This window comes from Psittacula echo (genome assembly GCF_963264785.1).
Source record: "Psittacula echo genome assembly, chromosome: 21".
In the NCBI taxonomy this organism is placed as follows: Eukaryota; Metazoa; Chordata; class Aves; order Psittaciformes; family Psittacidae; genus Psittacula; species Psittacula echo.
In genome coordinates, this window is record NC_137757.1 from 500782 (window position 1) to 747400 (window position 246619).

At 52.1% G+C, this 246619-nt stretch overlaps 15 protein-coding genes across 32 annotated transcripts; 5 read left to right on the forward strand and 10 right to left on the reverse strand.

Annotated features, from left to right (window-relative positions):
• Window positions 1-410: 410 nt before the first annotated feature.
• On the reverse strand, window positions 411-31673 carry RLF (RLF zinc finger). Of its 8 annotated transcripts, XM_080632296.1 has the most exons (9): window positions 31378-31673; window positions 26172-26326; window positions 21506-21587; window positions 15372-15504; window positions 12336-12556; window positions 10290-10426; window positions 8647-8788; window positions 1975-5946; window positions 411-618 (listed from the first exon to the last, which is right to left on the reverse strand). In XM_080632296.1, exons 1-9 carry the CDS (start codon window positions 31588-31590, stop codon window positions 613-615), a joined length of 5061 nt encoding a protein of 1686 aa, XP_080488422.1. In that variant the 5' UTR covers window positions 31591-31673; the 3' UTR covers window positions 411-612. The 8 variants fall into 8 exon arrangements, with proteins under 8 accessions (XP_080488422.1, XP_080488417.1, XP_080488418.1 ...); XM_080632291.1 differs by lacking the exon at window positions 411-618 and having other exon boundaries at window positions 627-5946; window positions 31378-31672; XM_080632292.1 differs by lacking the exon at window positions 411-618 and having other exon boundaries at window positions 627-5946; window positions 12336-12538; window positions 31378-31671.
• Window positions 31674-34174: 2501 nt separating this feature from the next.
• On the reverse strand, window positions 34175-40201 carry CNKSR1 (connector enhancer of kinase suppressor of Ras 1; the record flags this gene model as incomplete). The annotated part of the gene is made up of 21 exons (XM_080632334.1): window positions 34175-34375; window positions 34457-34638; window positions 34821-34911; window positions 34981-35045; window positions 35267-35340; window positions 35430-35501; window positions 35907-35980; window positions 36060-36232; window positions 36343-36373; window positions 36615-36739; window positions 36824-36960; window positions 37434-37519; window positions 37688-37807; window positions 38150-38218; window positions 38507-38566; window positions 38640-38870; window positions 38956-38997; window positions 39225-39309; window positions 39394-39584; window positions 39751-39908; window positions 40150-40201. 21 exons carry the CDS (start codon window positions 40199-40201, stop codon window positions 34175-34177), a joined length of 2319 nt encoding a protein of 772 aa, XP_080488460.1.
• Window positions 40202-42627: 2426 nt separating this feature from the next.
• Window positions 42628-43612, reverse strand: ZNF593 (zinc finger protein 593; the record flags this gene model as incomplete). Its single annotated transcript, XM_080632534.1, has 3 exons — window positions 42628-43050; window positions 43195-43257; window positions 43416-43612. The coding sequence occupies 3 exons, from the start codon at window positions 43610-43612 to the stop codon at window positions 42849-42851; spliced, it is 462 nt and encodes a 153-aa protein (XP_080488660.1). The 3' UTR covers window positions 42628-42848.
• A 408-nt stretch (window positions 43613-44020) lies between these two features.
• Window positions 44021-45268, forward strand: LOC308228963 (uncharacterized protein C1orf232). Its single transcript, XM_080632629.1, has 4 exons — window positions 44021-44278; window positions 44388-44474; window positions 44558-44655; window positions 44880-45268. Exons 1-4 carry the CDS (start codon window positions 44105-44107, stop codon window positions 45136-45138), a joined length of 618 nt encoding a protein of 205 aa, XP_080488755.1. The 5' UTR covers window positions 44021-44104; the 3' UTR covers window positions 45139-45268.
• Window positions 45269-45412: 144 nt separating this feature from the next.
• Window positions 45413-48976, reverse strand: FAM110D (family with sequence similarity 110 member D). Its single transcript, XM_080632491.1, has 2 exons — window positions 47806-48976; window positions 45413-46833 (listed from the first exon to the last, which is right to left on the reverse strand). Exon 2 carries the CDS (start codon window positions 46713-46715, stop codon window positions 45738-45740), a length of 978 nt encoding a protein of 325 aa, XP_080488617.1. The 5' UTR covers window positions 46716-46833; window positions 47806-48976; the 3' UTR covers window positions 45413-45737.
• A 4348-nt stretch (window positions 48977-53324) lies between these two features.
• On the reverse strand, window positions 53325-61913 carry PDIK1L (PDLIM1 interacting kinase 1 like). 6 transcript variants are annotated; one of them, XM_080632487.1, is made up of 3 exons: window positions 61849-61913; window positions 59473-59774; window positions 53325-56821 (listed from the first exon to the last, which is right to left on the reverse strand). In XM_080632487.1, exons 2-3 carry the CDS (start codon window positions 59755-59757, stop codon window positions 56081-56083), a joined length of 1026 nt encoding a protein of 341 aa, XP_080488613.1. In that variant the 5' UTR covers window positions 59758-59774; window positions 61849-61913; the 3' UTR covers window positions 53325-56080. The 6 variants fall into 6 exon arrangements, with proteins under 6 accessions (XP_080488613.1, XP_080488609.1, XP_080488614.1 ...); XM_080632483.1 differs by having other exon boundaries at window positions 59473-60861; window positions 61849-61900; XM_080632488.1 differs by lacking the exon at window positions 61849-61913 and adding an exon at window positions 61550-61822.
• A 2159-nt stretch (window positions 61914-64072) lies between these two features.
• TRIM63 (tripartite motif containing 63) lies at window positions 64073-67157 on the forward strand (the record flags this gene model as incomplete). The annotated part of the gene is made up of 7 exons (XM_080632361.1): window positions 64073-64231; window positions 64366-64532; window positions 65608-65776; window positions 66032-66127; window positions 66289-66522; window positions 66632-66654; window positions 66833-67157. The coding sequence occupies 7 exons, from the start codon at window positions 64073-64075 to the stop codon at window positions 67155-67157; spliced, it is 1173 nt and encodes a 390-aa protein (XP_080488487.1).
• Window positions 67158-67959: 802 nt separating this feature from the next.
• SLC30A2 (solute carrier family 30 member 2) lies at window positions 67960-70756 on the forward strand (the record flags this gene model as incomplete). The annotated part of the gene is made up of 8 exons (XM_080632336.1): window positions 67960-68294; window positions 68411-68610; window positions 68854-69000; window positions 69263-69416; window positions 69914-70070; window positions 70207-70312; window positions 70404-70538; window positions 70611-70756. The coding sequence occupies 8 exons, from the start codon at window positions 67960-67962 to the stop codon at window positions 70754-70756; spliced, it is 1380 nt and encodes a 459-aa protein (XP_080488462.1).
• A 660-nt stretch (window positions 70757-71416) lies between these two features.
• Window positions 71417-78388, reverse strand: EXTL1 (exostosin like glycosyltransferase 1; the record flags this gene model as incomplete). Its single annotated transcript, XM_080632405.1, has 11 exons — window positions 78287-78388; window positions 76867-78116; window positions 73890-73983; window positions 73709-73816; window positions 73210-73329; window positions 72991-73123; window positions 72793-72911; window positions 72416-72511; window positions 72233-72319; window positions 71919-72079; window positions 71417-71846 (listed from the first exon to the last, which is right to left on the reverse strand). Exons 2-11 carry the CDS (start codon window positions 77799-77801, stop codon window positions 71417-71419), a joined length of 2283 nt encoding a protein of 760 aa, XP_080488531.1. The 5' UTR covers window positions 77802-78116; window positions 78287-78388.
• Window positions 78389-91358: 12970 nt separating this feature from the next.
• Window positions 91359-93676, forward strand: STMN1 (stathmin 1; the record flags this gene model as incomplete). The annotated part of the gene is made up of 4 exons (XM_080632337.1): window positions 91359-91371; window positions 92087-92259; window positions 93001-93192; window positions 93527-93676. 4 exons carry the CDS (start codon window positions 91359-91361, stop codon window positions 93593-93595), a joined length of 447 nt encoding a protein of 148 aa, XP_080488463.1. The 3' UTR covers window positions 93596-93676.
• Window positions 93677-96097: 2421 nt separating this feature from the next.
• On the forward strand, window positions 96098-99150 carry PAQR7 (progestin and adipoQ receptor family member 7; the record flags this gene model as incomplete). Its single annotated transcript, XM_080632496.1, has 3 exons — window positions 96098-96140; window positions 96429-96585; window positions 98070-99150. Exon 3 carries the CDS (start codon window positions 98110-98112, stop codon window positions 99148-99150), a length of 1041 nt encoding a protein of 346 aa, XP_080488622.1. The 5' UTR covers window positions 96098-96140; window positions 96429-96585; window positions 98070-98109.
• Window positions 99151-104708: 5558 nt separating this feature from the next.
• On the reverse strand, window positions 104709-114805 carry MTFR1L (mitochondrial fission regulator 1 like). Of its 3 annotated transcripts, none has more exons than XM_080632427.1 (7): window positions 114745-114805; window positions 114545-114645; window positions 113739-113843; window positions 112996-113105; window positions 111970-112181; window positions 108725-109037; window positions 104709-105738 (listed from the first exon to the last, which is right to left on the reverse strand). In XM_080632427.1, the coding sequence occupies exons 2-7, from the start codon at window positions 114557-114559 to the stop codon at window positions 105633-105635; spliced, it is 861 nt and encodes a 286-aa protein (XP_080488553.1). In that variant the 5' UTR covers window positions 114560-114645; window positions 114745-114805; the 3' UTR covers window positions 104709-105632. The 3 variants fall into 3 exon arrangements, with proteins under 3 accessions (XP_080488553.1, XP_080488551.1, XP_080488552.1); XM_080632425.1 differs by having other exon boundaries at window positions 104709-105741; XM_080632426.1 differs by having other exon boundaries at window positions 104709-105741; window positions 114545-114666; window positions 114745-114786.
• Window positions 114806-114911: 106 nt separating this feature from the next.
• SELENON (selenoprotein N) lies at window positions 114912-132007 on the reverse strand. The gene is made up of 12 exons (XM_080632424.1): window positions 131876-132007; window positions 127295-127412; window positions 126400-126530; window positions 125705-125917; window positions 125086-125210; window positions 124198-124335; window positions 122763-122844; window positions 121584-121772; window positions 120427-120532; window positions 119455-119567; window positions 118677-118778; window positions 114912-117532 (listed from the first exon to the last, which is right to left on the reverse strand). Exons 1-12 carry the CDS (start codon window positions 131981-131983, stop codon window positions 117362-117364), a joined length of 1596 nt encoding a protein of 531 aa, XP_080488550.1. The 5' UTR covers window positions 131984-132007; the 3' UTR covers window positions 114912-117361.
• Window positions 132008-137365: 5358 nt separating this feature from the next.
• Window positions 137366-197680, reverse strand: MAN1C1 (mannosidase alpha class 1C member 1). 3 transcript variants are annotated; one of them, XR_013958265.1, is made up of 13 exons: window positions 197016-197680; window positions 178595-178691; window positions 157154-157269; window positions 154953-155033; window positions 152776-152870; window positions 149836-149959; window positions 147359-147452; window positions 144083-144198; window positions 143665-143884; window positions 141426-141598; window positions 140504-140619; window positions 139619-139884; window positions 137366-139164 (listed from the first exon to the last, which is right to left on the reverse strand). XR_013958265.1 is itself a non-coding variant. In XM_080632314.1 (12 exons), exons 1-12 carry the CDS (start codon window positions 197568-197570, stop codon window positions 139764-139766), a joined length of 1905 nt encoding a protein of 634 aa, XP_080488440.1. In that variant the 5' UTR covers window positions 197571-197680; the 3' UTR covers window positions 137366-139763. The 3 variants fall into 3 exon arrangements, 2 of the variants coding, with proteins under 2 accessions (XP_080488440.1, XP_080488439.1); XM_080632314.1 differs by having other exon boundaries at window positions 137366-139884; window positions 157157-157269; XM_080632313.1 differs by having other exon boundaries at window positions 137366-139884.
• An 18920-nt stretch (window positions 197681-216600) lies between these two features.
• On the reverse strand, window positions 216601-233046 carry LDLRAP1 (low density lipoprotein receptor adaptor protein 1). 2 transcript variants are annotated; one of them, XM_080632362.1, is made up of 9 exons: window positions 232914-233046; window positions 229952-230094; window positions 228898-229010; window positions 226217-226331; window positions 223953-224025; window positions 223456-223533; window positions 222014-222144; window positions 220448-220482; window positions 216601-218579 (listed from the first exon to the last, which is right to left on the reverse strand). In XM_080632362.1, the coding sequence occupies exons 1-9, from the start codon at window positions 232996-232998 to the stop codon at window positions 218435-218437; spliced, it is 918 nt and encodes a 305-aa protein (XP_080488488.1). In that variant the 5' UTR covers window positions 232999-233046; the 3' UTR covers window positions 216601-218434. The 2 variants fall into 2 exon arrangements, with proteins under 2 accessions (XP_080488488.1, XP_080488489.1); XM_080632363.1 differs by lacking the exon at window positions 220448-220482 and having other exon boundaries at window positions 218417-218579.
• Between the last annotated feature and the right edge of the window lie 13573 nt (window positions 233047-246619).

Sequence of the window (246619 nt, forward strand, 5' to 3'; positions counted from 1 at the left end):
GACTGGAGCTTGGCAGAAGGAAGGAGGAAGCTATCCTCCAAAGGGAGCAGCAAGCCTGCACCACTGTGTATTTTGTTTTGTTACTCACTCTACAAGGACACGTGGTACCTCTAAAACTGCATTTTGAATTATGGCTTTTGACAATCAATTGTAAGTGAGCCCACGCCTCTGTTCGTGTCAGAACAGGCAGAGAGATGCACTGTCAGTTACACAGGAGAAGATGAACATTTGCAAGGCTTGCTGTGATTGCTGTTTGGTCATTAGCATCCTCGCTAATGAGAGATTAGAAAAATACCAATAGGGGAAACAGACCCTTGGCCTCATGGTGCATCCAGAAGTACGACAAGAAATGACACACAGAAAAACAAGAAACAGATGATAAAATATCAGATTACTCCTCTGGTGAATCTTCCAGCTGGTTTATTCATTATCAAAAGAGCTAACCAGGGAACCCGAAATGTGCACTGATACTTTCATGTGACACAACTCTCCGGCAATGCTCTTCAAACCCTTTTGTGCCACACAGTCTCAGAAGCATCTTCTCCCTTCAAAGGTAACTAGGACTTTCCCATCTGCAAGTGACAAGTGCTTCCTACCTGTACTCATTATAATTCAAGTCTGAAAAAAGCACAGAGAATGTGATAAAATAATACTTTACTTTTCTTTATCTATACTGTTTCAGTCTGATAAATTATCTACAAATGCATAAAACTTAAGCAACATTGTCCAATGCACTCAGAATGGTCCCAAATTCAATTACAAGTAAACGACATTAAAGATTTACTGTACAGTAAACAAATGGGTGAAAAACTGTAATTTATTGAAACTCATAACTCAAAAAATATAAGATGCTGTAGTGTACAATATGTTACACAAAGCACCCTAGGGTGCACATTCAAGTCAAGTAATAACTCCATCGCCCCCCAAACCCTGGTACCCTAGTACTTGTTCCATATACAATCATGCACATTTACTCTTCAAGAGGAAGCCCCCAGTATTCTGATGTGTTAAATAGCACCAAAATCAGCATAGTTCATTGAAAAAAATGGGGAGCTAAATTAACTTGGCCAATACTTTTGACAGATATTATACATTCATGGAATTAAACAGTCTAAACTAACCTAAACAGTGTGTACTGTAACAATTACTGTTCTAATTTGAAGTTCTCCCCGTATAGCAGTAGTGGAGGCAATCTGCTCTAAGCAAAACTATTTATGTACTTCCTACACAAAGCTCATCTGCCTTTTTTGTTGGAAATAAGTCTATGAGGGGTGTGGAAAACTTGGATCTTTCAAGAACAACTACTGGTCTCAAGTAATGCAGCTGTTTTAAGGCAAGGTCTCCACAGTCCGTTAGTGCCTTGTCCAAGATAGCCCTCAAATTTTCTAAAGAAGGGGCAGATGATGACTCTGACAAGAGGGGCTGGATTTCTGATAGCTGCTCATGGCTATTTGGGGCTATGATTACATTTTTGTCATCTACAAAGTTGTTTACTGGTGTCTCCCCTTGATTGTCTCCCTCTTTTTTCAAGGTCTTATCTACTGGCAACTGCTCGGTCGAGTCCCATTCTACCTCCTCCACCAAATCGTCATCATCATCATCATCTTTTCCCTCACTTTCCTGAATGAATTTCAAAAATGAAGACTCAAATCCCATTGGTTTAAATGTCTTTAAGTCAAATGGTTTGGACACTGGAGGCTTATGAAATTTGTCCTTTGTAGCACAAAGTACATTTCTTTTTGTAGTTTGACTAACTGCACTATGTTGACTTCCTTCTGGGTCTTTCTTTCTTGGCAACTCTAATTGTAAACCAGGCAAGTAAGAGCTAGTCTCTTCTTCACTCTTTTCAGAAAGCTCTTCAGTTTTACATGTAACTGTCTCCCTGATGTTTTGCTCTTCAAAAGGGGTGTTCTCTGAACTGTGGTTACATTTTAAAGTGCCCGAATACGTAAAGGCACTGGCATCAAAACTCACATTACTCGATGGAAGTCTTTTTTGGTCTTCATTGCTTACATCTTGAGGTTCACAGTCAGTATTTGGAACAAGAGGTTTGTCGCTTTCCTGCACAGGCTCAGGATTAGCTGATTTATCCTCTGGAGGAACATCGACACCTTTTTTATCCGAGCTTGAAGCCGTGTCGGAGCAGGGCTGCTTCTCAGTCATGATGCCACACTTAACACAGACAACAAGCTTCTGAAGCCGTTGCTCTATATACATATTGGTCATCTGATGCGTGCGCTTATAGTGCCTCACTATGCTGCTTTCCAATTTGACAACAGACAAACATCCCTGAACCATGCAAGGGTACTGGGTCTGGTTAGACTTCTCTTTGCACATCTGTAGGGCTTCCTCCTTCGTTTTGAAGTTCATCAAATGCTTTTCTCTACTTTTGCTAGTTCTTTTAGCTTTTAACGGCTTCCCGTTTTGCTTGCTTACGTCAAAGCCGTCTTTCAAATAACTTTGCTCATTTTTAGCTTTATCTTGTTCTTCTTCCTCCTCTTTCTGATTTCTAAAGAGGCTGTCGTAGTATTCACTGTGTCGGAAATACACGTGCTGAGAGTAGTGGCTGTAATTGGTGAAAATCCGATCGCAGCCATTAAGGTCACAATGGATTTCAAAATCCTTGTTTAATTTTTCCTCACTGGCATGTTCATCTATTAGGTGCCGTTTGAGCTTATTAAAGGTACAAAATGCAGCAGGGCAGTGGGGTTGGTTACAAGCAAACCTTGCAGATTCAGCTTCAGAAAGCAGTTTCTGATCCTCGAAATGTTCATTGTGGAAATCACTACAATGCTTAGCGAGAGCTTTAGAACACAGAAAACGCTTACCACAGTCTTTGTGTTTGCATGCAAATATTTTTTTACATTTGACAAGTTCCCTTTTTTTTCTTGCTTTGTCTCTTTCTAAGCAGAGCTGCTCCTTATTATACTGGTGAACAGTTCTATAATGGCGAATCAAACCTTTCTGGTTAGTAAAGGCCGAGTTGCAACTTTTATGTATACAATGAAATGGTTTGTGGTATTTATGCAATATATAACATAAGTTTCCTTTAGCAACTGTTCTTTTGCTTCCTCTTCCCTGTCTTGCTTCCAGTTCTTCCCTGTGACTGTCCAGAGAAGCTATGTTAGAGGTTTTTCTTGTTACATTACTGTCTGTCTCTTCGTTGGACTCCAAATCTGTCTCGGAGCTACAGTCTTCCTTTTTTGCGCGACACGGCTGCTCAGAGGGGTTTGAACGTTCATTGAATTCCACGCTGGGTGCACGGACAGGGGCTGCGACAGTGCTGGCTTTACGGATGCCATCTGTACATAAACCTACATGATCAAACTTCTCATTGGAACATACCTTGTGAGCCGCCCTCTCGGAGCCAATTTGATGCTTGTTTTTATAGTGAATTCTAAGGTGGGTTTTTCTCGTAAATGATCTTTGGCAAATATGACACTTGAATGGCGAGTACCGATGCTGGAACATATTTAACTGAAGAACCATTTCCTTTGAATAGTTATGCTTTCTAACATAATGCATTAAGAGAGCTTCTCTGGTCACAAACTCGCACGTACATCCTTGACATTCACAGAAAAATGGTTTAGCTGCCAGCTGAGTAAGGTACTGGCTGGGTAAATTATCTTGTTGCTCCTGAAGCTGAAATTTTGAGGTAGTTTCATCTACTGACTCAGGGCACTTGCCATCCCTAGACGAATAGGACTGTAAAGAACCCAAAAAAGGTTTGTGTCTTGAAGAATTCTGAATATTAGAATTTTTTAAGCTTAGATGCTTCAAGCCTAACATTAATTCCAACATGTTATCTTCAATATTGGAGTCTTTAGAACTGTCATAAAAAGATGTTTCTGGGGAAGAAGGACAAGTTTCTTCCTTCAGGCCATTGCTTCCTTTAGCATCTACACTACAATACACACTTTCTGGAGAGTCAGCATTTGTATCTGAACTATGACCTAACTGTGTGTTAATGTCTGTAGGGGATTTACCGTCCTGAGCCTCACTCAACAGGTTGAGAAAGTCTTTAGTTTTCATCTCCATATTTCTTTTCCCTTTTAAGTTATATGGATGGACCCTGCGAAGGTGTTTTTGCATACTTCTGGTATTTTTGTGCGTGGAACAGCAGCCTTCAAAACCACAGGAAATTCGTTTTCCATCAAAGCAAACTGCCACATTGGAACACTGTTGTTTCACATCTGCTGGATGGAAGACTCCTTCCTGGGACATGAGAAAACCTGGAACTGACTGATGGTGAGCTGTTGTTTCGATCAGTAGAGGAGACACCTGGCCTTGGTTTACTGCAGCATCTGACCTGTGCTCGCCACTATGAAGACTGCAGTTACTTTCACTGTCTAGATCTTCACTGTCAGAGAGCGCTTCTTCCTTAATCTGTGGGATTTCTTGGGAGCCTGAAGGATCCAAGTTATCATTCAGACTGGAACTTTCAGACTGCTCAAGCAGCTGCGACTCTGGCAGGTAACTGCATTTGTCTTTTGAAACTGACTCTTCAAGCTTTACTTGCTTCACTTCCCCATTTGACACTTCAATATTATGCACGGCGAGGTGATTCTGAAATTCAGATTTGGAATAATAAAACTTTTTGCAACCAAAGAAGTTGCAGGTGTACGATGCGTCTCTGAAGTGCTGTGCCTCGTGATGGTAAAGTTGCCCTAAGTCACTGAAAACAATATTACAGCCATTTAGCTCACATTTATAACGAAGGTCATCGTGTGTTTGTTTGTGATTGAGAAGCTCATTAACTGACCCAAATCTCGCATAACAATCCATCGACACACACATGTAGGGTTGAGGTCCACAGTGCACCCGTTCATGCTCCCGCAAATGAAAGGATGTCATGAAGTGACGGCGACAGTAAGCACACTTTTCTCTCCTGTTTTTCATATCCAAGTAGTGCTTTGCATTCTCATCATTGTTTTGATGTTCAGCTTTCAGATGTACACTTAGGTATTTGAACTGTTTAAATACTCTGGAACAATCCGTTCCGGGACAGGGGTAGATGTCTCTGTCTTGTAGCTGGCAATTCTCCAGTTGGCTGAACGTGACGTACTCGTGTGTGGTGTTGTCAAAGCTCTCGGGCAGCTGATGCGACTTCTCCTGACAGGCTGGGGGCGGGCTGCTGGAAGCTGTTATCTTTTGTGGGGATCTCTCTTTCTTCAGGATTATTTTCTTTTTAGGTCTGTGTGTTCTGCTGGGTGGCATTTTAACGTGTTCCATTACATGTGGGACAAAAAGCTCCTTCCTCTTGAACTTTTTTGTGCACACCGGACACGTATAAACACCATCTTCCATATGCATCTTTGAATGATGCAGGATTCTGGCCTCTATACACTCCCTTTTGCAAAGCACGCAAAAAAATTTGTATTGAAGCCATCTCTGGTATCTTTCTGAAGAACCAATTGGCTTTTTTACTCTTACTTTTTCTTTAGGGTGGTTCATTGTGTCTTTTCCATCATAGTATTTATGTTCCTTTGACTCTTCATAGTCACTAAAGAAAGTTTCTAACATATCGGTTTCATTGACTGACATATTACAACTTGCATCGTCCTCGGAATCAGAAGCTGCTTTCCCTAACAGTTTAAGGCAATGTCGCTTTAAAGTCTTCCAGTCCCAAAATTCAGGATCAAATGGCCAATATGCTTTTAAAGCTAACAGCAGCTCACAACGGAGGGAGTTTGGAACCAGTGCATTTTCTTCATCAAATTTTTGATCTGGTTGCATATAGAGCTCTTCCAACACATTAAATCCACTCAAAGTTGGCTCAAGTAGAAATTCTGTGAGCTGACAAGCTCTTCTGACTTCAAGGTCTTCTGGTAAAAGGCATGCAATTGTTTTACAGACTGATGTCTTCATCTCATCGCTTCCATTTGAGCGGATCTGCAGGGCTCTCACACATAACAGAACAGACACTGCGAGTCCTGCTTCTTCTGCCTGTTAAAAACACACATAAACAGCCACAAAACAAATGTTACTTTTCTTGGATAAGCACATTCCCTCTAGAACTGGTCTACAAAAAAAAACAGGCAACAAGAACACCCAGGAGCCTACAGCCCTGCCAGAATCTGTTCAGGCTCTTGAGTGGTAAGTGCCTGAGTCACTGTGGAGCAGCCATACAAACTAGTTTAGGCATTAGGTGTTGCAAAACATCTTTCTAACTCCTCTCTCCTCGACTGACTCTGACCCATAACTCAGCTGTCCAAAAGAGAATGGAGTACATCCTCCATACGCATTGCTCCCACAGCATCCACACAGGTTATTAATTCAGAATATGTGATACTGTGTAATAAGGGAATTAATGTAAATTCCCACCCTGCAACAAAATAACCTTCAACAGCATAAGCAGCACAGTAGCAGAAATGATTCCTGATGAAGACAATTGGCATTTCACTTCCAAACATTTTCTGAGGAATCTCTACAACACTGAGGTGCTGCTCAACAGTATCAGGAAGATACCAACAAATATTACTCACGTGCTGGTTTTAAAAACAGTGTATGCCAAATTCTACATGGACAAAACTGGAAGTTACCTTGTTCCAAAAACATACTTTTCAGCATAAAGAACCTGAATGCATGAACCATTGAGTCATTGTCAGTAAAGTAACAGTTATTTGTGAATAATGTAGAGAGATGACAAGTGGCTGACACAACCACATCCACTGTAGCTCAGATGGTAGAGATCCAAAGGAGCTAAGAAGTTAAAACAATTAGCAAGCTTCTATACTGTCTGTGCCCTGCACTGGAACTCAAGCAATACTTCTTTAATTCAGTACAGTGTTTATTTGCTAGACAGCAATACAAAAAAGCCATTCCTCCAGGAGAAGGAACTGGTATATAGTTAATGATGCATTGTGTTTTATACATAAAAGTGCACATTCATGCATATTTTAAACAGAAATGTGACAACTTTAGATAAACTAGTTTCAAATATTTCTCTCTGCAATCACTACTGGAATTCATCTTTGCCAAATTAGAGTTCTGGACTCTATGATCCATAAAAAGGACAATCATGTCACCCTCCTGAGCTCTACTCTGACTCTAAACCAGGACTCTGATACAAGCTCTTATCAAATCCCACTTGGTAACTCCTTTGCTTCACAGAATTAACTCTACTCGGTGAAAGAGACTCCCAGACGAACAAACCTAAAGCAAGAGAGAAATTTAACTGAAAAAAGAAACCTTGTCTGTTGTGTCCATAATCCAGTCGATGCCTTAATTCTGAATTAACTCAGGTCCATGCAAGAATGAAAAAAGATTAGCAGATTTGGGAGTGTAACACTAATTGAAACATCCATAAAACTGGAGGTCATGTGGCTTAATTCTACTCTGTATGTACAAAACCATGCTGCTTTCAGGAAGAAGTATCTGAAATCTTTTGGAAATGGTGACATTCCTAAGGGAAATTCCTGTATCTAATTTAAGTTTCATGATCTGTGTAATACTGTTACTAAACAGTTAAAATCCTGCCATCAGCAAGCTTACTTTTCCTCCATTAAAGTGTGCCTGATTCATTTTCATGTGCCCTTGTCGTGGTTTAAGCCCAGCCGGTAACTCAGAACCACGCAGCCACTCGCTCACTCTCCCCTTCTTCCTCCCCCAGCTCCCAGAGGTGTGGGGAGGAGAATGGAAAGCACGTAACTCCCACGGGTTGAGACAAGAGCAGTCCAGTAACTAAGGTATAACACAAATCACTGCTGCTACCACCAATAATAATAATGACAAGGGAAATAACAAGGGAAGAGAATACAACCGCTCACCACCCGCCAACCGATACCCTGCCTGACCGAGCAGTGATCTCACCCTTCCGGATAACTGCCCCCAGTTTATATACTGGGCATGATGTGCTGTGGTATGGAATACCTCTTTGGTTAGTCTGGGTCAGGTGTCCTGTCTCTGCTTCCTCCCAGTTTCCCCTCCTCCCTGGCAGAGCATGAGACTCAAAGTCCTTTGTCAGAGTAAACATTACTGAGCAACAACTAAGAACATCGGTGTTATCAGCACTGTTCCCAGCTGAAAGTCAAAAACACAGCAGTGCACCAGCTACTAAGGAGGAGAAAAATGACTGCTACTGCTGAACCCAGGACAGCCCTTCACAAATCTATGCTCTCACAGTGACCAGACACAGAAAGCTTTAGTCTAGCCAATTCCAAGACTCAGAGCAGCAATCAAGGGAAGACAGAAACCTCCTATGGAGCAAATACCTAGATTAACCATAGCCATCCCTTCTGCTTTACTATGAAGAGCACGCTGCACCCTCCTCCTGTGTAGATGCGATTAAAGTCTTTCCATTACTCCTCAAATAGCGATTATAAGTTTATAAAAACTGCTGTCAAGCATCTCTTGAACCGTTCTGTAGCTTCCTGAAGATGGACATCAGAACAGGAGGTAGAAGTCCAGATGTGTCAGGCTGACCCAAACCTACAAGGGCAGGCATTTTTCAGAGGTTTTTGTTAGTAACTTATGAAGCACTTTATCAGAAAGTGTGAATAATGAAATAAGCTGTATTTCAGATCAGTTCAAAGTATGACTAGTGAAATAAGCTGTATTTCGGATCAGTTCAGAAGAATTATCAAAACAGTAAATTAATGTAAACAGTTCTGGACATGTCCAAAGACTGGACTGCAGCTTGCTTACTTCAGATTGGATGACTCTTATCAAGAAGAATAAATGCTGTAGAGTCTTGGCAATGATGCCAAACTGACGACATCTTTCCAAAAAGGAATCTAAAGAAGGATCTATTCTTCTCTGCAGTTTGCTCCAGAAAAGCGTCAGTTCCCTGCAAAGAGTTGAAAGCAGAACATAAAAACACTGTGGATATACACAGTTTGGCCAGTCTGCACTCTTCAGTGCAGAGCTGACCACAACAATGTGTTAGTAAAAGACAGCACACACTTCAATCAGGTCCCAGTCTGAGAGATGCTGCACAGAACTGTTACTATACCTTACTCCTAAACAAGCATCAGATCAAAACTCCACATATATCCTGTTATTTAATCAGAGAATGATAGACTGGTTTGGGTTGAAAGGACTTTAAAGCTCTTCCAGTTCCAACCCTGTGCCACAGGCAGGGACACCTTCCACTAGAGCAGCTTGCTCCAAGCCCTGTTCAACCTGGCCTTGAACACTGCCAAGGATGGGGCAGTCACAGCTTCTCTGGGCACCCTGTGCCAGCGCCTCAGCACCCTTACAGAGATATCTACTTAGACTTGAAAGTAAAATCAAACCTACCCCAGCAGATCAGTCTGGAGAGAAGTTTTTTGAAGTTGTGCTTGGTTACAGTTCATACTTAATTCCACTTATGTTAATGCCAAGGATCACATTCTTTTATGGACTGAATTGCCTGATTCCCTAAGGCCACCCACTAGCTCAGACCACTAACAACAGTGTAGACATAACGACATGACTTCAGCGCAAGTGACAAAAACCTGCTAACATCTTCTATAAGTAGGAACATACTTGTATCCCTAGACTCTGCCAACATTTACATCTTTAAGCCTTCACTGCTTGTCACTTAGGCTAGCCAAGTTTAAAGCTCTGGAAATACCTACTCATGTTACAGCTGCACCATGGTTTGCATAGAGTCAACCTCAGGCAGGCCCCATCACAGTTCAGACTGGGATGCCTCATGTAGGCAGATCTACAGCTCTAATTGATGGTTCCCAACTCATTAGTCAGAAGAAACTGTAGGTTATAGTTACAGGACCTAAAAGTTTCGTTCAAATTCTATCTAGTTTTAGTTCAGATTTCATCCTGCAAGCAAAATCCAACCACAGTTGTCACAACAAAGGGATCTTAACAATAAATGGTGGGGGAGTGCTGCTTCTGCTACTTCCTACTACTACATTCCTACTACTTCCTACTAGTACATTCCTGCTACTTCTATCGCTGCTGAAGACGTGGAAAAAAGGCATCAAACTCTCATGGGTCTAAATATTTAAGACGGAAGAACTGAATAACAAGATACTTTGTGGAACCACAAAGCTTAGGGGTTTAATATCAACCCAGACAGCACTACTTACAGAGCTACTACACTGTTGAAGCATTACTGTCAATGCCAACAGTTTCCTTTTTATTTTTGTCTAACTGCTATTACTGTAGCAAGATGAGTCCCTATTTATTTTGTCACAAGTTACCTAGAAAGTACTTCAGTCTGATGTACTTACACAGTTAAAGATAGATCCACTTTCCTTCCATAGCTTTCTAATGTATTAGCTCAATTCTCTTGCATTGAGGCCAGAGAAGAACAGTTAGGAGTAGCAGTAGTAATTTGTACTTACCAAGAGCAATACACGTTTGCTGTTTGAAGCTGATGAGTAAGGTATGTTGTACACAGAACAAAAGCAGTGTTTTCTTGTCCTTCAGATTCCAGATTGCAGATGATGTCCAGGACTTCTTTGCAATCCACTTTTGCAATCTTCAAGAAAACAAAAGAAAAGGTACTTTATTCTCAGCATGTTTCCAACACAAATGCGTGGTTACAATGTCCAAGGAAATGGTCTCACAAATGTGTAAACAAACACCGTATCTCCTTTAATACCCAGAGTTCTCACCACACCTTTCAGCTACAGCATGGCATGGGCTCATCTATGCTAGTTCTGATCCCTTCTCCGTTTTCTTTGGGACCATCTTCCATTTTGGATAGCTTAGCAAAATACTTCCATGCAGACAACAATCTAAAACATCCTATTCCTTCTCCAGACGTGCAGACATGCCTGCTTTCCTTTGAAAATCAAACCCCAGGTCCAAAAAGGTCAAGAGATGTGAAGAAAAAGAACAACCCCAGGCTCTTGTCCACTTTGTCCTTAAGTGCTGCCTCTGAACAATCACACTTCAAAGCATGACGTTAAAAACAGAAGTGTTTAGAGGAGACACAAATCCCGTGGAAGTTCTGGAAGGCCTACTTAAAGGTAGGTGCTTATGAAGTGCTTTTACTGTTAAGACAACACTATTTTTAATGCATGTTTTCCACTGGATCTATTCCACTTCACAGAACAGCAGGTACTCAAGCGACATCTACTTTAATCAGTTGTTGCTACTATAAGCAATTCAAGAGAGAAACCTCAAGAACTGATCTAAGTGACAATGCTTTGCTACCCAAGGGCACAGACATCACTGCTCCTTGCATGTCAGAGATAATAAGCACTTGCAATATCTGCAAATCATGTGCCACCTCCAACAGGTTGGGGAAGATGGAAAACCAAGCCCATACCACTGGCCACATGAACGAATGTCGAAGGAGTTCACCACTGCACAGGAGGGAACAGGCTGCTGGAGCTTACAGGAGGGGCTTGGTGCTTGTTTGCATTGGGTTTTCTTTCTTTTCACCATTAAAAAAAACCCACTCCACCAAAGCCTTTTCTTTCCTAGGTCAGAATGACAGGAAGAGAAGTAACTGATGCAGTACTAGGATTTGCATCAGAGAAGTCAGCTTCCCAATTAGATTTTGCTTACAAAGGGAACTGAAGCTTTAAGTCTTGAAACACATCTAACATGAACCGGCTTCTGTGCGTGCTCGCAGCCCAGAAAGCAACCGCATCCTGGGCTGCATCAAGAGGAGCGTGACCAGCAGGTCGAAGGAGGTGATCCTGCCCCTCTACTCTGCTCTTGTGAGACCTCACTTGGAGCATTGTGTGCAGTTCTGGTGTCCTCAACATAAAAAGGACATGGAACTGTTGGAACAAGTCCAGAGGAGGCCACGAGGATGATCAGGGGCTGGAGCAGCTCCTGTATGGAGACAGGCTGAGAAAGTTGGGGCTGTTCAGCCTGGAGAAGAGAAGCTGCTTGGAGACCTCAGAGCAGCTTCCAGTGTCTGAAGGGGGCAACAAGGATGCTGGAGAGGGACTCTTCATCAGGGACTGTAGTGACAGGACAAGGGGTGATGGGTTCAAACTGGAACAGGGGAAGGTCAGGCTGGGGATAAGAAAGTTCTTTACTGTGAGGGTGGTGAGGCACTGGAATGGGTTGCCCAAGGAAGTTGTGAATGCTCCATCCCTGGCAGTGTTCAAGGCCAGGCTGGACAGAGTCCTGCGTGACATGGTATAGTTGAAGGTGTCCCTGCCCATGGCAGTGGGGCTGGAACTGGATGATCTTAAGGTCCTTTCCAACCCAAACCATTCCATGATTCTACGATTCTATGAATGCAAGCATGAAAGACACCAGCAGTTAATACAAATGTTCTTCCCTACTGCAGCCTGCAAGAGATCATTTCTTTTTTGGAACGCTGCAGCAGCAGTTTCACTTTTCAGCTTCAGTTTTTAGTATTACAGAAAGAAATGATAAAAAGCTGATAAATACACATGAGAAAGGTACTCTGGATTACTAACCTCCTTAATGGAGTCTTCATTAGGCAGCATAGAACACACACATGTGATGTAGGCTTGGCGAAAAGATGAGACATTTGCAATTTCTGAGGACTCTGCACACAGTTTTGACAAGTATCTAGCTTGTGGGATGCAGTTTGACTTCATCAGATGTTTTATTCGCATCTGCAGAAAGGAAGGCCCTTCTTGTGTAATCAATTTATTGGCTAGGAAAAGAAAAAAGCCTTTGAGAATACACCAATGTACAGCTCACATTTCACTGAAATCACATTTTATCTTATTACAAACTTGTCTCAGTGTGGTCCGTTTGCTTAGGATATTTGAGGTGTGATCAAAAGTGACAGCAATCAATGGAATATTTTCTCCTGAACAAATTCACACCAACTGTGTAGGGGGAGAACACTGGGCTACAGAAAACAGACACCTCTCCAAAGGACAGCATCCATTAGCACAGTAAGCAGTATGCCAAGGCAGTGGCTAAAGGACACTCATCAGACCACACAGGATCTGGAACGAGATACCAACAGTTTAGCTGAGATTCAAAATCTTCATATTCCAAAGCACCAAACCGGTTTCAGACACAGTATTCCGTACTTTTCAACTGGGGATTTTCCCACCCGAATTATTAAAACCCACATAATGCCCAAATACACAAAATGAAGCTGAGGGGGACACTGTTATCGTTGTGGTACTTTGGAAGAATGGTTTTAAGACCTGCTTATGCTCTAGATCAACCAAATACTCCCAAGTCATTATGAGACTCGAACTAATTAAACAGGAACAATGCAACTTGCTGTTATTTTTGTGACTAGTTAGCAAAATGTATTTAATCTGATTGAAACCTCATGGATTTAGTTTGATCTTCCCAGGTACCTGTAGAACCACACAGTATCTCAAGCTGGAAGGGACCCATAAGGATCACTGAATCCAACTCCCTGCTCCTCAGAGGACTGTGAAACTAAACCATATATTGACAGCATTGTCCAGATACTCCTTGACCTCTGACAGGCTTATTGCCATGACCACGTCCATGGGGAGCCTGTTGCAAGGACTGACCACCCCCTCAGCGAAGAACCTTTTCCTAATGTCCTGACACAGCTTCATTTCATTTCCTCACGTCCTACCAGAGAGAGGAGATCAGCACCTCCCTATCCATTATTTACTGTAACTCTTTGAGCCCAATTCATCAGCCAATTGCTCACCCAAAGCATAATGGACTTGTCTGGCCATATGCTGGACATTTTATCCACAGGGATACTGTGAGAGACAACATCAAAAGCTTTGCTACAGAACATGTACTTTACGTTAGCTGCCAAAATAGTATGCCTCAAGAGAGCTATGATGCCATTTCAAGCTTAACATAAACCTCTACAGAAAGGCTTGATACTCCTCTCCAAAGTTGTACATACTTCAAAAGCACCTGGAGAATTAAAGAGTCAATACATTCTTACACTGCATGCAACAAAACATATCGACAAGAAACAAATTGTCTGATGACCTGTAGAAAGAAGGATGGAAATGTCTGAGATGTTCTGACAAAACCCATTAGAACGGGTGTCCTGCAGCAGCTGTAGTCAACCAGCTGCCTGTGAAGCCTGTCATTTACTCTGGGTTAGTCAAAAAGGAAAGTTTGCTTTAGGATAACATCTTAGTGGAAGAACCATTGCATAAAGACATTTCCACTATGTGAGTATCTTACTGGGCGAGATGGGGAGCTAAGAAATCAGTAGTATAGAATTTCTGAGAGACGACTGTACTCAATGCAAGGCAAGAACAATCTCGTGCTTTCTGCACTTAAATTCTTGTCCAAATAAAAGAACATCATCTTCTGACAGACACTACACCGGTTAGGAGAAGGTTTTCAAAGTGCACCTAAACAGAAAACCCATTTCGGGGGCCAACTACGTACTACATGGTCGTAGTGAGACTCACTGGTATTCTGCAGAAGTTTGCTTAATGGGCCATTAGATTTTATTTCCTATATAGGTTTTATTTTCTAAATATAGATTTAAGATTCAAGTCTATGGTGCTAGATTCCATTTTTGAGAGGAAAACCTCTGAGCAGTAAACTCTTGACACAGCCGACACTTCACATTAAAGTAACCTCAACAGAGAAGGTAGAAAAAGCTGGGAATAAGCTCTCCAGTTGCTAGGAAACAAGCCTCCTCTGTTAAAATTTACATCTGTACATGCCACTGTGCTTCAAATTTATCAAGGAAAGCAGCGCTTCCATCTCCATCCTGTTTGATGCAAGAGAATGCTATCCCAACAAGTGGCCGGCCCAAAGATCCCCATTAAGGAAGAACTCAGAAGGCTTGCTTACTCAACACATCTATCCAGGTGAAGCATTACTCATCGTCATGTCTGTACATGTGGTTTATGTACTGTTAACGGAGGGACTGAAATACCTGCAAGTACTTAATGGTACCACTAACAGATATGAAAACAATTCCGTGAGTAAAGGAAGAGTTTAAGAGAACACATTCCAAAACTCCATGAAGCGATGCTAAAAGCTCCTTTCCCTCCCCACCTCTCAACATTTTCTGACTCAAGATCTTATTTCCACAGTCTAAACACACTGAGCTTCCAAGCCCAGAGCTCAATAAAACCTCCACACTCAGGCTGCCCGTCCACATTCGTTTGTCATACCTCTGAAGGCTGTGGGGAGGCACGGTTCCTCCCTGTGAAGCATTCAGGAGCACATTCAAAAGCAAAGTTCTGAAGAACAAACCACCTCAGGGAGCAAAATTTCCCTTTTTTTGTGATGGAAAGAAAGATTATTTTTTTTTAAATGGAGCTTCAAAATACCCCAATTGCTGCCTAGTAGAGCCCAAGCTAAGGTGATTTAGCAAGGCCACATTATTCAGGGTGACAGGAGACAGTTTCATCAGAACTACCTTTTAGAGCGACACATGAATACTACTGCACAATGCAATTTACAATACAGCCCTCTTCTGACTTCAAATCACTGGCTCCCACCAAAACTGCACCAAGTAATTCCTTAATACCCATGCATCATCTCTGGAATGACCTTCTTACCTTCCTCAGCTTCTACTGGTTGCTGGGATAGAACTTTGAGAAGAACTGGATGTTTCCATATTCCTTCCCTTGTGATATCCACCAGTATTTGGAGGTTGTTATTCCCAAATTCCAGCAAAGCGTCATGGGAATCCTACAAAATGTGACAACAAAAAAGTCATTAAAAGTCTCTGCTAAAAATTAAACCAATGTAATTGTACATTATCTGTCCAAAACTTCCCAACCTCAAAGTACTGACAGTACTGGAATGGCTTAAGTCAAAAAGCCTGTTCTGCAGTTGTAATTCTGCAATGCACAACACTCCCAACCCAGACCAAACTCGATCATGAATAATTTCCTTTATTAACATGAAAACCCCCTTCTACTGAACACAATTTCCTCCCAAAATAAACCATGCCCAGTGCGTTCACTCCAAGATCCAGACATTTCCAGTCCTGCAAGTTCTGGTGCTGTGAAGGCTGACGCAGAGACCCTCCACCCTCAACAGGCCTCCAGCTGAAGTTCATCCACCAACCCTGCACCCACAGCACAACACCCACGAGAGATTAGGGCCCTAACACTTTCAGTTCTGGAAATCTGAGGAGTGAAGGATGAGACATTGCACAGGGAGAGAAGTTTAGGGTCTAATGCAGAAAAAAAGGCAATGCAAAGAGATTCCAGCAACTGAAGCTCATGAAGGCAGTTTACCTACAGTCAGTAAAACTGTTTCCCACAGCAGCTACAACACATCTTACATTTAAGAACTGATCTGATACGTGACATGTCCCCTGGTTCTACTGAGCTGTGGGTTTAGGGGGCAGTACTTCTAACACTGTCATTAACCTCAGGCTGGCTTTCAACAGCCTCTGTTGTATCCTCTCTATACGCCAGATGCAATTCCATGTTCTAAATGATCAGAATTGCATGGGGCTAATGCTACAACCACTGGGAATAGCAGAGTAACCAGTTACCAGTAGCATGGGCTGTCAAAAGACAGCAATAAGCTGCATTCCCCATTGCAACACAAAATCAAGTTCCTGAGTTACCTTCAGGAACCAAGTGACTCTGCTATGAAAATACCCAAGGCTTTCCCATTAAGCAGTCACACTAAAAGGCATCTTTTTATTTAACAATTAGATGTCCTTTAATAAATTTGATATTCACGTTCAATATCAAATGCTAATTTCAGACTAACTTCAATGGTTTGATATACCTATTTCCTTTCTAATACTGCAGCAAACTGCACTGCATAAACCTCTGGAGAAGACAGCTTGGATTTAACTCTTGGGCAAAGCATCTACCCACTAAGCAGTGAAGCTTTATTCCCAGCAAGAGATTCACCAAGGGCAAATCACATTCCTTCAGTGACCGTTTCATTTACTTCATCCATAGCTCTCATAAGTCAGAGTCTCACAAGTTTCTTATGGGACTCCTCTCCAATGACTCAGCAACCATACTATCAGATGTGCTACTTGGTAAATCCCAAATTAAAGTGTCCAACAGCAAGTTTACACAGATCCATTCATCCCTTGGATAGCCCACCCATCTCTACAACACGAAACTAAGTGTATGGAGCTCTTCAGGGAGTCTGTGCATCCGGATGACTCTGGGTCAATTCCTGCGCTAAACCAAGAGCACAGGTGTGTTTAGAAGAGAATCATTCCCAGTAGATACTAAGAGAAGATTCCAACAATCAAAAGGGAACCAGAGGGGGATGCACATACCCCCACAAAGCTCACTACAGCAACCACCTTCCTGATTGCTCATCTAGCACACGGTGAATTGTGACATTTTCGAGGATAAGCAACAACACTGGGTGGTGTTCTGCTACACGGGATACGTATCCATGTCCTGCATATCTGTAGGATATCTTGTCACAGGCAGCACAGGGCAGTCAAGGAAAAGTAATGCACATTTTGTATGTTCCTGTGTAGCTGATAAGATAGCACAAAATGTATTCTTGATTCCAGAAGCTGGTATTACTGTGCTCCATCGCTGGGCTAATCTTCCTATGCTAGTCATAACATTAAAGCAACAATGTCCTGACTGACCTTTGAATAGACTTGATTTCAGCTATAACCAGTCTTCAATGTAATAGGCAAGATGGGAAAGGAGGAAGGAAGGAAAACAAGTTATCAGTTGTCATTCCTAAAATCCTATCTGACCGTCTGCCACCTTCAGGCGCTCATCAGACTTCATGTCTCCCAGGGCCTGGTGCTTGGGGACCAAACTGAAGGACAGGAGCATCTGTTCGGTCTTCTTCACTTTGCTGAGGAAAACATGACTGAAAGCAAAAGAAAGCTCAAGAGAAACCTGAGAACAGCTCCGTAACACAGGGCATCAAATAACAGAGGCCACGGTACTTAGGAACTTTGCCTCAAGTTTTACTGTTAAGGTCTGCACTTTGACCTTCCTGAACCCTATGACTAGTGTCAGAGTTGGATGCTGGGGAGGGACTCTTCATCAGGGACTGCAGTGACAGGACAAGGGGTAACGGGTTCAAACTGAAACAGGGGAAGTTCAGATTGGATCTAAGGAAGAAATTCTTTACTGAGAGGGTGCTGAGGCACTGGAATGGGTTGCCCAGGGAGGTTGTGAATGCTCCATCCCTGGCAGTGCTCAAGGCCAGGTTGGATGAGGCCTTGGGTGCCATGGTTTAGTGTGAGGTGTCCGTGCCCATGGCAGGGGGGTTGGAACTGGATGATCTTAAGGTCCTTTCCAACCCTGACTATTCTATGATTCTAAGGGGCACAAACCACCACAACAGATGAGATGCTGGGACATGTTACCAGACAGAAGCCAAGGGTGTCGATGGAGATCAGGGATGTCACCCCAAGACCCATAACAGCTCTGAAAGGTCACGGCCACTGGGAGAAGGTTCCAAGCGACTGGAAGAAACCACCAGTCCGTTTTCAAGACCAAGGGGAGGAGACCCTGAGGAACTATAAGCCCAGTCAGCACAACCTGTGCTCAGACCGACCATGGGGCAACTTCTCCTGGAAAGCACATCCAGGCACCTGAAGAACAGAAACGTGACTTGGGGCCAGCCAGGGTTTGCCAAGTGCCAGTTACGTTTTAGCAACCTGACTACTTTCTGTGATAGCAGGCTACAGAGGACATTAGAGTCATCAGGCTTAGCAAGGCTTCCAGCAGGCTCCCATAGTAGCTTTAAACCCAAACTGTTAAAATATGGAACAGTGCACAATAATGCAGATGGGAAAACCAGCTCAAGCGCCAGGCTCAGGCTTGTGACCAATTGTACCGAGACCAACTGGCAGCTGCCTCCAGTGGCCAACACTGAGCTGCAACTTCTAACACCTTAATGAATAGTCTGAATAAAGGGACAAAGCACGTTCTCTGCCAGCTCCCAGCTTGCACAGAACTTGGAGAGCACCTGACTCTGACCAGGCTGCAGAACATCACTGACAGGCCCGTACTGAAGTTCAATGTAGACAAACACCAAATGCTGCATCTGGCACAACCCCAGGGGTCAGTACAGGCTGGTGACAAGCTAGCTGCAGGTTCCAGCGTGGCACAAGCAGCCTCTTGCGTCTGTAATTAAAGCGGAGGTCAGCAGTGAGCCCTTATGCAAACAGGCAAACTGTGCTGAACACTTTCAAGCACAGCATCACCAGGAGGTTGGCAAAGGGTTTATTCCCCTCCAGGATTCCTGAGACTCTACTGGAGTAAAACACTAAACTTGTGCCTGTCCTCTGCTACTCAGAGCAAGTCCAGCCAAGGCCACAGAGGGCCTATAAATTATAGAGCTGCCTTATCTTTACTATACTCCCAGTAGATAGTTGGAGCTGGACTCTTTCTGTCCAGAGCCAACAAGTCACACAAAAGGAAAGTCTGGGAAGTGTGTGTGGGAAGCGTATCACTGTGCAAATACCTCGCTTTGAAAGGAGTATGTGAACTTTGTGCTATCGCCATTCTTACAGACACTTCAAACTTGGTGGGGAAGGGCCCTAAGCAGCCTGATTCAGCATAGCCCTTCCTCTGAATGAAGAGGTGGATGAGGTAACTGGAGCTCCCTTCCAACTCCAACTCCCTTGTGACTCTTCCACAACAGACACCTTCAGAGCACTGCATATTCAATGCGTTTACTGGACATACTGAAAGCACACTCAGTGGGAGCTGGTGCTTCTGTCCTACACTAGTTCTTCTCTGGCTACAAGACCAAAACCAAACCAACATCAGAAGGGAGTGAAAAAGCACACATCAGGAGCTCTTTCCAAACAGCCAGACTGCAGGATTCCACCTGCTAAGGAGCACTGAAGTTAAAAGCCTCACAACTGAATGCAACAATCCAGCAGTTTTGATACCTTCATTTCAATTTCCTTCACAGTAACCACGACTGTAACTGTAAATACGGCCCCAATGTTGATTTTATTTGTAGCTAACTGCTGTAACTGTGGCCCAACTCAGCTCCTGGCAGACTTGCTGACTGAAAATCAATAATTAAAGACTAAGCTACTTCTAAAACTGATTATAAAAGCTAACAAGTAAGCTACCGGTGAGACCACATCAAGATCAGTTGTTGATATCAGTAGAAGAGTTGGTGCTAATTGCAGATGCAAAGATAGCCAGGTATGATGCTTAAAATCATACCCTTGATTTCTGGCTTGGAGACTGAAGCATCGCTCACATAGGGTTGTTACAGCTGCACCCTAAAGATGTGAGTGACTTTGTATGTTCGTAACCAGAGCTCAAACTGCTCCTAACTAACAGCACTGAGACCAATACATGAGCTACAACATACAAAGTTTTCAGTCTGTACTTAAGCAGTTGAAAACATCACTTAAGCAACCCTTACACTCACACAGCTGCTCCTCCTCTCAAGTATTTCCTTCCTGTGCAAGCTGGATCAGGAAACCACATTTAGCAGAAAGAGCTTCAGGGGAGGAGTGGGGTTGTTTCTTCTTGTTTTTAACGTTTAAAGCACAATCAGTCCCCACTTCACATGCAGCTAAATGCCAGTAGGATCAGGCAGGTGAACTGCAGACCTAACTCAAGTCTGCTGCTGCCAAAAGATGCTCAAGTTGTAGCCTCGGGACAACTTTAAAAATGCCAGTGAAAACCAACAAACTGATCTAAATTTGTATCTATGAAGTATGCAACCACAGGGCAGAGTTTTGTAAGTGGCATTTAGGATCATATAGGAAGTCTGTGCATATCATTTTATGCTCAGACTTGCGTGCTATCAGCACCTACTACAGGGTCACAGAAGTTTTCATTTCATACTCACCCTCAATACACAAAACTTGTCTAAAGGAAGCATTCACACTCTGTTAGGTTTAAAAGGAACCCTGTGCCATAACCCATATTCAATGCCCATGACAATACATCTCTGCTCCCACTAAAGCCATTTCTGAATGCACTGTTTTATCTTCCTCGACTGGCCAGATTACATCCATCCCCATAGTACCTCTCCAGAGTTCCAACCCCAGATTGACTTTACATGTATCAAGAGCCCTGTTGTTGTTTGATTGCTGTTGTTGGGGACTGTTGCCCCAATCCTTTCACTTGTATTTTACAGCACCTGCTCACCTGTATTCACATCCTTTTGCTGCCGCCATTGGATAAAGTCTGTGTTTGTATTCCAGCCACACGACCTCACATGTTGTTTTCATTTCACACAGGCTACCCCGGTCTTGCTTAGAGACAACAAAACTGGACTCATAAAATCACAGAATCATTTAGATTGGAAAAGATCTTTAAGACCATCAAGTCCAACTGTTAACGCAGCTGGGGTTAACACCTAGCACTGCCTAGTCCACCACTAAACCATGACCCTAAGCACCACATCCACACATCACAGTCACAGTTAAAATCAGAACAGCAACTGATCTGGCCCTCATCCTGGAAGAGTCTATTAGTACAACCACAGCAAGACTCATCTAACTCAGTCTTTTTCTCACACAAACCACTAGAAAGACCAAGATTTGCTACAACTGCCATTGACTATGTAGTTACAAACTACAGCCTATGGCTGCCAATACTGTTGTTGCAGTTAGTTTTTTGCTGCTCAGAAGTTCTTGCTGCCTGGAAAACAGCAATCCAGGACAGGTGGAACTCAGTGGAAGGAGAGGAGAGGAGGAACACACCAGCACCTTTATTTATTAGGTTGTAAAAAGGAAATTCAGAACGCTTACCTGTATGGACTGATGGAATCCCAACCACACCTCATGCGGCAATTCACTTTCAGGAACTGAAAGCAGGAGCTCAAAACAACTCCTGGAAAAGTAAAAGGCAAGTAAGCAAGCTGTTCTTGAGCACGTTCTGAACATTTGTGGCACATATTACTTAGCATTCAGGTAAGAAATGACGCTAACATTGAAACATGTTTGACTGCACAAATCAAAGGCAAGACATAGCCCCAGAATCAGGCAGGAGTCATATGGAAAGAGTGCTGCCTTTTACTGTGTGAATCTCGCTAGGATGAGATTACAGCTACTTTTACAATCCAAGGTATTTTGGTCAATGTTGCTCAGAACACTGCAGTACAGAATTTCTGCTCCTTCGTCTCACAAAAGAATCCTAACATTCATCTTGAATAAAACTCATTTGAGCCCTCATGGTCTCTTTGCCTGGAGTGAGAATGAAAGTCAGCTTTACCTAGCAGTGTCAGTGCTGAAAACAGGTAAGGCAATAAAGCTAAAGAACAGCTTGACAGAAGACACACAGATTAGAAGAGAAAGGGACCTAGAGAACATTTTCCTAACAGTAACCTAGAAGCAGCGGCTGTACCAAGAGGTGCATCAGCACAGAAAGCGACCGGCAGAATAGATTCCTAGAAGCACCTTATAAATCTTTCATAAAGGGGTGGGAGCATTCAAGTATCTATGGTGCGAAGAGCAAAGCTTACCAGGCACAAATACACCCCATCCACACTGAGAACACACATCAAAGGTGTTCAAATTTAAATCAGCGTTAGATCAGATTATAAAATTCCAAGTTCATTAATTCAGGGAGCTGCTGTATTTGAGGAGCTCAGTTATCTACACAACACAGCGGAGACATCATTCCCATCATCAGGCACTGGGATCTCAATCACTACTGGGCCCACGAACAAGTGGGCAACAGGACCGTCAGATATTCCAGCTGTCATAGGCCTCAGTACCATACAATAACCAGGACTTACCTGGTACCCAAGCTTGGCAATGCAACTCATTCACAGCCCAGATGTCCAGACCCAGGTGGTCGCTATCAGATATCAAAAACCTTCAGCATTTCTCACAGTAACAGAACTCTATTTTAACACAACAGAGGGCTGGGAACGTGCCCTCCTCTGACACGTGTGTGTGCACACACTTCAGCAAGTAGAAACTTGTAACTGATCACGTTGTTGTTCCAATTCTTAGTTATTGGAAAGCCTTTACTTAATGGGAAAGCAAAAGGGGTGAGCTATGGTCTCTGTAGCCACAATGCACGCAGATGAGCTACTGGAAAAGGGAATTTGGCAGAATGAGAAACAAGGAATGAAAGGACCTTGATTTATAGTTTCTGCCCTGCTAGCTAAGGATGGCTGCATGGGAGGGTGCTAGGCAGGGTGGCAAAGCTATACAGCTGCTTGCTCTGATTTGACAGTTTCTCTCTTTGAGTCAAGAGGTTTCTTTCTGTATTTGGACAGACCACAGGTAGGATACAGATCTTTTTTCACCCTTTCCCTTCGAAGGGAATTAAATTTGGATTAGGGTAAGGAGGGGGTACAGACAACACCTTGCTTTGGTTTAATGCAGGGAAGAAGTATTGGATCTTTCGAGTCTGTCTAGAACAAAAGCTCTTTCACATTTGCTGGAGGTTCTTAATGGTGATCTCTTCATTCCGTCTGGGTAGGTTTGGCACTCGCTCGTAGGCTGGTGGGCATCCTGCCCTGCTCCTGGGGTGTTCTGTGTCTGCAGGAAGGGGAGGACCACAGCAAACCCCCTTCAAACAAACCCAAAGAGGGACCTGCTGCGTGTCCAGTTTTCATGGACATCATACAGAGACTATCGGCAACAAATAAAACGTTTGCAAACTTCATGGTCAATGTGCTTGTGGAGAGCCTTTGATGCACAGCTCATCTTCAGACTACAAGTCAACCAATCCTATCTACTTCCAAGCTTAATTCCTGGAAATACTTCTTCTAGAATATTACTTTTTCATGGCTATATTGGTTAAGTAAAAGGTCAGGTTTCAACAAAATGGCAAAGCAAGGTTTTAGACATCATTTCTCTATACTTAACCCTTAAGGTGCTACCTGGACAGTGGAAAAAAATTAGCTGAAATGAGATTTTTAAAGCATTTTGGTCCTACTGCTGGTAACATGAACGCACCATCCCCCTCACACAGCACGCTCAGAAAGAAGAGCACTTGCAGAAGCCTGAGAGAAAGATCAGCTTCCTGAGATGCCTGGGGACAGCCAGCTCACCGCATCTCAGGGACAGACACATTTCAGAGGGTTAAATCGTTATTAGTTTTTCTAGAGAGGCAATACCTTTGGTATGGTACTACTGGGGGGAGCAGGGGTGTGGTGTGAGAGGAACGTGTTGTTCTTTGGGCTGTGGAAACAAGACGTCCAAGTTCTACTTGACCAAGGCAGGTCTGTCCCTGTATGTCCATGGCCAAGAACATTCCTGTTCCACCACAATCATCTGCCAAATCTGCAAACTACAGGAGGCAGCATTCCCAGCTTTCCTTTTATTTCCTAACATTAGCGAGAGAGTGGTCCAACAAGGTCTCACGCTGCACCTGCATCATGTTTCTTATGGGTGGCACAGTCTCTACGTCAGGTCACATTTACTGTGAGCACACAACTGGTCAGGTGGCAAAGAAAACCACAGCAACGCTGAGTTTTGCTATTAGTGGCTCACCCTGCTGAGTTCTTCCCCCCTTCTCTGGGAGGGATGTTGGAAGGGAAGTAGCAAGTAGAGCACTTTTGCTTTACAACAGGAAGCTCGCTTGTTTCATTTGTCATTGGGCTTCAGGTCTGAAAATATACAGTATGCAAGGCAAAACCCAACCCAACAATTGCAGTTACAAGGCAACAGGACACTTCCACGTCCCTAACCAAACAACAGCTTCCTCCGTCACGGAACTTAACTTTCACCTTTAAATCCCTCCTCTAACTCCTCTCCCCCTTCCTTGGAAACTCTTATGTAAAATAAAACCATGGGAGAGCTGACTTCAGTTATGCTGTTTACCTCACCCTATCTGCAACCTCGCATTGTCTTTATCATTCTTTAGATTCCTCTCAAATGTAATCATAACAAGAACAGGGGAGATTCCAGCAAGTCAGCCTTGCTCTGTCCTCCAGCACAAAGTTATCTGAATATAAAAGGAACAGCAAACAAACTCCTCTCACTGAAAGGCAGAAGAAGCCAGATTAGCAGACGATCCAGATTTTTCTCAACAAGAGAAAAGCGATTTTGACAAAGAATTGGGATTCCTGCCTCAAGTTATCTAACAGTGGCAAAACGCATAGAAAGTGCACCAGGGATGGATGACCTGCATACAAAGAGTGAAAGACAAGGTTTTACGGGACATGAGCGGGAAACAGGCAGAATACACAAGCTAATAAGTGAAGATGAGAATACTTTATCCATAAAGGGACAGTCTGCAAAAGCAATTCAGATATTTTGTATTATGTACCAGGTAAAGGATTTAGCAGCTGAAGTCTTCAGTTTCGCTATTGAGAAGACAAGACAGACCTTCCCTGATTTCAGTGGGTTTCCTTCTTTATAAAGGATTAAATAGAAAAATAAAAATCACTCCTAGTTCACATATTTCTCCTAACTCAAAAAAACCCGTGTAAAGAATTGAAGGCGTCAAACAGAGATAGCTGGTTCTGAGCTTTGATTGAAAGTTAGAACACCACAAAAAAACCCACATCTGACCAAGGAGCTCATTGTAAAATCCTTCTCGAAAAGAACATCTGATTTCAGACCACAAAGTGAGTAAGCTCCTGACAACAAAGAGAAAACAGCCCCCTGAAAAACTGTCCTAGAATTACTTTTACTTCATGGTGACCTTTATACTCACAGTTTCAGATCTTCACCCTCCCTCTTCGAATAAAACCTTACCAGCAAGGAATGACCGGCACATCAAGTTACCTTTGCAGGTCAAGGGTAGCAACTTATTCTCCTCCAATGTGTGTGAAAGGCCCCAGGCTACTCTTTTCAATCACAAATAGCTGCTTCCCACTTCCAACAGCCTTCGAGGCACTACAACTTACTGCAACTTAGCTGATGGCCTGTAAAACAGTTGTCTCTTTTGTTCCAGGAATTGCTGTGCTTTAAGTCATGCCTACTGGCACATGTCAAAAAGCTCAGGCTGAACTACTGTGTTCCATTTTGCTATCCTGCAGCAACAGCCCACATGCACAACTTGCTTGCCATAAATACAAACCAGCTCATCCTTTTCAGAAAGGAACATGTTGAGAGGACACTGACAGCAGCAACCACACAGCAAGTGATATAGGTTTATTAATCCTTGCATGGAGGTCTAATATTAAAGCTTCTGTTCCATGAGGACCGCACTAAGCTTTTTCTACAGAAAATTATTCTTATTTTCAGGATTTCAGTACCTGCCTGATTATCCTGACAGAGCAGAACAAAGCCTTACCACTTGGTCACATCCATTAACAATATTCAAGTACATCTTTGTGGTATGGTAAAAAAACCCCAGTTCTTAAGACATTCAATCATAATCAACGATAATAAATCATAAACACAGTTGTCAAATGAAGCCTCACATTATTTCAACAACTTGTTCTTTCATTTATAAAGTACATATTCGCATTTATTTATTAATAAGATAATGTACCAACTTAAAACTTACAGCACCAGCCTGCCAAGTACCAGAAGAACATCTTCACATTCGGTAGTCAAGTAAGGTCGTGCATTAGCAAAGCTTTGGATGGAGATTCGATATACTTCCAGAAAAGGTAAAACGTGTTCGGATGCACCCCGACTGCCAGCATACTGCAGCAGTGTCTGAAAGAAAAGGAGTTAGCATTAGAGGTTCTCATCACCCACTTTCTGCTACAAACCAAATATCAGTATGCAATATCAAACACACGCAGTGGAAGAATTCCTGCAAATGAGCAACTTTCACTCTGAAGGAGAAATCAAATCGTAGCTTTTCCCCTGCAAAGTTCTCCCTTTCATTAAAAAATAAAAATGATTGCATGTATTTTGTTATTTTTGATCAAGTTATCGGAATTCCTATTGAGGAGCAAGCTGGATGCAGTTGGCACAACGTGAACTGTTTAGTTCAAAAACCAGGGAGGAGTTCTGCACCCCGCTTCGACTGCTATGGAGACAGAAGCACACATGTCACACTGCAATCTTTATTTATAGTGAGAATGCAGACAAACATGCGAGAGGTTCAAGAGGAAGAACAAACCCTCCAGTTGTGGCATTTTAAAGATGCAGCCGTTACAAGGGGATACAGAACCCACATCAGACCTTTTTATGTAGTCAGTTTTCACATGCGGAATTATCCTACATTTTACTACTTGCCCACAGCAATCCTACATTACCCAGAGGCAGCAATGAAGAAGCAATGGAAAATGTAGACAGTTTAAAGAGAAATAACAGTCATTTCAAAGATCAGCACAGGGATGGCAGTAGTTATCTTCCAACCTTTATAAAACTTCGCTATGCCACCATGGTGTTTTCCTACAGTTGTAAAGGAATATTGGGAGCAAGCAGGGCACTGAGCTAAGGACACCTCAGCTCCACTGCCAGCTTGTTCATAAGGAACGCATCTTTATGCATGTCCTCCTGCAACTCCACAGCATTATCCCTGTGTTCTTACCAGTTACAATCCCTCTCTCATGCTGCACCCTCCCTAAGCCAGACAAGGTACCAGCTGCAAAGAAAACACAAACCAGTGAAGATGATGACTGTGCTTTGTGCAACTCCTAGGGCCAAGACCGTATGGAAAAGAAGTTCAGAGTGCTCCATCCTATCATTCAATACAAGCCAAAATGTCCCAGGAGGATGACCAGGTCATATCAGGCTTCAAATTACTTCAAGTTGGGACTCTGTCAAAGAATTTATTTTAACACCTATAAACACACACATAGGATCATACCAGATTGTGACTGGAAGGAAGACACTACTGATGACCCTACAATGAGCTTACTAAAACCAAGTGTGGTCATAACAGTCAGAAGCCTCTAAGGTGAAGCCTAACTTTGAACACAGCAAGAAATAAGTGGCCAACCTCACACTATTTTGTGGGCTATTTGGAATCATGTCAGTGATCTAATTGTACAACAACTAGCCTTAGGGTAGAAATCAAATGCAGATATCCATCAGACTGCCACAACCATGTGTGATGTTTAAGAGAAAAAACACACTCTATAAAAATTACCATTGAAGCATCAGTAAAAAATCAAGCCCAATTCATAGGTTATGCTCCTAGAACTCACTAACACAACTCTCAGGCGAATAAAAGGTACAAACTCTCCAAAAGACCACACAACGTTAATAGTTACAGACATAAGGAAAGGGAAGATTGAAAGCGTACAAGGATCCTCCTTAAACAAAGCACAAAGATCATTAGCAGAAGCAATGACTAGTTAACTAACCCAGCCTAAGTGCTTCTCTAACAGCTTAATGAAGGATTTGCCCATATAACTCAAATTACATACGGCATGAGAAGCATTAAATTACATTCGAAGGCTGTCAAGCTGTAGTCCCTAGAGAGACCCAATTGATGACTATCATGTTTAGTATACCCAGCAGTAAGGCTCTTGTAGCAACTACAGAAACAAATCAAACCTTCAAAACTCTGCACTTCTCTAAAAATACACCCATTAAAACCAATCTATTTAAAAAGCCAAATTTAGTACTGAATTATTTTGATAGACCCTGAGATCATCAACTATCTGCTCTGCATAAACCCGTAAAACATGGCAGAATGTTCCCTAAGATTAAACAAACTTACTAGGAAATGCTGCACCATTGCTTGAGTGCAATCCCAGCAGAGACCAAGAGTCCTGCAGCTAATATTAGCAATGCATTGAGTAGCCATTTATCAGAACCTTCCCCCAGAGACGAGCACTGCTGGTTTCAGTGTGTGAGACAGGTTCAAGACAAGAGGCTTATTAACAGCTTGAACTTCAAAGATACATGGGTTTGAACATTCTTGTGCTATTAGTATTAGTGTACTAATAAATAAGCAAAACGCAGTAACTCTATTACAGAGGCTCTCAAAAGCCCGTTTTGCTATTTCACAAGCAATACAAGTTCAGCAGTCCACTACAGACTTTTCCTGGCAGTCTATAAAGCTAAAATCGGATCATTTTGAACTTGTCAGGAATACATAACCCACGCGCTGAAAGCACAGTCAGGTGACAGTTTCATAACCAATTACTGCCTTACAGTCTAATTACCTGAAGAGAGTATTCCAGCATTTTAAGTCTGGTTAACACACAACCACTTAAGCTTTATCCTAGCCTCTTTCCTTTGACTACAATCACACATCTAAACCGTGAGTGGGGTGCAAAGCTCTGAGGTCACACGCATCCACCTACCATGTCATCTACAGAGGAGCCCAGGTCCTCATGTCCTGCAATGCTGGGATACCTGCTTAGCTGCATTACTTCTGAAGCATCAATTTCTTGCTGAGAACCTATTTAAACACGGCCAAGTTGCCTGACCTGTTATTACAGCTTTTAAGGGAAAAAACCCAAAAACACAGACAAGAAACCAACCAAACAACAACTTCCACTTCTTAAAAACACCAGATTGCAACTGACAGTCCTCAACTGCGTCACCTTTAATCACTGCAGAAAGCCAGCACATGTTGGGTATTGGCAGATGGGATGCTTTGATGTCCTGCATCATCTGCTTCACTGGTAACTTTCTCCATAGCACAAGCTCACGCACACAGTGTTCACATGGAGCTCCCCAACAAGCAGGTTTTTCCTAAGGTGGATATGCAAAGCATTCATGCTTGGACAGTATAAAACTGCAGAGCCAAGCCACTATTTAGGATTCATGAGTTTCGTTGATGTATTACCCTGGACACCAGTGTTACTCCCCTGCTCAAAAAAGAGGGATCTTCAAGGCAATCATGCCATCCAGCATCACTGGAAGAGCTACTGGAAAGCTGCACATGGCAGCACGGGTTTATATGTAATAAAACAGAGCATCCGGACAGCTCAAAGCATAGGAGAGCTACTGATTCAGCTGTGTCCTGGCAACTTTAGGAACTTCCATGGCAAACAAAATACCTCTTAGGACCTTACCACAGACGTACACACAGGATGATGGCACATCCATGGCGATGACCCTCATCACAGCTACTTCCCCAGATTGTATTTAAGGCCAGTTAAGTTCAGCTTCTCTCTAGGCATGTTCTGCTGTAGCTTAACAAGGTTGTGACAAGACACCAGTGGTACCCTCCAAGTCATTAATACAGAATTAAGTTGAGCTCCTTCAATTTCATAGGGGCAGACCTGAAGTTATTTTTACGTTCTCTCTCTCAAACTCAGTGCAACAGCCACAAACATCCCCAGTCAGAAGGAGAAACCAAGATGTCCAAGTACCTCCTAAACACAGTGGTTGCACAATAACACCACAAATTCAAGCTCAAAGTTTCTGCACCACAGAGTAACCATTTCACCTTTCTCACTGTATCTCTTGGTGTCAAGACAACCAGAAATGTCCCAAACTGATGGCAACCTGGGATAGATGGCTTTCATTTTTATCTGGATTATCACAGAGCTCTAAAACAAGACCACCATTAACGTCAGCACAAAGGCCTGAAGAGGTGCACATTTTCTGAGCAACAGCCTTTGGTGGGGTTTTTTGCTTGGTTTTTTAGGTAAGAGAACAGTCTTCCATCAAATACCTCTAAAGCTTCCTCTGTATCAAACTAACGCAGTGACTGGATGCCTGCAGATGCTGACCATCCTGAGAACCTCTACTAAGTGTTAGCTGAATATCCCCTCTGATACAATGAATGCCACTGGAAACAGTTTCAGCAAGAGAGGAAGCCACCCAGGTTATCCTGGGCTCTGTGTCAATGCAGGATCACAGATGGTAACAGCTGGCTTCACTTGGGCCATACCCAGCAGTAGGCAACAGCAACATCCTGCAGTTCGAGAAACAAGAGTTCTGAAACCTAACAGACTCCTTCTGTTGTTGTGGTAAGGGATGAGCTACGCATCCTCCCAGCATGGGATGGCAAAGCACACAAGCTGTGGATGTAAAACCCAGGACTGTGAAGGGGAACGTCACTTATCTATAAAGCACCAGGAGGATTCTTTTGGTCTCATCTGGTACCCAGTTTTGCCAATCTCCATTCAAACACAACGGCTGCATGAGATGAAGCTGGTTAAACTAGCTTATAAACCAGATTTTATGCTGCATTTTAGAAAGCACAATCTCTTCTGCTTCAAGAAGGACAGCTCTCCAACCCAGCAACAATTATACAGCCTTAGAGCTCCATGGTAAGTGATGGTGTGGTGGAAGCAAAAACTAATGAACCACTGTAAGAGTTTATTTAAGAATAAGTTCTGACTATCACCGCGATTTTAATCCAATTCAGCTCTTCTTCTGGCTCAATTCAGACATTGCTGATCCTCAGCCTGAGCTGCATTAAGCAAGTATTCGGACAAGATCACCAGCCCACAGCAGCTCATTCAGTGCCCTCACACCACGGCAGGCCCCCGCCGACCAGCACGGATCGCTCATTCCACGGCAGATCCCGATCAAGACCAAACACACGGTTCCGATCCCCAGGCACGAAAGAAAACAAGAAGCAACGCGAAGGTCCAGGAGCGGAGCCAAGACCGCACCGAGAGCGCGGTGTGGCCGCCACCAGCTGCCCCGGCCCGAGGCCCTGCCGGAGGCCAGAGCCTTTCCCGGTGCAAGGGCCCCAGCACCGGAGCGCCCGCGGACGCAGCGAGCGGCGCCCCCAGACCGGGATTCCCCTTCCGCCGTGCGAGGGGAAGGCCCGCCCCGGCCCCGACCCCCGCCGCCCGGCCCCCGGCCCGCAGCGCGGCCCAGCCCTGCGCGGCGCGTACCTGGCAGAAGCCGCGGCAGTAGTTGCGGGACGAGGGCTCCGACACCTCCTGCTCTCGGAGCTCGGCCTGCAGCTGCCAGAGGCGGGCCCGCAGCGCCGCCACCACCCGCGGCATCTCAGGCCGCGGAGCCGCCTCGGCCTCGGCGTCCGCCATCTGCACCCGGCCCCACTGCGCGTAGGCAGCGATCACGTGACTCGCAGCCGCTGACCTCATCGTCCCGGGACGGCGTCACGTGACGCGGGGGCACGTGACGCTGCCTGGCGCGCGCGTCGTGCGTCCGCACTGACCCGCCGCTGCCAGCTCCGCTACCACGGGCAGCGCGAGGGGCAGGGCCAGCGGCGTCACGTGACGCAGCGGGCAGCACACCTCCCCCCCATACACCCGGTGAGGGGGGCGCGGGTCCGGTACCGGCAGCGCCCGGAGCCCCGGCGGGACCCGGATCCGGCACTAGCCGCGGTTCGGCCTCGTCACCGGGGGGAACCCTTGAATCCGTGCCTGGGGCTCCCCTCAACCGCGGATTCGGTGACAGGAACGGGGCGAGCGGGACAAATCCTTGTGGAAGGGCCTTTGCCCGTCCCTCCGCTCGCTCCCGCGGTATCGGTCCTGCTCCCCTGCTGAAGTGCGGCAGGGGCAGGGCGCTGCAAGCAGGCCGGAGCTGAGGAACAACTCCTTCCGCAGAGGGTGCTCAGGCATTGGCACAGGCTGCCCAGGGCACGGCTGCGGTCACCGGCCCTGCAAGTGTGCACAGCCCGTGGAGACGAGGCCTCAGTGCCATGGGTTAGGGGTGGCCTTGGCAGCGCTGGGGTAGGGTTGGACTTTGTAACCTTAAAGGTCTTTTCCAACGTAACTCTATGGTTCTGTGATTTATCCTCCAGCAACAGGACGGACTGGACAGGCAGAGGGGAAACGTGGAGACTTGAGTACACCTGAAGGCAAATAGCGGACATTGCACGGAGGGCGGTGGAGGATTTGAGGGTATATCCCTGTGTTTGACAGAGATGATGCATTTTATGTGGGTTTGTATGCCTTCACACTTATATGTGTTTAAATGCATACATAGAATCATAAAATAGACAGGGTTGGAAAGGACTTTAAGATGATGCAGTTCCAACCCTCCTGCCATGGGCAGGGACACCACACACTAAACCAGGTCACCCGTATATATGGATAGATAAAATACATGTTTATACTGACATATGTGTATGGGAACCACTGAAGTAGTTGGAAGAGAAACCTTTACCTTGGGGAAACACTAAAGGCCCTTAGGGCCAGGGCATTGTCCTTAGCCCATGCTCTGTCCCATGGGGGGTACTTGGGATTTAACAACCCCTTGCCACTGGCTGTTTACAAGCCCTTTTCATAGTACAGCCACATATATGTATATATATTACATATATATATGCAAACATATATATGTATATGTATAGATAGAAATGGGTGTGAGGTTTCCCCTTTGTCTGCCACAGCTTTTCAAACATGATGGAGAGTGACCTGGCAAGGACATGAGCCAATGCAGCTTTGTGTCCTGCACCTCCGCTGTGGGAGCAGGGCCTGGGTGTCTGCACTCTGAGCCGTGCTCCAGGGCTCCTGAGGGTGTTTGGAGGTTTAGGTTGTTTTAAGCAGTATATCTTTTCCTATGAAGACCCCAGAATGTGAGGTGTAACGACACAGCTCGACCCCTCACCAGGGTACCAGTTATGGCTATAGGGAAAAGGGAATGTTGCTCCTTTGAAGACAAGTTGCTTTCTTGGTTGTTCCCTTCAGCAGCCATAAACATCCTGCACATGTGTGAATGTGCACTGCGTGCTCTGGCTGCTTTTATCCCAGGTGGTGGTGTTCCCCTTGCCCCATGCAATGTGGGAGGGTGGTGGGGCCTAGCGTACCTGAGGCCCAGGCGCTCGCTAGGGAGCTCATTCAGCTCTTGGCCTCTGCTGTTCCTTCAGTCTTGTGATGGCTTTGAGCCCTGTGAGCTTTTTGGGTTTGGTTTTTCCATTTAGAGCAGCTCAGGGTTTTTCTTCTCCAGCGAGAGCTTCGGGATGGGTTGGGGTTCAGCAGCGCGTCCATCAGCACATATCCTTACATGAAACCATTTTATTTCAGGTTAGCAGGTCTGCATTGGGTGTTTAGGGAGGGCACAGGGGCTGATGCAGGCACTTTAGGAGCTGGGCTCTAGGGCACTTGAGGAGGCAGTACCCAGGTGGAGTTTTAGGTGGCAAAGCAAGGGTGGATTGCCATGGTGGTGGCACTGTTCCGGAGCTCACCATCTGCAGGTGATGCCCAGCACCAGCTTCCTGTCCTGGCCCCTAAGGCTTAGGAGCAGAGGATGGACATTTGCACTTTGGCAGCTAGTTTCTGAGGCATCCAAGGTGGCGTAGAGAGAGAAGCGTGGCACAAAGAGCTAGAAAAGGGGATATTGGGAATGAGAGGGATGGGAAGCAGGACAGAAGTGTAATGAGAGAGGAAAATGGAGAGATTGAGGGGAAAAATGTGGAGCGATGGAGGGTTAGCATAAGGGATAGGCCAAAGCCCAGTGGGGATCTGCAGCCTTGGTCTATCCGATGTCCTCAGCAGCCCCTTTTCCAACACGCAGGCAAGGCAAAACACCTTGAGAAGAGTCACTCCTGTCAGTGCAGGTCCCAGCCAAGGGAGGCGGATGGAGCAGGAGCCTCTTGTCCTGCAGCAGGTCCATGCTGGGGGCTGAGCCTTCAGAAACGTCACCCATGTTCCGCACACCCCCCTGCATGGGCAGAGCACCCGCTCTGCTCCCACAGCACTGCCAGACAAACCGGGGGGGGGTTCAGGGTTCAGCCCCTTCCTGGAGGAGGCCACGCTCGGCCCCAAGCCCCCTGTCATGGTCCTGGCCCTGCCGCCCTGCCCAGCACTCCCGCAGCTCCTGGTACAGCTCCTGGTGCTCCTCCTTCCAGCGGGAGAACCTCTCTGAGGTGAGCGCAGCATCGCTGAGCAGCTGCTCCAGGGCCTGCAGCTCCGCCAGCTTCGCCTGCTGAGAAAGAGGGGTTGTTCTGGGGCGGCCACCCATGGGCAGGGTGCTCTGCGGGGTGAGGGGGCCGAAGGCTCCCACCTTGAGCGTGCTTTGCAGGGCCCGCACCGTGTGCACCTTGGCGTTGATGAGGGGGTTCTTGCTGCGGCGGATGAAGGACGTGCGGTACTGCTCCCGCGTCAGGACCTGCTGCCGCCCCATCAGGGACACCCCCCCCTGCTTCAGGCACCGCATCAGGCACTCGAGGTCCTCCCCACTGGGTTCTGGGTGAGGAAAGGGGCAGTGTTTCAGCCCCCAATCCCAAGGCACTACATGGTTCACACCCAGGCACATCCCAACTCAAGTGACACACGCTCGCCCCAGCACACACACACACCAGAAGGGAGGTCCTAACTTGGATCAAAGGGTGCACACAAGGTGTCAGATGTCACCCCCCAGCACTCACCCGTGGATGCGCAGGGCTGGGGGCTGCCGGGCTCACTGCAAGCTGGGAGGAGCTGGGCTTTCTCTGGGGCATTTTGCAACCTTTTCCTTGGCTGAGGGAGAGATGGGGTGAGACAAGGATCCTCCATCCCCTCCCTAGGGTGTCCCCAAGGGCGACTCACCAGGTCCCAGCCAGGCCTGGGGGACTCATCATCAGGGTCCTCGGCTTCTGTCTCACTGTAGCAGTCTGGAGGTGAAAGGGGAGGACAGTGACAGCAGAGGGAGTGGGAAGCCCCTGCTGCCCCCCCCCCAGCCCTCCCCAGGGCTCAGCATCACCCCAGGCCTTCCCTCAGGGAGCATTCCCCACATCTCCCCCAGATGATGGGAATGATGGACCGGGCATGGCTGTCCCACCAGAACGTCTCTGCAGGGTTCCCATCTCCCCCAGGGAAGAGAAGGGCTGGTTACCTTCCTCCCTGTCTGGGACCAACTGGTGGGCCAGCGTGTACTTTGTTTTGGCTGTTATTAAGTGACTGACCCACCTGGGGAAAGAAAGGACACACAGACAGGTCATGGCCAGCCCCGTGCCGTGGGACCAGCACTGGTGGGCACTGGCTGGTGCATTACTCACATGCTCAAATCAGCCAGTGTTTCTGCAGCGAAGATGAAGGGCTTGTACCTCTGATGGCAGAGCTGGAACACGCTGGAGCAAGGCAAACAGGCAGCGGCTTTTGCTGCTGTGGTGACCCAGCACCAGAGCCAGTCCTGAGCCCACATCCAGCCTTTCCTGTCACAGCCCCACCATCCCAACCCAGCCCCAGAGTTCGGGCTTTTCCTTGCCATTGAAGCTGCTCTGGTGCTCATTCTTGTCCCAGGTAACACCAGTAGCACAACGCACATATTGCTCAGAGCAGGGGCTCCCATGCTGCGGGATGGCCAGTCCTGCAGCCCTGTGGGGACACCACCAGACCCACGGGGACCCTATCAGGCCCACGGGGACATGCAGGTGGTACCCAGGAGGCCTCTTCAGCACGTGCCCCTGGGACATCATCACCCACCCCCTTCCACCACCAGCCAGGAGGTCCATGGCGAGACAGACCCCACTCACTATTTCTTCTTCTGCTCCCTTGTGCTCTCCAGGTCATAGGTGGCCACGTTGACGAGTCCTGCAGCCTTCTCATCCTGCACGGGAGGCAGCTGTGTCCAGCACCCGTGCGAGTGCTGGGGACAGGAACCCCAAGGACCCGGGGGTGCCACTCACGTTGGGGTGATGGTACCAGTAAAGTGTGTGGCCCTTCAGCACAAACCAGCACCGCTTCCACTTCTGGGCCATGAAGCCCCCGTGATCCTTCTTCTTGAGGAGCCAGCCATCGCAGTCCACCCGGCCCAGGTCCCGGCACGAGACCCGCCGGCGGCTCAGCCTGGTCGCCACTCCTGCCAGCCAAGGCATTGGGGGGGTCAAGAGCAGGGGGGGGCAGCAGGAGGCAGAGGCTAGGGGAGCCTCCAGCCCCTGTGCACACCAGCCCCAACAGGGTCCCGCTCACCTTTTGGTCTGCGTCCTCTTTGGGGGCTGCCCTGGATGGGGAAACAGAGACAAGTGCTTAGGGACAACGCAGAGGGGTAAGGGCAGAGCAGCATTAGATAACCCCAACTCCCCCCCAGCAGTACCCACAGCCCCTTAGGCACCCCCAGCTTGCACTCCCCTCAGCAGAGAGCTCACCCCAGCACGGGCATTCTGCCGCCCAGCTCTAACAATGTCCTCCTAGTGTCTGTCCCCCCCCGCCAGGCTCAGCGCTCCTCTCCCACCAGTTCTCACCTCCCGAGGGTGCTGGCTGAGGTCTGCACCCCCAGCCACCTCCACAGGGGCTGCCATGGGGCTGAGCTCTGCAGCAAGGGTGCCTGGTGGGGAGCCACTCTCCTGCGCCACCTCCTCTGCAGCACCTGCACACAGCAATCAGGGCTGCAGCTTCCTGTGCCAGGGGAGAAACCGCTGCACCCCAGGTACCTCCTGTGCTCCCCTCCTACCATAGCAGGGCAGTGCTGGCAGCTCTCCCCCAGCCACTCTGGGCAGCCTTGAGCTCTGCTTGTCCTCTCCTGCCTCTTCGTCCGTGACAGGGTCCAGTGCAGAGTCTGGCCCGGAGTCAAAGTCAGCAGCAGCAGCACTGGAGGAAAAAGGGATCCTTAAGCTTCAAATCCCCCTGAGCACTGTGGGGGTCCCACTACTGGGCTCCAGCCAGCCCCACGCTTGCTCGGGCACCCACAATTCTCCCTGCCCAAGGAGGAGGGGGGCTGGAGGCAACGGCAGCAGAGGCTCAGCACCAGCTCCACCAGCAGGGTCAGGGCCCAGCCTGGCGGCTCCTGCTACCGGCTCCATGCACGCCTTTCCATTCTGGGAGAGGAGAAAAGTCACGTCTAAATATAGTCCCAACCCCATTAAAACGTTACCAAGGGAAGGAGTTACAAACACAACCGCTTTTTTTTCCATTCCTTAAGACCACTGGCAGCTTCCCAGCACACTTGCAGCAGCGACTGCACTGCCGGCACCTCTCCTGCCAGGAAGAGCTGGGAAGAGGCTTTGGAGCAGCTCCATGGTGGCTGGGCTGGAGGAGTCGGGATGCCAGGGCACTGGGCTCACCTAGAAGTCAGGGACACGGGGCTGCCTGGGCACTCACTGCTTCTGGTGCTGGTGGAATCTGCAGCATCCAGAAATGCTTCCAGGAGCTGCGGATGGATGGAGTGTCAGGCCCAGGTGACATCCCGCCACGGACCCCCAGAGCTTGAGGGACCACCAATGTGATGGGAGATGCTCCAGCTCCAAGGATCCCTGCGGTGTTCCCAGCATAGCCCAGTGTGGCACTGGGCTGTACTGGGAGTGCTGGGATCACTCACCTGCTGCCTGGGAGAGGACGGGGAGTCGGGCAGGTCGAGGGGGATCTTCTTCAGCACCAGCGTCACCTTGCTCACGTTCTCCAGCAGCTTCTTTGCCAGGCTGACGCGCGTCCAACCCACCTGCACGCACTGCCTGGTGAACCACAGGGGACACACACAGCCCCACACTGCCCCATGGCCTCCCAGCCCTATGCACTCCCATGGCTCCCGCATCCCCCAAACCTTCCCAGGCAGTGGCTTCTGTGACCCCCAGAGCTTTCCCAGCCATGGCTCCTGCACTGTGCAGGACACAGCTCCTGTGTCACCCCCCTCCAAACCCTCCCAGCTGCATATCTCATGTCCCCCCAAAAACCTTCTGCCCACAGGCCCTGTGTTCCCCAAATCCTTCCAGCCCTGCAGCTCCCCATCCATGACTTCATCCATGACTGCTGAAACCAGCACCACCCTTGTTCTCCAGCTCACCACAATCTGCTCATTGACCTGCACGATCTCATCTCCGGGCAGGATGAGGCCCCTGTGGGCAGCCAGGGCCTAGGGCAGAGGCAGGGTGGGATTGGGGTAACCGGCAGGCAGGGGTTAACCATTAACCAGCACCTGAACTGGCACAGCACCAGCTGGTAGGGCTGGGGTGCAGGGGGGCTCCCACCACGGGCCAGGCTGTGCTCTCCTGGCTGCGCTCTCCTGGCTGCATGGTCTTAGCTGCAGGCAGCCTGCCCCAGCTCGGGACTGGGAGGGGTGGAACCCCCACAGCAGGAGCTAGAAGTGGGTGACTGAGGGACACGGTGGGGAGAGAGGCGGGGAAGGGAGCCCCTCACTCACCTCCGAGGTAGCTGCAGACACAAAGTGCAGGCGGGAGGTGGTGGAGGTGATCTTGAGGCCCTGGGAGGGGACAGGAGGGAGGTGTGAGAGGGATGCCAGGCACTTGGGGGGCACCAGGGCGGTGGGGACTCACCAGTGGAGCAGTGAGGAGTTGGGGGGTGCTCCCCAGGGGCTCAGAGGGTGGCGTTAGGGTGTCAGGGGACGTCGGGGGGCTCCCCCACGGGCTGGAGGGCAGCGTCAGGGTGTCAGGGGACATGGGGGGACTGCCTTGCAGCACCACACGCTGCAGCACAGCCCTGCGGTCCAGCAGTGCCGGGGGGCTGCAGCCCACGATGCTCTCACAGATGCCCACGATGTGCTGGCACTGCGGGTGACAGCGGGGGCTGAGGAGGGGCTGTGGCAGCATTAGGACCCCCGTGCCTGCCAATCCCTCCTCACCCAGCACTTACAATCTGCAGGATCCGGCTGTCCCTCTTGGCCGCAGGACAGTCCTGGGGAGGCAAGACATGGGGCTGAGCAGGACGCGATGGCTTAGCCCCCTTCCATCCCAGCTGGGGAGGCCCCACAGGGAACCCCGTCGTGCACCACATCCCTCCTTGCCCCCACTCCAGCAGGCAGAGCTTTGGGGGGACAGGAGAGCAGGGGCTGGCTCTACCCCACCCCAGCATCACGCCCATCACCATGGCCTTGGGGCAGCACAACCACCCTGGGCACCCACCGCCTGCAGCGTCTCTGCCAGCTGGGCGCAGAGCAGGACGATGTCCTGGCTGGCTGAAAAGTCGTTGAGGGTGGAGAAGAGGTACCTGGGTAGGGAAGGGGGGGCAGAGAGCTCAGCCCCAGGCGTGGGGGGCACCCAGCACCCATGGCTGCCCTTACCCACCCCAGACCTGTTGAGCCAGGAGAAGAGCCCCTTGGCAGCCCTGACCAGGTCGACGACACGAGCCAGGAGGGCGAGGGAGGGCGGCCGGGGGGCAGCCCCCGCCGGCAGCCCCCCCAGCACCAAGCTCTGGGTGCCCTGCGCCAGCTCCTGCAGCCTCTCCGTCAGTGTCCGCAAGCTGGTGCTCGCCAGCCCCGCTTCCTGCGGGGACACGGATGAGGGCACTGGGGGTCTCCAGGGAGCTTCCACATCCCCACCTGCACCAACGGGGGGTGCCCCAAACCCCCTCTCCACCCACCCCGGGGTGCACCCATATCCCTCCTCCCACCGCGGGAGCCCCGCAGCACCCATGGGTGCCAGCACTCACCAGGGCACGGAGCTGCTCCACGGCCTCCAGCAGCAGCTCCTGGTGCCCCAGGCGCCGCACTCCCAGCGCCTCCAGCGACGCAGCAGACAGCCCCAGCAGGTCGGGCCCCGCCAGCCCCCACGTCTCAAAGGGGTACCCTTGCACGGCGCCGTCCAGCCCTGCCCAAGGCCGTACTGAGTCGGGGCACCCCAGCACAGTGTCCCTGTGAGCCCCTGCGCGGGTGATGCCCGGCTGCTGGCAGGGCCCTCTCCATGCAGGGCGCGGAGCTGGCCTCAGCCCAGACGGCAGACATGGCCAGACCCCCCCAAACCCGGCTGGATCCAGGGGCCAGGGACGAGGGCTGTGGGACGGGAAGGAGCTCATGGGTAACCCCCCCCCGGGCTCAGCCGCGGCGCTCACCTCGGAGCCAGGCCGCTGCCTGCTCCGGGCCCCAGGTGCCCACGGGCTCCATGGCGGCCAGGCCGGAACGGGCGGCGGGAGCGGCCGCTCACCTGCGCCAGCGCCGGGCGGCCCCATTGGCGCACACGCGCGCCGCTCACCGCGGCGGCCCGGGACGGCCCAAGCGCGGGCCTGCGGGGCGAGGCCCGGGCGCGCCTCCGTGAGTCACGGCCCAAACCCACGGGGACAAACGGGAGCCGGGCCCTGCTCAGGGCAGCGCCACCGCCCCGGGGTGCGCCCCCAGCCCCAGCTCCCCCTCCCCAGGCAGGGCATGCGGTGAGGACCGAGGCCCAGCACAACCGGAGCCAGCGGCCCTGTGGGTGCGAGGCTTGGCTTCACAGAGCCCTCGGGGGCACAGTTCGCACCACTGCCTTTGCAGGTGAGGCAGGGGCAGCCCCACAGCCCAGCCCTCCCGTCCGTGAGCCCCCTCGAGCTGCTCTGGGCCGGCTCGGCCTCCCCCGGCACCTCGGTGCCCGCCGGCCCCCGCCCCAGCGTGTGCGCTTGGGGGAGCAGCAGGCGCTGATCGCAGCTGACAGCGCTCGGCGCTCGCTGGGTGCGCGCTGCACGGCCCGGGGGGGGCCGTGGGGCAGGCGGGGACGGACGCAGACCCCTCACAGCGGGCAGGGTGAGGGGACCGAGGCTGGGCGGGGGGGAAGCGGCTCCGCTGCTGCCCCACGGGGCCTGATCCCGCTGCTCCCCGCTGCGCCATGATCATCCGCCCCAGACGCTTAACCCCGGGGTACTTCCGGCTGCTCCAGGTAAGGGGGGATCCCGGGGGGGGTGAGGATGGGACCCACAGGGACCCCTGTGCTGCCATGCGCGGCCGTATCCTGCTTCCAAGTTAGCAGTGAGGGTGCCGCTGGCGGAGCCCTGCAAGCGCTGCACAGGGCACTGGAACGGCACCGCTGGACCCCCCCGGGGGGACCACAAAGCTGTCCCCATCGTCCCGCATCCCAGCTGGGTGTGATGGGGATGCTCAGGGCACGGCCTCAGGCGCTCTGCCCCCGGGGGTTGTGCCTCACGTCTGCTCCCCTCTGCTCTCCTGTCTCCCCTGCAGATGCAGCTGGCAGCAGGGCGCGGGGCTGAGCCGGGGGGGCGGCTGCTGACCCCCCTGGCTCTGCTGCTGGCGGCTGCCGGGCTCTGCCTCTCCTTCTACAGCGCCCGCAGGATGGCCGACCCCAGCAAGGCCCCCCCGGAGCTGTGAGGAGGGGTCCGGCAGCGCTGCAAGGGGTTGCCAGGGGCATGCTCTGCCCACCGGCCCCCACCTCAGCACTGCTGCCAGCTGCGGCATCTTCCCAGCTCATCAGCGCCATGTCCAGCCCTTCCTCCCTGCCCGGGCAGCGCAGGGCCCTGGGGCCAAGGGACACGCACCTCTGTGCCCTCTTTTGGGAGCCAGTTCATCGGCTGGGATGGAGAGCAGAGAAGCCACTGCCTGGCTCCAGAGCAGGCAGCTGAGCCCCGGGCCGAGGCACTGCAGGACACCAGGATCTAGCCACAGGAGCAGAGACCCAACAAACAGACAAGACGGTGCGGCTGGGGGCTGCGTCCATTTTCCTTTCCCCCGCCAATAAGAGGTGCCCAGGGGGCCACCCCGCTGGTGGCCGCATGCAGCCCCCCACCATCCCCATGCAGCCACAGCCAGTGGAACCCCGCAGGAACTGGAGCCAGCACTGAGCACCATTAGTGATACAAAAGGAGGGCTGGGACCTGCAGCAAGGGGGAGCGCGGCTGATGGGGCCATGGGGTCAGTGACTGCCTCCTTGCAGGTGCTTCCCGCTGGGGTGGCATCTGAAACCTTCCAGCCCCCCCCTGCACCCAGCAAACCCTCCCAGAGCTGCAGCACTGCATCTCCCCGGAGCTGGGGGAACAAATCCAGGCGGGCTGCATGGAAATAAACCCTTTCCTGCTGAGCACAGCTGTGGTGTTGCTCTGCTTTTCTGCTGCTCCAGCCCAGCACCACAGCTCGGCAGGAGACACAAACCTCTGGCACGAGGGGTTTGCTGCCAGGGCTGCATCAGCGATACCCACACTGCAGTGGGTGGTGACATTGTCACCAAGTCCCATGAAAGCCAGGCAGCATCACCAGCAGGATCACAGCACCAGGCTGGTGCACGCAAGGCAGGGAGCCTGATCACAGCACACATGCAGCCCTGGCCCTCCAGGAAGATGAAATCACTTGTAGGCATTGGGTTTTAAGAGACAGGAGCCTGGACGTGTCCCTGCCAGGGGACACCAGCACTCTTCTCTAGGAGCCCAGCACCACAAGCTGCTCTGCCAGCCGAGGCAGCACTGGGACAAGGCTGTTCCTTGGGGCTGGTGCTGTTTCCCTTTGGATGATCAGGAAGCCCAATCAACAAGAGGCTGTGCCCCAAGCAGGGCAGGCACATTCACAGAGAGCTCTCAACACTGCCGGGCTGCTCACTGATGTGTTTTAATGGAGGAGTCTCTGGGGTAACCACTGACCCATGGAGAGGGGCCTTAAAACCACTCCACAAGCAAAGAGAGGAGTGCATGGTCCTGCCAGCACTGAGGGAACAAGCAGCCTGCCCCTGCCCTGAGAAGATGGGGGCACCTGGGGTCTCGCTGGCTCCTTCTCCTCATTAGAGCCGTGGGCAGCAGCGCTGCCAGGAGCAGTGTTTGCCTGCTGGGACATGTTCTTCTCACAAAGCTGAAGACAAAGGCGCCCTCACAGAGCCACTTGGCCCCTCAGTCCGCAGTGCTGAGCTGGACACCTCCATCTCAGTGACTTCCTCCAGCGGCTGGGTCTGCACCTCCACCTTCTTCGGGGGGATGTAGGACCCCATCCCAGCGGCACGCTCGGCCTCCTCCTGCGTGTACGGAGCCTCCCGCAGCTGCTTCAGCCTGCGGGGAGGGCGGAGGGGAGGGGTGAGGCTTCCAACCCCAGCTCCTCAAGCCCAGGACCGGCGCTGCCTCACCCCGATGAAGCAGACGCAAGTCACAGGACCACGGGGCGGCTCCGGGCCCCCCGCTCAGGCACCCCGTTACCTCTTCTTGTGCACCTTGGACCGGAAGTGCTCCTTCATGCTGGTCAGGTCCACGAAGTAGCGCCTGGAGGGGTACAAAACAGGGGGGTCAGGCTGGGGAGTGCCAGACCCATCGCTCTCGTGTGCTCCCCTATGGCAGGGTCCCATGGGGCAGGACCCCCAAGGGTCCCCACAGGGGTTAGAGCCCCCCCCCGGCCCCGGCCCGCGGCGAGGCGCACGCACGCGCAGTGCAGGCAGTAGAACTGCGCGCATCCCGGCAGGTCGGGGTCTGGCTCCTGCCGCAGCAGCCGCGCCGCGTTCTCGGGCCGCAGGTCCCGGTGGATCTCGTCCAGGTCCCGCCGGCGCCGCTTCGTCTTCAGCTGCCGCGCCAGCGAGTGCGCGCGGTGCGCGCCGGTGCGGCGGCCATTGCGCGGCGACATGGCGGGAACCCGCGCGGCGCCACGCCCCGCCCACCCAGCGGACGTGCGTCTGCAGGCCCCGCCCACCGACAGCAGGCCACGCCCCCAGGCCCTCCCCATGGCGCTGCCCGTCCCGCTCCTCCCGTGGCCCCCCAGGCCCTCCGCGGGCTGCGCTCACAGCAGAGCCCCGCGCTGCCGCGGTCACTGCTGTGATGAGCTGGGCAGGGCTCAGCGCCGCGCATCCCAGCCCTAATCGTGTTTCCTCCGCTCCGGGTGATCAATTATAGATGGGAACCCATGGCCGCATGAGTGCGAGGCTCCAGCGCCCGCTCTGCTCTGCGGGCTTGGGGCAGCCCCAGCCCTGAGGGTCCGCTGTGGGCACGGGGCACTGGGGGACCAGGGCGGGGGGCACGGGGGGGGTGCGGAGCTGATGAGAGCGGCTGCTCCCGCGCTGCCCCAGCTGCGGCCGGGCTCAGGTTCCCCTTTGTGCTTGGAAGGAGCCCTGAAACTTTAATGAAGCCACCGGATCGCCGGGGCGGCGCGGGGGTGCCCTGCTCCCCACAGCACCCGCCGGCTCCCAGCCCCGCAGAGCCCCTCACCATGGCCCAGGGCTTCTGGCAGCTCTACAAGGCCAAAGTGCTGCAGACCCTGGGGGAGGCTCGGGCAGACGGGGCGCGGCAGGAGGAGGTATGGAGGGGGGGTCACCACCAAGCCTGGGTCCTCCCAAAGCGGGGTGACCGAGCTCCCTGCCCTCCCCTTGCCTGCACTCCTGCCCTCACTTTGGGGTTCGTTGCAGGGGGACCAGCCTGAGCTGATGGAGACGGCTGAGCCGTCCGTGCTGATGGAGGAGGGCCCCAGCCCCGTGTCCCAGCTAGCGAGGAAGGTGAGGAGGGGGCTGGGGGAAGCCGCGGGGGCCCTGCCGAGACCCAGGGGTCCCCAGTAAGCCCAGTGCTGCCTCCCCTGCAGGTGCAGGGGGTGGGTGCCCGGGGCTGGCGGACGCTTTCCTCCCTCTTCACCCGCGAGGACGAGCACCAACTGCTCAGCCCCGAGCTCTGCGCAGACCAGTAAGTGACACATCAGTGGGGGGGACCCCGGAGGCTGGATCCAGCCCCTGGGAGCTCACGAGCCCACACATTCCCCCATCCCATCACCTGCATCCCCCTCTCCTGCCAGTTCTCATGAGGCTGGGCTGGGGGGGCAGCATAGAGGGGGACCTTGGGGGTGCCAGTCCTGGGATGCAGTGAGAAGGGTCCCTACACCGACATCCCCGTACCTGCTCTCTCCCCAGCCCGCTGGCCGCCTCACCCCCGGAGCCGCCCCCCTCTGAGAAGGCTTCCAGCTTTTGGGATCTCCTTGCTACCAAGTGGCAGCAGGCACCGGGGCTGGACAAGGAGGTGTCCCCCCCGGAGCTGGGCGAGAGCCCCGCGGAGCCATCAGGTGACGATGGCAGCGACCTGCGGGAGCCGGAGGAAGGAGCCTTCCGCTGGGGCTTCCTGGCGGGCAAACTGGCGGAGATCCGGAATAAAACCGCTCCCAAGGGCAAGTAGAGGAGGATGGGGCAGCGGGACCCTGCAGCAGCACCAGCGGCTCCGGAGGGCAGCCCCTGCCCACAGCCGAGGGAGGCTCCGCGGTGTTTCGCAACGTGTCCGCACTAAAGACCCCGAGGTCCCCCCTTCTCCCCGAGCCCTGCCTGATGCTTGCTTCGCCCTTGTCCCCCCCAGGAGCCCTATTGCCCCTGGAGCACCGCGGGATGGGGAGCTGCGTCTCCCCCCGCCAGCCCCACACGAACCACACGCGACGCCCTATAAAAACAGAGCCAGGTTTATTGAGCGCTGCTCCGGCCTCAGCAGCCCGTTTGCTGCGGGGTTGGCACTGCCTGCAATGGGGGGCTTGGGCTCTGCCCACCCCCTGGCTTCCAGCTGGTGCAGGGCATGAGCAGAGACGGGCAGGATGGAGGTGGGTCAGGCACGGGGGCAGCAGCCTGCCAGCCCTGCAGACAAGGACAGACTCCCCCAGGGGAGCCCCTTTCCCACCTGCCCTCCAGGTACCCCTCTGCACGCATCCCTGGTCCTGGGTAGACCTGGCGGCCCTCTCAGCCAGCGGCTCCACAGCACCAGAAGGGGGACGCTGCCAGGGCTGCCTCCACTTAGACGGTGGGCTCCTGGGCCGCCACCCCGGCTCGCTGGCAGTCATAGAGCCACTTGATGATGCGGGCGTTGCGCTCCACCACCGAGACGGCAGAGCCCAGCCGAGCATCCGGCTCCTCCTCACCCGGTCCCACCTCCACATCGCTGCCCCCCGAGGCCTGCCCGGGCTCCGACTCGCAGGAGCCGTGGAGCGGAGCCCAGGCGTTGTCCCAGCCCGCGGGCACGAACCTCTCCCGCCCCAGCAGCTCCACCAGCGCCCGGTCCAGCCCGCAGCAGTTGAAGAACCGCTCCTGCTCCGAGAGCGGCAGCGACACGCTCAGCGCCAGCGCCGGCTTCCCGGGGGGCTGCGCCACGGAGCCGCCGGGCACAGAGACGATGCCACCGCCGCTGCTGGCACCCGGCGTCCTCGCCTCCTCCTCCTCCTCCTCTGTGGGCACCCACGGCACGGGGGTCTCGGGGCTCTGGGGCGCCGGCGGCCCCTCACCCAGCTCCCTTGCCGGGGACGAGCCGGGGCACTTGTCCCTGCGGGGGCCCTGGCAGAGCGGCCGCGGCAGCGCGGAGCCCTCGGCGTTCTCCTTGTCCCCGTCCGGGCAGTCCCGTCTCTGCCGGTGGATGAGGAAGGACTCGGGTCTCAGCACGTGGCCCCCGCCGGCGCGGCGCAGCCCCGGGCTCTGACACAACTCGTGCCGCTGCTGGCGGGCGAGGGCGCGCTGGGCTCCGGGGGAGAGCCAGGGCGAGCGGCTCCGCAGCGCCGGCTCCTGCCGCCGGTTGATGACCTGCAGGGACTTCACGTACTTGGCCTTGTCGGCCTCCAGCCGCTCCACGGCGCTGCACGTCCGGCCCCCGCCGCCGCCCCGCTCCTGCGGGCACCCGGGGCCTCGGTTCAGCCGGGCCAGGGGGGAGCAGCGGCCGGGGACCACGAGGTGCAGGTTGCTGGAGGCGCAGGCGGCAAGAGGGGGGCTGCCCGGGGGCACCATCGCCCCAGCCCTTAAATGTGAACCCCGGTTGCTCTGTTCCCCCTCGAGTGGCAGAGGAGGGGTCTGGTGGTGCGGATGGGGAGGCTCCCAAGGCTTCGCTTGGCTCCTGGGTTAGGCCCTGGGAAGGAGAGAGGAGATCCGGGTTCAGCACCAAGGATGCAGCAGTGGCAGGAAGTGGATGGGGGGGATAAAGCAGAACTGGGGGGTTCCCTTGATCCCATGCTTCGGCCAAGCAACGAGCTCTGCCAGCCGTGCACAAACAATCCACGGGCAGGAAGAGAGAAGTGCTGAGCATCTGCCGGCTTCACCCGCACCGCAGGAGCAGCTTCCAAAAGGAAGGAATACCAGAGCCGCTGCCTTATCTTGGAGCGCAGGGACAGGAGAACAAAGCCCGAGCACAGGAGAGCTGCTGAGCTGCCCCCCCGGGCCCCAGGGCAGGGCTGCAGGATGCTCTGGGGTCTCTGGGCTGTGCTCCCTGCAGCCAGGCTGAGGCATCTCCTGCTCAGTGAGGGGGGCATGGAGCAAAGGGGCTTTATCAGCCCTGGGGCGTGATGGCTCTTGCTCAGCTGTGCCCAAGCATCTGTGCAGGTCTGGGCTGTGGATCCAGTGGTGGGTGCCAGAGGAAGGGGGTCTGGAGCCTGGGCCAGGGTTTGTAAATGCCCAAAGCAGGTGATTTCACTGAGCAGAGGAGACCTAAATGGCCATGGAGAGCCAGTCCACTGCCAGCAGTGACCCAGCCCTGCAGCCTTTCCAGGTGACACAGGGACATGGGGCCGGGCAAAGCAGGATCACTGGAGAGCAACAGCCCAGGAGCCCTCTGCCTGCTCAGCTCCACACAACCCCACCACCACATCCAGCCCTGTACAGGAGAGGGAAACTGAGGCACGTGGTGTGTCCAGTCCTGTGCTCCCGAGGGCTGAGCTCCCCACTGCTGGGCAGAGATCCCCAGCAGCTCAAGGGAAGGTGCCCCCAGCACAGCCCCATCCCCTTCCAGCTTTGCCTTGGCAGAGCCAGCGAGCCCAGTGCCCCGCACCGCATCAGGATCATGCCCAGCACCTGGGCTCGGCAGGTGGAGGATGCTCTTGCTCACCTGAGCCCACACAGGGGTGCAGGGATGGGATGCAGGATGCTCTGTTCTTGCTCAGTTCCTGAGCAAACACAAGGATGCAAGGGACGGGGTGCGGGATGCTCTGTTCTTGCTTGGCTCCTGAGCCCACACAAGGATGCAGGGATGGGATGTGTGGATGCTCTCTTCTCGTTGGGCTCCTGCCTCTCTGCCGGCCACGGCAAACTGAGCCCAGAGCAGGCAGGAGCCTCATATAGAGGTTGAGGAGGAGCCACCCCATTAACCCCTGCCAGCCCAGCCCCACCAGCAGGAGCCCACCTTGCCAGCCCTGTGCCCCAACCCCAGCCTTCACATCCTGGAGCCCAGCCTGCCCAGCCAGCATCACAGCTCCTTCTCCTGCAGCCCCAGCTCACCTCTGCAGCTCTCCTCCTCCTTCTGCCACCTCCTCATAGGAGCCTGGCCAGGATTCTGGGATCCACAGCAGAGACTCTGCCTCCTCCCAGGCAGGACTGAGTCTCTGTCCCTCCCCAGCACACAGCGCGTCAAGAACGGGACAGAGAAACCACGTCCACTCCAGCAGTTCCCCCTCTTCCATCCACCTGGGTGCGGATCCAGGCCCCTTCCCCAGGATCCTGCCCCATCCAGGGAGGGAGGAGGAGGAAGGCAAGGTCCTTCTGGCACTTTCTCTGCTGGTGGCGAAAGGGTCAAAGCGAACCAGGCAAGTTCCTGCCTCCTCTTCCCCCCTCCCCGGGAAGGGCTGTAAATCGCAGGAAGCCACAATGGGCTGGAGCCGGCCCAGGGCCTATTTTTACCTCTGCCCAGGGCTGGGTGCTCCCAGGGGCACCCCCCTGTTCCCTGCTCCTGCCTGGGGGGCTGTGAATGTGGTGCTGCGGTGGCCGGGGGGGACACACACCGGCTCCTGCAGCTGGTGTGGATGGAGAGCACTGCCCGGCCCAGGCTCCAGCAGGGACAAAGCCCAGGCATTTGGCTCGGGACCAACTGGGACCATCCCAGTTCCTTCATGTGGTGCTGCTGCTCAGGAACTGGGATGTGAGCAGTGCCAGGAACTGGGTCTGCATCCAGCACTTACTTCCCTGTGCGACAGCACCAGTGCCAGGACTCCTGGGCTGATGAAAACAGAGGCTAAACCAGAGGCTGAGCAGGATGAGAGCAGCCAGGGCTTGTCCAGGCTCTGCAGGCACTGGGAAGAACCCCAGGAAAAGCAAGGAAGGGACAGGACCTGTCCTATTGCAATAAACCTGGAGAGGAGCAATGCAGGGAGCTGCCTCTTCCAGCAGTACTGGGGCTCTGTGTGCACGATACGGCCATGCCAGAGCAAATCCAGCCGCCTCCAGAGGAAGATGGAAAAGGGATGAGGGCAAGTGATGGAGAAACCTGGAGCAGCCCCAGGATCTGCCGCAGGAAGAGGGGCATCCACGTTCCCACAGGGGAGAGGACCTGTTCTGAACTCCAGACAACGTGAATCACTGTTTATCAGAACAGGTTTCATTTCCTGAGCAGGAATAACGGGAAAGCCACAAGTGAGTAAGAGCAGCCTCATATTCCCCTTTCTCTGGCGGATGCGGGGTGTTCCCATGGGATGCTCCTACCAAACGCCTGCCCCTGTCGCAGAGCAACTGCTCTCCTCTCCAGCTCCTCCTCAGAGCACAGCTGAACAGGCAAAGCACATTCCCTTTGGGATACAACAAGGGATGATTTGAGGGGCCCTTCCTGGCAGCAGCATCCCAGGCAGCTCCTGCTTCCCCTGGGGAGGCAAATGGAGGTTTTGGCACTTTGGCTTCTAGGAAGGGATTTACCCAATTTACCAGCCTCTTGGTGGCTTTTCTGGGTCCCGTGGATGCTCAAAGTCCCTTGGTCTCATTCCAGATCACTCGGAGCTCTCACAAGGCGCTCTCTGCCCTGCAGTGGGGCTCTGCTTCCCTCCCAGCTCCCTGGGAAGCAAGCAAGGTGCCAGGCAAGCAAAGCAACCCTCGGCACAATGCAGGCACGGCTGGTATGAGCCCTCCAGCCTTGCAGTGGGTGAGAGGAGGCTGAGGAGCCCTCAAAGAGATTCCTTCTTCTTCCAGCACCATTTTTCAGCTCCCGATGACACAGCCCTGCTCCTGCAGGCGCCCTCATGGCAGGGACAAACCTGCCCCCATTCAACCCCTTCCAGATGCATTTCTCCTTTACAAAGAGAACCGTAAAACCCCACTTTAACTGCCCCACGACCACGCGCAGGCAGGAGCGCAGCACCCGATAGCTTTCACATCCCACAGAAAGCCCTTGGTGGTCCCAGCTCCCTGCAGATGCCTGGAGAGCAGCCCCTGGGAGCTGGGTGGCTGCAAGCCAGCGGGAGCCTGGGGTGCAGGCGCTTTCCCTAAGGGGCAGGCAGGAGCAGAAGCCTTGCTGTACAAGTGTCAAAGTACCACTGGCTCCAATGGGCTTGAATAACCCTGAAACCATCACTAAGGCATCACTAACCACAAGCAGGAATGAGACAGCAGCGGCGCTCCTTGTTCAAACCCTGCCGTGGGGGCTTCAGGCGATGGCTGCAGAGCAAACCAGGTCAGAACCATGACCCCAAGGGCAGACAGAGATGGAGGAAGGTGCCAGGACTGAGGGCAGCATCCCCAGCGTCAGAGGTGAGCGCCTGGGCTGACCCCACCGCCTGCTGCAAGGGACCCGCAAAGGTTTTTAGGTTGCATCTCTTCTATTTGAAAGCCCAGAGATTAAAGAGGCCTCTGCGCAACTGCAGCTTCGGCAGCAGCTCTGCCCCCTCAGGAGAAAGCAAATGTGGGGCAGCCCCAAAGAGAACAGCTCCAACCAGCCCCGGGCAGCTCAGCTCAGCCCCGCGGCTTAGCCCAGGCCCCTCCTCACAAACTGCAGCCCTGATGCAATCACTTTGCACTTCAGGCAGCCAAAGACTCTGCACGTTCACGTGGGAACAAAGGGATTGCACAAGCGCATGGGCTGGGCTGCAGCTCCCCTCGCAGCGCTGGTGCTGGCTCATCCTCCAGGTCACTTCCCCGTGTTTCATGGTGCTTTGCTCCCAAGAGCACCCAGACTCCCCCAATAAGCTCACGGAGGCAGAGGGGAGACCTGCGGCAGCTCAAGTCTTGTCCTTCCACCTCCTACAGTGCAGGCACTGCACAGCTCGTGGCACTGCGGGCGCATCCCTCCTCCCTCATCGCACTTAAGGATAGAAACGGCACTTTGCATACACAGCTCCCTCCAACCAAAGGGGAAACTAAACCCGCAGTGCCCATCAAACAGCCGGTGTTTACCCACTCCACTTCTCTGCTCACCGCACAAGCCCCCAGTAAAGATAAGCAATGCTTAACAACCGACACGCCATGGATTTGCAGAGCATTCGCGGAGCAAAGGGAAAAGCCACACAAAGTCCCCCATTTGTGCTGCCCGCAGTCCAAAGGCCACCTGAGCGCATCTGACTGGTAGCTATGGCATGGGGGGGAAAAGCTGCTTCTCCAAAGCCAGGGCAGCTTTCCAAGGGGTGGACGAGCGGGACAGCAGCCTTATCTCTGCCACAGAGCAACATCTGCCATTACGCTGCAGTTTGCACTGCCTTTAAACCAAACACAAAGCAAAACCAGAGCCAAGGCGAGTGCCCAAGCCCTGGATCGCCCAGCCAGGACCTGCCCAAGGGAATGGAACAGGCGAGATGGAGCCTCAGCTTCTGCACAGTGAGGAAAACAAAGCAGAATTGGGGTTATTTGAGCCTTGGTTACGTCCCGTTTCTGCATCGAGGCAGTGCCTTGCAGATTTCTGCCCTCCCTCCCAGCCATGGATCAGATACAGTTCAAGGCTCAGGCTTCTTCACTGTGCGGGGGAGGAATTTAGCTTGTGTCTGTACTGAAAATCCCCACTCTTCCAACTAACCCAAGGTGTGACCTTCTCCTTTAATTAAGGTGCTTATCCTCCAATACAGATCTTGCCAAGGGGGGAATCTGCCTATTTCTGGCACCAGCATACACAGGAATCTGCAGGTGACGATGCAAGAGCACGGCCCATGGGGCTGGGCTTGGGTTTGTTGCAGGGATAAGAAACGGCAAGACTAACCGGTTTGCAGCATTGCCTGGTTGCTCTATTCCCAGTCCCTTTGTTCCAATGGTAACTAAAACACTGTCCTGATTGCAGCTGTAACCAAGTTAATTTTCTTCCTAGCAGCTGGTGCAGGGCTGTGGTTTCAGCTTTAGTCTGAGAACAACACTGATAACACACCAATGGTTTGGTTGTATTTACCCTGATCAAGGACTTTCCAGGCTCATGCTCTGCCGGTGAGGGGGAGCACAAGAAGCCAGGAGGGAGCAAAGACAGGACACCTGAACTAGCCAAAGGGATATTCCATCCCACAACACATCATGCTCAATAGAGAAACTGAGGGGAGCTGGATCGCTGCTCAGATCAGGCTGGGTATGGGTCAATGGGGGCTGAGCAAATGGATTGTGCATCACTGCTGTTAGTTGGGGTTGTTTTGTTTGTTTGGTCTTTCTCTCTTATTTCCCTTTTCCTTATTACTGCTATGCCTGAATTATTGCACTGTTCTTATCTCGACTCACAGGTTTTACCTTCCTTCTGATCTTTAGCTGCCAGATGGAGCTAAAACCACAACAAACATGCAAACCACTACTACATTTTTGTACTATGCCCAAGTAACAGCAGTTCCTGAGCTGTGTTCCTAAGGTTCCTCAGGGCACACAAGACCAGCAGGCCACTGTCCCTCACAAACCTCCAACTACTTACACCTGGTTGAGGTCCCAGGAGCCAGCACATGCCTGCTCCCTCCACCAGCTCCAGTCAAAGCCAGCAGAACTCGGTCCAGGAGCACCAGAGGGAAGCAGGGCAAAGCATACATTTACCATCAGTCCTCTGCACAGGGCCTGGGCTGCAACAGCTTTCACCCACAGAACAAAGGATGGGGGCTTTCTGGGTGAAATCCTGCTCCAGCACCCACAGGAGCTAGAGGGGAAAGACTCACTCCAGCACCCAGGACAGTGGCAGCATCTATTTGCATCCTCAGTAGTACTTGCAGTAGATTTCCTTACAGCCCATGGTGGTACTCAGTGTGTTTCTAATAACTTCAGGTACGTACTGGATGCAAGAATCGTGCTTTTCATCTTTAATCTCCTCTTTGGAAATGAGGTACAGCCTCAAGAACAGCATTCGGACTCTTAAAATGGCTCAGCCGAAAGCACGGAGTCCCCATGGACATGGCTCACCTCAAGTGGTCTGGGAGCCAGCTTCGTTTTCACACACATTCAGCCTCACGGTCACTCCTCCACCTGCACATCACACATCAGCTGAAGGCTGGCACTGCTACTGCCCAGAGAAGATGAGTGGCACTGCTATTAACCATCCTAGCATCTTCTATAAGCTGAGGATAACCTACAGGATGTCTACGAAGTGCTACAGCTTACTTCTGCCCTAAGCACAGCAAACAAACTCCTGTGTAGCTCTGTGGACAGCCAGAGGACATTGCACTGACTAAGAAGAAAGCATTTCTCTGGATAAAGTTCAACAACTTCATTGAAAATCAGTTTTATTTCCAAAAGCAGTCATGAACTGAAATTGCACAACTTTCCTCATTATAAATTCTTTGTAAAATATATTTTACAGTTTTTAAAGAAAGATTTGAAAAAGAAATCTTTTCTAAGTGCTGAAGAAGTCTCTTGACTTTGTGTCACGCTGGTGAGGAACTCCAGAGCTGCTACAACAATGGGATGTATCAAAGGTTTTAAAACAAAGACCTCAGACAACAGAAACCAAATAGAACACAGACTCAAGGACTACCATTCAGTGTTAACCAAGGAAACACTCCACAGCAAGGCGAAGCACCATGAGGGGGATTTCGGGTACCCCCACTTAAAGTGGCCATCAGTGCAAAGAAACATTTAGGAAGTCAAAACATCCATTTCCTGTGCCATTCACTCCTTGCTGCACTGCAGGCAGGCAGCATATTCAGTGTTCAACCTTTGAAATCCTTCAGAGAATCAGATGACCTGCAAAGCACCTCAAGGAGAAAGGTAAGTGTTATTGTGCAGTAAATGCATACTTCAAGCTAACAGCTGATTCTGACTTCTGGGGGGTAAGAGAGGAGGAAGTTGGCAATGGGTTTTTAAAAAGCTCTCAAGTTCAACATGGAAAAGTTCTATGCCCTCTACAAACTCTCCTCATTGAACGCCCATGCTGAGATAAATGTAAGTACTGTGGAACAGCGTTGGCACAGACAGCGAGCGGTTTGTTTTCCTTTCCGTAACAAGCCAAGGCTTCATTTGTACTGAACTCGGCTAAAATGAGAACACACACATCTCTGTTTGCAGAGCATAAGAAAAAACAGATCTCTCCTGATGGTTACTCACAGATAGGCTCTAAGTCTTCTACAGACTAAGCTCTCTGCAGGGAAGGAACAACACTGGGACATCTATAGAGGCAACAGGCTGTGTCCTCAGTAAGATGCAGTCACCTCTCCATCGCTGCCCGTTTACACTGGAACTCTACTGCTCTGCTGTAGTCTTCTGAAAGTTACTTCTATAGCCTCTTCTAAACAACAAACATTGCTTTAAGACAGCAAAGTATCATCTGAGAATCACTGTTCATGACAACTTCAGGTTGGGAAGTGAAGCTAAGGTGTAGTGAACCAAAATAACAGGAATTAAGGCCTAAGGCTCCCTAGGTAACTGCCATCAGCTCTATACACCATCAGGTAAGAGCCATCTGTACTCTGTAAAGCCTCAGAAGTTTGGCAGAATCAGAATCCTTTGCTTTTGGAAGAACAAAAAGCTATGTTTTAAGCAGAACAAACAATGACTGATCAGAACTGCTCTCACAGCACTGAGGGAACATATCTGAGAAGTAAATTACACAGGGAAATACAAGAATTTTCAGGTAAATTTTGGGGAAAAAGAAAACCGAAACACACTAGGTTGATTTTGTGAAGAAAACTGGCCTTTGTTGGTGCTTTAAAGGCAATTCTCTAAGACTCTACTTTTTTCCAAAAAGTCAGATTGATGAGAGACATCCTAGTCCGCTCTTGGCATATCAGTCTGCTTCTGTGGAGTAAGAGCTGAGGATAAGCAGCCTTTAACTACTTCAAAGCTACCTCTCCCCACCTGTGTTTTTAAGTAAATATTACTTCTTTCAAAGAAAGCTAACTGAACAAAAAGAGCCAAGGTTGCCACATAAATGGGAGATACCTCTCACATACTGGTTACTGAAGGGGTGTGTGCCACAAGACAAATAGTCACGCCTTTATCTCCTCCTCACTACCAAGTTAGAGGTAGTGCCAGAAAGGAAGAGGCCATGACCATTATCACTGGTCAGATCCAGTTAATGGGAAAACCACCCCCATATTTTAAAGAATCTTAAAAAGAACACTCTATGCTGCTGGATTCCCTCATCCATTTTCCATAAGCTAAGCCCAAAGTACTCTTATTATAAATCCTCAAAGTGCTATTGAATTATAGATACGGGAGTAGAGAGCATGTGTGAAAGTGTAGATTAGCTGATTAATCAAGTGTTTGATCACTAGGAGAAAGCAAAATTGAATGATTAATAAGCAAGGCAACGTGCTGGCACCCAACTGCATATGGTTCTGACTCCCACAATGACAAGCTCACGAAGCTGTAAGCGCTCAGCGTGGCCACATCAGCACTTTGAGAACTGCTGAGCCCCTTGCATTGCAATTTCTCTTTGTCAAGTCTCAGACCCTCTCTTTGACATTAGATAACAAAAATAAATAATCAAGTTATTCAGGCCTGAAGGAGGAGGAATGCTTCTCATCTATCTTCATCTTGTTTTCTAGCAGACCCCAATCATGCAGACCCACACCAAATAATTTAAGTGGCATACACTCCCAGTCACTCATATACATAAATATATACACAGAATTACTTTACAAAGCTTGAAGATTTGCACTACCAGCATGCAAATCTTTTTTCCATTAGAGTTCCTAATACTCACATAGGAAACAGGAATGTACGAAATACTCCATGACATAGTGCTAGAAGTAAAGTCTCAGCTCTTAAGACATCCCACTGCCAGCATACACCGACAAACACTGTCACATCTTACACTGGCATGTAACATGCTGGTATTATACATATCAACGCACAACAGCCACCTCAACACTCATATCATGAGACTCAAAAGAGATTCATTTGGTAGAAACTACACCCTGCAGGTTGGAGTTCAGGCTCATTTCCTTTACTGCTGTTAAGTCGCGCTATCAGTTCAGTGAGAAGCAGCTCTATCAGGACACACACACACAAGCGGGCCCCCGTCACGTGTCCCAGCTGCTGTCCTTAAAGGCGATGTTGACTAATCGAAGCTCCAGCTCAAAGGCGTCGGGGCGGTCCTGGGGATTGGCAGCCAGCATCTCCTTCAGCAGCCGTTTCATTTGAGCACTCATGGACTTTTTCTTCACAGGGATGAGCAGCTCCATTTTTGGGTTCTCCAGGAGGGCCTCTCCGACGGGCACGATCGCTGTCCCCTGCTTGACGTAACTCCCCAGAAGTTCTTTCTTTGTTTCTGTATCTATAAATGTGATTCTTTCCAGCATTGCCCAGATTATAATCCCCAATGCAAAGATGTCTGCTTTAGCAGTGTAGTGTCCTTCCCAGACCTCAGGGGCCATATAGAAGTCAGTCCCACATGCAGTTGATAGAAAACACTTATTTACGTTGACTGGCTCCTCAGCATTCTGTCCTGAGGCCGAGCATACTTTACTCAGCCCAAAATCAGCCACTTTCAGGGTAGGCTCCAAGTCACTTGCATCCATCCTGCTCTGAGAGATCAGAATATTGTCAGGTTTGAGATCACGATGAATAATCTGATTTTTGTGCAGGAATGCCAGGGCGCTGCTGAGCTGAAGCATGAAGCTAGTGTTGGTCTTGCGGTTTGGCTTTCTGGACAACAGATACTCATTCATGTCTCCTCCATCACAAAAATCCATTACAAACCAGAGGTAATAAACACTCCTGGGGTCAAAGACTATTTCTCCTTTTAATGAGGTCTCTACAAGCTGCAACAAGGAAAAGAAACATCATAACTACCTGATGATCACAAGAATGTAAAGATATGATGGAAAAACGCGTGAAGTTTGGACCCTCCTCTCAATAGTCCAGAGAGGAAAATACTTGGACTGGTGAAAAGAAAAATTCATGCCAAATTTCTGATTTCAAAAACTAGAAGTCACAGTGTTTGTTTGACAGCCTCCTCATTTTCATGCAGACGAAACATATCAAGCTCCTGCCCAGAAGCTGAAGCTAGACCCAGATAACTATTCTGAAAGACACTCAGTGGCCATTGCACTCCCATCTGCTCCAGCTGGACAGTGTCTCTGCCCAACAAAGCCTGTCCCCCTCATTTGGTCAACAACTTTAATGTATAAACAAAGTCTAACAAGCAACTGAACAGTGTCAAAGGCTTGTCCACTCCACAACAGGTTTTTAAAGACTGTTCTCCATTCCTTCCACAGGAATGTATCCTAGCAAGCATTAACACAGGATCCCTTCTCTCAGGAGAATGCTAATCTACAGGCACAGCTGCTGCAGTAACAGCTCTTCCACCATCATAATCCATTAGCTGTTTTCTAGAACACAAGTAGTGAGTGGCTCAAGCAGCCAGTTCTAACAGCTGCTTCAAACAAAAAGCAAAGTAAAACCAGCAATCAGTTTTACTAATCCCATTTACACAAGTTCACATTTGCCTCTTTGGCTCCTCTGAGGTGGCTCTAAGCAGCAGGTAAATCCTGATGGAAGTCTTGCAATTATTTGTTAGTAGCAACCAACATATACGAAACCAAACACAGCTCCTACAGGCTTGCAAAAATTGAGGTAGCTATTAATGTTTAGAGCAACAGTTTAAAGTGCTTTGAAGAAGTGACCTTTCCCATCCAAGAGCAAAATTCCTAGCAATTTATAGCTATCTAATTGCTAGCACAACTAGTACCCAAACCGGACCAACTTAAAACAGTAAATCCAGGTTAGAACTAGAAAGCAACCTATTTAAGGTCTACAGTCAGTAACTGAGATGAAGGTATCACAGGGCAGCAGGGTGCCCCCTCTGCCAAGTGAGCACCAAGCCACAGCGCTTCCCCCCACAACTTTACAGAAGCTGTAACTGCATCTTAGCTCAGCATTAAGACTCCACTACCATATCTGTGCCAGCTGCAAAGCACCACAAGATCAGGCTGGTTTAGGACTCTCACTTCACTGACTTAGTTCAGCTGACACCAACTAAGCACCTGCCCCACAGCCCTTCAGGAGACACCAATATCCCTTTCCCCAGGCAGCCTCCTCACGCACTACATCTGTGCAGCTCTGTAATGCACTACTTCCCCCACCTGGGGTGGGGAGAGCAGAGGGCAGCCAAGCGAGATCTGATTTTCTCTATTTCAGCACATGCTATTATAAAGTGATCCCAGTCTCCTCAGAGTCAGCTCTGCCTTCCACTCCTCTCTGCTCTGTACAGCTTGCACGGGACATGGGTGACATTTACATGCTGCATTGTTAACAGGCACTACCATCAAAAGCCAATGCTGCAGGTGACCTGGAAGCTCTTCTCCACCTTCCACCCTGGGGGGTTTTAAAGTTTCTCTCTGTACAAGTGTCCACATCTCTCACAGATCCACTAAGGACTAGCAAGGTAAGGCACTTACATCTCCCACATGAGCTGGCCAGTATTATTTTACCCTAATCCCTTCATGAAAGCAGGTCAGTAACAACCACCAAGCTACAGCAAGTTTACAAAGGCAAGAATCCTCTTTCTCAGGCTCGTAGAGCACCCGGCACAACAGGATCTGGACAGCCGCGAAGGGCTGTCAGATGAATGCTCACCAACAAAAGGCCCTACATTAGACATGCAAGAATGACGACAGAAACTGAAATGATAAAAGCTGACTGGGGATGACACAATAAATATCGAGCAGGCTCATGACTTTTTAAATCAGAGACATAAACTCCTGCCAGGGGATTACTTACAGTTGGGGCAGCTCCTTAACAAGGGAATGAATCTGATTTATCTCTCAAAGTCTTTCCAGAACTGCTTATTCTTCAACAATTCGCATCTTCAAACTTAAGGAACACTTTCAGTAGCCAAATAAGGGGAGTAAAATTTATTCCCTTACTTATCACACCTTTACCTCCCCTTGAAGATATTAATAGTTATTCAAAGCCAGAAAATGGCTCACCATATGCTGCCAACGGCTGATCATTTCCGAAAGAATTTTAAGTGTTTGCTTCCTAAATCAAGACTGTTACTTCCTCTTCCAAGGACATTCAAGGTTCAGAAATGCTTCAGAGCAGTCTCCCAAGACATATCCGCTCATTAACCCTGCAGCAGGCCTTCTACTGAGGAATACAACAGCCTGCACCTCCCTTGTGCTTTACCTGTGGTGCTTTCTCAAATTATCAAAGCAGATTTGCATTTACCTCCCCCTGGAGTCTTTTGGAGTGGCATTGGCTTCACATTACAACGTATAGGCAACTGTTCAATAGGCAGGCTCTTTTAAAAAGATGTAATTATTTTGGGGTGTCCACAATGCAGACAATACCCTCTCCTAACTATGGATACCTCAAAAAAAAACCCAGAGATCTTAGCTACCCACCTCCTTCCCTCCCAGCTACACGTTCAGAATCATTACTTTCACCCCATTACCTCAGCTTCATGTACCTGTAAATAAAGGGAGGAACTGGAGCCATGGGACATCTTCTGCACCATACCATCTTTCTGCAAGATGCACTCCTCCAGGTGAATGACGTTGGGATGCTGGCTCTTGATACTGCTAAGTGCCCAGAACTCACGCAGAGCTAGTTCCACGTTCTCTGGAGCATGGCACCGAATCTTTTTCACCGCGACCCGTGCAGAGGTCTTCCTGACGACTGCTTCGTACACCACACCATAACTGCCACGACCAACCTCCCGTATTAGATCGTACTTAGGCTGGCTACTCACCATCTTCAAGACCAAGGGTTCTGGGGAAGGGGGGAAAAACCCACAGAACTAAAACTTATGAACAAGAACTGGGCTGTATTTTCCCCCATGCGGTCTGGTGCAGCAATATGAGGCCTACCAAAACCCTGCCACTAACAGGAGAGTGCCTCCAAGCATTACACTGATGCTGCATCCAAGCGCTGAAACATTTCAGAAGCTACTCTGTAAACCTGTACCTGTTGCCACGGACCAGTGAAAAGTGAAATTACATCATTTTGGTGGGACTATTAACATTTCAAATACAGCCCAGTTTTCAAGGTGGCAACAATTCAAACCTAGACTTGCATTGCACTGAGACAGGACTATCCCATATGCTCCTGCTCCTTTCTCTCAGTGTCTTCTGTGAGCATCTGCAGGAATAATAGTATGGAACCATGCTCTCCATCGATGCCTGGAAGAGCAAGGAGAAGTTCTAGTTGAAGCCTGCACGCAAGCAGTAACAGATCTCATTAACACTGCCTGTTATGGAGATGACTGTGGAAATAAATGTTTCGGGTATAACTTAATCATGAATTTCTTTCACTGATACCAAGACAAGCGGATGCTTTGTGCTGCTTCTGGTTTTTAATATTACTGTGATTTTTCATCAAGTCTCCTCTGGTTAAGCAGTCTACAGCTGCAGAAGGTTTAAAGGGTAACTGATGGCAGAAGCTTGTGCCCTGCATCTGACTTTCACTTCTGCTCAACAGGGCAAGGACAAAAGTTAAGATATTGCTCTGTAAGTAAAATGAGACACACACCAAAACAAGAGCCACCAAACACTGCTGTAGGTTCATGACCCTCTCTACACACCTCCCTGCAAGATCACAAACCAAAACCACCCCACCACCACCTTCACACAACCAAACCAAAAAGGGACACTGACTATAGACAGGGGGAAAAAAGCTTGGCCAGCCAGTTATTACTGGGCAAACAGAGCGAAACACAACATAAATAAAGCACAACTGAAAGGGTTTATGACACTGCCAGGGATAAATGGAATTCTCTTTATGTCAATAAAGCAGGCAATAGGAAACAACATCAAAGGAGCCTGTTCAAGTATCTCCACTGGTTTAGGAACTTATTTTTCTTTAAAAAAAAAGAAAAAATAAAAAAGGAAAAAGAGAGAGAAAAAAAAGGTATCGTCAGCCTCAGGGTAACACCACACACACATTGTAACCTTCCACAAAACTCTGCAGTACACATGTATGAGAACATCACCATCAGATTCTGCTCACCAGATGCACCGAGCCTGCACCTGCGAGGCACAGATTAAGATTACAGCCTCAACATTAAGCTGTGGTGGGCCAAAGGCCCTCGCATGCAGGGGAGAAGAGCAGAATCTGTAATCTCACCAGCAGCCAAGTAACTCCTGAGGAAAAGACTGCTTTATGCTCTCACGTCAAGCTCAAAATGAGCAGAAAACGGCCCCCCGTCTTAAGAGTCGGTTGCTGTGTGTTGTTACCAGCGAGAATGTGTCATTGTGCCAAGCGTCGGGGTTGCTACCTGCCTCCTTCACCCCCACAGCGGGCCCGGCTGCTCTGGAAGCACCACCGCGGTTCTTGCCTAAATCCATGGTAAATGACGCCTGCTCCCCAGGTCAGCGACCTGAGCAGCAGGGACGGGCCCAGGCCAGGCAAAGCAAACAGGCCGGGCCTGCTGCAGCCGGTAACGCTTTCCCTGCCGCGTTAGCAACACCAACAATGAAACAAACCACACACCCCCCGCCCCGCGCCTGCACGGAGGCCCTGGAGCTGCCGTCACACCGGGAGCCCACCTGCACTAAGGGGACCTGGCTCCAGCGAGCAATCACCGAGGCACCGCTCGCTGCAGGCGGAGGCCGGCAGCGGGGCCTACACCCTGCCAGGCGCGGCCTGAGGGGCAGCTGAGCCGCTGCACCCCGCCCGCCTCGGCGGTTACCGGGGCTCCCACAGAGCCTCGCGCACCCCTGCAGCGGAGGCACCGCCCGTACGGACCCGGCGCGGCCCCAACTGTGACACGCGGCGGCAACCGCTCGGCCTCGGCGTCAGCGTCAGCCCCATCCCCCGCCCCAGGCCGGGCCAAGCTCCACGTTACCTCCGCGCCGCTACCGCGCTGCAGCCGCCCGGCCGCCATTATAGGGCTCCCCTCCCATGCGCCGCCGCGGCCACGCCCCCCCTCAGGCCACGCCCCCTCACGGCCGCTGCGCCCTCTGATTGGTCTGTGCAGTCCCACGCGGTTCGGTCGCACCCGGCCTCGAGTTGCCCGGCGCGGGGTGCCGCTGGGTCCCGCTTTATCCCGGTTTATGCCGGTTTATCCACCTCTGTCCCGCTCTGTCCCCGCTCTCCGCCGCGGTCCCTTCCTCCGCAGGCTGTGAGTGCGCCCCATGAACAGGAATTGGGGGCGCAGCGCTGCTGCCATGGCCCCACTGTCTCCTCCACCCCTTCATTGCGCAGCCATCACCGGGGGAGAAGCCAGGGCCATCCGCTGCTGCGAGCCCTGTGGGAGAGGTGGAATCCGTTCAGATACGCTCCCATCCTGCTCCTGGGTCCATTGGGAACAAGCCTGGTGCTGATGAGTTTTCAGGCCCCAAGGCGATTAGGGGCCAACAAGCCCCTTGTGGGTTCCAAAAGCTGGTTAGGACATCACAACCCCTCCATTACCGTGAATGCCCTTAACTGAGTCCAGAAGCAGTTAGTTAATCAATGCCACCCCCTGCCAGGGCCAGCTCGTGCATGTGGGGATGGGTGCACATATGGGTGCCCCACTCCCAGCTGTAGTCAGCAGCCAGCTCCCACACTGCCGTGCCAAGTGTCTGCCAGCCCTGCTTGTGTGCCAGCTTCTCCCTGGAAGAGCTCCAAGTGCTGAAACAGGGACAGTTTTGCAAGATGTGCTTGGCTGGTCCTAGCACGGTCACTTGATGACACGTGAGCCTGCCCGGAAGGAGCACCCAAAACAACTGCAGGGCTGCCCTGCCCTGGGAGGGGGCTGGCTGCAGCCAAAACAGGCTCTGTGCACCCATACACTTGTGTACCTTGCACCCATGAAGCCCTGCACCCATGCATCACTGCACACCTACACCTATGTACTTATGGACCCTGCACCCGTGCACTCCTGTACCTGTGCATCCATGTACCCATGCATCCTGCACCCATGAACCCCTACACCCATGATCCCTGTGTACTCATGCAACTGTGCACTATCTACCCTTGCATCCTTGTACCCTGCACATCTGGACCCATGTACCCATGCACCCATGCACCCATGCACCCATGTACCCACGCACTCATGCACCCCAGCACCCGTTCCCTCTACTGTAGGTGCAGCAGCAGCCACCACCCCGCATCAGCCTGTCCCCCACCAGCATGACCCAGAGGCAACAGCGCAACACCCCTGTCTCCTCATGCAGTGTATTTACAGGTCTCCTGTGGGCCGGCGCTGGCATTTGGCACAATCCCTTGTTTATCACTGTGCTGGTGCTTGTCCTGAGGGGACAAGCATCCCTTGTTTATCACATGTGCTGGTGCTGGTCCTGAGGGGACAAGCATCCCTTGTTTATCACATGTGCTGGTGCTGGTCCTGAGGGGCTGTTTCTGGGTCAGGCTTTGCAACCAGGCAGAGGGGCCGGCTGTGTTAGGGCAGCGCATGGCAGCACAGGGAGCATCCTGTAGCTCCCTCTGCATAATACAGAAGAATATAGGAGAATACAGGGAATACAGAAGAGCCCTGAATCCCTGCCTGGGATAGGAAGGGGGGAACCTGGTGCATGTGCCAGCCATGGGGTCTGCACCTCCCTGGTGCTGCCTTTCTCCTCCAAGCACAGCCTCAGCACCGTGATGATGCTGCTTTTGCACCCAAGGAGTTGTTGCATTTTGGGGTGCAAAGGGAGATGCTCTGTACAAGCCACCCCTTGCTGCTGCTGGCCCAGCTCTGTCCCACTCCTGGCACCATCACAACATCTTAATGACCATAGGGCTGTTGTTCACCCCTTCTTGCCTCCACCCCAATGCTGTTGTGGGACCCACTCCCAGGATCCAGCCCTGCTGCCCCTGGGGGTGTGCAGCCAAGCCTGGCCCCATTTACCCCCCGCTCTGGGGCAGGTTTGCCAGCAGCCGCAGGCAGGCAGGGCCTCCCGTACAGCCTGTCCCTTGCTTGTTTACCGCCCGCTGGCATCCCGATGGCTCAGTCCCATGTGACAGGTGCTGATGCTTCCCTGGACACCCGAGCCGGCGCTGGCGTGACCGGGAAGTCACTTATAAATAGCAGGACGAGGGGTGCTACCGACAGCCGAGCGCGGGCGAGAGCAGCCACCACTGTGCCGATGGATTTCCAAGCCGGCATCCTGCGGGATGGCAACCCCATGGAGAGCCTGGAGAAGCAGCTCATCTGCCCCATCTGCCTGGAGATGTTCAGCAAACCCGTGGTGATCCTGCCCTGCCAGCACAACCTCTGCCGCAAGTGTGCCAATGACGTCTTCCAGGTGAGAAAGGGGTGCCTGTGCCCTTTCCCCCCCCCAGCCCGGGTGCTGTGGTGCTGTGGGGATGCTCATGGCGCTTTGGAGATGCTCGCGGTGCTGTGGGGATGCTCATGGACACCTCAATGTGCGTCTCGCAGGCTGCCAACCCGTACTGGCAGAGCCGGGGCAGTGTGATTTCAGGGGGCCGGTTCCGGTGCCCGTCGTGCCGCCATGAGGTGCTGCTGGACCGTCACGGTGTCTATGGGCTGCAGAGGAACCTGCTGGTGGAGAACATCATCGACATCTACAAGCAGGAGTGCTCCAGGTAGGCGTGGGGTGGCTGTGGCTGTTTGCTTGTGCCTTGCGCCAGTGGGAACACAGGGAGAAGGGGACTCAGGGACGTGGGGATGCTCAGTTCCCGAGCCCCAGCACCATCGTTGGGACTACAGGAGACTGCATCTCGGGGAGAAACTGGGGAGGGAGAAACCCTGACCCAAACCTTCCTCCTCTTGACCCAAATCCTCCTCCCCCTGTCCCGTGGGGTTTGGGTCTCTGGGCAGCTCAAGGGAGCAGTGGGTCCCTGGCAGGCTCTGCCCCTGCTGTGCTCTGTGGCTGAGGTGTTTGGTGGGAGGTAGGAGGTGCAGGGGACAAATCCAAGCTCTGTGCATGACAGCGGGTGCTGCGGGCTGATAAGGGGCAGGGGGACAGTCTGGGGGGGCCCGATCAGTAAAAAGGCTGAGGGGGAAGGGGGGTCACAGGATCCCGAGGTGGAGCTCCCTGAACCACTGTAAATATTGCTTGAGAGCCATGGGGACGATGGCACAGGGCAGGTGTCTGTGCCTGCTGGGGGGGCTCGCTGGGCTGGCCTCTGGTTTCCTCTGTGGCTTAGCTTGTCCCCATGTCCCCCTTGCTGCAGAGGGGACACTTTAGCTGCAGGCATTGCCTGCTCCCCCCCCCCCCGGGGGTTTGTTGGTGCCCCCACCCCAGTCACATGTTGAGTGACAACAATCAATCCCTGCAGCCCAAAGCTAAAATTAGACACTTGTGCAGCACGCCTGGAGCGGGGCCCCAGGACCCCTCTGCTCGCCACTGCTGGCGGCTGCTATGCCCAGTGTCACACTGGTTTAAACTGGGACTCACTGGGCACGGGGCTTCCGGAAACACAGAGGTCGGTGGTTCCTGAAGGAGCAAGCGTGGGGTTATGCCAGGATCTGTCCTCTTTCCTGGGGACCTGACTTCGGGGTGGCTGTGCAGCATCGGTGGGGATGTCACCACGGTGGGGATGGTGGAGAGATGGGGCAGGACATCATCGCGCAGGGATGTGACTACAATGGGGATGTCACCCCAGTGGAGATGTCACCATGGCGGGGATGTCACCATGGCTGTGCTGCTCTCTCCAGCAGGCCACTGAAGAAGGGGGAGCACCCCATGTGCAAGGAGCACGAGGACGAGCGGATAAACATCTATTGCATCACCTGTGAGGTCCCCACGTGCTCCATGTGCAAAGTCTTCGGTGCCCATAAAGACTGTGAAGTTGCTCCCCTGCAAATGGTCTTCCAGGGCCAGAAGGTGCCGTGGGGGGGTCGAGGGGGGATGCAAGGAACACAGCTTGTCCCATGGCAATGTTCTGAGCTGGGGCAGCCACAAATAGCACTGGGACCTGCTCGCTGGGTATTAATAGCCCCCGTGTGACTTTGCCCAGGAGACAGCCTATATTTAGAGTGGTCGTGGCTTGTGGGAGATGTGGGGGAGCAGAGGTGGGGCTGGGCATGTCCCCATCCCCACTGGGGTTCAAGCTGTTTCTGTCCATCCATCCCTGCCCAGACCGAGCTGAACAACTGCATCTCCATGCTGGTGGCAGGGAATGACCGGATCCAGACAATCATCTCCCAGCTGGAGGACTTGTGCCAGAGCACCGAGGTGAGGAAAGGGAGAAAAGGAGCCCTCCGAAACCTGGGGGTGAAACCTCAACCCATTTGGGTTGGCTGGGAGGGAACTAGAGCCCACGGACTAGGCAAGCCTGTGGGATGCTGCTGGTGCTGAGGGACACACGTGGCATCCCTCACCCCTTGTCCCCGCAGGAGAACAGCGAGGCGGCCCAGCGGGAGCTGTGCACGCGCTTCGACACCTTGGCAGCGCTGCTGGAGGAGAAGAAGTCGGAGCTGCTGCAGCGCATCACCCGTGAGCAGTGCCACAAGACGGGCTTCATCCAGGGCCTCATCCGCCAGTACAAGGAGCAGCTGGAGAAGTCAAGTCGGCTGGTGGAGACGGCTGTGCAGGCCATGGAGGAGACTGGGGGAGCTGCGTTCCTCATGGTGAGACCCCCAAACCTCCCTGCTGGTGCCCCCATGGAGACCCAATGGCTTGAGGGCATCCTGGTGACTGCCACGTGGCTTCACTCTGCTCTCCTCTTGCTCTCCACAGAATGCCAAGCAGCTCATTAAAACGTAAGTGCCCAAACTGGGGGCAGTTTGGTGATGCTCAGTCCTGCAGCTGGGCAGGGTTTGGCTGCGGGGGGGCTTTGCCAGTGGTACCCGGGTGGCAAGTGTGAGGATGCTCCAGCCCCCGTGATCTCCCAGCTTGGCAAGGGGCAGGGTGGGCCATGGCCATATTCTCCATGCCCAGGATCGTGGAGGCCTCCAAGGGTGACAGGCTGGAGAAGATTGAACAGGGCTATGAGAGCATGGATGCCTTCTCAGTGAGCCTGGAGCACCTCGCCGAGGCAGTCCGCACCCTGGACTTCGACTCCGGTAGATCAGTCTGCAATCCCCAGTGCCCCTTTACCAGCACTCTGATGGCACCCGCTGCCGTTCCCAGTGGCTCTATGGTGACATTTGTCCACTTGTTTGCAGCTGAGGAAGATGAGGAGTACTTTGATGGGGAGGAAGAAGAGGTGGGGGAGGATGCGGCACCCGAAAGAACAGTGATGGGTAAGTGGTGGCACGGCTGACCCCACCTTCCCAGGACCCTCAAGAACCTATGGGGGAGCTTGGGGTGGATGGGACCCCCTTTGATCCCTCCATTCCCTCCCCTTGTAGCTCCCCAGTAGCCGCAGTGGCGTTGGCAGCATGGGAGGAACGTCACGGGTGCAGGATGTCCGTCGACGGGACTCGGGACAGGGGGGAAGCACCATGGAGTCTGGTGGCCTCACAAGCCAGCGCCTGCTTCAGCACAGGACACTTTTGTATACGGGTGCAAACAGTACAATTCCGCACGTTTTGTATCTTCCTTGTTTTGTATATAATTGTCATAGATTTAAATTTTGTGTACTTTGTAAAGAAAACTGGTGTTTTGGGTGCGTTTGTTTGCTTCAGCTCTTGTTCTTGGCTTGATGGGCACTGGGGATGCAGGTGGGTTTGCCAAGCCCGTGCCATTGCTGGTGTCCCTGCCAGCACCCGGCACAGCAGAGGGATGCTTCCTGGTCCAGCACTTCATTATCATGCTCATTAGCACCTCTGGCAGTGCTGGCTGCCTGCCCAGGAGTGTCACAGGCCAGCGCCTGGCAGGATTTATCTCCTGCTGATGGGATACCCGGGACCAGTGCTTGCCCAGGCTTGGGGATGTGGCAGAGGACTGAGGATGCTCCAGGCTGTGCCAGTCCCCCCCAACATGGGGACGGCCTTGGCATTGAGCTGCCAGTTCCCCTCTCGGCACCCGGCCAAGGGGAAACTGAGGCAGCACCCAAAGCGGTGCAATCAGCCCCAGGGGAAATGGTGCTCCTCACCCGGGCAGGGTCACTGCTGGGGGGTGACATGGCTGGATATGAGCTGGCGGAGCAGGGAGAGGGTCACCGGGTGCCTTTGGAGTGGGGCACAGGGGAACGCTCCACCCTCCCCTTGCTTCGGGAGCTGCGTCCATGCCCCGGTGCACGGCTCCTGAGGGGTGCCCACAGCGGGTCCAGCGCCCCGGGTGCGGGGCGAGCGCTGCAGCCGCCTTGCGGCCGGCCCGGCCGTGCCCTCCCTGCTCCGGCCTCCTCTGCACACGGGACCCCGCCGCTCCACACGGGCCACACGCGCGGTCACCCGCACCGCAGGACCATGGCAGCGCCCGAGGAGGAGCGGCACCTGCTGAGCCCGGGCGCAGGCGGGTACGGGCGGCCGGGACCCGGTGCGGGGCTGCAGGCGGGGTCCCTGCAGGCTCCGGCGGGGAGCGGGGCCGAGGTCCCCCGCATCGCCCGCGCCATGAGCACCCCTCCCGCAGCAGGTCCTACCCGGGGGCCGCGCACAAGGACGGGCACGGCTCGGTGCAGGGCCAGGGCCCCGCGCTGGCGCTGGGACCGCGGCACAGCCGGCACTGCCACACGCGGGGGGCCGCCGGTGCCCCCGGCCAGCAGCAGCAGGCGCGCAGGAGGCTCTACCTGGCCGCTGGCATCTGCCTCCTCTTCATGGCTGGGGAGGCTGTGGGTGAGTGGCAGCAGCAGGGTCTGCTCGAGGGGGGTCACCGTGGGGACACCCCAAGTGCCTGCCTGCAGCACCTCTTGCTCCGGTTCCCCGCAGGCAGGGCCCCCCATTGCTTTTCAGTGGGTGAAGCATCCCAGTGGCCCCCCCCCCACTGCAGCATGCGGTGACCTGATCTGTGCCCAACTCAGGGTGGGGTGGGATCCCCCCCACTGCCACCCCAGGGTCCCCACGGCTCCTTCTCCACAGGCGGGTATCTGGCGCACAGCCTGGCCATCCTGACGGACGCAGCGCACCTCCTGACGGACTTTGCCAGCATCATGATCAGCCTCTTCGCGCTCTGGGTGTCCTCACGCCCCCCCACCAAAACCATGAACTTTGGCTGGCACCGGGCAGGTAACGGGGGCAGCAGCACCCCTGGGCTGCGTCCAGCTCCCACAGACCCCAGGGAGCACTTGGAGCATCCCAGGGTGCCCTCCCTAAGGGGAGCCCTGGAGGCATAGGAAGCCCTGGCAAAGCCCCTGCACCATGTATATGGGCAGGGAGCAACCCCAGGGATGGGTGCTGGGTGCTCACCCCAAGCCCTGGTACTGCCTGGGCCAGGAACGCGCTCAGGCTTGGGTGGCAGAGAAGCAGCAATGAGGGGGCCTCTCTGCAGAGATCCTGGGGGCCCTTCTCTCCGTGCTCTCCATCTGGGTGGTGACGGGCGTCCTGGTCTACCTGGCGGCCCAGCGCCTGCTCTCGGATGACTACGACATCGAGGGTGGTGTGATGCTCATCACCTCCGCCTGTGCGGTGGCCGTCAATATCGTGTATGTATGGCTGTCAATATCATGTATGTGTGGCTGTCAATACCGTGTATGTATGGCTGTCAATATCGTGTATGTATGGCCGTCAATATCCTGTATGTATGGCTGTCAATATCGTGTATGTATGGCTGTCAATATCATGTATGTGTGGCTGTCAATACCGTGTATGTATGGCCGTCAATATCGTGTATGTATGGCCGTCAATATCCTGTATGTATGGCTGTCAATATCGTGTATGTATGGCTGTCAATATCATGTATGTGTGGCTGTCAATACCGTGTATGTATGGCCGTCAATATCCTGTATGTATGGCCGTCAATATCGTGTATGTATGGCCGTCAATATCGTGTATGTATGGCTGTCAATATCATGTATGTATGGCTGTCAATATCGTGTATGTATGGCTGTCAATATCATGTATGTATGGCCAGCTCTCGCCCTCCCGGTCCCCTACCCCATGCTCAGTGCCCTTAGGGATGTCACTGCTGCCCTGCCCGCAGGATGGGGGTGGCTCTGCACCAGACCGGGCACCAGCACAGCCATGGGGCAACCAGTGAGCAGCTCAACACCAGCGTCCGTGCTGCCTTTGTCCACGTCTTGGGGGACCTGCTGCAGAGCGTTGGCGTCCTCATTGCATCCTACATCATCTTTTTTAAGGTCTGGGTGGCTACTGGGGGCAAAGGGGGTGCTGGGGACACAGGGAGAGCATCCTCAGCCAGCTTTGAGGTGCTGATGGGGATGTGGGATGGGGTGATGGTGCCAGAGGGGCCTCACCCTCTCCCACCCCTTCCAGCCCGAGTACAAGTATGTGGATCCTGCCTGCACCTTCCTCTTCTCTGCACTGGTGCTGGGGACAACGCTGTCCATCCTCCGTGATGTCCTCCTTGTCCTCATGGAGGGTAGGGATGAAGCATGAGGGTCTGGGCTGCAGGGCCACCCCTGGGTGCCACGGCTCCTCTCCCTCCAGCACTCAGGGCTCTCCCTCCCCAGGCACCCCCAAAGGGATTGACTTCAACGCCGTGCGGGAGGCTCTGCTGGCGGTGCAGGGGGTGGAGGCCGTGCACAGCCTCCACATCTGGGCGCTGACAGCAGCACAGCCGCTGCTCTCGGTGCACGTCGCCATCAGTGAGTATCGCGGCCTGGGGATGGAGTCGGGGCTCACCTGCACCCCAACATCCCCTCCCCTGCTCCTCACAGACGCCGGTGCCAGCGCGCAGGAAGTGCTGGAGGAGGCCAGTTCCCGGCTGCAGGGCACCTTCCACTTCCACACCACCACCATCCAGGTGGAGAACTACTCCGAGGAGATGCAGGACTGCCGGGAGTGCCAGCCGCCCCGCGACTGAGCCCCCCACAGCCCCCTTGTGTCCTGGGGGGGCTTCTGATGGTGGCAAATAAACTGGAGCACAGGGCTGGGTGTGCAGGTGGGGATGCTGGGTCTGGCAGCATCAGGGCATTATCTTGGGTGTCTGCTAGGAGCAAAGGCAAGAGGGACAGCCCCACCGCCACAGAGAGGCCAGCTGGCTTCATTTTCACTGCTCCTATTCAGCGGGGGAAGGCAGCTCAAACAACCCTTCGCCCTTCTTTGGGCAGCGCTGCAAGGCAACGGGGTGCCTGGAGCTGTTGCGGGGAACCATCCCAGCCTGGGGGAGAGAGAACGCACATGCTCTGCTCTCACCTCTTATCGCTCTGTTTGCCCTCAGGAATCCAAAGGACTTGCCCTTCCCAGGAGCTGAGGGCTGGGAGGCCTCAGGATATTCCCAAGGTGCCCGGATGGGTGCCAACAGTAGAAGCACTGGTGCATCGACACACCAGTGCTCCCAGTGGGTACAGCCCACCCCCCAAATCCCACAGCCACCGGCAAGCCTCCGCCTCTCCACCCACCTTTATTGCATTGGTAAAACCCAGTAACGGGTAAAACCCCGTCAGCAGTAACCAACTGCTCCGGGAGGGCTCCATGTGCCAGGAATGGGCCACTCGGAGCCAACCCAAATCCCCAGCAGCCCTCAGGGTTTATCCAAGTGTGGGTATCTCTTGCGCAGGATGGAGACCTGGTCCTTGAAGAGGACGGGGTCGAGGCGCAGCTGGGAGGACACGAGGGGCATGTAGCCAAACCAGTCCACCAACTGGTTCAGGCAGTCCTGCTGCTGGGAGAGATGCCGACCACCGGCTGTGCCCTTCCCCTTGGCAGGAGGAGACCATGCGGGTGAAGGGCTCTGCTCCCCGGCCAGGGGCATCCCTGCATCCCCATCCTCTCGCCCTACCTGCTGGGGCACTGCCTCCTTGTGCTGCTTCCTCTGGGCCACCTTAATGGGCGGCAGCTTGGTGACAGCGGCCACGAGGATGTTCATCAGGATGTCCTCGCAGGCGGCCAGGCCGTCCACCAGCTCCCGCAGCCCCGCCGGCAGGTACTCAGTGAAGAGGCTGTGATAATACCTGGGAAGGGAGAGGGAGGGGGCAGGATGCAGCCAAGCCCACCAGCACCAGCATCCCTCCACGGCTGTGTACCTGTGATAGAAGGCAGCGGTGGTGAGGACGATGGAGAGCTCGTTGGTCCACTTGGAGGTGTAGCCCCAGCGCCTTTGCTCCGTGTCCCAGAAGTGGCTCTGTGCAGGGAAGCCCACGATGCGCTCAGGGAAGCTGCGCCACACCACGAAGGCAAAGTCTACCTGGCACGGGACAGGGGAGGCTGTCACTTGCCTGCAGGGACCTGTGGGGAGGGGGCTCACCCCTAGAGGGGTGCCCTGGGCACAGGGACATGGGCACAGCAGACACAGCCTCCCACCAGCCCTGTGGTGACTGCTGAGCATCCGCAGCCTCACCTCACTGGTTGAGAGGCTGGTGTGCTCGTCCAGGCTCAGCACAGCGTCCGTCTGGATGGCTGCGTAGGGGAAGAAGTGGTCACTGACCTAGGGAGAGGAGACAGGTTGGGATGTGCCATGGGGTGGCTGCTCCAGCTCCTCGACCATGCCCCAGCTCCCTGCCATCATCCCAGCTCTTCTCACCTTGCTCCTGCCCTGGATCACAGTCAGAGGCACAGTGGTCTGGGGCCATTTCCCACTCGGCGGTGATGGCTTTTCACTGCTCCACAGCACCAGGATCTGCAGGGGGAAGACCGGCGTGCCCAGGGGTGTCTGGCTGGGCTGACCCATCACGGTGCATTGGTGGCCACGGTTGAGCCCTCCCCAGCCCTGCAGCAGGACCTGCTCCAGACCCCCGCACCCCAAAGCCATCTCATGGCAGCTTGGACCAGAATAAACCCCGGCTGGTCCCACATTCACCCCAGACACCCCCTCACACCCGCACACTCCCCAGCGCACAGGACCCTGCCCCATCCCTCCCGCTGCATCCTCAGGAGCGGTGCGGGGCTCAGCTCCCCTACCTGGGCGCAGTACTGGGATCCGGACACGGCTTGGATGAGCCTGAAGATGGGCTGGGAGGGGGATCCCGCCATCGAGGTGGCCCGGATGAAAGCTGTGAACTTCTTGGAGGGGCTGGACCCTGTAAAAGGCAGGGAGCGGGTAAGCGCTGCCCCAGGCACTGGGTCTGCCGCGCTCAGCTGGGGCAGGCAGGCTCCTACCGCGCTGCAGGTGGTAGAAGGGAAAGTCCCCGAGGTGTGTGGAGAAGTCGGGCAGGGCCAGGAGCCCCCCGGGCAGCGTGTTCCAGAGGAAGCGGGAACGGGAGCGGTGCTGGAGCAGCCGGTCCTTGATGATCTGCCAGAGGCCGGAGAGATGCTCCCAGCATCCCGGCTGTGACCCCGGGGGCTGTGGAGGGGGGAAGGTCGAAGGCGGGGGCTCACCTCCAGTGTGGTGTGCACAATCTTGTCCACGGAGGAGAAGTACGCATCCCACAGGAACTGGGTCTGCTGCTGGAAAGCCAGCACACGCTCCGGATGGATGCAGCGCACGGCGGAGGGGATCTGTGCCACCGGGGAAGGGGGGAGCTTGTTTCTCACCTCAGTGTCCCCCAGCCCCCTGGCAGGGCTGCCTTGCCTCTGCCACCTCCGTGCCATCCCAAGGGACCCCTCTCAGCCACTGCCCTGCTGCAGCTCTGCCCCCTCCTCTCCCTGGAACAGGATCTGGCCCAGGACCCCCGAGGGCTTTGGGTCTGAGATGTTGAACACTCCCCTCCCTGAGCTGAGCGATGCTCCAGGGCTGTGAGGGGTGAGACCCCCTCTCCTCTTGCCCACAGGAGGGCTGTGGAGGTTTCACCCCCAAGATTGGCTGGGGGCTCCACCATTGGCATCAACACCGGGGGACCCTTTGTGGCCAGTGTGGAGCAGGATCTGACCGCAGTACCTGCAGGAGCAGTCTCTCATTGCCCACGACAGCAGCTTTGCCCCAGTCGATGGCCTCGGCGAAGGGCAGCTCCCAGCCATCACTCAACAGCACGGGGATGCAGGCAGCCTGCGGCAGAACCCACACAGGCTGGGACAGAGCCCCCGGACCCAGGGAGGGGCGTCCCCGGTCCCCGTGGTACCTGCAGTGCCTCCAAGAAGCGGAATGAGCCCAGGCGCCTGCCCCGGGGCACAATGCAGAAGGTGGAGTTGTGCAGCAGCTCCTGGTAGTCAAACCTGGGATGGGAGACGGGGTGAGAGTCAGGCTCAGCCTCATCTGTGAGCATCTGGGGTCTCGCTGGCACCCAGCAAGGGTGAGCATCCCTGCCGGGGAGGAAGGAGCCGGCCCAGGGCAGTGCTAGGATCAATCTGGTCTGATTTGGCTCCGAACAACCTCAGTTCCACCAGGCCAGTGAAGCAGAGGCACCTTGGGTGACAGAGGGATGTGCCTGTGCACTGCTGAGAAAGGAGGGGTCAGGGTAGGACCCTGGTGTCCTTTGAGGGCTCCCTCCACCCACCCGCAACGAAACCACCCGCAAAGCCGGCGCCTGAACCCCCAAGCCCGAAACTGCGGCCGCTCCTCCGCCGTGCCCGGACTTGTCGGGCAGGACCAGCCCTGCCTCCCGCGGCGCTGCGGCGGGGCGCAGGCAGCGCGGCCCCCCCGGCCCCGGCCGCGCTCGCACCGTGGGGCTATGAAAGCCCCTTCTGTGCGGGCGGTGGGGAGCGGCGCGGCTGCGGCCGGCCGGAAAATCCAATGTTAGGCTGGGACAGACCCCATCTGTTCCGCCCAAGGGGAGGGAGGGAGGGAGGGATGGGGCAGCTGGGTGCTGGGGTGCGCACGGTCCGGCCAGCGGTGAGCATGAGACCAAAGCGCTGCTTGAAATGTGCTGGTCCCCAGGGGCAAGGGTGCCCCCGTGGTGCGGATGTGAGGCTGGGTCTAGCCTGGGGGTTGAGGATGTGTCCCCTCCGTGGGTGCTGGAGCACCCTGCAGCATCCTGGCACCCTGGGAGGTGAGAAATTGTCCCCAGTGCCAAGGCACAAAGGTTTACAACCAAGACCTGGCACCAGATGAACAACCCCCATGTCTCCAATGGATGCTGAAAACCCCATTAGCGCACCCTGCCTCCGTAACACCTCAGCTCCTGCCTGAGTGACCTGCCAGGAGGGTGAGGGCAGCTCAAACCGGACCCAGACATCTCCCCTCTGGCCATGAAACCACAGCACCGACCTCTCTCCCCTGCCGGTGCTCACCCTTGGGCAGCTCTGCTGCCACCTGCTCATGGGGACCCCAACCCCTGTGGTGACCCCCAGCACCTCCATGGGGCTGCTCCCAGGTCCGGGGCTGGGTGGGCAGCAGGAGGAGCCCTGGGGTGGTGGTGGGGGGGCAGCCCGGCCGCGGTCACCCTCCCCTTGCAGGCAGCCACCGTGGGGAGGCTGGCGCCGGCCGGGCTGCGGGGCCAGAACCTCCCGATGGAAACACTTCGCTCCTGACGCGCTGCGGTTTCCGGGTAATCCGCAGTCAGGGCTTCCTTGTTTTGTTAGGAGCTGGGACAGGCGCCCGCTGCGCTCCCTCCCCATGGCCCCTGCGTGGCTCTGGCCGGGCACGGTGCCACCGAGGACCCATCAGCTCCGGAGAGCTTTTCCCAACCTGCTCTGATGGCTTTCAAGCTGGGGCAGCCCGCAGCAGGGCCGGGCTGCAGCGCTGCTACAAGCATCCCTTTATCCAGGCACAGAACCGGTTTGTTTTAGTCGGCCCCCCCAGGCACAAGGAGGGTGATGACTCCCAGCAAGACCTTCCTCCACTCCCCACACTGCCCTCCACTGCATCGGCTCCCGCTGCCGCAGGCAAACAAGGTCATCCCCATGGAGTAGCTGGAGTCTCACTTTGCCTGTCCCCATCACCACTCTGCCTGGCTTTGGGGACATCTTGTCCCAGTTCAGGAGGGCATAAATCCCTGTGTGAGGTCGGGCAGAGCAGACCTTGCACAATGGAGATGCTGACGGCTTTTTGCCCGGGTGTCCCATGGACACGAGCAGGATGGTGGAGACTCGGAGTCAGGAACAAGCACAGTGCCACGTGTTCCCCATCTATCTGCTGCCTAAAGCCGTCCTGGGGGAGGTGTAAATCCCCCCGCACTTCAAACAGCGTTAGTGGATTACTTGGGCTGAGCAGAAGGGCATTTCCCAGCCCACTGCCCCGGGCACACTGCGGGGCTGGCCTTGGGCTCTGCGTCCTGCCAGCCCACGGCATCTCCCACCGTCCTGTGATGCCCGAGCTGCCCCAAAGCCCCTGCTAATCCCAGCGCCGGGAGCACCCCGGCTCCACTTTTACCTCCTGGCACCTCCTAAGACGCTTTGAGGATGATGCCCAACGCGGCTTCTCCCCATCTGCTCCCTGGCTGGGTGGCTGCAGGATGAACCCAGGCAGCAGGACAGGGACCTGCCTGTCACCGTTGGGATGGGATCTGTGTTTACCAGCCCTGAACCGGGCAGCTGGTGGTCTGTCCCAGGCAGCAGGGCAGGGAGGCAAGGAGCCAATGTAAGTCCCTGCAGCATGGAGCTCCCCAAACTCACAAAGCTTTGTCCTCCCCCGTTCTCCTGCCAAGGTCCAGCACACACCACCCCACCTGTGAGGAGGGACACAGGGGTCCCCCCAGCCCTCCATATCTGGGTGAGCTCAGGGCTGTTCACACTGGGATGCCCAAGGACCCACCAGTTTTGCAGGAGCTTTAGTGGAACCAGTTGGGGGGATGTTTCAGGCTCATCTCCAAGAGAAATGTTTATGTTAGGGGAGGGTGGAAGGGGGGAGAAGAAAAGCATCATTCATCAGTGTTAGGAAAAGGGAAATCATATTAGAGGTGGCTGCAGTGACTGCAGATAAGAGCCGCTCTCTCCAGATTAATCAAACTTTAATACAGAACAGGAAAGCCCTGAACAATCAGCACCTCCCTCCCCACTATGAAACCCTCTTGTATCGGGAGACCCCAAAACTTTCCTCTCTCCCCACATCTGGAAACCCAGCCACCACGGATGGGCACAGCTGCACCCAGCAGAGAGGCAGGGGCATCTGTGGGGTGTCCTCCTCACCAGGTCCCCTTTCCCACCCCACCCCTGACTCACTTTTCATAGTTGACGTTATCCTTGTCGCAGCGCGTGTCCTTGTGCCTCTCCCAGTCCTTGCCGTGCTTGCAGGTGGTGAGCGAGATGATGTCCTTCCCGTTGTGGATGTGGTGCAGCGCGTTTCTGGTGCCGGAGCCGATGCCGGTCAGGTACCGCTTCCCTTTGAACACCAGCAGGTATTTCTTCTTTGGGGGGACCGAGTCCTGATACAACCACCCCCTCTCACCACCACGCTGCGGGTGGTCCTTGGGGAAGAGAGGGATGGAGATGTCGAAGCCAGGCCTGAAGCTCTCTGTGTAGAAGCTGGCTTTGGCCAGAATGGCCTGACCGATGTCAAAGCCCAGGTCCTCGGTGTAATTGGGCCAGGTGCCCGAGTAGAGGTTGAAGATGAGGTGGTTGCGGCCACTGTTCCACAGCGGGAAGCCACGGATTTTCTCATCAACATCATGGATGTATTGACCCGAGAGATGGTCGCGGTCCAGCGTGTCGATGCTGAGGACGAAGAGGCAAGCTTCCTCGGGGTTCGGGGTGTAGTAGCGAGAGCGCTCAATGGAGGTGAGGATCTTGCTGTAACTCTCTGAGATGGGCTGGTCTCTGTCCCGGGGGTAGGTGAACACTCTGAAGCCGTGCTTCTCACATCTGGAGAAGTCAAAGCAGGTTTCCATCCGGCATCTGCTGTTCTTGTAGATGCTCAGCTGTGCCGCCCGCCGCTCCCGGGGTGAGGGCACGGAGGGATCCCCATTGCTCTGGAGCTCCTCGGGGTCTGCAAAGCTTTTGAGGAGGGACTGATCTGTCCAGTGGGGCCAATCCCTCTGGGCTTCAGCTTTCCTCTCGGAAAAGAAAGCGAAACGGCGCAGTTGGCCTCCTCCAAAGAAGAAAAGCAGGAGCCAAGAGGCAAGCAAAGTTAGGAAAATGTATTTCTTCCTGGTCTGCATAGGTTCACACGTGGCTCCAGCTCCTCATTGGGCCCGAGTCTGGTCAAGAGGCCAATGTCCCAAACCCCACTCGGGTCGTGGGGTGGCTCCTGGCCCGCAGGTATTGTCCTGTGGCCTCTGCAGCCCGTGGGAGCGCGGATGAACCCCACAGTCCTCTTGCTGCCCCTTCCAACCAGGGCTGCGCCGTCCCTCTTGGGCTGCAGCGCTCGGTGCCGCCGTGTCCCGCTCCCTTCCCCGCAGCGCAGCGGTTACTGAGCTGGGCCCCCGTGCTGTGACAATGACATTTCCATCACCGCTTGGCCCAGTTTCAAATCCCTGGGGAAGGGGAGAGGTCGCGCCGTCACCGTCCGGCCACCACCGGCCCCGGCACCACACGCGTCCCCCCAGGGCGGGACCCGCCTTCCAGACCCCTCCTGGGAATAAAGCTCCCACTCCCTGCGGATCCCCCATTCCCGTCCAACCCGCTTGTTCCCCGCTCCCGTTACCTCTGCGGACACTCAGCCCCCGGTGGGTTCCGGGCCGCCGTACCCCGACGTTTCGACGCGCGGCTCCCCGCGGCTCCGGGCTGCATCCCCGGCTGGGGCAGGCGGCGCAGCAGCCGCCGTGCCGGGCTCCCGGTGCGCGGCCGCACGGAGGAGCCGCTGCCGCTGCGGGAGGCTCAGCGCAGCCCTGGCCGAGGGGGGGGGTGGATCTGGGGGTCCGCGTCCCTCCCTTGTCCGCCTGTCTCTGCCTTGGACTCGGTCCCCGTGAACCTGCGGCTGCCTCTGCAAAACCTCAGCTGCCTGCACCGCTCGTGGCTGCCTGCGAGCCCCCTCGCCGAGCTGACCGTGCCCCGTCCTGCTGCCTGTCCCGTACCCCCGCGCTGCCTGTCCCGTACCCCGGGGCTCGCTGTCCCCCCCCGCCCGCATCGGTTTCACCGCGTCCCGCTCCTCCCGTAACCACAACATTCACCCTTTAGCCCCGCCCATCCGCTTCCCATTGGCTGTCAGCGCCCCCGTGGGCGTGTCCCGCGGAGCATCCCCCTGCGGCGGCTTCCCATTGGCAGCGCCCCTCCGCCGGCAAAGCGCCCACGTGGGACGGGGGGGGGGTATCCCCACGCGGCGGGCGCTGGGGTACCCCGAGGGCGGGGAGCTCCTCAGGGTCCTTGCGCCGCCCGCCCGCGGTGCCGGTGACCGGGGGGAAGCGCCCGTCCCGCCGGTCTCAGCCCTCGGGTGCGGGATCCTTCAGCTCCTCCGCGCCTCTCCCGCATCAAGCGGCCGCACCCGGCTGCCGGAGCTCTTGGCTGGGGCAGGAGCTGAGCGGGAGCGTGGCCGGAGTTAATCCCCCTGAAGAACACCCCAGCAGGCAGCGTGCGGGTCCAGCGCGGGGGCAACGCCGTCAGCAGCAGAGCGGGCCGCAGCTCTGCCCCAGGGGCACCCATGGAACCGGGACCCCACACCCGTGTCCTGCAGGGCTCCATCAGGGGCGGGAGCGGGATGGCCCCGAGCAGCCCCTGGGAGCGGCTTGGCTGGGGCGATGCGGGGTGCTGGGGGCTGAGCCCCGCTGCGGGAGCTGGCGCGGGCAGCAGGGGCAGGCCGGGGCTCGCCGCGCCGCTCCCGCCCTCCCCTGGCATCCCCGGCCGCGCCAGCCGCCCTCCGCCCTGCCCCGCCGGCCGGGCGAGACAGGACGGGCCCATGGATGTAACGACGTGGCTGGGCTCAGCCTGCGGGGGGACCGGGCTCTGGGCTCGACACAGGGCAGGGCCCCTCCGAGGGCGGCTGTACTGGTGGGTATGGCCGGGGTCCCCTCTCCCCGCCCCAGCAGCCAGATAGGACCCGCTGTCACACGCAGTGACAGCCCCAGGGCCCCATTCGGTGCCCATCTCGTGCCTCAGTTTCCCTGTGCACCCAGGGGAGCGCAGTGGGAGCCGCAGTGGGGCTGCTTGGTACGGATGTGTTTTTACCGAATCTGTGGATATTTGTCTGCCGGGCCTGGCCCTGCAGGGAATTAATCCTGGGCACTGAGGGGATTACGGGGCCGAGGGCTGCTTTAGCTGCAGAAAGCGGATTAACTGAGGACAGGGAAGTTGGGGACGGGCAGCGGGAATCCCGGGGGCACGTCTGGGATCTGAGGGGCACATGGGGACAGGAACCCTGCCGGGTGCACACAGAGGCACGGTCCCGGCCGTGGAGGGGCCATCGAGGCGATGGAGGGACTGGGGTCGCGCCCCGCACTGGCGGCACTGGGAGCTGCAGCGCGCATCCACGGGTGGCACCGGGAGCTGCAGTGCAGGGCGCGCTGCTGCGTGCTGGGAGCTGTGACCCGGTTCATGGGTGAGTACGGAGGGAAGGGGCTGGGGACGGGGGAATGGGGGACACGGGGAAACCGAGAGCTGGGGGAGCGCTGGGACCTTGGGACGGGTGCTGGGAGCCGCGGGGGGGGAGGCACTGGGAGCTGGGGGAGCACTGGAGGCTGCGATGGTGTCTGGCGGCGCTGGGGGGAGCACTGAGAGCTGTAGTTTAGCTGGGCATACTGGGAGGTGTAGTCCGAGGGCCTGGTGCATACTGGGAGGTGTAGTTCTGCATTAGGGGGGTGCGGGCCCCATCTCCCCATGTCCTTCCGTGGATGCTCGGCGCTGGCAGAGGGCCCCACGCTGACCCCTTGCTCACACATCCCCAGCTCTGCAGTGTTCTCCCCGTCCTCAGCATTGCTGAGTGCAGGGGGGGACAGGGATGGGGACAGCTGTCCCCGGTCATGGTTTTGCAGCGTGAAGAACAGAGCTGCAAGCAGGCACATGGTGGTGGTGGGAATAAGGCACTGTGGAAATGCCTACAGCACATTCCTGGGTAACTCCGGAGGTGTTGGAGCAAGGGGCACTTTGTAAGGGGGGGTCCAATCCTCAGCCATCCCGACAAAAGGCTGAAGCTGGTGGCGCTGCGTGGATTGACCCTACCAGAGATGCTGTGCCGGGTCCTTGCTGGCACTGTGATGGGAGATGCCACCCCTGGGAACACCCAGGCTCCTGGCACATCATCTGCTTTGTCATTGTCCCCACCGCTGCCGGCATGGCATTCCTGCTGGGGAGCACAGGGCAGTGACAGGGGTCCCAGCAAAGCCTTTCCCCAGGGGAAGGAAGGGGAATGGAAAAGCAGCACCTCACTGGTGCTGAGCTGTTTGTGTCCCTGTTTGATGCTCCAGGATGGCCTCAGGGGCAGGACACAGCTCGGTGCAGCAGCAGAGGGATCATCCATTAATGTCTCCTCTGCTCTGAGGGACACAAAGGACTGCTGTGAACAGGACCAGGAAGAAAACAGCGCTTTTGAGGCTTCCAGATTGATTGATTTGAGTTGTTTTACACCTAGAACAGCTCATTTGTAGCCCTGGGAGCAGGCTGCGCCGTGCAGCCCGGGAGCCTTAGGACTGCTCTGCTGAGATGCTGAGGGTGGGCTGGGGACATGCAGGGCTGATGCATGTGATGAGTCATGTGGGCAGCCTTGGGGGATGGACAGAGCCCATCAGGTCCCATTTTAACACTGAGAGACAGCGACTGGTGCAGAAATCGAATCCCATTTTCCTCCCTGAACGAGTATGGCCGGGATCTGTGCTGGCAGCTACAGGGGAGCAGCCCCGTCATGGCACAGCTGAGACAGGCTATGAATTCTACAGACTCTTATGCAGAGGCTTTTGGGGCTGTGCTCGGAGGGTGCCTCTGACATTCGTTATCCCTCAGGCTCACAGCCACTTATTCCCATCCCAGTGCTGGGCAGGTTCCTTCTGCCTGCCCCTATTGCTCCCTGCACCAGAGCTGGCTTCTGCGCCCAGGACCTGTCCCTAACTGTGCTCTGCAGCAAAACCTTGCCAGAAGAGGGTCCAAAAGAGTCCCGGGGTCCCCTGGGCAGGGCAGACACCATCGGCCCTGCTCTGCTCTCTTGGGATGTGGTGGTGCAGGAGCCCTCTCTGAGCGTTTCCCAACTTCACTGACTGCATCTGCACTAAAATCCAGCCCGAAGCCACCTCTTCAGTCAGGCTCTCCTTGCCACATCCCCATTACACGCTCCAGCCCAAGCGTGCCTGAAGGATGCAGCACGAGTCCGTGGTGTAGCACACAAGGAAGGAGTTCCCCACATCCCAGCTTGCTTGGATTGCTTTGATGGGAGGTTGGAAAGAAAGGGGCTGGGGCAGTGATTCCCAGGCCAGCCATGGGCAGGGGCAGAGCATCATTCCCTGCTACCAGTGACCGGAGGGGGGACCCCCTGGTTTTTGGGGTGGCTTGGGCTGCTCTGGACTTGCCTGTGCTCAGCTGGAGTTAAGGGTTAGCCTGGTGTGGGCTCTGCCACCAGGACCAGCTCTTGGTTGCTGTGACCTCACAATGATCAGTTTTGAACGTGAACCAGCGAGGGTTTAATCCATCAGTGCCGTGTGGTTTATCCACAAAGGGGGGTTTGCTTCCCAGGGAAGTGGGAAGGAAACACCAACCCCGTTATGGCAGGGGGGCACCCAACCACAGGTCCCCTGTTTGAGGGCTGTGCATTGGAATGGGTTTACTTCCAGCCGAGCATCTCCATGTCCAAGCCGCTTTAATATTGAACCCGGTGGCTTTAAAAGTGATAACGAACAAGAACCTGCTGCCCATTTGTATTCCCCTCACAGCCATGCCTGCTCCATGGCTGTGCTCTGAATGGGCGCATTCCTCTTCCCCACAGCTTATCTCTGCAGAGCAACCTCTGCGCTCCGACCGGCTTCGGCTCCGAAGCTTTCCATGCTGCCGGCTCAGGGCTGAACTCCCAGATGTTGGCACGGACCCGCTCTTGGTTTCTCAGAGCTGAGTCTTCTTCCCACCCTCCCCATCCGTGCTCATCCTCCCAGCGGCTCCCTCCCTCCAGCAGATCCAGATTCCCGCAGATCCCTCCCCATCCCACTGCTCACACAGGCAGCAAACTGGAGTTACCAGCTCCAGCCCGCCACAGCGTCTGCTGCTGCTTAAAAACCCCCTCATTTACTCAACCAACTTCCCCGTTGATTTAATTAATGCAAATTGAGATGTGCTAAATCCTCCTTGTAATGGCTGGGACACTGTCGGGGTGGGGTGTGTGTGTGTGTGTGTGTGTGTGTGTGTGTGGAGGTTTCCTTGTATTTGCCAGGAAAGAACCAAGGCCTGGATTCACAGTGGCTGAGGAATGCCCAAGCTGAGCCCGGGCTGGCAGTGAGAACTGCACAAGCTCTGGTGTCCAGCCATGAGAGCAGCCCTCAGGACCAGTGTGGATGCGGGAGCATCCTGACCCCACTCCTACCAGCCTAGGCAGCACCCTCTGGAGCAGGGTTCCTTGGATTCCTTTGATGGGTGAATATATGCTTGATTTATGTGTTGGGTTTTCCATTGGCAAATTGAAACTTTGCTGTGGGTGAGGTTCCAAAGGAAAAAGACCAAGTTTCTCCATCCCCAAAGCGAATCGTTACCATCTGCATCATCTGTTATCACCAACTTCCAGGCTGCGTTGAGCTGGAAACCCCCCTGCTTGGAGTCACAAGGAATTCATCTCAATGTTGTCACCTCCTCAAGCACCAGCTCCTCCTGGCTGGGTTACTGGGCAGACCCTCGAGCTCCGGCCGGGTTGCAGGCACGATGCTTGCTGGGTCCCCTGGCCTTGCGAGTGCAATGCTGCAGGCCAGGAGGGCTCCTGTGCTCTCGGCCAGCAGCAGCAAGGGTATTTTTGAGGGCACAGCCGGGGTTTTGACAGCAGAAGCCCCGTTTCAGGCTGGAGCCGTCTGTTACTGACCATAGAGATGATTCCTGGATAAAGAGAGGAAAAAAGGAGTGAGAAGGGGAACTGAGGAGAGAAGGGGCTGTGTGAGGTCTCTCTAGTTCCAGACTACTCCAAAACCAACCCTGAAACAGATGGGAGGGATGGGGCTTGGTCGATTTCCAGATTTCCCCCATTTTAGGAAGCTAAGCTCAGCTCCTGCTCTTCACCCCAGTGCGAGGAGAAGGGAGAGCAGGGACCCCGCATGTCCCATCCTCCTTTTAAACCCTGTTTCTCCCGCCTTCACCCTGGACCAGGGTGTGGGGAGGTGTTGGGACTGTCAGCACCCATCCCATGGGACGCAGCGGCACCGGACCCCCCAGCCCGCCCGCTTCAGGATGCCTTCATCTCCTCACCCTGAGAGCAGCTTTAACAGCATCCATCACAAAAGGCCTGGGGGGGGATGGAACTGGGGGGTTTGGGTTTGGTTCTAATGAAAATGAATCACACCAGGAGTCTCTCCGGGTATGGATTTCAGTGCCTGGCAGCAGTGTGCTGGTTTATTGCATAGGAGACAGGGATGTGTTTTTCCTCCAGAAAGGCTGGCTTTGTTTGCCTGTGCTCACCGCTGCACTGGATGTGTCTGCTCTTTCTTCTTTTAATATATATACTGATCTATTATGAACTCCAATTAGGAGGGGAAAGAGGGATCAAACGCTGAGCAAATGTGAAGTGCAAGTGCTGTTTTCATGCCGGTGCTGCTGATTACAGGCAGTGGGTGAAGAGCCGGTGGGATGGAGTGGGAATTAACCCATTTTTATACAGAATGCTTGGTGGAGCTGGGAGGGGAGCTGCTTATTGAACTGGGAATATCGGAGGTGTGGAAGCGTAGGTCTGGGATGAAGTTAAAAGGTGCCATAATAAAACAGGGACTTGTTTCCTTGGCTCACAAATGCTGTGGGAAAGGCATGTTTTATTCTGGTGTCGTTATGGTTGGGGACAGGTCTCACCCATAAACAGCACCTAAAACATGAGCTGTGGGGTGGCACTGGGCAGGTCAGGATCTCCTGAGTTACCTGGGGCTGGATGCAAGGAGGGGGGAATGCCTCCAATCCCTGCCTTTGATTGGAATCAGACTGAAAGAAGCCAGGCTCTTGAGAGCCGCAACCCCCCCTGCTCCCAGGAGCTCCCTGCAGGATAACTGAAACCTGCTCCCTGACATTGATTTTGTCAGTGAAACAGCTTTGAGAGCAAAGAGCCCAGAGCTCCGCACCGAGCATTATCCTCCCATTCGCTCTTAGTGGGAACAGGGGCTGGTACAAGCTCATCCATATTGTGTATTTGACATCGAGGAGGTCGTATTCCTTTAAGAGGATTTCCATCCCTGAACTCCTCCCATTGTGACACTTCCAAGCTACATTTTGTCTTGACAGGGTGTATTTTTAACTATATCATGCCAGGTTAGTATTCTAGCACAATAGGCTTGCTGAGCTGCTGGTAGAGCCCAATCCATATCTTCAGTTCAAGGGGCTGGGGAGTAATTAGAGCTTTACCCATCTTTTCTTCCCCCCCCCCTTCATTTCCAAAGAGCCAAAGCCAATGTCTTTACTGGAATCTTCTACGGCTGCTCAATATTTGATGGCTTCCCGAGGCATCGCTATTCCATGTGCCTGTCAAAATCACAGTCTCTGCTCTATCCCAGCTGGAGGGGCTGACTCTGACACTTTGAGATCTAATTAGCGCATCGCCTCTCAGCTCCCACGCAAGAAACCAACACCAACCCGTAACCCCTTTCCTCGTGCTTTCTCCCAGCCGCTTGCTATCGCTGGGAGGTGCCGCTCCGTGCATCGGAGCTATTTTTGAACCCTCAGCAGAGTTGTTTATGGGCTTCCTTGAATAGCAGAGCTCCTGGTGCTCCATATGGGAAATGCAAATCTGTGAGCTCCTGTTGGGAGCAGAAAGGGAAAAGCAGCGAGGACGCAGAGAAATGGGGCGAGGCTCCCCGCTCACTTGGGAGCAGGGAAAAGGGGGAGCAATGGGAGGAGATCTCAGGGTCTTTCACTGGGTGCTTCTGGACATAGCGGAGGTGGGAGCCAGCATCCACATGGATCTGGGACAGGAGTGCCGGGAGAGCACAACTGCACATGGGTGTCCTGGAGGAGCTGCTGGTGCCGTGGAGGAAACAACCAGCTCTGAAACTGTACCCGCTCTTGGGAGCGGCTGTGACAGCTCCCGCTGGTGTGAAGTCTTTGGGCTCTAATAATAGTTGGGCTTGTGCTGAAGCCTTCTCCTCACTCTTGCCTCTCCCCAGCCATCTGTTCTCAAGAAATCTGTGGAATTCATGTCACTGAGCTCTTATCCGTGTTTATCGGAGGGACAGAGACTGGCTCCCAAACCTAAAAGCTGGGGGAGAAAGCTACTTGGAGCTACACAACTTGTTCCATCACTTTCCTAGGAAACAAAGAATGAAAAACAACAGCAGGCTGGGAAGGGAATTGTGCTGTTCCTTTGCCAGGCTGGGTACAACCCAGGTCTTGTTCAGCATCCTGGTGTGGCCAGGAGGAAGGTGCTCGTGCGTGTGACGTTTCAGGGCTACGTTGCCCCAATATCGAAGCAGTTAATTTATGTTTTCGTAGCTCTCGCTGCCTGATTGAAAACAATTAAATCTTTTCCAACAGCTCATTGGCACCTGCAAATTTGTTCCAAAGGGAACATTTCCCTAATGGTGTTTTTCAGCATAAACACAACATCCGCTAAATACCTGCAGTAAACAGCAATTTCCTTAGATATTTCTTACCTTTGGGAGACCTCCCATTGTGAGGGGGAAACTCCCCAAAGTCTTGTTTTACTCTTCAATTCTATGGGCTCCTCGCCTGCATTTGGATTAAACCAGGAGATCAGTGAGACCTCCGGAGCACTGATTCCTTGTGAGGCCTCTCGGGCAGCAGCACATGGGAACAGCCGGCGTGGAGAGGGGGAGACTGCGGTGTGGGAAAGACTTGTCTGAATGTTAATACAAAGACTGGGAAGCATGGATAAAAGGAAACATGGATAAAAGGAAACATGGATAAAAAGAAACATGGATAAAAAGAAACGTCCCCTCTGCTGCCGAGAACAGGTTTCTTGTGAATTACTGTCTCCACTAACAGGTTATTTAGTAAATCACTGCAACTGATTGACTGGGGTCAAACACTGTATTGGGTTGCTGGTTTTAGGATGAACTTTGCTAATGCAGTGCCTGTTGCCAATCTTAGCAAATATTTGCTAATATTACTTACCAAAGTGCTTTAAAATACTCTCTGATGAGCAAACAGCTGTCAGTCCGTCCACCACGAGTGCTTGAGGGTGGCAATGTAATGCTCAGAAAGCACATGTTCTCATTGGAGATGGAATATTTTTGCAAGTTAACAAAGCTGCTGTGGGCTGAGTTGTCTCCTGGTTATGTCAGACTCTTTGTGGGATGTTTGGAGAAGCACAGAGAGGAAACGCTTTAATCTTGATGCTAAATCTGAGCATGTCACGTCCTAAATTCACACGTACAGGGAGTGTTCCTGATGGGGCTGTGATGGACCTGTTCCACCGAGAGCACAGCGTGTGGGACCAAGGGGCCCTGAGCACCCTTTGAGCTGTGGCATGACTTGGGTTGCCCAAGGGCAATGATTTAAGTGGGTGCTGTTGTCACTGGCTCGGATCCATCCTGAGGGTAGGACACATTCCTGATTTATGGAGCCTTTGGCTCTTTCTACTCTGGGAATATCTTTTGCAGGTTCTGCTGTGGTCCTTTGTTATCCTCAAGATGCAGAAATTCATCTGGCTGATGTGGTTGGAGTTGGGTTTGAAATGGTATCTTCCATCTCAAACCCTGTTTTGGGGCTAAATAGTGACAGGATGGAGGAAACTTCTCCTGCTGCTGCTTGCTCTTTTCCTTTGGAAAACCTGGAATTACAGCGAAAAGCTTTTGTTGGTGATAAGGAATTCAGTAGGTAAAAAACCTGCCACAGGCACACGCTGCTGGGAAGAAGAGTCTGTGTAGAGCTGCGGTAAATGTGTCGATGAACACAAATCAAATGCAGATGAAATAAAAGCTTTTCATATTCTCCATTCTGCTCGAGATCAGGCAAAAATAAATTCCACAGAGATAAATGGGTTTGATGAAACGGTCCAAAAATAAAACTGCTCTTGCAACGAAGCCAAACCCGAGATTGTCTCCGTGCCTCCCCGGCTGCCAAGAGCTGTTGCTTCTCTTTGTACCCCAATAATGCTCAGTGGCTTGGGTTGAAGTTGGGAACAGCCGTGGCAGGTGTTGTAAAGGGGTTGCTGAAGAGGCTCAGCACGGAAAATGCCAGAGCTGAGAGCAGACCCAAGCTCAGTGCCTCTCATCAATAAACCAGCTTGCCTTTTACATCGGGGAGTTCTTATCTGAAAGGAATGGGTTTGGCTTTAAAGCCAGTCTGCAAAGGAACGTAAGTTACATTCAGGTCCTTTTTTCCTTTCTTTCTTTTTTTTTCCCTGTGGGAAGCCCAGGAAATAAGATGGAAATCACTGAGAACAGCCCCTGCGTGATTCCTGGTTTTATCTCAGCCTGCATCCCTTCCTCAGTGGTGGCAAATGATGCTTCATCCTCATCTCTCAGGGGGTGAGGGCTGACTAGAGGCAGTCACACAGGTACCAAACTGAAAGCCCTGAGCCCAGGAAGCCTTGTTTCCTCTGGGAAATGCTGAGATCACCCTAGGATAAGCACACTGATTTGACTAAAAAGTATTAATATTAAAGCATCCAACACACTGTTGATCTACGCAGACGAAAATTAATCAACAATGAAGTAAAACAGAGGCTGATGGCATGCTCTCTTGGCTGCTTTGTCTTCCAGCAGCTTTTCATGCAATGTAATCCAAGCATTCAAGATGTTTCACTTAAAACCCCGTGTTGTATGTGCTATCTGTGCATCCATCACTGCTCTTGAGCCAGGAGCCCTGTGACTGTACCAGACATGACCTGAAGGGCCAAGCAGCCACAGCATTTGGACTCTGAAACCCCTTCAAGCACGCAGAAAGGTTCTAACACGCTGCTGGAAAATGGCTGTTCCCATGCCCAGCAAGGCGCTCCAGCAGAAAACTCTCCCAGTTCTAGCAGCTCGGCGGCTGGATGTGGTTTCCATGGAAATAGACATCAGATCAGCGAAAAACAGGGCAAGTGTTTAAAATAATCTCTGTTTTGAAAGCTCTGGGTGGTTCTGTCACAATATTAACCGCGTGCAAGGTGGGAGTTTTGCATTTTATCTTTTTTGGGGCAAAATCCTTGTTTTTAAGAGCGCGCACAAGGGTGGGTCCTTTGGAAAAGTCCTTTCTTCAGCACTGAGGGTACAGGGGCCGTTGTTTCGGGCTCGCGTTGCAGCAGAACGTGCGTGCTGTCCTCCGGCCATCGGCCTTTGTGCACGTTGACTCTGGGTGTCACTCAAGTGGCTGGAGCACGAGGCTACCGTGGGGATTGTGCCTGAGTCATCTGTATGGAGCATGCACAAGTGCAGCCGGTTCATTAAAAGCACATTTGCATGCGAGCCACTTCACTTGGCAATAGCGTTATCGTGGAAAGGGTAATGCTCGCAGTGCAGCCCATGGGACAAGGATGGATCATCTTTACAGGGCCATTATGTGCATGCCATGGAACCCACCCGGACACGGGTGTTGTGGATGTGTTTGACTCCCTGCTGTCACCCCAAAGGCGCTGGCCACGTCCCCAGAACGCACTGCAGGGGCTATGGGGCGGGCGCACTGCCAGCGCCACGGACCCGCTTTAGGGCTGGTCCGCAGCGCCTCTGACCCGGAGCGGACCAGAGGCACGTGGTGGTCGCGCTGCGCCCGTGCCCTCGCACACGGCCATGGCCCGCAGGTGCCCTCGCAGCGATGCCGCTGACGGGACCGAGGGCTCTGAGCTCAGGGCTCAACCCGGCGGCGACCGCCCCGCTCCTGACAGTGCCCCCGACGGGACGGGCGGCCCCGAGGGACCGCGGCCGGGCCGGGGCCGCTCCTGGCTCCGCGGCGGAGCAGACAAAGGGAGTCCCCGGAGCCGCCGAGCACGGGAGGGGCGCGGGGAGCGGGGGCGCCGCTGAGAGACCCCGCACCCCGTGCGCGGGCCCCGCAGGTCCCGGGGGTCGCTGCCCCCACACCCCCCCCACCCCGGGCTGCCCACCCGCCACCCGCGCGCGGGCGGGACTACACTTCCCGGCATGCACCGGGCGGAGGGGAGTGGGCGCGCGCCCCCCGCCTCGCCCCTCACCGCCGTCCCGCCCCCCCCTTCCCTCCCCCTCCTGTCCCCCGCCGGGCGGCACGTGCCGCCGCGCTCGGCCAATGGCAGCGGGGCGGGGCGGGTCACGTGCCATTGTTTGGCGCTTTTGTGCGCGGCGCGGCGGGCGGGAGCGGAGTGCGGCCGGAGCGGCGGCGCGGGCAGGTGGGTGCGCGGCGTCAGCAGCAGCGCGGCACCGCGAGCGGAGCGGGCGTCCGCGGCCCCTCGGTGCCGACAGAGCGGCGGCGATGGCACACGGAGCCCTGGGCGCTCCTGAGGGAACGGGTGGCGGTGCCGCAGCGGAGGGGGTCTGAGGATGGGGGTCAGGGGGAGGGAGACCGCAGTCGTTTGAGGGCGCTTGGGGAAGGGGCGCCGCGTCCGCCGCTTTTGTCGGTTGCGATGGCGGGGGTCGCGTCCCCGCCCGCCGCCCGCTCCTCGGGCGTCGCGGTGACAAAGGGAAGGGAGACAATGGGCGGGGGGCTCCCCTCGCCGGCCCCGCTCCCGGCGCGGAGCGCGGGGTCTTTTGTCCCGGGAGCGGGCGACGCCCTGCTCGCGGCAGCGGCGCCCCCTCCCCTCCCTGACAGGACCCCGCCATTGTTAGTGGGGAAGGGGCGGTGCCCGGGCGGGGCGCCCCGACGCCACCGCGTTCGGGTTCCCGCTGCTGAGCCCCGCTTGCGAGGGGTGGTGCGGGGGGGCCCGGCCCGCGGCCCCCATAACCGCGGCTGTCCCCGTTCCCCTCGCCCCGGGGTGGGGCGTGGGGTCCGCACCTGCGGCGGGGGGCGGCAGGTGCCCGGATGTTGCCGTTGGCCCCGCCCTCCCTCGAGCCCCCCGCGCCCGCGGGATCGCGCGCGCGCGCGCTCTCTGCCTCCCCGGCGGTTTGAATTCGGTGCGGTTGGGGAGGCGCGGGCGGGGCCTCGAGCTCGGCTCCCATTGGCTGCGCGCGGAGCGGGGGGCGTCGCCGTTGGGAGGCCGGGCGGCGCCGGGAGCGCGCACCCGCGCGGGGCCGCGCCTCGGCGGCGGCTGGGACCGGAGCAGCCCCGCGGGGTTGACGCGCGCTGTGGCTCTGTTCTCGCGTCCCCTTTGAACGCGGCGCGGGGCCGTGTGCGCGCTCCCGACCCGCTCCAGCGGCTCGGACAAACGCGCGTGTAAAGGAGCTCGGCGCGGCTGTGCCGCCCTGCCGGGCACCCGCCCTGCGCAGCACCGTGGCGCGGCTGTTGCTGAATGAGCGGTCCGATGGGAGCCTTTGTTTGCGATTCTTAATCACGGTTGAGCAAACGGGGTCTGAAAACGCCCGACTGCAGCCGCACACATAGGTCCTGCAACACCCATAATGGGGAACATCTCTGCTGTTCATGTACATGAGCCTCCCAGACTGGAATTACTGACTGCATTAACTGTCTTTTGTTCAGCAGGTCTGATTGTGCTGAACCGTTTTTATTGGGAGGTAGATGAAATTCATGTACTCACTGTTCAAAAGCATCTTTCTTTGTTATCTAGGACTCCAACTGATTGGTGTTCTTGCGGAGTTGGTTTCTGGAGTCATATTTTCTTGGTCATGGCTACTTCTGGTATGTGATATTATGCACTAAATGCTCTGATGTTGTTTTTTCCTCTCCATTTCCTCAGAAACGACTTAAAAAATCCAATATAGTAAAATCAAGCGTTGTCACTGGGGTTTTCACCCATCTCGAGGCTGCTTTGGAGAAGCTGTTGGAACCGGGTGCTGGTGACAACATAACGAAAGCCCTCTCGGAGGAGGCTGTTAGCAGATGGGCTTCAGCTCAGCTGCATCCCATCTGCTCTGTGAACAGAGCTGACGATCATCTTGGTGATGAAAGCTGGTGTGCTGGTACAGCTGACACCATGCCAGGGGCTGATGTGCCTCCTCATAGGTGTTTGAAGGCTGGCTTGCGTGTGTCTTTGAAACCTGGTGTCAGGTCTTTAGGCAAACGCCTTGAAACCTCCTTAAATTTGCCATTGGAGAATGGGTGAATTTTCATTGGCAATGGGGATAATCTTGTTTTCATGGCCCTGGATATTAAAGGCTAAAATCAAATGTCTGGTGCTTGGGTAGCACAGTATCGATGCAAAGCTGCAAACAAAATTGTCTGCCATGGTTTTGGATGGTGATGCTGCTGCTCAAAACAAGAGTATTTGCTCCCATGCTAACTGCTTCCTTGGTGGGCTTTGTGGTGCTCTGTGTTTGGAAGCTGTTGTTCAAGTTACTTCAGTTCCTGGCTTAAAATATTGCTCTGTTTCTTTGTCCCCCCCTCATGTTCCTAGATATTCAAGTGAAGGAACTGGAAAAGCGTGCCTCTGGGCAGGCGTTTGAGCTGATACTCAGTCCCCGCTCAAAAGAAGCCGTTCCAGAATTCCCTCTTTCTCCCCCAAAGAAGAAGGATGTGTCATTGGAGGAGATCCAGAAGAAATTGGAAGCAGCAGAAGAGAGGCGTAAGGTAAACTTGAATCAGCTTAAGTGAGCTCTGCTCAAGCAGTCTGGGCAAGTAGTTTTGCTTTTGGTTAGCTTTTTAAATTACTATTAATTGGGTGCTTGGGACAGGTGATTCTCAATTTGTATTATGGTAAGTGGGGTATTCATTGAACTACTTTGGAGTCTCTGAGGCTTTTGGGAACCTTTGTTATGGTCTGCAAAGCTCCAGCTTTGTTCCCTAAGTGATCTTGAATGGTCACTTGAAAAACTGGGAGAGAAAATGTGTAGTTGAGAGGGGATGTGCTTCCAGGATGAAGTGTGTTTTCTGGCCTTTAACATAGTGAGATCCATTTCCTCCTAGAAAACACAGTGGTGAATGAGCAGTGAGAAAGTGTGTGAATGCAGTGTCAAACTTGGTGCAGGATCCTGCTGTTGAGATGTAGCTTGGAGCGATGGAATATGCAGAGGCTTACGAATGGAAGTGCAGCCTCTGTATGACCTGAATCACAAAGATTTTTATCCCCCCAAAAGCCCCATTTAACAAAACCTGTGTGTAACAACAGAAACGGAAGTCTCGTGGGAGGTTGTGATGGTGAAATATGGGTTCTGTGGGTAGGGGAGCGCCAGGGAGCTTGGTCCTGTATCAGAGTTATGCTGTTGTAAACCAGCAGCAAATGTTTCCTCCTGGGAGCTGTGAGCAGCTCAGCTGTAGCTGTCTGTGTGCCTCCTCTCTCATGGTCAAAGCACCCATCCTATGTTTTATTAGTCTCATGAAGCAGAAGTCCTGAAGCAGCTGGCTGAGAAGCGGGAGCACGAGAAGGAGGTGCTGCAGAAAGCCATTGAGGAAAACAACAACTTCAGCAAAATGGCAGAGGAGAAGCTGACCCACAAAATGGAAGCTAACAAAGAAAACCGTGAGGCACAAATGGCTGCTAAACTGGAGCGCTTGAGGGAGAAGGTGGGTGTGGGGTCCCAATTCCCCTTTGGGAGCGAGTTTATCCATGCTCCTTACTTCAAATGCTGCTTAAATAAAGCCGAGTACATGGCCAAGTGAGGGGGGTACTATGAATCTATAGACACAGAATGTTCTGTGCTGGTGTCATCTTGAAAGGTTAAATCTACAGAAATCCTCTTGGGGGAGAGGGAATGGATGGGGTTGGAGCAGCATCTCCCTGCTTTCTTACAAAGCTTCATCCTGGAGCTGGTGGCAGTAACCTGTGCTCACAGGTTGCTGTGGGAAGCAAGCTGGAGCCTGCCTGTCAGCTAACTGCTTCCTTGCTGTTGTCTTGCAGGACAAGCATATTGAAGAGGTTAGAAAGAACAAAGAAGGCAAAGACCCTGGTGAGGCTGAAACCGACTGACTTCATTCTGGAAACTGACTCTCTCCCCCTCCTCTAAATATCCAAAGACTGTACTGGCCAGTGGTTTTCTCTTTGGTTTTGTTTCGGTTCTGTTTTTTTTCTTTGTTTAAGTTTCTAGAAACTGATGTAGAGCTGTAAAATTAGATCCAAACTCTGTACACTTTGCTTGGGGGCTAGAGGAGAGACCTTCCATGTTTCACTTTTTCTAAAGTGTTGTCTTTCCAGTGTAGCTATCTTCTTGTTGCATCCTTTTCTACTCCAGCGCGCTTGCTGCTGGGTTGATGGCTAGTACTGTATCAGCTCTGTAAGATGTTTGTGAAAGGAATAAGTAAAATATACTGTTCCGTGCTAAATATGTTACACTTCAAAAATCTGACTCTGTCCCAGTCTGCTACAATACTGCTGTAACTGAGTGACTAAATAAAGCTGCACAGTGCTGTTATGGGAATGACTTCGGAAAATGACATGAGAAACCAAATGGGTTGGCTGAGGTCGGCCGCAGGCTCCCAGTGCTGGCTGGAAGGGTCCTCGCATCCATGGCCATGCTGCTGCCTTTCCTAGAGCACTCCCATTGTCTTCTTTCTACAATCAGAGCTTTGTTTGGACACCTCAGCAGGCGTCAGCTGTTGTGTGTTTTTGTCCAAAGGAGTTCAGAGCCACCTCCCTTTGGGTGCTGATGCTTCAACAAATGAGTCCTTGTTACCACATGACTGATCCGAGCCTGCTTTTGATGAGGGTTGCTAGAAGATGACTTGTTCTATTCAATGGTGACTTGTGTCCCGCATCCTGCGGTGTCAGAGCATGGAAGGCAGAAACCTGTTCTGTGCCGGGATCCTCCGTCTGCCCCAGTGACAATGGTGGTGTGGCCAAGAGGTGTTTTGGTGTGTGCCAGATCCCTTGGGCCAGAGCATTGTGCCCCAGGCTGGAGATTAACTCCTGCGTGCAAGGACATGTGTGTGTTCTGGTGTGTGAGGAATGGGGATGACTGCATTTGTGCTCTGAGGAAAGATGCTTTTCGGATGGGTTGGGTACAAGGTTGCTGTAGTGTACAGCTGCCTTGAAAACACCCCAAACCCTTCCCCTAAGCACACCTGTAGGGGCTCATGCTCCTCTGTGGGGAAGGCAAGGTTGCAGCTGGGGTATGAACAGCCACTGAACTTCAGTGTAAAGCTCGTGCTCTCAAGTGCTCTGCTGCAGTAAGCGTGTTCCCTCAGAGCAGGGAAGCTTTGGGTGTCAAACACTGGTGGCACTGCTCTTGGTGAGGTCCTATCTTCTGTTTGTGCTCCTGATTGCAAGGCTCAGCTGCAGGATTGGTTGCAGGTTGACTCCACATGTGGAACATCTGGCACTTCCCAAGGGATGTTCTTGTTTTCTTTAAGGGGCTAATGCATCCTGGACCACTTGACCTGTCTTCTGGGGCTTGCTAAAGAAAAACTTCAGATTAGAAAGCTTTTATGTATCACACTTGCTACCCTCGATTGCCTCAGAGTTGTACTTAACCAAAAGCTGATATTGCTCTGTTTGAACGAAAGAGTTGAGATAAGCCAGGCAGGGGCAGCTGTGATTGGATCCTTTCCCTGAAGGAGTTTCAGAGTGGTTTGATCCTGTACTTTCACCCCCTGGGAGCAGCCACCCCGCTGCAGCAGAGGCATAGGGCAGGTTTAGGGCTTTTAATGGTACATGTCAACCTTGGGTAAGCTGAGAGCGTGGGGCTGTGGACCAGGCTCCATGTGAGGAGGTGAGGACCAGGGAATACAGAGCTGACCTTTGAGGCAGAAGTTTGAACCTGCTCCATGGTGTGCTTGCCAAAGAGGCTGAATATCTAGTGCTGCGTAATGGAGCTGTGAGTGCTGGGTCAGATGCCATGTACAAGATCAGGCATAATTAACAATGACAAAACCCTCAGGTCTTCATTATTAATAGATTCCTTCCCTTGTTGAGAAAAGAACGAGAGTCCCAAATACTCTGTGTGTGTGGGGAGATTCCTCCTGTCTGTACAAGGGCTGCAGGAGGAGAGTGATGGCACTGTCAAACCCCAAATGGCTGTTAAAGCACAAAGAGACATTGAGAGTGAGTTTCTGACTTGCCAAAGCTGTCACAGCTCAGCTCAGGGCCTTCTGTTCCCCTGGCTTAGTCCTGCTTTACATGGCTGCCTGTGTTAAGCTTAACTGGAGCTTTATGGCCAGGGTCTGAGCTTGGTTTTATAGTTCCTCGGAGCTGCTGTGGGGCAATGGAAGTTTTGGGGGGTGGGAATGAGATTTGGGGGAGCAAACAGTGAAAGGATGCAGTGATCTGAGAAGGGAAAAGGGGAGGAGGAGCCAGCTCGCGGGCGCTGCTGCTCGGGCAGAGCAGGACCGGTGTCTCCGGCAGGAAAAGCCGCGCTGGAGGGAAGCAGAGGGGATGAGGGATCCCGAATGGCTGCGGTAAGGGATGGGGGGAGCGCGCAGCCGGGGCAGGAGCGGCCGCGGGGCGGGGCGGGCGCAGGGGGTGGAGGCGCTGCGGGTCGCGGTGCGCAGCGGCGGGAGCGGAGCGGAGCACGCAGCAGGTTGGGGGTTCCCGCGGCTTGGCGGGGGGGGTGGGCACGGGGAGGGGAGGGCCCCGAGCGCGGGGCCGATCCCTGCCCGCCCCGGGCACGGCCGCTGCGGTGAAGGAACGATCGTAGCTGAGAAACGGCTGGGTACGGATGTGCGCACAGCGGGGAGCGGCTGCGAACGCCCGCGGCTGAGGCTGTACCCGTAAGGGGGGATCCAGGGGGATGGGTGGATGCTGCTTGAGACAGGAAATGCTCTAGGAAATAACAGGCGTTTGAGGCAACGTTATTGACATCTCGTAGGTATGAGGAGGTCGTTATTCAGCGTACAAGGCAGATTAATGATTTCCAGCCCCGCAGAGGATGTGCCCTGTTTGTAACTGAGCATTGCCCAAGGCTTCATAGCTTGGAAGAGCTTTGCAAATCGACTCCTGCTCCAACACGTTTTGGAGGACCTGAGGTAAATATCGCTCCTTTTCCTGCCTTGTGCTCAGCTGCCTGGAATGCAGCTCCCCCCCTGCTGCAGCATCTCCCCGAGCAGAGCCAGGCATTTGTATTCCGGTGGCTGTGCCGTGGTCTGGAGCTGAGCCCTGTACCCGGATGTCCTGGGCAGAGGCAGCCCTGGCACGGAGCAGCTCTCAGTTCAAACCGCCCCTTGAATCGTGCGCAGAGCAGCTCAACCCGGGGAGTTCTGCTTTGTCCCGCGTCTCCCCGGCAGGACTTGAGGCTGCGTCAGGTCAGGAGCTGTGAGTTCAGAAGACATTGGTGAAGTCAGGTTTTCACTGCAGCCTCTTCAAGCCGTGGTGGTACAAGAGGGTTTAGGAGGTCAAGCAAGTGTCGGGATTGCCCTCTGTGAGGTGCTGCCCCAGGCCAGGCTGGGGGCCTCTTTAACCCGGGTAAAGAGTAGAGAGGAGGGAAGCCACGCAGCAGCCTCAGGCAGGCGCGAGTTACCCATGGATCCACTCTGGTTTGGTGAGGAAACTGCAGAGATTTTAACAATAAACAGTCCCATCCCCACCTCCTCCTGTTCCCGAGCCTCAGAGAGCTTTTCCTGTCTGAGCTGTCCCCGGAATGACTGCACTTGCCAGGAGATGAAGTGTAAACCAGCACCAGAGCTGGATGAGAGTTGGGCTTCAGAACCTGCCTGAGCAAGAGCAGGTAGAGAGGAGGGGGGCTGGAATCTCATTTCAAGCACGTTCTGTTCAGTGTGTTTTGAAGGTTGCCATGCGGGGCTGCCCTTGTCTTGATAAGGGCAGCAGCTTCCAGACGGTAGATATGGAAGCGCTGGCTCGCAGAGATGACACTGCTGGATCTTGGTGATGCAACCGGATGAGTTCACTCAAACTGTGTTGGTTTTGTGCAAAGCTGCCTGGAAAAGCAGGAGCTGGAAAAAGGTGGCCAGAACTCGAACCACAGAAGTTAGATCTGTCACTGCCATTGGGTATTTATGTTCTCAAATGCACCCCTCGTGAAGCGGAGCAGGATATCCCAATGCTGTGTGAGAACACAGCTCGTTCTTTGTAAAGGCAGATGCTTTAAACCGAGGGGGAAACGCAGGAGCAGGAGGGCTGTTTAGGATGTTTGGGTTGTTCGGCAAGCTGCTGGGGAGGGGTGAGCTAAGAACCGGTGCATCCTGGTGTGTTAAACACTGTCAGTTAACCCCATACTCGTGTCCTCTACCTTCGTCCTCCTCCAGACCATCTCTCTGTGCAGCATGGGGCACTCCAGGGGCTCCTAAATCTCCCTTTAGCCTCCTTCCTATCACTATTTTGGGTAATGCTTCTATTTCAGCTCTGACGAGGCTGTTCTCCAGTCACTCAGGAGTTTGTTATCTCTGGGGGAAAACCCCCAAAGTGCCCCAACAGCCCCTGCTTGTTTTGCTTTTATTTGCTGTAAAGTCACTCTTAAACCCCAAAGCAAAGCTCTTTTTTCCCCATCCCAAAGGTCGCTTTGCGTGGCTGGAACCCCCCTGTTCAGCTGCATCATGGCAACGGTCGTCACCGAAAGGCTGAGCCGGCTCTTCATTAACGTGCGGCAGATCCCTCAGCTGCTGGCCCCCCTCTCTCCCTCCACCGTCAGCAGTTCCGAGGTGCCAAAGGTCTTCTGGAAGCCCTACATCCACACCGGCTACCGGCCCGTGCAGCAGACCTGGCGCTATTACTTCTCGACGCTCTTCCAGCAGCACAATGAGGCCATCAATGTCTGGACCCATCTGATGGCAGCGCTGATCCTGCTGCTGCGGTTCCAGCAGCTCTCTCAGCGAGTGGATTTTGGGCAGGACCTGCACGCCCAGCCCCTCTTCATCATCATCGTGGCATCCATCACCTACCTGATGTTCAGCAGCCTCGCTCACCTTCTGCAGGCCAAATCTGAGTTCTGGCACTACAGCTTCTTCTTCATGGACTATGTGGGGGTTGCCATCTACCAGTACGGCAGTGGTCTGGTGCACTACTACTATGCCATCGAGCCCAGCTGGCATGAGAAGGTCAAGGGGTTCTACATGCCAGCAGCAGCCCTGTTAGCGTGGCTGTCCTGCGCCGGCTCCTGCTACGCTAAGTACCGGTACCACCAGTCCGCCCGCCTCCTGAGCCGGCTCTGCCAGGAGCTGCCCTCCGGCCTGGCCTACATGCTGGACATCAGCCCCGTGGCTCACCGCATCTGCACCGCGCCGCGCTCCGAGCGGGATGACCCGGCCCTGCTCTACCACAAGTGCCAAGTGCTCTTCTTCCTGATCGGAGCCTTCTTCTTCTCACACCCTTACCCTGAGAAGTGGCTCCCCGGGAAATGCCACTTCTTTGGGCAGAGCCATCAGATCTTCCACGTGTTCCTGGTGCTCTGCACGCTGGCACAGATCGAGGCGGTGGTGCTGGACTATGAGTCCAGGCGCCAGATCTATTCCACTCTTCAGGGCGATTTGGCACATAATTTCTCTGCCCTGTGCCTCTTCACCGTGACCTGCTCTGTCCTCATGGCTGCTTACATGGCCCGGAAGGTGAAGAACAAGCTGAGCTTCAAAGAAGAGTAAGAGCTCTGAAGGAGAAGCGGGTGAGCTCACCTGACCGGTTGCTCTGGAGCCAGCTGCAGTGATGCTGGCACGAATCCGGGCGCAGACTTAGAGAAATGAAGCGCTTTGTGAGCTGTTACTCAGCAGTGCTCTCTGTAGGGAGGGAAAGAGCAAAGTAGGAGCTGCTTTTTATGTTGTAATTCAGAATTAACTCCAGCTTGCACTTATAATGGTCCCTGCTTTAATTCACATCCAAATAAACAGTTGGAATTATAGAATCATGGAATGGTTTGGGTTGGAAAGGACCTGAAGATCATCCAGTTCCAACCCCCTGCCATGGGCAGGGACACCTCACGTTAAACCATGGCACCCAAGGCGTCATCCAACCTGGCCTTGAACACCGCCAGGGATGGAGCATTCACAACCTCCCTGGGCAACCCATTCCAGTGCCTCACCACCCTCACAGTAAAGAATTTCTTCCTTAGATCCAATCTAAACTTCCTCTGTTTCAGTTTGAACCCGTTACCCCTTGTCCTGTCACTACAGTCCCTGATGAAGAGTCCATCCCCAGCATCCCTATAGCCCCCCCTTCGATACTGGAAGCTGCTCTGAGGTCTCCACGCAGCTTCTCTTCTCCAGGCTGAACAGCCCCAACTTTCTCAGCCTGGCTCTATACGGGAGGTGCTCCAGTCCCTGATCATCCTCGTGGCCTCCTCTGGACTTGTTCCAACAGTTCCATGTCCTTTTTATACATGAAATAATCTTATGCTATATATAGAATATTTATATATATATAATCTTATGAATGAAATAATCCTAGCGCTGCAGCCCTGTCACAGCCGTGGGCTGGTGCCAAAGCAAAAGGCAAGGAGATCCCTCCAGTGCTCGCTGTTGGCAGCGGTGGGATCCTGCCCATGGGAGCAGACCACAGAGCAGGGAGCGAGTTTATTTGTGATCGTTTCAGGCCCCTTTCTATGGCTCTGGGCGTTGTGCGGAGCTGCCCGTGCCCCGCGGGGCCCTGTCCCTGGGCTGGGCCCTGTCCAACAGGTACGGGCCGGGCTGAGCCCCGGCGCCTCAGCAAGGCCTGGGCAGGGAGGCGGGAGAGTCCCCCCCTCGCCCCCGCCTTTTATAGGGCACGGCCCGGAGTGGGCGGGGCTCTTCCTGTCGCTCATCCCGCCCCGCGGCTCTGATTGGTCAGTGCCCACCACGAGCGCGCGCGGCGGCGGGAGCAGGGGGCGGTCCCGCGCAGGGGCGCTGCGGGCCCGGGCATGAAGCGCGGGCGCGGTGCGGCGGCACCGGCCGGGGTGTGCGATGTGTGGCTGGACACGGCCGAGCTGAAGCGCAGCGCGGAGCAGGTGGGGCCCGGCCCGGGGCGGGGAAACACCGGGTCCTGCGGGGCAGGAGCGGCAGAGGGGGGTGCGGAGCCGTGGGGAGGGCGCGGTGGGGGCAGCAGAGCGCGGCGGGAACGGGCTGCGGCCGTGGTGCTGAGCATCCTGCTTTGAACGGGCTGCGGCCGTGGTGCCGAGCATCCTGCTTTGAACGGGCTGTGGCCGTGGTGCCGAGCATCCTGCCTTGAACGGGCTGCGGCCGTGGTGCTGAGCATCCTGCCTTGAACGGGCTGCGGCCGTGGTGCCGAGCATCCTGCCTTGAACGGGCTGCGGCCGTGGTGCCGAGCATCCTGCTTTGAACGGGCTGTGGCCGTGGTGCCGAGCATCCTGCCTTGAACGGGCTGCGGCCGTGGTGCCGAGCATCCTGCCTTGAACGGGCTGCGGCCGTGGTGCTGAGCATCCTGCCTTGAACGGGCTGCGGCCGTGGTGCTGAGCATCCTGCCTTGAACGGGCTGCGGCCGTGGTGCCGAGCATCCTGCCTTGAACGGGCTGCGGCCGTGGTGCCGAGCATCCTGCCTTGAACGGGCTGCGGCCGTGGTGCTGAGCATCCTGCCGGGAGCGGGCTGCGGCCGTGGTGCTGAGCATCCTGCCTTGAACGGGCTGCGGCCGTGGTGCTGAGCATCCTGCGCTGTGACCCTGCTGGGGCTTGTTCGGGGTGACCCCATGGGCCCCTTCCCGCAGGAAGCGCTGCAGCGTTTAACAAAGGCGGGAATTGCGCCGCAGCGCTGGAGGAGAGGAGGCGCTGGTTTCAACAGCACGCGTTCACCTGGTCCTTTCCACACCCAGCCCCTCAGAGCCAACCCCAAAGCACCTCTGCGGGTCCTGGGAAGGAGATGCTGCTCCGCTGCTTCCACACAGAGCAGAGGCTCTCGGCCGCGCACGAAGCAAACCACGATCTCCTCCTTCTTCAGCAGAACAGGTACCTGCGTGTGCCCCTGCGGACGGCAGCCTCGGGCTGTAGCAGAAACCCCTCCTCGCTGTGCCCCTGGCAGCTTTCCTGGGCAGCAAAGTGCATTTACTGACAAGGACAGCAAAGGTTAAAGGGTTGAATTCCTAAAGAGGGTTTTATTGCGATGATTGAGCTGAATGCAGGCACCTTTTTGAGTATTAGGTTAAAGCATGAGAGTGATCACAGCCAGGCTTCACTGAGGAGCAGCCTGAGCGCTAAACACAGCCCCAGGCTTGGCTCCCAACGCTGGAGTTCTCACTGGGGTGTTGGAAAGGTTGATTCAGGCCCAGCACTGACACATGTCCAGGTGAAAACGTTCCCTTCTGGGTTCCTGATGGCGTCATGTGAAGGATGCTCCAGCTGGGAACGCTGCTTCGGCTGCGGTGGGGGGTTCATGCCAGGTTTGTTCCAAACAGCAGCAGCCCTAAGCTGCTGGTTAAGTGCCCTTGGAAGAACGTTACAGCTGGAGGTGAGTGAGGAAGGGGTTTATGAAGGGTTGGACAAAGCCTCTTCTAAAGAACAGTGTTTAATCCTGGCTGAACCAGTGAAGGAATCGCAGGGGAACGGGGATATTCCTGCTCCTTTTGAATGTGTTGTGTGCTTTCCTCTCTCTTGTTGGATTCCCTCAGTCCAATGCACTTACTTATTCACTGTGTGCCTTTGGCTTCATCACACGCTCCCCCCTGGTCTGTAGGTTCTTGTTGTGGGGGTTTTTTGCTCATTGTTCTTTTAGCTTGTGCTGAAGTGGGAATGACCTCACTTAGACTGAGCTGTGTTAGATTTCGTATGGAAGGGTTTCGGAAGGAAACATGGGACTCGGTACCTTCATGAGGCAACAAAAGCTCAGAGTTTCACTGTGGAGTTCTGTGGTTTGGGGCTGTTTTGGTAACTCCTGAGCTGCTGCTTCTGAAGGGGATGTTGGGAGGGAGCTGCTTGCATGCAGAGGGGAAGGACTGGAGCATCCCAGCGCGGGGAAGGTGACCGACTCCACCTCCCCTGCTGTTTGAGGCTGCCGTTCACCTGCAGCAGCCCACAGGGAGGTGGTGGCAGCACCAGCCTGGCCTAGAGAACACGAGTGGCAGCTCTGAGCCGAGCATCAAGGAATGGCAGTGACTGGCCCTGAGCAATGGGTGTCCCAGCTCGGGATTTACCTGATTCCTTCTTGTTTTCAGATGAAACAGACAAAGAAAACTCCAGGCCGCCTCCTTCCATTCCACAGAAGGACTGGAAAGGAAAAGGTATTTCTGTGGCTGCCTCCTCTGTGAAGATCTTGGCTTTGCCGCGGATGGAGGGAGCCCAGCACCATCCCCCCTTGGGAGGCAAGGAGGGGACAGCACCGGTTACAGCCCAGTGTTGGGAAGATCCTTTCACAGACCCACGGGTGGAGACCTCCATTGGGGCAGGAGAGGGTCGCTGCTGCTCCAGCCTCGCCTGCGGTTCGGAGGGCACCCAGCTCATCCCTCACACACACAAGGCCCAGTTGTTGGCTGGAGAAGCAGCTTCATCCAGCAGCAGCAGGGGACACAAACCAGAGGGCTGGGAACCCCCTGAGGGGGCAAAGGCCGGACTTGACTTCCACTGGAGACTTGGTGCAGAGCAGAATAAGAAACCACAGCAAGGGAGCAGTGTTAATGCTGAGAACAGAAACCCCGCTGCCATGAGCGGCAGGACCGAGGCTCCCGGCTTTCATCCATCTCCACAGGGACCAGGTAGAGCGTGGCCCCTGCGAGAGCGCAGCCAGAACATGGGTGCTGCTTCAGCCGAGGCGGGATGGGACAGCCCCTGCAGGGAGCTCTTCACGCAGGACTCGGAGGGGAACAGGGTGATCGCTCACGGGGAGGTCCCATCTCCATGCAGGCAGCCGCCCCGCTCTCCCTCCAAGGGCTGTTCCAGCAGTGCTGCAGGATGGAGCTGGAGCGAGCAGGGGGAGCAGGAGCTGTGCTATGAGCTGCTGTTCACGCAGGATTCGGAGGGGGGCAGAGTGATCAAGCACTGACACGAGCCCTCGAATGGGTTGTGAAGCGTCTGGAAAGCGTTTTGTCAGCACCGGGGAGGTGTCCCCACTGCTTCTGTATGTGTGGCTTAGGCACCACCTGCAGCAGCGCCATGCAGCAGGCAGGACCCCTCTGTGCACTGGGATTATGCTTTAATAAAGGTAGAGCTTTGAAGCACTCTGTGTGTGCTGTGGTTTGAGTGTTTGACTCCTGGTTACAGCCTGGGTGCCTGAGGGTTGTTTCAAAGTGAAGCTGTGGCAAAGAGGAGGAGTTGTCACGGTGCATCTGAGTGTGAACAGTCCCAGCGCAGGGCTGGGAGCTCCTGTGCAGGTGGGATGCACAGTGGGATGCAGTGAGTGCTCGGGCAATACAATGGGTTTGTGCTGATGTAACTGCTTGTGGCAGTTGCCAGTCTCAGTAACAGCAGTGCAATGTCCTGTATGCACATCCTGTGGGCTGCATGTTCAACATAATGCCCTGCTTCTGGATGGGCTACTTTAGATGTTATCTGTTTTAAAGTACCAGCTGCTCCAAAACCCTGGGGTCATGAGCAGCAGAGTCCATCTGTGAGCACCATCAGGCTGCAGAACAGCCTGTCCTGGCAGCAGCAACCACCTTTTGATCTTTCTTTTAAAATGCCAGGTATGTCCTTCTTTACCACTGCAAAAGGCACCTTTTAAGACAGCTTCACTATCTCCTTGGGCCCGAATTAATGTACAATAGTTACAATGCACAATAGAGCAAACTGGAGTTATGCCATAGCTCAGAAGTGAATTGATACACTTGTGTATCCAGTCTGCACATAGAGCATGTGCCTAGGAACCAGAACTCTTGGTTACAGCTCCATCTGATTCACAGGCAAGTGTATTCCCATCAAATCCTTATATTAGGACAGGGAGAAGGGTCACATCATCCACTGGCTCTTGGCCTGCATCTGAGAGGGGAGGAGCTGTATCACCTCCCTAAGAAACTGATGAAGTCTTCTGCTACTCCTGCTCCCGCTGGCCAGGGGCAGGTACAAGCCTCTTCTTTTGCTTTTTAGGTGGGGATGAGGAGTTAATTTTTCCAGGGCTGAGGGCTGGTGCATTAACAAAGGCTTTGGCATCTGAGTGCGCTCATCTCCAGCACCCCAGCCAAGGCCTGGGCAGCAGCAGCTGAACTGTCACTCCCCAGCCTGCCCAAGATACAAACGCCACCGCTGACATGTTTGGACACGTGCATGAATGATATCAAGGACAGCCATTGTCTTATTAAGGCTCCATTTTATATAAAGGAAAAAAACCAACATCCTTTAAATACAGCCATGAGAACACTGCAGAGGAGGTGCAGCTGAAGGAAAGCTCTTCAGTCAGTGAGAAGTATAGCCACAGGCGATGCCAAGCTCCTTCGTCCCCTTCCTCAGTGATGGCTCTTGTGGCGGGTGCTTGGTTCTTAGCAATAAATAGACCTTCTGAGTGCTAAATAAAATACATTATCTGAATACAAGGACTAGTAATGAAACATTAAATTACTGGCAAGAAATGAAGGCCATTCTGTCATGCAGTTGTGGGGTAACTTACTTGGAAATACCCAGGGCAGCCTAAAACCACCCCGCGGCCCTTCGGTGGGACCGGGTGATTTGATCACTGCCCATGGGTTCATCCTGCCATGGGGCAGACACAGGTACCCGGAGGACAACTTCTGCTGCTGTCATTTAACCACCTCCTAAACACTGAAGCCCTGGAAGCGCTGGGTAGCTTATTCTCAGTAGCTCTGTACCATGCTCAGAACAAGCGACAGAACGGGCTCTTTGCCATTCCTTTATACTGGAAATGGTAACTGGTCACACTGGAACGAGGCCAGTACAAGCTAATGCTTAATGTGAACCTAAGGAAAACTGTAGGTGGGAAGAACATCATCCAGCAGCACGTGCTTCACTCTAGAAGATCCTCAGCAATAATCAACATCAAAATACAGGTGGAAAATAATTTCCATCTTCTTAAAAAGTTTTGTCTTAAATGTAACAATACATGGAAACCACACCAAATCCAAAGGGTCTTTCCTAAGTCAGTGTCCAGAGCAGAAACCATTTCTCATTGACAAAAGAGGCAAAAGGCTCCATCCTTAGGAAGGCAGCTACTGTGGAAAACATTGTGGGAGCAGTAACGCTTGCAGAGTTTAATGCCAGGAGCATCACTTCTCCTTCAGGGCCAGATCTTCATCCTTGAGGGCAAATTTTCTTCTCAGAACTTCTGCGATGAGAACCGCTGGGTCCTCCTCCTTCAGTGACGTTCGGTTTCTGCTTGGAAGACAAAAGCACAACGTGTCAGCAAAGAGAAGTGCCAGCCCGATGCTTTACAGCTCTGGCTTGAGAGTCTGAAGTATCTTTCTGCAGCCTTTGTCATGGGTTCAAACTGAAACTGGGGAAGTTCAGGTTAGATACAAGGAAGAAGCTCTTCCCTGTGAGGGTGCTGAGGCCCTGGCACAGGGTGCCCAGAGAAGCTGTGGCTGCCCCATCCCTGGCAGTGTTCAAGGCCAGGCTGCACAGAGCCCTGGGAGACATGGTCTAGTGTGAGGCATCCCTGCCAGTGGCAGGGGGTTGGAACTGAATGATCTGAAGGTCCTTTCCAACCCAAACCATTCTATATTAGCTTTTGCCCAAGCGAGGAGATGCAAAAAGCATTTAAAACTTAAAAGCAGTTACCTTTCCTGCTGGCTTAGAAAACCTGCAGCTCATTCTGTGGATCAAAAGGTCAGCATTGAAGCTCTTTATGATTTTTATTCAACCGTGTTAATAACAAGTGAAATAAAACTTCATGAATTATTTAGAGCAACATATCCTCAACAGGAATCTGCAAGTGGTGTTGGAGGTGAAGCCCTGGAAGGATTTTTTCTTTTTCATATACAATGAATAGCTATACAATGGATAGGTGCTCTCCTAATTAAAGGTGGGTATTTACATGTATTTTAAAGGAGGACTGGTACACATTTCCCTTCACTGAGCTACTGCATGTGTTTTCCTGTAGTGCTCTGTTACCAAAGCATCTTGCCTCTTTCGACAAGCTGCTGCAAGATGTACAACATGCACAGTTCTGCAAATGCTGCTCACTCATTCCTGAAGCTTCCAGGGTTGTGTTTAAGTACCAGGTCCTAAATAGGAGCATCAGAGAAGCCTCTGTGTACTTATCTCATTAAGCATCATTTGGTACCTTCATCTACTTAAAAGCATCACACTCTTTAAGTGCCACAAGTGCTACATACTCACATGAGCAGAACTGCACGTCACAGCGTGAGCACAGGGCTGCTCACACCTCAGCATCAGCTCCAGGGAATGGGGTCTAGGAATTAATGCTCATCAACTGATGAACATCAGGGATTTAGGATTTGTTTAAGGTAATTTTTCAGCTACCTGTGATTTGTCAAACAGCTTTCCTTAAGCTGCAATAACCATATCCTAAAATGTCACTGCTGAATGTAGGAAGCAAGTTAGAGGCTGAGGTGGAGAAGCAGCCGAGGGGACAACAGTTCTGCTCCAGCAGGAACAGACTCAGACTCTTAGGCTGAGGTGTTCCTAGGGCAGCTGCAGCAGCGTGACCCAGCTCAGGCTCACTGGCCTGTCACAAGAGGAGAAGGGCCCTTTTGTCCCCTCTGTGCCCAACAAGGAGGGATCTGGCTGCTTCCCCCTCTCCCAGCTATCCCCCAGACCCAACTCTGCTCTCCCCCATCTCCTGTGATGCTAAAAAGCATCAACGCTGCTGGTAAAGCCTTTCTTCAAGCACAAGCCTCCCACTCATTCACACAGCTTCTCCCAATGGGTAACAGCAAAGGCAGACACCTCCATCCATTATTAGTTCTCATGCACTCTGTTGAGGAAATGAAAGTAAAACTGTGACCCATTATACCACAATGTTCCCTGTCACCCACGGGCTGCTTTTATCAGCCTCCCCCTGTCACCTCCCTGCCCACAGGTAAGAAATGTCTTGTCTTTCCCCACCATGATCTGGATCTGTACAAGGGGATTTTTGCCCCTGAATAATGCACACTTCCCTGTTCACCTGGCACAGACGGCAGCAGTTTTCTCACCCCGCAAAGTCTGCTTCCAGAGCAGGCTGCCAGACAGGCTGCACTAACTGCAGCACTGAGAATCACGTTGTTCCCTGAGCATCTCAGCCCTAGAGGTACACACCTTTAAACAGAAACCATTCCATGGCACAGCAGGAAGCATCTGCAAGCTCCTCGAGTTCCCAGAGCCTGGGGATGCCCATTAGAATGGTGGTTACAGGCTTCCAGGGAAGGTGAAACCTCACCCCAGCCCCTGACCCACCACACACCAGGATTTTGCTTGAGATTCTCTCTCTTTGCCTAATAATTCAAAGTCATTTTGGGATGACCAAAGCACTGCTTTGCAACAGACAGGGAGAAGGAAAAGGAGCAACACATCTGTGGTCCATGAGTCCTACTCACCCCCAGGAGAGACTACAGGCATTTATATAAAGTGAGTGAGTGTCAAGCTTTGAGTAATCTTTAACACCTAGGAAAGCTGAACACATTTCGCTCCTTTGACTACATCGTTTTATTTCAGTGCTGAGAATTTACTTTCTTTTGAACTGAATTAAGCAAAGAAATCCTGGCATCACACAATGCAGGAACATGACACGACCTAATGGCTGCATTCAGGCTGGAAAATGGGGGAACTGAACTTCCTCACTGTGATCTCACCCTAAAGCAAAAGCAGCAGAGCTGATGCTAAAGCTGTTCTATCAGCTAGGCAGAACCTTGCCTCAGCCATGGCACGAGGCATTCTCAGTGTGTAAACTTATCATGAGACAAGCAAAACTCTGCTCAAAGCTCAAAGCTGGCCCAGATGTAAAAGCTGAGAAGCTCCATGTGTTAACTCCTGTATGTGATACAAAGCTGCTGAGCTTCCAGGGATGCTAACCAGGCCTCCAGGATGCTGGAAGCACCAGCAGCACTGCAAGCAAAGCAGGCTGCTGATCCACATGGGCCTCCTTTAGTGTAGGTAAACAAGCTGGAACAGGCAAACATTGTGCTTATTGGTGCAGCCTTCCCTCCACTGCTTTCTATGGGGCAGGTAAAGCCACCATTAAAAAACCCCAAACCCGGACACACGCTACCACGTTCTGCTATAAAGAGGAATTTCCCCACTGTGACTCACAGAGCAGCACCAAGGAGCAGGGAATGCAGCATCCAGCCTCTGAAGTGATCGGACAGGCAGGAAAAAAAAGAAAAGAAGATAAAATCATGCGTGTTCAGGAAGCACTTACAAGTCTTTGCTTTGTTTCATCCTATGAATGTCTTTGAGGATGCCCATCATGTCTGCAAAACTGCTGGCCTTGGACAGAGACACAGAATCCTCCTCATCGGGATCCTTTGACTCTGCTTTGCAGCACTCGGAGGCTGTGGAGCAGAGCAGGGACACGGACGGGAGCTCGGGGCTCTCCAGCTCTGCCTCCTCCTCCGTGATGTCACTAATGACAAAGGAGGTTGTAGACTGGAAAGAGGGTCCGAAACAAGGTAAAGGAGAAGATGCATTGGAACTTCCTGGAGACAGTAAATCTGGTGTGAATGAAGCAGAAGCTGAAAAAGAAAACAGTACAGGTGGATAGATCAACTCATGGCAAACAGCAGAATATAAACCAAGAGGCATCATCAGCCATGATATGAGAGAACAAAGTCATCAGATTCTCTGATCCCCTCCATGTCGACTCTGCTTCCTACACCACTACAGTCCAACACAGAACCTCCAATACCTTTCATCTCACCACCCCGCTCATGTATCTCTATTCCTATCAGGCTCACCAGCAGATCACTCCTCCAGTTCCCCCACTGCACCCCATCCCTGCTGCCAGGCCATGTAATTCTTCATGGTTTTACAGGTAAGGAACAGAGCTGGAGCTGCTGCTCCTGGTCACAGCGGGAGCCTGCAGCAGAACGCAGGTCTCAGGTGTTTTAACTTTTCTCCTGTTTTTCTTCAGCACCATGAGAACTTCTTGCCTTGCTGTTCCTTTCACACTCCTTGCCCCCATAACCATGAGAATGCAGAGCTGGTTCAGGACCTCCAGCATTTTACACTAGACAGTCACAGTGATTCACTTTGTCACTGCAGGCATTTTGACCTGTTTTGCTTTCCATCACCATCTGTACAATGAGAATAGCATCCCTGTATTTTTGCAGGGAAGATGGGATTGATTTGCTCACACTTTAAAACACAGTGAGGGGATCAACAGCTGTGTAAATTCCAAGTGCTAAGTGAAAATGAGTTCAGTATTTCCAGTGTAAAACATTAACCAAACCCCCAGAAACACATTTACTGTACATCTCTGTGAAAGACCCTTCCTGTACTGAAAACAAACTGCACCTTAAAGCACTAATGCCCTTGGCCTCAGAGCAAACCTGTAGAGAGTTATCAATTTCCAATGCAGGGGTTTCTCTAACAGTATATAACAAAGCAGATTGCACAGTATTTCGTTGTTCACATCAATCTTTCCAAAGTAAGTCTGCTAAACAGTTATCTCCTTCATCAGATTACAAGTCACAGCAGGGCACTACATCACAGCTCCCTGTTATTGACTTAAAGGACACAAGTCAATAGGAACTGTTCTCAAATGCCAGCTGGTAACAGCCAGGCCCACTGCTGAGTGGAGAGGGAGAGAGAAAGGTATTAAATGATGAAATAATTTTTCTCCCATCTGGATCTCAAATTTCCCTCATTATTACTCTCCTTGAATTAAAACAGACTTTTCTAGCACACAGCAAATGTAGAGCTGAGACAACACTTTGAAGGAAAACACAGAATTTCCCCTGTTCTTTATTCCAATTCAGCTGCTCCTCTGATCTTGCATAAAGAAAGAGGACACATGCAGCCTGTCTGCAGGGGACATCTGTGATGCCTTGTTTTATGCTTGCTCCCTGCAGAGCTGAGGGTAATGTGTCCCACTCATGCCCAGCGTGGCTTCAACCTCATGTGCCACTGTACCAGTGGGGGCAAGCGGTGTGTCAGGATCCAGTGTCCTGTGAGAGGAGCAAAGATGACAAGAAACACCAGCACAAGGAGATGGTGCTCTCCCTGTGTGCACACAACAACTACAGAAGTGCGATGAAGATCATCAGAAGCACCTCATCTCATCTAAATACAATGCTAAATGCATCCCATGTGTTCTCGTGTGGAGGCCTAAGCATTTACATTCCTGATGTCAGGTAGATTCTTGGAGTCCATTGACTGAAGTGAACAAAACCCCAATCCAAATCTGCCATGTAGAAACCAGCATTTTAACTAAATCAAACACCACAACCCTATTTCCTGTTCAAATGCACTGATGGGTCGTGGATAGCTGGGTTAAATATAAGCTGTCATTAAAGCTGCAAGCTGTAGCTTGGGGCTCCAATCATCATGCAATCACCAGAGGTTTGGTCTCTGCACACCGTACAGCGCAAAGCAGCCATGTGGGAATTAAAACCATCACTTGCTTTCAGATGGATGATAAGAAAGGTTTCATCAGCCACTACTACCCACCATAAACAGGAATTAACCTGCCTGGTATTATTTCAAGTGTGGCACAATCCCCTTTTGTTGTTGTTGTTGTTGGGTTGTTTTTTTGTTTGTTTGGGTTGTTTTTTAAGCAATGGGAAGAATTAGAGGAGCTCCTTCTCCTCTGGGAAACAGCAACAACCCAGCTGCTGCCTTGGTTATTGGCAAGAGTGCTCTGCAGGGAAGAAATGCAGCCCTTCAGAACTGTTCTCAAGAAGGACTAAATTCCTTTAGTTTGCAAAACTGTTCAGTAGTTTTTGAGTGGGGAGAGCAACATCTCTGCCTCTGAATACTTCATAAACGGATACCAAGATATTTCTCTCATACTAGTTTCCATACTCTGGACCAGCCACTGTAAAAGCAAAGACCTGCAAACCCACTTGGATCTGGATCTTACCAAATGTCATTGTATTTTCAGAGCTGAGTATACAGGAAAAACCATGAAAGGAAAAGAAGTAAAAAGCCTTTCTTCACAGTCAGCTTTATGGCTAAAACATGGCTTTTAACTGCACACAATTTTACTGAAAGAATCAGCCAGCTCAGCTCTAAATAAATCAGCTTTTCCCCAAACACTTCTCTGCCACAGAAATGGCACTGCCACTTTCACACCAGAAACAAACACTGACATTTCCCTCCTACCCAAATCAAGACATATCCCTCCTGCTCCTGGCCAACTTGGAGCAGGAATGGCAAATGTTTTCATGAACTGAGGTACTTGAGATGCTTCAGCCTCCACAGCAAATGCAGTCACAAAGCAGCAATTGTTATAGCTTACAAACGAGCTGGAATCCTCCAATGAAACAGATGCAAACATCTGAACACAGAACCAGCGCAGAGCTGACACCTAAGGTGGCATCCCACCACCAGCAGCCACAGCTCTGCTGGAAAAACAACTTGCAAGTCTGGTCAGCGTGGGGAAATAACATGGTTCACTAAGTCAGCCCTTCTCATTCAACAAACCAAAGTGCATGATGTTCCTACCTGATTCTGCAGCGACTATTTTAGCTATCTGACTCCGAAGGTGACTCAGCTCATCCTGGAGCTCTGTTGTTCGGCTCAGTGCTGGTAAACCAGGTTTCTTCAAGGCGAGCAGCTTCTCCTCCTGCTTCCTCAGGTTGGGGACTGAAGCATTTCGCTGTATAACAGTGAAGGGACTCGGCTTCCATTTGTGCTTCAGCGGGCGAGTGTCGCTTCTACAGGACAAGACCCCATTGGTCATTTACAAGGTCCAGACCCCTCCATGACAACAACATGGCAAAGCTCTGCCTCCACCTCAGGACAGCAGAAGACTTCAACACAATGAATTACTGCCACTGTGCTGTATGTGCTACTGTGCATGCTCTCTGCATTACAAGCAATGTTGAATAGATATTACAAGAATAGAAAATTACAAGGAATACAGAAATCATGACACAAGATCTGCTGAGAGGACACAGGGACAAAAGTTGGGGCATGCTCACACAGTTTCAAGTCAGTTCTCTCCTGGTAGCTGTTTCCATGCCTGGCAGCGTGCCGGCTGCATGACGGAACATCACTTACTGATTAACTTTACCTCTGACTTCAAAGTCCGTTTGTCTCTCACAAGATACCTGTTACTGTCGCCCTGCTTTAAGTACAAAAGTTCAGCTGACCAGAACCAAACTCCTGGGGCTGGAACATTTCAATCCCAGGAGAACTCAACTCTTCAATTTTCTAACCAGAAAGTTACCAACTTTCTAATCAGAATCTAACACGGATTAAGGGGGCTGCTCTATGCAGCTCTATCAGTAGGTAAAACATGGCACGACACAGGCTCTTAGCACTGCCTACAGGAATTCCTCCCAGCATCCTTTGCCCGATTTGGTTTTTCTCCATCTCCATCATTGGGAAAAATGTCTGTCAAAAGGCACCACATCAGGCCTTGAGAGGGCTGGAAGCTGCAGTTATTTAATCAATGTTAGATCTACGCTGTGAGAAATAAACCAGCACATAGAAGTAAGAACCAGCAGACACAAAGAGGAACCCAACCTCACTCTGGCGTATGTTTCCTCATCATCTGCCGCTATCCACACGATGTCTGCCAAGGTGGGGACTGGAGGGACGTCATTTAAATAGAGCTCCGAGACATTAGGCAGAACCTAAAAAGAAGGAAGTTACATAAAGAAGATGGTGACCCTGTCTCCTAAAGCCACTCCAGATGTGCTGCACCGGTTGTCAGAGCCTCTCCTCTGTCCAGGCTGGCAGCTGCATGTGTTAATGTGTGACAGCAACACCATTTGGCTGAGGAAGACATCATCTGTTGGCTCCTGCAGGCTCCTGGCTGTGTGGTATGTTACTGTGCTCTCCATGCCTGAGCTGCAAGGCAGCGAAGGGACACCTGATACAGCTGAGCACGCTGCCAAGGCCCATGTGCAACATGGTGCCTCTACAAGTCCCAGCACTGCCCTTGAGCTCAAACAGTGACGTGCTTCCAGAAACCCTTTCTGTTTTGAAGTACAGGCCCAGAGGGCACGTGGCTGCTGGAGGTCACACAACAAAGCTCTGGTTCAGCAGCTCAATACTTCTGTCGCCTCCAGCTTGCTAACCCAGTCCAGAGACAGCACTTGAGCAGGCACCTTCTTCAAGTGCCAACAATCACTTTACAAGAAGAGAATTAAAAAGAAATTAAGGAATCTGAGCATTCATTATCCTGCAGCTCTACAGCCACGAGCAGCACCACATGACAGTGCCATGTCCTGCTCCAGACCACCACATCCCTGATGACTTCTTACCTCAAAGGTTGCTCTGGGACAGGGCTTTAAAGGGAGGTTTGACCCGATTCTCCTGACAACGCTGCGTGCTGAGCCATGGGGTTTGTTCTGCCAGATGGGGATCGTCTACAAGAACCCGTGTGATAGAATTAATATTTGAAGTCAGTTCCCTGTCTTAAAATCTTGTTAAATTGGAAACTGTCCTGTAAAACCAGCTCAGGGCTCTGCTCTCTTGACTTTTTATTTGTTCAGTGACGATGTGAATTGGGAACTTGCTAATAACCACGATCTTTATTCCACAAAACTGTTGCGGCTGAACCCGAGTGAGAGCCAGCCAGTTCCTAAGGGGCAAGTTAAACACGGGTGGAGTATTTCCAGGACTGACAACTAAAAGCAGTTACAGACACCGAACAGCAAATGGAAAAGGGATCAGAAGAGAAACCCAGCGTCACAGGAGGGTCCCAGGGGCCAAACGAACTCAGGAGAAAGGCTTATTTAAAGGGACACTCTCACTTCCACATGCTCTTTAATACCAGCAGCACTGCTGGGTGGCTGTTGACAGCGAAGTGATGAGTCTGTTCAATGCCTCTCCCAACCGGGGCCGATGGAACAGCCTTGGGGGATGTTTTCAGACAGAGCGATCTGCGGGTACTTCTGCACCGGATTCGGGCGGCGAAGTGCCCCGGGCCAGTGTGACGGTGCTCACAGGCAGCAGCACAGGGCTCCGCACAGTGACAAACCGGGCTCCAACCCGGCTCTAGCGCTCAGTCCACCACCGAGGCCCCTCATTGCTGGAGCTGCGCAAACCGCGCCCGCCCTTCACTTACGGAGTCCGCTGCCATCTCCGGCGCTGGCGGCGGCCGCGGGGCGGGCTCAGCGCTGGGTGCTGCGGGCCGGGCTCATCTTACCCCGCTCCCGCCGCGTCTCACTGCAACACACAAGTGACTCGCTGCGGGCCGTGCCCGCTCCGCGGCCCCCCCTCGCCCCTGGGCCGGAGCCTGCCCCGCTCCCTCCCTCCCGCCGGTACCTGCGCTCCCGGCCCCTCCGCCGCCATCACCCGGAAGCAGAACCCGCCCCTCGCACTTCCGCCACCACCCGCGCATGCACCGGGCCCCGGGGCGGGACAGCCCCGCCGTGAGGGGCGGGACCGGCGCCCCCGCCGCACGCCCCCCGCCCGGCGGAGCAAGGACTGGACTGCGGGAGGCCGAGGTCGTGGGACGGGTTTAACGTGTAACAGCAGCTACAGCCGCGCCCGCCGCCCGACCGGCACCGAACCGCGCCGCTCCCGCCGCCCCTCGCCGGCAAACATCGGCCCTGGCCCGCCGCGGGTTTCAGGCCAGAGCGTCACCCAGCACAGCAGGGGCGGAGGCAGCGGCTCCTCGGCCGGTACCACTCAGTCGAGTTACACAGAGACGGGAAGCTCGGAGCGGGTCAGCGGCTCCTGCCCGGGGCCCGCCCGCAGCTCCCGGGCTCCACTCGCCCTTCGGAGCCACCATAACCCCCGGTTTGCCAGGCCCCGACAGACAGGAGCCATCCCGGGCTATGAAGCCGCTGCTCCCTCCGGCTCCTCCTGCACACAAACGGAACGGACCCTCCCTTCCCCGACAAGAAGCGCCAGCCGAGGCTTCGAGGGGCTCGGGAAACGGGCAACAAGACCTCAGAAGCAGCTCTGTAGCAGCCAGGAGGGCACATGGACGCGGGGCCGGGGGGCACAGGCACTCGCTCCTTTGGGCCAGAGTTCTCTCAGGGGACAAGGCCACCAGTCAACAGGAGCTCGGTCTCAAATGCTGCCCGGGGGCTGTGGCACTGTCTGCAGCCAACAATGCTGCCCGATTCCAGGCTGTCGGTACTGCAGCCCCTGGAGCGGGTAAAAGTGCAGAGCTAATGCATAGTTATAATGCCGATACTGAGAAACAGCCCAGGGGGAATTCATCTCCCTGGAGCAATTAGGGAAGCTACAGTGGCTCAGCCGGGAAGTTGACCTAAGCCCAGCCTACCGCCAGGAGGGCTGGGGCACGGTGGGTGATCCTCACCCCTGGGCTCCTCCAAAAACAAAAAAGCAACCGAAAAAAGAGCCATCCAAAGGTTTCCCTCCCCCTCCCCCCCGTGTGATTCGGTCCAACAAAACTGTGCTTCAAGAGAGCAGAAAAAGCATCCCCAGCCATGGCTGGTTGCAGCTATCTACCGAAGATGCTTTTGTCTCCTCACCTCTATAGTAACAGGCTTTGAAACCTGTTTCATTTAACCTCTCCTTGTCCAAGTTATGCTCACTCTGTAGAAGGCATTGGTACGGAGTAGGAGCAACTGCTCAGGGTGGTTACAGGTAAGTGAAAATGGCATTCTGTCCAAGGCATTTCTCTGGAAAACTCCTGGAATTTCCATGAGTGCTGCTGGCTTTTAGAACTGCTCAGTTCTTAGCCAGTTAACGCTCTTGGGGCAGTTCCTGAAGGGAATGTCATGGTTCCTCATTCAGTGGGACTTGGAAGCTCAAATCAAACATGGATAGAACATGAAACCAATGCCCTCCAAGCAAAGCTGGGGGCTGGGCACTGCTCACTGCTGTGTTCCACAGCCTGGAATGCACATCCTGCAGGACTCTGACCCCTAATCGCCCTGTTAATCACAGAACCACAGAATGGTTTGGGTTGGAAAGGACCTTAAGATCATCCAGTTCCAACCCCCTGCCATGGGCAGGGACACCTCATACCAGACCATATTGCCCAAGGCTCTGTCCAACCTGGCCTTGAACACTGCCAGGGATGGAGCATTTACCACTTCTTTGGGCAGCCTGTGCCAGTGCCTCACCACCCTCACAATAAAGAACTTCCTTATATCTAACCTGAACTTTCCCTGTTTTAGTTCAAACAAATCACCTCTTATCCTATTGCTCCGGTGCCTGATGAATCCATGCCTCTGAGCTGCACTGTACCTCTAAGGCCATGGTCTCCATTCCACTGTGCCAACCTCAGCACCTCCCTTGGATGCAGAGAACCTGAATAAACAAGACCACTCTCCCACCACAGCACAAAGTGCTGGGAGGAGACCAGAGCCCCTGGCTCCACCCTGCTCCAGCTCCACCTGCCCTTACATCTACCCATGATCAGCACAGTCCCATCACGCACTGGTGGCCACTGCTGTCCATAAATGCTGCCATGAAGAGCTGGTACGTGACAGGAGGTGTGTGTGGAGGGCACTGGCTACCAGGAGGGAGCTTCCCACCTGCGCTGGGTTCTGCACCATCACACTGGGTCTAACAGCAATGCTGCTCTCTGGAATCCAACACAGTCCAGTCGTGAGTCAGGGCTTTCTGGGTGACGCATGTAGAGCTGGTACATGACTTTCACCTCAGAGTCTGAACAGGAGCTGGAAAAACATGAGGGTGGCAAACCAAGGAGTATGCACCGAGAATGGTTACAGATTCAAGTGTTCTCACTCCTGTCACAGTTTGCCTGACCTCAGAAGGGTGGGTTATGTGAACGGTATTGCTTGAAACTGCCTCAAACTAACATCCAGAGCAAGGCCCCAGCCCTGGGTCTGCCTCTTAGCATCAATGTCTGGCATAAAGACAAGGAAGAATTTCTGTAATCAAAGTAGATCTGTGAAGTCTTTGTCCATCTCTGTGGGGCATTCCGGTGCCTTTGGTTTTAGGTCTGCAAGTATGGCTTTGCTCTTCGCAGTCCTTCCTTCAGGAACTGGAGGTAAGTTGCAGTTGAAGGGTCTTCAAAATTGGTTGAGAAACTAAAGATGCTACTTTCAACATCTTCAGGCTTCATAGAAGTAATGTCCAGGAAGTAGTTTGCATTAATATGGTGAATCTGGGAAAAAAAACAGATGAGAATTTAAAGGCCAGAACAATTCCCCATCCACTGTCTTGGCCTCTAGCCAGGATGTAAGTGACAAGACTGGAACAACTCTTGAAGAATCTCTAATACTTTGCAAATACTTATTCAGCATTCAGGATTCAGGGTTTGCATTTTACAGTCAGAGAACAACGTGGGAAAGACAATGGTCTGTTTCTCTCCCCAACCAAGAGTGCTGACCCCTCACTTAGGTTAAGAAGATGAAGGTGATTTGGGACAAATCATGTAGGAGTAAAACCTAGCTCTAAGTAAGGACTGGAGATGCCAGCCCAGCCAAGCCACTGCTGAGTGCAGCATAGTTGCAAAACCAGCCCTAGAGCTTCGAGTGCCTTTTTGCTCCCTTTCCAAGGTGGGAAATGGGGACATGCGGCCACTGACCACAGCACCCTCGACTGAGCTGAGGCCACTCGGCAGCCAACACTGGAGGGGAGCCACTAAAGAGACAGCAGGAGGTCACTGCCTGTGTCACAAGCTAATATCTGGCAAATGTGGGCATGATCAGATTAGCCCTGGCAGGATCCTCCACTGCAGACAGCCCAGCTGCTGACACACACAGCACTGCACTGTCAAGTGCCAGGAACTGCTGTTGTTCTTCTAACTCAAGGTGGAGGGGCTGCTGGGGAGCACAGCAGAACTGAAGCGTATGGACTTGCTAATGGCTGTGACAAACTGGGGAATGAAGAGAAAGAGAAATGTGCTAGAAGGTGCTGATGAGGAGAGGTTTTCTGCAGAGCATCAGCAGAAGGGACAGGGGGTGCAGGAAAAAGCTACAGTGGCTTCCCAAACGTCACTGACTTCAACCAGAGACAGTGAGGAAGCACAGGCAGACATTTGTTTGAAGTCTGATTGTTCCCCCACCCTAAGCTGCTACTGTTCTGTCTCTGTATAAAGAGACACTTCCAGGTTTTTTCATAGAGTTGCTTGCTGTCTGCCACAGCATCCCTGAGAGCACAGCACTGGGAGGGACTATGGCCCCAGCAAGGCGCAAGGAGCCAGGGAATGGCTGCAGGAGTGGACGCTCCAGGGTCTGCAGACAACCCTGAAGAGAATGTGCTCTAATGGGAAGAGCCAAGCTCAGCTCCAGGAGTAACCAACATACCACCGTGCCATTAGGGAGGCAGATGATCATCTCCACGGGGAAGTTGTATTTCTCCAGGTGCAGGTCAGCCAGCTTGCTGTAGAACTCATTTTCTCTGTTGCTCTGTAAGGAGAGAGCCCAAAGACACATGTTTGCATACACCAAAACTAGCAGAACAGTGTAGGAGGAGTACACCGGACACAGGAATAAGCGAAGGACCAAAGAGCTGCTTTGTAGGACAGTGGTAACTGGTTCTTTTTGCACCATCTGCTTTATGATACTCTTTCAGTCAGTCTCCTTCTCACACATTTCAGCTGCAGATTCTCTCCAAACAACAAAATCACCCATCACTGGCAGTTCCCAGGCACACCAACAGTCTGATCCAAGCATTTCCCAGGGTCTCCAGCTCTATGACTGATCCCAGCTGACAGCACAGGCCCAGAGACAGAGTCACAAGTGGGGAAAGGTGCAATCAGAAGACTCCGGGTTCAGACAGTATTTGGTTGCTCCCTGGGTTATAGAGAAGTCAGTCTGTTGATGGCACAAATAGCTTTGGGCAGAACTATCTCACAGTGAAGCATTTGGTTTAGCTTTTAAAACTGGCACCATGACAGTGAAGTCCTTATGCCATTTGCTTAACCTGCCTCCATCTGGTGCTTGCTTGCCCCCTGCGATCACTAGGACAGGGAGGGCTTGGAAATGAAATCCCCCCCTGGCACACGCATGAGCTCCCCCCTTGTGCCAGGCACCATCTGCATTCACCAGCACCAGCTGCAGAGAAGGTGGATGTGACACTGACCTGCAGCTCTTCCAGCTCCTTCACCAGTGACCAGCTGCTGATGAAGCTCTCGTTCAACAGGGTGAGGATGGGCGAACTTTCCAGGACGGTCTCCCGGAGAGTTCGCCCTGAACCTGGCCCAGGAGAAGCAGACAATGGTTTGCTGTGTTTCCTCAGCTGGCTGGTGCCATGTTTAATGCCACCATGACGCCACCGCTCTGGCTGCTGTGGCAGCTGGCTCAGGCTCCCCCCAGCCCAGCACATTGGCTTTTCTCTCCTTGAGTGACAGACTCCAAAGCCGATTGTTTCCCACATGTGCTGCTGGCAGAGAGGCCTCACTCCAGCCACTTGCAAGGCAACAAGGACCAGGACAAGCTTGCCATAGAGGTGATTGGTGTGGTGCATTTAGGAAATGCATTAGGCCCTGTGGATCCACCCCAAGTGCCTTGTGCTGTTCATGCCGAGCAGAGCCCATACATGCTGGAGAGGTTTTAAGGCAGATAGGACTAAAGACACCCAGCCCTGTCCCACCCATTACTCTGCCCAGTGTGGCATGTTCTCAGGTGCAGGGGGTGAACAGTGATGCATCAGGACAACTGCAAGCCCGCATCTGGTTCTGGCATCTCCTGTGCAGGTGCCAGGGACACAGCAGAGAGCAGAGTCCCTTTCACCCTGCAGATGCTGCCTCTAACCAAGCAGACTGAGAGGGAAAGAGAAAGGAGAAAGACCAGATCCACGCATTCACCTTGACAAAGGCACCTGAATTGGTGAGTTCATCTAGGGCTTGTCATAAACAGATCTTATCCTGCCACTGGGGACTTAATATCTGATCAATAATTCCCCACTTCCAGCCTTTTCTATTCAGCATCTTCAGAGCCAAAAGGCGTAACACAATGTTTACTGCTGGCTCGTGACCAGCTCTCTGACCCCGAGCTCTCCTCAGAGCCTGAACGAGGCACATCATTCCTCCAGCCACACTGGGAATGTCCTCACCTCAGCACGACTGGTCGTCCAGGGCACCCCACAGCAGGATCGAGTGCACCAGCTTCTTTTCTGCTTTTGCTCTCTCAAAAGCTTGTGTGAAGGGAAGATAGGAGACCTGGAGGCAAAGAGACAGCGCTTAAGAAACAAGACACAGAACAGCCCATCTCAGATACAAGCAGGATCTGAAGGAACCAGACCTGTCACATCCCACAGGTGAAGTACACAGTTTAACCTGCAGTAGATTCTGCAGATTAAAGCAAATGACAACTGTGGTGGTGTCCCCCAGGACAACTTCATTCTCTGGTGAGATTACAGCAAGGCCTTCAGAGCATGTGGGCTGTTACCAGGACATGCAGAGAGCCCCATCCTCACACACTGCAGAGAGCATCTGCACAACTGCAAGCTGGCTGGCTGCAAACTCCCCTCAGCAGCCTGGGAAATGTGGCCGTGAGATATTCATTACAAAACCTTACTGAAAAGGCCTAAAATCTGGCTGTGAGGGAGCCTGCACAGAGATTATTCCAATCACTCAAATGAAGGGAACTTTAACATCTTGGCAGCTCAAAGGGACATTTGTAAGCTCAGGCACAAGGCGGCAGCCACTGAAACGTGTCCCTTCAGCCAAGGAAGCAGTGACAGGCGGTAGCCATCTGCTCCACAGGCTACTGGCATGTTAAATAGTTTGGGTCACCCAATGCTATCAATTTGTGTCTCACTGCAGGATGCAGAGGCACAGGCAGATTGTGTGTTTTCTGCTGATAAGGAAAGCTTGGTCCAAAGGTAGCTCAACGTGGCAGAAGTAATGCCAGAGGAAAAGCATTTGTAAGCTGCCTCTCTCAGAAATCACATTGGCAGCTAGTGATAACAGGAAGGCAGGATGAGCCCACATTTACAAGCCTGAGACACATGACATCAGGCTTTGCTCCTGCTTGTGCTGCTGTGCAACCAAAAATAGCCTTTTAGAGATGCTGTACTCCCTCATCTGGAAACTGGAAGTCCATCCAGTCACACACACAGTGGCTGGGAGGAGACCTTCACACCATGCTGAATGCTGATCAGGCTGTGGCCTCTGGTTTCTGCTGGTCCTCGAGGTGACTGGACATCGCAGTGAAGACAACCTGTCCCAAATAAACATGCCAAGGAAGAGCCTGGTCCCTCTTCCTCACCTTCTTAAATGGATACATGGCCACTTCCAGTTTCTGAGCTGCCTCTTCCCAGGGTATTTCCTGCTGCCAGGTTATCTCTTCAAACACAAACTGGATGGGCTCCCCTGAGGGATCCCTGCTGTCAATCACATTTCCATTCTCATCATGGATCACAGAGGGGACGGAAGGTCCAGCTGATTCAAGCTCCATCTGCAGGAGAACAAACAGGCAAAGCTGGACACTGCAGACATCCCATTCCTGGTTTATCTGTATTCCAGGACAGGATGAATAGGCAAAATAAGACTGTGCAGTTTCCAATGAAGATACAGCTCCATCTGTTGTCTCCTGGAGCTGCACTTCATCAGTTGCAGATGTGTTTTAGTGGAGAATAGCAGGAAAGCAACTTAATTTCCTTCAGTTACTGTCTGACCGTGCTCTCTAGATGACAACTGCACGAGACGTGTTCACTCCATGTTTCCACCTCTCCAGTGGAGATTTCTGACGGTGGGACACCAGATCCTTCAAATCACAGCTCCACAGGGCTAGTTTGAAGTTCTTGCTCATATCCCCAGCACAGCCCTTACCCAGCCCGTGGCTAACCACGAGAGGGGGCAATACAAAAGCTGTTCAGGAGCTTCCCCCAGTTCCCTGTTCTGGGACAACTCAAATGATTTTGTAAGTCTGTTTTCTCAGCTCTTGGCAATTAAAAAGAGAGCATCGATCTAGTTTAAGACCAAATGGGACTGTTAAATTCAGGCATTTAAAATCCTGACTCATGTTTCCTGCCCCAAGAGCTGGGATTACCACAAAACAGAGGAATAACCTCATGCAGTTTCTAAATTCAGACACACTGTTGTTTGTACACCCCTCTGGGCTCAGGGCCTGGGTTCAGATCCTCATCTGTAAATCCAGATTATCTGGGATACAGATCCTCACTCTGTAAAGCTGGAAAGAGGCACATGTCTCCAGGAGTGTAGGATTCAACCCACACAAAGGGAAAACTACAGTATCACAACAACTGGTAACAGAGAGCTGCAGAGGACACACACAGATCAACAGAGATTATACTATTAGATTGAAATGTGCACAAGAAAGCTCTGAAGAACAGCGACAGCTGAGGTCATACAGCTCATGGCCATGGCAGCATAAATCTCTGGTGAGCTGCTGCATGCATATGGAGGACTGAGAGTGTCTACAGACCTGAGGCAGGTATCCAATATCCACCTCCATGTTGCTGCTTTCACTTGCTCCATACAGCCACTCCATATCAACATTCAGAGACCTGCAAAGTGAACCAGGGATGTTCAGAGTCACCCAAGGATAAGGCTGTGTATGGCAAACCCCAAACAGATAACAGCATCCAATGCTCCTCCTGCAGGGTCAGCATTAAAGCCCAGAGGCCCTGGCTCCTTGGAGATCACTGTTCCCTGCACAGGACCAGCAACACTGGAGCCCAGGATCAGGGTCCAGGCATCCACTCAATGCTCTGGGCAAACACTCACACCTTTTAAGTACTGCCAAAGTACAGGAAAGAGGCGACTTTGTTGCCTCTTCCTTCCCAGCACTCAACTTGCACATTCTGAGCCTGCTGAACTTTTAAAAGTGGTGGGTTTTTTCGGAAGCAAAAGGCTTTTGTAAGAAGTTGCTGGCAGAGATGCAAGTGTCTGCTTGCTGTAAGAAATGTGCTGACAGAGCCACAGGGGTTGAGTCGCCAGGGTAATGTTATAATAGAATTTTCACTCCAGCTGTCATGGGTAAAGAGATTTGAAGCTTCTTTCCCCTGAAACACTTCCAGCTACTTGCCAGAGAGCAGGAATTAGCTAGTGCAAAGCTTTGCACACAAAATCTCAACCTGTAAAACACCAAGCAAAAAATATGCTGAAGTAAGAGCATCAGCCTTTGCTTGACTTCAGCGCTTTAAGCCAGGCACTGGGATTGCCAGGGGCTGCTCCCCACACCCTGCCCATCCCTCCCCATTCTCCAAGTACCAAGGGACAGTTACTGGTGATTGAATCAGACCCTGAAATGGGTCAGGGATCCTCAGCGACTGGTAGAGATGCATTTGCCAGTTTTACAAGCAACAGCAGAGCTCAATTCACTTAGATTTTCCAGGAACTTGGCTGAAAAGTATGAGCTCATTCATCACAGACACCCAAGGAGCCTTCTGCAGCCTGCAACAGGTATGTGACAATTGCAGGAGTCCCTGCCCCAGCTGGGAACTGCTGGTCAAGGGGAGCAGTGCTCACAGCAGTGTTGCTAACAAAGAGAATGCTGCCCATAACTAGGGCAGTGGAGGCATGATGGAGGACATCAAGACACACAGGGATGAGGACGGGACATGATGACTGTGATGACCGCTAGCAGCGAAGGATGAGTGGGGAAAGCAGATAAGCAAACTGTAGAACTAGGCTGCCCAAAGCTCAGTCTGCCCTGCACAGGCCAGGATGCCCACATACCACAAGGGACAGGGCTGCTGCTGCACTCATACCTTCACATAAAGAGAACCCACCAGCCTTCCCCTGTGCGCAGCCCCAAGCTCTCCACAGGACAGGATCCCAGAGCCCCTGTGTTCCACTGGGCCTCATTTATACAACCCTCAAGTCTGTTCAGCACCCAGAAAGAGAAACAGCTGTACCTGTTGTTAGGGACAAACAGCTTAAATTCTCGGACATGGGAAGAATCCTTGGAGAGGACGATGTGACCTGTGAACTGGCCTGGGGAAAACCAGAAGGGGAAGTGTGGTGGCTCATTCAGCTGGAACTCAGCATGGATCCTGAAATGAGAAGGGAGCCATGAGCTGCAGTGCCGGGAGGAGAGAAGATGACAGCAGCGAAAAGTTATCTCCAAGCACCAGAAATTATGAAGCTAAATTGGGGCGGAGAGGTTCAGTTCAAAAAGCTTTTCATGTCACACAGTGATAAGAGTAAAAGACTGGAGCAGATCCCATGGGTCACAATCATCTCCAGTATTGATGCCTTTTGGAGCTGGGCAATAAGTGTCTGTCCAGGAAGGATGAATTACATTATCATTCCTTAAAACACAGAACAGCCTAAGACCCCTTCAGCCTCCCTTCCAGCTTGATCAGGCAAGTAAAAGCTGCATGTAACACTCCCAGGAAAAGGAGAGAACAACTTCCCAGACTCTCCCCATTGGAAAGGCATTCCCTCCACCCCCATTAACCACAACCTAACACGTTTCCTGCTAATCAGACTCTCTCCTTTCAGTCAGGGATAGCTCCAAACCAAGGGCAATGTCCTGCATTTGGGCAACAGTCCCTGCCCCACCAGGGGCTCTGGGAGCACGGGCATAAGCAAAGTATCACACATTGGCAAGAGCTGGCTGTGAACCACCCTCTTCCTTGAGCTGTTTTGCTTCCCACCCAGCCAGGACACATCTGGTCTTGCTTGGGAACACGACATGCAGTGACACACACTCTGCCACAGGCTCACAGAAGCCTTTTCTGTTCCCTTGAGATACAGAACAGACTCAGAAGCTTTCCTCTAACCCCAGGCCACGGCCTCACCTGAAGGCGATGGTGTAGTAGAAGGTGCTGATGGCTTGGATGCAGGCCACAGCTCCCTGTGGAGCAAAGCGAGTTTTCACAAAGGGGCGTGGGTGGAACATGCTCAGAAGCTTGTGGATGATGATCTAGAGAGTGAAACGTAAGAGAGCAAAAATGAGAACAGTTCCTTCACCACAGGCCAGCTGCAGCTCCAAAGTAGCTCCCCACCAGATCAGGAAGGCAAGGGAGCTGCTATGCTATAAAAATTAGCTCAGAGACCTACCTCATCACAAAACAAAGAGCTAAAGCAAGAGACTGGGTTTAAAATTAAATCCATTCCCATGCTTTTTAAACTCTTCCCATTGTTTGCAAGTTTCCATCATCCCAGCCTGAGTTACTCAAATCAGCCTCATTTGGCCCTGACACCCAGAGCTTTTGCCTGCTCTCAGTTTTACCTCCAATTTAGGAGACAGTCCTCCTGGCTGCAAGCTGCAGCTTTTTTGCTCCCTTAAAAAGTCCAGGAACATAGAATGCAATAGCCTTGTCCCTCCAGGGATTCTTGGGATTCATCTGGGCTACACGGCAGAACATTTACACAAACTGCTTCTCAAGTATACAGCAACTGAGTTTCATATCTCACCTCTTTGCCCTTGGGAGGTGGAGGGTAAAATCTGTTGTTGGAAAGATACCCAGTGAAGATGTTCAATTCACTAGGAATTATCCACCATGGATCCCCAAGATCCAGTTTATTCTTTGGAGGAAGAAAGGCTTTAAACTGCCTGGCAAGCAGCATGCTCATAGGGGCTGCTGGGGCAGTCCAGTTCCTCAGCCCAGACAGAGCAACATGAGAAATCTGTGAACAAAAGATACTGTCAGAGCCTCGGCCGGCCTCTCCAATCCTGCAGTCACGCTCACGGATGTACGGAGGCTTTGGAGAAGGGGAAAAAGAATTCTAATGGTTTAAATTCTTTCTACCATCCCAACTACCACCAAATAGTTCTGTCAACTTTTAACCATGTGAGTAATAGAAAGCGGGAGACAGGGGAACGTAGCACATACCACTGCCTTTGGACTTAGCTCCACATCCATCTCTAATGTCTGCTTCAAGCTTCCCAGGAAGGGTGTATTAACTGGGGCACAGTGATACCGAGTGTGCTGAGAACAACGAACTGCTGCAGAAAGCAGCGCATTTGCTCATCAAAGCAAATCCCATGGCCTTGAGCAAGACTATGTCCCCACCCTACCATGCCAGCACTTATTGCTGGTGATGTTACCAGCCCTTTGCATGTGTTTATACCAGAATTTGTGGCCATACACATCCTGCATGACACCTACTCCCAAGAAACCGTCTTTGCTCTTCGTCATTGTTTCCATGACCAAAGGCTGGAATTTAGCCACGATGGACAATGTCTCCCCGCTTGTATCAGACATCTCCTCCTCTTCAAATTCTGAGATGGGAGCGACCCCTAGACAAAGGAACAGAAATTTAGGCAGCTGTTTCTCTTTCCTCCCCTTTATAAGCAATTGTGAAGTGATTACACATTTATCCTGGCAAATCCAGGAGTCCTGGGAGTCTCCCAGCTCTTCATCCAGCAGCAGAACTCAGACACACCCCCGGAACCAGCTAAAGCAGAGCTCTCCTTTCAGCAGACAACTCTCTAAACCCCATAGCTCAGCTGAACAGCCTCACTTCACCTTGGAGGGTCAGAACATATGCTTTATCCAATGAATTACAGCACAAACAAACAACTGTATTGGAATGCTCTGTACATTATCATCATCACACTTGTGTGGCACCATCAAGATACAGGCTGACAGAGCATTCAAACAGGATCGCTCAGAAACTGCCACCTGGAAGAGACGTCTCAGTCGGGGTATGAATGAAACACTGCCACTTAACTAAGTTTTGGCCTTGCTGGGCTGAACTGTATCTGTTGCATTCACCCAGCCCAAATCCCCTTTAAGCTCTAGACAAAGTAACTTCTGTGCTTTGCTAGCCCAGCAATGGGATCTTCTGTCTTACAAACCCTCTACTTTGTGGAAGTGATATATGTCTAGTGGTTAAGCCTTTTCAGACCCTTGTAAAGCTCAGCAGCCTCCCTTCATGTAAATAAGACTCAAAACAGCATCCTGAAAAAATAAAGACATGAATAAAACCAGTTCAGTGCATTATCTGTGGCTTTTGCTTGGACAGTGCAGAGGGAGCTCTGCAGGGCAGACAGATACCTACCTGTCAGCTTCTCAGCTATTGGCTTGAACTCTTCAGGACTGAGGTACAGATCATTGTTTGTGTCCAGAGAAGAAAAGAGAAACAGCCCCTCACTTCCCAGAGACTTCAGTGCCAGCTCCTAGTTCAGGAAGAAGAAAGAAGCAAGTGAGACTTCATTTGAGACTCTTGCAGAAATTCACTCGTGCCCCTCTCAGCTTCAGAGTTAATTTAAATTCTTTCCAGCACACAAACACAGCCATTAAATCAAAAGATTAACGCCCCTTGGCAGGATTTTGTGCTATTTACAATAGGGGCTGGTGTCCAGGAACTGCTGGCATGAGCATATTAAAACTACATCTGGCTAAGTAATTCCAACTGAATCGTTTGCTCATAGTCAGCCTCAAAGTCTTTTGTCAGAAAAAAAGCCAACTTTTTCCAAATAGTGCTAAACCTGCAGCTATTGAGAGCACCTGGAGATGGTGATTCTGTGATTAAATGATGTGCAGTGAAACAAAGGCAAAGCCATGACTGTCCACATCACAAAACCACAAAGGAAATGAACTGCAGAAAGCAACTTACAACCGTGCAGAGCTCCATGCCACATCCACTGCCACACACAATTCCCTGATCGAGTCAGGTTGCCCTCCAAAATTCCAGCTGCAGGACTGGATGGAGCATTTTGTCCCCTGCCTACTCAGTCAGCCATACACAGGGGAGCCACAAATCCCACGGGCTTCTCCAGAACCTTCTGCAAGACCCCAGCCACACTGTGCCTCAGTTTCTCTCTCTTCAAAGTCCACCGGGAGCTCATCCAGTGGCAAACACCACTGAAATGCAACATCTCCCCTGGAGCAGCCCCACAAAGGCTCTAGATGCTTCTGGTCATTTCTACTCTGCAACACTCAGCACTGAAGGGAAAGGGACAACTTACAGGCAGAGTAAGAGAGCTCCATGTTGGTGTGAGAAGAAGAGACATAGAGCAAGTCAGACAAGCCACATCATTGCCAGACAGCCTGCAGCACATCCCCTGTGACCCATCATTTGGGACAGCTTCCCCTGCCACCCCTGTAAAAGCTTAAAGCTGCAGGATAAATACTCTGTATTCTGCTGTTTAACAGTGTTTATTCTCTATTGCCTGCAGCACCATCACCATCCCCAGAGCTCCTGAACTAGTTTATTCTCCATCTGTTGCCTGCCAGCCCGAAGCAGCACTAATGCAGCCTGGAAGGCTTTGCTCCTGTCAACTGAAGCAACAAAAGCACTTAAGAGCCTTCCAGGGCAGATTCAGGACTGAGACAGACAGAAATAAAGACCCTGGAATACAAACCAGAGATCTGGAAGCAGACATGGCTGTGGAAAGTCAAGGAGGAGAGCAGGCAGGAACTATAGAGCTGAAAAAAGGAATGAAGGATTATCTTATATAAGGAAGAAATTCTTTACTGTTAGGGTGGTGAAGCACTGGAATGGGTTGCCCAGGGAGGTTGTGAATGCTCCATCCTTGGCAGTGTTCAAGGCCAGGTTGGATGAGGCCTTGGGTGGCATGGTTTAGTGTGAGGTGTCCCTGCCCATGGCAGGGGGGTTGGAACTGGATGATCTTAAGGTCCTTTCCAACCCAAACCATTCTATGATTCTATCTACACACAGGACAATCCTCTCTCAAGACTGTCCATGTTTCTGGGGCCAGAAAATATGCCTTTGTTCCCCAAATGAACAGGGATGCCCATCCCTGTAAATTGATAGTAAAATTTTCCTGGGCAACTTCCCTAACAGCCAGGTGCCAGGGTCATGTCATGGAACCTTGGGCCAGGCTTCAGTATCCCTCTAACCTCTAGAGCGTGCTTGTGCACAGCACGGAATGCATTAACCTCACAAGGGCCCATGTGATTGCTCGCTGAGAGTGGGCTCCTGGAGCAGGGAAGCATGCCTGGAGCGTGATGGCTTCTCCTCTGCGGGGGAGCCTGTCCTGGATGTGTACTGAGCTCTGAAAAGATGTTCCATTTCCCAGTCCTCTCTACAGCACATCAGCCACTTCCTGCTGATGAATCTTTCAGAGTCTCTCTTCTTTTTGCACTTCACAGACAGGGACCTCAAGGGATGGAAGGCAAATGAGCAACAAAGTTTGTAGCTGGTTGACTGCCTGCTGCTGTAGGAAAAAGTCATGATCAGTGCTTAACAGGGCTGAAAGCGGAAAGAGAACCAGTCACACCCCCCACACAGAGAAGAACATCTATGACTGTATCTAAAGCAGAAGGATGTGAAGGACAACATGGATGCTTGGGTGTTGGATGTTAGCATCCAAAGATCAGTCTTTAAGCAAGAACTGAAAGCACTTTCTCATCCCCTCAGCCTGCACTTTCACACAGATGTAAAACCCCACCAGCTGCAGAACCATCAGATAATTATCATGGAATGGTTTGGGCTGGAAAGGACCTGAAGATCATCCAGTTCCAACTCCCTGCACAGGCGGGCATGCCTCACACCAGACCATGTTACTCCAAGCCCCGTCCAACCTGGCCTTGAACACTGCCTTGAACCACTTCTCTGGGCACCCTGTGCCAGTGCCTCAGCACCCTCACAGTAAAGACCTTCTTCCTTATATCTAACCTGACCTTCCCCTGTTTCAATTTGAACCCATCACCCCTTGTCCTATCACTCCAGCCCCTGATGAAGAGTCCCTCTCCAGCATCCTTGTTGCCCCCTTCAGACACTGGAAGCTGCTCTGAGGTCTCCACGCAGCTTCTCTTCTCCAGGCTGAACAGCCCCAATGTTCTCAGCCTGGCTCCATACAGTGGGTGCTCCAGCCCCCTTATCCTTGTGGCCCAACTCTGGATTTGCTCCAACAGCTCCATGTCCTTCTACAACAGCAAGTGGCCAGAGACACGGCAGCTCTGTGGTCAGGCACATGCCAGCAGCCGGCTGAGCACAGCCTCCTGCTCATGGACACCACTGCCCTGTCCCTGCAGGCCACATCTCCAGCTCCAGGCAGCGCTGACAGCACATGGCTCTGCACAGCCTCGCGGGACACATCCTTCGGAAACACTCATTCCTGCTCAGCAGCGTTGCACGGACACAGGCACAGCCTGACCCGCCAGCACCATGGGAGCACCCGGCTGGTCTGGGAGACCCCGGCCAGGGAGGAACAACAGCTTCCCAGAGCACGCACCAGTCAAAAGGGATGATGAAAGCTGGGTTTAAAAGGGGAGCGAGATGTTAGGGCTTGGCCTTTTCCTTTCTGATAACATCCACATCAAAGAAAGCTCTCCAGAGCTTGTGGATTTTCTCTTTTTTCTTTATAATCCGGGATTGTGAGAAATAAAGTGTTTCCCTGTTTGTGCCAGAGGAGTAAAACTGAGCTGCCTTGGCCTCCGCAGGGGAGAAGAGTTGGGGGTCTTCAGAGAGAGTTTTCTTCTCCCACCTGCCTGTGCCTTGTGTAGCTACATAAACATCGCTATGGAAGCGACAGGATGTATGTTTTAAGGAAAATGAAGGCAAATCAACCCCTTGCCCTGTTCACGTTTTGTTCCCTCCAGCAGCCCCCAGTCACAGCTTGCTGCTTGTGCTCTGAACACAAAAACCTCCTGGAGGCTTTCTGTCAGGCAGGGCTGGGTCCTCTCAGCCAGGACTGTCCCAACCCTCCTCTCCCTGCAGACAAACTCTTCTATTTACCTGGTTTGAGCCATTCTCCCCTTTCTGCAGTGCAAGAAGAGACAAAGGAAAGAGGCCTCCTTTAAAAACACTCGTCTTTTCACCACAGAAATACTGAGAAGTCTGCTCTTTTCCACAAACCTCTTTAGCGGATGCCAAAGCAAAGAGCCCAGGAAGCAGGATCTTCAACAGAGACATGCAAGCAGCCATCTGAGTTACAGGAATTACAACCAAGCCCAGCACCGGTCAGGGCACACAAGACGTACGTTTCTAGCGAGAAAAAACCCCACAAATACCTGAGAGTTTCGGGCCTTTTCCAGGGAGCAAGGCAGGAAGGAAGGACATGGCGAGAGGAGGTGTGAAGCTCCTGCTCTTCCTCCTTTTCCTGGCAGGATCAGGCACTCCTGGTGCCTGGTGATGGCCACCACAATCCCTGTGACCACCTCAAGACTGAAGCCACCAGTGCCCTGTGGCTACCACAAACCAGTAGCAGCCACCACACCTCTGTGGTCACCTCAGTCCAGTGACAGCCACCTCAGTCCCTATGGCCACCTCCACCTCAGTGGCCACCAATACCTGGCGGTGACCTGAGCCAGGCCACAGCCGTCTCAACGCCAGTGGCCACCGTGTGTGGTGGTCCCCTCAACCCCGGCACCCAGCCTGCGGTCACCTCAGCCCTGCTACCTTACAGCCAGCGGCCACCGATGCCCGGCAGTCACCTCAACCGCTGGCCATCCGAAGCCCCTTTGGCCACTACTCCCTCAGCCTGGCCACGGCCACTCCGCCGTGTGCGGTGCTCCCCTCGGCTCAGCAGCCACCTCCTCACCCCCGGGGGCTCCGCGGCCGTCACCACCGCTCCCTCACGACGGCAGCGCCCGCCATTTCAACCCTCCCTCCCTCCTTCCCGCCGTGAGGGGCCGCGCGGCCTCAGCACCGCCCCCCCGCCCTGCCCGGTACCTGCTGCCGGGCTGCCTCAGCGTCCCGGTAGTACTTGACGGCGGCCAGCGCCGCCAGAGCGGCGAGAGCCAACGCCAGGCGCGGAGGGGCCGTGCCGGGACCCGCCATGGCCGCGCCGCTCAACGCCGCCGCCCCACCGCCATGGCCGCCCGGCCGAGGGAGGCGTCAGGCGGGCAGCGCCCGCCGAGGAGGGGCCGGGGCTCGGGCCGGAGCCTGCGTCCGCCCCGCGGGGCCCCTTTCCCCGCCCCCGGCGCCGTGGAGGCTTTCGTGCAGTCCGGAAAAAACACTTTCTGGCCTCAAATTTACCCGCTTCCGAGTCTCCTGCAGGAGCTGCATCACCGGCCTCTTCAGCAACCCCATCGCTTTCAGTGGGTTTTGCTTTTAATTATCGATGGGAGAGGGCTGTGTCCTCCCCGCCATGGATTAACAAATTCATCTTCGGTCCTTAAGTCAGCATTTCCCCCAAAAAAGGCGTATCCTGCTCTTGTAGCTGGTTTCAGCTCACAGCTGGATACCCTTCCCGGTATTGGTGGTTTCACTTGCAGTGATTTCACTGGGGTTTAGCCCCAGAAGGGATGGATGGCAGGGATAGGGATGGGAGTCAGGGGCTGGGATGGATGTTGCAGCCATGGGGCGATGCTGCCCGTCTACAGCCATGCGTGAGCCCCAGCCTCCTGCCACCACATTGTGATCCCCAAGTTCTGAGTCACTGCTGCCATCACCCCACATTTTGAGCCATTTCTACTGTGCTTTACAACACCCCGACCCGAACTTTTCCACCCTCCCCATGTTCTTTGTGCCTTCCAGGTTCTTCTGCACGGTTGTTTCATTGCCCCTGAGTGGTGGCTTGGCCAAGAGACCCAGGTTAGTCATTGTAATCTCTTCTCACAGCTCAGCCCCTGCTCCTCCTGCAGTCCTGCTCTGCCACGGAAATCCCCTGACTGCTGCGGCAGATTTAGTACCATTTGCTGCTGCTGTAGGGCTAACAGCATCCAATGTCTGATCTCCCTAAGGGTACCGGGAAGCGTTAGCGGTTAATCCTTTGAAGCTTTTGCTGTTTCCTAAGCCTGCCTAATCAGTTTTGTTTTAGGTTTGAAGAGCGTTCTGGTTGGAGATGAGGGGAGCATGACCAAGCCATTAAGAGAGCTGTGGCAGCTGCATCAAGCAAGGAGGAAGAGGCTGCTAATATTAGGCAGAGCAGGCTGGAGGGCGTGGAGATCTTGTCAGCAAGCCAGACCGGAGGGAACAGGACTTGGGCAGTGAAGGCGAGGAACAGCCTTCTCCTTGGGACTTGGGCACTGTTCCTTTCCCTGCCATAGATCCTCACACAGCCCCTGGTGTTTCTCCTGCAGTGATGGTGCAACTCAATGGACCAGATTGGGAAGCCCAGCAACAGCATACACACGGGGTTATTTGTAACTCAGGTCAGTGTCATACATCTGCACAGCCAAGGGAGGAAGGAGAAGGCTCCTTCTGCCACCTCCACCACAGAAGAAAACATTCATGAAACTGCCACTGCTCTTTGCCTTCCACCTCCCCATCCATCAAAGAACTGGTGCTTGAGCTATGGGGCGGAGATGGGAAGAACTGAATTAGCAAAGCACTGAAATAACGTCTGGCAGCAGAGACGGGTGTGAATGAGTTAAGCACTCAAAGCACTTTAAGCAGATGTGCTCTAAAACTTGCCGGACTCATTAGGTTGGGCAGCGAGGTGTGGAGAGCTGCTGCTTACCTCAAATAACCCAGCAAGTACCTTTAGAGCACAAAATGTAACAGGATGAGATAGCTTTGAAACAGGATAAATGTACTTGAGTGTTTGGAGTGAGAGCAAGAGGTGAGATGAGTTGACCAAGCCCGCAGACACCTATATGAAGAAGGAGACCTGACAGGGTGGCTGGCAGAGCCAAGATGATATCATTTAGACGAGAAGCAGAGGGGCTCATTTTACATCTGAATCATTTCCAGTGTCATCAGCGACCATATAAAGATGACAAGCGGATGAATTATTTGCTAGGAAAAAGAAGGAAAGACAAAAGGTGAAGTACTTCAGCGCATCTGCTGGGAACTAACTCTCCTCAAAAGAGAACAAACCCAGCAGCTCCTGGTTCTACACTGCTGGCTCCTGAGATGATGGGTTACAGTGCTCATGAAGCATTTTAAATACCCAGATGTCTGCCATGTGGCCCGTTCAGGCACACCTGTATCAAAGGAAATCCTTGTGGTAGAGAAAGAACCAAGAAAATGCATCCAGTGGGAAGAACTATCCCAGATTTCCCCTTTGTCAGCAGGGAAAGAGCCTGGCTGAAGATAGGAAAGATACTGAGTGATTCATAGCAGGGATGAAAAACTTGGACCGACCTTTTTTTTGCAGTAGTGGGACGGGTTTTTCATATGGAAAGTCCATGCAGTAACTCCACATTCCAGAGCAGAGGAACTGTTTAAATTGATGGCCCTATTCCCATAGCCTGAAACCACAGCCCGTTCGAAAGTCAGAGCCATCATGGTGTAATGGAAGATGGCATTAAAATGTGAGCTCTGTGCACAGATCGAGAAAGCACCTGGAAACAGATCTCCCCTTTCCCTCCTGAGGAAGCAAATCCCAATCAGACTGAGCCAAACCCAAACCAGGATTACCTCTGGAAAAAGTAAGGAAAAAGGAGTATTCAAGTCTGGTTTCACATGGGGGTTTTGAAGGGAACAAGAAAATGAGAGGTGTGTTTACTGCAGAATAGGAGCTTGAATCCTGCTCCGGGATGCACTGTACCAAGCTTCACAGCCATGGGAAACATGCAGTTCATCCTGGGAAAGAATGGCCAGCAAAGGCTGCAGAGTGAAATGCAGTTTGATTGAGACATTGCAAAGTAGACCATTTAGTTGAGCAAGAGCCAATGCCTACCCAGTTCCCATGGGCTTGAAATTCTAACTCCCTCTTGGCCTTTCCTATTCCAATTGGAAGCAATCCAATCTGGTGGGTCACTTGCAGTTCTGACACTCACCGGCTCTCACTAAACAAAAGCAATTACAATGCAGGGGTGGTTTATTGAGAGGATTCCTAATTACCTGCTTGAGGCTCCCCAGGGAATGAAGCCAAAGACCCAAATATGATCAGAAGTAACTGCTGACACTTTGACAGTGCTGCCACTGGGAGCCAGTGCTCGGTGCATCACATGTGAAACAATCAGATAAATAGAGCAGATCAAAATGTATGTAGAAAAATCCCACGGCTGCCAGGCTTTTGAATTCAATAACCAATTGCACTGAAAGCCTTCCAAGGGAATTGAATAACGCTGTAAAAATGAAGTGTGGCTTACAAAAAGATGCATTTGTTTTCTGCATGGTTTTGTCTGCCCTCCTTGTATGGGCGGTGACAACAGCTAAGGCACTGTACGAGCCATAGGAGCTTTCATCTCTCTGACTGATGCGACTTTCTCATTAGAACTTCATTTACAAGAAATTCCTTCCGACATAAATAAGGCCACATGTTCTGATGGTGAAACTTAACATGAGAATCACTGCTTCTGAATGTGAGTGTAACAGGGGAAATGAGAAATCATGTAGGCCCATTGCATTTCCTGGTAAGGTAACTCTGAAGTAGAAAAACCCCACTGTAAATCAACAGCAGGATTCCCACTGATGTCCCACATGCCTGAAACTGAAAGGCAGGAAAGCAGCTCAAACACACACATCTTCCCAGGTCCCTTCCATTAGACATTTAAACCCAAACCTCTGGTTTAACATAACACCCCATTTCTTTATCTACTCCAAGTCTGAAGACAAAGATGTTCATCGTCCATCTGGGCGCAGACATCCCACCTCTCCACTGAGCAGGAAGGATGTAAGGTAGGTGGAAGATGAGAGGGGACATCCCAGAACCTGCTTCTGCACACAGAGCTCCCAGAGCTGAGGGCTCTGCTTGAGCAAGAGCATCCAGGCAAGGCTCGAGTGTGCAGAGGAGCAAAGCAAGAACATGAGCTTATCAACACACCAGTGGGGGAAACATCCCCGTTACTTGCATTGTCGTAGGCCAGAAAAATCCCAGTTGTGGATCAGCGCCAGTCCTTGGAACAAAGCTGATTCTTGGGATGAAGCTTTATTCCTGCTAAACACATGCATGCTTAACTTGGTGCCTGTGATTAATCTGCTGGCCTCAGGGCTTTAACTGTGGGTATCTGTGAACACAGGCAGAAATAGTTACAGGATTGTGGTGCAGGAGAGCAGCAATTTCCAAGCATGGCTGTTTGCAACACAAAGCTGTTGCTGTGGCTGGTGCTAAGCTCCATACAAGTGTCTGGGTGAGCAAATTTATCAGTGAGATTTACATCACCAGGCAGCTAAACCCCCTCCCTTGTTTGTGATGCAGCCACTGAGGGGCAGGAAGCAGCAGCTCTCCTGTGTGTGGATGTGACTTCACACATACCCTTCTTGCTCACTTGTGTGGAAGAGAAAACAAGAGCAGAGTTTTAATATAATACCAAGGATCTATTTCTAAAGGAAACTAGAACCATGCTATTTATTTTGGGGATTTACATTTTGCCAGGCAAAGAGCTTTCAGTTACTCCAAGAGCAGGACATTTTTATTTATGGAATTCCCTTAATCCATTATAAAACCCCTCTGAGCTAAACCAGCTTCCTGGTATCCAAATCTCTCTGATAACTCACTCCCAAGATGTTTATTTACCAAAACCCATTCCTCTAGGCCAAGCTTACCAGTCAGCAGCTTTATCCCTGGGATAATGCTAAGTCCCCATCTGACAACTGTATTTCTCTTGGGGAATTACACAGGCATGAATTCAGAAACACATCTTTTGTTCTCCAAACTTGCTCAAAGCAACTTTCTCTTCCCAAGCTGCTGGATGAAGCAGTTAGCAAGAGAAGGCACAAAACCCTTCACCAAGGGCCATGCAGCTTTGCAGTGACCAGGGGAACGGCTGCTGGGAAGGAGGAGGCAGATTCCAGATCCCAGATCCAGCCCTTGTTGCTCCTTTTAAAGCAGGTACTCACGGCTGGAGCAGGAGCTGTGCGTAAGCATTCCTGCACACTCGTCCTGCCTGGAGGACGCGCGGGCTGCACGCTGGCTCAGGGGCTGAGGCATGGAACAACCTGGCTTTGGGCTTTTCCCTTTCCTTTCCTTGTGTTACTTCATTCCAGAAACAACGCACACGGAAGCGCAAACTTGACTGGGGATTATTTATTTGTGCTAGAAAAATGAGACATTTAGTAGAGCTTCTGCTAACCCCTATCAGATGGGGAAGAAGCAATTTAAGGGAGCTGGTGCAGATGGGAATTGCTGTCCACACACACTGGCTACAGTACTCTGGAAATCAACATCTATTGTGAAATACTCTTGAAATCAAGCAGTATTGTCACCTAGTTATTCCAAGCATGATGTAGCAGGTCTCTGGCAGATGGCTTTACAGAGGATCAACCCAAACATGCTTTTTATGTTACAAGACTTTATTCTGTTTCACAGATTTGACTATTACAGCAGTGAAATTATTACAAGTGACTCATAACATTTAGTTCCAAATAAAAGTAGAAAAACACAAAACCGATGAAGGGCAGTGAAATGAGATGTCACGTGTGGGAAATGTGTTTTAAGAGCACAGAAAAAGTATACAAAAATACATCAGAATCAAGAACTTTGCAGACAGCTTTTGATCTAGTTACAGCTTTGACAGCACAGAATCACAGGATGGGTGAGGTTGGCAGGAGCCTCTGGGGCATCTGGTTCAACCCCGTGCTCAAGCACGGCCACCCAGAGCCCCCTGGGCAGCCTGTGCAGTGCTCAGTCACCAGCACAGTACAAGAAGCATTTCCTGATGTTCAGGACTCTCCTGTGTTTCACTTTGTGCTGGTCCTGTCACTGGGCACCACTGGGAAGAGCCTGGCTCCATCCTCTTGCACCCTCCCTCCTAATATATGTATATATAAAAGATTCCCCCTGAGCCTTCTGCAGGGTAAACTGTCCCAGTTCTCAGGTTCTCCTCGTAGGAGAGATGTTCCAGTCCCTTAATGATCTTTGTGGTCCTTTGTTGAACTCACTGCACTTGTTCATGTCTCTCTTGTACTGAGGAGCCCAGACCTGGACACAGCACTCCAGCTGTGGCCTCATCAGTGCTGAGCAGAGAAGGATCACCTCCCTCACCCTGCTGGCAACGCTTCGGGGCTAATGCAGCCCAGGATACCACTGGCCTTCTTTGCAGTAAGGGCCCATTGCTGGCTCATGGTCAATCTGGTGTCCACAGGACCCCCAGGTCCTTTTCTGCCAAGATGCTTTCCAGCACATGCTGGAGCATGGGCTTGTTCCTTCCCAGATACAGGACTTTGCACTTCTGCTTATTGAACTTCATGAGGCTCTTACCTGCCCATTTCTCCAGCCTGCTGAGGTCCCTCTGGATGGCAGCACGACCCTCTGGTCTATCAGCCACCCCTCCTAGTTTTGTGTCATCATCAAACTTGCTGAGGGTACACTCTGCCTCATTATCCAGATCACTGATGAAGCTGGTAACCAGGACTGGACCAGTATTGATCCCTGGGATACTCTGCTAGCTACTGGCCTCCAGTAGACGTTGTGCCACTGATCACCACCTCTATACCCAATCATCAGCCAGTTTTCAACCCACCTCACTGGCTGCTCAGCCTATCGATCATCAGCTTGTCTATGATGATCTCCTTTGACAGTGTCCAGGAAGACTCTATCTGCTGCTCTCCCCTCATCTACCAGGCCAGTCATTTCAGCACAGAAGTTTAGCAAGTTGGCTAAGCCTGATTCCCCTTGGTGAAGCCCTGCTGGCTACCCCTGAGGAATTGTTTGTTGTTCCTGCACCTGGAAATGGTTTCCAGAATAATGTTGCCTTCCCAGGGACTGAAGTGAGCCTCATGAGCATATGGCTCTCTGGGTCCTCCTCCTTGCCCTTCTTGATGATAGGAGGAACATTTGCTTTACTCCAGTCTTTGGGCACTTCTCCCAGTTGCCATGGTCAATCAAAGATTATTGAGACAGTGACATCTGCCAGCTCTCTCAGCACTTGTGGGTGCATCCCTTCAAGGCCTTATGGACTTATGCATGTCCGGTTGGCTTAAGTATTCCATGATCTGATCCTCTTCCACCAAAGGTACATCTTTGCTCCAGCCTTTCCCCCTGGTCTATGGAACCTGTGATTCCTGAAGATCAGTCTTGCTAGTAAATACTGAGACAAAGGTGACATTTGGTATTTCAGCCTCTTCCATGTCCTATGTAATCAGGTTCCCTGTCTTGCTGAGCAGTGGGCTCTTTCTGGTCAGGCGGCCTATAGCAGACACCCATTATAATGTCACTTGTGTGTCTTCTCTTTAACCCTAACCCATAAGCTCACAGTCAGCTCCTCATCTATCCCTAGGCAGAGATCCATGCACTCCACCTGCTCTCTCACATAAAGGGCATCTCCCCTTCCTCATGCTCCTGTCCTGTCCTTCCTAAGTGCCTAGGAAGCACAGTATATTGGCAACTGTTCATTAGAAAGGTGATCATGAGTATATAGAAGGCAAAAATGAAACTGAGAAACGAAAGGAGGATGTGTGTGTGTGTGAAGTCTATTTTATGGCAAATTTCCAGTCCTTTGGCCACTATAAAGCAAAGTCAGTGGATTTCATATAAATTCTCTGTATAAAGGAATGTCTATGAACTGTGTACAATATGGCCCAGAATAAACATCTCCGTATCAGGCTAATAGAGCTCCTCACAGAGGAAAAGAAGGTGCTTACATCATGGTTTCATCTTCCCCATACAATACTGTCCGGAACTGGACTATGCCCCAAAATACCATTTCAGGAACAATGCAAGTTCCTTTAATGGAAAGGAAAAGCCGAAACGAGCCGAGGCTGCAGCAGCAGGGCCTGGGCAGTGGCCTCACTGCTGCACGCTTGCTTTAAAGTTCGTGTGGTTGACTGGCAGGGGGTGAGCCTCTGTGTTGAACACCCAGTCGTCCAGAGACAGCACGTCATCTTCACAGAACAGAAGATACAGGTACCTGGAGCCAGGAAGGAGATGGAAGGAAACACCAGTGGGACTCCAGGCACACACAAGCACTGGCCTCAGCTGCCACAGTTTATGGTGACACATTCCCCCACTCCCTGCCTCACTCTCCTGCTTGAAACTACCAGCCCTGGTGCAAAGGTGGCACAACAGGAAGGGCATCTGTGATCAGCAACAACATCAGCTCATGCTACCCGCAAAAGGCAGCTCTGCACCAAGGGGCAGCAAATTCAGGCCACAGTCACGTCTCCTCTGTATACAGGGCATCAACCTGGCAGAGGAGACAGGCTGTCTCTTAGCTAAATGCAAGGGAGCTCAGCAGTCAGAGCCTCCCACTTAGAGCAGCTCTAAATCACAGGAAGAGCCCTTTAAATCCTGCACACAAGCAAAAACCTCGAGTGCCAATGATAGCAGTAGTTCTACAGAAGCAAACTACCAAAGTGTTGCAGCACCCACAGCCTTGCCCAGTTTTCCCCACAGAGAGTAAGACTTATATAGAGAATAAGTCTTATACAGAGAATAAGTCTTATTATTAGAGACTAATTAAGCAAACAAGAGTGTTGATGCTGCAGGAATTATGCTACTCTGAAAGGCCTCTGTGACACTGGACTTACTTCAGAGTCTCTGCGAGGAAAAAACTCTGTTGCATGTTGTCATGGGTCGGGGTTGTGGTATAAACATCTCGGATGCCAGAGAAACCAGCTTCTACTCTACAGTGTTTTTCCAGGGCCTGAGAAAGGAAAGGAAATCTCAGTAACACACGACAGCATGGAGCAGTAACTCATTAATCATGGCCAGTTCCATTACAAGTCGCTTTACAAATCAAATTCCAGGATCAGAGTAGGCTCTGTCTCTCACTAAGAGTGTGGCGATTACTCCAGACTCTGGGAATAAAGCTGGTTCTAATGAAATAGCGAGAGAAACATAAACCACCTAAGTTAGTTGATTGATTGACCTTGATGTTACAGAAATAGCACAACCGGATCTCAAGTGGTAACTCGCTGCTTGTGGAGGCTCTTTTCCAGGGAGAAGACAAATGACAGTTGTGCCACTGAAATGCAGCTCCTGCTAGGATGTGGGCAGGGGCTAACAGGCTATTGCATGAGCTAGAAAGGGTGAGGGACTTTCTGGCTGGTAGTTCTTTGTGAGAAGAAGACAAGACGCAGGGCAAAGGCAGGTTTCCTGCTTTTCCTTGGCCCATTACAAACCCATGGCTCTGAGCAGCCTAGATACTGCAGATAGAACACTGACTCCTTTGTGCAGAGGGCTCTTCCATTAACAGCAGGTTTTGCTGTCTGCAGCACTCCTCCATAAACCTCCACTGTTCTGATTGACTGTTTTTAGTGTAGCCCAAAAGGGAGAAGAAAACACTCACAACGATCAACAGACACCACACTACATCGAGCTGTTTTGTGCATTCCTGCCTCATGGCTAATGTGTCTTAGTGTCCAACGCGACTGAGAGTCTGCTCCTTTCTCTCCAAAGGAAAGAGCTGTGTAAGAATCCAGCAGCCTGGAAGCGTTATTCCAACCATACCTTCACAACCTCCCAGCCCCACTGCCTGTACTTGGGATCGTGTGTCAGCCGCCACATGTACATGTAGCTTTCCACCACCTCTGGCCGCAGGATGTAGTAGCGCTCGCTGAGTCTGGTTGCCATGGCTTCAGTTCCAGCATCAAAGCGAAAGGCTTCGGGGCCCAGTTTGGTATCTAGACAAAAATCACATCCATACAATAATCATTTTGAGCAGAGGGAAACAGACTGTCCACGTGCTTTTATACTGCTCCGGCTGCCAACGTGTACTTAAGGCTTGCGTGAGCAGAGCAGTCGTGCTCGTCTATCAGATCAACCTCACGCTGATGTCAAAACAGGGGCAGCACAAGCTGTGCCCACTGCCGCTCCAGGTGTTGCTCATGCTGTGGTACGTGGGTACTATCCAGGTGAGGATGAAGTGTTTCTGAGGGTGGAAAAACCCACAACCTTGGACCAGATTTGAGCATGCAGAAGGCAGGCACAAATCCGCCCCATGGCCTGGCCCCTTTGCTGGGCTGGTATTCGCTCTTAGGAATTGCCTCACAATTATCTGTCCACTAGACTGAGCTGTTCCGCCTGCACTGCAGCAAGAAGGCTGTAAGAAGTGGTACCTGGGACCTGCAATCACTTCTTCTGCCCTTCCTCTGGTCCACAAGCAGCCTCTTTGAGAAGGAAGACATCAGGCTGATGGGGAAAGCTTCATAGATTTCACTGGGATTTTGTAAATAACACATTCAGAGTACCTGGGTCTTTTGGAGTTTCCCTTACATGAGAATCTCAATCTCTTGCAAGCACTCGCTAGCACTCTGATCCCTGCTTCCAACACCAACCCTCTCCCTGTTCAAAAAACAGGGAAACTCAGCAGAGAGGTTGATTGTGAGGGTGGTGAGGCCCTGGAACTTCTGCCCTAAGAAGTGGTAAACGCTCCGTCCCTAGCAGTGTTCAAGGCCAGGCTGGATGGAGCCTTGGGCGACAAGGTCTGGTGTGAGGCATCCCTTCCTGAAGCTGGGGCTTGGAACTTGATGATCTTGAGATCCTTTCTAATCCAAACCAGTCTGTGACTCTATGACTGTGATCATGCCACAAGGCTTCTCTTGCTGTTTCCATGTGTCTACCACAAGGCCGTGTTTCAGGGAGTCATTTTGTTTCTCCAGCTATGGTGCACACCTTCCCTCGGGCATGGGGATCTAACAGTGCTGGGCCATCTGCTGAGAGCCAGGGTGACATGCACAGGCGTTCTCTGTAAACCAGTGAGCTTGCTGAAGTGACAGCACTGTCACCAGTGCAGGCAGGTTGCTACTGTCCTTTCTATGCTGGTGGGTATTGCTGAAGGTGAAAACTGGCTCCAGGCACTCACAACCAGAGGGTTATTAGTTTGGGTGGCTTGGTTTAGTTCTGGAAGCACTGGGGGAAAAAAAGAGAGTTATTTGTGAACATTTCAGGTTAGCGTCAAGTTTATTGGGCAAACGTGCTGAACACTGGCTGCCAGTATGGGCTTGCTGATGTGGTGAAGGTGTGAAACAACCTTTGGGAACAGTCTGAGTAGACAGACCTGTGCTTGACAAGGTCCCGGAAAGCCGAGTGCTGCTTCGCTGCCCGCAGCCTCAGAAGAGCTACAGAGATGCCTACAAAGGAAGGAGTGGTGTCCAAAGCAAGCCCCTCTTGTTGAAAGCCCTTCAGGCAGAGAATAACCCAGACTCTCATCCATCACGTCACTGCTCACCCAAAGCCCTCCCTGATAAGCACACTGGGTGGTGAAACCCATTTTCCAGGCCTTGGGAAACAGCAAGATTTAGCCAGCCTCCGTTCAACAGCAGGAGAGACTTCATTTGTTTTGTTCCTACCAGCAGCTGCAGGTCTCCCACACTCTGCTGCTGGGCTTCTCAGCTGCTCTGCTCCATCGAGTGGGATGCTTTGCAATTAATCTGTTAATCTCCCCTTTTTGTCTGCAAAGGGATGTGAAAAGATAGACTCAAACTACAGTCTAGCTGGGAGAAAGCCAGTTCTGCGACTCGGAGGTGGGACTAAGCTGTGGGTTAATTTCCCAGCCCTGCCACAGGAGCTCCCATCTGCCTGTCCCTGTGCTCCAGCTGTAAACCAGATTGCTTTCTCTTCTAGATAGCCCAGAAAGGACAAGTGAAAATCACACACAGGGACGCAAACCTCTGCCACACCAAAGCTGAGCCTCCTAAGGCTGTAAGTGACCCCTTACTAACACTTTCCAGGCAGCCCACAGATTTACCTGAGCGTGCATAAGACTCATGACATGTGCTTGTTATCTCTGCAGCGAGATCCATGTAATGTTGCTTCCTCTCTTCTCCAGCGTGTTCAGCTCCAAGGGCTATCATGCCCCCAGAGAAACAAGCCAGGTGGCCCATTTTGTGATCCAAGACACCACCCCTCCACTCAGCGATGTAGGTCAATCCTCCAGCTGACTTTTTGACCAAATGCTTTTCTATTGCCTAAAGGGATGAAAACCAGGATTTTGAGATACTTAGTGGACAATAAGAGTAAGTCGCTTACTAAGTATTTACTTGGTGGAAAGGAGTGGAGTAAATACCATAAAACCCCATAGATCTAGGGTATTTTTGCCTGAAACATTCTGACAACCAACGTCCGCCCCCCCCCAAAAAAAAACAGAGCAGCAATTTGCTCCTTACCTCTAGTGCATCATCATACATCTTTTTAGCTTCAGAGTCTTTCTTGTCCGACATCAGCCAAGATTTGATGAGATATTCATAAAAGCTGTCCCCAAGCCCCCCAATGGAGACGTGGTCTGTAGTGGGAAAGCCAGAAGAGAACTTCAGCTTCATGATATACAATGAGCAGTTGCTTTACAAAGAACAACCAACCACGTCTTGTTTAATGCCCTTGTTCTCTCCTTCTTCTTTCCAGTTTCCTGGGGAGAGCTTGCAGCATTTCTTTTTCAAAAAGCAAGAAAGGTGGAAAATGCAATCAGAAGAAAAATGTTCTGTCATTTTACAAAGCACCAGTATCCCTTACCAAAACTATGCAGAGGTCTTACTTTGCAACTTATTTATACTGCAACTTGAAGATGCTTCCGATTTATGAAGCAATCATCATAAATCCCGGACTCATAAACCAAAAGCCATGGCAGGTATTGATAGATCTCTACTTATATGAAGCCACTGGGTGCTGCCTCCCTGCCTCAGGAAGGGGAAAAAGCATGCTGGATCACACAGAGCTGCCAGCAAGGGGCTGCTGTAGGGACCTCTCCATCATGCCATTTGTATTCCTGGCTCATGGTGGGACTCTGTTCCCTGGGGAAGGCTGGGGCTGTCGGCATATTAAAATGATAAAGTCAGGTCCAAGGATGTGCACTGAATATTTCCTTCTGCAGAGATTTTCAAGGCGATTGGCTCCGAGCACACAGAGCTGTGACCTTACAGGAGGATGCTGAAGAACTGCACTGTGAAATGGGGATGGCAGCGGCAGGATCCTGCCTGGGTGAAAGGCTGGCTGCTGTGTATCTGTAAACTGTACCACAGGGGAAAGGCAGCATCCATTCTTTCAAGCAGCCAAGTTTGCCCCTTTTTAGAAGAGCAAGACAAATTACCCACCCCAGACTGAACCATCCCTGCTAAGGAACAGTGTCCACCTCTTGGTGTGCATCCTCATTGCCAGTGAAGCAGATGCAGCAGGGTTTGGAGTTAGCTGGTCAGATTTGTATTTTCCCAGTCTCTGTACATTCATAACTTATTTTAAATGCTAAATCCCACCAAAAGAAGAGATCAACAGCCATGACATCCTGACCTGAAGAGCAAGTATTGCTGATTCAGTGTGCCAAATGATCCAGGAATAATCCAAAGCAAAACAACGAGATTAGACGCATGAATTCAACAAAACAGAGGACAGACTATTTGCAAACACGGGCTGCACAGCCTGTCTTTACAGAGCAGTTCTGTGATCCTGAGCTTGTCATTCATAAAAGCACCAAAGCAGGAGCTCTGGTACATAATTGTTTTCCATATGGCACCAGCTTTGCCAGCATTTGCCTCCAAGGCAATGCATAATCAAATGGTTGATTTCATCAGGGGACTGTGCTTTGGTTCTCTCTAGGTAAGGACTGCCCTGGGGAGAGGCGCAGCACTGCCTCTTCACTGGAAGATGTGCTCATTCAGGCAGGTCAAAGATACACCTTTTAAGAAAATCACAGCAATTCCAAGCAAAACGGCTTCCTGCAAAGAGCTTTAATGACAAGAGAGAAAATGAGAGCCTGGCACCTCCAGGGGACATCTCTGTGACAGGCTGCAGCTGCCTCCCTGCTTTGGTCCTAATCTCTTTCTCATCACTGGACATGCAGAAGAGGCTGATTCAGACCACAAGGCTGTATTACGAACCACCGCCGCAACCAGCCTGCCCCATGAGCTGCCCTCATGACGCGGAGCTCTAGGAGAGCTCTCAGCACCCACGAATAGGCAGAACTAATGCTGCGCCTGGTAAAATGTGCAGTGGGGCTGCAAGTTGGGAATAACCCATGGAAAATGGGACCTCAGGGTGCGGGAGATTTGCTTTCCAAGCGGAACATACTGCAGCAATTCTGCAGAGACCAGTGCGGAGGAGCAGCTGAACTGCTTACAAAGGGACTGGATAACTCTGAACATCAATGAATGGGACAAACACAGAAGCCTATTTTCTTTCCTCATGGCACCAAAGGACAGCTCTGATTTAATGGGACAACTGCAGCCATTCAGATGCTTTGTGGGGACACCTTTCAAGCCAAGCCCTGTCAATTACCATTAGAGGTGCTGCTGTGGCAGTGAAAGGCCAGAGCTTGCTCAGGGTTAGAGCTCCCACTCTGTCTCATGCAACTGCCTGTCAGCTACAATCAGAGCCATTAGCACAGTAGTTAGAAAGGGCTGGAGCAGAGCAAACAGTGCAAGAAACAGGGGAACACCAGGTAATGCAATGACTCAAAGAAAACTGCTTGAACAAGATAAACATAACCCAGTGACAGGTTAGAAACAGCTTCTGCAAAAAACCAAAGAAAGACTTTTCTTTCCTTTGACAGAGCAACAGGAAATCCAGCAACCAAACCAAGCAAATCCCCAACAGAGAGGTCAGAGATGTGGGGCACAGCAGCAGAAGTAGACTTTCATGTGCCTACCAGAAGGCAAGCTTGTGCCCTTCAGTGGCACAAAAAGAGAGGTACAGTCTCTTTTCTGGGTAAGGAAAGGGCTGTGTGTGTAGAGCAGGGAAGTAAATAACCTTCCCCTGGTTACACTGCTTCTATCATTTCCTTGCTCTTTTCAAGTCCCTTCCTAGTTATTGCTGCTCTTTTGTATCAGAGCAGCATCTATTCAATGCCGACGTCTTCACTGCTGGCCAGTGCTGGGTTCCCAACAAGAGGGAATACATACTTCTTGTATCCTTGTACCAAACTGCACCACACAGAGGTACCATGGTAAGAGGTACAGGGATGCATACAGGAGGATGCATCCCTAGATCCTCCGGGGATGTGAGCCTCCATAAGCCCTCTGCCTCTCCTGATGGTTCCTTACTTGCTGCAGCACACTCGGGAAGGAAATCTTACTGTGCTTCCACTCACGGCCTTCACATGCAACTCCCAAGTAGGCCTGTGGGCTATGTGATGCCTGCAGGATGAGGTCTTAAAGAGATGTGCTGCTTTCTAATATCTGTGTGATGAGCCATGTACCATTATCCTCCCCCATGCAAGAGAGGCCCTAATTCTTTCTGGAGGTGAGACACTCAGGTGGAAACAAGCCTGATGGAATAAGTGTACAATTACTATATTGCATCTTACAAATGGGGTTGTGTTATCTAATCACATGTATAACAGGCTGCCTGACAAGACATTTTCTTGGCGTGCTGCTCTGACAGTTACTATTGCTTCCTAAAGAGCAATGCAAAGGCTGAAATGCTCCCGGCAGGACTCTGAACGCAGTGATACCTACGCTGCACCCAGTTCCCTGTCACCGGGCTGAGGAAGTTGGGATAAAGGCCCTGTGGCTTCTCAACTCTGTTCAGGACCTTGCGGATGTTCATCACCTAGGAGAGATGAGAGACAAGAGCTCTGTTATTCTCTGCTGAAGAAGCCAGCGGTCCTGCAGTGTCACTGAGAGCTCCGCAGCTCCGCAGTGCTGGGCCCTGCTGAACAAGCACAGCAGCCTGTGAGTCCTCACGCAGGCAGAGCACTGTGACAAGGCTCTGCAATGGAGAAGCAGCTCTGGCTCCTCAGCACAAGCTTTGTCCAGCTCTGCGGGGTTTTAGAAATGATCCTACAAACTCTGCAAGGCCCAGCTCAGCAAGCTCAGCTAACAGTGCTGCAGAAGCAGTCCTGAGGATCTGGAATCTGGGTGGAAAGGTATGTGATTTTTTCTGTGATCCAAAGGAAAGCAGTGGCAGGGATGAGTGACTCACACAGTACTTGAATTCACCATGTGGTCACTTAACATGATAAATTTGGGCTTTTAATTTCAACAACAGACAGCTTCTTTAATACACTAGAACAGCTCTAAACCCTCCCTTGGCTTCACCCCCATTAACTCCAATAGGCCTTTCCCATAAGGGACAAAGTTAAATGGTATGCAGCATAAATATTCTATTATAACTTACAGAGCAGCTAATACACTCTAAACCTTTTATCAAATTAGAGAATGTGTACACCAAAAGCTGGCTGCAGACTTAAGCTGGTGCTTCCGAGCCAGTCCTTGTGCTGCAGAACTCACTGGAGTTCAGCAGCGTGGCGTAGTAGTGACATGTTTGAATAAAAGACACAGATGGACTTTACTCCTGCTAAAATCACAGCAGTCCCAAGCTGCAAGTTAATGAGTTAATCTGCTCCTCTCAAGCAGCTTCCCAGGGGATGGGCTGATGGAGCCCACATCATCCTCTGTGCTCTCTTGGAGGCTGTCAGCAGGAAGGCGAGGACACGTCCTGTGCCACACACCAGGCACACTCTGCTCAGCAGGCTCCACTAGAAAGGTTCTGCCCTTACCCCTCCCTGGGCTTACGAGCCTGGGGACAAATGCTTGACCCTGGCTCAAAATGCCACAATTTGGCTCTAGAACATGGATCCAGTTCTAGTTTTTAACAGAGCATCTTCTCGCCCTTGTGATTCCAGTGCTCATCTTCTTCCCCCACCCTTCATTGCCTTCACATGCGTTTTCTTTCCATACCACTGTTTCCTTTACTGGTCTTTCCCCAGCTCCCCCCTCCCTCTGAGCAGTCTGTCATTACCACTGTCCTCAGGGATCTTCAGCCTGTCTCCTGTATTTCAGATCAGCAGTCCTTTTTTATCTCCCCTACAGAGTTCCCTTGGTTTCTAGCTTTCCCTCACCCTCTGCTGCTCACCCCTCTGCGACGTTCCTCTTGCTTACCCGACCCCTTACTGCTTTCCATACACTCCATCCTATTCTCCATTCTGCTCTCCTAGCTTCTTCCTTCTCTTTCTTCCTGTCTCTTCTTCACGTTCCCTTCTTGTTTCACAACTGATAGATCTGCATGGGGCATTTCCCAGAAAAGTCGCATTTTGAGCTTTTTATTGGCATTCCTAGAACCACTGCCTGGTTTCACCCACTGCGGACAGGGCCCCTTTCCTCTGGGCTCATGGGGGCATTTGGATTTTAACTGGAACAGTTTGCCTCCCTCAAAGCTGGTTCCTCAGGGACGTGCAGCACAAGTCAATGGCTTGCTGGTATCCAGCAGCATATTTATTCAGTCGCTCTCACATGCACTACAAGATCACTTGTGGAAAAAAAAGCTCAAGGTAATGTATAATATTAATAGATTTTCAGTTACAAGTTCCACCAAAGGAATCCAATATGTCAACTGTCAGGCCTTGCCTACACAAGAAACCTCAGCAGAACTCTTGCTGGCTGAAGCGTACATTTAAGGCCTATTTAGAGTGAAGAGGTCTGCAAGTACAAGGCACTACTATTAGGATATCAGAATTAACAATTATCCTCACAGCCTCTCTCATCTGTTCATCCAACAGATGGTTTCATTTGGGCTGTGTCCTTGTCTGAGCGAGTTTTTGCTACAACTTCACACAACAGACACTGGAAAAGGCATCTCTGTCTCCCCAGGGGCTGCAAGTGATGGAGAGGCAGGCAAAGGGGCTGCAGCAAATGGGAACAGCCAAAGGAAGCACTGGGGCAGCTGCCTTCCAAGGCCTGCTGGTGTTGCAGATCTCCAGCAGCAGCTCACTGCCTCCTTCTCAGAGCTGCTCTGAGGCCTGCACACAGGTTTCTGAACCCATGTCCCTCTGTGGAAGCTTTCTCCTCCGGAGAGCTCTACTGGTACTGGGGAGAAGGAACACGTTGCTGCCATGTCATCTGCTGCAGGCAGAGCACAGCGCTGCTCTGCTCCAGCACGGACCCAGCACTATAAAGAGACCAATCCACTAAAGACCACGTTGGGGAGTACTTGCCTTTTCTGCGAACACGGGGTTGCCAGAGAGCTCCGAGAGGTGCAGGAATTCCAAGTGCAAGGTACCAAATTCTGCCAAGATGCTGCTTCCAGCAGATGCCCAACCCCAGCTCCAACTCATGCCGCTGCAGGGAGAGCAAAGAGAACCTTCACTGCCAGGAACGCCAGCCTGAGGTCCCCCCAGCACAGACCCTGCCTTTGCTATGTGCCTGCAGCGTGCACCACGTCCCAGCAGGGGCCATGGGAAGGACATACACACGTTTTTAGGACTTGGAAGTGAAGTGCTTTGATTTTCACATCTCCGTTTGCAGCTGACACTGAGGAGGGAACAGGTTTCCAGTGATGGGGAGGGTAGCACTAGATGGCGCCTGAAAAGTGTCTGGTAGAAGAAAAAGGGTTTCTGCTGTTTACAGGACGCCAAAACTAATGGTCTTTCTGAGGGAGAAAAAAACCCTTCCCCTCCATGTGATCTATGGAAAACCATTTCAGGTCCAGAGCTGTTTGTTTTGCCTCCAGACAAAAAAAGCCATTAGATCAGCAATATGTTCACACTGTTTCCAATTGCTCAGTCACTGCCAAGCATCAGCCTTCCTGTGAAATGTCAGGAGGCTGCAGCACCAGCTTTTCATTTGAAAACACAGTGTGCAGCTGAAGCGGGTACCCAGGAACATCGAGTGCCGATGGCACAAACCTCCCCGTGCAGCCTTCAGCCTGCCCAGGCTGGTGCTGGTTTTAATATCACATTGGACACAACCTGGCAGCCGCTGGGGGTGTGAAACCATCCCACCATGTTCTATCGAAAGGAGTCAATTACTTTTCCTTTATTTACTGCCCTGAAGGGACACTCTAACAAACACCATCTCACAAACAGAAGCTGTCTTCTGAGCCGGGTCAGACAGGCAGGACCCGGCAGCTGCTGAACAGGGCTGTATCATCGCCTTCCCTTACAGAGGTCCAAAGCCAAATCAAGGGAGAGATGAGGAGAGGATGATGAATAAAAATCCGGAGGTGTAGAGGGTTTAAGGGAAGGAAAGTAGAGATCATGGACCCAGGATGGGAGGCATCAGGAGAGCAATCACAGTGCAGCAACACATAGGCAGGGAGCACGGAGCAGCAGCTTGGGAAGACAATGTACTCCAGGACCTGGCAGACAGCGTGGCAGCTGGAGCAGCAGGATGGAAAACAAGCCTGTGTGAGATGATACAGTGCCTGTGCGAAAACAGGAGGCCACAGGGACGCACATCAGCGGAAAGGGGGCTCAAGAGGAAAAGGTGGTGTGAAGTGATAGGAAGAGATAAAGGCAGTTAGCTATGGGAAGAGCTGGGGCGTTAGGGTAGCTGGGGCCTCAAAAACGTGTAGGAATTGACCTAATGCCAGCTTCTGTTTGTTTGAACACCCCCCAGGCTGACACCACCAAAACCTACACATGCTGCAAGGCTTCCCCCCTTCTGGGCTGGCGAGGTCTCTCTGGAATTAGCACATCCTTGCAAAAGTAGAACTGGAGAGAGAATTCCTCCCGGGCTTTGGTTTCACCCTGACATTGGGCTCAGTGTGCTTGCACAGCACCATCTCGCTCGCCTCTGCTTCCACCTCCACATGCAGTCCCACACTGAGTAACTCCCTGCCCCTTTGGGTTCCCAGCCTCTGGCTGTTCATCGTGTGCCTGCAGTAGTCAGACTTTAGGAGTAGCAGTCAGTAGAAATAGTCAGACTACTTCATCCTGATCAATTGATCCTCTGAGCCCTCAGAGCAGCTTCATGGCCCTGAAGCCAGGGCTTAAGCCAGTAACACGGGTTCTGACTGTGGGCTCAGCGCTGCTTTGCTTTGCTCCTAGTCAAGGTCATCAGCAAAACATGTTGGGAATGCCCAGGCAGGCAGAGTCTGTTCCAGTTGTCTCCACGAAGGGCAGGGGAGGTTTGGCATCTCTGTGAAAGGTTTCTCTGTGCCACAGAGTCCCCATCAGCCACGGAGGAAGCAGAAAGTCTCTTCTGTAAAAAGCGACAATTAAAGTGCCCGCGGCGGCTCCGTTTCTCACCAGGCTCACGTGCAGACGAGACAGCTGAAGGGTGTCAGTGGTACCCGAGCAATGGAGCAGCTCGAGCCAAACACCTGAGAGTCTTGCACTTCACAGAGACACGAACGGAACAGGAGAGCTGGGCTAAGAGATGAGGAATGACTCTCATGGCTGCTGCTCGGAGTTTTGCAAGAGGTGAGGATGAAAGGCCTTTGTTAACCCACATTTCCAACTGTCTCCGTTTCAGCTGCAGCTTTTGCCCAGGGGGATTTGTGTGGAGCCATCAGAACAAGCCAATGAGCCCTCAGTGGCAGGGAACACTGTCTGCTGGCACGAACGAGAGGCTGCCTCGTGTGCAAGGTATCTGACCCAAAGCTCCCCTCCGGCATGACACCACCACCTACCTGACATGAAACGCTCTGGCTCCAAGTGAAGGAGAATGGCTGAGCGCTGGCAGCAAGGTGAAAACTGGAGGATCTGTACAGTGCCCCCCTTTGTAGCACCAAACCTGTCAGCCAGGCCCAGCCACTTCCTTTCCCAAGTTTTCCAGACGTGGATAAACGCACACACATCTAGTTGGGCGCTCGGCAAAGATACCGAGCTACGTGCATGCTAGGTGCAGCCTACAAATCACCTTCCAAAGCAGATGAGAGTGAGGAAACTGCTATTGCAGCAGGGAGCCCTGCCAAGAGGTAGGGGAGGGAACTGCAGAGAGCCCCAGATTACTGAAACACAGCTGGGTTTAACTTGCGTCCCCTGCAATCCCTGCCAAGGCACCTCTGGCGTTTGAGCTGGCAAAACAAATGACCTCGAGGCACGTGCTCTAGAGGGGGGCACCTCTGAGGAGCTGCTGCTGCTCCTGCCTGAACCCTGGCCTTTTACAGACATTCACAAGCAAAATGACGCTGGGAAGGACGTGAGCCTTGCCTGCCCAAATTGATGACGCCACGCGGGATACCCGTGGGGGTGTTAAACGCTGGCAGAAGTTTCTCTCCCAGTTCCAAAGCTTTGCTCTTGAAGACCTGTTAAAAGAAGAAGAGAGGATCGGTATCTGATGGGCTGCTTGTGAACACCAGGCACACCGGATTCTTTCAAATACACCATTATAACAGCCTCAGCCTGCTGCACTGTACGAATCTGCGGTGCCAGGAACGCTGCAGCCCTCGTTCCACTGCACGACAGATCTGAACCAGAACCGAACGTTGGTATCTACCTGAATGCCCTTTAAAAACCTCCACTAGAGCAGGCCCATCCCCTGCCAAACCCTCAGCCTGGATGAGCGCAGTCGGAGCTGCAGAGCTCAGAACACCCCAGTGCCTCAGCAGCAGATTTCTGGGGTCTGAACTCATCCAAAGAGGACTCTTTGGGGCCAAATTCCTCCCTTTTCCCAAAGTGGCAGAGGACACAGGGAGGTGAAATGACTGAATTAGCATCCAAAGACATCCTTCTAGGGTGCAGCACTGTTAGATTTACAACACTTGTGTCATCTCCTGTTGGAAAAAACATGGTTTCCAGCAAACAATCTTTTACTTGCAACTCTTTCCCAGGAAGGATTCATGGTTTCATGGCCAAGCTGCTCCTTTTCCATTTGTGATGTCTCAGTTTTGGGCTTTCAAATCAAATTATAGCTTATGGTGGCTTGCAGCACAAAGGCACCACACAAGTCTTTTGGGACAAACTGCTACAAGCACCCGTCTTTGCTTCAGAGATAGTTCTGATCAAGGGAAGCCTGTAAGTGACTCAGGAGATAAAGCCCCCCCCCACCAGCCCGAGCTGTCACGGGAGTTCACAGAGAGCAGGAATTTATTGCTCTAAAAATACAGCACTGAGGAAATCCGAGCTCTCCTGTGGGCCTGCAGATCCACTCCCAAGGAGACAGGGGTTTGGTTCAGAAGGGAAAGCAAGAGAGTGGGACACGAGTTTTGCCTTTCTGTCTGGTGACCCTGAGTGGGAATATGGCAGGCACTGCCCTGGCTGCTGAGCATCACTGCTGACTGCATCTCAAGAGGTCACTGCTGGAGTCCTGTGCTTTAAGGTTGTTTCTGTTTGCTCTGTTGATCTGAACCCTGTTGAAGTTGTGACCAAGACAAGGCCTGAGTTGGGGCACTGAAGCCTGTGAGAGTTTTCCCTGGAGGGCTATCACAGAAAGAAGTCATTCCTGGAACTCATTTAAAATGCAACGAAAGTAATTGCGCTGCTCCCGTGATTCCACGGATCAGTGATGAGCCATCCCATCCTATTAAGGTGGGCAACACCCAGCCACGGTCACTGTTTGGCACGGGAGCTAAGCTCTCATTTAAGAACCAGTCTTCCAGTTCCTTCACTCACAAAACTCCCCCTTGAATCAGAGTTTCTGCTTGCCTAAGACTTCCAGAGCAAAGGAATAATCTCTTCATCTCTCTACAGCCGGTTGTAGAATTCCAGGGCAGGCACATTATAAAAGAGATTATGGCATTAAGCCCTGGCCTCTGCAGGCTGGAGAGAAAGAAGGGAAATGGAAGTGAGAGCCTCCTGCTCTAGCCAGAATGGGAGCATCCACTGCAGGGCAGCTTCACTAAGATGGGCCTGTGACACCCACAGCTGCTGGACAAGGGAACACAGTGCGTTGCTGCAGCACACTGTTGGCAGGATGCAGGTCCCCTCCCTGCAGCCCAGGGCACTTTGTCTTAGGAATTACTGCTGGAGAGAGACTGCCCAAGTAGAGTTTGGAGCAGTTGCCACTAAGCAGTTGCCCTCCTTAGTCTGAGGCAGAATCTGGAATGATGCTTGATGCAATCTTGCCTATGTTTAGAATACAAAGGGACAAGGACAAAGACCATGATGACTGCAAATGGCATTTCAGCAGGGAACACTGTATCCAGCTGAAAACGGGTCTTGCTGGAATTGCCCACAGGAGAACAGATTTGCCAATGAGCCATGCACAGTGTGTGCAAGGTAATTATGTGAGACTTAATTAAAAGAACATTAGTGGCATATTGATATTGAGAAAAACGACAGGTTTGGCTTCTTCGCATGGAGGGATTATCTGATGCTCAGAGAAGAGCTGCTGGAGAACCCTCTCAGTTCATTCCTGGTGTGAGACATGCAGAGCTGTAGAAACCAACCTCTTCTCCAGTTAAGTAGTATGTGGCCAACAGTCCTCCAACATAGCGGATGTTCACCTCAAACAAGGATGCTTCTCCGTTCTGAAAATACATAACGATAGACTTGACTGCAAAGTCTGCACACACAAATGGCAGCTAAGGGGAACAGACTGCAGGCAGATACTTAAAGTCTCCCAGTCCTCACCCACAGTGGAACACAGCTTTTTGTCTAAGATCTCACAGCGCTTTCTTTGCTCTCCAGTGACACAAGGAGCCTGAAGGGAGGAGGAACACCCAAACTGCCTATTCATCCCCAGCTGACAGTATGTCAATCAGAGCAGCTGTATTGTCCATCCCTCCAACCCTGACTTGGGTTATGCCTTGTAGAAAGCTGTCAGTTCAGGGCAAAAATCTGCCCGTTGAAATGTTTCATTTAAAGAGAAGATTGTGCAGCCCCAAGGAAGAATGACTTCCTGCATCTCCCTGTGAAGAGGGCACTGCACCAGACAGACCTGATGCGCTGCCTGCTTGTGGCAGGTACTTTCTGTCACTCAAGAACTCGCCCACCTGCAGGCTCAGAGAGGACCGCAGCCCGCAGGGAGTCTGCGGCGGGCACGCTGGCAGAGACAACCTGCATGGTGTCCATGTGCCACCAGCACACACAGCAGATGCACGTGGCTACGTTTGCCTGAATCACTCCAGAACACGCTCACCTGGAACACGTTTTGCTCTACCTACTCAGCTGATGAGCAGCCAATGTCAAAATGACTGCATGCAAAATGTACTGTTAAAAACAAGGCGCTTCTGGCTGTTGAATCTGCATGATAAATGATTCCTACCCTCACGTGTATAGAGCCAGAAACCAGAGAGATCTTCCACCAACACAGCAACAAAGAGGCACCCACACCTCTGCGCTAGCCTGCCCTGTTCAAATACCTGCAGGTTACAGAGCAGAGCAAGTGCTTCCTTCAGATGATGACTGAAACCGCACGAGCCATCACGGCACCCAGGTTCAACCGGAGCCTGTGGGCGCTGGAGCCCCGTTTCTGGACTATCAGTGTTCCTTGTGCAGAGCCAACCTTTAACTAACTTCCCTCCTCTCCCCCTCTGCTGTGCTGCCTGACTCCACCGATCAATCCAGAGCATTCACTCTTGTCTTTGCAGATCAATCTGTTCTGCAGGCCAAGATTAAAAGCTTTTATGAAATCCAGATAAATTATCTCCCAGTTGATTTTGTCCCTTGTTTATTGATTCAGTAACGTACTGAGAGCATTCACCAGATTTATCAGATGTGGTCTTCCTTTTATGAATACATGAATGTCAGTCGTGCCCTCCCAAATGATGCTTTTCGATGAGGCAGCTGCATGCATTGTTTCAATGGGGAGAACCATTTTGCACAACAGACAACAGTGCCGGCATTAAAAACCTCAAAGTTTAAACCATGCTCTGGTTTTAACATTCTCCATATGCCCTGACAAGGTCCCATCAGCTCTCCCATGAGAACTAGGAGAGCTGGCTTGGAGACAACAGTCAGAGCTATGGCAAGGGGCCCTGTCCACAATGTGAGATAAAGGACAGCATCCTTCACCTGACAGCACTGTGCTGCACCCAGAGCCCCAGCAGGTCTAACACTAGCTCTGGGAAGTGGCTTGGCCAGGGGCCCAGAGAGTGATGCCCTTCCTTCCAAATCCAGACACTTGCTCCAACAGCTCCATGTCCATCTTATGCTGAAGACACCAGGACTGCAGACAGTGCTCCAAGTGCAGACACTTGTGGAGACGTTGCACATTGCTGTGCACACAGCACTGACATACCAACAAAGCACCCAGTCAATGAGATCAGCGTTTTCCATCTTAATCTAGAGAATGCAAAAGGAAAACTTGTCTTACCACACGCAGACATATAACTGAGATGAAACAGAACTTGTTCTTTGATGAATAAACTTCCTTGGAGTATCTAGGAACTACAGCTGCCTTTGTAACCCAGACCAAAACACAAGAAACATTAAACACTGAATCTCATTTCCGGGTAGACACTGGGAGCCTGATCTGATGGCCCCCGGCTGGAAGCCCTGTACAGGCAGAAGAATCATGACACTGGCTTCTTCCCCCCCAGACTTCACAGTTCCCCTCCCCAAATGGTTCTGAGAATGCTGTGATCAGAAGTGACCAAATACAGGGAATTCTGGTGACAGGGACAGGCATTCCCAGGCACTGACTCACCACGTTCAAGTCAAAGCTCTTCTCCACCCACTTCTTTGCTTCTTGGAATTCCTCCTCGAGTTCCATGATGTACAGAGTATCTAAGGCATCTACCACTGTAGCTCCTCGAAGGCCTCCTGCATTGCAAACAGAACAGCGTGATGAAGCCCCATCCATGCAGTCTTCCTTAGCTCTACATCAATCTGCAGGAGCTGGGACAGGCAGCAGCTTCCAGTCCCAATAGTGGGGATGTCTGGATGGGATCCAGACTGCCTGTGGCTAACAGGACCAGTGAGCTCTGCTATCCAAAACAGGCTGCTTTGGAGGGGCCCAGTTTCCAAGGCCTGGCACTTTGAAAGAACACCCCCAAGGAAGAGCTCAAGGTCCACACCTGAAGCCACCCGTCACGCTGCACGCCTCGGCCTTGCTTCCCAGCCTTGTCTACACCAAAGCGGTTTGGCAATTCCACCCCTACTCTTTGTTCAGCTGTAAACCCAAATTCAGCCTCTTTCTAACCCAGTTACAGGTGAGAGAATTGTGCTTTTATTGTGCAAGAGCATCCAAGACAGGACTTCGGTCATTCTGTCCTGATGCGGTGCTTGTTATTGGAGGCACATGCCATGACCCAGGGTTACCAGCGCATCACAGAACACAGCCTCCCCAGCAGCACAGACCAGGAACTAACCTCAATGGGTCTTCAGCAGGGAGTGGGTGGCCGCAGGGCCAGTTCCCCTCCTCTGGCTGGCTCAACAGTCCCTAAGAGCACACTCACCATCCTCCAGCAGATGGCAATGGGACACATGCAGATGAAGCAAATGCCAACCAAGAACTTGGACCATTGATGCAAAACAACTACATGCCAAGCATTGTCTTACACAGACGGGCTGCAGAACTTCCAGTGAGACAGAATGACGTGGCATGGCATGGCACGGCACGCCAAGGAAACTACACTGGCTGTGGAGACGGTCAATCTTCTAGCAGTTGAGGTTAAACGAGACATGTTGGCAACCCTGGGTCTGGAACATCTCAGTGCTAGTTTTATCTCTGTTAGCGTTCCCTAGCACGAGAAAGCAAAGGGTAGGGAAGCACATTGTGCCTCAAACCCTTTTGTGCTTTAATTACAAAGGCCATCGCTTTCCTGGGTAACGCAAACACTAATGCTCACGCGGAGGATCCCAGTTTGGAATCATCATCAGTCACCCCTCCGCACATGTAACGCACCAGGGCCACAGCGTGAAGCTGCCTCTGTGGTGCTGTGACAGGCTGCACGTGCGGGCCCACACACACAGCTCCTTTGCAGCCACGTTCCTACCACCCCCTGACAGCCCGAGCTGAGCCTCTTGGAAATCACTTGGATGAGGTTCAGGTTTCATTTCTTGAACGGGCTCTGTCCCCATCATCTCCCTTCCCACTGCAAGCACAAAGCCTCACGCTCACCGCTCGTGCCCAGGGGCTTTCCTGAGACATGTCTGCATTTGCTGCAGGCCAGTTCCTTCTGCTCGCTAATAGGCTTTAAAACCCTACCCCAAATTCCCCCAGCCTTCCCAGCCTTTCACTGCGTGCTCACTCCTATAACCCCTGCTGTGTTAGTTCAATTCCAGTTCTGCTTGAGAAGGAAAACCCGGCCGGATGCACTGTTGAGGAACTACTGCAGAGGGGAGAGGAAGGCAAAGGCGAGTCAAGTCAAGAACCTTCGCACTTTGGTCTTTCCTTATCAAGGGAAAAAGGCAACTGTGGATACTTTTCCCATAGCAGAAGTGCTGAGACCCACTGGTTTCCTGCAGGGCTCCGTTTTGCTTTCAGCACTCCTCTCCATGAGGAAGGCATCCTGCCTTATTTTGTTGATGCTACAAGACTGCAGTTTTGACACTTTTCAGCCAGTCAGCACATCTTTGCTTTAATAAAAAGCCAACCAAGACTTTAGTGCTCAGCTACAGATTGCTGCCTTTCGGACGCTGCCTGCATCAGAAACAGGGACTGTGGAAAAAGGATGAGAGCAGCAGAGACAGCCTCTAGAAATGCATTTATTCCTGCAGGCTTGCAAAATGAGCATCTAACTGGAGCTATCTCCGAGTGTGCAATAGATGGAGTCAAACAGTCACTAGATCAACTGGTGGGTTCTAAAAAGCAGCTGAGCTGATGTTTGTATATCATGTTTTCCACAAGCAGTGACCATGAAGAACAACATAATCGCAGCCAGAGCTGCTTTTATCAACCTTAATGATCCTTCAATATTAACGATTCCGTGAGCTTTATACACATTCCTATTAGCAGGGAGAGACACCAGCTCACAGCAATGCACGCAGAACAGTTTCAAAGGAGAAGGAAAGGCAACGCCACTTGAGCACAGCCCATCACTGTGGTACTCTGCGAGCAACACCAACAGGCTCGATCGCATCTCATGATCTAATCCACAGAGCCTGTCATAATCCACAGAGAGACAAGGAGAAAAGTTGGATTTGCTCAAACTGAGCAAAGGGACAAGTTTCCGGGATGATTAACTGAAGTGAAGCCTATTGCTTGAATTGAGAGAGCCTTTTATGTTTTTAGCAAGTAAGTCCGTTAAACACATGAAGTGCACTGGGGATTAGGAACACGCTCACTAAAGCACAGCTCGGAGTTGCTTCGCTTCCCTCGCCTGTGTTTGACACCGTGGAAGGCAAAGCTCGCTTCCCTGCTGGGCTGTCAAACATTTGTTCAAACACTCCCCTGAACACGCAGGCTGCGTGTTCGGTACAAGGGTCTTGTTGATGTTTCCTTTCTTCTGCATCAGCTTTGAAGCAACTGCAAACTACATGGCTGCCTTCTTCCTGCAGCTAACAGCGCCCATCGCAAGAGCGAGAGCCACCACGGCAGCTTCAGCCATCACGGGAATGACAGGAAAGAACCTCCACAACCATGCAGAGAGCAAACCGGGCACCAGGACTCTGGTACTTGCCAGGACAGAGGATGTAGAGGAAGGATCCTGCCCTCCCTGTGCATGCTGGCACGTTAATTCTTCACTATAGGAGCATCTTCATTCCTGCTCAGATTTTGCTCCATCCCATCAGGACAGAGCTTGTGATACAATGCCCAATGGCTCTGATTACACTCAGCTTTCAAAAGATAGTGCTATACATATCGTAGCATGTTTATTACAATATACAGGCACCGCTTATAAAGGTGGTGATATCTGCTTGACATGCTGCTTATTTTGAGAGACGTTAAAAAATAATCACCTTTCCAGATCTGCACATTGTAATGTGAGGGATATAATCAAAGGGGAAGCAGCTTCAGAAGGAAACGGAATCAAAACCCACTCTGTCACTTTTGACTCTTGCTGACACTCCCCACTCTAAATTACCGGTTTCAGTCTCACTGTACTCTCTCTGAGGGAGTTTTAATGTAGAAACCATGAAATTCTCTAAAGAAACCCTTCTGGAAGTACCCAGAAATGGCAGCAATGACTTCAGCAGGATTCCATGCCTGACATTCTACCCATCTCCGCAAATCTAAGGCCCTGTGTGCTATGACCCTGCTGCAAAACTGGCTTGGGGTGGAGATACAACTCGATCAGGAGAGGCAAGGTCACTTCATCGATGGCCAACAGGGAAGGACAGAGCTCTGGAACCCACACCAGCTCCTACACTGCCCAGCGAGAGCCCACGGCCATCCTGAATGGGAAGGAGGAACCTTGCACTGGGAAGAACTGGGACCTCAGGCACAACACCGGGGCTGTCCAGGGGCATCTCTAACTGGAGGACTTCATGGCAGCTCTGGTGACAGCAAGCAGCAGGGCCTGCAGCTCCAGCCCTGGGGGAGCAGCAGAACACCAGAAGAAGCAGCCCATGGTAGCAATACAAAGGTTCATCTTTTCCTGAGCTGAAGGAGGTCCTGTACCACCCCGCCCAAGCCCCAAGTGTATTTGCTCTTTTGTGCATGAGAAGAATGGAGACATCCATGTTGGCAACAAGGCTGCTCTGTTCCTTCTTCCACCCACCCAGAGGAACAAGCATCCACCCGCTCGCTTGTGAACGCTGCCACAGAAACCACCACCAAGCATCCCATTAACTGCTGCTTGTGAAAGGTGCTGAATGGGGCACTCCACAGGGAGGAGGTGGCACTGAACACACCATTCCCCACAGCCTCAGTGGGAATGGGCTTTAATGCTTGTCTGGAGGAGCAAGACCATTCCAGCAACTCAGTGGCAGGGTGGCCTTCATGGGAATTAATGGCAGTGCTATCTCTGAAGAACACAGATGAAGACTGGCCACGAAGTGACAGGTTGGAGGTGCTGCTCACAACCTGAGCGAGGATTGTCAAGGGTGAAAACCTCCACGTGAGGGGAGTGGAGAAGCCTCGAGTAGCAGACAGGGCCCCTCTGCACGTGAATCACAGCCCTGCTCTCCTCCAGCATCCCACAGGCCTGTGCCTGGAGGAGAAAAGGGACCAGCTTTCTTCTCAGCATAGTTTAAAGGGAGGCCATGAGGGCTGGCCAAAGGTGGAGAACACTGCCCTACCTCCTGCCAAACACGTAAGGGCTAATTGACTTGAAAAGCACTTGCAAAGCACCACGCAGGGACTAAGTACAACTGTGGAATGATCACAACTGCTGCTGCATTTGTGAACTTCCTTTTAGGTACCCATTATCTGCAAATCAAACCCAACAATTTAGGCAGAAACAGGCCAATCAAACCCACCAGCCTCAGGTACGCAACAGAAACCGCATGCGTGATCCTCAGTCCAGCAATACGAGTTTACATTTGACTTGCTGAAGCTTTCATGAGCCACGTGTGAATTCAACTGATGTGAACTGATGTGCTCACGTTTACAACCCAGGCTTGCTTCCTTAGCAAGGGGTGCCCACATGTTGTGTCAGGCTAGAGCACTGATCCAGGCATTGCTCCCACAGCACAGCTGAGCTCCCCCATTAGGAAGGGCCCAGAGGACAGGATCGCAGTCTTTAGGAAGATGATCTGCAGAGCAAAGCCAAAGTCTTCCCACTGAAGAATTGCCTTTAATCAGGAGGCTGTGACATTAGCCTGGGTTTTGCTCTCTCTCCTTCAGTCTCTGTGGGAGCTACACACAACAGGAGACAGTTTATGTCAGAGAAACTGCATAGGGCTCCTTGCAGCCAAGGTCAAGACCTTCAGCTTGAAAGGAGCTCTGCCTCCCCCTCTGCACCCTGCGCGCAGACAAGAGCGAGCTGAGCCGCACAGTCCTGGGTACGCTTTACTTCGTGACTGAGGAGTGAGCAGGGACTGAAGGGAAGCACAAAAATTAGGGAAGAGGACCAGGACCAGGCTATGAAGAAAGAAAAATGAAAACCAAAGAGACTGCAGAGCACTTGTGAGAGCATCCAGGATATTTTCAATGCGTTCCCTTGGCACCAGGAGATAAATTGTGGGTTTTGCTGTGCTCAGAAAATGGTTTGTCTTCCCCTGCTTTGCTCCTGCTCTTATCAGTTCAAACTGCCAAACTGTTACCTGTGACAGAGGAAACCTATCCACCTCCCAGCCTCATGCCATCCCCTCAGCTGACACAGTCCAAACAAAGCCCCATCACACTCCTTCCAGTGGGAACAGGGCCTGGGGTCTGTAGGCTGCTCTAATGAGGTGTCAGTGACTCACTGACAAGAGAAGAGACAATAGTCAGGCAACAGAGTGACTCACTGCTAACAAAGCACGACTCATTTACCTCGGACCTACCTCAAGAGGGTTTGTATTAAGTAGGATGCAGAAGAACAGGTCCGAAGAGAAGGGGCAGCCAGTCCAGCAGCTTGCATTCCACTGCAGAAGCTCATAGAACACCCCTGTACCATGCTCCCTGCACCAGCTCCTACAGTTGACCGAGACCTTGTTCTTCCTTCTGCCCTTTATGGTATCTACAGGTTGAGGATCTACCTGTTCAAGTCCTTTTGCTCCCAGATGTAGCACACAGACCTGCGACTGCTCCTCCCAATGGCTAAACAAGGGGCCCAACCCCAGGACCTACTCAGCCTCCACAGCTTAGCAAACGTTGGAATTTGCAGACCAAGTGGAGCAGCTGTGATGGGAGGGACAGAGAAAGTCGCCTTCCATCACTCCCTTCCTCCCAAAATAGCCAACTGGGAGTATCAGAGGCCAGAAATGAGACTTGAAGGGCTCCCAGCTGCAAGTCTGCCCCTTGAGAGTCTTTCAAAAGGCTACAGAAGCGATGCTTCAGCAATGGGCAGCTGAGAGTGGGGTCTTTAATAGCTCTCTCCATCAGGAAGGAGAAATGCCTTTTACCAGCCACTTTGCCCAGCTCCCACAGCCACTCTGATCCTGAGCAGCCACCAAACACGATGGCTTGCAGGACCTCAAGCGTGGCCGCCCTGCTGCAAAGCTAAACCGGCACATACACCTCCTGCAATGAGGCGGGCTCCCTGCCTCAAACCCCACCAGCTCTGCAAGCTGGGTGCAAGGAGTAACGATGGATGCAGCGTGTGCCTGCAGGCACTGCCTGTGCAACACTGGACACGGTGCCAGGATTCCTCAGAGCAGCTTCCGGTGTCTGAAGGGGGCTACAGGGATGCTGGAGAAGGACTCTTCATCAGGGACTGGCGTGACAGGACAAGGGGTGAGGGGTTCAAGCTCAAACAGGGGAAGTTCAGGTTGGAGATAAGGAAGAAGTTGTTCCCTGTGAGGGTGCTGAGGTGCTGGCACAGGGTGCCCAGAGAAGCTGTGAATGCTCTATCTCTGGCCATGTTCAAAGCCAGGTTGGAGTGGGCTTGGGTGACATGGTCTGGTGTGAGGCATCCCTGCCCATGGCAGAGAGTTGGAACTGGATGATCTTCAGGTCCTTTCCAACCCAAACCATTCTATCATTCCTAAGCAGCTGGAGATTCAAGCATCTTCACCAGCTTTTCAACACATCTCCCTGATGGCAGGATTTAGCTCAAATAAAACCCTACTTTGTGCCATATCACCTGCAAGGCCTACAAGGATGCTGGGGATGGACTCTTCATCAGGGACTGTAGTGACAGGACAAGGGGTAACGGGTTCAAACTGAAACAGGGGAAGTTTAGATTGGATCTAAGGAAGAAATTCTTTACTGAGAGGGTGGTGAGGCACTGGAATGGGTTGCCCAGGGAGGTTGTGAATGCTCCATCCCTGGCGGTGTTCAAGGCCAGGTTGGATGAGGCCTTGGGTGCCATGGTTTAGTGTGGGGTGTCCCTGCCCATGGCAGGGGGGTTGGAACTGGATGATCTCAAGGTCCTTTCCAACCCAAACCATTCTATGATTCTATGATTCTATGATTTAGAGAGTCCCATAGCCCTGCTGTTGCTTTACCTGCTGCTATGAGTTCTCTGCCACAGAGATGGATGGAAGCCCAACCTAACCTCACCAACACAACTATTTAGCAGGCAGTGCCAAGGCACTAGAGCAAAGAGGTTAAGCAATGTCATCTCCAATGTCATGGAGACTAAGCCCCAGGGGGCCTGGCCCTGCCATTTGGCAAATGAGCCTTTATGAAGTTTCTCAGTGAAAAGAAACCAAATCCTTCATTTTCAACAAAGCCATTTAAAAGGCCTGTACAGTAACGCACTGTGCCAATGCTTCACATGAACAGCACAAGTCATTATGAAGCTATCATACTTAATCTTGCATAGAGCGGGCCTGTTTATATGCTACAGAGCAGAGAGTTTCCAATGGCTTTTTCTGCAAACTTTAATAACCAAGTTTACAATGGAAAGGCAGGAGTGAAAGGGGGAGGAATTTAGATCAGCGCAATGTAAACCTAGATCAAAAATGAAAGGTCTTGACTCCCACTGCTCTGATGTCAGATCGGATTTGTCAAAACAGAAATTAGAGCTGCAATCTTGTTTGGAATAAAAATGAGGATGCAGCTCCTATGAGACACGAAGCATTTGGTAACTGCCGAAGCACAACGGACTCCAGTCGTTACTGTTATTTATCTTCACCTCTTGGGGTGCAGGGCAAAACACGAACCGAAAACACCGCGATCCCTTCTGGTTATGCGGGCACCGACGGCTTCAAACGCTGGCACTGGCTTTGATCAGAATCAGCGCCTTGTTAAACAGGGGTTTGGAAAGCGACCACCTCTGAGCGCTGCTCTTCTTGCTCCTTTGGTCCTTTGTCTCATTGACAGCGCTTGGAGACCAGGCTGAATCTGACGTTCATCCAGAGCTTTGTGCAAGCAGCCTGGGAGCTGGCTGGGATCACATCACCAGGCACTCCGGGGATGGCACTCTGTCCAGTTCCTTACCTCGGCACAAAGGAAACTCTGCAACCACTGCACGGCTTCTTGGACAATTTGCTTTGCAGCAAAGATTTGCCAGGGCTCTCTGCAGAGTGCTCTGCGTCAGGCAGAACAAGCAGTCGGGATCCTGAACTCCTCAGACAGGATCCAGGTTTAAGCCAGAGCTCCCTGCCTGCTCTGGGCCTCAGTTTCCTCTGCCAGCAAAATAACAGGACGCATTTGCCTCACAGAAAAAAGAGCTTAGATAAAGGTAACGTGGTGGTTAGAGAAATAAAGAGATTTAAAAATCCACATTCAGGAGCAGTGCTGCATCTGCTGACCCAAGTTTTAGTCTGTTCTACTCAGTCCCAGCACAGCAAGACAAGAAACAGGAGTCAACAGGCAGCGAGGCACACGCTGCCCCTCTGACACCAAGGGAACAGTCCCCCATGTGCTGGCCTGCCCCCCAGTCCACTGCTCTCTCATCATCTGCCTTCATCCCTTGAGTTTATCCACCATCGTCTCAGCTGGTGCTTCTGCCTCTGTTCATGACAAGCACCCGGCAGGACCTGCTCATCTTCCCCCTGGAGCGGCCACACAAAACCAATCCCACCAGCTGAGTTTCAACTTTTCCTATCGTAACTGTCCTCAAGCACAGGAACCTCACATGAGGCAGCAGCACCCGCAGGGATGCTCCAGTTCCAGCAGATACTCTCGAGCAGAAAAACAACCTGCTCGCATTCCAAGTAGAATCAAGCCGGCCGTCAGTGACCTCTAGGACACGGCTGGTACTATTTATACAGCTGACACAAGTTAAACAGAAACCCCAAATGGAACTAGGGAACAGGTTACGGGCCTGCTCAGGAAGAAAGAACTAAGTCTTCACAAGTGCCTCATTATAACCCAGTCCTCCGGCTGCCTATGAACAGCACCTATGGACTGCAGATGATGCCTGCAAAGCCAGTTCCACCAGAGCTGAGTTACAGCCTTGCCACTGCCTCTTAGTTACCGAGGTTTTTGTCCATGAACCTGATGGTTATAACACAGAGTAACCGCATTCCCTTTATGTAAGGTAAAACTCAACAAATCGCATCAGAGTAACAAGGCAGCAGTGGAGAGATAAAGGGGACAAAAAGCAGCCCAATTAAAAAAGATCTACGCTTACTTTTTATCACTATATTCTTCTGCAGACTACAAAAATCATATAATGCATTAGCTGTTGAGCAACCTCATTTTAATTTGCTTTCCAAAGAAACCACTGTACCTGTCCTTCAGGGACTTCATCACGAAACACTTCATACCCAAGGCTGTTTCCCGTCCTCTTCACATTAATCTTCCTCACCCTTCCCTGCAGATATTGGTTGAAAGGTTCTACCCCAACTACCCTCACCCCACGCATGCTCCCATGATGTGCAGAGGAGGGGGTGAGGGTGCAGAAGAGCAGAACCCACCATAGGGAGCCTCCAGCACCTCCAGGCAAAGGCAACATGCGGGCACTGCCATGGCTGCAGCTCACTGCAAGGCTGCTTGGCTTCAGGGCCTGCCTCTCCCTGGTGCTTGTCCTGACCTGCAGCAGGGGCAGCAGACACGGGATGGATCGTGCCGAGCCTCCGCAGACCCCAACACACCAGCCTTGTTGCCTTGAGGCTGACATGCCACCTCTGATCCCTGCCGTATCGTGATCCCTTACACGTTTAGCTCCGGTGGCTGACAAGAGCCATGACCCTGCCTTGGAGGCTACCAGCTGGCTCTAATCTCTTCAGTTATCAACCATCTGATCCCAAGGTGCTGATTTTCCTGCAGTTCTGGAAGAAATACTCAGTGGATCTACTGCAGGGCATCACTCAACATAATGCTGAAGTTATTGTCACTCTATGAGCTTCATACCTAAATCCACTCAAAACCTAGTCCTATACACTGCAAGGTGGATACCATCACACTTGCTCCAACTAAGGAAAGCTGATCATTCCCTGAAAAGTTGCTTAGAAACAAGAGAGCTGCAAATACTGGAGCACGTGGCTGGGAAGAAGCAGAGCCTATGGTACACCAGACTGTGCAGAGACTAAAAGGTACCACCACCTTGAAAGAGCCATCTGCCAAGGATGATGATGCACCTCCCACCTAAAGGCAAGGATTTTGAAGACTGGCATTAGGGAGATGGCCCAAACGGCTGGCCCGCAAGACAGCTCAATCTGTTCTTCCTTGTCAGCAGGAGCGAGTTCACAGGGAGTGATAATGACTCAGGGTTCCAGCTGCACCAAGCAATGGGTGTCAGCAGATGTGCTGCACGGTCTCTAGGTGAATCTGGCATCACAGAGAAGCATCTTGAAGTGTTGGCTTTTAGGTTGCTATGATCAAATTTAATACAGGAAGTGTTCCAGCTGGGGAAGAAACAGCTTTTTTGGATTACGAACCACTCATGGTTTTCAAATACCAATTTCCCCTGAAGAATTAAATCTATCATTCAAACTGAACGAGCAGTGCCAGCTCTCCCCTGAACAAGCGATGGGGGAGAGACAGGAAGAGAAAACTCATGCTCATTTAGGACTGTGGCAAAGCAGAATGTGTCTGTGGAGATCAGGCTGGTGGGAACAGGTTAGCAATACTCTTATTGCACACCGGGGAAAGAAAAAGAAAGGTGTTCAGCATAAAAATGAATTGCTTGTCACAGTAACAGCCCTTCAGATAGTTACTTCCTTCAGTAGAAGGGGAGAGAAGATAGATGATACGCACATATTGCCGACTGAGTCTTAAGCGTTCAACGCTTGGCAGCAGCTTCCCAGTTTAATCCTCTTCTCCCCAGTTTCTCCAACCATCTTTCATCATTTAGCAATCCTCTAACAACAGGCACCGTCCCGTCACTGCGTGACTCCAGACCTCCTGGAGCTCAAATCAAACTGCTCCTGCTTGAAAGTGGCACAGAGGGGGAAGCAGTTTGACTGAGCCTCGGGAGCACCATCCCCGACACCGGAGCGATACTGCAAATCCACTCTCTGCACATATCCAACCCATGACACATGGATTCTACTGCAGGCAGACTCTGCTGGCTCCAGAGAGCGCAGCAGCAAATTGAAAGCAATAATCATTCAAATGCTCCTTTGGGAAGGGAGCACTTTTTTGGGCAACAGGGCTCAGATGCCAGTGAAGCAGAGGAAATTGCTTCTGGCAAATACAGGTAATTCGGCAAGCGAGGAGCAATCCTGGGAGGAACAGTTCAAGGAGGTTAAGCGGAAGACAAAAGCAGCAGTACTGGTGGGGAAAATACTGCTGGTCTCTCCTCTTCTGGATGCCTGCAATTAATTTTTGACTGGTAAAGGTAATCTGATTATACACTATTTATTGTTACTTCACATAGCTCCTTAAGGACTTGCATCGTTTAACATGAGGAGTCCCAACAGGCCTGTTAAAACAAACACATACATCCTACCTGCAACTATTATCCATGGGCTCCAGGAGACACAGGTAGCAGTTAATGAGCAGAGACTGCTAATTCATCTTAGAATTCCAAGGAGAGACACTTGGTTATAATAAGCAGGAAGAAGGTGCCCTTCTATCTTCCAAACTCTCCTCCCAAAAAGTGGCTGTGGCAGGTGTGTTGTGACAGCCCAAGAGAGATGCAGCTTGTAACTCCAGGCAGCAGATTTCCCTCCGCAGATAAGATAGCTCCGGAAGGGCTTTGCAGAACAGACAGTGCATTCTACCTTGGGTTCTAAAACTGCTCATCCTTGATGTGGGTTCATCTCTAGTCCAGACAAGCGAACATCACCTCTCACAGAACATTCTCAGAAATGACCTGGTCCTTAACACGAGCCCAGGTGTGAGGGCAGAATTCAAATATAGAGGAACCTCAAAATAAAGTCAATGGGATTAATTCTGTATGCAACAGAAGGGGACGTTCTGGGCCTGGACACCCGCTATCAACCCATACCCTGCTAAGCACTCAAGTTCGTGCACATGAGCTAAGATTCCTAATAATCAACGATGACAGAATCTAAAGACATGCTACTTGTGAATGCAGAGGGCCAGTGGCTCATCACCATGTCTCAGCTGATGAGCAGGAACACATTAAGCCATGGTCACTCCACCACTTGAAACCATCTGTCCATCTTCTTCCTTTTCTCTCCCATACTGCTGAAGTCCCGTCAACCAGACCCTGGCTGAAAGACTCCAAATGCTCTCCAGCATCTTGCTTCACAGGATTAGATATCAAAATAATCTCAGCAAATTGGGAAACTAGTCTGAAATAAGCAGGATGCAATTCAATAAGGACACACAATGTGTTTCGCCCTGAGGGAAGAACAACGAACCATGAAGCATAAAGAATACATGGCTTGCTACAGCAAACGGTGTTGAGGCATCAGCAGATCACAACTGCAGCTCCAACCAACAACATAACAATGGTGCAGACTGGAGCAAACCCCACCCCAGGATGGATAAAGAGGTATGGAAGGGCTCATGGGCTCCACTCTGCACCAGCAGAGCCTCGGCCAGGGCACAGGCTCCACCAAGAACCGTTTGGCTCATTTGAGACATCACTGGGGAGCAATGGCACTGAGGAGAAGGCCACAGAACGTGACCTGTAGTTAAAGCTGGAAAGGTCTGGGGTCGCTCAGCCTTGAGGGGGGAAGACTGAAGGGAATTTGGCATCGTTTTGCAAAGAGGCAGAGAGATGCTGCAAAGCACAGGATGGCAAATCCTCCTGCGCAGCACAGGAGAGGCCAAGCAGCCACAGCTGAACTTCCCGCAGGAGAGCAAGGTCAGACACCAGCGCAAGCTCTAAAACTGGAGAGCACTGAAGCAGAATGCCTGTGATCACTTTCCAACATGGGGTAGCTTAGGGATAGCTGAAGAAGGGAAGGATTAAACAACCTCTCACTGTTCCTCTTTTATTCTGTGATTACTCATCAAGCTGATACGAACTGCAGGTCCCCACAAAGCCTCACGAAGATGCCCCCTGAGACGCACCAAAGTGATTCCGAGGGCAGGAAGTGCTATGTCAAATGCTTTCTGATGGCTCTATTCCCTGCAAAGCCCCCGAGCTACCTTGGTGACAGAGCACATCACAGTTACAATTTTGGATGTACACAGAAGTCAGGAAATTAAAAATGCCGGTTCCCACAGCAACCAGGATGCCGCCTGCCAAGAGAGAAGGAATGTTCTAGCCTAGTCAAAAGGTGTTAATTTTAATGCCTGAAGGCAACTTCCACTTCCAGATGCCTGAAGAAGGCCTCAGTGAAAGCTCCCTCGATCCTCGGTTTCTTTGCTCCTGAATTACCTGCTCTTGCTTGTGCAACACAGCAGATTTGAGTTTGGAAATGAAGATGAGAGGCAGCCAAACCAAGGCTGCTGCGAAGACCATCACCAGGAATGCTGCGATGCTGGAGCACACTTTGTCTCAGCACTCGCACTGTGCCTTCCCATCCTCCAGCTCTGTGAAGCAATGATATCCCCAAGAATAGGGCAAGAAAGAGGCATAACTTAGGTGTTCTTAACCGCATGTTTGTATTGGAGTGAGGAAGTTATGGGTATACTGAGACTGGTATGGAAATAACCCCTGCCTTTAGAACCTGGACCTGAACACCTTCTTTTCCCTGCACTGAGTTGCTTCTCCTTTTTTCCCTTTGGGAGCTGCATTACAGGGTGGTTTAGGGTGCAGAAGATCATTTGAGAATAAAACAAAGGATGAACAATTTTAGTAAGTCCAAAAAAACCCTCCCTGTTCTTCACACTGATGCCTCCAGCAAAGGCTAAAGGGATTTTCTTGAGCTTCCAAACAATTCTCTCCAGCAACAAGAACAATCCTGGGAGGCTGAAAGAGGGTTTGTTTTAAAGGTATCAAGGTCTTCAACTGACAAATGTCTTCCACAACATTCTGAACACATCAATCCAACCTTGAAACCTGTGACAAATCTGGACATTGGCATCCTACAGGATGATGTTAAACCTACTGATAAGTGAGATAAGAGACTGCTCATCACAAAAGGCAGTAGATATCTATGAAAAAAATAATTTGGAAACAAGCACCTGGAGAAATTCTAGAAAAGAAAGTTCTGGAGCAGGAGCCATTTGAAATGTGATCTCCTAAGGGTGAACACAAGAACGTCAGAACCTAGCAGTAATCCAGATGAATATCCAATGAGATACATAATGAAGGAGGCAAGAAACTTCAGCAGTAGCATAAAGAGAGATGTGATCATAGAATCTGATTTGTGTTGGAAGGGACCTTAAAGCTCCTCCAGCTCCAACCCCTGCCACAGGCAGGGACCCCTTCCACTGGAGCAGCTTGCTCCAAGCCCCTGTGTCCAACCTGGCCTTGAACACTGCCAGGGATGGGGCAGCCACAGCTTCTCTGGGCACCCTGTGCCAGCCCCTCAGCACCCTCACAGGGAAGAGCTTCTGCCTAAGAGCTCATCTCAGTCTCCCCTCTGGCAGGTTCAAGCCATTCCCCTTGGCCTGTCCCTACAGGCCCTTGTCCCAAGCCCCTCTCCAGGTTCCCTGCAGCCCCTTTAGGCACTGGAGCTGCTCTCAGGTCTCCCCTTCAGGAGCCTTCTCTTCTCCAGGCTGCCCCAGCCCAGCTCTCTCAGCCTGGCTCCAGAGCAGAGCTGCTCCAGCCCTTGCAGCATCTCTGTGGCCTCCTCCGGACCTGCTCCAACAGCTCCCTGACAAAGTAGTTATGTTCTGAATGTGAAATCTAACACAGCAAAGCAAGTTCTGAACCTGCCTCAGCTCTTCAGAAGTTTCAAGAGCGGAAAAGGAATGAATTAAAACCACAGAAGATCAGTGGGGTTTTTTTGCTAGCATGGTTTATAGGTACCCATCTCCTCTGAATAAACAAGGCAAAGCTAAATACAGAGGGATACAGATACGAAACCCAGAAGCCTCAAGCTATTTCCAACATAAAAATGCAGAGCGAAAAGCACATTTGAAAATACTCTGCGCTTGCTCTCCTGTTTTACATAGTGCCCATCTTGCAGGTGGGCTTGTGCCTGCAGCAGACACTATGGAAAGCATCTGACTGCAAACGGTGGCTGGAAGACAAAACAGCCCTCAGCATTTCTGAAAGCCACATTCTGACCCAAGCAGGGGTCTGTGTGGAGTGAGGAGCTCCAAGTGTGGCATCCAGCTCCCTACGTTCTGTGTTACTACCACGCTGACACAGCGGGTGCCGGTAAGATGTTGGATGATGTTGGATGAAGCCAGCTGGAAGAGCCAAAGCTCCAACTCGGGTTTTGCTGTGGAGCTGCCACCAACGCCTCTGTAATGCAGCGAGGAAGCGGTGAGCAGTCCAAGCCCTCCCACTCGCAGCTGCCTTTTAATCACACGCTCGATATCTCTGAAGATTAGACAATCATTTCCGCATAATCAGGGTCCAGAATGAGGCACAAACAACATCCATAACGGGGTGATTAAACAGAAAGATGAGAAAAGCTTAAAGAGGAGTTCCCTTAAAGAGAGACAGTTACAGCCTGGACCCATCCACTGCGCGCACGTGGCTTGCTTCCTCCACACCACTCTGTTCTACTCCGCAGCATCTTTCAAGGAGGTCCCAAAGCACGCTCTCTGATCACACCATCTCCACACAATTTCCTGCCTTTTTTGCTTTCGTTTGCTACTTTAATGGCTGTTTCCCTAAATGTTCTCGGTTCCTTCTCCTCCATTTCGCTGTGCAAAGTAGTTCTGACACATCCCAAGACATTCTCCTACTTTAAGGCCTCATTAAACTGAAAACTCTGTTCAGGGTCAATGGAAAGTTCATGAGACTCGTAAGGAAGCCTGGGATGATTAACGGCTTTACACTGAGACCACGTGAAGCTTGCCTGGCTTCCTGCTAAAGGCAGGCCCAGACCAGCCCCTTGCTGTCCACTCTGTGCAGCCCTCCTCGTATCCGAAGGGCTGAACACAACAGGACACTGGAACACGCGTCTGCTCTTTGCTTCTGAGCCAAGGTTGCTCTCCATGGGGTTTCTCGAGTTTGTTTCTGTTTTTAAGATGTGCCTCATCTCAGCTGAGGGCAGATGAATCTACTGGGTTCAAATACATTATTTTGGTCAAGAACTGCTGCCACAACAGAGCTGAGCAGGTCCAGCTCAAGCAAAAGTGTCTGAAGAGGGCCCTAGGCCACCACATGAGACATTAATGGAGTTTTTTCTGTTTAAACTCTTTAAATGACCGTTTCAAGCTGACAAGCTACAACCTGAGCCACTGTAATAAGCTTAAATCTCTGCGTGAGTTTAGGGTTCAGCAGAGCCCTCATGTTTGAGCTCATGCTGGCAACAGCACATTTGAAGGAAGCCACCATTCTCAGCATGACCCAAGGAGAGAGCAGAGTGGGACACATCTCCTGTGACAACCCTGGGGTCCGCAAGGAGTGATCTTTGGCAGGCAGAAAGCAGGAAAAGAAACACATGACAGGCATAAATGTCAGCTCCAACATGATTCATGCAACCAATCTCCAACAGTTTGATATTTGGAGGATATCCTGATTCACCGCTTCCTGCTGACAGGAAATAAAGTTTGTTGCTGCAGATTTCAGTGACAGTAAAAGCCAACGTCAACTCAAAATGCCCTTCCTGAAAGTAATATTCAACTGGGTACCACTATGCATAGAAAGAAGGATGATGAAGTCAGGGAGCAACAGTGTTCTGGCAACACCTTCCTTACAGTATGTTTTTCTCTTTAAAGATCCCATGGAGCCAACCATCCAGTGTCGTGTGCAGCAGCAAGAATTCAGCAGACAAATTCAGAGAGCAATTAGTGTTGTTATTATTATTATTATTAGAATCACATAAAAGGACACTCCAGGGGTCTGTAATTTTGTGATCACAGGGAAAGAGCCTCCCAGGCAGGACAGAAAAGTTGCATCAAATGACGGCACAATTGGAGGTTACCATTTCTCTTCTGGTAGGTTGGATATGGCGAAATTAATATTTTCATGCAATTACGTTTCCCATGTTAAATATTCTTACATCAACTCCTGTTGCTTCTAATCGAGGTGGGCACATTCCCTGCCTGCTTCATGGCTTCTGAGCTAAACCACTGATGAAGGAAGCAGCTGGTTGGAAAGTGCTTGGCTCAAGAGGCAGAACTGGCTGGATGGAGGGACTAACTCTGGGATGTGGAGCCTTTTGTGTCCAACTGGGCCCGGCACTGGAGTGGCTGGCAAACAGCTCCCTACCTGCTGAAAGGAGCCTGGTGTGCCAGGTCCTGCAGGGAGATGTCACTGGAATCTCCATCCAGAGCAGGATCCAGGCTGGGCCTCTCCCAGCGTCACAGTGCAGTGAAACTGCAGTGGGATTGCACTGCATTTGCCAGGAGAAAACCACCTGAAGGTTTCTGAACGCCAGGATCACCTTGGTACACTCTAGAGGCCTCCCTGGACATCTCCATGTGGTCACTGCTTTTCTTCCCTGGTGCTTCAAACCCATTTTCTATCCTGGAGAGCCAAAATAGCAAAGCATTTCCAGGCCACCGAGACCAACGACCTCTTGTCTGCAAAACAAACTGTCCGGACAGTCCGGGCCAAGGGCTGAGCCGAGGACACAAACACTGCCTGAGCACTGATTTTTCCAGGAACTGTTATCCACCCTGTGCAGATAGCCCTGGGTCACCCAGCAATCAAACGTGGCACAACATCAGGATGCAGCCTGACCACGTTACATCTTTTAGATCCGGCTGCTGTCAGGTCTTTGCCACTCAGTTCTGATGACCTGGCTGTGTCCTAGATGTGAGAGTTGCGACATGGATTCACATCAGATAAAGCTACAGAGCCTCACAACGATGCACGAATTCAGCAGATGCTGAGAAAAGCCATGGCGTAATTTTAAGTATGATTTCAAGTGCAGAGAGGGGAAAAAGGGGGGGGGAACCTAGTTAAGGATTGCTATTTTTATAGGAACATTAATACACTAATGTGTAGTTCGGTGGTGAAAATGACTAACAGCACAGCAAGGTTCCATATTTACTTGCTGTCACTGATTTCAGAGCAAATTGGCTCAGGTTAAAAGTCAAAGCAGGATTCATCTGCCGCTAGCACAGCACACTTCAAGAGGTATCTGAAAATCAGGCTTCTTACCTTATCATTGTTAAAAGGCTCTGCAATCCAAATGTAACTGACAATTCAGCTGATGCACAAACAGCAATGGTTGCCAGCTCACTCTGCCATAGCCAGAGAAACTCGGTAAAGCTAACAGGAGTTTAAAACCATTCTGTCCGAAAAATTAGTGGCTCTGACGGGAGCAGGGAGATGAGAATACAGCCACCTAATGCTGGGTACCACAGGGACAGGAGCATCTCAAGCGCTGTGCTCCAGAACACACTGCCCTCTCCAGCAGCCTCGCTCCAAGGAATTCAACATGGTCTAGAGTGAGATGTCCCTGTCCATGGCAGGCGGCTGGAACTGGATGACCTTAAGGTCCTTCCCAACTCAAGCCATTCTATGATCTTAATGCTCACACAGCGCTGAAGACAGGAATGGGGAGATGCTGGGGTAGGAAGGGTAAAATAACTAGCTCAGCACTGGGAGCAGAATCCATACCTGCGCATCTCCAGCCTTCACCCTTACCCACAGCCCAGCTATGCCATTTTTCTTTAAACAAGCATGTTTTGGGCCTGATTCTAACAGTGGCCAGATACTCTGCAGGTCTTCCTTGAGTGTGCTGCAGTGTGGAGAGAAATGCTGCAGATTATCCTGAAGACCCCACAGTCGTGCAGCCATTCCTACTGGACTCTTGTGGTGCAAGGTTTTGTACTAACAGAGATCATCCTTCCACCCTAGTAGTGTGCTCTGCCCACTTCCATGGCATAATTTCCAGGGAAATCATCACCCATCTGAAATGGCTGCAAATATAAAACATGTTTACCCCACTGGAGGGCATGGAAGGGGATGTTTAGCATGGTGCATCTTATCCCAAGCATCACAGATGAACAAATAATGCTTATCAAAGGACCACGGCTAGTGGGTTTAACGAAAGGGCTTTCAAGTTGCAATGATTATAAATGACAGCAATCAGAAGACTTCTGTACAAATAAGCCACATCAGAACATGGGAGAATCTGGATGAAATCGATGCCCTAGCAATAGAGCCTGGAGGGCATCAATCACAAGTAGGAAAGTTAAGACCAAGTCACCAGTTCAAAGTCCGAGTGGGAACGCTGCCCTCCGGTACAGAGCAGCCCCACACTTGGGTAGTGGGCAGCTCTGACCTCTGGCTATGAAGCAGCATGGAAACTGTGCAGATACTCTCCCAGATGTGAGCTGCTGCCTTCCAAGGCAGAGGAGAAAGGAGATGAACTAGGGTGGAGATAGCAGAGGTTTCTGCCTGTGATTTTCCTGCCGTCTGGGCAGATGTAGGGGAGGGATACTGGCTTGGGGCTGTTAAGAGCAGCAGAACGCTATGTAAGAGCAGAAGGTGAGTGTTTACTTTGTATTTCTACTTCGATTAGAGAGAATATTTGATAAAGACCATCTCCCCCCTTCCCCCAGGCGGGGCTCCCAGGGAGCATCACATCCACAACAGGAAAACGCATCACCCTTCAAGACCTCAACAGCTTCTCATGCACACAAACACAGTGAAAAGTTCCTTCCCTCCCACATGGAAGCAGCTGCAGAGAAATCTCTACTTAATATTGACACCTCCAGCCCAGAGAGCACCCAATTTGCCTCCATTACATCCAGAGTCTGGAATCTAAGATGTATGATGTGACAAGAGGGGGAAGAGGCAACAATGAAGATGGCGAGCAGTGCCCTGGAAGTCTCTGAAGACAAGAGGGACAGGGCTGCAGCAAGGGATTGCCTCCCATTCTTTCCCAGCCACAGTTACAAGGAGGAAATGCCTATCAGGAGTTTGAAATGTACCACGTAGCTTTTCTGCAACTGTCTGCAAATCCTTGTGCTCCAAAGCATTTTCCTTGAGAGTGTTCACCCGCATGCTGCAAACAAGCAGAAGTACTGCCAACTGTTTCAGCATGATAAATGCGTTTAAAAGCTTTCAATACTTTTGCCTGTTCGTAGCATGTTCCTTGAGGAATTTTGACAAGTTTGCCAGAACAGAAAAGTCACAAAATGCTTAACTCCTGCTGAAGTTAATGCAAATGCGCAAGTAAGAAACCTGGCTGTTCCTGGGGTGTTGAAAGGGGAAGGCAAAGGACAAAGAAACCCAAATCAGTGCTTCTGACAAAGCGAGGCTGGACAAGAGCAGTGGCTGGTCACACACAGCCTGTGCTGGCAGCACAAGGCATGTGGCCAGAACTCCAGGTATCTCAGCAACTGGCTACGTGGCTTCCATGCAGCAGGCAGCATTGCACAACCAGATGTGACTTAACTCTCTTGGTACTTCTGCAGGAACCAAAGAGACAAGCGCCTCACCTGGGACAACAAAAGGACTTGGTGGTGGCGGCACAAGCAGAGCACCAAGGTTTCTCTCTGTGCTGTGGCTAAACTAAAAGCCAGCCCTTCCTCTGGCATCCCCAGCAGGGCCACCTGCCCTTGCAGACCAGAGGCCAAACCGGATCACTGCTCCTCGAGGTTTTGGCCATTCTAGAAGACCTGGGATGCTACTTCCACCTGCAAACCTCCATTGCCACAGGTACCTTTGCAGCTCCCCAGAGCTGCAAGGTAGGGCAGAGTGAGCAGAGCAGGGAAAGGCTCTGAGTGCAAATGAAGAAAAAGACAATATATATCCCCCAAGGTCAACAAGTATCCCACTGGAACAGGCAGGGAATAGCACTGAAATGATGGAAGTGGCTCATACAATGAAAGGTAATCTGCTAAAGAGTAAAACTATACAGCCCAGTAAGCACATGGCATAAAGAGCCTTTACTATTGATTCACTCATTCAATATTTCATGGGATTCACATCTTGCTCAACAGTGGAGCAACAAGAGAGAAAATGCTCAGTTTGGTCATGTCCTGCTATTTATGAGATTACAGAAACAGCAGCATTTCAGGCTTGGACTGACTTCATGTTTTAATACAGTCCCTGGTTGGTTTTAGCACTGTTCTCAGACATGTTTGGTGCTAGGTCTGTACACAGAGGTGACACAGGCTGGGCATTGAGGGATGTCTGTAGGAATGAGGTTCCCGGTGATGGGATGTGGGCAGGAAACCCCCAGGAGTTGTATTGGAAGTGTCATAAAAACGGAAAGAGGAAAGAGGCCAGGGCCACCACAGGCACCCCAGTGCGCTGCAGGGACAGGAACGGACATGGACGGGTGACCTTGAAAAAGCCCAACGCAGCTGCACCCACCCTGCTCCAGGACTCACCGAACATGTTCCCGATGTGGCCGTTCTTGGTCAGCGGGCGCAGCTCGTTCTTCCCAAGGGCATAGAGTTTGTAGTTATCCCAAGCGAACTTCATCATCTGCAAAAAGAAAAATTGAGTGGAAGTGCTTAACAGAACCGCGAGCTGCCCGGGAAGGAGCAGGAGCTTCCCATTCACTGCTGACCCCAACAACCAACTCGTTACAAAACCCCAACTCGCACCGAACACTAATCACAGGGCTGCGCTCAGCGGTTTGCTGGAGTCTCAGACTCATCCTGGGCAGAACTTGGGACGGGCACATTGCTGCAGTACCCCAATTCCCAGCACGATGGGAGCCCTGTGCAAACCACACGGGAGCTTTAGGAAGATGTCTCCAACTCGGGATTCCTGACCTTCTCCATGGAGTATCAGTGTTTCAGAACCACAGAATCGTTGGGGTTGGAAGGGACCTCCGGAGATCATCGAGTCCGACCCCCCTGCCAAGGCAGGGCCACCTCCAGCAGGTTACATAGGGTGGGGATTAAAATGGGCTAAAAACCTAAGGCCAAAGCTGGTGCATCCCCAGTTACAGGGATGTTCCCTCCTTGGTTTTCCCATTTCTTTATCATAGGGAAAATAAAACTTGATCAAACTGCAAAAGCATTCCCCAGGTGCCCACCTTGCAGCAGCCACATGTAGGACTTTGGCAAAGCAGCACCACAAAGGAACACGATGCCCTTAATACAGTGGTGAGCAAAGGAGAAATTGGTCTTTGTTTGAGGACTGCACTGAAGTTTTCTATGAATTAACAGAATCCGTTCATAAAGGAGAAAGGGGAGAGCCAGGACATTCTGGTATCCTCCTATGAAAACTCAAAAGCTCTTTCTTAAGCGAGTCCTGCGATGGGCTGGGTGCGAAACCCCTTCCAACTCCAACAGTTCCTTTTGGGACGTCTGAACTGTCCTGCCCGGGCTCAGCACATTGACCTCTGTCTGAGGGCCGCAAGGCAGTGCCTTTGTGCGGGTTCCAACACACACAGCCCCAGAGCCCAGCACAGCTTTTCCTGTCCTCCTGCCCCTTTGGCTCCAGCTGGTAGGAAAACTGAAACCTCCAAGTACCCGGTGTTCAGCAGGAGGGCCCGGGACTTGTCAGCTTCTAGGGAGCACCTTAAAGAAAGCTGCCCTTTAGAATTCCCACAGCCTGGCTCTGAGCTGCCGTAGTGACCTGCACCTTCCTTGATCCGGTCCCTGGCAAAAAGATAACAAAGGGGAAGGAGGCTGCTTCCGAGGACTGACAATGTTCTCCACCGCCACCCAACAGAGAGAAGAGACTTCCAAATGCTTGACTCAAACAAGGCATTTGGGAGAAAATAACAGTTTAAACCAAATCATTCCTCTATAGAGTGCCCCTGTCTAGTGCCTGCAACAGCGTTTACTGCTCTGTTTCGGGACCAGAATACGTAGGTCTCGTTGGTCTGAAACTGCCAGCATCGTTTCAGCTCTTTATTATTGTCCTTCCCTCCGGTTGAGTGTTTCACAAACCCAACACTGCAAGCCTCTGGCAATCTCCTTTCCCTCATTAGCACGCACACACCGAGAGCCCCCCCACCAGATCCTCCCCCCCTTTTCAAACATCAGCCTTCCAAAGTAAAGCTTCGCAGAGCTGCTCCTACGGACGAGGATAAACACTTGCTGAATTGATTGATACCGTTCGGACTCCAGCACCACCGACAGAAGGAATGTTGGACAAACAGAGCCAACTGGGCTGAATCAGTCACTTGCAGCGCTCTGCTCCCGAGAAACTAAATCATGGCCAGGCAGGGAGGGGGGAGAAACCTCCACGGAATCCATCAAACACACCTCCATCATCTGACTTGATCTTCAGTACATCTTTGGGGGGGTTCGGTGGCAGCATCATTGTAAGCAGGAAGTTCTCATTCTTCATTAACCTAACAGGGCATCTGCACTCTCTCTGATGGTACTGAGTGAATGCTTCTGTGTCTCAGAGCTTGATCTCCTGAAGCTTACTGCTGGAAAGATGGTGTTCCTCTAATGACAGCTTTCCCACAGTGAGTGACAGGGCTCGTGCCCCAGAAAGGAAACAGCTAGGCAATCTATTTGCTTCACTTCTCTTCTAAATCAGAGCTGAGGAAGGAGGATCCACCCTTCTGGCACACAGACAGCCTGGACATGGACAGGATGTGGAAATGACTTTCTTCTGCTGCATGAAACTCCTAATGTTGTAATTCTGAATCAGCCTCATTTGAAGCTGAGTATGAAACTGATGTCCTTCCCTCAACTTTAACCGCTCCATTCCAGCAGGGCTGAAGTTCCTTCTTCAGAGCCAGCACCAGATGCAGGCCCCTCTGCCCCATCCCTGGCTCTCTGGGACCAGCTCACTGACACCTCCGTCACAGGCAAAGAACTACCCCAGGTTTCCCTCCAACAGCCACTTAGATCCTAGCAGGGCAATTCCCTCCTCTCCTGCTGTCTCCTGGCACAAGGAGGAGCTGCGCGATGCTGCTGCAGAGCCCCTGGAGTGACTCACTGTCACTTCCATCCTTTAGGCCATTACCTTTTCTTGTGCTTTGAATTAATACGTTTATTCTTTGCCTATTGAAGCATGTAAGCTGCATTTGTCACAGTGCTGCAAAAGTTCCACTACAGAACGATTTCTTGGGCTCTGCTGGCTGCAGTGTTTAAAACTCCCCTTCTCTTCTCTGTTGTGCCCTGAGCTGATCATCCGGCAGAGGATGGGTGAGGCTCTGCCTCATCAAACTGACACGTTTCCTATACGTGAGCAGGATTTTGCTCACTGCTTTTAAACCCTTTGTGTTTGGGAGGCAGGATGCATAATGTGGTACCCTTCCATTTTCCAAGATTAAGCTTTCCTCCCTCTAATGATGGGTCCAAAAGCAGCAACTGGAAAAGTTTAGAAGCCAAAAGCATCTGCACCATTCTGCACCATTCTGGCTTTCTGCAGCTGTCTTTTCAATCCAAATTTAGCAGTTCCACTTCCAAACCACTACAGAGATTCATCAAGTTTCTAAAAGTGGGGACTCCACATTTATAGACTGCATGGAGGACTGAGATGGAGCTTTCAGAAGCTTTGACAGAGGTTCCAAATGCCAGGCTGAAAGAGAAGGGGATGGAGCTGAGAGGCACAAAACTGCACAGCGAGGTGCTCAAGTCAGCTCTGCACTGAGATGCCCAGGTTAGAAGCGAGTATTTTACGTCACTCTAGTCATGAGAGATCACAATACATCAGCATTAACATTATGCCAGTTTAGATCTGAAAAATGGCACCAGAACCACCAAAATTATGGAAATAGAGCCATAATTTTAGGTTTTGTTCTTACCAGCGTGCTATCTGATAGACAATCATCCAGTTGGCCCTGAGACTTGACTCACCCTGGCTTTCAGCTGATCTATGGCAGAGACTGCCAAATTTATAATGGAACTTGTCAGGTTGGCTCTTTTCTATAACCTGAGAGTAGTTTTTACCTTCAGAAGTTTCAGCTCCCAGCCAGATGATTACCTGTTAAATCAGCTGCAAGGAGCTAAGCTGAATTCTGCCACTTTGATCATTCAGGCCATTACCTTTCCTTGTGCTTTGCTCCAGCCAAGCCCAACAGAGACATCGCTCACAAGCCCCCAGGTATGTCACAGGGGCTGCATCCTGCAGCCATGCAGAGCCAGGCACTGAGGGCAGGGTCCTGCATCAAGCTCTTCGCTGCTTCAGGGTCTTCAACCACGTCTTTGCAGGGTCCTGACACTGCACCATTCAGGTTGCGCTAACCCAGTGTAGAACAAGGTTAAAACTCCTTCCAGTGCTTTTCTTTTTAATCTATGGTAATATTGTCATTTGGAAATCAGCTTTATAAGTACTCTCCTTTAAAATACTAAATGCTTGTGTCCCTTCACAGACTGCAGGAAATCACACAAGTATTTAATGCTTTTCCCTGACACCCCAAACCTCTCCATCCTAATGAGCACACCGCAGCAGCACCTACGCTGCTACCACAGCTTTGCCCATTCTTCCATTTCCATTTGCTGTTGACGTGTCTTAGCAAGAACCCTCATGTTTTCGGAGATCAAATACACTGAATCACACACTGAAAGTCACCACTCCAGGCCCAGTAAATAAAAGCATCTTCCCTGATTTTCAGGGAACCCAAGGTTATGGAAAAATCAAACTCCAATGGAAAGGCAGTTGGGAAGAATTCAGCTCCAAAAGGCATACAGCAAATCCTGCGATGCAGCTGGGGAAGAACCAGGGCTCAGGATAAAAACTTGACCAAGGAAGTGTTTTCGCCCTGAAGAATGTGATGTTCTTTAACACGTAATAACTGAACCACTGGTGTCCTGTACTGGCAAAACACAGAGAGATGAGAAGAGAAAAGACCAAGTCCCCCCTCTCTTGCCCTCCTTTTGTTGGCAGGAAGGTTTCAAACTCGGAGCATTCCCACACAGCTATTTGCTTAGCTTTGTCCATCTCGGCTGGGATAATTAGCAAATGCTTAAAAGATGAAATCTAAATATAGCAACCAACCAGCCCTTTCCATGTACTTCCAAGGAACATTACACAAAGCCATCATTTTCACAAGGTAACCACTCTTGTGGCTCTTTAATCTCTTTTCCTCAACTCCCCTTCAAACATTAGGCTAGCTCAGAAATTCCCCGGGGGCTGTGGGTTCGTTGGCGGTGGTTTTGGGGTGGTTTTTGGGGGTTTGGGGTTTTTTTCTAAGTAAAAAGAAACGGGGTGGTGGGTGTAATTTTAAGTATTTCTTTCCCAATTGTATTTCTTACTTGGTTTTTCCCACCTCAAATTACCAGAAAGGTTTCTCAGCGGGAGGAAGATGACTTGTCATTACTTTCAATTTTAGGGCCTGTTCTTTCCCATCTCTAACCTTCCTGCTACTCCAAAATAGCCCTTGTCTAGCCTGGAGTTTTAACCTGCAATATAATGCCATTTTCCCCAGCTGTATAAAAATGATTTCCCAGATGCAGAGAAAAAGAGGAACCGTCAGCCTTGCAGACAGAGTAAAAGTCTGCCCGAACACATCAGGATGAGCCATTCCTATTGGGAATGACGGATGGTATTGTCTTCTAATCAGACTTGTATAATTCAGGATTGACTGTGGGAAAGGTAATGGAACAGCACCATGTTTATTATCTGCTGCTGTTTCAGTATTATCATGTGGAGATATATACATACACATCTCCATACAGGCAGCATGGCAGAATGTTATACAATACTAGAATTTAATATGAAGCTGAATAACTTCTGAGGCCGCTTCTCTGGGACGTTGTCCTTAGGAAGGTTTTTACATAACAGCAAAATAAGAACAAAAAGGCTGTGTGTTAACCACAGGTGATGGAAAGGTTCCATTTAGGCAACATTAATATCCACTCACTGCCTTTTCCCTGCTGGGTTTCCAAGCCTGTTCCTCACAAAACACAGTGCTTGAGCACATGAGAGACGTTACCAAGCAACCCTCGGGAACGGACACCAACACTGATAATCCATTTGGAAGTAATTACCTTTTATAATTAAAGATTACAGTAAATCCAATAGATCCCAACAGGAACTTGAGCAATTTAGAGACCTGCTGGGTAACCCGCCTGGTTTACAGCAGCCATGTTAGCTTCCACCTTGGAATAAACCAAAGTGAATTGCAGATGTTTTCATCCATGGCTTTCAAACAACTGGTGACTCCTGAGAGTCTCCTGTCAGTGTCAATCCAACGTGATCACCTCGATTGAGCTGATGGTAAAGGGGTGACTGCACACGAAACCTGAGGCTGTTTGTACCCAGTGGCAAAGCCAAGTGAAGACAATCTCATTGACTCCAACAGGATGGGTGTTTCCTCTCTGCTTCCCATTCCTGACCCTTCTCACACACCCTTAGGTGTAAGAGGTGATGTGTGCGGGGGGACACTGGGATTACACACACTGTACCAGGGTAGGAGGTCAATCAGCCCCCAGATAACACAGGACTGGTTCCTGTTGCAAACCCACCTCCTCCAAAGCAAATTCCTGCACATACACCCTTTGGAATGATGCTCAAAGCTCGGGAAAGCCTCAGCTCTCTGACAGCTGCCTTTGCCACTGTTGTACTCACTTGCTCCTTAAGCACAAGATAAAGGCTGGTGTTCCCCAGCCCAAGCCCCAGCCTGAGCACACAGCTCCTCCCATGGGCTCCAGCTCCTGCAACAGATCCTAAACCCAAATTTCAAAGCACGGCAGCCAACTGCCTGCAGATACAGCAGCTGATTGTTCAGTGTTAGATGGGCGAGAGACACTGGCAATTACTTGCTACACGTCGCTTCATCTGTAAGCAAATATAACCGAGCAATTCAAGCAGCGGGTGAGTGGGGCTTTGCTTCAGCTGTGCCTGGCGAAGCCCTGGCAGCTTGTTTTCCAACTTGCACGGGTGGGTTTTATCACATCAGCTCACTCCCTCCTGCACAACAGCCAAAGACACAGCAGCCCATGGCACAGAAAACTGGTCTCCAGCACTGCAAGCAAAGGAGGAATTCTGTGTGAAGTCAGGAGGAAACAGCTTCCATCAGACAGCCACAGGGCTCCTTCCAGCAAGCTGCAATAAAGGAGAGTTTCAGGTTCTGTTCCCAGGCAGCGGGCGCAGCAGCGTGAAACAGAGCTCAGAGGTGCAGGGGGAAGCATCCGTCCCTCCCACCACGGCCAGGAGCAAAGCAGGACCAGAAGCCTGAACACTGGGGGAACCGAAGAAACCCAGCGCAGAGCCCAAGGTCGTCAGTGTTAGTGACAAGGACAGAAATAGAACCCGAGAGTCTTCCTGACTCGCAGATCCTGCTAGGAAAGCTGAATGGGAGAAAGAACAGCTCAAAACACAATTAAACGAACTCCTAATTAAATTCCTAATGCAACTAGATTTAACTGTGTCAAGAGGGGAAAAATAATAATCCTTTGATAGGGCTGTCTGAGGCATTAAGACCCAGCTGGATCCAGCTGCATCTAAATCAGGAAACATGTCAGCAAGAGCAGTTGATTTTGCAGTTAGTTTCCTAATGAGATGCCAGCCTGCAAGAGGACGGCAGTGGCTCCGAGAGCAAATCTGCAAGTCTAGACCAAGGCACGGGGTGATTTAGCGGAGTGATGAGAAGAGCTGGAGCCTCATCTCCTTCGCTTCCCAGAATGAGAGCTTGTGGGAAGTTCTAATAGAAAGAAAAGGGATTTGTGTTCTTGGCCACCCCAACGCTGTCAGCCTCTGGAACTGATCAAACGTACAATATCCCCGAGCACGGCTGAGCTGATGCTGTACAACAAAGCAGCAATAAACCCATGGAGATTCTTCTTATCATAGAATGGTTTGGGTTGGAAAGGACCTTAAGATCATCCAGTTCCAACCCTTACATTAGACCGTGTTGCCCAAGGCTCATCCAACCTGGCCTTGAACACTGCCAGGGATGGAGCATTTATCATTTCTTTGGGCAACCCATTCCAGCGCCTCAGTACCCTCGCACTAAAGAACCTCTTTATATCTAACCTGAGCTTCCCCTGTTTCAGTCTGAACCCATCACCCCTTGTTAAGACTCTGTTAAACTTGAGAGATGGTTTCTCTCATAGATGGACACTCAAAAGGTAATTCGGCATCCTGCAAAAACCATTTGGGTCGCTGTCAAATAGCCAATCTAACTACAGCTTTGAAGATGTCGTGCCAGCAAACGTACAGAAAGGGCATAGCGAGATACAGGAAAGACAAAAACCTGGAGAGGACACTTCCAGAGAGATGAGCACAGGAATCATTCCCATCTCCCTTGTTATTCCCGCAGAACGAAGGCAAAAGTAGTAATTTCAGCAACATCTGTGAGTATGAAGAAATCAGGAAAGCAATTTAAGGTGCTTAAGGGGGGGCTGATCCTCTGCAGAATTTGACCTTAGCTCTCATTTACTGCTTCCATGCATTCAGATTTCAAAACTGGAAATTTAAATTGTGAGGATGTGTCTGTAGCACTTCAAAGCGATTTCAAGGTAGAAGGTATCAGAACGTGTCCAAGTAACAAAGGAGATGGGAAACAAACTTCTTTTTGTAAAATACTGGAATACTAAAGAATAATATTCTAATATTAGAGTATCAGTCTTCCAGTATCTGAAGGGGGCCTACAAAGATGCTGGGGATGGACTCTTCATCAGGGACTGTAGTGACAGGACAAGGGGTAACGGGTTCAAACTGAAACAGGGGAAGTTTAGATTGGATCTAAGGAAGAAATTCTTTACTGAGAGGGTGGTGAGGCACTGGAATGGGTTGCCCAGGGAGGTTGTGAATGCTCCATCCTTGGCGGTGTTCAAGGCCAGGTTGGACAGAGCCTTGGGTGGCATGGTTTAGTGTGAGGTGTCCCTGCCCATGGCAGGGGGTTGGAACTGGATGATCTTAAGGTCCTTTCCAACCCTGACTATTCTATGATTCTATAAAGGCATTAAAATATACCTATGAAGTCCATCACACTGTGCTATACTTTATGTGATGCTAGTTTCAGGGATTACTGTATGTGCTGCCCTTTGGAAGCACAGGTACCATATATCAAACGCATCTATACGGACTTCCACGCACAAAGAGGGATCTCAAGCAAGTATCTTCCCCAACACTACTGCTGTGTCACAGATCATCACTCTTACATCCAAGTGCAATGGCTCACCTCCCAAGATTACTTCGCTAACAAAGCTGCATAGTAGGAGATGTCTGTCAAACACAACTCCACGGCTACTGCCAGGCTGCAAACACAATGGATGGCAGGCGGACCCTGACAGCGAGCAGCACACTGTGCGTGACACCATCATTAGGGGTTTTCGAGTCACCTCCGGGTTGGACACTCTGGCAATGGCTTTTCTTAGCGACTCCTGTTTCATTCCAGGATGCTTGGAGGAAAGAAACTGGAAACCATGACTTACCTCGTAACTGTGCTTCTTCAAATGTCACCTCTGAGTTCCCCTCCCGAGCTTAGCGCCTGCAGCTCAAATCAGGCAGGAAATTCCCCCAGCGCTCAAGATTTTGGGCACTGTGACATACCTACGGGCTGCCTTAGGGCTCTTTCACTTCAGCTACGTCCCTCCAAGCACATACAGCACAGTCTTCACCGTGAATCCCTAATTGCACACAGACTACAAATTCTCTTTACAAGCGACCAGCATTCCAGGTCAGTTATGCACATCCATCACTTAAACACCCAGGCCAGAACCCATCAGCTCCCTGCCATCATACCCTCACACTAAAAAGGAAGGTGGATGGAAACACAAACACTAAGCAGGATCGGTTTTGCAGACCTGCATTATGACAAGGTAAGTGATTTTCTCCTTCCCTAAGGATACCATCTGCACAGGATTCTCATTTCTGGAAAGCCAGCGCCCAAGGGGATGCTCTAAAAGAAGCTGTAGCGATAATGAACCCAAAATGGACAGACTGCAGGGGTGGGGAGAGTGTGGGGACATTTTCTTTTTCAATGTGTTTGAAAACTGTCTTTGCCTCCGTCCAAATGCTGGAACAGGCAAAAGAGGGAAGTCAAGGACTGGCAGCACACCTCGTACTTTATCGCACACTTGGATGGCTTAACAGGAGAGATGTGGGAGGATGAGCTTAGTTTAATGCTTTCTTGCTGGTTCACCTGCTCCCCATCTGTCTTTGCAGACTTTGCTCCGAGGCGCAGACCAGAGCATCGCTGTCCTCTGCCTCCTCTCCCGTTTCAAGTTCCTGGTGATGTGAACTTGTGAAGAGAGGAGCAGAGCAATTCTCAAGCATTGAGGAGTCAGCAGAGATTAGTTCAATAATTTATCAAAGGTAATAGCTAATAACAGACACAAAAACCTTGCCCACAGCCTTCCTCGAGCCTCAAGTCAGAGTTGTCACCTTACAAAAGTGTTACAAGAAATCCTTGGACCACAGTAACAAATTTATTAGCCAGAGGCTGACAAACTCTTCCAAGAGTCCCACAGCCAACAATAAATCATACAAATCAGGCTGCAGATACTGGATCTTTAATAAAACCGAGGTTGGTGGAGTGGCTGTTGGAACAACGCTGGAATTGAGCTGCAGGAGGAAAAGGGCTCGCTTTCATTTAGCCTGACCTCCCATCACGGGAGGGACCAGTGCCTGGCCTCACTCCAGCACTGCACTAGACAGTCACCATACAACAATGATTAATGAACTACTGAAAGAATAAAGCAAGAAATGGCAAGTTCAGGGATGTGGGTAATAAACTAAAGATAAGGACTACAAGGATTCATCAAAATTAGAGACAGAAGGCACCTTCCAGGTCAGAAACTCGATGTCCCTGTCAACGTAGAAATGGCTCCCACAGCGCTGCTCTGACTGTGCTTCAAGACCTGAGGAACAAGCTCCCACTGTTCCATTTACCAAATTTCACCCTAATATTCCACTCAAATTTTTATTTTAAGCCTCTGAAATGCAGAAATGAAAGAAGCAGAAGAGGAGACAACCGTCCCCTGCTTCACCTACCCAGCCAGGGAGCTGCCTGCAAAAGCTCCATCTCTTGAACTATTGCACTGTGCAGCCACTGATGAGAGTGGGCAGATCCACACCCGACAGTGACAACCTTCTGCTTGTTGGAGGGCCACCGACACACAGAACAAACGTCTGATAGATAAGATAATCAAATACAACTACGGCAGGAACCCTCATGTGGTCTCAGTGCTGCAGCAAGGCCTTCAAGAAAGTCAAAACAGCACTAGGAATTGGCCAAGGGTTGGTTTGGGTTCATCCAGCACAATGCTGAGCTACCAACGTAAACATGTCTCCTTCTTAGATAGCTCCGGGTTAAAACGGAGGCTCGGATGGAGGAAGAGCCAGAAACAACCCATTTCCACTGGAATTCTGTTATTCATGAGCTGGGCTGGCTAACCCAGACAGCACGAGGGTTTCAGGACAGATGAAATGTGATTACATTATAATTACCTTCGTTACTTTGCAAAGAACATGGTTATGCACTTTCTTCAGTGCCCAGGGAAATCATGTTAACACAATTAGAGCAAGCAGCCTGCTTTAAGCACGGCTTGCTCGGACGTTACTAACGCAGCTCCAATTCTCAGCACAGCCTCTCAGAGCCATCCAGCTCCATAAATCAGTGGGAGCTGTGTCAGACATCCTCTGAAGCAAGTACCAGCTCTCGGAGAAGAGACATTCTCTAGGATGTACTGAATGTATAACTTCATTGTATATCATCCTCCTGTGCAAGTGCTGCTGGCACGATGAGATGCTGCAGAATTTCTTAATCTCTTGCATTTATTATTCTGTGCAGCCTTCCTCTTAGGATATCGCTCTACCCACTAATAAACCAGGAGAGAAATGGAACAACAGTTCTATGGCCATGCCATAGAATTGTTGGAAGCCAGATTAGAACTAATGAGCTCCTGGCTCCCACTCAATCAGGACCATAACAACAATTAGCTCAGAGAAGCCTGAGAAGTGTTTTCTGCTCCGCTGTCACCCGCCAGTCCTCCTCAGTAACCCCTGAGCTGGGAAACTTCAATGGGGTCTGACAGAAGGTAAAGGTCACAAACACAATGAAGTTCAGGGCAAACAGCCCCCAGGCTGGGGGGGGACCCAGAGGGTGCCCCACGGAAGGCAGGGGAGCAGCACAGGCTGCTGCAGGCAGCTGTGGGTACCAGCACCCGGAGCTGGAGCATCACAGCATCCCAAGGGTTGGAAGGGACCTCTAAAGCTCATCTAGTCCAACCCCCCTGCAAGAGCAGGGTAACCTAGAGTACATCACACAGGAACTTGTCCAGCCGGGCCTTGACTATCTCCAGCGTCTGGCCCACACAGGCACTGGGAAGAGCAAGACGCCACTGGGCAGGGGTGGGTGACACAGAAGGAACTACAGACACAAGGAAGGGGAAAGCCACAACCCGCATGAGGGGGACCTAAGGACATAGCGGCTTTCAGCACATAGGACTCCTATTGCTAGAGAGCCAGGCTCCATTACCTTTCTGCTGAGGGAAGAAGTCAGTCTTAGGAGCACACCTCACACCTTCCCTTTTCAAACACCGTCGAGATCTCGCCTTTGATTCTAGAACACAGCAGACATACACACAAGGGACTCCACAGCTTCGCTGTCAAGCAGATGCAAAAGGGAAGCACTGAAGTCACTTCAGCTGAGTACAACCTCTAGCCATTACTTACACTCCAGCGTACTCCCAGGGAATGCTCAAGTGCCTGAAACAGTTTTGCCACGTTATCAGTTTGCTGGATTAGGGATAAAAAAAGCCCTGTGTCCATTTTACAGAGATGTAAACTGGATCCATAGAGCGACTCAATGAATCTGTCATCAGGAACAGAACCTGGGACCATGTGTCCTGTTCTGATTAACAGTAGGTGCTCTGCCCCTCTAATATGAGTACAAACAAATAACATCCCTATGCCACCAACAGAGGATGTTTATTACCCAGTCCTTCAGTGTTCCCACTGTGCTCTGTGTCCTGCAGTGGTTTGGGTCCATCACGCACAATCCACTCCCATTAAGCACGGCTCGCTGACACCACTGTTGGTGACAGCCTCTCTGGAGCAATTCCAGAACCCTGTGTCATATGATGACCTGAAGCACCACGGGGATACGCAGTACAGACAGCAATCGTGGAGTGTGCCCATTCCCCATGCCAAATCCAGTCACAGCATTCACAGAAAAGTACTTTTTTGGGGAATGTTTAAAAATTAGGATGCTCCAAGCACAGGATTCCCTCTTCCCACCAATGAGGTGAATGCTGTTTCCTTCCTTCCCCTTCTGTCAGCTTCATCCAAGCCTCATATTCAGAACCCAATGACAGACTGATCCAAGATACATTCTCCTTTCCCCCGTCTCCCATCTAAAATCTGAATTGCTTTAAATGCTGAAAAACATCAAAACAAGATGATAAACAAGCTAAACAATAATAGGCTGATAGAGTAAACCGAACATGACTAATTAACATCATCTGGTAAAGCCCTGCATACAGTTCCAACGGAAAGAACACAAGACACAAAAATCTTTCTCCATTAAGGGGCAGATTTAATTGTTGATTAAAAAGTTAATCAGGAGTCTATAAATATTTTGGCTGGAAAGATGGAATCTTAACCCGGGCGACTGCTTTGTAGTAAATATTTGCACAACTGCACATAGACAGTCCCCAGCCTGATGCCTGAAGGGGTGATGGGAGCTTGGCCCATACTAGTACTGGTCCTAGCAATGGGGCACCTCACCCCATGCCCCCTCCCAGCTATGCATCCCCTGTTTCAGACATAGCCACGTCTGGTCTTGCCCCCCCAGGCTATGGGATGGGACCAAGGCTCCTGCCCAAACCCCTTGTCTTTATAGCTGAGAACTTTCAAAGAGCCTGTGTGCATTCCCAAAGTGTAAATCCTTCTGCACAACACGTGTGTGTCCTGGAAAGCCATTTCCTCTCAGCCAGCACACACAGTCAGACACTACCTGGAACCTGCCCGGAGAGGTCCACACTCCAACCAGTTTGATGCATGGTGAACAGTGCGTTTGTCTCTAAGTGGTAGCTCATAAACCAGCCCTGCCCCAAACTCAGCTGCTGTGGAACAAGTGCGCTCCTGCTACATTTTGTAGGTAAGAACAAACGTCTCCACAGTACTCCCAAATTCCAAAATGCACGAAGGTGCCATTGGCACCTCTAAGGCAAACAGCACTGCAGCACGGATCACAGCATGGGAACTATTTTCTATACTCGTGCAGCATGCCAATAGGACAAACACGGTTTTAGTCCCTTGCCTGCATGCTCTACAGCCAAGAGTCTGGTAAGGGTGAGGTCTAAACTTTGTTTGCGTGAATCCACTGGAGGCTGGGGAAGCAAAAACCACACTGGATGCATGGGCTGAGGGATGTGCAGTACAGGAAACCCTTCTGCACAGGTTCAGTAAATAGATGCACGAGAAGGAAGAGGGAGCAAAGGAAAACTCCAGCAAGCCTGGAGGCAGCCAGGGCCTCGAACTGCAGAGAAATGCTCTCAGAGAGAAGTTTTCCATGGATCTCAGTGAGAAAGGTGTGCATGGGGAGGTGCTCTGGTGTCACTCACAGACGGAAGCCACCGAGGGACTGCATTATTCACTTGCAGTACTGTTCCTCCCCAGATTATGGGCAGAAAAGGCTTTTTCCCCAGGAATACAAGCAGCACAGGGCAGGGAAAGGGAGAGGTCTGAAATCTTTTCCCTGCTGGCTTCAGATATGAAATGGCTCAGGACAACCAATAATGGGATTCACAGGGTGCGTGACCAGGCCCCCTGTAACTCACCTAAGAGCTGTTCTAAGCCCACCAGGCGCTTCTCCCACCAGGGCAGCGGCTCCAACTCAGGAGAACAAGCAGAGCTTCCCAAAACCAGGAGCTGGTTCCCGGATGGCTGCTCAGGGCTCTGAAACCACACAATGGGAGCAGCAGCCAGCACCAAGAAACCGTCCGGAAAAGCTGAGCTCCCGATAACATCCCTGTTTGTTGCCAATTACCTTTTCGTGACAAACTGTCAATTATGTTTGTGTTTGAAAGAAGGATCTCCCTTAACAGGAGCTGCTCATCTTAACAGGGGAGTGATGCAGGGTAGCTGCGTGCACAGCCTCTGATGGACTTCTTCCCCCTGGGGCCTGGTTTTCAAAAGCCAATCCATCTTTAGAGCTGTGTTAAAAGAGGCCAGGAGACAGCAAGGAGAGGGAGAGGAAGGTGGAGACAGGAGGAAAGTCAGGATGAAGAGAACCATATTGTAAAATGAATAGGCTTCAGTATTACTAGTCTGGAGGAAATGAATGCATGTGTCAAACCCAAGGGTACAATCCCAGCAGAGGACTAAAAGCCTGCCTGAATTTGACATATTCCTTTATTTGAAAGGGACAAAGGACACCATCAGGTATTGGGTATTCTCAGACACCAGGCAAGGAAACTTGCTTTTTGCACCCAAAGAGGAAAAGAAAAAGTAAATCTCTTTCACTGTTCCCATTCTCCCCATCATCTCATGACCAGAAGACAGATCGCTAGCTGAATTCCACTGATGAACACTTTCTGGTCCAGCTTGTCACAGTGGTTGTGACAAGCACTGACTTAAGCACTGGATGGCATTAGCAGAGCTGGTGTAAAAATACTTTAGGGAAATACTGTTCTCCCTCCCCACCACTTCCCTACCTGTGAGATCCATGAAGCCAACACAGCAACAGCGCAGCACAGAGCACTCTGTTCTGCTTCCCCCAGCATCAGCAAACCTGTCAGCTCAGCTCCAACAGCAACACCTTTTGTACTGATTATGATGCAAAAGGCAGACCACATGGTTGGGTTTTCCCAGCCTTGAGTTCGCAGCAGTGGCACTCGGAGGGGAAATCATTCTGACTTTTCACTGAGCCAATCTGATCTGGAAATTGTTGACAGCAAACAACTCTGGAATCCCACTGTGGCGTTTCTGCAGCCACTTTCTGCCTACAACCCCTTCCCTTTTCATCCTTTCTTGAACATCAGTGATTACTATTTGGCACGTGTAAAAAAATCAGCTATTCCCGAAGCCAAGCCTGACTGATCAACGGCACAACTGAAACGCGTCTCAGCGGTCAGTTTAAGAGATGAATAATCCCAGGCCCTTTTGCATTTCCCAACCTGCTGCACATGGAGCCTGTCATCTGGTTTCATTGCAGCTTCCTCTGAAAGGTCAGCGTGCCGCCAATACTCGGCTGCCCATAGGAACACAGAGCAGCACATCCCAGGCAATTCTCCAGGTGACCAATGACCTTTTGCTGCAAGCAGTCTGTGCAGTACAGGGCACCTCTTCTTTCCTTCCTAGGAAAACAACTGCTTATTGACACTGGAATGGTCAAACCTAAGTGGCCAGCCACTCTGTTAAAGCGCAAACCAGTATACCTGCATGCACACAACAGCTCAGCTCGCTGCAGCACTTACTCCTTTTAACAGGCTTCTAGGAGTCATTTCAACCTGCTAATCCACCTCTCTCCCTTGCTGCATTAGTAGGAAACACGGCACTCAAAGCACACGGCGGGTGAGGCAGATACCCCCCAGCCAGACCCATCTGCAAACAGCTCCAGCACTGCTCAGAGTGCTCCCAAACAGCAATAAAGTGGGAGACACCACAGTGGTGGGTTTCCTACTCTGGGCAGCAGTCTTCTAAGCAGAAAATGTCTAACAGGACTACATTAGCTGACCCTTTCCACACACAACAGCCAAGAAACTAATGATACACCCTCCTCTTTGGCTGAAGCATCAAGCAGCTGAGAGGTTGGGTGGTAAAGAGCAGATGCCTGCTCAGATGGAAGGGTCCTATCAGGAGATAGATCCAAGTCTCCAGGTTGCACATCAGCCCTAGTCTTTGATCCGGCATCAGTTCTTTCTCTTGGCTTTCATCTAGGCTCTGGCAGACACATGGAGGAAAACAAATCCTAACCCTATCCATCGTCCCTGTTACAGAGGTGCTGACCTGTAGGAATGGGCTAAAGAAGAACAGGCAGGGAACCCAAAGCTGTAAGTACCAGGCCAGTCTGGAACACATTCTACCAAATTCAAGGGCTTAGAGCTCTAGAAGGAGAGACAAGCTACCGCACAGACCCCCTTCTGACAGCAGCAAACCCACTGCCTGCCCCTGCTGGCATCTCTCACATCACGTGAAGAATCTCTGCTAAACCCAAATGCTGTATCATGACTTCTTTCTTCCTTGGTGGTTTTTTTTCTATCCATCTGTTTCTTCTTACACAGTGTTTGTCTTCCAGCCTCTCCTGGTTTGTTCTCTTTATGTCTTCCTGAGTCATGAAGAAAGGACACACCTTATCCCTCCCACAGGCTGCACCTTGCGCCCCTTGTGCGCATTCAGGCTCCCATCTCAGCACGGTGTTTGTTTCTCTCTTGCTCTGCACAAATAGAAGCAGAGGCACTTTTAAGGAATAAGGGCTCTGTTTGAAGAGTAATTAGCTGTCAGCATAAACCCAGTACTTATGGATTCTCATCCTTGAAAAAAATCTAACTCTGCTCCCCGGCACTGATTATGGCTGTTATAAACAGATGGGGCTGAATCCATACAACTTGGAATAATCCTGTATGTCAAAACTAATTAACCAGAACTAAAGCAGTGTGTGCCTCTAGCTTCCAGAAATGTGATTTCCAATTCGATTTGTTTGTACTGAGTAGAAGCTGGGTTATTCATGGGTGTGCTGTGCTACCCCAGCATACCTTGGCAGCGGGAATCTGCAGCACATTCAAGCACACGCTCCACAACTCCAAGCACATGAGGGCTGAGAACTGGAATATTTCAGAATATTCTGAATATTTCAGAATATTTCAGAATATTTCAGAATATTCTGAATACCCTGCAGCCAAGACGCAGAAGGACAGGGTGGCTCAATCAGCTTGGGATCATACAGAAACCCAGCACCTCGGGTGTGCAGTGTCTGCCTGTCTGCCAGAGAAGCTGGAATTTTACCAGCGGTGCAGCCTTTGTTTTCATGACTGTCAGAGATACCAGGAGGGGAGCTTTAAAAAGCCCCTGGTTTTAAAATGTAGGGTATGGTGGATGAAAGCCCTCGGCATGTTACTCTGTGACTTCCTTCTCCGCTCAGCCTGCGGCAGCAACTCTGGTGACTGCCTACACCTCTATGAGAGAGCAAACCCAGGGATATTATACTCTGCTTAATTTCATCCATGCATTTTACTTACTGGCTGCTCTTTCCAGACCAGAATTCACTCCAAGCTGGTTATCCATCATAGCAAAAGATACGACAAACACAATCAAATACTACACAGAATCTATAGCTCTCAGTTAACTGGGTCACAGATTGCTCTGCATTGCCTGTGCCAGGCTTTTATGCACAAGCTGTAGGCACCAGGCCAGCCTGTCCCCGCCGTCACCCCCGTGCCTCCCCGCTGGTGACACCCCCTGGGCTCGGCGGGTCACTGTTAGTGGATTACAAGCCCGAAGCCAGCTCCATCCAGAGCAAGCACCAGAGCCGGTTATGGGACAGCCACAGGGGCACATCCTGTTCCGCCATCCCCATGGACCAGCACAACATTCACCAGCGAGCAGCTCAGCCAGGTTTACACGGACACCAGGGCAGGCTCTTGCCCAACCCCAGACACCTCCCGCCAAACATGATTTTTTTCCCTAATAACCAAGATGAGATTTCCCCTTTGCCTAATTTCATCCCTTTAAATTCAGGTCACAGCCTGTGCTGACCTTTTCTCTCCAGCGAGGAGATGCGTGCGGATGCTGAGCGGCACGGGTGCGAGGCCATGCTGCGGGACACCCCTCGGAAAGAGACCCTCCCCAATTCCCATCACCTTCCTTGGGAAAAGGAGGGAGAAAGGGGCACAAGGGAGACGTGTGGGAAATGGGGGCACGGCTGGGGAAGCGAAGGGGGGTGTGAGCAGAGTGGAGAGGACCCGAGCGCTGACCGAGGGGGCCGCGGCTGCTCCTCACCTCCTTTATCTTCATCCTGCGGGCGCGGGTCTCGGGGTCCTCGCCGGGCCGCCTGCCCCGCACCGGGTGCCGGAGGCTGCGGCGGAACCGCTCGTAGTCGAAGCGGAACGGGGCTCGCGTGTCCCGCGCGGGGGCAGCGCCGGTGGCGGGCTCGGCTCGGCCGTCGCCGCCGCCTTGCACCTGCTGCCGGGCGCGGGGCGCGGGCCGGGCGGCGGCGCGCAGCTTCTCCCGCAGGCGGCGCGGCGCGGCGGGGCTGGCGTGGCGGGGCTCGGCGGCGGCGGGCGGGCTGCGGGGCAGGTCGGTGTCGCGGGTGGAGGAGGAGGAGGCGGCGGAGGAGGAGGAGGAGGCGGAGGAAGAAGAGGAGGTGGAGGCGGTGGCGCGGCGGGGCAAGAAGAGGCGCTTGAAGCGGGAGGAATCGGGCAGGAGGAACAGGGCTCCGAAGCACAGCGTGAGCAGGCCCGAGAGGAACAGCAGGAACAGGAACTTCTGCGGCAGCCGCAGCCCCAGCGCCGTTGGCCAGCCCGGCATGCCCGGCAGCTTCCGCAGCAGCACCATGGGGCACCGGATCGCGGCTGCCGGGTGGGACCCGCCGCCACCCCGGGATGCGCCGCTTGTCTCGGCGGCGAAAGGCTCAGGGATGCCTCCCTCGCAGCACCGGGCGTCTTCACCGGGGGCCGCCGGCGGGCGACGCGTGCACGGCTCCCGTTTGGGGCCCCGCCGCTGCCCGGGGTCCCTGCCCGAGGGGCTCGCAGGGCGCGGAGCGGCGGCTCAGAGTCCCTCCTTCCGGCATGAAGGCGGCGGCGAGCACATCCCGCCGGAGCCGGGCGGCGGAGCGGCTCCCGGCGTCAGTCCCCGTGCAGGCTCCGCGCCGGACGCTGCTGTCGGGCTGGCTCAGGGAGCGGTGCCGAGGCGGCGTGATCGCTGCTCTCTACGCGGCGGGTTCATGCTGCAGCATCCCTGCTAGGCGGGGGAGAGAAGAGCGCGTTCATTCAGCACCAGGACGGATGCAGCCGGCGGTGCAAGCCTTTGTCCCGGAGGAGCTGCCGCCTCCCCAGCCGCTCACCCACCCTCCTGCTCGGCTTCCCTCTCTCCGGACCTGCCACCAAGTCCCCAGCCTGCAAGCGGCTCCCAGCTCTGCACCGTCCCCAGGGCTCAGGGCTCCTCTGAGCGGGGCAGCGGAGACGAGGATCCGCACCCGGCGAGGAAACCCCCGGAGGGGCCAGAGCGAGGGGGACGCGGGGCTCTCCTCCCCTCGCCAGGCTGTCAGGGGCTGGGGACGGGCGGGCTCGTAACAAGCCACGAGAAAGCTCGGCTCGGGATAAGTTTCTCGAGGCAAAAAATTCCACGGATTTTGTTTTTGCTAAACAGATCCCGGAAAATTCATCCCTTTTCCCGAACCTCTGCCTCGCTGTAAAGAGTTATCCATTGCCTCTCCTCCCCAGTCCCCTCCTTACGGGCACTGGAGGAGACAGAGCTTAACTTTCAGACCAGGAACGCGAGCGGGACCACGTTCAAACATCGGGACGCGTCCGAAAGAGCTGCCCCAGCCCAGCCCTGCTCGCCTGGGCGGGCACGACCCCGAAGGCGCCTCCAAACCCCTCGCGCGATGCTGTCCGACCCCGTTACTCACCCGCTGGCAAGCCCCAGCCACTCTGGGTCCAGCAGTGACAACACCTCAGTCCTGCCCGCGCCCCGCCGGTGCCCGCGGGTACCCGCTAACCCCAGAGGACGATGCTGACCGCACTGCGCGCTCCCGGGGCACGGCTCCCGCTCTGCCCATGCAGCGCCGCGGGAAGCCCCGAACGCACCGAGCCGCTCGGCAGCGCCGGCTCCCGCCCCGCCTTCCCCCGCCGCAGCGCCGCGCTGCCCGCCCGCACCCGCCGCTCACTGCGACAGCGCCGCCAGCACCGCCCCGGCCACGCCCCTCGCCACGCCACGCCCCCTGCCAACGGCCGCGCGGGGGAGGTGGCGGGGGCGCCGCGAGCCAATCAGCGGACGGGGTGATGCCCGCCGTGACGCTCGCGCCAAGGCCGCGCCCCGCCCTCGCTCTCTATTGGCTGGGTGGCGGAGAAGCGACTCACCCATTGGCTCCTCTGAACGCCAGGGAAGCGGGAGACCCGCCCTCTTGTTTACCACAGCTGCCTGGCTCCAGCCGGGGGCGCGCCCGCCCCGCCCCTTCCCTCCAGCAGGCCTTCCATTGGCTGAGGGAGGCGCCCCGTCCCGCTGCCATTGGCTGCGAGGCGTCCGGCTGCTTCAAATGGGGGCTGGGGGGGCGGGGCGGGCTCAGAGCTGTGGGGCTGCAGGTGCGGGCCGGGGTTCTGCCTGCCGTCACCCGCTGTGAGCGCTCCCGAGGGCCGGGTTTGCCCCGCGCAGCCGAGGCCCGGCGTGTACCGCGGGGTTAAAGCCCTCCAGAGTACCCGCGGTGATGTGTCCGTAGGGGCCTGGCATGAGGTGAGGAGCGGGAGCCTCAGGAGGGCCCGGAAATGGCTTGGGAAAGGCGTCTCTGCGCACAAAACTGTCCTGTGTGGGGTTTATGAGCCCGGAGCCAGCTGCCATGAAGCAGACCTGGATCCCAAGTACTTAAATCCTCATCACACACCTTAACCTTCAATGTGCCGTACAAACACTAACCAAATCTGACAGTCACCCTGTGATGTGTGCTGTACCGGAGGGGAAGGTGGTGAACCGAAGGATTTCTGGTCATAAATGTTAAAACCCGCCCCCAAAACTCCACTGAAACCTTAGGAGGGAAGAGGAAAAAGGCACCCAAAGGCAACCGAAACTGCCCAGAAACGGAGCTGGGCGAGTGGAGGAGGTCACCAGAGGTGGGTCTGGGTGCTGTGAGCATGAGGCAGAGGGGCAGCAGGCTCACAGGAGAGGGTGAGCTGCAGCCATTGATGTGACTAAACTATAAGAGCTGTAAGAACGTTTGGTGGGCTGGTAAGGAGCTGGAGCTGCAAGGAAAGAAGTCATGTGCTCTTTGTGTCGCTGCACCTTAGTGTGCTCCTTGCTAAGTAAGGATCACCACGGGGATGGAATGCCTGATCTGATTGCTGGGTCGGGGAGCGCCTCACTTGGAACTGTTCGACTGCGAATCAGTGATGATGTGTCCTGAAACCTGACAGCCAGCTGCCGGATCCAGCACTGAGCGCTGGTGCAGCTGGGAGCGCTTCCACTGCTGCCCTGCCTTGTGCATTTAACAGTGGTCCCCAGGGACCAGCAGCAGACCATGCGCTTCCCTCATCCCTTCTTCCATCCCCTAACGCCTTGGCCTCAGACTAAACATAATAATCCTTCACCCTCCTCAGACCTCCTCTTCCCTGGGGGGACCTCAAGCTGTGTTTTGTATCAGCCTTATAAAGAAAACACCAAAACCCGAACAAACCCCCCAAAACTAAACCCTCCGCTATTGCGACAGTGGTCCCTTGATCTTCCTACAGATGGGCCCAGGGCTGAAAAGGTTGGAGAATGCTGCTTTCTAAGAGGATTTATGGGCATCAAGGAGGATAATAAAATTGACAGCTGGGAACGAAGCAGAGGGATAATAAAATAGACAGTTTGAATCAAACCAAAAGGCTATGCCAAGCTCTTCGTTTCACACAGCACTGATGGAAAAGTTGAAGGCTTATCTTTTAATTAGGTTAAATGAAGAACTCTTTTTGTTTTGCTTGGTGTTTAGCATAATGTCTTGAAGGTAGAAGCTTATAAAGGAAAGGTTTTCTAAATGAGGTTGAATTAAGATACCATGCTTCTTAAAGAAGACAAAGCATTGTCTTCAAGGTAAATGTTTAATTACATTTTTGAAGCGATTTTGTCTGTGTAATAAGAAGACAGAGAGCCCAGTCTCTGCGTGCGACTGCAGCTCCAGACAGAAGCCAAATAAATAGAGAAATTGCTATTGAAGGAGTGAGGAGGCAGAGTGTAATTACTGGGAGGATGGGGGTCCTGCTGCATTATCAGTCTTGTTTTTAGCGGAACTGGAAGAAATAATTTGGAGAAAATTACTTTTATGGCCATAAGAAAAGTAGAATTTAATATCTGCTTTTCTGGGAGGAAGAAAACTACAGAGCGATAGATAATACTCAAGGCAAAAGAGATTGGCAAGATAATTATGCTCCAGCCTCCAGCCTATCTTTGAAAATAGGCTGGATTATTCCCCCTCTCACAGTAGGAAACGCTGCTGTTGAGGCTGCAGCAGTGGCTGGGATGTCTCCTGGCACTCGAGCAGCACTGCAGTGGTAGCCAGAAAGCCCCCTCTGACTCTCAGAACCATTGAAACCTGTGGTTTTTGGGCATCAGGGCAGTGAAAGGATAGAGCAGGCAGATGGAGGGAAGCCTCTCTGTTACTGGCACAGTTTCAGAGTTAACAGAGTTGGCTTTGCAAAAGGAAAGAAACCCAGACCCAAACCCAACCCAACCACCCCGCTTTGTCTAACGGAAGCATAAAGAAAGGGATAGTGCATTTAAATGCATCTTAAACCAGGGCAGCCTCAGCATGTAAACCAGACACCTAAACTTTGTTGATAGCTACTACAAAGTGTAGATAGTGACAGCAAAACCGGGCGAAATTGCCAGCTTTAAAAGGGAAGGGATCCTTTTGCTCCAAGAGAACAAGCTCGGCAGTTGACGGAAAACGGTGCCGGCTTTCCGCACGCCGTTAAGGGATTTCTGACACTTCCCAGTGGCACAGAGCCTCATCTGCTGCTCTGCTTCCTGAAGCCTGATCTGAGGAGCTGCTGGGTCCCTGCAGGCTTGCACAATGTGGGATGGGTGCTCCCACGCAGCTCTCACCCATGTGTGGCACAGTGTGGGGAGGACAGAGCTTCCAAGGCATTCTCCCTCTCTGTGCAGCCCCAAGGCGGCTCTTCCTCCCCTGCAAGCAGCAAGGTCTAATGATCAGTTAAAGGCTTAGATGTGTGTAGGCTGTCAGGCCCACTGCTACTTCCCTTGTTTTATCTGGTTGTGATCAGAGAAAGGTAAATCCATACATTTAAGCCAGCTGATACATTATGCAAAGAACAGCCCTAAACTTCCTCAAAGCAGGGCTCGTCTACAGGCAGTGAGAATGAGCAAAACAATCCCTGATGGCCCATAATGATTCAGGCTGATAACTGTCTGATATTGATTATTTTAAGGTTTTAGAAATACAAGCAGAGAACACAAGGTTCCTGAGCAGCCCAGATAATTAAGAACTTCGTTATCTGCTCTGTGAAAGTGGATTGCAGTTTCACAGTGTAGGTAGTAGCTTACTTTTAACCTAGGAGAGCGTGCCTTCGATTACTTAAAGAACAAAGAGTGAAAAGCACGATTTGTTGTTATATTAGACCATGTGCTGATGGATTACTGGGATTGTTTTGGTAGGAGGTAGTCTAATAAAACACCTGAAAGGCTGAAATGTAATAATAGTAATGATAATAATGTAACCATGGCAATGTCACCTAGACAGCGTGTCTGTATAGTTTAGATAACTTCAGCCAACAGAGTAAGTTCCCTCCAGCCTGGAGTGCCAGCCTACATATGGTGCCAGAAAACTAAAGTATAAAGTAGGTGATAAAAGTGTAATGACATATTTAAGGCATCTTTGGAATAGCCTTCCTCCTCCTCCAAATGATCCCATCAGCATCCTTTGACCATCTTGTCCTGCCAAGGAGGAAGTTTGCAGGCTATTAAGTTACAAGAACAGATAAACCAGTGGTGGGTTTTGCTCCGATTTCATTTAGGTTGTGGTGTGCAGGCATAAAAACTCCCACTTGCAGCACTGTGTACAGTTCTGGTGTCCTCAACAGAAAAAGGACATGGAGCTGTTGGAACAAGTCCAGAGGAGGCCATGAGGATGCTCAGGGGCTGGAGCACCTCCTGTATGGAGCCAGGCTGAGAACACTGGGGCTGTTCAGCCTGGAGAAGAGAAGCTGCGTGGAGACCTCAGAGCAGCTTCCAGTATCTGCAGGGGGCTACAAGGATGCTGGAAGAGAGGGGCTCTTCATCAGGGACTGTAGCGATAGGACAGGGGGTGATGGGCTCAAACTGAAACAGGGGAAGTTTGGGTTAGATGTAAGGAAGAAGTTGTTTCCTGTTAGGGTGCGAGGCACTGGCACAGGGTGCCCAGAAAAGTGATAAATGCCTCATCCCTGGCAGTGTTTAAGGCCAGGTTGGACAGTCTTGGGCGACGTTTAGTGTGTGGTGTCTCTGCCCCACGGCAGGGGGTTGGAACTGGATGATATTAAGGTCCTTTCCAACCCAAACCATTCTATGATCCTATGATTCTATGTGCCAAACCTGTAAAGCAAGCGGCTACCAAGCCTCCTCATCTCTTTGACATCAGCGAATGACTGATGCAGAGAAGGCAGTCACCTCACCCTGCCTGGGAAGCTATTGAAATGCTGTAAAATAGCAGATCTAGCCCTCAAAACCTCTGAACTGAGACATGTCATCATGCACTGATCTGCAGGTTTCACCGCTTTCCTTTTCCCTCCAGATTCATATATACAAGATATTAATTATCTGAATTAAGGCTCACATTTAGGGCTGCACAGAAGCTTTGGTGAGAACTCAAATGGCAATTCTCTGCTAGCAGGAGAGACATTTGCACAATATGAAACCCACCACAACCTCAGCCAGCATTATGTTTTCTAGGAACAAGGGAAAAAGCCATTCACATCTGAGATAACAATCTGTTTTATATCTCTTAAACCACAACTGGGTAGGAATGAGCTTTCACAAGAGGGAGAATCTTGCTTAATTATGGTAAAGGTCTACATCTCCACAATCTTACCTCTTCTGTGCCAGCGAAAATAGAAAACAAGAGGAAGAATAATGCAAAACCAGAAACATAGCAGAAGGTGCAGGGAGGAAAGAGCAGAAGCAGTTCTAGTTTATTCCTTTCTTGGAACACCAGGTGACTAATATAGCAGCCTACACAAGCTGGGTTTGTTTCCCATTAAAACTGGCATCATCAGAATGTCTGTATTCCATTTCCCCCTCTGTAAGTAAGGTAAGGGCCACGAGAATGCGATGAATTTGCTGTTGTGAATGTGGAGCGATGTCCTATTTTAGATGGCTTCAGAAATAAGATCCCAAGTGGAAAGATCCAAGAATAATTTTCAGGCAAGGAGTTGACTTGTCAGGAAAGGCAGCTCAGGCTGACCAGAACCGCAGACAAGCTGATGAAACTGCTCAGCACTGCTGTCCAAGGAAAGGGAAACAAGAACAGGGTTTGACAAACAGAAGCATTAAGAAAACCCAACAATCTTAAACCAAACAAATATTTGGAACAGGTCAGAAGAGTATCTGGAGTCAATCCAAAAAGCAGTTTGTATAAGATGTGGTGGGGCCAATGGCATCCTGGGGAATGAATTACCCTCTGTCTATAGCAAGGTTTTATCTCGAGTTGTTTGGAGCGGGAAGATCTCTCCTTTTCAGGTAAAATCTGGCTATTCAAGGTCTCCTAACAAGTCTGCACTCATCTGAACTCTTTGGAAAGAAACCAGGAGGTTACAGTCTTCTCTTTCGTTGGTGGGGACCAAGCATGGCTCCTAAATGTGCCAGGGGAGCCTGTTTGACAGCACACAGGAATTTTCCAGCCACAGAAGGAGCAAGCAGAATGATGCCCTCAGAAACTGCCAGGCTTTTAGTAATGATCACTGAAGACTGGTTTCTCTTTGAAGGAAAATAACTTCCCGAAGGGTGAATTTCCATTCGACAATCATCTGTGTAGTCCATTGTCAGGCCCGAACCCAGGGACATCCCTGTCTGCAGCAGTCTCTGCTTTCCCCTAGCTGTGATAATCTCTGCTCTCCTTAAAGGGTTTGGGTTAGATTTGCTCCAAGAACGTTGAAACAAATGCACGTTTCACAAAAATCTTCTTTCATCATATAAACATAGCCTCCTGCTGCTGCTTTTTAAGAGTGGATTTCAAGGCAAGGCAGGATATAATGACCAACATCTTCAAATGCTGGGAAGATTAATCATCGTGTGGGAGCATGGGAGGAGAAGCCTTTCTGCTCATCCGATTCATTGTCCACAGAGTAGGAGAAAAAAAACCCCACGTGTTCTTTTGGTTCTGCTCTGTTTTAGCCAAGGATGAGATACAGCCACACACTTTCATTACCTGCTGCAGAGCTCTTGAGGTTTATACCAGCCCCACGAGCAATGGGCTTCTCCGGACCCCGTGCTCAAACTGTCACTTCTGATAGTAGTGATGCCATGGGGTTAGTGCCTGCAGCAGGGCTCTGGCAGCTTCCAGCTGTGGTGCTGCGCCTGTAGTGGATCTTGCCCGAAGGGGATAGTTTTAGATGAGGATTAGCATGTGAATTCTGCTGGGCTAATAGATAAGTGCCCCAATAAATGAGGGCAGTGATCTCCAGCTCGCAGTTAGCAGAGCCTGGTGGTTAATGCACTGCTCTGTAGCAATCTATAAAAAATACTGAGAAAAGCCAAGTTCATGTAAACTATGGGGATACACAGAGGGGACATGGATTTGTAGGAGACCACAAGTCAAAGACCAGGTGATGGAGGGTGCAAAGAAATGTATTGAAGTAGCTGTGACAGGACAGACAGTCCTGGTTGGGTTTCTGTTTGGGCTTGTTTTTTCAGCAGAGATAACAGTACAAGAAACCTTTGGACCAGATTATTAACTAGAGTTATTAGGTGTAATGGCAAGCAATAACTCCATGAGCCATGGAGGTCCTCTGGCTATTTGTCTACCAATAGGATAACTTACTGTCCAGCATTGCTGCCTTTAGGTTGGATTATGAAATCCTTGATAAACTCATTGGATCAAACCTTCAGCCCCTCTCGATTATTTCCCTGTGAAACTAAAGTGATGTGGAAAGACCCTGAGCCTGCTGCAGACGCTCCCCTGCACACGGTGAATGAGGAGCTGATCCATTCCAGAGCAAGCACCTTCCTCACATAAACAGATCCAGCTTACAGAGGAAAAAGTATTTCCCTGCTTCTCTTGGTGCTAAGCTCATTTCCTTTAAACTTTAATGCTTTTGAACTAGGCCATTGTAAGCCAGGCCAAGAGAAATAAAGACACCTTAGAGCATTTGAACTGGGTAACGTAAATGCTTCCATTATAGGGAAAAAGCAGCACTTCCAGAGAGTTAAAAGTCATTAAAATATGTGCTGCAATGAAAATCTCAGCTTCGATTGCTATATATTGGCCATCCTCAGGTGACCACTAAGGCTCTGTTAAAATCATTTGTTAACTGTACAGTAACTGTACAGTAAAGTAGGTCAGTAGATGCCCTTTGGGCAATTATATTAAGTCTAATACACAGGCTCCAGAGTATTTTATTGGCGCTACTCAGATGCTGCCAGCCTCTGTCTGCAGTGATGTGAATCTGCTGCCAGGCTACTGACTGGGATAGATGCTTCACATGTTTTGCATGGATCCTGGTGCCTGGCAGGTGAAGTCCCCCCCCCAGGGACCTTCAAGCTAAGCAGAATTTAAACCTCTTTTAAAGAGGTCAATAGTGCCTAGGAAGAAAGAAAAGAAAAGGTTAATGGGGCAGATGTTCCAGCAGCTGAATATATTTCTATTCCCTGTAGAGAGGAATAAAAGTTGCTGAAGCGCTTTGCTATGCATTGCTGTGCAAGGTTATGGAACTACTCTTTTCCCTATGCAGACATTAACCAATCCAGGAAAATAGAGACGCTGTGGAGCTGACGTTTCCAGAGTGGGAGTTCCAGTGTCAGATCAGTAGTACCTGCCCAAGCAAGGGGAGTTAAGATTTTCCATGATGATGGGAAGTCATAAGCTGAAGCCATAAAAGCAGCAGCAGCTGCACTTTGCAGCCTTGCTGGAGTCCCAGTCCTATTTTGCAGGGCATTTTCTACCCCTAAACTGCTGCTCTTTCTCAAAACCCAACTTTTCCCCTGAGTGCCACTATCCCCAGTAAGACCCGATGCCCCTCAGATGGTTGCCTTCTTTCTGCTCTACACTGCACCATGCTTCATGGTAAACACTGAAGTATGGAGCGGGCTCAGCGTAGCCCAGAACAACTTTCAAGTCACCTTCAGGGTGAAGTTCATCTCTCCCAACCTGAGAAACAGGTCATTCCTAACACTGCTGCGATGAATCACTGTCTGCACTATATTTATAAGGGAGCCTGGGGAGGTCTGTACCACACTGTAGATGTTTTGCCAGTCTAAGTCTGGTGAAGAGAGATGTCCGCAAGGAAAACCCATCCTCCACACAGACTCAGCTTGTAGGTGCCTCATCACCCCAGCGCAGCAGAGGTGACTGCACTCCACCGACAGAGGAGTTTCCTTTCCCAGTACCAGCCACTTCTGACTATGGGGCTTTACTGGTGGAAGTGCATCAGCAAAGCCTGTGCTGTAGGGAGGACCCTGCTGTGTACTGGTGGGAGAGCATGGGGTTTGGTCTGACCTCAGAAGCATCCTCCTCAGTTGCCTTTCAGTTCTTCCTGGCTCAGTACAGAATAAAATCATTTGCTGGTGCTGGAGCCCTGTGGAACAGGAAAATGCTTTCCCTGAGATGAAACCCCCACGTGGTACCAGCCCAGACTCACCGACCCATCATTCTCCAGCTGTTATCTAAGAGATCCCATGGGATGACAAATCTTGGATCCAATTACATTTCCGGAGACGTTTGTTTTTCCTTTTCCTACCCTAAGCTTGCACATAGGACAATGCCTAATCCACACAAAAGAACAAGAAAAATCTTCCTTGGATCCTTGCCCAAGCTAAACAGATCCTCTTCAAGGACCCTAACAAACCTTGCATAGGTTGGTGCTTTCTCCCTCTCCCAGTACATACGTCTGTGTGAGCAAGTGTGCTCATGCTGCAGCAGGGCCCAAAAGAGGGCAAAGAAGCATTAGTATTTCTGAGCCTCAAGCAGTTGTGTGCTAGCTCACATTTTTAAAGCCAGGTCTCCTATGGGCTGCACCGGCCATGCTGCATACAGATGAGAGAGCCTCTGACCATGGGGCAAGCTGTAAACGAGAAAATGAGAACTGGACACAACAGCAACTGTGGGGTTATAAAAATACCTGCCAGGTATCAGGAGTGCAAGGGAAGAAATCAAGTTACAAGGGAAGGGAGAGGTAAGGAAATGAGTGTTTCAGGGCAGTGTCCTCCAATCCTGGCTTCAGAAGGGAAACAAGCCCCAAAGATTCCTTGGTTAAGCTGTGACACTCATGACCTGTGGGGACAGAGTCCTCTGGCCTGGCTAATGGCCACCGATGGGGAGCTGCGATACCAAACAGCCTTCACGCTGCTGCTGTTCTCCCAGGGTCTGGGGCTCTTTGAAGCCAGAGACACTCAGGCCAGGCTGAGCTTCTTGCAACACAAGCCCACGGACTGTAAATGCTGTGTGGGATTTGGAGTTCATCCGCATGGCCAGTTCTGTGGCCATGCACTTTCAAGTACCTTTGTCGGAGTTAGCTAGCACTGTAGGGGGTTGTAATTGTTCATTTTCAAGCTGTTGGTGGGGGAAAAGCAATGTCACCTACACTGATATTGGAAGGGTGTTGCTTTGTGTCTACTTCAATTTGTCAGGTGGTTTTTCCACCCATCACTGGCACAAGCAACCGAGCCCACAATGGCCTCAAGGGCAGCCCATGGGCTGTCTGATGCAGAGGGCAGAGACACCTGCACCCGAGCACTGGGACTCCTTTCCTGAGGATGGCTGGAGCACCAGCATCATCTCAGATCAGGGCTGGGAGGAAGCCTGCGTGTACTTGCCAACGGCAAATGCAGCTCAGCCTTTAATGCTTTGCTAAGGGTCTGCTTTGAAAGCTTTTCACCCAGCTTGCTCAGGGCTCTTTCCATTCCAGCCTGGAAAACCTTCCCTGGCGTCAGGAGCTCAGAGAGATAAAAGAGGAGGAACTTCAGCCCTCAAATAGCCATTGCTGAGAGCTGTCCTGGAGACAAGAGGTAAAATCCAGGGACAGATGATCAACTGACTGATTGCAGAACACCACTTGATGTGGCAGGGGCTCTCCTCTTGAGCTAGTTGTCCATCTTCTTGCTCTCTGAAAAGCCTTTCACACTAGTGGATCAAGCTTTTGAGGAGAGGGAATACAGTTTTGTGTCAGGGCTGGGAAGCTCTTTCAGAGACACATCTTCGAACCATGTGTTTCTGTTTAAAATCGGGGTAGATGCTGAGAATGGTTTCCCCTGGCTTTACAGTCTATTGCACTTATTCTCACCACACAGCCAGAAACCACCTTTCCAGATACTGTGTTATCACTTCAGCACCTTCTTGAAGTAGCCTTAGTAAGTCCCAAATCACATAAAGGCCAAGCTCATCAAGGTTAAAGGAGGCTTTATCACTCCCTGCTTCAAACTTTGCAGGCACAGCAAGAAGCATGAGGCAGGTTAGGATTAGGCTCACCTTGCTGCAGACTGAGCATTTCCCATTTCTGACCACAAATCTCATCTCCCAGCTCTGTCACTCCTGGCTCAGCATGTGGTTCATACCGAGGGGTTGAGAGTTAATCACTTGGAAAAGACTGATCCAATGACATTCAACTAAAGCTGGCAGGGGGAGAAGTGTTGAAAACACAAGGGCAGGACCACACCTGCACTCGCTGCAAGGAAAATGAGGAGATCAGCTTGCAGCCATCAGCCTTGATCTGCTGATCATGAACCAGAGAGGGGATGACAAGGGGGATCGTATTGCCAGGCAGGATGCTGGGCCATGAGGATGCAAAAAGTACCTCCAGGGGTGGAGAGTTTGTTCCCTGCTCTCAGAGGAGTCAAGTCACAGCCTCTTGTCGGGTATCACAGGGACATCAGCTGCATCCCAGGAATCCCGAAATCCCAGTAAAACACTGGGTCAGCGCCCTCAAAGCTCTGCTTGGAGCCAGCCCGGAGCTGTCGTCACGCAGCCAGGGTGGTTGCAGGCATCTGGAGCCCCCGTGAGCCAGATGAAACCCAAACGTCTCCTGACCTGCAGTTTGCCCTGAGGAAGCAGAACTTTCCGAGCTGTTGGTGGCTGCCTCTCTGCTGCTGCTGCTGCGGCAGGGAAGAATAAAGAGGTGTAATTCTGAGCTCAGTGGCACTGCACCTCCTTCTGCAATCTGGTCAACAAGACAAGGGAACATTTGTAACTGGGAAGATCTGCTCCGGCCTGTGCTGGCTCTGTCTCAGCCCAGCCTCAAGAGACCACGCTCTCATTCTGAGGACGTAAAAAGCAGAACTGGGAAGGCACGTAGCATCAAGGGCAGGGGTGGCACAGCCAGCGCCACGTTTCTCCTGTCATGGTTGTAAAATGACTTCTGTGCTTGAACCTGTCTGAAGTCCTTAAATAACTTCACCAGAAGCTTTTCCCGTTCCCCCATCACATTCCACAGGCGTGAGTCAGGTCAGCTCGATACATAAGGAAGGAACAAGTAACCCGGATACTGACAGTCTTCCCCCAGAATTTAGCCTCATACACCAGCCATCCGCTGGATCACAATGCTTCAACCACCATGAAGAAACAAGGTCCACCCTCTTGTCACCCTTGACAGCAAAGATCTTGCCCTCCCAGCACTGACTGTTGCCACATACAGCAAATCACAGTTTGCTGCTTAGCTCTGACCCATTGCCCATCCCCAAAACACTTATGGATGCATCCAAGCCTCAAACATAAACACTGAGGATCAAATTGGGCCCAATTAAAGAAGCAGATCCCAAGCAGAACAGCACAGACCCATCTCTCTGCTCACGGACTGGATGACAAATGCTCCCAGATACCTGGGGCTGTGGCTTCTGGGATGTACTTCATTACCTAAGAAGCAAGAGTGGGTTCAGGTGAGTCAAAAGCTCCACCTATGGATTGGGAAACCTCCCTGCTAAACCTGGTGGGAAACACTGGGAGAGGTGAGACAGGGAGTGACAGCTTTGACTTGCTGCTTGCTGTAAAGGTCAGTGCCAGCATTCCTGTAGGATCCTGTGTGCTCAACAGAAAGCAAATATCTGCCTCCAGCCTGAGCCATGGCTGTAAGGAAGCTACACAAGGGTGAACTGGGTTGTCTCTGGCTCAGCATCACCCACACAATTACAGGTTCCTGTTACAGACTCTTTATTAAAAGGTGATTTTGCGGGAGCCACAAAGAGGTGATTTTCAGCCGTGAGCCGGATCTGCAGGTCCGACAGATCCTTTGCATCATTCTCAGCCTCTCTCACCACCCACATTCTCTCACTCTGGCTGTTTTTAACTCGCATCTGAAACCAAATGCATCCGAAAGCCACTGACAGACGCTGCACCCGGCTCCTGTGGCAGTGTCTGCCTGGCATTGCCCCAGTGACAACTGTACCCAGAACCTGCAGGACCTCTCCTCGAGGCCCCTCTGTGGAGCTCCCTGGCCCGTCCTCACAGACAACCCAAACCAGCCAAGGAACAATGACACATTTCCTGGGCTTTCAGCATTTTTCCTTTGGACTGGCCTCAGTGGAGCACAACCACTTGTCCACACCTCAGCTCTTGTTCTACAGAGGTTAAGGGACAAGTAATGTTCTGTATGTGTGAAGATTGCTGTGTTCCTCTGTCATTGCCATGTTCTGCCCTGCAAACAGATCCCTGAATTGCAGCCACCTCTGGGGGAAAAGGCAGGGAATGATTCCCCAGGAATGCACCACATGGCAGTGGGAATTAGAGGACACAAAAAGCAAATCTCTGCTATTACTGAACATGATCAGATCTCAGATAGATACATACAGGGATCTTGTTACTATGTACAAGTACATTTATTAAGCTTTTGTTCTTAACCTGAGCTTTCCAAGAGAGACTGTGATCATGGTTTACTATCATAATTTCAGTTACAACATGATAATACCTGAGCTTAGAGGAGGGCTTCTGCTTTTTTGTATAGAACATCTTTCTGGCTGGGCACTTTCAATCTCCTATTGATCCAGCTGACGCATATGATTCCTATAACTCGGAGGGGAAAAAATAGTCCATCTATTTCTTCCAGCATATTTGTCTCTTCCATTGGACAGCTCTGAATCAGTCGGGCTTTCCTCATGGTTAATGTGAAGGAATTCCTCCAGAGTGGAAAGCTCCAATGCTTTGGACCCAAAGTCACTGAGAAGGCTCAGAGGTAGGGGTGGTGGCTGGAAAACAGGCAGCACCTTCCCACTGGAACGTCGAGCAGCCACGGAAGGCTTCTGGGAGGACAATTGGGCATTTGGCAAGAAAACACAACTAGCAGTGACTTCAGCTGGTAACGCAACAAGCGTGTTCCTGGTGCTTCAGGCTCAGCACCTTATCTCCTACCTGCCCCAATGCAACCATCCCCATCAGCTGAATGCTCCACCTTCACCCAGGATGACCAAAGCACCCACCTAGGTGAGAAAGGCTCATATGAAGGAAGGAGTCCCAGAGCAAGCCTGAAACCCAGCCTCCGGGTATCAGGTTTAAATCCTTCCGGAGGCAGCATGTTGATGGACAAAGTGCTGCGTATACACTTGTTTGTGTGCAAAACAGGTTACAAAAACCCTATTAGAACCCTGTACCTCTGGGACTGTTTGCAAGGCGAAGGCAAGGGATGTGACTCTGGCAGGGAAGTGATCAGCTGTAATAATTTAGATGTTCCTGTTGCTATGGAGACTTCCTTTTTTTTTTTTAAGTGAAGCATACCACTATAATTTAAATTTCCAGTAACAAAAAAGGAAGCGTATTAAAAGTCATAAAAAATGCCAGAGCCAGAACTGGTTTCTTCTTTCCTGTCAGTTTTCCTTGTGCTGTGACAGTCGATGGAAGTGATCAAATTGTCACTCCTGAGGAGATTTAGTACTTTTGTGCATTTTATTACATTAATTAGACCTGGGGCTTATACGTATGAGCGTGTGATCCAGGCAATAGCCGAGTGACAAGCCTTCTGCTGGGATGTCACATGAAAATCCATGCTGCCAAGCAGGGAAAGGGAGGAGGGTTGTAGCTAAAACAAGACCCGACAAGCAGCAAGTCTGGGGGCTGTTACGGCAGGATTCAGGTAGGGTGATGGAACCACAAAGGTACAAGCCTAATAACTCCCTGCAAAGGGTCATCATCAAGGCTTTTAAGCAAAACCTGTGCCTAGAGTGGTGTTACCATTTGTGGGACTATCAAGAGCCGAGACAGAACCTGCCGCTGTGGTTGCTGTGAGAGCAGGAGGAAACGCGTGTGGAGGACGGAGGCTTTGCTGGGAGAGAAACTGCTGATGGGCAAGGCTGGAAAGGTGCAAAACAAACCTCAATGGAGGCAGAAAGTGAGTGACCTGGAGCAGAGCTTGCAGAGTGGCTGGTTGGAAAGGAGCGGAAGGAGAACCCGCTGGGCATCACCCCATGTGCCCAGAGAGATGACGGCTCAGGGCTGCCCCAGGCATGGGTTTGTTTCTGCTGCCTGAAACGGAACCAGTGACAGCAACAGTCTGGAGCAAACGAGGTGGCTGGGTGATAAATGGAAAGACAAGGAAGGCAGCAGGGGCTTTGTACCTAAGTACTGGTTTTCTCACATCATGGTTCAAAAGACATGCCAGGGAGAAGGCAGCAGAATTACCTTCTAGTGCAGCCTGGAGTGGATGGCTGTTTTATTTCAGCTGTGACCAGTGATGTTCCTACCCTGTTACCTCAGCCAGGAGAGGATTCCTGGCCTTACTCTGTGAGCTTTAAAGCCAAGCTTTTAAAATTCATATTCCCCCACTGCTTATCCTATCCAAGCTGCAAGTAGCAGCTGGGTGAGTGATAAATCACAGGAGTCAGCAGGGATTTTAGAGCCAAGACCTGATGGGGTTGACGTTTCACAACCTGCCTCTCCTTATATTTTCTCTGCAGGGAGAGGAGCGACCCCACAGCCCTGACGTGGGCGCAGTGACGCTGGTGATAATCATGCCTCACTCCTGGAAGGAAAAGCGAAGAGGAGAGCTGAGAGGTGGCACAGCCCCTGCCTGCGAGCGCAGCCGGCACCGCTTTCCCTGGCGCTCCCACGCTGGGTTTGCTGGCACAACCCGGCTCCTGCAACAGCTTCCAGAGAGCCCCCCCAACCACACCGCGGGGAACAGGCAATGAGCTCTCAGTTGCAAACACACATCTCTGCTGGCAGCCGAGCCCAGCAGCTTTCCAGCCGGTCAATGCCCCAGGAGATGCTCGGTGCTGCCAAAGCCGAGTGGTGCCAGGCGGGCGCTGGGCGCGATGGAGAGCCCCGGCTGCAGGCCAGCGCGGGCTGGCGGCACGTGGCTCCATGGCAGAGGCCTCATCTGCTCCCCGGGCAGAGCAGAGGGTCCCTTTGGCTCTGCTGGTTCAGAGCCACTGCGCCAGGAGCGTCTTGGGAGCTCGGAGTGGGAAGCAATTGGTACTGACAAGGGTCAGAGCCCAGCGGAGAAGGGACCAAGCGTGTGTCCAGTGCGAGGCTGGTGGCAGGAACTGAACCAGCACTTGGTCAGTAATCGCCTTCTAACTGCACGTTCACTGTGCAACTGCCTCCCATCTCCCTGCGCTTCCTACATCTACTTTCTGGCTCCAGCTCTCTTGGCCCCATTTCCATTCCCTTCTCAGAAGACTTCTCTTCCTGCAGCTTCTAATGACTTGACATCCCTTCTTTTTGTAAAGCCAATATTTCTTCGCTGAGCCAAGAACCATCTGGAGGCTGTTTGTTCTTTGCAGGGAAGAAAAGAACCAACCAACCCACAGCAACCCACACCACTTTCCCATTGTCTTTCCCCTGGGCATTAGAGGAGAGGTGCTAAATAAATGAAGCAATGCAATATTAAGACTCCCTCTGTCATAAGCAGTGTCTGCTCACTCCTGATAGATTGCTTGCAGTCAGCCGCTGCTTTGCTGCATGAAGAACCTCTGAGCCACAGGCTGCAGCAGGGCCCCGCTCGCTTGCTTTGTGCTCGGTCACTTCATCAGCTTCTGGCCCCGTGGCGGCTGCTGTGGGCTCCCGGGCCCCCCAGTGCTGTGGATGGAGAAAGCTCCTGGGTCCTCCCCAGCCCTCGCTGCATCTCACTTGGGTCCAAGTGACCAACGGGGCTTGTGCTGCAGGGGCACAACCTGAGCACCATCAACCCCAAGTTACCGACGATGAACTGAGGCTCTAAGTCTCAGGAAAGGGGACCAGAGCATCAGCAGGATTTCCTCTGAAGGAACAGGCATAAAGAATTTACCTGTGACGAGTGCGTGGAATTTTTGGCACTGAAATCACAGCATTTTCAGGATATACTTCCATGCACAGAAGGGCTTTGGCAGAACAACCCTGCACCCCTCAATGTCTGTGTGAACTGAGGGCAACCACGCTGGCACGTGGCTCCACTGCTCCCTGCAACGGGAACTGTGACAAAAGCCATTTGCTAACGCTGCATCACTGCTCTGTTCTGCTGCAGCATCGTCTCCTGCTATTAAGTGCTGTAAACCCTGGAAGAAGCTGGACAGCAGAGGCAGTGACACGCTTGCAAAACACCCCATTGGCACTGGCTGCTGACCCGGAGCAAGCCCCTGCCCTGGGTGCCAGCAAGGCCAGCACAAGGCTTGCAGCAGATATCCCCTTTGCCTGGCGTTTGTTCTGGGTCAGCCCCTTGGCTTCAACAGGGATGAGTCTTGCTGGGCTCTGGCAGTTGCTGTTGGTGTCACGCAGTGCTGACACGTTCAGCCTCCATCCCCACCCAGTCCCCGCTTCATCCCCAGCCAAAATGCATTTGTGCTTGTCCACAAGGACAGATATTGCTTCTTGCTTCAGAGCACAAGCAAGCCTCACAGAGCTGCTCACAGCTCCTGGCACCCTGGGGCTGGCTATAAAAAACAACAGCATTCAGGTGTTCAGATGAAATGTTGCTCTACTTGTACTTTAAACAAGAGCAATCTGGGTAACAACAGCTCTTGCTCAAGCTTGGCACACATTTACAAATGCTCTTGGTGCCCCAAGGAGAGAGAAGCTGAGAGAGTGGTACCTGCTGCAGTGCACAGCGCCGTCCCCGACAGCTGGTGGGTGAGCTCAGAGCTAGATTTGACCTGAGCATCACTGAGGAGCAAGCCTTGAACAGAAAGAGCAACACTTGATGCACTTCACATGTAAACCCAGCCTGGGGTTGGCAGCAAGAAGCCACTGAGGGTTGGTTGTTGCAGTTTCGGGGATGCATTAAATGAGCGACTCAGAACCTCTATCAATTAAGAGATTTGGGGGTTCGATGTTACCAGCACATTTTTCTGCAGACAAGCCTGAAGCACCAACCTCCCTTTTCTCATCCACTGGCAAACCCTTACCTGGAGGCCAACCCAGCGATGCAGGGACTCAGGCAGGTGGCTGCTGTGCATCCCTCTGTGCATGCAGTGTGGCCACATCCAGATCCACAAGCACTTCCTGGAGGCAGCACTGTGGCCTAGTGTCCAGCTGCAGTCATCTTCCCACCTGGATGGCCCTGGAACAGCTTTCCCACAGCCAGAAACCTCCCGTGGATGTTTCCCATCGCTTACTGGTATGCATCAAGGAAGACGGAGGATTCAACCAGTTAGAAATAGAGAGGCTTCTCTGTATTACCGTGGTAAAAATGAAGTCACCCAGCACAGACACTCAAAAAAATGGTAGAATTTTATTCCCCTCAGTACAGATTTCTTTAAGGTTTTCTTAAAAAACTATATACATACATCTACAGCACTGTGCATTTCAGTATGTGCTCCTAGCGTCTCTAGAAAAGGAGAAAGATCAATGTACAGAGAAATGCTCACAGGCCATTCCTACAGCCCAAGCTCTTCCCTAGGGAAATCACCACTCCTCCGGGCTGGGACAAGGCGCTTGCTACAACCACTTCTACGTGGCTCTGGCATTGCTGATGCGATAGGTTCATGCCTCCACAGCATGGACAAAGTGTGAGTAACCCCTGCAATCGCGAGACCGCTGCTCGACACATGACCAGCAAGTCACAGGCACAGGAGTTTCCAGATGAAACTTGCTTTAAACACAATTTTGTGGCTAAACAGCACACATTTGATTAAGAGACATGATGAGTCAGCTCCATGAGCCCTCGATGCTTTATCACAATAACACTTGGGGGGGAAACAAATTTTAGTCAGAGTCACTCAGCTGTTCCCTAATAAATCCTTACAACTGACAAAGAGGTTTTTCCTTGTTTTTTTGTCTTCTGCAAGCAGTTTTAAGCGAGTTCTAAAGAGCTATCTGGGGAATGAATTAGTGTTCAAACCCAAGTTACAAATCTATAAAACAGATTAGTATACTTCACGTAAGGCCACAAACACTGCAAACTGTCAGTGTGACTATTTAGGATCATTAAACTTAATCTTTTAATTAGCATAAGCTTTATACCTCCATTACTTATTTTCAACTCCAGGAGCAGATGAAGACAGCTTCCTGAGCCTGGCGGGAGACACGGCTGCTGGGGGGAAGAGGATCAGAGCACCGCTGGAAGGGGCACCTCTTGCCAATTGAACATCCAGGTATTGGCCTTGCCTAATTCAATTCCATTTCAGTCTATTGAGTGAGCAACAACCAAATGGTTCTGAGACAGTAAAAAGGCATGCACAGCCAAATCCACTTAGCAGGGCTAAGAACACAGATCTATTGTGCTACTGGGTTCACCCAACCTGCAACTTTCAACACGCTTCAGCAAAACAAATTGTTACTCCCCGGTGGTTCTGCTTTTCAAGCCAACAGAGCAATGGAGCCTTAGTGTTTGAGTCACATCAGAAATGGCGCAGGTGAGCAGTCAGTTCTGAAGCAGATCTGCAGCATTGCTGGGTTGGGTTTTTGGGGGTTAACAGCTTCTGAAGAGAAGTTACAGGCACTGCTTACCTCGACAGCTCGGACCACTGCTTTCAGTTCAAGCTTTAAAGTGCAAAACTTCATGAAGTCTTTGGGTAAAAAAGTGTCAATTCCCATACAAAGCTGGCAAAGAAACAGCCAGAACTCATAAGGGTGATTGACAACTGTGAGAGTGTCACAGACATTCATAACAAAAGCAAGATCTCTGCTACCTCTTTGATTTTAACACTGTTAGCAGCTGCTGCAAATCTCCTCCGCTCCGCCTAGGCAGGCGCTGTGTTCCAAAACAGTGGATTAGTAACAGTTGTGCTTGCAATTGCATTTGCATCTGCAGATCTTTGTCTGGAAAAGTATCTACAGGGAGACTTTGGTGTTGCATAGTCTTTTTTCAGAGAGGAACAGGCACTGCTGAAGGTTCTTCCATGGCATATTGCCATGTAATACTGTAGATGCTCTACACACCTTCCAATAGTATATGTAAACTGTAACGGTTATGAATAAATATGTTCAAGAGCATCTTGTGGTTTAGATAAAAGCAAAGTACAAAAAATCTGCATTAGATTCCTAAAGCTTTGGTCTAAGCTGTGCTGTAACATCACCTGACTTGGTGAAAAGCCCTCAGAAGAGTCCCTTGCATACAGCACCTGGATCAGCATGATTCAGTCCATGGACATTTAGTGGTTATTCTCTTGTCAGCTCTTAGATGCCTCTGACCTCAAAACATGAACAGATCATCTTTCTCGCCTGTGTTGGAATCTATTTTGTTCCAGTCTACTGGCGAGAGCGTTTCTGCACTCTGGATGTCTTGAGCTGTCAGTCCTGTGTCAAGGACGTGAGGGTTTGTTCTCGACTGAGCCAGTCTAACAGGGGAGAAAAACAGAGAGTAAGAACACAAATCTGTGCAGTTCATAGCCTGGATGCTTGCTGCATCCATAATGCTGAACCCCAGCTGCAGTTCCACACTTCAAAATCCTCCAATGGAATGAAATAACTCAGTAAGGGGAGAGCTGGCACATAACATTTGCTGCTGGTTTATCCTAACATTTCCCCTACAGGCATCCAGGGAATTTACAGCCTGGACATCCCAGGTATTAATGGTCTGGCAGAACGGTGCCGCTCTCCTCCCTGAGCTCTTGTTGGCCGGTGCATCCTTAGCTGGGTTTGAACCCAGTGCAGGGCTCTGCTGACCACAGATGAGTTTTCAAGGTGCTGTGTGCACACAGAGGCTGTGCTCCCTGGCCTGACCATTTAACATGTGGGTTAAGACACAGCAGGACTCAGATAATGTTTAGTACCCACAGGATCAGCTTGAAGAGGTCATGTCAGCACATCCCCGATCACAGAATCATGAGATGTTCCGCAAAACCTAACAAGCCCCCATTTATTGCTGTGTTATTAAATATCTCTGTGAAAATGTACCACTGCAGCATTAATTCTCCCAGGGCCACAGGTTAACTCAAGTTATTTGGTGCTTCATCCAAGGAGGCACGGCCTCAGCCTGAACACATCTTTTAATACAGAAGTGTCCAGCGATGATGCTGTGGCAGGAACGCTTGGAGAAGCACCCGCCCCAGTGGATGAGCCGCCCAAATACTGAATCACCACAAGGCCAAGGGTGATGTGACAGTCAGCACCCAGCAAGGCAAACCAAAACACCGCAGTCAACAACATCTGCTTCATTAAGTAGGGCAAGGAACAGAGGTGAGGAAAACAGATGACACTAAGACATAAATTCAAGCAGCCCCTTTCTCGAATACAACTTGGGGCAGGGCCACTGTGGAAGTGGAAGCTGTAAATCATTCCTGAGAGCCAAACAAGGCCCGCAGGTCTGCTTCCTTAGGGCTGAGCATGCAGTTTTCACACTGCTGTAAACCTGAGTGGAGGCGAGTGGCTCTTGGGGAGGTGACAACCTTGGCCTCAGCTCCCTCTTCCGGGATGTCCCAGCCGGAGCAGGAGCCTGGGAGCTCTCTGCTGCTGCACCAGCTGCACCCAAGGCAGCTCAATGCCCAAACTGGGGCTCCTGCAGCACCCAGTCGGGTGGCTTCATGCCCAGAGCCGGAGGCTGGGACCCCTGTACACTAAACCATCCCCATCACCTCGCAGGGGCTGCCTGCACAAGCGCACACACAGGGAAACTCACCTGAAAGAAAATGGATGTTTAACACTGCTGGACTGCTGGGCATGTGTGTGCAGGGAAGCTCTTCATTTGGATTGGGAAGTGCACTAAGGCACATGAAGCTATGGCCACAAGCTCTGTGCTCAGGTGCATGAATTCAAAACTGGTGCATCAGGCTCACCCTGATGCAACCACGCTGCAAACAAGGGCCAGTGGAGCAGGGAGGTGCCCTCAGCAGCTGCTGCAGGTTTGGGAACAGACAGGAACAAGGTAGGAAGGATAAAGCTCCCCCAGGCCAGGAGCTTGGACCAGCATCGCTGCAGCCTCAAACCACTCCAGCAAGCCCAACAAACACATTGACTGCTTGGGCAATTGAATTCCCTATCACACACAGCCTCCCTCCATCCTTAGAAGGTTGTCAAAATATTTGGCTTGTGAGGCAGCCTCAAAGCCTGTCTTTCAATTAACAGCTGAGGCACTGATGGGGCAGCTGCCCAGGTCAGATCACAGCAGCTGATTAGATTAGAAGCATTATTAAAAGCCAGTCACTACTCAAGTCTCCTGGGCTGGCCCCCAGTGGCTTGAACTTGTGAAGGGAGTTATTAGAATTACCTTGAAAATGCCTCGTCGAGACCATCATCCATTTCCTTTGTTAAAGAGATAAAAAGAGAGAGAAGTAGTTGCTAAGAGAACGCACAAAAGTGTATTTAGGGATCTGGCTCCACACTTCAGCAGAGCAGACAAAAAGCATCTATCTATATATATGTATAAACTGACTTCTGAGTGCCTAAAGCAGCAGCCCTCTCAGCAATGTGTCTCCTCAGGGAGGTTTTATCTCACTCTCTGTACAAGCCCCAGGGTAAGAGATGTATCTCCAGGTGGTCCAGGCTTCCTCAGAGCAGATGCCAAGGCTCAGGTCAGGGACGCACCACTCCTTTCACAGCCCAAGGATGGGGCAGGGGCTTGGCCTTTTCCCACCACCTCCAAACCAGGATAATTCTGTCCCACTGCCTGCATGGGCTGGATCTGGCCTGTCAGCTGGACCACATCCCGCTCTGGGGTTAACCACAGCCCTCAGCTCTTCCAGCTGTTGGCATGCGACTGGTACGTGCTGCAGGTTTCTGCTAGAGGGAGGGACCTGGATAGAGCTCAGCAACACGCTCCAGGCATCCCTTGGGGCTTATCTGGATCAGGAACCCAGAAAGCAACTCTGCACCAGCACAGGAGGAACGTTCTCTGCTTGAAAGCAGCTCTGGGATTCTTTATCTCTGATCTGCTCTTAAGCATTTGAGTTGCTTGCAGGAGAAAGGTTTCTCATGCAGTGCAAGGGCTTTGCTATGGACAGACTTGACTATTCCCAAAACCATGTAATGCACTCACAGACTTAATGTAATATGTAAAGTATGAAAACTCTGCGATAGAGGAGGGACTGCAGAGCACTGATAAGCCTGCAGGATTTGATATGACTTAAGTGGATCTTTAGGCTTAACCTGAAAAGCCTCAGGCTCAGCCCTGCCACACTCAAGAAACAGGCTCCAGGCAAAGGCATTTAGCATCCAATTCCCCACAATTCTAGCAACATTCAGCTTGTTTCCACATTGGGAAACATGTGGCAGGGATGAGGTCCCAAGTCGGTTGGGGCTTCAAAGATCAGCCCCAGCCTGGCTGGTGATGGGCACATGGGCTGGGTTGGTGGTGGTCCATGAAACAATAAAGCCAGATTATCGAAAACACTTTAGAGAAGCATCATGCTCATACAAGCCAGGTACAGCCACAACCAAGAACAAGGGAAAAACAAGAGCAACAATGAACATAAATCTAACCTGCTTCTAATGAAACAAAAGCCATCAACATCATGACTTTTCCCCTGCACAGAGCAGTCGGGTGGTCTCTCAATGAAGTGCCAAACCACTGGGAACTGCTGGGAGGATAAGGAATGCTCACTCACCTGCAGTGGCATTGCTCAGGGTGCCTGGCGAGCTCATTTATCTACAGAGCCTCAGAAAGGCAGGAGGTGCTTGAACACTGATCGATCGTCTCAAGGACACCAAACCCAGCTCACTGAGGCAGCCCTGCACTGCCTGCACCCAGGGGTGTCTCATCCAAACAGCAGCCCCGTGATGGGACCTGGAGCAAAGGAAACGGAGGTGGCATTGCACCCCCCGGGCACGCACTTACCCACACCATGTTGTTGTTCACAGAGGAGCTGGGCCCAAACATGCTGTTATCCAAGCGTGGGGAGTTCGTGCTGCTGGTCACAGGCGATTTGGCAGAATCTTCTAAATCCAGCAAGTTCCCCGTGGCTGCTGCTGTGAGCAGAGGGGAGAAGGAATGAGACAGGGGAGAGGAAAGCAGAGATGCCAGGAAACCAAGTCTTTTTGCAGGCATCGCTTCCCCTCTGGAAGGGAACCAAACGCTTGCATCAAATCCCTTCAGGATGGCCCCAAATTTTAGCATGGAGGAGCTGCATTCACTGTGGTTTCAGCCTGAATTATTACTGATGCTCAGCTCAGGCACCTCTTGACAGGGACACAGGGGAGGGACAGCCGGCTCATCCCTCCAGCAGCCATCATGGGGGCTTCCAGGTACCTGCTTATGCTCAGGACGAGTCAGGATCAGCCTCAGGCAGAGCTGACAGATCCCACCCCAGGACATCCCAACCCCAGCGTGGGAACAGCCCTGGGTGATCTCCTCAGCTCAGCGCACTGCGTACGGGTCAGCATCTTATAGAAGATGCATCGTTTTATAGGACTGAGGACAAATCCTGCCCTGGGTGAAGAACAGTTCACAGCCTGGGGGCTGCTGGTGCACCACAGGCTGGCTGTTTCAGGGAAGCCTCAAATCCTCCTCATCACCCTGCAGTAGCAGTGGATCGAAAGTGCCTCAACTGTGGAGCATCCCCCAGGCAGAGGCTGGAGCCCCTTCCTATACCTGTGGCAGCCCCAGTCCTCACTCATCCCAATGTGCCACCGTTTGTGATAGATTCCTCCAGTCCTGAGCCTTCACATGAAGAAATGAGATGTGCCATCCTGCAAGGAAGCCCAGTTCAATGCCATTTTCCTCTGTGCCAAATCTCCATGGACAGCATGGAAGAGAGATTAGCCTGTTGTCCCATTTCTCCCTGGCCACGCATCTTGCGTTTCAGAGGCAGCAGAGGACGCGTGGCACTGAATGATGAGCAGGTTTATGCTTCATTGTTTTCTTTTTGCACACCTCTTTCCTTAGGGAAGCCAGAGGCAGAGTGGCATCTGGATGTCCACCTCCTCCAGCAATGGGATGGCAAGTGTTCTGGGTCCAGGACAAACCCAAAACCAAACTTGGGATATAGGGGGCCATGCTAAGCTCATAAGGACATTACAGCCAATATGCCTGGGGCAGAAGCAACCAGACTTGGGGTGGCAGCAACTGTGTAGAAGGAGCTGCATGAGATATATCACAGGGTGGAAGGACTTTGCCTCAAGCACTCTGCTGAGGGCAGCATCCCTGCTATGACAGAAGTGTTTGCTCCTCGCTGGTCTCCAAAACCCTCCCAGGAGCATGCCCTGGTCAAGGCAAACCCCGCAGACTCAGGCTGTTCCTCACCCTGAGCCTGAAGCAAAGCCCTGCTGTTGGTGACTTACATGTGTCAGGGTGGGCAGGGGCTTCCGAGCTGCGGCTGCTTGTCCCTTCTCCTTCCAACCTCTCCCGCTTCTCTTTCTCTGCAAAACGAGGAGACTCCATCACTGCCTGTGGAGGGGTTCCCCACAAGTCCTTAGGGAAGATGGACAGTGGGGATGGACCACCAGGTCTCCACTGCCCACAGCAGCCCAGGCTTTGGGTGCCTTTTATCATTTCATTGAAGGTGAAAGCAAAACTCCTGCCAGTGGCAGGGCTCTGGGTACCAGAGACCTTCACTCTCCGCCTGCAAGAGAGGAGCACAGCCAAAACCTGGCTGGATTTATAAGTCTGTCAAGAGAAACCTGGAAGATGCCTTAAATCACACCAGAGGTTGGATCAAGCTCAACAGCAGCCTGGCAATTTGGAGGGCGAGGGGAAAAGGCACTTGAAAGCTGGGAAAAAACCCAAAGTCATCCCTTGAGCTTTCACACAAAGAGTGGGAAGAGGGGAGAAGCCTCACCTTCCTTCGCTGCCTGCCAGAACTCAAACGCGATTTTGAAGGCCTGGGCCACGGTGAGGGTGACTGCTTGTGCCTGGGAAGACAGGGGTGAGAGAGACAGCGTTAACCCACAGCTCCTCGTGTGGGGCTCAGCCATGTGGAGGTTTTGCTTTGCAGATTCAAGTTCACCTGGATCCAGCCTCAGCTCCGCGCGCTCCCCTCCTGACTGAGGAGGGATAATTGAATGTGGATGAAAGCAGGGACTTGCTCCGTGTAGGACACACAGCTTGTTGCAGGCATCTTTAGGAGTAATGGGACAGGACAAGAGAGACCCCAGGGTCTTCTCCTGGCTCACCTGAGCTGAGCTGGGGTCTCACTGGCTTGGACCACCAGCACGGGTTGGCTTGGCAACAGCCAGGGCTGAGCAGGAGCACCTTCCCCTTCAGCCCCTCCATTCCTCCCCATGCCGACAGCTTGAGGAGTGTTTAAAACCCCTCCACCTTAACCAGCCCGAGTGGCTGGAGGTGCGTGAATGTGGCACAAAAGCCGGTTTCATCAGGAGGAGGCACAGCTCGAAAGCAGCTGAAGCACAAAGGGGTAACCAGGAGCACCCTGCGAGGCTGGTGCAGGAGCCTCCAGGCAGGAGCTTGTTTTACCAAGTCACAAACTAACCAAAGGCAGAGCTGGGGCTGGAGCCGGCAGCCCCGGATCCAGAGGATGGAGCTGTGGATGGGTGAGGAGAGCCGGTGGTGCCAGCCTAGCCAAGCAGGAGAGCTCATCCAGTGCTGGAGCTATTTACATCCTTGATGGAGTGCAAACGCTTTATGGCAGAACCTTAACTACGTAATTAAGTATGAAACTCCTCACAGCTGTTTACAGTTTAAGCTGTCACATCTGAATCAAGTTTCATAGACCAGCCACTGCTGAGAATTACCCAAGGACTAAAAACACCGACTGATTACACACCCGAGCCTGGACGCCGTGTGCCCACCCAGGGACCTGCCCCAGGAGCAGGGCATCACCTCTCGTGTGTTTTACAGACAAGCTAAAAACAATCAATCCACTCTAGTTTTTGCCACAAAAAGCCGTGGAGAAGTGCACTGGGAGGGAGATGCTCCGAGCTGATGGAGCACCGAGATCAGGCTTTTAGCACCGGAGAGATCTGAATTCTAATTTGCAGAACGAGGCTTATCTCTGCCTGCACGGATGGGAACGCACCGCGGAAAGGAGACAACTTGTAGCTCCCATTATTCTCTCCCCAGGAAATAAAACCAAGGAGTTGGGAGAAGTGCAGAATATTAAGAGCTGGGCACAGGAATGCTCATAAGGACCCGGGAATCACCACACTGGGAGGCACCGGCACTCAGGTTTGTTTCCCTGTGGATTCAGGAGATCCCATCCTCCAGCTGGGCCTCGCACCAGGCAGCAGAGGAAGGATACCTGTGGGCAGATGGGTCTGACCTGCCCTTCCTCTCTCCTAAAGCCCTCTCCTGCTGTGGGGCTCAGCCCCAGCTCTTGCTTCACTGGAGAGGCCCCCAGTGCTCTCCTTGCCCCAGTTGCAGCAGTGACCCACGCCTCTCCCTCTCTAGCTCACTGGTGTGGGTCCCTGCCCATCCTCATGTACTGAATTAGCAGGAAAAAGTCCCCCGAGCAGGTTCAAAGCAAGAGCCAGAGACTGTTTCTATACGGAGGTCTCTGCCCTGAGCCTCATCCTCGGCACGCAGTGGGGTCTCCTGTGCTGCTCCCATGGGGAGCACATGGCCCCGTCTGTAGAGACGCTGCTAAAAATTAGACGAGGACCTTGAATGGGAAGCACTGGATGGGAGCCAGGGCAGCGAGCCCAGCACTGCTGGCTACACATCTCCCATCAGCAAGGCCACCCCAGGCACTCGCTGCAGCTCCCCAGAGACCTCCTGCTGCCAAAGCCTCTCTGGCAGCCTGGGGAGGTGGATGTGAGCAGGGAAGGGTCCCATCAGGTGGGACCACAGCACACAGCAGGGCTCAGGTGCGTGCAGGACCACGTCCTCCCACCCTTGCCCTAGACCTTGGGGCAGGAAGGCTTTTACCTGCCAAGGTGGGCTGAATCCAGCCCAGAGTTCTGCCTGCTCGATAGCAATGGCCAGGCAGCACTGCCAGGATCACTGCCTGAGAGCAGCAGGAGGGGGGTGACCCCCATGGCAGGGGCCCCTCACTCTCTCTAAGGGCAGAGCTGTTATCTCACCGGCACAGACCCTCTCTGCTTCCTTCTCCTACAGCCACATCCCCATTTCTTTCTCTGGACTGACCATTTTCCGTTTGGTACAGAGGAAGGCATGGCACTCCAGGTTCTCATTGAGCTGGTTCTGGGCAATGTAGGCAAACACTTTATCGTGGATCTTGTCTGCCGTGCAGTAGGAAATCCTGAAAGACAGAACGAAACGTCTTGTCCGGGGAGATCAAGCAACCTCACCTCGCATCTGCCAGGAAGCGCCTACCCCAGGGCTTCCAGCGCCAGGGCCAAGCAGAGAAGGCAGAGGGAGCACAGGAGTGTTAACAGGCTTCAAGGCAACAGCTTCCCAAAGCAGAGGAGTGGATGCCACTGGCATGAACGTAAGAGAAGTGCAGCGCAGCTCTGGCAGCCATGGTGTGAACCACAGGCACTGTGCCCAGAGGCAGGAGAGAAGAGAAAGTGTTTGACCCTGTGGGTTAGAGAAGGTGAAGGCTCTGCAGTGACCCACCTGGGACCATGCCTGATGAATGCTCTGCCTCCACAAGAGACACTCACAGATTTGCTTTGCGGGATGAGCTCGCAAGGAGAGAGGAGGACTTGCCCTCGGCCTCGGATTTCATCTCAAACCAGGGAAAGAAACTGATGCAGGGGTGCCCAAGAAAAGCTGAAATTCAGGCTCCAAGAGCCGCAGTAGCAGAGGTACAGGATGTTCTGAGACCCCTGAGCACAGGGGACAGGGGGAAGGAGGCTCAGCCTCCCTGGGATGGCCACATCTCCGCAGGGCTGACTCCAAATGCTGACCAAGGCTCTGGCAGAGCAAGAGGCTGACCTGCCTGGGGAGCCCAGGCTGTGACTGAGGGCTCAGCTCCCTGCTGCAGGCAAGTGGGTCCCTCAGCATCAGCCACCACCATCTCCCACGGGCCCATCCAGCCAGGAGCTGCAGCGCTGAGCATCTTGGCTGAAGGCAGCACGCAGAGGCTGGAGCAGCCCCGGAGGCTTAGTGCAAGGCAGCAGGCACGAGCAGCGAGCAAAGCCTCTGCCCTGGGCACACAGCAGAGCAAATGGGGGTTAAGGAAAGAAAACCTGAGGAGAAAGTGGGACACTTGGGTGAAAGCTTTCCCATGGCCCTGCGCTGCCCTCAGAGGTTGCAGGGAGGGGACAGGAAGGTCCCGGTTCCCAGCAGATGACTTCCAGAAAGCCACATTCGAAACGCATTGCGCTGCATTAGTTCCTTGTTGCATGTGAGGATGCCTCTGCTCAATGGCCTGGATGTTGTTTCCCAGAGCTGAGCCCTGCTCTGGATTAAAGAAGTCCCTGGAAGTTTACCCCTTTCTCCCATTTTCCCACAGAACAGCTTGGCCACTCTTGATGATGATGACAAAGCTGCAGAAGGTCACTGAGCAGAGATGGGAAACCCCCAGCACCAGCTCCATAGCTGATGGCCATTAACTCCCAGGGAAAGAGTCACTCGCACCTGCCTCTGTGGGTGTTATAACCCATCGGTTAATATAACCCTCTCGGTGGCTGTGGCTTAGCCACGGCCCCTGTGTCCTGCCCCAGTACATGATCAGGCAAGAGCTCAGAGCCAGCTTCATCCCAGTGCACAGAGAACCCCAAGAGAAGACCCGAGGTGTTAGAGGAAAGCCCTGGGACTGTCACAGATGGGGCACGCTCACAGAGTGGGGACATGGCCCCTCCGGGTACACACACACCAGTCTGCTGTGCCCCCTGCTCCTGCAGCGCCAGGCCCCACACCAGCAGCCTGATGAGGATGCGCTGACCTCAGCCAGCTGAATCAGGGGGTGCTTGGAGGTGCGCAAGGACCGTGGGGAGCAGCTTTACCAATGTTAACAGTGGCTGGGGGGAACTGAAGCAGCACCTAAGAAGCGCAGCCCCATGGCTCTGCCGGCTGGTACCCAGCACAGTGACCCCCATCCTGGCTCTGCTCTTCAGCAGCTCCTCTCCTGGGGAGGGCTGGGGCTCAGCACCACAGCTCTGTGCACGCTGCTTAGTTTGAACCAAGAGGAAAGCACGCAGGTTAGTAGCCTGGTTACAGAGAGTGCCCCGACCCAATGCTCCCCACCCCACCTTTAGCAAAGGGATACAGAGCAGCAGGTGAAGGACAGAAGCAGAGTGCGGGATGTAGAGGGAGAAGGGACAGAGAGGATGGAAAGAACCGGACTGGAGCTGAGCTCTGTTGCACCAGGACTGTGCCTGCCTCCAGCCTCTCTGGATGAAATACCTGTCAAAGCCAGAGCAATGGATACGGGGTAACCCATCCTTGCCCTCCCCATGCTGGTACTGGGTCCCCACTGCTGTCCCAGCCCTGTCCTCTGCCAGAGCTGTTTAACTCTATCGGAAGTGCAGAGCAGCCAGCAAGGGGAGGGCGGCCCAGGCTCTGCTGTTTGTGTCCTCCCTCACTCAGAGATGCTCTCACCACTCTCTGTGTCCAACTCCTTCCGTCACCCAGATGTTCGGTCATTTCTATAGCCACAAACAGGTTGTGAAGTCACACGTGGCCATGAAGCACTTGGCTGAGGATGTGCAGTCCACACACACCTCCAGGCTCCCAACAGCTTTCCTTACTTACTGCAGATGATGTAAATTTACCTCAAATTTAGCCACCACCCTCCTTCCCCGCCTTTTGCTTCCCATCAGACGTGATGGCCAGCGAGGTGCCAGCTCAGCCTGGGTGCAGAGGGGGGCAGAAGAGGAGCCTCGGGGTGTGCACTCACTGACATGCAGCCCATAACCCACCTGTATATGGAGATGTTCTCGATCAGCTCGTTCGTTCTGCTGTCGTTTAACACGATCCCTCGGGGGGACACTTTCAGAGTCACTTTCTGCAGTTTCTTTCCGCTTGCTTTTGCCTTTGAAGGAGAAGAGGGAGGGGAAAGTTACAGGCCTTTAACACTGATGAAAGCGGGTCCCCAGCCCCGCTGCCCAGGGACCTCATGTGAGCCATGCCCAGGCGGGCTGGGGATCAGACCTGCCCCTCCGATGGCCTCAGCCCCAGGGGTTTTATTTCAAGGCTGTGTCCTTGGTTGCTCAGAGCAGACGTGAAAGGCTCTGCCAGCAGCTCCCGTTCCATGCGAGCACTTCCCTCTGTCCAGCTCAGCACATGGCAGGCATGGATCGGTCATTACCCAGCGCAGTTGGACACCCCATTGACTTTACAATGGTTAACTGTACAACTGGGGCTTTGCCTCATTCCCTTTTATAAGGGCTTAAAGAAGCATTAGTTTCACTTGGAGCCCGGTGAGCAGAGGCTCCAGGGAGGCTCCATGCTAGAGGATGGCTGTAACCTCCAAGTTACAACGGGATGAGTGGTATTAGCTGGGAATGGGAGCAAACTGTCCTGCTCCCTGCTCCTCTTAACCCTCCAAATCCCAGGGAGGAGAAGCCAGAACTGCCCGCCAGCTCTTAGCCACATGCTGGCCACATTCAAAATGCTGTCCCTGCCTTGCAAGAGGAGAGACAGCCTTGGGGAAGGCTGATTTCACCGTGTCAGAGGCTTCTTCCACACCCAGGGTCACCCGAGCTTATCAAGGGAAGCCAGAGCTCAGAGGTGCAACAACAGCTTTTCACAGCCTGCCCCATGGGCAGGCTCCCCAGTGCCAGTGCCCACAGCTCCATCGACACCACCAGGAGCCTGCTCACCACTGGAAGGGGCTGGACCTGCAGCCGGACACCCCAGACCTGCAGATGGACAGCACTCTGGTCTCTAGACCTGTGGCTTCTGATGCTCTCCCCAGTGACAGCTTGGTTTGAACATCAGGAGAAAGGGCTCTGCTCCAGCACGGACACTCACGGTAGCGACAATCCTTTTGACGGCGGCTGCAGAGAGCTCTTCTCCCTTGGGCTGCTCCACCAGGGTCATGCCCATGTACTTGAGGCTGAAGAGCATCCCCTCCAGCAGCGTCTCACGGGTATCGGTCCAGTTCTCTGGGAGCTCTAGAGAGACAACAAAGAGGCTCTTGGATTCCACCACCCCAAGGTACACCCGTCAAGCCCTGAGGAAGGGTTTTGGTATGAGCAGGGTGTTGGTTTAGCTACTGCCTGGTCTCCTGCAGTGCAACCACGGCTTTCACAAGATGCTGGGGGAAGGAGATGGGTCAGAGACCCTGCTGTCAGAAGAAGTGACAGCACGCTTCAGCCATAAGCTGCAGCAAACAGCAGCAGCCCTTTAAGATCCATCAGCTCCTCAGCTTGATTGTGAGTGCCCAGGCCCACACCATAACCGGATCCTGAGCATCAGCCCCAGCCACATACAGGGGAGGGGTTGGGGCTGCCTAATCATGGCGATAACTTCACCCTGTGCTACCCATCATGGGGATAACCTCACCCTGTGCTACCCATCATGGGGATAATCTTACCCTGTGTTACCTATCACGGAGATAACCTCACCCTGTGCTACCCATCACTGGGATAACCTCACCCTGTGCTACCCATCACGGAGATAACCTCACCCTGTGCTACCCATCACGGAGATAACCTCACCCTGTGCTACCCATCATGGGGATAATCTCACCCTGTGTTACCTATCACGGAGATAACCTCACCCTGTGCTACCCATCATGGGGATAATCTCACCCTGTGTTACCTATCACGGAGATAACCTCACCCTGCGCTACCCATCACGGAGATAACCTCACCCTGTGCTGCCCATCACAGGGATAACCTCACCCTGTGCTACCCATCACGGAGATAACCTCACCCTGTGCTACCCATCACGGAGATAACCTCACCCTGTGCTACCCATCATGGGGATAACCTCACCCTGTGCTACCCATCACGGGGATAACCTCACCCTGTGCTACCCATCACGGGGATAACCTCACCCTGTGCTACCCATCACTGGGATAACCTTACCCTGTGCTACCCATCACGGAGATAACCTTACCCTGTGCTACCCATCAGAGGGATAACCTCACCCTGTGCTACCCACCACCCACCCGCCAGGGCTAAGCCGGGATTTGCCGCTGGCTGAGCCCACGTGCAGCCGCAGGTATCCAGGTGATGTGCTCAGACTTGCTAAATCAGTCACCAGCAGCCCCATGGAGCCACTGCAGGGGCGAAGCCTCAACAAAGTCTCTGCGCTCCCCTGGAAACCACCAAGGAGGCCTCTGGCCTCTTCCCTTAGTGCTGGGGGGTTTGTGGGAAGAATGGTTCTAAACATGGAGATAAGCTTGGGACCAAACTGAAAGCCACGTGGGTATTTCAGAGCCTGAAACCGCACCACAGGAGCTGACTTCCAGACATGGAGCTGACACCCAGGATCTGCCACTCTCGTGCCGAAGGAGGATCTTGCTTTGAGCATGTGGCAACAAACCACAGCCCTCCCAAGGTGCCTCCCAGCCCTGGGGAGCAATGGGGCTCCCCAGAGAGGAGCCTCCACAAGCCGCAGACAAAACACGTCCCTGAAGGCTTCCCCCTTTATGTTCAGTCCCCTTTGGCCGCCTCAGCGCAGCGGGGCCGATCTGCAGCTCCCTGCGGACCCGGGGCGGCCGCACCCCGGGGTGACCGGTGACTCAGCTCTGGGACGAGCAGCCACGAACCCAGCACCACTCCCAGCACCAGGAACTGCCACGGGTTGAAGTCAAAGTGACGGCAGCCGAGTGGGAGCGGTCCCGCGGGGAGACAAGGGCTTGCGGGAGGGCTCCGTGCCCGACACATGGGTCCCAAACAAGGAAAACCCAAGGGCAGGCGGGATGCTGCATTCACCTCGCATCCCAGCTAGAACCAGAGAGCACCAGCGAACAGCTGGGTGAGCTGAGTGATGGACCCGCCAGGCTCTGCTCCTGGATCCTTGCTGAGAATGGGGACCTTCTGAGCATCCCACACTGCTCAGGATGACGCCACCCACAGATCACACTGGCATAGGACAAAACTGGGTGGTTTAAGTGCTGCTTTCAGTAAGGAAGGAGCACCCGAGGCAGCAGAAGGCAGATACAGACGCTCCTTCACACGTCCCGTTCTGCACCATCCACCACCACCTCACTGTCCTCCCATTAACCAAGTGACTGCAGCCAGGCCAAGGGCGCATCCATCCCGTGTAATGCCCCGCACAGCCAAGGGCACAGGGTGGTTTGCAAGGTCAGCCCAGAGCGGGGTCAGGGCTGCTGTGTCCCGAAGGGCCTCTGTGGGGCACGTCCCGCAAAGCCCCACAGCGCAGCCCCCCCTCGCCTCCCGCAGGCCCTTAATCCCAGTGATAGGGCGCAGCGGGGCCGGGTCGCTCTCACCGCATCAGCAACACGCAGAAGCTTGACCTCGCCCGCGGGCCGGGCAGGCTCAGCCGCGCTGGGCCCCCCCTTCCCCGGCCACAGGGGACCCGAGCGGCCGCCCGGGGGCCATCGATCGTGGGACGGAGCCAGCAGCGGGAAGAGGCCAGAAACTGCCCGCCGGGCTCCAGCCCGCGCCACGGGAATGGGAACAAACCCCCCTGCCCGGGACAGGGAGAGCCCCGCCGGGTACGGGAGAACGGGAGCAGAACCGTGGGGAGCAAAGCGGGTAACGGGAGGGGCAAAGAGAGGTGCAAGGCAGGACTGAAGCAGAAAGGGGGTACAGGAGGCACGGAAAAAAGGGGGGGGGGAGGAGAGCGGACGGGGCAAAGCAGCGTGAGAAGGAAGCGCTGGAGGGAGGGGAGGGAAACTCGAGCAGGGAGAAAAGCGGTCGCGGGGGATGCGAAGCCGGATAAAGCCGGGAAGGAAGAAGGGGGCGCGCGGGACGGGGGGCGCGCAGGGGGACACGGCCGAGGGGGGTTCGGGTCTCACTCTTGTGCCGGCCGCTGGCCCAGGAGGGTTTGTGCACGCTGGGGCTGCGGAGCAGGGCGCGACCCGCGGACTTGAGCGCGTCCATCCCGGCGCTGCCGCCACCGGCCCCGCTCCGCGCCCGCCCCGCCGCAAACTTTCCTGCGGCGCCAGCGCTGACCGCGTCCGGGGGCGGGGCCCGCATGCAAATGAAGTGACGTCAGGAGGCCACGCCCCATTGACCCGCGGGGCGATCCCGGGACCCGGCAGAGCCCGGGATGGGGACATCCCTGAGACCGGGTCCATAGAGAGCAGCGGCCCCCCTTCCCCAGTGCAAACACCTTTCCCATGGGGGTCCCCCATTTCCCACCCAGATTCAGAGCAGGAAACACCAAAAGAGTTGAATTTACCCCAAAAGGTGTTTGATTGCCGCCCCCTCCCCCGAGAAAATGCGACATGGTATTAAGACATCGTATTTGCTAAAGCTCAGCCAGAGCATCCGTGTCACCGCGGCCACCAGCGTGCCCTTAACTCAGCCTGAACATAATTGTATGGAAGATTAAAGCCCTGAAAGGTTTTCCAAAATTAAAGGGATAATAAGCAGGAGGCTAAACCCCGTATTCAGGATTTGTGCAATAATGCCTTACAAAGCCTATTACCCACAGAAACATTTGTGGAATTGAAAATGCCTTTTTAGTTAAACTTTAACATTCCCCCTCGCGGTTATGGCCAGGAGCCAACAAACTGAAGTCACCAACAGAACCGGTTCCCCTCTGAGGACACAGGCGGTGCTGGAAGGGTTGAGAATTCCTCTTCCAAAAAGCCCCCTCTAAACCAGGACCTATCTAAAATAGGTGCCACCAGTACCTGCACTTAGTGCCTAGTTTAAACATGAGCATGCAGCGGGTGAGCTGGGAACGGGCACTGGAACTTGGAAGAAGGAGCGCCCCTGAGCACTGCCCGCATGGAAGCGGCTCTCTAAGGAAACACCAGAAACCCTGCAGTGTCCGGAGCACATTTAAGCACACGCACAGATCACTCCTGCAGGAACTCACGTAAGCATCTGCACTTCAAGCACATGCTCACACCTAACTGAAGGCTGAGGTTTAAGCACAAGCTCAAACGTCTCCCTAAATCGCTGATGAAGCTCAGCTCCCATCCAGCAGCTCTGGAGGGCTCCCCACTTGCCAATACGTGATGAGTTAAGGCAGACACCTTTGCAGTTAATTCACTGATAAACTACCCTGAGAAAGCCACCGGCAGGTATCGGATACAGCCCTGATTTAGTTTCCCATTTCTGTACTAAATCCATCACTCTGTGCTCTGGTTCTCTCTGCACTCGTGAGCTGCGCTGCTGCTTCCTTCCCATCCTTTCCTTCACGGCAGTTTCCCAGGGCAGTTACTGCATGATCCCAATGGGAAAGATCTGCAGCTGGAGGGGCCACAGCCCCCGGAGCCATCCCTGAATCCCCTGGAGCAATGGGCACAGGCAGCCCCAGGCTAGGTTCAGTGACAGCGTTTTTCTGTACCGCCAGGGCTCAGTCGCTCCCTGCTTTGATTTATCAGGTTATTAGAGCCAAGTCCCCCCGGCCGGGGCAGCACTGGCTCCCGAAGCTCCGCCCCTGCCCTCTAATGGCTTCATGTTTATAGCAAAGTGCATTTAGAGCAAATTAGCACATCTGGAGCTGGTGAAAAGGTGATCACTAATGGAAATCTGAGCTCCTTCCACTCTGTCAAACCCATCCCAGGTTTGCCTTGGAATAACTTGGCATCTCTGCTGCAAAGGGCTGTGTCTAACCGTCTGTGTGATAAAAGACCAATTGCTGACATTTGCGGCTGTTTTCCCTTCCTTTGACATTTCATTAAGAAGAAAGTAAAACCAGCAACTACAAATGTGCTCTCTGACATTCGTTTGCCATAATGCGAGCTGCCCTGGCTAAGTGAGTAGCCGTGAGGGCAATGTTCCCTGTCTCCAGGATGACAAAAGTCCCCTCTGCTCCCACGGCTGTGCAGGAAAGGCCAAGCTGCTCCCTGCTAGCAGGAATCACCTCGACTCACCCACTGCCATGAGGCTGAGCTGTAACCGAGCCAGGCCTCAGATCATCAGCAAACTTCTGATTTATGGGCATGTTTAGGACTTAAGTTACCACAGTCATTAACACTTTGTTAATGACTCAATTAACATGCTATGAAGAAGGGGCATTATACATATGCATAGTGTCAAGCAGAGCAGGATCAGTCTCTCACTGTACCGCTGTTGGCTGCAGTGCATGTCAGGGGGTCAGTCGGTCACAGCAGTCGTGGTGTCACCCATGCAAAGGGCTCTCCAGAGGCTGTGGATGGGACCAGCTCCAGCAGCACCACGCAGAACTTCCGTGCCAGATGCCCGGGATCGGCGCTGGCTGGGAAGCAGCTCAAGGCTGGAGGTGGGAAGCACGGTCTGAGATGAGCCACTCCTGTAAGCAGCAGCCGGACGGGTGCTGTCGAGCACAGCACAGGGCTCTGCTTCCATCCCGAAGCTTTTGCCAGCTAAAAGGAAGGGTTTTGAGCATTCTTAAGAACCTTGGAGCTGCAGCCAAGCCAAGACTGAGAGCCCGCCCCTCCTGGAGCCAGGGATACTGGATCTCCTCGGGGGGTCTGGCTCATGCTGCTCCTCGCCCTGCTCAGTACAAACACAGCGGGCAGAGCCCCTGCTGCTCCCACCTCCCTTACAGCCCCCACAGTGCACACAGACAGCAGCATGGGGGCTCACCCCAGTGATGGCAAATTAAAGCACCAGTTACCATGCCCGCTGCTGGCACCCTCCTCACGTGCACTCCCAAACACCATGGCCTCAATTTCCTATTCTTTGCCATGCTTTTGCATCATTCTCTGGAGCTATTCTCACTTCTCCATAGCCTTGCCTGGATCACCAATAAAATCAGGCTGACTGCTGCACAGGTTGAAGTGCCCCTGCTGATGGAAAACAGGCCCGGGGCAATGAGTAGCTGCAACCTAATTGCAATCAAGGCCTGTCAGCCTTGTCAATGTGCCTGACCAGCACCGCACGGACATAGGAGCTGCCTTTGAGAAGCTGCAGAGATGAGGCTGGAGCGTGGCTCCAGCACAGGCACCACCAGTGCAGCATCTTGCTTCCAGGGATGCTCAGTGCCAGGCGCTGCAGAGGGCGGTTCCTGCTCCCACGTGGATGTGTTTATGTGTTGTGAAAGTGTTGACTGTGATGAGCTGAAAACAGCGGTGCACTGGTGTCTGAGGAATGGTTAACGTACGTAACCCCCTGCACAAACACCCCCCCAACTCTCCAGGATTGCACTGGGTCCCGCATCCTCCCCTTTCAGAGGCAAATCTTTCCCTAGGAAATAGCCCCATTGCTGAGATGAGGATTTCTTAGGAAAGACCTCGGAAAATCCATCCTTTAATTTGTGAGTATTTCCTTTGAAAAAGACTTCATCCTCTTCCCATCTCCTAAAACCAGCTCCTGGCAGATCCTCCATCCCCCTCACTCATGTGCTTTGCTGCTGTGGCAGCCCAGAGCAGCGTTTCTCTGTCACGTTACAGAGCAGACATGGATAAGGGAATTTATAACACAGATGCCAAGGGAGTTAATTTGAACCGTGTGAAAAGCCACGACCGCCTCATGTAGTGTTACCACTGGGCTCAATTTAATGTGTTCTTAATTATAACCATTTCTCAGTTTTTCCTTAAGAAAACTCTGGGTTGCCTTTTGCCTGCCCAGCAGAGCTCTCCCTGTCCTCTCTCCTGTTACTCTTGCATTTAAGAGGCTATTTCCTTCTCTCCAAGCTTTTCTCACAGGGCAGTTTCGGTACCACCAGCACTGCATCACCAGTGTCAGATCGTGCTGTTGCTGGTGTTGCTTTACATTGGGGTTGTACCAGAACATCAAATTTCAGGTGCAGACGGGAACAAAACCACTGTCTATGTAAGACAACAGATGGGCAGCGCCATGCTGCTCTGGTTGGGCTGAATCTGAAGCTAATAATAACTGTAAACATCTCTCTCCATCTTGTTTAATCCTTATAATCTTCTCACCCTCCAGTCCAGACCGAGGTTTTCTTTGTGTGCTGAGATCATTCCTTGCATCCAGGACACCTCTGTCTGCACATTGCCTTTAGTGACGGATGCCCGACCACCCAGACAAAGCCTTCGTTAGGGATTCTCTTTCCCAACAAAGCATCCTCCCTGCTTCCCGTGCAGAAGGTGCAGGCAGAGCTGGCAGAGCAGGAGATGCCAGCAAGTTAAAAAAGAAACGAACGTTCCATGCCGAGGACATGCAGAGAGCAGGGGTCACGTTTTCTGCTCTGGATGCGCTTTGTAGCTTTTGGAGGGGCCAGTTCTTGCAAGCCTCCTATGTTTTACACACAGCCCCAAGGGTTATGTTATCAGATTCCAAGTTTTCCACTAAAACATGAGGTTTCTGGATTTTTGTGGTCGAAAATATGAAGAAGTTCAAAAACCCAGAGAGCAAGCAGAGAAATGGGACTTGTGTTGTTAATCTTTAGGCCCGGGGGAGGAGCTGGCTCCAGGGCTTGAGCTTTTAATAGTAATACTGGAATCTATCACGTGCTGATGAGCTCGGTGCTGCCAGGGCTGGGTGCCCAGCTCTGAGTGACCGCAAAGGGAAGGGACGGCACCGACTGCTCTGAAAAGTCACCAAATCCTTGCTGGAAACGTCCTGCCCTTTGCTGGCTTCTGCTTCCTTTCTGCTGCAAAGCAAAAGAGTTTTCTCATGCCGAAAGTCTGAGATCCCTGTGTGAGAGGGGCGGTGATAAAGAGCTCGATGCTCTCTTCTCTCCCCTTCAAGCAAAGCCACTGCTCTGGGTCTGCAGCGCAGCATCCTGAGGGGCATCAGCTTGACCAAAGAGGTTCTTCAGCCTGAGAGACAAAGGGATCTTACCCAAGCACTGAAAGATGGAGCTGGATAAATCTGACCAAGACCAGATTGGGGGTTTTGTGGTGTTCTGTGTTTCAAGAATAAGGACAATTGGAGCAATTTGTCAAGAATTGGGTTGTATCCTCTAGCAGTGGAAAAACCTAAGCTAAGCCTTGCTGAAAGGGAGAATTAAGTCCTGTAGCTTCTGCTATTCTGGAATCCAGAGTGGCAATCCCAGCCCTCCCCTCTGACCTTTCAGCACTCAGCTGGCTGCATACTGGGTTTCAGGTTGTTTCATGCCAGGTGCAGCTGAGAAATCAGTTTGCTCTGAATCCAGCTTCCTTTTCCCATGGCTGCTGGTCCCCTGGTGGTATAGCAGAGCTATGCCCCTCAATGGCTCCTCTGAAGGCTGCTGATCTCCGCATCACCTTCATATTCTGTGCCCCGGGTAGCGCTGATTTGTACTCCAACCCAATGCTGAATGTCCTTCTGCCCATTTGCACTGCATCAATTACATTTCTTTGGAAAGCTATCTGCTTTGAACCCTGCTAGGAGATATAACAAACCAGAATGTGGGTATCGATAATTCCATGTCAATAGCATAAAAGAAGAAAGATAACTCTCCTCGAGCAAAGGCAAAAGACGTTAGAACCGTCATCTCCCCGGGGCAGGGGTTAGCATCTTTCTCATGAGCATCTTTGGCACAGAGGAGTGGTCCCTGCTCTGCCTCTGCCATCACAAATGACACAGTTGGACTCAGCCCTCTTTACAGCACCAAGACCAACAGGAGCTAACCCCAAAGGGAGCTAGACTGGTCCCTGCTGCTGCTTTTAGCTTCAGCCACCCTGCATCAGTCCTGTGCTGGGGCTGACCCCCGCTCCCCACAACCCTGGGACAGGTCTTGGAGACCCCAACCCAGCTCCTTGGGAGTTCCCTTCCTCTGCTCCCCTGTGGGGAAAGGGGGAGCAGAGCTCTGTGAGCTCCGTGGGGCACTGAGTTAAGCCCTGCTGCTATTTACAGTGCTGTTTCCAGGGCAGATAATAAAGGATCATGCAACAAGTGCGTGACCACCCCAGCAGCAAACGTGCGAACTGATGTGCAGCTTTGAGCCTGGTGAGTGCCAGATGCTGGCTCTTCACATCCTGGCATGCTCAGGCTGGCTGACTTGGATGTCTGGGGATGCAGAGCACATGAGAACAGGGATGGACTAACGTGCACCCTGTGACCTCCCCAGCCCTGTCCCCAGCTGCCCAGCGTATCCAGTCCCTTCTGCTGCCTCCCTTCTGGGAAGCCCTTCTGGCAGCCTCAGTCCAATTGCATGGCTCCTGATCCACCAAAAGCAGATTATTCCTGCTGTGCTGTACGCAAAAGCTGCCTATGTATTTACAAAAATCCATCGTTTCCCATTACAAGCTCCAGATCTCCCTTCCCACCCCTTCACTTCGCCCAGTCCCAGCTTTTCCACCACTTCTGAGCAGGAAAATGGGAGGACAAAGAGCACTTACCTGGAAAATGAAAAGAAAAAGTGTAAGACGAGGTGAGGCAGGGATATGTCAGTCCCATAGCAACAAGAGGTTCCTATTAATCAGGTGTGAGTTGGGGTGCACTGCAACGTGGGAAATGCATTCAGCAGCGTGCTGGTGACGAGTCCTCAGCTGCGTGCCCAGCTAAGGGGCTCCATTTGAGAGCAGTGGAGTGGGAGCTGTGTCCTGGCTGTGCTCTCTCGGGCCAGCAGCCCTGGGGTGCAGGTTGCCACGCTGACCCTGGGCACGGGATGCAGGGCTGGCTGGCTTCCCTTGCAGGAGAAGGGAGCTCCTGCACTGGTGCTGCATGGAAACCAAAGCAGGCCCCGCTGTGCAGGGGATGGTGTCCTCCGGACATTGAGCAGCTCTGGCTCCTGCAGCCAGCAGCAAAGCCCGGGCCCCTGCTCCTGAGCAAACCGTTGCTGGGTGACTGGAAGCACAGAGCCAGGGAGCTCGGTCCATGAGGAACGGCTTTGAAACACAGGGGTCTGGGTGTTCAAATTGTAACGAGGAAAGAGATACAGCAGCCGAGAAGCTTGAGGGGGCTCTGGCCAGGGATGTATGCACGGGGGGATGCAGCATCCACAGAGCAGCAGAGCACGCAGTGCTCGAGCGCGGGGCCAGGGGAGTGCTGCTGTGCTGGCACATTAACCCCCGTCCGCGCAGGCTTTGCGGTGATGCTGCCTGCACCGGCTGCTGCTCTGCAGCAAAGCAGGGGCTGTGCGGGGCCAGGCTGGGTGCCACAGGCTCCGAGGGACCTCGCAAGCCCCAGCTACGGGAGGACTCCTTCACGTTCCCAGCAACCAGCAGCGGGGAAGCGGCTGCCAGAGCCAGCCCTGAATGTGAGCATCGGGTCAGCGCTGATGGCCAGCACACAAGTAGCTCCTCGGAGCTATGCCTCTACGTCAGCAGTGATTGAGTCTCCATCCTCAGAGGTTCCTCGGGACACCCGCTTGTGTAGACAGGAAGGGACCTGTCCTGGCCTGCCACCCACTGGCACAGAGCGCATCTCCTGGATCACATCTCTTGCTCTAGCCCTTGGGTGGTTCCTATGTGCTTCCCGTGGATCCCCCGCTCAGTCAGCACGTGAATCCGCTGGGAAGTCAGCCTAATCCTCAAAGAAGAGCCCATCTTTACTGAGGAGCTCTGCTGGGTGCAAAGCAGCCGTCCCTGAGCCATCGCTGCAGCCGGGTGCCTCAGTCTCCGCAACCATTGGTGTGGGCTCTTCTCCACACCCTGCAGTCCTGTGTTGTGTGAACAGCACCAGGAGCTCCCCGAGGACTTTCAGACCTTACCAGAGTGAAGGGAGAGCAGAATGGAAGGGTTGCTGCTAAACACTCTCAGGAAAGGGAGGTCGGGGCACCTGCAAAGGAGACAACGCAGCTTTGCTTCCTCAGCCCTGCACAGCGCTGTGCAAGAACTGACTTCTTTATTTGGAAATGCTACTGCACAATGGGTCCCAGCGGTGCTCTGAGAGCTCGCGGCTTGGCTGCGAGCAGGAGCATCAACAGAGACTGCTGGGATTCCCAGATGGATGGAGAACGTGTTTATTTCTGCCAAGGCATTTTCTACGTGCTCCCTGCATTAATCTTGTGGAAAGTGGCAGCAGACAAGAGGCGAGTTCAGTGGGGCCTGGCAGATCCACAGCGTGCTCCTTCCCGCTCCAGCCCCGCTGCTCTGCTGCGCTGCTTTTCATCTGCAAATCCTCTGCTGCTGCTGCCAAAAGGGAAACCCCAAATTCACGGCCGAGAGGGCGAGCTGCAGCAGCACAGAAGGGGTTTTGTGTTAGACTGCAGCGAGCAGCAGCACCGGGCTCTGAGCTTTGCCCCTCTGCACCAGAGGCTCGTACGTGCATCTGTGCTGAGGGGGAGCAGAGCTGTGCTGGCAGAGGAGTCGAGGTGCTCACCCCCCAGCCCTGGCAAGTGCAGAGGGTTCAGTGCTGAAAGCAGGACCAGGGCACAGAGCACAGACCTGTAGGAATGGGGCTGGACAGAGGAGGATGGGGCAGCTCTTCAGAGGCACCAGCAGCGAGCAAGAGCTCATTCAAGCCCTTTTAAATCCAGCTGTGGCTTTAGCGGCTGTTTCTACCTGCCTGGGCAGGACAACCCCTGCACATCTGCTGCTGCTTGAAGCCTCTGGAAACATCCTCCTCAGGCCCTCTGGAGATCCAGCACAGCTTGAAGGAAGAGCGAGTCTGCAAGGCAGTGACGGGGTAGGGACCAAACAGCAGCCTTTGACACAGGCTTCTGGCCGCCTGCAGTGCTGCAGATGTGCTGCAGAAGGGATACAGACACACAGAGCTTGCCCCAAAAGGCTCCCAGTCTAATCCTGAGCTGTTGTAATGACTAATGAATGATGAAGTGATGAAGAAGAGATGTTAAAAAGATGGTGTAAGACCAAAGGATACAGCAATAACCCTGCTGACTTGCTCAACTCTACTGCAAGCTCCTTTTGACAATTCAATTATAATGTGATGCTAATTAGTTGATAGTATTGAACGCCAAGGCAGAAGGGCACTGCAAGAAAGGGATGCTGATAGGGGAAGGTGGCAGCAATAGCACTTCTTGCCAGGCAGATGCCGAACTGCATCAAGGGAGCACTGAAAAGGAGCCAAGATCTGGGGTGGAACATGCCGGGGAGCAGTAACGTCAGACGGCAGCTTGGAACGGAGAGGATAGTGAATGTGATAGCTGCCCAAAACAGGGGCTGATCCCGCACGGACAGGAGGTGGTCAGCCAGGGCTGGTGAGGATCTGCCTCACTGCTGTCAGCAGCGGGGCACCTGCACTCCCCAAATCTGGTGCTCCCAACTGAGCACAGCCTCCACACAGCGGTCAGGGACCAAACCCAGACCTCTCACACGCCAGGAAAGAGCTGAGGGGCTTGTTCTTGACCAGGTGAAAGCCACTGACTGGTTAAAGTCACTCCACTGTGCCTCAAGTCCTACTGCTCACTACAACGTGTATAAGAGGGCCTTCCCTGAAAACAGGGTCACCAACACGCTCATTTTCACTCATTCCATACTTAAAACACGGCTTCTCAATCAAAGAGTCGCTATTACCCACAAAGCAGCTTAAATTGTCCCTTAGATTCAGATACAGCCTGTTGCATAGAACATCTTTTTATCAATTTCACTTAGGGCTGACAAGCCTCCCTCGCACATCCTTTTAATAACATCAGGGCACTCCACAGAGCCCTTAAGGTCATTCCTCTGGGAAGCAAATACCCTTAAGGGCCCCTTTCGTCAGCGCTCCTTTTCTCCAGCTGCTGAAGAGGGGCTGTGCTGAAGCCTGGGCTCCTCGTGCATCCTGTGTATTTTGGGAACAGCTCTGTGCGGTTTCCAGGAGGTGGGTGGAGAGTGCCAGGCTGGAAGAAACATCATCTGCTGTGCAGGGCAGGAGGGGGGGTTTGGGCTTCTCCAGCCCACCACAGGCCCAGCAGGGAAGAAATCTGTGTTTGGTGTGTGCCTGGTGTGAGCAAGCAGCAATTTAGAGCATCGTGGTGGTGAGGACAGAGCTCCCTCCCCAAGGGTGCTCTCAGCACCCCAAACCCGACACAGGGACCGACTGCTACAGCCCAGGTGCCCATTTTTGGCAAAGGAGCATCAGATCCCCCTGTCACTGTGGGCTGTGCTAGTGCCATGTCACACACACTGGATGTCGCATCATGGGCTCTGTCGCAGAGAAAGAGGCAGGAAGTTTCGAGTTAGGTTGGGGAGTCATTTGGGAATCATGTGTGTAGCACTCCAGTACTGCAGGCATAAATAAGACTCATTTTATAAAAGCTTATAGGGAGAAGAGGATGGAAGCAGCGTTACCTCATGGCATTTGGGGAACTTTGATTTATTCTGGCTTCTGCAGATGGGTTCAATGGGTAACAATTGGCCAAAACGTTGCTCTGCTGTGTTTTAGGCTCTCCATCTGCCAAAGGAAGAGAAAAAGACAAATGAACTGATGAAGAACGCTGCATAAGAGAGCGCTCACGTGGCTCATTACCAATGGCAAGAGCTCAAGGACACTCTCAGGCCACAGCGCTCTGCTCGCTGCGCGCCAGAGGCTGGAGCAAGCCCCGGACCTGGCGCTGCCACAGCTCGGTGTGGAGCTGGCTCCCCGTGCCCGTCACCCAGCCCAGCCTGGCTCCGTGAGCAGCTTGATTACAGCAGCACGGGCACTGCCAGCAGCTGAGCACCGCACAGAAAGGCCATTGACTGCTCGGGCTGCTGGAAGCTGCTCACTGCTGGTGCTGCGCACTTGTGTGGCATCCGCACATGGAGCTGGGCTCCTCAGCAGCTGCTGCACAAACAGGGTGGAGATGGAAGGGACAGGAAATGCAGGAACTGTTTCTTAAACTCAAATGAGAGAGGAGGGTTTTTAAAACACACACAACCCCCCCCCCAAACCTCCTTGTTTCAAAAAACCCCATCAAACCTGCAGTGGTAAATCTGCATTGCTCTTTAGTTCAATGGCGCCTGGCTTCTCATTAGCTTCTAGACGTTGGTTTGTCAGAAGAACTGTGCATGTGTAGAACAATCGCTTTCATGTTAATGCCCACAGGCTCCCTGCCAGGGAGTTGTGCTCTCCATCAGTTTTTGGCCATCTGTGTCCCCTTTGATGCTTTGGGTGTTTATTTCCCTCCCTTTCCTGAGCTTCAGGCTGACATTTGCTCTCTGGGATCGGAGGTTGCCATCTTTATCATTCTGGGAGAAGGGGTTTTACCCCAGAGCCTCTGAGCCCAATGCCAAAGCATTAAAGCTGCTTGTGAAGGGGTGCTGGGAGCTTTCAAGTCCCACTGCAGTTGATGGGATGTGAGGATGATGCTTTACACCTCTGCTGGATGAGGCCACATGAAACCATCACTGCCTTCCTTGTACTCTGCTGCTCCCTGCGAGGAGCTCTGGGTAAGCTCCAACTGAACAGCACCAACCTGAGCATCGGATTTGGGAGTGAAGCAGAAACGAAGTGCGAATGGACCCTGGGGAGGGAAGCTGAGGAGAGGAAGGTCTGAGAGAAGGGTGACGGTCACGGACTGGTCTGTGGAGCTGGAACCAAGCAGGCCTCAGGTGACTTCTCCGGAGCCCCATGGCTGATTTGGGTACCAGAGATCCGGCTGTCGTCTCTGTGCATCTTTCTCTGCTTTCCATCCTCTTTTTTACACCAGCACCCCTGTTATCATTGCAGAGGTGCAGGGTCAGCCCAGCAGGAGCATCGAGCAGACAGACTGGGGTCAGCACAGCTCCTGTGGCTCGGTGGACTGACGGCTGCTTTTAATAACCACAGATGCTATTCCTGGTGGTGATGATTTAGCGGTTATCATAAGATACGGAGGGAATTAAAATGAATCTAAGGAGAGTACTTACTTTTCATCTCTGCCCGCCTGCTGCCCGCTGGCTTGGCTCTGGCTCCTGCTATGACTGCAGGGAGGTATCACTGCCTGTCAGCAAATAACCAACACCCGCAATCACTTGATTTAGCAGCTGGAATATTGCAGTCTTCCTGCTGCACGTGGTCACCCCAGGTCACTGAAAAGCATTGCAAGGTTTTACGTTTTGATTTTGGTTTTGGCCTAGAATAAAACCTCCTCACCTCAAACGCAAACAACATGAAACGAAGGCTGAGCTGAGTTATGTCCTTGGTTATGTGCTTAAAACGCATCTTTTCCCAGGAACTCTCCTTGAACATGTGTGGAGTTTCCAAACACACAGGGGGTTATAATGTTCCTTTTTAGTCCAAGATAGATCTTAAGGCCGGCCATGAACAGTGGAGTGGCCCCTCTCAGGCTCTGGGTGAAAACACAGGGACACAACCCCCTTTGTGCAAACATGCCCATGGCTGAGGCTTGGAACTGGATCTTAAGGCCCTTTCCAACCCCAACTATTCTATGATTCTATGCCTGAGAGCCAGACCCAAGCTCCCCAACCATGACGCTTCCCTTCCTGGAGTGATCCTGCTGCCCTCAGTGTTAGCAATTAGTGCGTCCATAAAGATCCTCCAAGGCAGCAGAAATCCCTGCACTGGAGTTTCAGAAAGCAGAGACTTTGGCTCTTAGGAACCTATGAAATTTTGATGGGGTTTTTTCCCCACCAGGTTTGAATCTATTTCTGCTCGTAGCCAGGGCACTGCAGGAACAGCCTTTTAAGGCCCTTGTCTTTATAGGCAGCTGCCAGCACAGGTTTTTAAGCATGCATGGTACTACACCAAAGACACCCCCAAAAATGAGGCAGGGGCCACAGAATCAAGAAACCAGGGAGCTGAAGTGAGTGAGAGACTGACTGCAGGATCCGAACAAGCACAGCTCTGAAGGCAGAAATAGTTTGTTAGAGACAGAGCACAACCAGAACAGGACAAATGCTGCTGTTAACACCTGTAAGCGTGCAGGACACTGGCTTGTGGTGGTCACATTTACAGAATCATAGAATAACAGAATGGTTTGGGTTGGAAAAGACCTTAAGATCATCCAGTTCCAACCCCCTGCCATGGGCAGGGACACCTCACACTAAACCATGCCACCCAAGGCTCTGTCCAACCTGGCCTTGAACACCGCCAGGGATGGAGCATTCACAGCTTCCCTGGGCAACCCATTCCAGTGCCTCAGCACCCTCACAGTAAAGAATTTCTTCCTTAGATCCAATCTAAACTTCCCCTGTTTCAGTTTTAACCCGTTACCCCTTGTCCTGTCACTACAGTCCCTGATGAAGAGTCCATCCCCAGCATCCCTATAGGCCCCCTTCAGACACTGGAAGCTGCTCTGAGGTCTCCACGCAGCCTTCTCTTCTCCAGGCTGAACAGCCCCAACTTTCTCAGCCTGTCTTCATACAGGAGCTGCTCCAGCCCTGATCATCCTCGTGGCCTCCCCTGGACTTGTTCCAACAGTTCCATGTCCTTTTGATGTTGAGGACACCAGAACTGCACACAATGCTCCAAGTGAGGTCTCACAAGAGCAGAGCACAGGGGCAGGATCACCTCCTTCGACCTGCTGGTCACGCTCCTCTTGATGCAGCCCAGGATACGGTTGCTTTCTGGGCTGCAAGAAGTTTCAGTGTCTCAGTGAATCCATCAGCTGATGCCCGCCCGTGGTGCTGCAGGAGCTGCCTGAGCCCACAGCAAGGAGGAAGCCATCGCTTGGGTAGGGTGGCTCTGCTGGCAGATGGCTCCACACCACCAGCTAAACACCACTGCACGCTTGTAGCCTGATGATGGGACAGACAAGACAAGACCTGGCTACAACTGATTATTCCCTTGGATTTGCTGGTGCTGGCTGCAAGCAGAGACCCACAAGTTCCTGCAGCGAGACAGGCAACAGACGGCTCATTAAAATAAA

Excerpts from the sequence above, each read along its gene's own strand:
- MAN1C1 (XM_080632313.1), bottom strand. The coding sequence starts at position 197,570 with ATGGTGCTGCTGCGGAAGCTGCCGGGCATGCCGGGCTGGCCAACGGCG. Across the intron at positions 157,270-178,594 it reads CCACATCGGGAACATGTTCG|GAGGCCTTCGAGGAGCTACA; the intron begins GTGAGTCCTGGA and ends TTTGCAATGCAG. Across the intron at positions 149,960-152,775 it reads GGCGTCATCAATTTGGGCAG|CGGCATGAGTTGGAGCTGGG; the intron begins GCAAGGCTCACG and ends CTCTCCCTGCAG.
- FAM110D (XM_080632491.1), bottom strand. The coding sequence starts at position 46,715 with ATGGTGCCCCCGGGCAGCCCCCCTCTTGCCGCCTGCGCCTCCAGCAAC.
- PDIK1L (XM_080632487.1), bottom strand. The coding sequence starts at position 59,757 with ATGGTGAGTAGCCAGCCTAAGTACGATCTAATACGGGAGGTTGGTCGT. Across the intron at positions 56,822-59,472 it reads GTTCCTCCCTTTATTTACAG|CTTGTAGAGACCTCATTAAA; the intron begins GTACATGAAGCT and ends TCCTTGTTGCAG.
- LDLRAP1 (XM_080632362.1), bottom strand. The coding sequence starts at position 232,998 with ATGGACGCGCTCAAGTCCGCGGGTCGCGCCCTGCTCCGCAGCCCCAGC. Across the intron at positions 226,332-228,897 it reads GAGAACATCTCCATATACAG|GATTTCCTACTGCACGGCAG; the intron begins GTGGGTTATGGG and ends TCTGTCTTTCAG. Across the intron at positions 220,483-222,013 it reads TGAACAACAACATGGTGTGG|GAAATGGATGATGGTCTCGA; the intron begins GTAAGTGCGTGC and ends TCTTTAACAAAG.
- LOC308228963 (XM_080632629.1), top strand. The coding sequence starts at position 44,105 with ATGAAGCCACCGGATCGCCGGGGCGGCGCGGGGGTGCCCTGCTCCCCA. Across the intron at positions 44,279-44,387 it reads ACGGGGCGCGGCAGGAGGAG|GGGGACCAGCCTGAGCTGAT; the intron begins GTATGGAGGGGG and ends GGTTCGTTGCAG. Across the intron at positions 44,475-44,557 it reads TGTCCCAGCTAGCGAGGAAG|GTGCAGGGGGTGGGTGCCCG; the intron begins GTGAGGAGGGGG and ends CCTCCCCTGCAG.
- MTFR1L (XM_080632425.1), bottom strand. Across the intron at positions 109,038-111,969 it reads AATAGTCGCTGCAGAATCAG|CTTCTGCTTCATTCACACCA; the intron begins GTAGGAACATCA and ends TTTCTTTTTCAG. Across the intron at positions 105,742-108,724 it reads ATGAAACAAAGCAAAGACTT|CAGAAACCGAACGTCACTGA; the intron begins GTAAGTGCTTCC and ends TTGTCTTCCAAG.
- RLF (XM_080632291.1), bottom strand. The coding sequence starts at position 31,590 with ATGAGGTCAGCGGCTGCGAGTCACGTGATCGCTGCCTACGCGCAGTGG. Across the intron at positions 10,427-12,335 it reads ATGAAGACTCCATTAAGGAG|ATTGCAAAAGTGGATTGCAA; the intron begins GTTAGTAATCCA and ends GTTTTCTTGAAG. Across the intron at positions 5,947-8,646 it reads TAAGAGTCATCCAATCTGAA|GCAGAAGAAGCAGGACTCGC; the intron begins GTAAGCAAGCTG and ends TGTTTTTAACAG.